At 42.6% G+C, this 288,358-nt stretch overlaps 1 protein-coding gene across 1 annotated transcript; it reads left to right on the forward strand.

Moving 5' to 3' along the window:
- The first annotated feature begins 20,600 nt into the window (after window positions 1-20,600).
- Window positions 20,601-133,914, forward strand: TBC1D22A (TBC1 domain family member 22A). Its single transcript, XM_053404717.1, has 13 exons — window positions 20,601-20,861; window positions 27,242-27,298; window positions 33,810-34,147; window positions 35,431-35,610; window positions 50,410-50,480; window positions 55,402-55,530; window positions 56,663-56,725; window positions 58,687-58,801; window positions 75,891-75,997; window positions 80,551-80,626; window positions 88,971-89,098; window positions 103,616-103,711; window positions 130,329-133,914. The coding sequence occupies exons 1-13, from the start codon at window positions 20,800-20,802 to the stop codon at window positions 130,455-130,457; spliced, it is 1,551 nt and encodes a 516-aa protein (XP_053260692.1). The 5' UTR covers window positions 20,601-20,799; the 3' UTR covers window positions 130,458-133,914.
- The last annotated feature ends 154,444 nt before the right edge of the window (window positions 133,915-288,358 follow it).

A 288,358-nucleotide genomic window follows, 5' to 3' on the forward strand; every position in this document is an offset into this window, starting at 1 on the left:
TTGGTTGGATTTGCGTGATCTGCGGGTGTATCTGTTTCGCGGACAACCCTCCCTAAAAATCGGTCAACAACTTTGGGGTACCCTCCTTAAAAAAAGCTCAACAACTCTCTGGGCAACGTTCCCACAAATTGCTATGTGGGGGAGGGGGTGACAAAAAATTTTTTACATGGAAATGTAAAGAAAAAAAAAGGAACATCTTATCATATGTGGTGAGAATGTAAAAAAGTAAAGAACTTCTGGGAAATGATATATAATGAGATGAAAAAGATGTTGAAATATACATTTTTTTAAAAAACCAGAAGCATTTTTACTTGGTATTATAGGTCAGGACATTAATAGGCAAGATGTTAAACTGTTTTTATATGCAACAACTGCGGCAAGAATATTGTTAGCCCAGAAATGGAAACAAGAAGAAATTCCGACAAAAGAAGAATGGCAGACGAAATTAATGGACTATGCAGAATTGGACAAAATGACAGGAAGGATTCGAAACCTGGGGACCAGAGATTTACAGAAGATTGGAAAAAATATATGAATTATTTGAAGAGCAACTGTAATCAACAAATTACGCTAGAAGGACTACAAGAAGTTTTGTGAGGAGAAATATACAAAGTGTTACAAAGTAGAAAAAGATAGAGATATTGGTTATGAGTTTGAAATGTAATAGGGAAGATAAGAAATGCATACTGAGAGATTAAATTGGAAAATTTTCAGTCAGGATTGATGGAAGTCAAAAAATTGAATAAGATGTAAAAGTATGTTTAATTACTGTTGAAAATGATATGTTGAAAAAACTAATAAAAATTATATTAAAAAAAATTTGCAGTGGGTACGACTTGACCTTGCTACGCCTCTGGGGAGGGGACAGTGGCATAGTGTGGGGGGCACAGGGGCAGTTGCCCCCGGCACAAAATTCCAAAACCCGACGCTGCCTCGATACAGCTGCGCACTTCCTTTGCTGGGCTCTGTTGAAAACGGGTTCTCCATGTGAACCAGGAAGTGACCCATCCAGACAACGGAACAACTCTTCTTTTCTTATCTCTGTAGCTGCAGTCTCCTACATGATGTGGACATCATTAGGCAGTTCAATGCGCATGCGTAGTCTCTTCTTTTCCCTTCCTCCCCCCCCCCCCGCATGACCCTGGGTGCTGGCAACTTATGCTATGCCACTGGGAGGAAGGCTCTTTTGCAGGTAATGTGTATCACTTTAAAATTTGTTATAGTGGCCCTGCTAAATTTAACTGCGCATGTTGGGATACTGCCAGGGAGATAAAGTCCATCTGAGCCCCCAAGCTCGGTGCTGGACGATCCATCGACCTCCCGTAGTCAGGCAATATCAGCAATTCAGCGACACTAAGCCTCAGGCTTAGTGCACACTATAACAGCAGAATTCACACAGCAAAAAGTTGCACAGCATGAGAGCAGAACATGCATATTTACAGTTTATTTGGCGTTGGTCAGAACAAAGAAGGCATGACCGTCTGCTCCGACTGCTCAGGCAAAAACAGCCGAAAACGAAAGGAACTTACAACAGAAAACATCCTGTGAGACAGGAAACTACGCAGGCTGTTATACAAACATCCTGCTCCCTTTTAAGGTGGAACGGAAATATCCTAACATCCTCCCCCTTTCCGTGTAACCTGTAGTACCTGTGGTTCAACCCAATTGCAACCTTTGTGCGTAAACCTTCAGTTGTTCTCTGTTAACAACCTTAGACAACAGATCAGCAGGAATTTCATTTCCTGGCATGTAGGACACCTGAATGAGTCCTTTCTGAATACACTCTCTTGCACGATGTAGCTTAATCTGCAAGTACTTGGTTCTTTGCTTGCAACTCTCTGAGTTCAGCAAAGCCAAACAAGATCTATTGTCTTGATACACTTGTATAGGACATTTCACAGAAACCCCAATGTCCTTAAACAGTTGCATCAACCATTCACAATCCATGAGTGAAAATGACAGAGCATTGAGTTCTGCTTCACAGGAACTTAGGCTAACTGTTGTCTGCTTTTTGCACAACCAGTCAAACAGGCAGTGGTTGTACATGTAGCATACTCCAGAAGTGCTTGTACCATCCGTGGTGTCACTTCCAAAACTTGCATCTGCAAAGATTTCAAGACCTCCAGTCTTCTGACTGGTGAACCTCAGCCTATAGTGCATAGTCCCTTTCAAATACCGGGCTATGCGCTTCAGAGCTTTCCAATCCTGAACAGTAGGATTGTTAGCATGTCTGCTAAGCAGGTTAGTGCTTACAGCAATGTCAGGTCTTGAACATCTAGCAATGAAATTCAACTTGCCTAGAATGCATCTGTACAGTGTTGTGTCTGAAAACGCTTCAGCAGTACTGTCTACCTGGTAACCTGTCACCATCGGTGTGTCTGCTGGGTTTGCATCAACCAAATTCAACCTGGTTAATACATCAGCAATTTTCTGTGTTTGGTGTACCAGAAAATTACCTGCTTGGTCTCTCTCCACCTGCAGAGAAAGATAGTTGGATACCTCACCAAGATCCTTCATGTCAAAGTGCTCCTTCAGCTGAGCTAGGGTGCTTTGGTAAAAAGCCTGATTCTTCCAAAACATCAGAAGATCATCAACAAAACATAAACAATACAGTTTGTTTTGCCCCTCCTCCTTGACAAACACACACGGATCAGCTTTGCCCTGGTGAAAACCTAGAGAAAGCAACGTTTCAGTGAGTTTTGTGTTCCAACACCTGGCACTCTGCTTGAGACCATACAAGGATTTCCGCAGTTTACAGACCATTCCCTTCTGTATCTGCATCCCGTCAGGTGGAAGCATGTACAGCTCCTCCCCCAAAATTCCGTACAAAAAAGCTGTATTTATGTCATGATGGGAAACATGCAGTTTCTCCTCCGCAGCGATCTTGAGCATCAGCCGAATGCTCTCATATTTGACCGTGGGTGAGTAGGTCTCGTGGTAATCCTGCCCTGGTACCTGTGAAAAAACCTCTGGCAACCAATCTGGCTTTGTGTCTGACAACCTTGCCATTCTGGTCTGTCTTGGCCTTGAAGACCCATTTGCTGCCAACCAGTCTCATCCCTGGGACTACCGGTACCAGTTCCCAAGTTTGATTCCTGTTCAAGGAATCAACTTCAGCCTTCATGGCATTAAGCCAAGGCTCAGCATCTTTAGAGGTTAACTCCTGGACCTCTTTGAAGCTTGAAGGTTCCCACACCTTCTCTGAGCTACTAAGAACAGCAGTTGCCGTCTTAGCAAACTCATCAGCAAATCTCTTTGGAGGTTTGCCTTTGGTCGCCCTTTCAGACCTGCGAACCAGACGCAAGTCTTCTTGACTCATCTCCTCTTTCTTAGGAGAAAAGTGACCAATGGTGAACAGTGGTTCCTCCAGTTCATTGTCAGACTCATCAGATGGTCTGACTGAGGCCTTTGCGCTCTTGTAGTCTGCTGTGTCATCACTGTCACTGACAGCAGCAGCAGCGCCGCCCACTGAACTGGAATCCGAACTCTGATCATCATCATCATCATCATCCTCAGTTTCCTCAGCTTTCTCAGCATGATCTGCTTTCTTCACATCACCTTCTTCTTCCTCTGGGTAACTCTGGAAAATTCCCACATTTTCCCCCCACTTAGGATTGTACTCAACACTCCTTGTGAACTTTATGGATTTAGAGTTAGTCATCCATACCCTGTATGCACCTTTTTCGTACCCCATGAACAAACCATGTGCCCCACGCTTCCCAAGCTTGTTGCTTTGTGGGGTGTGCACCCACATGTCAGAACCAAAGATTCTCAAGTGCTTGGTGTTAGGTTTCTTACCAAACATCTTCTCATAGGGAGTGCAACCAATAGGTGATGACAGTCTGCGATTAAAAGTGTAAACAAAATTCGAGAGAGCCTCCCCCCAAAACTTCTCAGGGAGATTGGCATCATGCAACAAGGTTTTTATCCCTTGCAGCAACGTTTGATTAGCTCTCTCCGCAAGCCCATTCATCCATGGCGATCTAGGCGTTGACAAATCATGCTGGATTCCCTTCTCAGTCAGGAAAGCTTCAAACTGCTGAGAAGTGAATTCCCCGCCTCGATCAGTAAACAGACAACCAATACGTTTACCGTGAGCATTCTCCAACCAAGCACAGAACGCCTTGAACCTAGGAAATGCTTGCGATTTCTGCTCGAGCATAAACACATGAATGTACCTGGAAAAAGAATCAATTAGAACCATGAAGTACCTTGCTCCTCCCAAAGAGGGCGCTAGAGGACCTACCAGGTCTGCATGAACTAGCTGGTAGGGTTTGGAAGCCTGCCTGCTAGACTCCTTGCCTTTTGGAGCAACCTTCACCTTGTTCTCTGCACAAGATACACATTTCATGTGAAATTTACAAGGTTTGATGTTCAAACCTTCAACCAACTCAGGCATCTTGGCTAGCGCTTGCCAAGAGAGGTGACAAAATCTGCGATGTGCATCATGAATGCATCCTGCATGAAGAACCTTGTTAGTTTGTGCAACACAACAAGTATCAGCATTAGATATAACAGCATTGTCATCATAAGTTAGACTGAACAAACCATCCATCAACTTTGCATGCAAAATGTCCTCTTTGCCTTTTCTGATGACACAGACAGTCCTCTTGAAGGAAACCTCAAAACCACGCCCATTCAGCTGTGGTACACTAAGCAAATTGTCCGCAGCTCCTGGAACAAAAAGTACATCTTTGATGGTAGTATTCAGACTTGCAAGTTTCACAGTCCCAACTCCTGCAGCTTGCAAAGTCCTTCCATCAGCCAGCTGGACCTCTCCATCTTGAGGTGTGAAGGATATGAACAGATGGCGGTCTTTGGTGAGATGGCGCGTGCAAGCTGAGTCGACTATAAACCTGGCCTTCCCCTTCGAAGCAGATTTGCTGGCAAACAAAACCTTGTTTTCCACCAGCGTGGGCTTTTGCAGCTTGCCTTTAGCCCTTGGTGAAGCTGTGCCAGCAAACATAGCCTTGTTTTCCACTGGCGAGGGCTTTTGCAACTTGCCCCCCTGCTCCTGGCCATCAGACGTGCCTTTAGCCTTTGGTGAAGCTGTGCCAGCGAACAAAGCTTTGTTTTTCCCTGGCCTTCCACTCCCCTTCTGCTTCGGGCCATCTGCAGGCTTTTTCCTTTGTTTATTTCCAGTTTTTCGACAAAACTTCTGAGTATGACCTTGGTTCCCACAGTTCCAGCACTTCACAGCTGCCAACGCTTTGGCTCCCCCTGGAGGCTGGAATGCTGTCCCACATTGCTCCCCCTGAAGCGCACAAGCCGATTCAGCTGCATTTCTCCTGTCGTATTCGTTTTGCAAAGTCGCCAAGACCTTTGTAGCAGTGAGGTCTTGCGCAGGGAGGGTCGCCAGCTGACTTGACACGGCATGATAGCTTTCATCCAGGGAGTCCAGGATGAGAATTGCAAACAGTGACTCAGGCATATTGAAACCTCTCTGAGTCAATTCCTGTCGGAGATGCTGCAAATGTAAAACGTGGGCTCTAAGGTCTTCCCCTGGCTCCAAACGCTTCCTGTGCAGCTTTCTGAAATAAAGCAACACAGACCCAGCCTCTTGTCGGAGATGACAGGCTCTAAGCCCGTCCCACATCGCAGGGGCACTGGCCTTGCCAGCCAGGGTGATTAACTCTTCAGGAGCTACTGAGAGCAAAATTATCCCCATGGCTCTCGAGTCCTGTGCCTTCCATTCATCTGTCACAGGGGCTGGGGGGTCCTCAGAAATAGTATTCCACACACCAAGCCTTCTCATCTGGCCCTCACAGTACCTTGCCCAGGTCTGATAGTTGTGGCCATTTAGCTTTAGTGGACATGGAGCAGCTTCAGAGGATTGTAAAGGATCCATCTCAGCTATTTGCTTCAGCCGTGAGCCTTTAAAGACGTCTTATCTCGGCAGCTCATAAATCACGATGCCTCTGGCTCGGCTCCCAGGCCAATTAGTCTTTGCCGGACATCAAAGACTTCTTCCGCGGCAAACAGAAAAGCCCCTGCTTTCACTTTCCCAGCACATACCTCTCAGCAGTCTGTCGCTGTCTTACTCTCCTGCAAGTGCCGTGAATCTGGGCCCATAACCTGTTGTTGGGATACTGCCAGGGAGATAAAGTCCATCTGAGCCCCCAAGCTCGGTGCCGGACGATCCATCGACCTCCCGTAGTCAGGCAATATCAGCAATTCAGCGACACTAAGCCTCAGGCTTAGTGCACACTATAACAGCAGAATTCACACAGCAAAAAGTTGCACAGCATGAGAGCAGAACATGCATATTTACAGTTTATTTGGCGTTGGTCAGAACAAAGAAGGCATGACCGTCTGCTCCGACTGCTCAGGCAAAAACAGCCGAAAACGAAAGGAACTTACAACAGAAAACATCCTGTGAGACAGGAAACTACGCAGGCTGTTATACAAACATCCTGCTCCCTTTTAAGGTGGAACGGAAATATCCTAACAGCGCAAACCTACATTCCCGTATGTGCTTGAATCAGGGAGGAGAGACGCAGCCGCATCCTTTCTGGGTGCCCACATGCTTCTGCTAAGCCATGGTTTGTCTTAGCGTGACATGCAAACCAGGCAACTTTGTCAACAGAAAAATGATTGAAATGGGGTATACAAAGTCCCATGCTCTTGTCACAACAACGCTAGCAAATGTAACAGAATCCTGCAAATAATAATGGAAACACATTGCCCTTGTTTTCTGTTGTCTGCCTGGAATTCCAATGTCCCTGGAATTCCAATGTTGTCTGCCTGGAATTCCAATGTGCCTGGAATTCCAATGTTGTCTGCCTGGAATTCCAATGTGCTCCAACGTAGCACAACTGATATAAGTACAGTTCTTGTGATGTGCTTTCCTTCAAAGCAAACTGGCCTGTTGAAGTGCCTCCTGGAACTTCTCTCTGTTGTGTGAAATGAGTGCAGAGAAACAACATGATGGCGCAAGATGAAATACCCATGTCAGCTGGTCTGCTGCTGCCGTTCCAACTTCACAGAATCCTTTCCATATCAATCTACTTGCTGAGGCACACAGGTGCCACCGAACTGCAGCTCATCATTGCAGAAGATTTCTAATGTTCATGTTCAAGCACATGCCCTCCACTCATGTGGGTCCTTCTGGAGACTTATTGGGCCTCATTGCTGCCCCTGTGAACTATGCGGACAGCCAAACATGCCCTTTACTCCAGTGTTACAAATTGTTGTTGTTGTTTAGTCGTTTAGTCGTGTCCGACTCTTCTTGACCCATGGACCAGAGCACGCCAGGCACTTCTGTCTTCCACTGCCTCCCGCAGTTTGGTCAGACTCATGTTTGTAGCTTCGAGAACACTGTCCAACCATCTCATCCTCTGTCGTCCCCTTCTCTTTATGCCCTCCATCTTTCCCAACATCAGGGTCTTTTCCAGGGAGTCTTCTCTTCTCATGAGGTGGCCAAAGTACTGGAGCCTCAGCTTCACAATCTGTCCTTCCAGTGAGCACTCAGGGCTGATTTCCTTCAGAATGGAGAGGTTTGATCTTCTTGCAGTCCATGGGACTCTCCAGAGTCTCCTCCAGCACCATAATTCAAAAGCATCAATTCTTCGGCGATCAGCCTTCTTTTTGGTACAGCTCTCACTTCCATACATCACTACTGGGAAAACCAGAGCTTTAACTATACGGACCTTTGTTGGCAAAGTGATGTCTCTGCTTTTTAAGATGCTGTCTAGGTTTGTCTGCAAGAATTTGCTGTTAGAAATTAGCCATCCCAATTAGTCCAATTGTGATCACGTGGAGATCTCTGGATGCCCGGCTGGTGACTGGGGGAAGCAAAATGTCCCTTAGAGAAGGATCTGTAATACTTTCCTTGAAGCTTGAACTTGTTTCATTCTGGATTGTTTTATTTGATGTTTAAATGTGTTGTCAGCCACTTTGAGGTTTGTTCTTTAAAATATAAAGCAGTATAGAAATGGAATGAACAACAACAACAAACTTCATTGCAGAAAAGAAAAGGCACCTAGACATTCCATTGTGGTAACCGTAACCTAGGTTTAAGGTGCCATTTGGCGATTAGATTATATTAGTGCTTTTTTTCTGGGGGGACGCATACCCCTAAACATTTTGTGAATATAACGGGAGAAGAAACTATTTTTTTTATTAAAAAAAATAGTTTCTTCTCTAGCACAGTGAATCGTCAGTTCCGTTGAATAGCATGGTGATTGGTCAGTTTCGTTGTTACCACTTCCAATGGCGGCTTCCTTTCCTTTCCCGGTGTTTCCTGAGTCTCAGAAGAAAGCAAGCGTTTAATGTGTGAAGCAGTGTGAAATGTGGATGTGTGGTGTTTTACTGATGAAAGTCGGGAAGGTGTTAGTGCACACAACCTCATGCCAATGTGGAAGTTACTGTCAGCTGTCAGCTGTGTAATATGAGGTAATGCTTGTTCTTAGTACTTTTGTCCATTTACTGTATTTATTTTTCCCAATTTGAACTATAAAATGGTGATTTTCTTGAGTCAAAATGAGAGGACCCCTAAATTTTTTTTTTAAGGAAAAAAGCACTGGATTATATATCCAAGTTTTTAACACTGCTTCTCTCATTGGGTGGATATTTGTCATTCTGTCTCTTGCAGAAGCTTGCCCATCATTACTAATCATGTCGTCAATGGATTGTTGATGGTACTTGGAAAGCCCATGAGATGAGCATTTGAAGACCATTGTAAATGAGGAGCCCCTGAAACCCACTCGTCTGCATTTAAAAAAAATACATTTCGAAAGCCTTCTTTCATTTTCTAGCAGCAGCAAGAGAGCCCGCTCCCCCTTCCTCTCCTGGGTTGAGAACGTGTTGGTTTAATTCGACAATCTACTGAAGTTGTGCCGCTCTATAATACGGCACTTGAACTTTTGATGCGTGTGCTTGAGGCTGATAATGACGAGGGGTGTGTAATGAGACAGATGTGGGAAGGAAGATATGGTCATTCCTTTTGATGCCAGCAAAACCTCCGTTGGAGACTCTTTCCTCTCCTGTCTTTGGCCGTTTCCCTGCCAATTGTTGCAGAGTTTAAGGGAACTGTAACAACCCTTCATGTGGATTATTGGACTCTTTGAACAGACAGGTGGAATAGATACTTATACATGTATGGACCTTATGCATGAACTGACTAGAGAATGAACTGATCTACTGGGTCTTCTGCTTTTCTCGTTGAACTTTATGACACTTTTGTTGAAACCTACAATTTGATACAATGAATAAAAGGGATCCCTGACCATTAGGTCCAGTCGTGACCGACTGTGGGGTTGCGGTGCTCATTTCGCTTTATTGGCCAAGGGAGCTGGCGTACAGCTTCTGGGTCATGTGGCCAGCATGACTAAGCCATTTCTGGAAAACCAGAGCAGCGCACGGAAACGCCATTTACCTTCCCACTGGAGCGGTACCTATTTATCTTCTTGCACGTTGACGTGCTTTCGAACTGCTAGGTTGGCAGGAGCAGGGACCTAGCAATGGGAGCTCACCCTGTCGCAGGGATTCGAACCACCGACCTTCTGATCGGCAAGTCCTAGGCTCTGTGGTTTAACCCACAGTGCCCCCCACGTCCCTGATACAATGAATAGTATACCTTATTTATTCAAAAGTACAGCCGGTTACGTCTTGTGTGTTTATTGAATTGTTTAATGGAACGTCAAAATGCTAACGTTCCCTGGTGCACAATGGTTTGCTATAGGTTACGACTCCAAATGACATGTCACCGCATCGGTTGAACCATTGCAACATTAAGGGGGCGGGCGGGTGAGAAACGAGCTCCTTCTCTTAAAAACAACAGTGCATTAAGCGTAGACATGAGCTGCGCCGTGTGGTTGAGTGACAGCTTTTATTTTAAAAACTACCTGCATTGATTACTCATCTTGGGAAAACAACATTGAGCATTAACAGACATTTGTCCGCAGGGCAATGCTTGTTTACAGACTCTGCATCCGCAGCATGTGCCTCCCCACCTCCACTTCTGATGGAGACAGAGTAAGATGTTGTTCAGGTCGATGAGGCCAAGGCAGAAGCAGCATGGTTTGAACTTCTCTGCCCCTACTCAGAAGCAGCGGCAGGATTAGAACCCTGTGCTGCCGGGATATTACGCAGCCACCTCCACCGCACCTCAAAACAATGTTCCATGCGCAGGCATACAAAAATCCCCACCCTTTTCAAAGCTGCAATCCTATACACACTTTTTGGGGAGCAAGGTCCATTTAACTCAGTGGGGCTTAGTCAGCAGGCAGGCAGAGGAGTGAGTTATCAGAATTGGCAAAATGACTGGGATTTTGAGTACAGTGGTCCCTCGGGTTACATACGCTTCAGGTTACAGACTCCACTAACCCAGAAATAGTACCTCGGGTTAAGAACTTTGCTTCAGGGTGAGAACAGAAATTGTGCTCTGGCGGCGTGGCAGCAGCAGGAGGCTCCGTTAGCTAAAGTGGTGCTTCAAGTTAAGAACAGTTTCAGGTTAAGAACGGACCTCCAGAATGAATTAAGTACGTAACCAGAGGTACCACTATATTGTTTTCTAAGAAAAGGTCAACAACTTTGAGTTTCCCCCCAAAAGGTCAACTTTTGTGTCCTGAATTCTACTTCTAGAAATATGGTAAAAAAGGTAAAGGTAAAGGATCCCTGACAGTTAAGTCCAGTCGCGAACGTCTCTGGGGTTGTGGTGATCATCTCACTTTACAGGCCGAGGGAGCCGACGTTTGTCCACAGACAGTTTTTCCGGGTCATGTGGCCAGCATGACTAAGCCGCTTCTGGCACAACGGAACACCAAAACCAGAGCAGCACACGGAAATGCTGTTTACCTTCCTGCCAGAGAGGTATCTATTTATCTACTTTCACTTTTGGGCGTGCTTTTGAACTGCTAGGTTGGCAGGAGCTGGGACCGAGCAATGAGAACCTAATAATTTGTTAACACCTAGCAAATTATCTAAAATGTATAAGAAGGTTCCTAACGATTGCTGGAAGTGCAAACAGGTAGATGGATCTGTTTTCATATGTGGTGGACTTGCAAGAAAGTGAGGGTATTTTGGGAAATGAAACATGACGAGATAAAAACGATGTTTAAAATGAGCATATAAAAAAAAAAAAAAAGCCGAAGCATTTCTCTTAGGGATTATAGAAATCCCCGCAAAAATGTTAAAAGTTATTTATGTATGTAACAACAGACTTTTGTGTCCAGACTTTCGCTTTTTAAAATATGGCAACCCTAAGAATGGATAAGTAAGATAAAGGACTACGCAGAAGTGACAAAATTAACAGCAAAATTAAGAGAATCTGATGATGAGTGTTTTGTGTAAGAATGAATGCCTTTTTCAGACTACTTAAAGAAATGTTATGGCATGATGAGCTCATGAGCAGAATTTGAGCTTTGAGCAGTAGAAGTAATTAGTTTATAATATTGTGGTTAAGATTTAATAGATAAAAAATAGGGTGCAGCAGAAGGAGAGAAACAGCTCCATGGGAAAAGGGGTGGGAAGTCGACAAAAATAAGAGAAAAGATGAAATTGTGTTATGATTGTATATGTTAAAAATCTTGAAACTTAATAAAATATAATTGAAAAAAATGAGCGGGTTATCGGGCACCTTTAAAGAATAACACAATGGCTTAACTGGAGAGATGGCAAGATCATCAGGGGCAGATATGATCATCAGATGGAGAGATCTTCAGGGGGTTGGGGCAGGGTGTTCTTCAATATGCGGATGATACCCAGCTCTAGCTCTCTTTAAATCAGAATCAATGAAGGCAGTGAAGGTCCTGTGTGAGTGTCTGGAGGCGGTTGGAGGATGGATGGCGGCTAACAGATTGAGGTTGAATCCTGACAAGACAGAAGTACTGTTTTTGGGGGGACGGGGCAGGCAGGTGTGGAGGACTCTCTGGTCCTGAATGGGGTAACTGTGCTCCTGAAGGACCAGGGGTGCAGCCTGGGAGTCATTTTGGACTCACAGCTGTCCATGGAGGCGCAGGTCAGTTCTGTGTCCAGGGCAGCTCCATCTGGTAAGCTGGCTGAGACCCTACCTGCCCGCGGACTGTCTTGCCAGAGTGCATGCTCTGCTGATCTCCCGCTTGGACTACTGCAATGCGCTCTACGTGGGGCTACCTTTGAAGGTGACCCAGAAACTACAACTAATCCAGAATGCGGCAGCTAGACTGGTGTCTGGGAGTGGCTGCCAAGACCATATAACACTGGTCCTGAAAGACCTACATTGGCTCCCAGTATGTTTCCGAGCACAATTCAAACTGTTGGTGCTGACCTTTAAAGCCTTAACGGCCTTAGCCCAGTATACCTGAAGGAGCGTCTCCACCCCCATTGTTCAACTTGGACACTGAGGTCCAGCTTTGTGGGCCTCCTGGCTGTTCCCTCACCATGAAAAGTGAAGTTACAGGAACCAGGCAGAGGGCCTCCTCAGTTGTGGCGCCTGCCCTGTGGAACGCCCTCCCATCAGATGTCGAGGAGATAAATAACTATCTGGCTTTTAGAAGACATCTGAAGGCAGCCCTATTTAGGAAAGTTTTTAATGTTTGATGTTTTATCATTTTTCCAATATTCTGTTGGGAGCCGCCCAGAGTGGCTGGGGAAACCCAGCCAGATGAGCAGGATATAAATAATAAATCATCACCACCACCATCATCAACTACTACTATTACAAACAAGTGGCTGGTCTGTGAACTTGTGGTGACTGAGTCCCACCACAAGGCAAGAGACATTTGCGAAGCATGGAGGACCACTAGGTATGTAACTCTGTGTTCCCTTGCCAGGGACTTTTGAAGTGAATAGGACTTGCTTCTGAGTAGGATTGCATATTCAGTTTCAGAGACTGATTGGAACGTCCCTTATTGCTGCTTGCTGGCTTCTAATGAATGCTTATGTTCTTGGGTAAAGTGAACTCCACTCTTCTTTAGAAAAAGAAAGATAAAACATCAGAAGATTTAAATCTCCACTCAGACCCATTTTGGCTAAGCAAGGGGGAAACTGAAGCATATGTTTGTACAAGGTGTGGGGATTACCCCTGTGCTGCTCTCCCCAGTTACACGCCTGTCAGTCAGTCCTAATATATTAGCCCATATAAACTGCAGTGTGTCAGAAATCTGAATGGTAGACCCCCACAACACACCCCTGCCAGAGTCTACATAAGTTAATATTATGTCTAAAGTGGCAGCCTTCATACATAAAGGGCACCATAAATCCAAGCACGTTGTGTTTCATCAAAGTACGGTGTACTAAATGAATATTTCATGTATTATTCTTTTACTTTTTACACTGTTTACTGTCAAATGTAGTTCAGGTTTTTGTGGAAAGTGACACCCCTGGATCTAATTTCAATTTATCCGGTTAAGACTCAGTAACGATTTGCTCATGACCTTGTCACTCACTCCCAGTCAAGTCCTAGCTTCTGTTACTGGAGGCAGTTCATATTTCATTAAGCCTCTTGTATAACCTCTGAAAATCTAATATTAAAGGTCAGTAAATATTTTAGTGAGCTTGCAGAGCCAGAACGAGAACCGAACAGTCTGCTTGAAGCACAAAAGAAATAAGCCATTAAATGTAAGCTGAGTCTGGAGAAATGTATTTGAATTTTACTTGTCTGTTCACGAATCTCAGCTACAGGGTTTCATTTTGGGAGAGCTGGGGGAATCCCTGGCAAAACTGGCATGTTGTGGTATCCCAACATGAGCACTCACACTTGGATAAGTTTATTGTGGGTGGTACAACATACCCACAACCGGTGATAGGTGTTATGTGTTCAGTGGTCTGTGTTTGCCTGGGCTTGAGTCTGGACAAAGGATTCTGAGCCCCTGTGTTCTGATTTGATAAATGATATCCAATCACAGAACATTTCAGGGTTTGGGATTCTGCCATTGGTCCTTAAACTCTGACTTACGATTTGCAGCTTGGAAGTTTGGACAGCCAATCATGTTGGGAGTGGGCGTGGCCCAGGCCTTTAGATATGTATACAGTGGTACCTGGGGTTAAGAACTTAATTTGTTCTGGAGGTCTGTTCTTAACCTGAAACTGTTCTTAACCTGAGGTACCACTTTAGCTAATGGGGCCTCTCGCTGCCACCGCCAGGCGATTTCTGTTCTTATCCTGAAGCAAAGTTCTTAACCCGAGGTACTACTTCTGGGTTAGCGGAGTCTGTAACCTGAAGCGTCTGTAACCCAAAGTACCACTGTATAAGCTTTGCTCCTGTTGTTCAGTTCTGTTTGTTCAATAAATATTCTTGCTGTTATCACTGTGTCTTGCCTCGTGGGAACCCACCTACACTTCAATAGGGATGCCCTATTTCATAATAATAATAATAATAATAATAATAATAATTTTACTATTTATACCCTACCCATCTGACTGGGTTGCTCCAACACAATAAAACATTTAACATTAAAAAACCTTCCCTATAAAGGGCTGCCTTCAGATGTCTTCTACAGGTTGTATAGTTACTTATCTCCTTGGCTTGGGGGTGGGTGAGTCACATAACTCGTTGCCCTCTAAAATTTCTCTGATGAAAATAGGGATGTCCTAAGGAAAAACAGTGATGCAGGTGGCGCTGTGGGTTAAACCACAGAGCCTAGGGCTTGCTGATCAGAAGGTCGGTGGTTCAAATCCCCGCAACGGGGTGAGCTCCCGTTGCTCGGTCCCTGCTCCTGCCAACCTGCAGTTTGAAAGCACACAGTGCAAGCAGATAAATAGGTACCGCTCTGGTGGGAAGGTAAATGGCATTTCCGTGCGCTGCTCTGGTTCACCAGAAGTGGCTTTGTCATGCTGGCCACATAACCTGGAAGCTGTCTGTGGACAAATGCTGGCTCCCTCAGCCAGTAAAGTGAGATGAGCGCCGCAACCCCAGAGTTGTCCGCGACTGGACCTAATGGTCAGGGGCCCCTTTACCTTTAGGTAAAGGTACCCCTGCCCGTACGGGCCAGTTGTGTCCGACTCTAGGGTTGTGCGCCCATCTCACTTAAGAGGCCGGGGGCCAGCGCTGTCCGGAAACACTTCCAGGTCACGTGGCCAGCGTGACGAAACTGCTCTGGCGAGCCAGCACCCGCAAACGCCGTTTACCTTCCCGCTATAAAGTGGTACCTATTTATCTACTTGCACTTAGGGGTGCTTTCGAACTGCTAGGTGGGCAGGAGCTGGGACCGAAGACGGGAGCTCACCCCGCCGCGGGGATTCAAACCACCGACCATGCGATCGGCAAGCCCTAGGCGCTGAGGTTTTACCCACAGTGCCACCCGCGTCCCTCCCTTTACCTTTAAGGAAAAACAGAACATTCCAAGATCAAATCAGATATCGGGACAGCTTCTGTAACTCTGGGACTATCCCTGGAAAATAGGGACACTTGGAGGGTCTGGGTATGATGATCAGCAGTGGTCAGTGGGTGGTTGTGAGCCATTCATCAGCCTATGTTTTCTGCAAATGTCCGGATATGGCATTAGTAACAGGAAGTTTAAAAACAGCAAGTGGCTCACAATTGGAGGGCAGTGGTGACTCAGTTTGCAGACATTGGCACTGCTGCAGCAGCTGCCTGAGGATGCAAGTCCGGATGCCAGGCTTGATAGAATGGAGTCTTCCCAGTACGTTTTTGTTAATGAAAATTCAGTGGAATTTTTTGCCCCCCAACAAGTCACTGCTGTATGCTGCAAACCTTTTGACAGAGGTTTTGTGCAATCTATTCCCAAGAACAGGAGCAGTTCTAACAATAGCAGCCATGTGGTATTTGTAAATGTCTCAGGAAATGGCAGAGCGGACTGATAACTCAACTCCTCAGACCACAACTCTTCCATCTCTCGAAACGTTGCAAACACTTAAAACCAGCAAATCAGCCCCAATCAATGTTTCAAAGCGAACCTGAATGTTATCATCGGAGCAGGAATTCAGTACGTACAACGGTTATTCAGGGACAGAGAAGAGATGAGCAAAACCTGCAAAAAATACAGGTAAGAACCAAGAGCAGTGTGTTCACTCTCCTCACCGTCTCACTATTAGGAAAACTTGCTCCTGTTCTTTTCCAAACAGAGTCAAAATATCTCTGTGTGTCAGTCTATCTGTCCTGCTTTTCTCTATAACAAAAGAACTCTCTTGACTGCAGCAGAACAAATCAAAGGAACATAACTGTTCCTCACTCATCCCCCCTATTTTCAAGGGTGGTGATCAGAGGCAGGACAAAAAATTAAGTTTATAAGTCCTCTTGAAACAAACAATTTCTAGATTTCTAGCTTGCAATGTAGGCATAGCCACCTTCCTTTCTCTACAGAACACCGTGGAGGCTTCCATGTTCAAACTCATGTTACTCCATTCAGTGTGGGATTTAGGGAAGGAGAAAGGGAAAATGCAAATTATAAGCCTCTCTGACTGGTTCCAGTGTTATCACACTACCCTCTCTTGGGTTTTGCCACCAATGGAAAAGAGGCTCTCAGTTTGCCCTGGTGGCTTGTGAGTGTGATAGCCAAACAGAACCTGAGAGGCTACTATCTGTTTGGAAAGATTTGTTTTAAATGCACCAGTAGAAACCCAATTAATACATTCCAGCTCATGAAAGATAAAAGCGTAATGGAATCAAAGGGAAACCAATAGCATTTTATATACAAATGAATGTTGGGAGATGGAGAAATAAGGAACAGTGTGTGCAAGTAATAATTATGTGTAAAAACAAAATAGAATATGAATTTGCAACATAGCTAATTACAGTGTACACTTACTTGCACACACGTAGTAAATTCCAACACAGCTGTGAAACAGGAACATCCTTAAGATATTATATCAAAATAGATACAGCTGTCATATATGGTTGTGCATTTCCTGATTTCTGAAGTGTTTTTAAAGAAATTGTTATGAATGCTAGTTAAATTTTGCTCAGGCCTGAACTTTTCTCAGATAGTTGATGACCTAGCTTCCTTTTCCAGACCCAAATTCCAAAATCTCAAAGAGTAGTTACAGAGTAGAAAAGGATTTCCTTGCATTATTCTCTTCCCCAGGCTTTTTAAAAAGCAAAACAGCCCTCCCCTATTTGTTGAATTAAATGATAAGAACATGTCCCACAGCTAGCTCTTGGGGGAAACAGGATGTGACTCAGGATATTCCGTTAACAATGGGCAAATGCATGTGCCTGTCTTTTAAATTTAATTACACTGACTTTATGCCAACTCTGGCAGCAAAATATATTACAGCAAAGCACCCTGAATCTATTTGCTACAAGTGATACCACCTGGCCATATTCAGGTCAGGCATGTATTCAGGTCAGCCTGAAAGCTTGTGGCGAAAGCTAGCAAGGAATTCCAGAGAGGTGAGTGATCAGGGTGGCAGAGGAGAGGTGGAGTTTATCATCCTTCCTTGGTGCCAAGCATGGAAACCAAGTTGGCTTCCAAAGGAGGGAAGCCCTTTCAACCACATGCTGCAGAAATGTACAGTGGAACCTCGGGTTACATACACTTCAGGTTACATACGCTTCAGGTTACAGACTCCGCTAACCCAGAAATAGTGCTTTAGGTTAAGAACTTTGCTTCAGGATGAGAACAGAAATCGTGCTCCGGCAGCACGGCGGCAGCAGGAGGCCCTATTAGCTAAAGTGGTGCTTCAGGTGAAGAACAGTTTCAGGTTAAGAACGGACCTCCGGAACGAATTAAATACTTAACCCGAGGTACCACTGTAATAGGAAAAGGAGAGTTCTCTGTTCTTCCTCTGCCAGACCCTAGAAATCTAGTACAGTGGTACCTTGGGTTACATACGCTTCAGGTTACATACGCTTCAGGTTACACACTCCGCTAACCCAGAAATAGTGCTTCAGGTTAAGAACTTTGCTTCAGGATGAGAACAGAAATCGTGCTCCAGCGGCACGGCAGCAGCGGGAGGCCCCATTAGCTAAAGTGGTGCTTCAGGTTAAGCACAGTTTCAGGTTAAGAACAGACCTCCGGAATGAATTAAGTACTTAACCCGAGGTACCACTGTATCACTTTCTGCAGACTAGCAACTTTTGTGGCCTTGTTTGCAAAGATGTAATATTGTGTTGTAATAATGAAACTTTCGAAGCAATGTGCCAAGGGTCACCGACTCTACAGAGGACCGGGCTGCCTGAAAGCAGCTGGAGCTGGAAGCATCTTTATTTACCCAGCCATTTCACTTTCGAACAACTTCCCCCTGTCCTAACAATGCCATATCCAAGTAGGAGCAATCTGTTTTATATTCAACCACGCTTAGAATTGCAGCCTTAACAATAAAAGGGAATAGACCGACCAAGCAAGAGCTGCGTTGCCAAGAAATTAACTGCAAGGCTGTGACTGCCCAGTGCTGGCCAAAATTTAAGCAGAACCCGTTGTGCCTTAGGTTTCATTACCCAATAATCGGTATGGAGATCAGCCTGCACTTTCTCCTTTCAGAAAGCCTTTTAAGCCAGCGATGAGAAGTTCCTGCTCTTTCCCCCCAAAATCTTCCAACGTTTGCAGCTTTCATATTCTTACATGCCACCCCAATCTCCAGAAGCAGTGCGAGATTTCAGGGGTTGCAGGTGTACTTACCAGGACCGCTCTTCCCTTTGGGGGCAATGAGGCACAGCAGAGACAGTGGTGCCTTTATGATATATGGTTTTATTTACACTGACATACAACCTGCCCCTAGATGGAGTGATTGCAGAGCATTCACATCCTATGAGCAGCTGCCCCCCAATTCAAGTAAATAAATAAAAATACTTAACTAACTGACCAATCGCGTCACAGATAATTCGGTTCTGCACCCCCCCCCAACATTAAGCATGCCCCTAACATAAATCACGAGGGACGCGGGTGGCACTGTGGGTTAAACCACAGAGCCTAGGGCTTGCCGATCAGAAGGTTGGCTGTTTGAATCCCCGCGATGGGGTGAGCTCCCGTTGCTCAGTCCCTGCTCCTGCCAATCTAGCAGTTCAAAAGCACATCAAAGTGCATGTAGATAAATAGGTACCGCTACAGTGGGAAGGTAAACGACGTTTCCGTGCGCTGCTCTGGTTCGCCAGAAGCGTCTTAGTCATGCTGGCCACATGACCCGGAAGCTGTATGCCGGCTCCCTCGGCCAATAAAGTGAGATGAGCGCTGCAACCCCAGAGTCGGTCACAACTGGACCTAATGGTCAGGGGTCCCTTTACCTTTGCCTTTAACATAAATCATGGCTAGACCCATGTGGGTTTCCGTATTTGACAAAGTTTGATCAAACCTTCATGAAGTCTGACTTTTACTAAATCCAGGAATTATGGGGAGTCTGCTCCAATCACTGCTCCAAATTCATAACAATATACCAGACTCTCCAAGTATTCCTGTTTTCCAGGGTCAGTCCTGGATTTACAGATGTCGTCGTGGTTTCTGATTTTATCCCAGAATTTCCTGCTTTTCCTTAGGACGTCCCTCATTTCATCAGAGAACTGTTGGAGGGCATGGGAATAAGATAATAATAATTTATTATTTGTACCCCACCGATCTGACTGGATTGCCCCAGCCACTCTGGGCATCTTCCATCCTATATAAAAACATAGTAAAACATCAAATCTTAAAAAGCTTCCCTATACAATCAATCACCCCCAAAACAAGAAAGGGCTTTAATAATAATAATACTTTGATTGATCTGATTTACATCCTATGCCCTTTTAAAATGTGGGTTTTTGTGGGGGGGGGGATTGGATTGTTGCTTTTATTTTTATTATGTATTTTATGATTTTATATATTGATTTTATTCTGTAAACCGCCCTGAGACCCCCGGGTATAGGGCGGTATATAAATTCAATAAACTACAACTAATAATATAATATAATATAATATAATATAATATAATATAATATAATATAATAATATAATATAAATAATAATAATAATAATAAATGAGCCAACCCTGTACCATTTTATTGTGTTGGTAGGAGTTACTGTTCTGTTGTTTTTATTATGAATTTTGTGCTTTTATCTTGCCTTTTTATGCTGTGAACTACCCTGAGATCTCCAGAGGAAGGGTGGAATAGAAATACAATAAATAACAAAACAATAACAATTTTTTAAAATGCACGTTTAAGTAATAATAATAATAATAATAATAATAATAATAATAATAATAATATTTATTTATACCCCACCCTCCCCAGCCAAGGCTGGGCTCAGGGCGGCTAACAAGCAATAATAAAAATAAGTTGAATGAATACAACTTAAAAACAAAATTAAAATACAACATTAAAATATTGAAGTAGCTCTTGGAAACCAGAGAAAAGAATCAAGGCATGAAGGAAGTGCATATCAGATGCTTGCGGGTGGCGCAAGCCTTTGAAACTTGACTATTTTAGAAGGGATGTTTTTGAGTCCTAGCGTCTAATTTATCAGCGCTCAGCTGTAAAGACGCCAAGCGCCTCCAGGCAAATTATAGCCACTTCAGAGTAGGCGGGGTCAAGCGGCGGGAGCCAATGAACAGCGGAGAAACAGCGAATGCTATAACACCTGGGCTTCCATTGGCCGAAATTCCAGCTCCTCCTCAGATCTGATTCGAGGAATTTGATTGGGCGAAAACCAAAAAAACCCACACGCCGGGCAGTACGCTCACTCGCGACTGGGCGTAGTCGACAGCTGTTCCCCGGCAGCCAATGGGGAGAGGGGTTGTTGCGGGGTGCCAAGATGGCGGCGCGCTGCTTTCTGTCAGGGAGAAGAGGGGCAGGGATGGAGTGAGGGCCGCGGCGCTCGGCTTTGGGGCGGGGGTGGGGAATAACGGTCGGGGCCCCCGGTCTGGCTCTGGGCGTCCTTGCGCTCGAGGCCGCGGCGGCGGCGGGGGCTCTCGCTTTCCGGGTGAAAAAGGCTATGAGGTGACGGGAAGATGGCGAGCGACGCGGGTAGGAAGCAGTTCTGGAAGCGGAACGCGTCCCGGGTGCCGGGCAGGTGAGCGAGGGCGCGGGTGGAAAAGTTTCTCCCGGGTGGCGGGAGGCTTCCGCTGAGGCGGAAATCTCGGAATGTGACCAGCTTGCCCCTGTTTTCTTGGTTCTCGGTGGGGCTTTGCGCGAAGTAAACATGCCCGCCGGTGTGGCGCTGGCTGTGGGACGGCAGAAATTGGCGAAGGAGGGGAAACGGCTGGGGGTTGCTGCCTCTATTGTGGTACAGAGCACGGGCAGGATTTGTGTTAGGGGTGGGGGCAGGTAGCCAGAATTTAGGTCGGGGAGGTGGACCAGTGCCGGATTTGTTGTTGTTGTTTAGTCGTGTCCGACTCTTCGTGACCCCATGGACCAGAGAACGCCAGGCACTCCTGTCTTCCACTGCCTCCCACAGTTTGGTCAAACTCATGCTGGTAGCTTCGAGAACACTGTCCAACCATCTCGTCCTCTGCCGTCCCCTTCTCCTTGTGCCCTCCATCTTTCCCAACATCAGGGTCTTTTCCAGGGAGTCTTCTCTTCTCATGAGGTGGCCAAAGTATTGGAGCTTCAGCTTCAGGACCTGTCCTTCCAGTGAGCACTCAGGGCTGATTTCCTTAAGATTGGAGAGGTTTGAATGGATAAGCTCTGCTTGTTGTTGTTTAGTCGTGTCCGACTCTTTGTGAGCCCATGGACCAGAGCACACCCGGCACTCCTGTCTTCCACTGCCTCCCGCAGTTCGGTCAAACTCATATTAGTAGCTTCAAGAACACTGTCCAACCATCTCGTCCTCTGTCGTCCCCTTCTCCTTGTGCCCTCCATCTTTCCCAACATCAGGGTCTTTTCCAGGCAGTCTTCTGTTCTCATGAGGTGGCCAAAGAATTGGAGCCTCAGCTTCATGATCTGTCCTTCCAGTGAGCACTCAGGGCTGATTTCCTTCAGAATGGATAAGTTTGATCTTCTTGCAGTCCATGGGACTCTCAAGAGTCTCCTCCAGCACCATAATTCAAAAGCATCAATTCTTTGGCGATCAGCCTTCTTTATGGTCCAGCTCTCACTTCCATACATCACTACTGGGAAAACCATAGCTTTTATTATACGGACCTTTGTTGGCAAGGTGATGTCTCTGCTTTTTAGGATGCTGTCTAGGTTTGTCATTGCTTTATGTGTAAGCTAAACGAGCTTAACACATTGGTTAAACCACAGAGCCTAGGACTTGCCGATCAGAAGGTTGGCGGTTCGAATCCCTGTGATGGGGTGAGCTCCCGTTGCTCGGTCCCTGCTCCTGCCAACCTAGCAGTTTGAAAGCACGTCAAAGTGCAAGTAGATAAATAGGTACCGCTCTGGCGAGAAGGTAAACACCGTTTCCTTGAGCAGCTCTGGTTCGCCAGAAGCGGCTTAGTCATGCTGGCCACATGACCCGGAAGCTGTACACCGGCTCCCTCGGCCAATAAAGCGAGATGAGCGCTGCAACCCCAGAGTCAGCCACAACTGGACCTAATGGTCAGGGGTCCCTTTACCTTTAAACAAGCTATAGCTTATGGCCCCACTCTCTTGCCCCCCCCGAAGCGTCTGTAACCCGAGGTATGACTGTACAATTAAGAAGTATATTAATAGTGAAATAATTTTGGTAAAGGTAAAGGTACCCCTGCCCGTACGGGCCAGTCGTGTCCGACTCTAGGGTTGTGGGCTCATCTCACTTAAGAGGCCGGGGGCCAGCGCTGTCCGGAGACACTTCCGGGTCACGTAATTTCTGACCTTTTTTTTTTTTTGCTTAGAGTTACTTATATCATTCAGTGCTTGGGTCTCTCTTCTGATATGGTTCCTAGCTAGAAGATGTGAAACTATTTACAATGGTTCACCTTTTTGCTTGTGAGAAGGAAACCGTACCTGCTGAGTTTGTGTGTGTCATGTAGCTGTTAAAAGTATGTGGACTCTGCCATAAACAAACGTGAGAGTTCAACAATGGGAGTATGTTGATAACAAGAAAATCTGTTAAGGTGCCTATGTGCATTTCATTGACAGTAAAGAATGTGATGCCAGAATAGGACAACAAATACCCATTGGAGAAATTGAGGCGGTGAGTTTGCTTTGAACAGTATGAATCATGTACAGTTGTTCAAGGCTGTTGAGTGGGTTTCTCTACCTCTTAAAAGTAGCATAGTTAGTAGAATGTCTACCATTTAAGGAATCCCTTTCCTCCCAGGTCTTGGCGCTGGCCATTATCTTAGTTCAGCTCAACTTTAACACATGTTTATTTGCCCAGGCATTTGTGGGGTGCTATTTTTTTCCAGCCTAAGGGATGCTCTGCAGCCTTATGGATATTTTATGATTGTACATATTGTAGACTGTTTCTTTGTGGTTTTATGAACTGTTTCGTTTTAACTTGTTTAATCTTTGTTGCAACCTGCCTTGGGATTGTTAGATGAAGGGTTGGCTAGAAACATTTCAAATAAACACATGCATTATAGTGTTGCAAACAGCAGATGTTGATGACTACAACAGAAAAGAATGTTCAGATTGCTGGGGTGGGGGAGCACATCTCATTACCTTTTGTGATGGCCTGTTGACAACTGTCTTTAGAAGGTAATAGGCATTATTTGGCTAAAATTGAGAAGACAGAGCTTGTGGATTTCATTAATAATTTGAATATCGAGAAAAGAACCCATAGCTACTGGAATTTTTGTTCTTGTTGTAAAGCCCTCTGTACTTAGCTAGAGCAGGGTGAGAATATTTGGCTGAGGTGGTTTCGAACACTAGTCTAGGTTAAAATGGTGGGGATTTTTGAAGGGTTTATGGGGTGTTAGGAGAGGGATAGTACCTCTGGTGGGGACATATCATGCTCTTCTGAGGTAGTTTGTCCACCTTTGGTCCCCACCCTGCTCAGCTCTCACCTGTGACTCCTAGAAGCTGTCAGCATGTGACAGCAGCAGGAACAGCTTTGACTGGTCAGCTAGGCTAAACCAGGTGAAGGTAGCCGATGGGTCTCATACCATTGGTGAGTTAGGGACTTCCTCTGCATGCGAAGTCAGAGTTTGGTGGATTGAGCAGACAAGACCAATAGTGGGTCCAATGGTCAAGAAGGCGGTTTCGGCACGTGCTGTCAAGGGAAGTGAGGAGCAGATGGGGCTCATCAATCTGGGTAGGTGGTCAACGTAGGAGAAGGAAAACTCTGATCCTAAACCTCCGCTGCCTTGTGGGATATCTTTGGGAGAAGAAAAGGCTAAGGCTTAAACCCTACACAAATCTGGAGTGGAGTCCCTAAGACAGTTGGATAGCACCTTGTACTGTACAAGCACAAGGCAACTCTGGCAACTACTGCAGCTAAACTAGTGCCAAACATATTGCTCTGCTTTCTATTGGACCACATCAGCGAGACCAAGAGGGCAGTCTTGACGTCTAGGCAACCCAGGATCTCCATACTTAGTGGCTAGGTTTGCACCTTGGGGAGAACTCTTTAGTGCTGCTAACACAGTGGTTTTACTTTACCCCTGAGGCATACTCCATTGTCTCTTGAGACAGATGGATTCCAATTCAATGATAACGACACATGTTGATTATCAGACATGACTGTGGAATAGATTACCATTCTCTGGTTCCCTATAGATTTTACTAACCTGAAATAGAATCTTCATTTCATTCATAGGAATATATTGAAAAGGAAATCTTTTGAACATGCTATTTTACACGACTAATCTTAAATTATATTGGGGATATATACTGAAAATATACTTTGGAACTGGACAGATTTCTTGTACAGTGGTACCTCGGGTTACATACGCTTCAGGTTACAGACTCCGCTAACCCAGAAATAGTGCTTCAGGTTAAGAACTTTGCTTCAGGATGAGAACAGAAATCATGCTGCGGTGGCGCGGCAGCAGCAGGAGGCCCCATTAGCTAAAGTGGTGCTTCAGGTTAAGAACAGTTTCAGGTTAAGTACGGACCTCTGGAACAAATTAAGTACTTAGCCCAAGGTACCACTGTATGTGTGAGAGAGACTGTCGCAGTGGGTAGTGCTGGTGGGAATGTTGCATATCCCCATAATTCATAATAGGGTCAAGGAAGATGTTAAAGCATGCATGGAAGAATACCCCCCTAAATCAGGGGGACTGTTCTTCAGGTCATTTCCTGGGGCCAGTTCTTGGCCTCGCCTTCAGATGAATAACCAATGAGGTTCATCTGAGACACGATTATTTACTAATAAGTGCTGCCAGGTAGTGTGATCCTGTTCCTCAGTAATCACATGGGGTCCTGTTTATGTAAGTAATGTTTGAAGGATGCTAGTGTTGGGCTAGGAGCATTGTGGATTCCTGACACATGGGATGCACTAGAATGTTTTTCATCAGCAGGCTGTGTCCATAGTATAGGAAGATGCCCGTTTTCCTCAGCAGATAAAGAGTCACTTGTAACAGCACTTAATAGTCTACAGTTGTTACACCTCTGACTTGGCATCTCCACCCACATCTCCCAGTCATTGACTTCCTTGCACAACCTCTCCCTGGCAGCACCCACTGAATCAGGTTATGGTATATGAATATGCAAGTGATATATTAAAATTCACTATAGATACTTACATAGTATTTCTACATCTAATCTTGAAGAATGTGGTATGGTGTGTAATACTAGAGAAGGAAATGTGGACAGTACCACATGTAGGAAGTTCTACACTACAATATATGCAATACTTGTAAAAACAAACTAGATTTATTTGTTTCACAATTAGCCTACTAGGATGCAATTTCTTAGTAATGCAGTATTCAAGATTAGTGAGTGCTTATGACTTCTAAGATGGTATATAATTCAAGCATTTAAAACTTTGATGAAAAGGGGTGTGATGGAGATAAGTCCTTGAAGTATTAATTCTAGTCTACACTAGTAAGTTGCATTCAAGTATTTTGAGTTGGATGTTTTCTATTTCAATACTACTTTAAGCAAGGCACTTAAAACATCACAAAAATGAAATTAAGGCATATTGAAGTTGACTCTTGTGTTTTTTTATATATATAATGGCCGTGCATGATTTTTCAGGAGAGTTCTCCTGGAAACATCACAGATGTGCAAGATGAGCAGTGACCAAATGTGGCTTTTGACTATTATTAGGCTAGTTGGGTTTGGTCCTGGTCCAGCTAGTTATTTGATAAAAACCAATCCATTAAATTTCACAAGTAAAGCATTAGTGTGGTACATTGTGAAATATTCCTTATAGTTAAAAGAAATAAGTCCAGGTGAAATGATGATTTGGGCTGGAGCAGTAGCAAATTTCAGTTTGGTAGGTCCTCATCCTTTTTACTTAGGTAAAGGTAAAGGGACCCCTGACCATTAGGTCCAGTCATGACCGACTCTGGGGTTGTGGTGCTCATCTCGCTTTATTGGCCGAGGGAGCCGGCGTACAGCTTCCGGGTCATGTGGCCAGCATGACTAAGCCGCTTCTGGCGAACCAGAGAAACGCACGGAAATGCCGGTTACCTTCCCGCCGGAGCGGTACCTATTTATCTACTTGCACTTTGACGTGCATTCGAACTGCTAGGTTGGCCGGAGCTGGGACCGAACAACGGGAGCTTACCCCATTGCGGGGATTCGAACCGCCGACCTTCTGATCGGCAAGCCCTAGGGTCTGTGGTTTAACCCACAGCACCACCCGCGTCCCCCTTCTTGTTACTTACACAGTATTTTAAACAGCGTTCAAGCAGCAGTAGGTGAACCTATTGTGTGATCATCAGCTCAAAGGTCTATCTAGTACTTTTCAGTACAGAATAGTTTAACAAGCTTGTTGTTGCTGAAAGCATTTTAATGTGGAGAGGGCTGACATTGTTGTCTTGCTTATCTGATAATATTAGGGTTTTGCCTTTGATCCGACACCTACTACACCACTTCTACTGGCCATGCTGACTGAGGCTGATTGGTTTCCCTGTTAAGACTCCAAAGGGTCTTGGTTTCCCTGTCTCTGATGACTGCTTGCAGGTGCTTTCAGTATAGCTATGATCCAAATCTTAAAAGGATGTACAGAAGGTGACCATTTTACGCATGTCCAATTGACACTGTTCCCGTTTTGGCAAACGGGGGTGAGGCAAACTTATATGCGCATAAGGGCCAGGAATGGAAACTGCATGAAATGGTTGCCCCTGTATGTTTATTGTCTTAAGCTGGATGGCCTCATCTGTTTATATAAAATACATTTCTGTTAGAGAGTGCAGCATATCACTTCCTACCAATGTATGGTTTAGTTTAACTCGAGTACTGTTTATAAATAGTATAAATTTATAGTATAAGACTTCTTATTGTATAAGAGAAGTCTTGAGTTATTTTTGAAGCCGGCTAAACACACTTATTAGGGAGTCAGCTTCATTAAAATTCCATGTAAATAGGTGTTGGATTATGCTGTAATTATACTAAACTAACTTTCTTCCTTTTTAGTATTCAACATGTATACGGAGCTCAGCATCCTCCTTTTGATCCACTGTTGCACGGAACGTAAGTTTTTTTCTTTTTCAAAGCAGATAAAGGACTTAAATCTTCTCAGTATCTAATCTTTTGTTGAAGTCAATGCTTTAGTCATCTTCTCTTTCTGCTTCTGACCATATTGCTCTCTTCGTTCCTGCTTTCCACTAGCTTTTTGAATTTTATTGCTAAACATTTAATTACTTTGGCTTAGCTTGAAAGTCCCTTCACTTTATGGAATAAGCTAATCAGTTTGTAATGCTGTATTCTGTTAAGTAATTTTAATTTAAGCAACTGTGTTTCTTTACTATTGACAACTGTTGCCAAAATTAGGGTAACTTACTTTCATTTTTCAAAGCATTTGACTCTGTTTCAGCTGGCTTTATTAATTGTGCTCATATTACAGATTTGCAAACAATGTTTTAACATTTCTTGGACCAATGCTATATTATATTTGGGAGTGGTAATTATTTTTCCTTATGTCAAACTAATATTTTAAGTTTTGTGCTTTGTCGATGTTTTATCAAGGGCTGCTTATTATTTATTTGTTTAATTTAAGAATATTCTTAATAGAGCTTTTATATCCCAATTTAGCCTGGGAGGTTGTCCCCCCCCCCAAGGCCCCATCCAGCTGCCATCATACATGATGTCAGGTTTGAGGCAGGAAAATATGTGGATGCAAGGAAATGAATAAGAGTTTAAAGTGTGCTCCTATTGTTGGCAAGTGGGCTGTGCTGTCAGCTCTGATCACTGCTGACAGTGAGCCCTTTTGAAGGTGCTGGTTTACAGGTGTGGTTTGGATTCAAGCTGTTGTTGCAAACATACATCTTTTCTTTGTGGACTTGCTTTGCTCGTCTGCTGTCCTTTTGCAGGCCTGGTTTGAATCCAAACTGTGCCTGCAAGTTGACAAAGTGGGTCGTGTCAGCACTTTTGAAGTTGTTATTTGACAGCTTAATGATGTCGGGGGACAGACAGGTGAGTTGCCCCACACACCTGTCAAAATGGCTTATGGAGCCCTCAAGCTGAAAAAGGTTCCCCATTCCTCACTTAAACCAAGAAATGTCTTCTATATTGTGCATTCATTAACAATGAGCAAGCATAATGTTTCCCGTTGTTGTACGGACCTCTTAAAGAAGCTCTGGCCATTTGGGAGTATGCTAGCTGCCTTCTCAGTTTCCTTTGCGTGAGGGTCTCTTGTACTACAAGTTCACTGGATATACATGAAGCAATATAGATACGCATCCATCTGTATTTACATTGCAGTCTTAATTCCTACACAGAAGTTTCACTGTGACATTTTGATTGGTGATGGTAATAGGAAATACCGTATTTTTTGCTCTATAAGACTCACTTTTTCCCTCCTAAAAAGTAAAGGGAAATGTGTGTGCGTCTTATGGAGCGAATGCAGGCTGCGCAGCTATCACAGAAGCCAGCACAGCAAGAGGGATTGCTGCTTTCACTGCGCAGCGATCCCTCTTGCTGTTCTGGCTTCTGAGATTCAGAATATTTTTTTCTTGTTTTCCTCCTCCAAAAACTATGGAGGAGGTCTGGTGCATATTATAGAGCGAAAAATACGGTAGTTTCCCCCCAGTCTTACTTGTAAGAAATACCATGTATGGTCTCAACAGTGGCAGGAGACAAGTTTTTCCTCCTGTAGAGCTAATACAAGAAAATAATTTTGTTTCATTGATAATGCTACTCAGCCCTGGATCGCCTACCAGATTTTTAAATTGGTGCCTTTTGCTTCTCCGATCTTTCGTATCACTATGGCTTTCCTTCTTGCACAGGCAAACTAGCTTAAGCAGATATGAACTGAGAAATAGCAGGAGGTGAATTATTTGAGAGGCTTTCTTTCTGTCGGCTTGAGGAGAACCAATTTATGAGCTGGCAAAAAGATGCAAACTGTAAATGTCAAGTCTGGAGGAACTGAACTAGAGTATGGATTTTATCGCTCCCTGTTCATACTACTATTATTTCTGGAATTGGAGTAGTTTGGCAGTGCAGCTGTAATGTGCTGATCTCTTAACCATTTTTAATACATTAGGATTAGTTCCTTTCCTCCCCCGCCCCGTGGTGTGAATTCTCCCTCTTTCTTCTGCCCAGTTTAACAGGAGTCACTGTCACATATACCTACACTTGCTATGGTTGATGGTTACCAAGCTTTGAAACCAGTTTGTACACCCTAGTTAGATTAATCATACTTGTTCACATACTGATGGTAAGCCATAGTTGAGACTGAGAAGGTTGGTGAAATCTCCCGAGGAGCTAAGAGAGTGGCAGTATTATTCTGACACAATGCCAGGCAATCTCTTGAGACTACTCTGCGAATATAATACCGTTTATCAACCTGGATGGTCAAGATTTTTACATGTTGCAGTAGGTCTGTGAATGATAAAAAAATTGCAAGTATTATATTGGGTTTGTAAATGACCACTTGTCTAGTGATGAGGAAAACAAGCTTTATAAAAATTCTTTTGAATTAGGTACTGTATTTTTTGCTCTATAAGACACACTTTTTCCATCCTAAAAAGTAAGGGGAAATGTGTGTGCGTCTTATGGAGCGAATGCAGGCTGCGTAGCTATCCCATAAGCCAGAACAGCAAGAGGGATTGCTGCTTTCGCTGTGCAGCGATCCTTCTGGCTGTTCTGGCTTCTGGGATAGCAACACAAAGCCTCTTCAGGGCAGCAGGAAGAACGGAGCGCTCCCCCTGCCCTGAAGAGGCTTTGCGCGGCTGTTCGATCCCTCTTGCTGTTCTGGCTTCTGGGATTCAGAATATATTTTTTTCTTGTTTTCCTCCTCCAAAAACTACGTGCGTCTTATGGTCTGGTGCGTCTTATAGAGCAAAAAATATGGTACCTTTCTGACAAAGGTATCTCTGGCAGGTTAGCTTAAAAAATTTACAGACTTGTTTGTGGAGCTGAAACACACCATCAGTTTTTTTAACCATTTGTGAAATGTGTAATGTGGTTCCTACCTCTTTATTTTAGTACTCTGTAATTAATAAGTTGTCACAAAGGACAATGAAGAATCTGAACAAGCTAGCAATTGTATATTGTTGTATAATCTTGCTCTCTCCCTGCCATCATGATGCTACGATTTTACATTGTCTCTCTGATTCAGTGTCTGTAGTATAGGCATATAAAAGGTGCATGGTAACCTTCTGTATAACAATAGTTTGCACCTCATGGAAAGTCTTTACTTCACTGGGATATTTTCTTAAACAGATAAACTGTGGTTCTGCCTTCCCATACCCAAAAGTGAGTGTGCCTTCTACTACTTGAAGAAGAAAATGTTTCCTGACAAGCAGCAATAATAATTTATATGTCTATCAAGCATGACAACACAGTGTAAAAGAGAAATTATTCTTTAAACCTACTTGTTTCAGTGCTGCTTAAGATTTGTATTTTAAGGCAATTAAATTAGGCAGGTTCCTTAGACTTGACAGTGAAGTTTTCTTCAGCTTGATAGAAACTAGGAAGAACTTGGAGGCTAAAATAATCCAGGACCATTGTGCACACTATATTCTGCATACAACCCTGCATGGAATTGAAGCTAATCACAGCTTCCTCGCAAGTGTGTCTTTATGATGTCTGCCATTCCCACTTTACAGTGCAGTCGTACCTTGGAAGTCGAATGGCATCCGTTCCGGAAGTCTGTTCAACTTCCAAAACGTTTGGAAACCAAAGTGCGGCTTCTGATTGGCTGCAGGAAGCTCCTGCAACCAATTGGAAGCCATGGAAACCCCGTCGGACATTTGGCTTTCAAAAATAGTTCGCAAACCGGAACAGTCACTTCCAGGTTTGTGGTGTTTGGGAGCCAAAACGTTTGAGAACTAAGCTGTTTGAAAACGAAGGTACGACTGTATTGGGTATGTGTATGCCAAAATTGATGAAGCAGTCCTCACTTATGATTCCTTCCCTTTGTGTAAAACAGCAGCTTTGCCTAGTAATTCCTATGAGATGCAAACTGAAATCTGAAATAGTTGCCTTTAAAACATTACGTGCTAGGCATTATTATTTTTTAACAAAAAGTATTGCTCCTATGCAGTAGATGACATGGCTCAAACGCACTTTGAATTCAAAAGGGAAGAAGGAATAGGTTTACATTTCTGGAGAAAAATAACCCCTCTTTGTACGAAATCTTTTTTTTTTTTTTAGCCTTCTGCTACTGTCATGTGCACATTTGGGATATGGTGAGGTTTACTTTTGAGAGAATATGTATGGAAATGGGATGTTGAATAGTCTGAAATAAAATTCAACCAGTAGCTAAACTTTAACAGGATTGCACTTGGTTCTTTGTACTGAGCTAAAGGTGTTTCAAGATAAGCAAGCTAATTCTCTCCTGCAATCTCTGAGGTTCAGACAGTTTCTATGATATTTAAAGGGAATTGCTCACGAGGTCCTTTACCTATCAAAGTAAGCACACACAATGCAAATATGTCATTTAATGTTTAAGACAATGAAACAATATCTTTGACAGGCTGTATGAAACAATAGGTTTGTGAACGCAGAAGGAAATAAAGGAGTAACAAACACCTTTTGACCTACATACCTTCCTTGGTTTACTTCATAGAATCTGTCCCCTCCCCTTTTTTATTTGACTAGCAAAGCTTTCTCATTTATAAGCCTTAAAACATAAAATTACAAATAACTCTGGGAAGCTTTCCTGTGCAAGTCCCTTTGAAATGGACTTGCTCAGCTCAATTAAAATTAATGGGGCTTGCACAGAATTTACCAGAGGATTGTGCTTGAAATAAGCAGGAAGTAGCATAATGGGGAGAGGGAGGAGAACTGGATGGAAAAGAGGGACTGGAGCAACTCTGAGTTTATGTAGATGATCTAGGAAATGGATCAAAATGGTTTTCAGTCCCACTCTTGTGTGGCTAGCAGTACTGAGCAGCATTCTGCTCAATCCCTCTTGGATTTGTTGAGCTGTAGTGGTAGGCTATTCTGCCCACATTTACTGTCTGTGATTAGTGTAATAGAGAATTTTGGAGGTTTCATTAAATGTTTGTTTTGCAGGAAAATGTTCAGAAGCCCCTCAAGTTTGGGTTTGGTTTTTTTTGGGTGAAAATTTTCTCATAAAAATTGTTCAAGTTAAATGACTACTTTGGGAAGTGAAGGGAAATTTATTTTGAGTAATTTTTAGGCATGAAAGAATGGGGAGCAGGGAAAGGTCCTGGGTTCGAAATTAGCACGGTGCCAGGCACATTTTGCGCCTAAAGATTCTCCGTTTGTGAGCACCTCAAAATGTCTGGGTGCCATTTTTTGCGCCTGGCTGATACTCAAGGATTACTGAAATGCATGTGCTTTAAAGCCTCAAAGTATATGTTAAGGACAGACAATATGTTAAGGAGTTTAACAATAAAGAGGAGAATGTTTTGAAAACTGAAGTGGAGTACCAATATTTTTATTGTAAACACCAAATTAAACACGCACTAACAATTTCTGCTAAAAATGTGATATAACAATGTGTTACTTAGGTAAATTGCATATTAGTTCATGCTTATCAAAATAATAAAAAGAGTTGCCAACCCCCTCCCCCCTTTTAGGCACCCACAACCCAGGTTCCAGAAGGAAATAAGCAGCTATCCTATCTTTAAAAGACATCTGAAGACAGCCCTGTTTAGGGAAGTTTTTAATATTTAATGCTGTATTGTTTTTAACTTGATTGGGAGCCGCCCAGAGTGGCTGGGGAGACTCAGCCAGATGGGCAGGGTATAAATAATAAATTATTATTATTATTATTAGCCTTTCGGCTGCTAACTTTTCTATTCCACTTTCTAACACTGGAGAGGGCAGTACCACAATGTAAAAGAAATGGATAAGTGAAGGGAGAGGCAGGCTGTAGCACTTGAAAGTAGCACTTAATATGTGAAAGATGGAAAGTATTTTGTGCAAAGTATCTTCTTGAACAAGCTATTATTTCTGAACTGGAAAAATACACACAGAGATCCCTTGTCCAAGACTCTTGTCCAAAATATGACAGGCATTCTTCACAGCATCACTGCTTCTGAGCACCAGCTTGAGACCAGCCTTGTCCATTGCTCTTCTAATTTAAAATGCAGAAATATCCTTATAGTTGGAGCTAAAATGGGGTTGTATCCAGCAAAATCATCCTCTTAGTGCAAGGACTTCATCTGCCTGCATGTTCCTGGTGGTCGCCCAATCTGCTTTGGCGGGTTGGGGGAACCCCCAGAACAGATTTGAGTGGGTGCAGGTCACATGAGGGAGAGGGAGGGAGAGGAAGTCATGTTGTGCTGATGGAGGGCCTTGCAGTAAGATACAAACCACAGCAACTAGGTATGCCAAATGCTATGGAAAACTGAAAAAGCTGCACATAATTTTTGGTTAGCTGCACATTGTTTGCTGATTAGCAGCTCACTTCTTACCAAGCCTTCTCAGAAATATGTCCCGTTGAATTTGGGCCAGCCTTAGTGTAACTTTTTGCTTTAGTTGGAATGAACTAGTTACTTAGTCAGGTAGTATAATAAGCACAAAAGTGCATGTGCTTGTGTAAAGTGCTGGTTTTTCTTCTAAACAGCTTAAAACCTGGAGCCAAGCCTCCAACAACTCCAGTGAAACTGAAGAAAATCAGCACGTTTCAAGAATTCGAAAGCAACACGAGCGACGCTTGGGATGTTGGGGATGACGACGACGAACTCCTGGCGATGGCTGCAGAAAGCCTTAACACAGATGTAGTCATGGAAACAGCTAACAGAGTAATTCAGAATCACAGCAAATTACAAGAACAGCACAAATTGCAGGAGGAACAGGTGGAAAAGGAGCAACCACAGCAGCTTTCAGAACTGCCCTCAGCTGCGTGTGGTGACAGCAGACTGGTTAAATCTGTCAGTGAAAGCAACACATCAAGTTCTGCAGGTATATTAAACCTCAAACTCCATTGTCATTCATTGTTTCTCTAGGTTGAAAGCTGTAGTGTATGCTTTGTTCCAGGATTTCTTGAGGGCTTGGAAGCTTTCACTTCCCTCTTAAGCCAGACAGTAATTGAAAGGGTCATGTTATCCATTCAAAAATAAAAATAACGAGAAGTTGGGAAAATGTGCTAGTAGTTCTTGTACTTTAGACTCTAAATCTACCCCACTAATGTCTATGGGACTAATCCAAATAGTGGCATTTAAGTACCATAACTCAGAAAGGCCATTTAATTGAGAAGTCCCCTTTCCAGTCACCACTTGCTTCGCATGTGATGTTCATTCATAGGGGGTTCTCCATGATTACCTATATGTGTGGGCAAGTTGATGAGGGAGTAGGAGTTCAAACACCAAGCCATGTAGGGCCAAAGCTCAACGCTGCTACAAGTCAACGCTGCTACAATGTCTTGGACAAATGTCTTGACTTGGTATAACGCAGCTTCCTGCATATACTATTTAAACTAAGCACCAGCACTTGGTTTGGAGTTCACAAAGCGACTAGAAATCAGTGGAGCTTTGAAGCACTGATGACACACCCAGTTCTCTTTCATAACCTCATAACTGTAATCTTCTTTCTCAAGGCTGTCTTCAAAGGCAGCCCCACGAACAACACATTGGGACAGTCCTAGTTTTGAGGTTATAGAACCATAGATAAGAAAGTGGACAAAGTAAGCTTTTCTTCTCTGAACTGCGAACAAGGCACTCTTGACATGAATACTTGGTAGCAGGCTGCATGTCATACAAAAAATGTCATGCATGACTATATTTATGGAGGCTTTTTTAGTATTTTCATGTAATCCTGAAGAAATGAGTCCCAAGTTGTTTTTAAGACACACAAAGCACTGTTTCCTCTTTGTCTTGGAAGGAAAAAATGGGAAACCCTGCTACATCACTGTGAAAGTGTTTAATTGAAGAAAATATTGTCGGAACCATTTAAAACATTACTACTTGAAGTGTGTGTGTTTAATGCCATTCTATATGAATAACCCATCAGTTGTTCTCGGCTGCTTCTTCAGAAACGTGAGATTCTTATTATTGACATGATGACAGGGAGTTCTATTTTTATAGCTGTTTTGAAGCCACAATGGATATAACATTTTCTGTCTCTAACCAAACAACTGTTACAAATACTTGTGTCCCAGTATTTTTCTGTTTTAAATTAAAGTTTTACCTTTGCATTAAAAAAGATCAATTGATGTCTGTCTGTTTGCTCCTTTATATACTCTACAGATGGTGCTGATGAAGTTATTTCTGTGCCAAGATCTCAGTCCCTTCCACAAGCCTCCACTGTCACTCTGGTGGGTGGAGTGACAGATCACAGTAGCTCAGGTATCCCTATGCTATCGGAAAGAGAGGCATCACGTTTAGATAAATTCAAGCAACTACTGGCTGGCCCCAACACAAACCTTGGTGAGTACTGCTTAACCATTGGTCTTCAGCTGGTGGGTTAGGACAGAGGTCTGGGTTGCGGCCTGATCTGAGGTGGGTCACAACAGCAGTGCTGCCACCTTACAAATATAAGGCAAAAAGTAGTGGGTTCTTCAATGCATGTTTTAAGTTGAAGTTGGGTCTTGTGTAGCAGTGTGAGCCCTGCTAAAGTGTGAGATGTACTTCTTTAGGGATTTAGTTATTTCGTAAGGAACAAAAGTTTTGAGCTTATCTATTTCAGCCTTTCAAGGATTTTAAATTGTGATTCTGTTTTATGGCAGGTCTTAATTGATGTTACAGTGAAATTCCCTTTTTACGTGTTTGGTACTGAACATTGATTTATTCTCTGGTTTCAACTGCACTATTCATGAGTGTCCATTTTTACACCACTTCAACATACATGGTTTTCCCCAAAGAATCCTGGGAACTGTAGTTTTTAAGGGTGCTGGGAATTGTTAGGATACTCCTTTCCTGCTCGCAGAATTACAGTTCACAGAGTACTCTGGGAAAGAGGGATTGTTGTTAAACATGTTTAAGTTTGTGGTGTGGACGTGCCCCTCACCCTTTCAGCCACCTTGAATTGTGCTTGATTTGAAATCAGATATTCTAGTTTTATAAAGTAGGGCTTGATTTCATAACCTGATAAGGACTTTGTTCACGTAAATAAAGGTTTATATTGCACCATCTGTATATAAATTGTATAAACTACATAAACTTGTATGCATTGACTGTTTTGTATAACATACGCTTCTGTTAGGCAAGGGGAGCAGCAGGGAACTTGAATTGAATTGAAATTGAATTCCTTCCTATTCATTTTATATTTATTCTGGAAAGTGAAAATGTTTAGTTTCTGAGTTGTTCTTTTTCACCCCCACCCCCCAGTCATTACTTTGTTCTGTCACCTTCGATCCTTTTGAAAGCCTGGCAGCTTATCTGTTGGCAACAATTTGAAATCCATGTTCACTTTACAACCATGTTAAGCCCATGACATCAGTTTCATTTCAGCGTTTGATTCGGTTACCCACATTTTGTAGCAGCCCCTCTCAAATTCCTCAAGTGATGCCTAGTCTTCCCTCCTGATTTCCTTCCCCAGCTCTTTCTAGATCAAATGTAGAGCTGATCACCACTCCTAAACGTTAATGAAAATTCAGAGCTAGCTGAAGGAAAAGAAGGCCAGTATTTGGCAGCACAAGGACCTTGGAGCAGCCTTTCTCAACCTGTGGGTCCCCAGATGTTGTTGAACTACAACTCCCATCACACCTAGCCAGCAAGGCCAGAGCTCAGGGATGATGGGTGTTGTAGTCCAACAACATCTGGGGACCCACAGGTTGAGAACCGCTGCCTTGGAGGAACTGGGATACACAGTGCTGCCCAAGCTCTAGGAACGGAAACTCTAGTTATCTGACAGAAGATATTTAAAAAGCCCTGCCATAATAGAGCAAATGGTGAAGGCTTAGATGAGCTCCTGCTCTGATTTGTGATAACATGATGGATGGCATCAAAAGCTGCAGAGGGGTGCAGGAAAACCAGTAAGATTGCAGTCTCCCATCAATTCCCTAGTGCAAATTCATCCACCAGAGTGACTAAGGCTGTTTTCTGGCACGAATCCAGATAATCAGTATCTCTCCTGTGGAAATTGGACTGGAATTTCACCCCCCAGGACACACAGGCTTGGGGGAGGGGCAGAAACTCGTTTCACTTTCCAGATGCTTCTAAGAAGGCAAGAGGTGGATGCAATTCCTTGTACTTTATTCTGAATTCTGAAAGCTTCCCTTCTAAGAGGAGGAAAAGATGGAAATTGCACTGCAAAAAAGGAAGAGCTGCTCACTGCCTTTCTCCATCCAGTGTTTAGACTAGATCTTTTTAGTGCCTGAGATTTCTGCTCTTTCTTGCTTTTTCTGTGCCTTGTTGGTCAGAGAACCATAAGTTTCAGTAGCGTGTGCTTAGATGGCAAGTGTCAGGCTTGGTGGGCTGTCTCTAAAATGCAGCAAATACCGTTAAGCCAGCTCTAATATGCCGTCAGCTTTCCTACCTTACTCCTGAATGACAGATACTTTGTAAAACCATTAGGCACCTTATGTACAAGAAGTGTGATCACGGGAATTGCAACAGTGAAATGCCTTTATACCTCTCAATAATGGGACTTGATTGTTGAGAGATTTGGCCAGGTTACAGACAAATTTGGAGCTTGCTTAATTTTTAGAATTAAATTAAATTTATTTTTTCAAGGATGTGGCATTAGGCTTTCTGGGCATTCTTTAATTGCCGGGGACTTGTCTCATCAATTGAGAGAAAGCAAGAGTCTTTAAATCTTGGCTAGCTCTGGTCACCAAATAGAACCTTTTGGTTACTATGAGCTTACCTTTCCTGTTCTGTGCAACTGTGTGGAAGTTCAAGTCCTGCTATGTTCAGTTGGGTTACTCCCAGGATGGTATACGTAGGATTAATGTCTTGGTTCCTGATGTGCTATATAGTGGTTTGACTTCACCCCTAGAGGTGCATCCATTGTCTCTCGAGGCAGATGGATGCCAACCAACCAACACCAGTGCAGGAAGTACAGTGGTACCTCTGGTTACGAATGCTTCAGGTTATGAGCTCCGCTAACCTGGAAGTAGCTGCTCCTGGTTGCGAACTTTGCCCCAGGATGCGAATGGAAATTATGTGCCAAAGGCGCGTTTCCCATTAGTGAAAGCACGCCTCAGGATAAGAACGGTTTCAGCTTAAGAACGGACCTCCGGAACAAATTAAGTTCATAACCAGAGGTACCACTGTAAAGGGCAGTCATCTGATGTAATCTTTCAGCTTCAGATGTTTGGAGCTGGGGGAGGGAAGTGGGGTATCATTTTGGCAGTGGGTAGCTGAGGAGCATCTTGGTTGGTTGCCTGCTGCCAGAACAGCTAGCACCATCCTTCCTCTTTGGCAAGGGGGATGAGTAAAAACGTTAGTGAAAGCATTGCATTTTTAAAATACTCTACAAGCTGTAAATGTTTCAGAGGAAAAAAAACCTTGTATAGGAGGGAAGTTTTATGAAGTACAATTGCTATGCAGATCAACACTTATTTCTACAGCTCTCATTTGCCCTTTTGACCACCCACATTAAAATTCTCTCTTAATGATCTTCTAAACATTCTGTGCTTCCTTTCACTTAAGCTCTTATGCAGTTATTTTCTGTTTCTTTCACATCTCCACCTCATCTATTTCACTATTAAATTTTCCAACTTTCTGCCCTAGTTAGCTAATCTAGCTTGCTTTTTTGTCTAGATTTCTTTCTGAACAGGTTAACTCCTTCAGCACGCTTGTATTTGACTTATCAGTTTCTGTATGCATTCAACTGACACTTTTGCTTCATTGAAGATTAAGGGCTTTATTTGCTAGGATTTTTTTTTTTTTAATGAAGCACCTAACAGAGCTATTACTCTTAAAAAAATGCTTGCAGTCGTTTCCATAGTGATATCAAGCCTTTTTATAAAAGCCATTTTCTGTATGTGCTGTTTGACTTCCCAGATGCTGTTGGGGGAGCTGGAGTTCCATGAATCTATTGTCTTGGAAGAATATTCTAGTTCTTTATAGTTAAATTATGCTAGGATTCTTTTTAATAAGGATGTGAAGCTTATAAATCTAGTTTATCATGTCTATCATTTAATTGTTCATGCAAACCGTTACTTCATGTAGCGATTTGCATTCATCTTGCTGAATTAACTGTTTGATGTCGCAGGATGGATAATGCATGTGCAGGAATTGTGGGTACCCTTAAAATTATGATTCTAGAAATATGATACTTAAAGGGAAGTGATAGAAGAATGGATATTGGTTTTGAACACAATACTGCACTGAGTTATGTGTGTGATTTCAAGGAGACCCACAATCTGGCAGTACCCATTAGTTTGAAGCTGGGTGGCCCTATAATTTATAATAGAGAGAGATGTTCTGCCATGCAACTGTGTGGTATAGTTCTATGAATCAAATTGCTGTTAGGTAATATGGTATTTGTTTCAACATAAATCTGCCACAGACTAAATGAGGATTGTGTTGTAGAAACACATAATTGACATATCTGGTTCAGCCATTTTTAGCTAGATATGCAAGCCCCAATGAATTCAGTTGGATTTCAGGAATGTGTAGGTTTTGCCCCCTTCCTTGAAAACCTGTTGGAGCCTGCCTAGTTAATCTATTAGCTCCAGCTGTTGAAAATTCCTATGGTCTGTTTCCTACAGCTCCCCCAATAAGGAGAGGTTGGAGAAGCTTAAAGTATTGGCTTACTTGTCATCTTTCCGTGCCGTTCTAGGAAAAAAATAGGGATTCCTGTGTAAGAGGAGCAGGAATAGGTTCTTGTCTGGGAGAAGGAATTAAAACTATTTGCTTCCACAAGAGGTAGTGATGGCCACCTGCTTGGATTTCTTTAAAAGATGATTAGACAAATTCATGGAGGACCACCCTAATGGCTATGCCGTACCCTAATGGCTATGCTGTACCACTATTGAAGCAAGTATGCTTCTGAACACCCTTTGTTTGGAGTTTCAGGTGTGGAGAACGCTGTTGTGGTCAGATCCTGCTATTGTGTTTCTCATAGGCATTTGGTTGGTAACAGTGAGAACAGGATGCTGGACTAGATGGGACTTTGGGTTGATCCAGCAGGGCTGTTATGGCTTGCGTTGAGGCTTGAGTGCTAGGGCAAAATTGACTGCCATTTCTAATTACCGATTTTAGCAGGGCAACCTAAAATAGCCTAGTGTGGACAGAAAAATGCTCAGTGGGCACTGAATGCTTGCCTGAATGCTTGGCTCAGTGGGCACTGAATGCTTGGCTGATGGAAGTTGGGGCAAGGGAAATTGAGTGGAGTATTCCTGGAAGAAGGCATCTGTGGGTGGGTGGCACCCTGAATGGAACAGTTGCACAGCAACATTTATGGGTCCAACTTGATGACTAATAGCCATTGTTACACAAATTCAAAGAAGACATGTCTAAATGCCTCTTAGTAGCTATTCAAGGTAGTGGCCATCGCTACATTGATTGTGTGAAGCTATTTTCCTGTGTGAATTTGCTTCATTTGTCTGCCACAAATCTTTTCTATCATCAGTGTTATAGAACGACCCTTAGTATTATGGGGCAGAGTAAAATGTTTCTCTCAATCTGCTTTAGAAGCACTGTGCATTGCTTTTGTTAAAACACTTGGTTAAAGACATTTCAATCTAATGGCTACATCAGGATAGATATTCTTTGTGATACCTTAATGTTCCCTATCCCTACACTCAAAAGTAATTTCTCTTCCACCCCCTTGATGTTGCTTAGAGACCCTGGGCTCATTAATTTTTTTGGGTCCAAAGCAAAAAAAGGGAGAGGAGAAAAAGCACTGGTGATTGCTGTTGGCTTCCTTTTAAGAGGAAAAACAGAGTATGGATGAAGTCTGGGTTTTTAGTTAAAACAACTGGAGTACTTCTCTCCCTGGCAGCTGGAGGAAGAGTTACTCCTACCAATGGAATTTTTCTCGCAAAAGAAAATGAGCTGCTATATACCTCACAAGTGCCCTTATTGTCAGAGAACATCCCTGTAAGATTTCTTGACATTTTCCATCATCACTTTCATTATTATATATTTTTCTCCATTAGTTGTTTTTTTAACAAGAAAATTGGTGCCTCTCAGACTAACATCCTACCTGTCCTGTTACTTTAATGGCTATCACTTGGTTTTCTAGCTTTTCCAGTTTGCTTCTGTATGTTAAAATAAATCTGCTTGGTTCCAGAAACTCCCCATGGAAAATGGACCTGTAGGACAGCCCACTTCTGCAAAGACCAATTAAATCCCCATCACATAAAAGAGCCAGGGCTCTTCCATTTCAAGGTTGTGATGACATGGCTCAAAGAGCCCTCTGATTTTCAAGCTTTTTTGAAAAGGTTTGTTGTTGTAGGAGAGATGGCAGGCTGCCATTGTATCCATGTGCATATTAGTCCCAGAACAAAGGACCAGGGCACTTATTGAGTGGCCAGGCATTTCCAACTGGAAAGTCTCTTGAATTTCTGTCCTTTTTAATAGACATTGTCTGGCAGGGAGAATGAATGCCACCTTTGGAATGGGTGAAGCCTGTATTGGATCTGACTATGCAATGTAAGGCCAATTGGAGAAGATGACATGTTATGGGGGTTTTCATTGCTCATTCAAAAGAGGGGAGCTTGAAACATATGCTGAACAATTACAGTGGTACCTCGGTTTACGAACTTAATCCGTTCTGGAAGTCCGTTCTTAAACCAAACCATTCTTAAACTGAGGCGCGCTTTCCCTAATGAGGCCTCCTGCCGCCGGTGCCCTTGCACTGTTCAGATTCCGTTCTTAGACAGAGATAAAGTTCTCAAACCAAGACACTATTTCCAGTTTTGCTGAGTTTGTAATCTAAATCGTTCTTAAACTGGACTGTTCTTAAACCGAGGTACCACTGTTATTGGAATCTTAAAATTGGGGGCATGCCACTTCTTACAGGACATGATAGTAAGAATGGGGAAATCCTACTTAAAGTACTCACAGAATGTTCAGAATTGACTTAACAGCACTTAACAGGATGGGGGTGGGTAAGGTTTGACGCATGCTGCTCAGCAAAGGAAATTAAATACTCATATGTTCCAGCAGCTAAACTGTTGAACATTTTCCTGTGTGCCTTAGGAAACTTGAGCATATCATATTAAATGGATCAGATTCTAGACCAAGGGTTCTCAACCATTTGGGTTTTATGGACACATTGGGAATTTTGAGAGTGCTGTGGGTACCATCACAAAATGGGCAGTGCGGTGTGTGGCCTGTCCAAAAGTAGCTGCTGTGGGGTGTTGCCAGGCTATTTATTCTAAATATGAGAGCAAACTCACTCAACCAGTGGTTGAAACACATTTCCCCAGCCTTTTGTGATGCTTGATACATTTCAAAGAAGGCAAACTGGAGAGGATGGGGTTTTACTCCGTTTCTTGGGCAGGTTACTTTGGAGTACAATGCAATAAACCTTACCCACCCAGGTCACCCCAATTTAACTTCAAATAATTTGCACTGCATCCAAAATCAATATTCCACTAGCAGGCAGTTTTTGGAGGGGAGGTTGCTGAGCCTCTTATGTTATCTGTGCCATTTGGCTGCCATTTTGGATCCTCCCCATTTGTAATGCAAGCACTGTTCCCTGTCGGATTAGCACATCTGAGGGAATGGGTTGCGTGTCTGGCAGTGACCACAACCAGCAGTCATAGGCAGGACCCATGTCCTCTTAACGATTAGGATGTGTGACAAAATGGATTCCTGAGGTAACAGGTGTCAGATTATTTGCTTTGAGCAATATCTTTTCTCATTTCATTTTCATTTTATAGGCTCTTTCTATTTTTTTACCTCATTTTAAAAACCCAGCATTTGAAATACTTGCAGCCAACCTGTTGCAGGGATAAATGATGTGTTGGATTTGCACCTGCTTATAGTCTTCTGTAGTATTGTGAAAGTAATCTTGCTGTTGCATGATCAAAGTAGTGGTTTGCAGTTGTTTACTAAGAAGCAACCAGCTTTCTCTTTTTAAAATGTCTTGCCTGTGATCATCGTAAACCTGTATAGACTTTTGCTATTTTAGTCACGGGAAGCTAGAAAAAGGGGGTCCATATGATGCCATACAATATTAACCTTTTCCTAATTAAATCCTGCAGAACATTGGCTGTGAAATCAGCAGTACTGAGAGAGTAGTGTATGTAATTAGACTTTTTGGAAGTGTTTGTTTACAGTTGATTTCAGACAAAACTGTTTTTATATGCACAAAGCAGATGGTAATATTTGACACTATATCCTTATTGGAATATGCTAAAGCCTCGATTTAAACTTTTTAAACACTTACTGTGAAATGCAGTCTTTCTTTTTCATTTAAGACGAGGGAGAGTAAAGCGCAAAATTTCTGGAATTGGAGCAGTGTTCAACTCTCCAATATGTTAAAACCCCTAAAGGGAGGGTTGTATATCTGTGGTGGCCCATGTGTTTTACATACTAAAGGAAAGATGGGATAAAAACATTTATGATTAATTCCTGAATATCCACATAGGGCTGGGAATGGCTCCTGAATAAATACAGTCAGTCGGTGTAGAAAATCTCATGCTTTACCAACTGAGCTATCTGAAGTCACAATTCATCGTGGTTTGGCTTAGCGTTACATAAAGCCAGGCTGTTGTGGCCCTAACTTCGTGCTCTACTAACTAGGGTCTAAAACTTAGTTATCCTAGCTTCTTTTGAGATAAATTTTACAACAGAAAAGCTTAGTAATATCTCAGAGAAGATGCTTCTAATGTCTGGGCGTCTACTCAATGTCATGTATCCTTCTGCAGAGCACAGCTTGTGTGGAAATGTTTGAAATGAAACGTAAAAGGAGAATTAAGTATTTGCAGGAAAAATCCTCAACAAAGGCTTTATTCCCCCTTCCCCATTCAAACAGAATGCATGTATATAAACAGATTAGATCAGGTAAACAAACTTATGCATAAGTATTCTGTAATGACTAGACGAGCAGTTGGAAAACACAGCAATTGTGTTTTGAGCAAAAGTATTTGAACAAATACTTGTTTTTCCCCATTATTTAAATCTTCTGATTCTTTGATAGCATGGAAGCAGATCTCTTTGTATGTCTGCATTGTGAGTGTGCAATGCAGAGAGATAGGAAGATGAGATGAAAAATGCTTGAAGTGAGGTCACTGACTGGTTAAGACCTTTATGATTTCACTGATACCTCGGATATGCTAAAATGTGCACTGGAAATGCCCTTAGATCTGTTGTAGATGTAAGAGTAACTGTAAGTTGAGCAGGTAATGTGTGTAAGTGGCCACTGCACATTTACCAGGCCTCATGGAGAATGTTATAATAATCTGTCCATAAAGAGGGACTGTGCACATTTCCTGGTCATGTGTAGTCTTCCAGCAGGCTTGGAGAATGCACATATCACATTTGTATTTTGTACATTCTCTGGGCATTATGCACAGTTTCCAATAAAAAAGTCTGTTTACACACACACACACACAGACAGACAGACAGACAGACACACACACACACACACATCGTATTTTTTGCTTTATAAGACGCACCAGACCATAAGACGCACCTAGTTTTTGGAGGAGGAAAACAAGAAAAAACATATTCTGAATCTCAGAAGCAGCGAAAGCAGCGATCCCTCTTGCTGTTCTGGCTTCTGGGATAGCTGCGCAGCCTGCATTCGCTCCATAAGACGCACACACATTTCCCCGTACTTTTTAGGAGGGAAAAAGTGAGTCTTATAGAGCAAAAAATACGGTAATACCCCGCCCATCTGGCTGGGTTGTCAACAGTATGCAATCTGTACCCAGTGGGCTGCTTTTGACCCACTCCTAATCTTTTGTGGGTCAAAACATACCACTTAATCAGGGAGAAGAAGGATTAATCTTTTATGCAGTCCATCTTGTTTTCAACTGGTCCTTATCACATGGATTGTGGAGAGAAGAGAATTTTAAACCTTTCTCCCTCTCCCTCCTCAAAAACCTCTCACCATCTTGATGAAAATTGTCACCCTCTGCTGTTATTAAACTTATGAAAAAACTTAGTAGTAACATGTTCAGTCATAATTGGGATTGCTAGGGAGGGAAGAGTGTACCAGCTGAGGTAGGATTGCCTAGCAGGAAAATCAAAGACTGACAAGAGAGGGAGTATAAAGTATTCCTGGTCCCATCTGCTACCATTTCTGACCCTGCACATTGCTGACAGATTCCTTCCAAGAGAATTCAGCTTTTTTATGGGAAAAGGTTGTCCACTCCTAAGCTCATTGATGTAGTCTTTTTCAAGGGGGAGGAACTCAACACCCTTCTCTGCATTTATGAAGGGATCAACTGCTAGGCAAACAGGTCTCTTAAATGCACTTGCAGCATCTGGTAATGATACAGCTTGCATTAATTATCTCTTGGCTCAGTAGAGACAAGGCTGTCAAGTAGCCAAACCTCAGGAGAAAATGGGTGATATCCAGTGATGTGTCTGCCTGTACGTGCAATGAAGATCCACTTGCACAGTGGGACTTATGATTTCTCTTCCCCCATCTGCCTCCAGATTCTGCCCTAGAGGGTTCTTCAGTCATCTGGAGCATATTTGGGTTAGCGGGCCACACGAGGGGAACTGCAGGGTGCAAGGAGAAGCTTAATCTTGAGCTCCTTGTCCCTAGATACAAATGAATTTCTTGCAAATCCAGTACCCTTTTCATTGGCAAAATGCAGCATACCAGTTCTGTGTGCTCATTGCCCACTGTCCCTGTCTCTGGCTATTTACCAATCTTGCCCAACTTTTTTTTAAAAAATGAGTGGGACCGGTGAACTAAAGAAGGAAGAAAAATCCTGAATGCTAATGCAACCTTTTTTTAATGCATCTTTTGGATTACGGCCATGTGTATCAAGAAGTCACAAGTGGGCAGACTATGACTAGCCTCGCAGGGATGAGGGCAGAGGTTCCTGGTCTCTCTAACAGATGGCTCCATGACACTTCTGAAAGGTGAACCTTTTTCTAATTCAAATACAAGATGGCCTGCTGAGGAATTGGCTTGCTGCCTTATTGTTCAAGTATGTTTTGAGACTTGTTTCTATAGCTTTATTTTCTTGGCTTGTAGCTATCGCTCTCTCAGCTCTACATAGTAAAGGTAAAGGTGTGAATAGTAAAGGTAAAGGTACCCCTGCCCGTACGGGCCAGTCTTGACAGACACTGGGGTTGTGCGCCCATCTCACTCAAGAGGCCGGGGGCCAAGACTCTGGGGTCTTGACAGACTCTGGGGTTGTGCGCCCATCTCACTCAAGAGGCTGGGGGCCAGCGCTGTCCGCAGACACTTCCGGGTCACGTGGCCAGCGTGACATCGCTGCTCTGGTGAGCCAGAGCCGCACACGGAAACGCCGTTTACCTTCCTGCTGGTAAGCGGTCCCTATTTATCTACTTGCACCCAGGGGTGCTTTCGAACTGCTAGGTTGGCAGGCGCTGGGACCGAGCAGCGGGAGCACACCCCGCCGCGGGGATTCGAACCGCCGACCTTTTGATCAGCAAGCCCTAGGCGCTGAGGCTTTTACCCACAGCGCCACCCATGTCCCAATGACAGTGTGAATATGTTAACCTTATTCAGGTTTCTCAGCAATGCTGGCCAGCCAGCCTCTTTTTAAGAACGTTTGAATTACCAGAAACATCCAGCATTTGTAGACAGCATTTATGGTATAGCTTCTGCTGTGTCATAAACTTCAATATTATCTACCTACCAAGACTACTGGTGTTTGGGATAGTCTCAGGAATGTGTTGTGCCTAAGAAGATATAATTGAATTAATCTGCTGCTTGCTAAAATGATGTTTAAAATTGCAAGTAATGCTTAAATGCTTCTTGAAATAGATGGAATAAGGTGTAATCAACCTAATGTGCTGAAATATTTCTATTAATATATCTTGTGCTGTAGTAGGACTAGACAACTTGATTTTCGAATTGGGCTTTGAGGGAGAATATAGAATGTGACATTGAAGATAACTCCCTCTTTTATATGAAATGGCATTATACTAAACTGTATTAAAAATATGTTTCTCTCCAAGTTGCCAGGTGTTACAACAGAGTGTGATCAAAGAGAGCCAGCATTTTGTGTTGGACTGGGAGTTGGGAGACCAGGGTTCAAATCACCACTCAGCCATGAAGGTCCAATGGGTGAGCTTGGGCCAGTCACTGTCTCTCAGCCTAGCTTACTTCACAGGGTGGTCGTGAGGGTAAAATGGAGAAGGGGGGCAGTGTTTTAGCAGTGGCAGCACAATAAGTACATATGACACCATGGCTTTCTGGCATATTACACTGATCCTGGTCCGACTGCACTGGATACCAATTAGTTTTTGGGCCCAATTCAAAGTGCGAGTTTTGACTTATAAAGTCTTAAACGGCTCAGGACTGCAATACCTAAAGGACTGCCACTTTCCATATGAACCTACTTGGACCCTGAGATCATCTTCTGAGGCCCTTCTTCATGTGCCTCCTCCTCTAGAGGTCTGGAGGATGGCAACACGAGAACGGGCCTTCTCTGCAGTGGCTCCCCGTCTGTGGAATGCACTCCCCAGGGAAGTTCACCTGGTGCCTTCATTACACACCTTTAGGTGTGAGGCAAAAACGTTCCTTTTTAATCAGACCTTTGGTTGATCTGATTGACATCCTATGCCCTTTTAAAAATGTGGCTCTTTTTTGGGTGTGTGTTATTGGGTTGTTGTTTTTATTTTGATTATATCTGTTGTGGTTTTTATGTTGATATTTCCTGTGAACCACCCTGAGACCTCCGGGTATAGGGCGGTATATAAATTCAATAAATAAAATTATAAAATAAATAAAGATGATTGCACTACCCCGATACTGGAGAGATGCCTTTCATCTGAATCTGCCATGGTTGGCCATTTTATTCTGCCTCTTTATTCTGCCTGTTCCATGTACTAGATTATATAGGTGGTGTTTTATAACATTTTAAAATATATATAAAAATAAGATGTAAGAAAGCTCAAACGACACCACAACTGGCTCTTCAAGATAATCCACTTCACCTTGCTTCATGATAGGGTGCCTTTTATAAGTGCCACAAGCTAAGAAATTATCAGTTCCATTCCAGATTGTATAGTCTTCACTGGTCAGTTGTTAGCAAACAGAAGGAGACAGCATGGTTTCAGTAACAACTGTGAAATTCCATATATTTCTGTCTGAGTTGCAACACCTGTATGATCTATGCTTTATGAAGGCAGCTTTATCTTGTAGGTGACTTTAGTGGATGCAATGTGCCATATAATTCCAGTCCAGATTGCATATGTGCCAGTAAATTGCAGTATGTGTGTATTTATTTCCAAAGATAAAGGGATGTGACCAGCCCTGTGGCTTTGAAAGTAGTCCTGAAGTAGGTCTGGGAGAACCTGCCAATCTTGAAATGTTTTTTAACTACTACTACGGCTCCCTGACCATTGGCTATGCTGCCTAGGGTTGATGGGAGTTGTAGTTCCACAGTGTTTGTAGGATGGCCACATCCTTCCTTATTGCTGTGAAGTTTCCAAAGTGCAGTGCAACTGTATTGTGATAAAGGTTTTTCTCCCTCTGCTGGGGTGCTGTAAGATCAAACTGTTAATTTTGTTACAGACCTACTGAAGATCCTTATTTTTGTTCTTTAGGATTATGTGACACAAGACCCATGTTTTCTTTTTCCTCTTCAGTGATGATATTTAGAGCCCAAAGTGTTGGTCAGCTGTTCTTATGCTTCATGCACAGTGCATTGTATGACATATACCATATTTTCCCGTCTATAAGACTAGGTTTTCCCCCTTAAAAATAATGTCAAAAATTAGGGGGCATCTTATACACTGGGCCAACTCTCCCCATTATCTTTCTTTCTTTTTTAAAATATTTTTATTGGTTTTTAACATACAAAATTATAAAACATACCACACAATTTATCACAAATACATTCTTATTGGACTTCCATCAGCACCTCTGATAATCCTCCATCTTAATCACTTCTTACACATTTCCTAACTTAATATTGCCTTTACATTCTTAACATATCACATCTCCTTCTCCATTTTTGCAATATTTCTAATATTATTCCTCACAGAACTTCTTGCAAACCTACAAACGTCATCTGGTCGTCACAAATACTTTTCAAATAATCCGTAAATTTACTCCAGTCCTCGGTAAACTTCTAGTCCCGCCGGTTTCGGATCCTTCCCGTTAGTTTGTCAAGTTCCGCATAGTCCATTAATTTCATCCTCCATGCTTCCATCGTAGGTACCGTATTTTTGCACCATTGGATGCACCGGACAATAGGATGCACCTTGTTTTAGAGGGGGGGAAACAAGGGGGGAAAAAATCTCCCCCTCTCTGCCCAGCGCCCCTTCCGCGAAGCGGCAGGAGGCGTTGCGCAGAGAGGGGGAGAATTTCCCCCTTTTCTTTCCCCCCTCTAAAACAAGGTGCCGTTTAAGGTGTGTTCAGTCGCCTTCAGGTGGCTACCTCAGAAGCCTGGAGAGGGGTGGGTGTGCAGCGACCCCTCTCCTCTCCAGGCTTCAGGTTCCTTTCGACCTGCTCCTTGGGGCTGGCGGGGGGAAGCCCACCACCAGCCCCAAAGAGCAGGTTGGGGAGAAGCGGAAAGGCGCGCAGCGGAGAGGCTGCTGCCATAGTCGCGCGTCACCTCTCCAGCTGGGAGAGGGTCGCGGGGCTACGGCTTCTTTAGCCCCGCGCGCGCTCTCCGGCTGGAGAGGTGACGCGCAGCTATAGAGGCTCCTGCCATAGCCGCGCGTCACCTCTCCAACTGGGAGAGCGCGCGCGGGGCTAAAGAAGCCGTAGCCCCGCGACCCTCTCCCAGCTGGAGAGGTGACGCGCGGCTATGGCAGGAGCCTCTATAGCCGCGCGTCACCTCTCCAACTGGGAGAGGGTCGCGGGGGGCTTCCTTAGCCCCGCGCACGCTCTCCCGGCTGGAGAGGTGACGCGCGGCTATGGCTTCTTCGCTCCATAGGACGTACACACATTTCCCCCTCATTTTTGAAGGCGGAAAAGTGCGTCCTATAGAGCGAAAAATACGGTAATTCTCTCTCGATTTTCTTAAATCTGAGTCCCCCCCAAAAGGGGGCATCTTATACATGGGGGCGTCTTATAGACAGAAAAATACGGTACCTTGTTAATGTTGTATAGCTTGATATATAACTTGGTATTTTTCTATTCAAGTGACCTTAATTTGAATGCTTTTTGGTGCCTGTTTCTAACTGAAGTTTGCTCTTTCCTTTTTGTTGGGAGAGTAGAAGAATTACGGAAGTTGAGCTGGTCAGGAATCCCGAAAGCAGTTCGGCCAATTACATGGAAGCTCCTTTCAGTAAGTACTTCAGTATTTTGTGATGATAGTGTTATTTCTCTCACCACATATAATTTTGCTTGAGTCATAGCTAATCAGTAGCGCTCCAAAACAGTGTGACAAAAAGGACGTTGTTCTGTTCTCAATTTCAAGCTTGGTTTGTCATAAGAGAATAGAGTAGTAAATCATGACAAGTGCTGTATTTTTCTTTGTTGCCCTTCCCCCCAGCTCCTAAATGCCTTGTAGTGTTAAATAAAAAATTAGTTTCAAACAATAAAGTTAAGTATATTCCAACTATGTGCATGTGTGTTTCTTACAGTATTGGTGTAAATTAGAAAATGGTGTTTATTGATACTGGTGTTAAGTAGAATTGTTTCCTTGCTTAGTGGCAAAATGTTTTGAGGAAGGTGTATATATCTATGGTATCTTGCACCCAAGTGAACATGAATTCTGCTTCATCAGCGAATATTCATGTTGGCTTTTTAACATTCCAAGTTACACATCCCGCAGTTTAGCACTGTTGAATTTTTTAGAGAAGACTTAAAACAGCGTTCTTTTTTACCCCCCTTTTTTGAGGAAGATCAATCTGTGGGGAATGTGAAGTGTTCACTTCAGAAGAGGTCTGATTTCCAGTGTTTAAAAAGATTCTTTCTTGCTAATGAGTCTCGATAAATTTCTAGGCTTAGTGCTTTCTAATCCAAATTTCAGATGCAGCTCTTAACAGTGAATATTTAATAAGTAGTCTCTTGCAATTAAAATTAAGTACACAGAATGCAGTAGCTGTTTTTTCCCCTTCCCCTGGTAAAGTATACATTTAAAATGCTGACTCTTCATCCTGAAGTTCAAGCCGAGTTAGGCCATCTATTTACCCTATGATGCTGGCTTGATAGAAGAATGGGAAAAGCTATAAGCCATGTTGGCTGCAAGGTTATTACTTTGATTAGATTGGGATTTTTTTAAAGAAGCAAGGCAGAAATTGTATAATGTTCCACACTCCTTCCTTGTCCCTGCTTCCTTGAATCCATGTTTCCCACCCAAAGTCAATGTCCCTACGATGGATTTCTTATTGAGCACTTCTCTACCATTTGAAACGATGGTGTTTTGTCCCCTAGTCTCTGAATATTTGACATGGTAGTGATCTTATGTAGTAGAAGTAATGCTTTATTTAATGTTGTACTGAGATGTTTGTAACCTGCCCTGGGACTGCATGGTGAAGGGTGAGCTTTAAATATAAGTCAGTAAATGTTTTTTAAAGAATCAGCAGTAACAAGAAAACGTATTAGAATTAGAAAAAAGAACAAAGGTTCTCTGAATAGCCATTAGTTTGACACAAACATCCCAATTTTATCTGAATGTCTTCTAACTTGTCCACATGCACAGATGAGTCCTTGAAGTTTAATTTTAAATAAGGCTGTAAGATCTCCTAAAGCCAGAAGGAGAGGTAAATGATTTGAACTAGTGGCTAATGTGTGCTTTCTTACCTGAAAAAATAAAACATGGCTTGCGCGGGAACAGGATATTGAACTTGTCTAAAAGAGAGGGTGTGTTGATTAATCTTTGAAACTGATTAGCAGCAAATGTCTCTGTTCTAAGGAAAATATTGGTATATTTAGTCATAAATTAAATTGCTTTCTAATGGGAAAAATAATGTCTTCTGAAGAGTACAGACTCCTGAAAAAGAAATGCAGTCTTGACATCTTAATATCCGACTACTACTTAATATCCGACTACTACTTTATGCACTACTTTGCATAAAGTTAAATATTGAATTCTAGAGATTGCATCTGGAGCTGATACAATATCTGGGAAACTTTGTCTTTCTCCAGCTTATTGTTTCAACAGAAATGTTTAGCTGGTGTCAGGGCTGGTCCAAGACATTTTGTAGCCTGAAGTAAACAAAAGGATGGCGCCACCTATTCAAAATGCAAAAGTTGTTTGGACTAGCTGTTGGATCTGTTGTCAATAATGCCATGGAAATAGTGTTCTGTGCTACGCTTGAGGGTAGCAGGCTAGCTAGGGAGCAGAGAGCAAGGGTGTGTTTCACACAACTATTTTCCGAAATCTCTTCCTGCCCCCAACATCTGTCTCTCGAGGCTGCTGCCTAATGGTTGGCCCTGATTGGTGCTGAAAATGACATGTTCCAATAATGGGAGCTTTTATTCATGTCCTTGGCACCAGTGTAATGGATAAAATGTTGGATATCTGTGAGAGAGACATGAGTCTAGAGCCCAGATGAACCATGAAGCTTCCTGGCCGCCTTTGGATGAGTGACTGACCAAGTTCAGACATAGTGATCTTTTTAATTATGACTCCTCCCCCCCCCCGCACACTTGCTCTTCCCTTTGGTTGTGTGCCATAATGCAAATCTTCCAGGTTTTGTTAAACCACAGCCACCCATTGCATTTGGATAACAACACTGATATAATCTCTACTTACAAACCAGAATATGAAATTGATATGAAATCAGTTCCCTGATTCGGTTGTAATTGGAAGTTTAACAAACCCTGAAAGATTCCCCTTACAACAGATGAGATTCCCCTTAAAATCCTTGTTCGAATAAGCCTTGGTTTATTAGACCAAGTTGGTTACATTTGAAATTCGACATTGTCGCCAGGCCTGCTACACCTGTGGATTCTTCCTTTTTAGGTCTGGGGTGTGACATCTTCCTTTTCTCAGACTGACATTATAAGTGTGGCTTATGAAAGATAAAATGGGGCCATTAGGTGCTTACCTGGATAATAAGTCCTTTTTTCTTTGACTTTGACTTCAGATGAAAGATTTCAGAAAGTGATAGCTAACTGCTTCACGTTCATATGCAGGACTTTCCTATGAGTCCATTCCTTGGCTGTATTTATGTGAAAGATTTAATAGAACAGGAAACACAGGAATCCAGTAAATTGAAGAAATGGCTATCCTTTGATTTAGCTTTTAAGATAAGCAGTTTTTAACATTGATAGCTTCCTGTTCCCAGACTTTTTATAACTTGTGTGCAATGTTTATAAACTAGTTGAGTTCTCATGCTATCATAGTCTGTAACACTTTATACAAATAGCTTTGCAGAAACACTTCCTGCATTGTATACACCAAGCACATAGGCTTGATTACTTAAATCCAGATGAGTTTATTGATTTGCATCAAAGCTTTTTATTACTTGTTGAATTGTTTTGTACACTACACTTCCCCTACTTCATAGACTGTAGCCTTGTTCTTTTGAAGGTTGTAAAAGTTCTTCAATAGATTCCTGAATCATTTCACTTAATAGTATTGGTACTTTGCCATGCATACACAAATACTTGCTTAATTTACATTAAGTTTCTTTTATCTTGTCTCCTGGGGTGTGATATATCAATCTTGTCCAAACTTTGTCAGAAATGCTCTGGTGTGCAACATATGGTTTGATTGCTCTGAAGCTTTTCATTTTTCATCAACAGCTATTTCTCACTTTCATTTTGTTTTCAAAATGTTTTAAGCACTCAGTCCGAAATCCAAAATGTTTAATCTACTGAGTAATAGGACTGCAGGGGGAAAATATCCTGTTCTACAAAGACAAATACATTCCCTTTAAAAAATACTGTTGATTCCCATTGGGATGTGATTGGAGAAAGCATTTTCTGGTTGCAAGCCAGAACTGTCGGTCACAATTTTTTAGCTCCTCTCCACCAACTCTCCCATCCTGCTAGCTGGCATTTTCCTTTCATGGGAAGAGATGCACACATTTTTAAGACTGCTCTTTGTGTGCCTCCAAAGTGTTGGGGACAGGGACAGGCTAAATTTGCTTTGGAGAAGCACCACTTCTTGATTCTGACCAAGTCTGAAGTGGCCCACTTCACTTTGGGCTGTGAAGCAAATATGCACACAATGACCTAGTATAATTCCTCAGTGCGACTAAGAATATGTCGCCATAGCTAGTTTGCTCAAGCTTCCCTACTTATGGTTTGGGTTACACATTCTTTTTGTTAGGCTATATATGGTCTCTGTTGTAGCTTGTTATATGAAGTGGAGAAACTATTTACAGGCATCTTAGACTGGGAACTTTTTGGAGCTATCACCTCTTAGAGTAGGCAATACAGTGGTACCTTGGGTTAAGTACTTAATTCGTTCCGGAGGTCTGTTCTTAACCTGAAACTGTTCTTAACCTGAAGCACCACTTTAGCTTATGGGGCCTCTTGCTGTCGCCGCACCGCCAGAGCACAATTTCTGTTCTCATCCTGAAACAAAATTCTTAACCTGAGGTACTATTTCTGGGTTAGCAGAGTCTGTAACCTGAAGCGTATGTAACTCGAGCTACCACTGTATTGGGTTAGATCAGGGTTTCTTAAACTTGGGTCTCCAACTGTTTTTGGACTACAATTCCCATCCCTGACCACTGGCCCAGCTGGCTAGGGATGATGGGAGTTGTAGTCCAACAACAGCTGGGGACCCAAGTTTAGGAAACCCTGGTCTCGATAAACCAGTGGAAAGACTTGGAATAATACACCACATAAATGGAAGAGAAATGCAATGCTATATTGAAGTGAATGCTTTCTTTACAAGAGGAACAAAATGGATGGGGGAAAGTGAATTAAATTCCATTTACAGTTGCACTGGAGAACCTGTGTTTTGCATTGAATGCGCAGGCCCACTTTGAATGTACATTCCTGGTTCATAAAATATGGATTATGAACCCCAAAAAGAGTTGGGGGTCAAGTAATCTGTGCAAGTGGAAGAGGTTCTGGTTTGTTTTAAGTCAGAGGTACCCAGTTTGGATGTAATGAGGAACTCTGGCTTAAAATCAGGATACCTGCACCAAAGCCTGTGCAAGATGAGAGTAGTAGCCATGGTTTGTGAAACTGTTAATTTGCATCAGAAATGGGCCATAGAACAATTTTCAAGGGAGGGAGAGTTTTTAATGAACAATTGGTAAACAATTTTTCTACAATTTAAAATGTGTGTCACTTTCTAGGGTTACCTCCCTGCAAATATAGAACGGAGAGAAGGCACTTTACAAAGGAAACGGAAAGAGTATTTTGCTTTTGTGGAACAATATTATGATTCAAGAAATGAAGAAACTCACCAGGAGACATACAGACAGGTGAAGGAACTGAAAAATGTCTCCAATTAAAGGAAATTTCACATGCATTCCAATGCCTTTTTCAATATTACATCACATTATTTCTGAGAGTGCCCCTGGCTTTTATTGAGCTTCTCATTCACCCTTCCAGGCACACAAAGAGCAATGGGACCAGGCTGTCCAGCTTTTCCTTTCTGTGGCTAACTTCCTTTTTCATTCATTTTCTTTCTCAATTTATAGTTAACCTTGGATACAGATATGGCCTTTGCTTGTTTAGCGCACTGGTTTCCAAATCTTCTGTCTTCATGGAATACTTTGCACATTGACTTTGGGAACCCCTGGGCAGTTGCCAGTGTGAATCTTGTGCATTTAAAATACTGGTGCAGCCTTTCATAGAGGTCAATTTGCACAGAGCGCTCACTGGCTAAAGGCAGCTGGGCTTCTCCATTGCCACACCTGAACAGAGTCTGCATCTTGAAATGCACCTGACATTCTCCTGCATCTGAACCTTGTTTAGAAAGTGTAGTGAGCAAACTGTCTTTCAGTCTGTTGGCCATTATTGGTCCTCTCCCTGTGAAATCCCTGATAGGCGTCCAAGATATTCTAAGATTCCTAGGAACATAGTTTAAAAACCATGAAAACAATGGAAGGGAAGGGATAATCCAGACCTTCAGGAAGCCTTTCTTGAGGGGCTAATAGAAGGGGCACTGGAGAGCTAATGCATCTTGTAAAATATTACAAAATCAATCCTGTTAGCCAGATGTTGCCCTGTAGACTTGATCTACCATTTACTTTGTGGGTATGTCTTTAATATTTGTGTTGTGCTTTGTCTGCATTTTGAAGGAGTTTGTGCAGTACAAAAGGGAAATGTTAACCTACGTACTCCCCATATTCAGAATTACCATTGATTTTTTCTCTGCTTTATGTGTTAATTCACTGTCTATCAAATGCTTAAATTACTGAGTCCTGTGTAATGCATATGCACTTTAAATACTTTTTAAAGGCTTATAGGGAAGGCCTGTAAAGAATAAGGAAAATTGAAAACCTGTGTTACTTCACTAGCTCTTTTTTTTTAATAAGCAAGTTCAAAAGTAACATTATAAACTTAGTCATCATTTGAAGGTTTCTGAAAATTAAAAGATTTCTTTTTCAGATTCATATAGATATTCCTCGCATGAGTCCGGAAGCTTTAATTCTTCAACCCAAAGCAACAGAGGCAAGTAATACTGCGAGATAATAAATCCAATTGTCCCAACTGTGTGATTTGCTTGTTTGTGTATTGTCGGAGTACACATTTCACTTTCTCTGGAGATGCCATACTGAAAAGTTCTTGTTCTTCTTGGCAAGCCATCTTACACCCATACAAGACAGCCATTTCTGCATTCTTGGGGAAATTCCCTGGGATATATATTTTTTTTATGCCCTCAACAAGGGGTGAGCATGCTTATTGTCCTTCAGGAGCCCTAATGTTGACAACTGAAGTTCAGTTGGGGCAAGCAGGGGAAGGCAAATGAGGCAGAAGATGAAAACTGCTGGACTCAAGCCACAGTTCATAGCCTACTAGAAAGAGGGATACACTCTCCTAAGGCTTGCAATACCCACATCTAATTTTTCCCTCAATTTGTGATGCTGCAAACCTTTAGGGGTTTTGACCCTTTTGGTGTGGAAATAATTTTTGGGGGGGGCATTTATTAGGATAAGAGTAAATATGCCCTTAAAATTATAATTAATCACTCAACCCATGAACTCTCTTATCTGTCTTGGAAGGGCAATGAAATTAAGTTGGGGAGGCATACTTTCCATGAGGCATCCATCAGTTTAGTTGAACTCGCCCATACAGCACCACCAATTCTGCACAGTGCCACTCAGATTTGGGGTTAGATGAACAGTTCCCACTCACCTAGCCATGGACTGTGCTATAAAGCAATTGTATTATAGTGCTGAGGCTCAGGGTTAGTTGAGCAAGAAGCTAATCTTCCAGATCCAGATCTTGGCACTACTGGGGAGATAAGTTTCCCAGTTGCCTTTTTTACTGGCTCTCATTTTTTGCAAGTCACAGTCTACTTCATGGGTGTCAAACACAAGGCCCGCGGGCCGAATCCGGCCCGCCAGACCTCGTCATGTGGCCCGCCAGCCTTCACCTTTTATTCTCGCCTTTTTTTTTACACAAGAAAGCTGCCTCTTCAGCGCATGCGCGGCAGCCTACAAGCCAGAGAACGTCTGCCCTCTAGCGGCACCGGCCGTTCTACACAGGAAACCTCCACTTTACATGCATTCAGGAAACCTCCACTTGTTTTTATATTTTATGTTTCTGCTTTCAGAGCTAGTTATTACTTACATTATTACAAAAAACAGTAATAATTGAATGCAGTGACAATAATTTATGATAATAAAGAGTGGACACATAGTCCTACAGATACAACCGGCCCTTTGAGGGTGACCAAACTGCTGTTGCGGCCCCCGATGAATTTGAGTTTGACACCCCTGGTCTACTTGATCTCACCTCTTTGACTTTACAGCAGCAAGAGTTACGAATGTCAACCATAAATAGAAGTGATGCTTCTGATGATTGGTGGTCTTATTCTGTGATCTCCTGTATCATCATGACAATATAGCTTCCTAGATGCACCCCCCCTCCAGTGTAATGTCTGTGTTGTTAAGGACATATATGTAGAGCAGAGGTATTTTTTGGAACTATGCATAACTCTCCATTGTAGAAAAGCAGCTTTCTACAACATGGGAGGAGGTGAAAGAGTATCCAAAGTCCTAAAGGACTTGAGTAGCATTCTTGGCCCACTTCCAATGGCAAACTGCTTTTGAAGCTGTTGGGGTTTCAAAATAGGTTTGTTATGGTGTGAGAGGCTGCTTTAAAAGAGAAATAGTCTGAAAGGCTTCTGCGTGTGTGCAGGACCCTGAATGCATCTTAAAAGGCTCTTTGAATTTTGTGTATGAAATGTAGGAAGGAGAATAAACCTTACTTGTTTAAAATGGTACATTTTCAACAATTAAAATTTTGTATAAACGCTTAATTTTTACATAGTGCTAGTAATCTTTTAATGTTTTCCTTGAATAATCAAGAAACTATATTAACATTTGCTGATTATGTATGCTGATACTCACTTGCATTTCAGTATGCCTGCGTTCATTGCTTTACAGCTCTTTATATTTCTTCCCCAGATCTTTGAAAGAATTTTGTTTATCTGGGCAATACGTCATCCAGCCAGTGGATATGTTCAGGGCATAAATGATCTGGTTACTCCATTTTTTGTTGTCTTCACATGTGAATATACTGGTAAGAAAAGTTACATTAACATGTATATTATTGTAATCTGAAATTTTAAGAATGTCAGGGTATAGTATTTTTGTAGAGATTTAGGGGTTAAGTTATTAAAAATGTGCTTGTGTATGCAGAATTGCCTGTCAGTTAAATTTTTATTTGAAGTTGTTTCTCTCTCTCTCTCTCTCTGTGTGTGTACACACACACACACACACACACACACACACACACACATATATGTATGTATATATTGGCGGGGGGAGGTAATATTTGAAAGCCATGCATTTCAAGAATAGTTTTTGTGGATTCTTACAGCCATGGTCATACAGACATAATTTTATTTGTATGCCACCCTTCGATAGTTAAAACCATGCTCAAGGTGGCTTAAAACACGAAGAAAAATGCATAATTCCAAACCTAACAAAAGTTGTTGGCATCCATCTTTCTCAAGAGACAGTGGAGTGCCAGGGGTGAAATCAAATGGCTGTGTTAGCAGCACTGGGTGCAAGCCTGGGCAGTGTGTATGGAGGTCCTGGGCTGTCTAGATGACAAGACCCTCCTCTCGGCCTCGCTGATGTGGTCCAAAGGAAAGCAGAGCAATATGTTTGGCACCACCGCTGTTGCAGGAGTTGCCAGCAGGAGGCAAATAAATCATAATACATTATAAAATAAAGATACTAAAATTAGTCTCAATAACAGCAACAACCTCCCCCTCCCCCTCCCCCAGATACAACAGTCCAAGAGGCTGTTCAGCAGCCTCAGCTTTTGTAGTTGGAGTCAGTCAGGACCTTGCCCTCCCATGCCAGGTGGAAAAAGGCCTGCAAGGCAGGGAGCAGGTCTTCCAGGACTCTGCCAAGATGGTCAATGTTCCATCCCCCTTCTCTCCCTCCATCCCTTCCCAGTTGGTTGTGCTCCACACGCCTCATCAATATAATAAACTAGATTGATTTTGTTTTTAATAGAGGGCAGATTACCCTTGAAGAGTTGAACGGCTGTCCACTTATTTGACAGGAAGGATTCTCTTTTGCTGTGCTTCAGTTCATAGGAAGTCCTTTCCCCCCCATACTGAGCAGCTAATGAGAATTGCTGTTGCTTGCTCCCCTAATAATCTATTAAGTAGCGTAGGGGGCTACTCTAGAGAGTGTTTACAGTTTCTGCCTCTTACACCCTCATTTGACAGATAATGAAAATGTTCCTAATGAGCCTAGAACAGTAGGATCTGTGCTGGTATACTTTAGAGTTGTTAATTGAAATAAGTTTAAATGAGATGTGATTAGAGGATTGATATTCCATGTTAAATAGACCATTTAATTAATATAGTAAATACGTTTGTCTTAAGTACTTTACAATCAGTTTACATTTCAAGTATATTGACTGCGTTTTTTTTCTGAAATTTGCTATCAACAGACCAGGGTCTGTCTAATGGCCATTTGCCGTAATTGGGGACAATGCCACTGAAAAGTGGTTGCTGAACTACCATCGACATTAAACTTATTGCTGTGTTTGACTGGTAGAAAAGTGTATATCAGGGCACAAGTGTATATACTGTAACTATAATCCCTGCTCCTAGAACATCTGCCCAGCTGTGGACCACTGGTGCTTTGAGTGCTCTGAGCACTTTTTTGGCAGCTCAAGTGTACATGTAAAGGGAGGAGACATTAACTCTGACCAGCAACACCTGAGCCAGTTCTGGGCACCTTTAAATAAAAAGAGTGGAAATTTGATTGGTTCTCTAGTATTGGGTGGATATACATGAAGTCTGCTTTTGAGAGGGAGGTTGCTGGGCTACAGATCTCTGTTAAAATGCAGTCCTAGTTGGCAAGCTCAATCTGCTCAGGAGTATCTGTATTCTGTTGCCGTCATAAATCTTCAATGTCCAGGTGGTGCTGTTAAGGGAATCCCCAGAATAATGACAGTTTTAGCAATGCCTTCTCCTGTAGTCATGAGAAAACAGTATGCAAACGGTGGACTGTTGTGAAAAGCCAATCTTTAGCTTGATTTAAAAAATATTTATATAAAAATTGTAATAGCAGCTTATGAGGATCTGCAAGAGCCTCTTTGGGATAAAAGAGATTAACGTTTGAATGACTGAAACATTGCAGTAAGGAGATACATTCAGCCCATTCAGAAGAACAGCAAAATAGAGAGAGAAAGCTCAGCTAAGAACCAAACAGTCTGTTGTCACATTGACTGCATTCAAACAATAATTCAAACCTTCATGGACTGAACTGTCGACAGACACTGTGGTGTGTGCTTGTCCCTCACCCTTCCTATCATGTACCAGCTTCATCACAAAGATCCTAGCTTGCACTGATCCACAGCTCCCCATTGTGCATACAGGGGAATTTTGGCTTGATGGTGGTTACCAAATCTGGGAAATAAAACACAATCTCATCCTGCTTTGGCCACTGACATTAAACTAGAGTTTCACAATTTGTATACAGTGGCCTGGCTTGCATTTTCACGGCAAGCCAAACTATGGCTTAGTGGGACCACCCCAATGTACTGGCTCCCAGAGAGGAACTCATACTTGCTTGTGGTCCTCCCTGGTCCTTTTAGCACAACATGACAGCTAAGCCAGCTAAGCTGAGGTTTGACTTAGCATATTGTCTGAACCTAAAGGTAAAGGGACCCTGACTGTTGGGTCCAGTCGCGGATGACTCGGAGGTTGCGGCGCTCATCTCGCTTTACTGTCTGAACCTAGGATCGTGGTTAAGGCTTCTTCTCCTATAATCACAAACTGTAACCATAGGACACACCTTACTGCGATTAAGGAGGAGAAACCTGAATCAGGATCCCAGGTTGGGAGAACACGCAAAGGCTTTGCTGCTGCATTGTGCTATGAGAACTGGGGAGGAGGAAAGTAGGTGTGAGTTCCTCTGTTTGTGTAGCCTGGGTAAGCCAAAGTTTGGTTTACTGTGATGTGCAAACAAAACCAATGAGGAACGGAGTTTAAAACAAGCCAGGATATTCACACAGAAGTCTAGGACCTGGGGAAGGACAAGGGAGGTGTGTGCAGCCACAGTTCTTCATAAACCATATAGTTTCATGAAGTATAACGTATTAAACTTAGCTCATCGTGCAAATGAGGCCATAGTCTTGTTCTAATGAACTTTCAGATTCCTTCTCATTTAAATGGCAACTCCAGTGTATGTTTCAGAACAGAGCCCATGAAGGCTCACTTGTTAACAATTACTCTGTTAATAATAATTAGAGTATCTTTGTGACAAGATAAGTAGATTTACATTGGCCCATTGGGATGTAGCAAGGCACTAATGCACAGAATTTGCCATAAGATGCGTTTCAGTGATATAGGCATTTTTTCACATATTCCAATTATGAATTGAAATTGGATGACATTCACGGGAAGAAAAGCTATCATAGTTACGATGTTGATACATTAGATTATTATGAAGCTGACCTTGTAACTATTTGCATTTAATTTGCATTTGATTGCTTTCCATTTCATGTGTCAAGTTGACTGGTCTGCTAAACCCTTATAGAATTTTCCATAATTGTTTGACTTCATAATTTCTGAAACCAAGTGTTTAAGGTTTTTGTCTAGTTAAACAACATAAACCATCCTAAACTTAGATTTCATAGGTTTGGAAACTCTATTACATGTGATTTGGACATTGGATGCGAAAGGGTTTTAACATTTTTGAGAGCAAGATTGATGCAGCACAACTTGAAAACTCATTGATGTGATAAATTAGCTTTCAGTGTTGAGAATCCTTAATTGTAGCATGTTATGTGTTATGCTGTGTCTTGCTACTTTATCTAGGGGTTGTACTGTATTAAATTTAAGGATTCCTTAAATTTAACAACTTTGGTCTGTAAGTCTATGATGATACATGGTACATGATCATGGGTGCAATGAGGGAGGAGAAAAAGGAGCATATTGTTTTTCTGCTGAGAAAAGCAGTTAACGTCTGTCTAGGTTTGCTGTGTCTTTATATTATTTAGCTTGAAGCATCCAGAAATCCACTGTTCCACTGGATGATCTTTCAGGGCATCTAAACTTCAATGAGTGTATAAGTCTCATACATAGAGCAGGCAATGCGTCCACATTTTTAAAAATCCAACACATCTTCTGGCAAGACCCTTCTTCCTGAGGGTACAGGGAATTGAGCCTTGGCAGTTGTTGCTCCCATCTAGTCCTTTAGAGCCAATCCTTTCCCAGTCAACTCAATGAGTTTTAATCAGCTTGTTTGGTCTTCTGTTGTAAGACTAAACTTTAGATTTCCCCTTAAATTTTGTATTTTGAAATATATAACATAAAACTCGCAACATCAAATAACCCAACTCCCCGCCGCATGCAACCAGTCGCCGGCACTTCATTTTGTGTTGCTGTTACTTATTCATTTTGTGTTGTTTTAGTTATTGTTAACATTCTTATGAAATCATGGACCTCTTTGAGTCTCAGAGTCTAAAATCTACATACCTTCCAATATTTGCTGGTACTTTTTCTATTGGTATAATTAACTCTTGTTACTGATAGTAGCTTTTACTGTAGGTGTCCTTATGCTAATAGTCTCAGTGATCAAGTAACAACCAGGATGGCTTCTTAATGGGATGCTTTAAAACCATGTTCATTTTCCCAGGGCAGTAATAGAAAAAGTAGACTCGTATCTCATTCTCTGTTACAACCCTATCTGCTAGCAAAGGGCTTAACCTATTTGCTAATGTTCCATTAGACGCCGAAGCCAATAGAGGACTGATGAGACTTCAGCCTACCACTGTAATAGCTACTTCAAAAGGCTGCACTTGGCTGAGTGCAGGTTATATTTATAGCTTGGTAAGTTGTTGCTATTCAGTATTGTGTCCTTCTGCGTCGCTCTGTTTGCTTAGCCTTGCTGGTGTGCTTGTCCTTTCGGTCTTTCCAGATGTGTAGTGACCATAGTTTCAGTTTATTTAAGCTTCTCAGCCTTATCTGTAGGGATATATTCATGCAGCTACTATGTGACTTGACCTGTTCTGTGGATGCAGGTGTAATTTTCTACACCTTCAGGAGTCTCTGGGAATAGAAGTTTGCAGTAAGAATTTCCTTTCGTTTTCCACGGTCGTGGTGACATGCTTTCCCCATGGCTGTAGCTTGTTTGACGCTGTCCTTTCATGAACACATTGCATTCTCAGCGCAAACGCATCCTTGGTGATGGCAGAGCTGCATCACGTGAGGAAAGTTTCTAAAACATCTGAACCGGCCCAAAGAGTTGGTGGCAGAAATCCAAGGAGCTAAAATAGCTGGTTTATGTTCTGAAACAATGCACTCCAAGGTGCAGTGTCCAAATTGGGTTTCTGCTGCCAGCGGGAGTCATTTCCAAAGCTGCAGCAACATGTTTTGCTTTCCAATGCCTCTGATCTATAGCATGCAGGAGGCTTGCTGCAGTACATAGCTCTTTTGGGGAGGCAGGTTTTTTTCTGTGGCAGTTCAATCAGCCGCATGAAAATGTTGAGGGATAATTTGAACTGGGAGCACGTCCATTGTTATCCAGAAGAGAAACCTGGACCCAGAGTTTACCGAACTTAGCAGATGCATTGTGTTTAAATGATCTGAATACACAACTATACTCAACTGTTCCATCTGAACTCTGGCTTTATAATTACCTTTGCTGAAATATCACAATGTGGCTTTTGCAAATGCAGTTGCTTCCAAATGCCACTCTTTATCAGTCAGCCTCCTTATGTTTGATGTATTCTTCTCATGCTTTCATTGAAATGGTGTTTGATAGGCCTATTGTGAGCATGATGCATGAGAGGTTATGGAAGGACAGTGCATTGTTGCTAATAAAAAAGATGCTGACAAAAGGGATCTAGCATAGCTGCCGTCTTTAAAGGATGGTTTACTGCACCGGTGTCAAAATGGAGAAGTGAGAGAGCACTTGGAGTAACTCCTTTGTCATCTTTAAAATAGATTTCATGAGCGTGGTAGCCTTAGTAAGCATCTGCAAGGGAATTGTGGATGTGAATAACAGAAGTTCTTCAAGTGCTCTCACTTCATTTTAGTGCCTAGTTTGTTAGCGCCATGGGTGAAGCTCCATGGCAGCTGTATGCAAAGAGGAGCCCCATTACAACTTGTCCATGCATATTGGCTTGAAAAGCAAAGTGCAGTGGAAACCTCTACATACAGGCAGAGCTGATGAAAGCTTTAGTTTCTAAAAATATAATTTTTACACATTGTAGGATTCTGACGTTGCCTACTTCTTTCTTTAATGAAGTCAAGGTTTGGGAAGATAATTAGATAGGTCTTTTTGGTGTGGTTATTGTAGTGGTTGTCTACAACTCTATACATTTGTTTTCCATTCTTGCAGTCTATCAAATGTCATAGTTATTACCTAATATGTGTAATTAGTGCTCCGTGCTAATCATAAGTTAAAATAAGGCTTAGTTTTGAAGTTTCCTGTAGGTTTACTCTCCGTAATTCTCAGTAAAGCACAGAGGATTTAAGTTATGGATAGTTTTATATTAGGAAGCATTTTTTTCCATGATTATAGTATGGCATCTCTTTTTTTACCTCGAACTCTTGTACTATATAGCACATTTGAGACCACAACTAAAAATCTTGTGTGGTGATAGGAGAACCATACCTGTGCGCAATTTCTCACTGCTGCTGTTCTTGAAATGGCCAGAGTCCACAAATGTGCTCCCTAGGTTGCCATATTTTCTAGTCAGTGCCAGCTGGGCTTCAGAAGTACTTGAAAGCAATAGGACACTTTGCATCTTGACAGTATCTCTGAAGTTGTGTGGTGGTAGAGATGAGGCTGTTTTCTTTGGAGCCTGGAATTTAGAGGGCGGCACTTGTCTAAAGTGCAACGCCAAAGATGAAGCAAGACTTCCTCTCCACAAGATGCGGGCGGAACAGATAGTAACCACAACTTTAAGGTAGTTAGCACCACCACAATATAGACATATTATCATTGCTTCAGGAACGACTGCAGAATCTGTGCGCCTGAAGTTGATGGTTTACAACTCCCATCAGCTCCAGCCAGTATAGCCAATGCTCAAGGAAAATGGGAGCTGAAGTTCAGCAACATCTGGAGGGTGACAGATTCTCCAACCCTTGCCAGAAACATGCATCACACAGATATACAGGTTTCCTTATGCTAGCTATAGGGAATCTTCCTATCATCTTCTCCCTACTGTTAGCCATGCTGGTGGCCTTGATGGGAGTCAACAACATCCAGAGGACCACAGGCTCCCTATCCTGACATAACATCAGAAATGACCCTAAAAGCCCCAGGTACTTAAATATTATAGGGACGGGGGTTGGCGCTGTGGTCTAAACCACAGAGCCTAGGGCTTGCTGATCAGAAGGTCGGCGGTTCGAATCCCCACGACGGGGTGAGCTCCCGTTGCTCGGTCCCAGCTCCTGCCAACCTAGCAGTTCAAAAGCACGTCAAAGTGCAAGTAGATAAATAGGTACCTCTCCGGCGGGAAGGTAAATGGCGTTTCTGTGCACTGCTCTGGTTTGCCATGTGTGCTGGCCACATGACCCAGAAGCTGTACGCCGGCTCCCTCGGCCAGTAAAGCGAGATGAGCACCGCAACCCCAGAGTCGTCCGCGACTGGAGCTAATGGTCAGGGATCCCTTTACCTTTGCTTAAATACTATTTTGTAAAAAATACGAACCAACTGTCAGCTTAAGCTGCTATTTTTCCTATATTTCCTGGCTATTCTATTTCCAACTCGGTAGCATAACCACAGTTGTACACAGTATTCTACATGTTGGATGTACCTATCAGAGGTTTATTTGCTATTTTGTTTTCAGTACCTTTTCTTCAATTCACAACCATCCATTGTTCCTTTTATTTTCAAAGCCTATCCAGGAGTACATTTTTGAGCAGCACATATATATGTGTCTTCTTTCCATTCAGGGGCAATGGCTGACTGCTATGTCAGTGTAATATGGGATTGCTAATTAAGTTGGTCTTGAAGAACTCTGAATTGTCCAAAATCATATTAGCAAATTACCTATTTGCCTATATTCTGCTGATTGTACATTCCAGTGCTACTAGAGATGGTTTATATTGTATGTCTGCAGCATCTTAATCAGTGCTAGAAACATCTCATTGATGAAAAATCAGACGTGTCTTTATTCCAGCAATATCATTTTCCTTATTACTGCCAAAATCTCCTCCTCTTCAGGAAATCCAATTAACAAAATTATGATAAATTGGGTCGTTGCTACTCATGTCTGTGGGTTTGTTTACTGCTTTTGCACATTATGTACAGTGATGGCATTGCACTGTGTGCTTGGATACTATTCATTATACACTGTCTATCTCAGTCCATTTACCCAGTCCAAAGATGCTCGCTCCTCTTCTTAAAAAACTATTTCCCAGCCTTCTCCAAGCTTTCACAAACCATGGCTGAAACAAACTAAACGACCTCAACCCAGTATAGCTGAAGGAGTGTCTCCACCCCTATTGTTCAGCCTAGACCCTGAGGTCCAGCTCCGAGAGCCTTCTGGCAGTTCCCTCACTGCGAGAAGCGAAGTTACAGAGAACCAGGCAGAGGGCTTTCTTGGTAGTGGCACCCACCCTGTGGAACGCCCTCCCATCAGATGTCAAAGAAATAAACAACTACCTGACTTTTAGAAGACATCTGAAGGCAGCCCTGTTTAGGGAAGTTTTTAATGACTGGTGTTTTAATGTATTTTCAATTTTTTGTCGGAAGCCGCCCAGAGTGGCTGGGGAAACCCAGCCAGATGGGCGGAGTATAAATATTATTATTATTATTATTATTATTATTATTATTATTATTATTATTTATTATTTGTGTTAAATTTCAATGTACTGTATCACTAGTGGCAACTGAAGGCCAGAAGATTGTTGTCTCACTGATCGCCACAAACAAACACTGAATTCTGCTTAGCATGAATACTGACTGTAAGCTGCCTGGGGGGGGGGTTGTTTTGAAAGACGACATGTAAATCCTTCAATAAAGTAAATACTTTGTATTAGTTCCTCTGTGGATTCACTAGCTTAGATCATTGCCTTCTACTGCAAATTATCAGCAAGCTTATATAGTTTTAAATTCATATTTAATTGCGGTAGAGCCAGTAGCCTAAAAACCAAATTTTGCAGCATTGGGAATTTGTACATATGCTATTGATGCTTCAAAGTTGGATGTTTTGCGTAATTGATTTGTAGACAGTGTAGACACACCATAGCATTGATTCGTTATGGTTGAAAGTATTGTGCTGCTAGTTTACCAATGGTGCAATCCTTTGCAGGTTTTCTCAGATGTCCTATTCAGTTGAATGGGACTTATTCCCAAGTAGGTTATTCCCAATTTCAGTAGAAATGGATATTTCATTTCTTTCTGCAGTTGCTTAATTTTGAAGGCTGTCAGTCATTTTACTTCAATAAGTAAACTAGATTTACATCGATTAAAGTGAAATAAATATACCGTATATACTCGAGTATAAGCCGACTTTTTCAGCACATTTTTTATGCTGAAAAAGCCCCCCTCGGCTTAAACTCGAGTGAGGCGGGAGGCATTGGCGGAGGGACGAGTGACCTGAAAGGAGCCCTTTCTCACCGCTGGTCCTGCTGCCGCCCGCCTCTCACAAGGGCAGGCACAGGAGTCGCGGTTGGGAGAGGCGCTGTGCTGTGCTATGCCTCTCCCAACTGTGGCTCCTATGCCTGCTCTTACGAGCGTCAGAGGTGGCGGCGGAGGGGCTGCCCCCACCAAGTTTGTGGTGTGGTGAACCGGCTTCTACTCAAGTCAATACGTTTTCCCAGTTTTTTGTGCTAAAATTAGGTGCCTCGGCTTATATTCGGGTCAGCTTATACTCGAGTATATACGGTATGTATTACAAAACCTCAGTTAAGACATTTTTGCGAGATCTTGAAAGGAAAAGAAGAAGCTGTAATGCAAAATTACTATTTTAACACTGACAGGCTGGAGAAATGACAGTCTTTGGTAGTACTTTATCTCTTTTGGTATTAGGGTATATTCTGCTTTAAATGGCTTTCAACATAAGCAAGGTCATTTCAGGATGACTGGGAAAGATCCGGTTCAAATGACACATCGACTTCAGCTGTAGACAATATCAATTTGCTGCCATTCTTTCCATTAGAAGGAATGCTAATGGTGGAAGTTGTAATCCAAAACAGCTAGAGGGCACCAGGTTGGGAAGGCCTGTTCTAGCCTGATATAACTTATTATTCTCTCTACTCTAACCCATCTCTCTCCTCTAACTCCTGTTGGAAGACAAGTTTTTATTTTCATTTTTTTTACTGAAATAATATTCGTTTTTTAAAAAAATAAAGCATTAAAATTGGATGAAATTGTGGCTTTTTGAAACACTTCATGTTTAACTGCTGTGCATTTGAAACTAAAGAGGCCATTTGGTTGGGAGTAGTTCTCTCCAATTGGTACCACTTCATTTCACACATGCAGTAAAAATAGTAATTTTTGTGCTGTTTGACCTACTTACTTAAACAGAGCAGCTTCATGGGATATAATTATTTGAGTGAGGTTTATTCATTCTAAAAGCCATATTGACTGTGGAAGTCTCAGTGCTCTGTTGCACTCTCTAGCTGTCGTTCGATATCTTGTCAACCCCAGCAGCTTCTTCTGCATATCTGTTTATGCAACACTTCCCTTCTGCATATGATAGCTCTTGATATTTAGGTGCGTTGGAAAGTTTTTAGCAAACCTTTTGGTATAAATCTCATATTTATTTTTATTTTTTAAATTGAGACTGATGTGATTTCCCTGTCTCATTTTCAAATAAAGTTGCTGGAGCAATGTGCCTGAAGACTTGCAATGAGAACGAGATGTTCTACACTTGCAAGGTCTTGTTTACAAACCAATAGTCTGGATAGTGACATTATTTGAAAAAGTCAGAGACCAAGTCATAAATGTTTGTTATGCATTGTAGAATGGAGAACCTCCCAGATCTTGATCCTTGGATTGACAGCCATAATGGTTCAAGAGAGAACTGTAGACCCGCTTAGTCATATTTCGATTCCAGCTGTTCTATAAGCACAGTTGAATCTGTACTACTCAACATCTTGTTTCAGCTATTTTGTTGCGTGCATCTGCTGCAGATGAACATTAGAGGTAAAGGGACCCCTGACCATTAGGGCCAGTCGTGACCTGTCAGAATGTGCTCCTGCACATTTGTAGATGGTGTAGAGGTCAAGCATCTATCCATGCAACTTGTTGGTTGAATTATCCCCTCATGAGAATATTTTGTACGTTTCCAGCTATTGCATATAACTGTCTCTTCCTTCATTGTGGAACATTGTATTCACATTATGTCGTGTATTGCAAAGCAGAAAGTCCAGTTCATGTCCCTTTTGCAGGCAAGTAGTTAATCATGCACAAATCATTTTAGCAGATTATCTGGCAACGTTCCTAGCATCATTGACTAATAATTGTTAGCAAATAGTGAAGCAAACGTCGTAGGCCTAACGATCTGCTCCACTTAAAGTGTACAGTTTTGATGTATCAGCATAGCAAACCATATTTGTGCAGCCATAGAACTCCCTGGTATATGTAACCATAAAATTGTAAACAGTTCTTTCATTTGAATGAAACCAGGCCATTTTGAGAAACAACAAATATGAATTAATTGCAACCATGGAAGGGTTAGCTTTGTAGTGTTTAATTGAACCCACAGTAACTTTCTGTGTTCAGTAGTAATTAGCACAGATTGATTACAAAAGTTTAATAGTTGAGGGTTGTGGCAAAATGTAATTCTTGACTGATTCCCCCCCCTCCAAATTTTGTAAACATATTTATAATCCTAGTAACAGTATTAACAGTGACTTGTGGAATAATGAGTTGCTCTGTAATTAGGTTATGCTAATGAAACAGTCTGTTGCATGCTGTGTATTTCCTTATGAAAAATTAAAATACAAATTATGAGTCTTTGATTCATTGTTCATACTAAAGGAGCTTTCTGAATTCACTTTCACTTATCCAAAGGTGCTTTTAATTAGCTAAGTATTGGCAATTTAATATATCTGAATATATCAGTGGTCAAGGGCATTTAGTAAATGGCATCTAAAAATAAAATTCCTTTCCTAGTCCATTGTTTACTTGCTCTTCCATATCTTGAAGCCTTTTTTGTGATTTAGTATCACTGAAACAGAAGTGGCATTTTATTCAGTATTCATTGTGAATCCTAAAATGTTTTATAGCTTGTTTATAACATGAGTTGGTGAACTGATTCAAAGCAGCACATAAATCAGATGTTCTTACTGTGAGTCATGACACTAGTGGGCCCCACTAGTGGGACTTTCCTTATTTCCAGGGTTCCCCACCGCCCAGGCAGCAACATGCCATTACTGCTCTGTAGCCCTTTTAAGAGAGCGGCTCCCCCTCCCTCTATATATGTCATGCTTGAATTCTAAGTACACATCTATTAACATTAAGAAAGAAAGAAAAATAAGATACATATTCTTTCATTTTTATTTATTGGGGGGAGTAGAGCTCAAAAGCTACCGAGTTTCGTTTACAAGTGGGTCCTACTTCAAAACCTTTGAGAAGTGCAGATATAAATTATTTTTGAAATGTCATTCCTTTTCAGGCTCAAAATAGTCATTAATGGAGAACACGCAGCTACTATGGGAAAAGTTGACATGGTGTTGTGTTGTAAGCTGCTCAGTCTTAACTGGGGGTTGTGTGTAGGATCAGAGAAACTCAAAACAGTGTTGCATCTTGCATTGTGAGGTAGCAGTAGGCAGTTCTCCTTGAAGGAAGTGCTTATTTAATGGCATCAATAAACTAGTACGGCCCAGCCACCAGAACAGCAGCATGTCTCTTTCTCAGATTTGAAGCTTGCTATGAAAGCAGTGGGAGATTTTACTTTGTTGGGTTCCATGATCACTGCAGATGGTGACAGCAGTCGTGAAATTAAGACACCTGCTTCTTGGGAGAAAAGCAATGACAAACCTAGACAGCATCTTAAAAAGCAGAGACATCACCTTGCTGACAAAGGTCTGTATAGTTAAAACTATGGTTTTCCCAGTTGTGATGTATGGAAGTGAGAGCTGGACCATAAAGAAGGCTGATCGCCGAAGAATGGATGCTTTTGAATTATGGTGTTGGAGGAGACTCTTGAGAGTCCCATGGACTGCAGGAAGATCAAACCTATCCATTCTTAAGGAAATCAGCCCTGAGTGTTCACTGGAAAGACAAAAAAGCTGAGGCTCCAATACTTTGGCCACCTCATGAGAAGAGAAGACTCCCTGGAAAAGACCCTGATGTTGGGAAAGATGGAGGACACAAGGAGAAGGGGACGAGATGGTTGGACAGTGTTCTCGAAGCTACCAGCATGAGTTTGACCAAACTGCGGGAGGCCGTGGAAGACAGGAGTGCCTGGCGTGCTCTGGTCCATGGGGTCACGAAGAGTATAGGTGGTAGTCTTTTCAATCCAGGCAGCAACCAAACAATTTGATTGTACTTTCTGGTGCTTTTGAACCACCAAAAGACCATCACTGGTCTTGCTCTCAATTTCACCATTCAGTAATGCATCTTGCAAAGTGTAATTAATTCACTTTTCATTGTGTTGCTTTGCTGCTTCCTGTGGAGAAGGCGTCTTGTTAAAGCCCTTCTAAATGAATTACTCTTTTTTTTTGCTCAGAGGAGATTTTCACAAGAATAGGATAATATTCTGTGAAGGAGTAAACAGCAGCTAACAGCAGTGCTTGCAGCAACCGTAGCACTTGGATCAGCATGTCACAGCAGTTTTTCTTTAGGCAGCTATTTTGCTATCTTCCACACTTACACAGACAGCGTGATGAGAATCGCCGCAGGAAGCTGAAGAAAATGAGAGACATTGCTGTGAGACATTATAATTGGGATTTTTTGTACAGTGATATCTTCCTATCCACCTATATATTGACAAAGATGCATGTTGTCCTGCTACTTGGAAAAGAAAAGAAAATCTACATACTGTTTAATTCTTATGCTGCAACGTTTGTGGATTAAACTTGTTGATAGCCCTAAAAGACATCTTAACACTGCTTCTAAAAGGATTACATTATTCATGCAGTTCCATTCTCAGCATTCGCTCTGCTTTATTCAAATGGTCCCTTATTCTGTATTCTTAATGAGTCTGTATGGATTGCTCATCATATTCTACACACTCTCTCTCCCTCTGTGCTCTGCAGATCTGCTAGTGAATTTACAGTTGACAGCTTTTTCTCTGGTAGCATTCTTGTACCATCTAGTAGGATATAATACCCAGAAACCAGCAGATGAAGCCTTTCCTCCTCATTGAGTCTTTGCGGCTGAAGATGAAAGAGTTCCACCTGCTCATTCTTGCCTGATAAGAACCAGTTAAATACACAGGCGCAGCCAGCAGAACATTGGCAGTCTTACCTGAAATTGGAGCTAGAAGACAAAATGGGGCAAATAACTAACCACTCTGATTGAGCACACCCCAGAGTTTACTTTCTGATTGCACTGTGGAGACTGGTAGTTCTTAAGATTTTGAAACCAGTTTTTTTAAGGCCAGAGGAGTAACATTTACACACTTTGGACATTCTTTTTGTTTGAATGCTAGATGGATCTGTTAGGATTCTTGATCCGTGTTTGCAGTCGTGGGATTGTTGTCTATCACGTGACGGTGTATGTTTTTATTCCACAGAGTGGGAAGTGACGGAGACAGGAATTTTTTGGTATTACTGTGTTCCGTGAAGTGGGACTATTGTCATTTGCTCTTTCTCTCTTTGCTGTCTGATGAGAAAGAGGAAGGAGCTAAGTCAGAATACTCCGAGTGTATTATATGTGAATAAAGTAGATTAGCCAAAATGCTGTGCTACTGAGTTCTGTTACACAAACTGCAAATACTCTGTAGGATCGTAAGTGTGCTGATGCTTTTTGATGCAAGTCGCTGTGATGTTTGGGCTGAAGAATGCTTTTGAAGCTCCCGAATGATTGACCAGGAGGGAGAGAACATGCCCGTCAGGCATGTGACTCTACCAGGGTCTTACACAAGTGTAGGACGATCCTAACAGGATCATCAGGCTAAGAGGTATCTGCAAACGCAGCCTCTCAGAATTGTTTCTCTCTCCCGCTTTCCGCAGGGATGGGGAACCCTTTTCAGCTTGAGTGGTTCATTCCCTACTGGGCAGCATTCTCAGGGCTACGTACCAATAGTGGCGGTGAGGACCAGAGGCAAAAGTGAGCAGAGCGATTAATGTAGATTTCCCCTTTGCATAGTAGGTTAGTTTCTGTACATACCCGCAGTCCTTTCTGTCCGCCAACTGGACAAACAAAATGCATTATTGGGAGCGTTCCAGCCAGGCAAAAATGTCTGGTATGAATCAGGTCATAGAATAGAATCATAGAATTGCAGAGTTGGAAGGGACCCCAAGGATCATCTAGTCCAACCCCCTGCAATGCAGGAATCTCAGCTAAAGCATCCATGACAGATGGCTATCCAACCTTTACTTAAAAACCTCCAAGGAAGGAGGAGAGTCTACAACCTCCTGAGGGAGACCGTTCCACTGTCAGAAAGTTTTTTCTGAAGTTTTGTCGGAATCTCCTTTATTGTAACCTGAAGCCATTGGTTTGAGTCCTACCCTCCAGAGCAGGAGAAAACAAGCGTGTTCCCTCTTCAATGTGACAATCCTTTAAATATATGAAGATGGCTATCATATAGTCTCTCAGTCTCCTCTTTCTCAAGCTAAAAACACTCAGCTCCTTCAACTGTTCCTTTATAGGCACGGTTTCCAACCTTTGATCATCTTGGTTGCCCTCCTCTTTCTTGTACAGCATTCAGTTTTTGGCATTGGCTAGCCCAGGGGTCAGCAAACTTTTTCAGCAGGGTGCCGGTCCACTGTCCCTCAAACCTTGTGGGGGGGGCGGACTATATTTTGGAAAAAAATAAATGAATGAATTCCTGTGCCCCACAAATAACCCAGAGATGCATTTTAAATAAAAGCACACATTCTATTCATGTAAAAACACGCTGATTCCCGGACCGTTCGGGGGCCGGATTGAGAAGGCGATTGGGCCGCATCCGGCCCCCGGGCCTTAGTTTGCATACCCATGCACTAGCCAATACAGATCTTCCTCCTGCCAGGCCTGCTGAACATAAAACAGAACTATAGGTCTGGTTTTGTCCTGACTTGGGGCTCACCTCACTGACTGTGCAGCAGCTGTTCTAAAATGCACCATTACTCTGTGACATAAGAAAAATTACTTTATTATTACCATGGTTTCGCATATGGAAATTGAGGTATGTTGCTATTTGGAAGGAAAACAGATCTTAGGGCCACAGACTCCTGCAGAGTCAGGCACACTTGGTTTTGCTTAGCCTGGATTGAATTGTAAATTTAGTCTAGAGTCTCAAGTACAGCATTGGTCAAAAATGGCTATCAAGATTGGTTTTGATATGTTTTCTTCGCCATCACTAGTAAAAGCAAATCTAAGCTAAGCAACAACTGCCGCTTAACAAACATTTAATTATTTTTCTAAGGATGGCGTTGGATATCAGTAGATTGCAGTTGAGGGTGGAATGTAAATTTATATCAATTAATTTTGAAGCAATTACAATTCTGATAAACTTATTCATTGCTGATATCTATTCACACTTGTTTGCTGATCTATTAGGGCTTGGAGCAGAAAACATAACAGGAACTTGTCCTTCAGTGTAGGGTCTCTGTGTATACTGCAGCAAATATGCGTCCCCAAGTGCTAGAGGTATGATATTTCTCTTGAGGACACTTCTGTATCTCTCTGTGCCCTTGCATTCCTAACTCAACACACGTAATCTTAAGAGGGTGATCTTGGTTGGCCTTGGAAGTTGTGATGTGAAATGGGCTGAAATTAGTTGTGGATAGATTTCATGCATTTTCAGATTTTTATGGTGGTGTGCCATAGTCCTTTAAGTTTCCACAGTGGATTTGATTTGATTTTTTTAAAGCTCCTGTGCATTTCTAATATCAGGGGTGAATGATTGTTCGAAAACACCAGGTTTAGCTGAATAGTGCTTTTAGTCCTTAGTAAAGGTCGTACTGTTTAATGTTCATAGATAAGGTTAGTGATTGCTATATCTTGTATATGTGTGTAAACCTTTTGTTTATTCTGTGCACTTCATTGGTGTATCTTTTTTCCCTCTCTCTTTTACCAAACAGAAGAAGAAGTGGAAAATTTTGATGTTTCCAGTCTGCCCGCCGAAGTGCTGCAGAACATTGAAGCTGACAGTTTCTGGTGCATGAGTAAACTGCTTGATGGCATTCAGGTAAATTGATTTCCCCTTCTCTAACCATTGGGATAACTGATTAGCATTGTGGCCAATAACAGCATTAAGAGTGTTGAAAAAGAATATACCTGATGAGTAGAATAGGGCAGTAGATGCCACCATATTTAAAAAATGTGAAATGTAAACAGGACATTGGTATTTATGAGGTACATTTTGAAATTGGTTCTCCTTCCTGGTGTGCACCAGTACAACCTTTCTTGAGCTTGATTGAAAACATACTGTTTTTCCACATGTTGGTCGACAGTTTTCTTTTTTAAAAAGTAGATTATTCTGATATGATTGCTATTTTATTGTGAGTGTTTCTGGTCAGGGATAAGGCCAAACAGTCTTTGTAACTTGCTTCTCATCTGTGCAGTCTGGCAGGTTTCTTTCTGGCAGGAATAAACTCCCTGCAGCTACTCCTTCTGTTGCCTAGGAGTGGAGGGAACATTTTCAGCTGGAGAGTTTTATTCCCTCCTGGGCAGGTTGCCTATGCTTTATATGTCAACACAAGCACACCATACAGTTATTTCAAGATTGGTGTTACACGCTTCTGGTAAGTTGTCATATAACAGCTTAGCCACTGCATTTTGCACGAACTGCAGCTTCTGAAACATCTTCAAGGGCAGCCCCACATAGAGCATATTGCAGTAATCTATCCTTGAAGTCAACAGTGCATGGGCACTGCAGTCAAGCTTTCCAAGTCCAGGAGCAGTTGTAAGTAGCAAATCAGTGTGATCTGGGATAAGGCTATTGATGGCAACTAGTCATGATGCCTATGCACTATCTCCAGGATCAGACGCAAAGCAGCTCTGAATGCCAACTGTTGGGGAATAACACAGAGGGCTATTTTCCTCATATCCTGCTTGTAGACTTCCCCAGAGTCATTTGATTGGCCAGTGGAGGGAAAAGGATGTTGGACTATAGATAAGTCTTTGGTCACATTCAGCAGGGCAGTTATACAGTTTTGTCCAGGAAGCATGCTGGAAAGAAGAAGAAATCCTGATCTGTATGGCAGTCCACTACACATGGTTGGCTTACCTTGTAGAAAGGATTCTTCCATTGCCTTCACTGATGCTCACAAATATCATCACCAAACCTTTATTGGCATCACTTACAAACATTCAGAATAAGTAGGCCAATGCGATCTCGTCGCCATTTCAACAGTACAGTCATTTGCCAAAGGGAAGAAGAGGTGAGCAATCTATTTCACCTCTGTGGGTCTCCAGCAAGGGAATACAGGAACTTAGCTACTGTCTTGGTGAGCTCCTGGTCTCTCCCCTGTAATAAGAAGCATATAACCTCTGTCTCTGGTTTCCATATTGGGATACATAGCTGGTCTAAGAATTGTTAGCAGAGATCATCATACATTTTACATTTGAGGACCATGTGAGCTAGAGTTTCCAGCAGGTGGGCATCGCATGGGAAGATCCTATCCCCTTCTGTCATACCCGCGAACCTACCCCAAAGGACGTTGGAAGGATTAGAAGTGAACCTAGCCAGCAAAAAAGCCTTTCTTTCTTGCGGGTTAAACAAAAATTGTAGCTCATGAATATGCACTGGTCCAAAGATGAATGGCCAATAACTTAGAAGTGCTCCAAAAAGCTGCCTTAAAGAGGTAAGTTTCAGTTTCAGCACAGTGCATCACCTACTTCGTAATGAATCAGGGATTCATTTGCGAATACATTTTGAGACCCTGTGAGGGCAGAGGGAGATTGTGGCTGCTTTACGCTTCACTGCCAGTTTTATTAAGCTATTGACAGGTGTACCTTACTGCCTTTGCTAACTGCAAGTGGTTGCTGACCGCATTAAAACACTCCCTTTGTTTTTGTTGCCATTCCTTTCCGAAGTTTCCTCATCTTGTATAGAATGTGCCTTCCTGTCGAAAGGTTGGTTTGTAAAACATGTCTTGCAGCAACCAGTGAGGATTTAAGATGGGGGAATTAGGCTTGATAAGTGGTTAGCGGAGTGGAAGCTTTAATGTGGCTCAAATATTATTCTGTTCTGAAGCACTGAAAAAAGAACCTGGATCTTACAGACTTACCTGGGAGCAGGGTACAATTATTTTCACCACTTAAGATCAGAGCTTCCAATTTCTTTGTGGCCATTATTCCTTTTCAGAGCACAAAAACTATTTTGCTCCGCTCCAATTGTAAATAGTGTTGTGCAGAATGTTTAAGCTTGTTATACATAACAAGTTATCAAGAAAACAGATGTGTTGTCAAGAATATGTGATACTTTGAAGAAAAGGCAGTTTCTTGCACATTTCTTATTTAAGGACTGCTTCTACATTATGCCACGTGGGCATATGAAGCTTCAAACTCTTGGGAAAATAATTTTAGGGAAATGGGAAAATCTAGCCCTTTTTGGCCTGAGGACAGTGTTCCAATTTGCCAGCTCCTTTAGGCACATCATACTAGTGGTACGTGTGGCAACTGCTACTGAGCTCAATTTTGGGGGTGAATATGTCTATGGTGAAGATGAACACTCTAGAAACTGTGCAGTGGAATGGAAGAAAAACTTTGGTCAACTGACTCATGACTGAAGCAGGCCTTAGGGGTTGATTCCCGTCCCTGCAAGTAGCCACGCTGGGTGACTGTTGTGAGTTTCCCTGTGCTTTGATAAGGCTTGGGATTGCATCAAGCCCAGAAACAGTGGGAAAATGTTTCTGCAGGTGTTTGTCCCATTTCCTGCCATTGACCAACTGAACTGCATTCGAGTGAGAAAAAATGAGGAGAGAGAAAAGGACAAATCGCAATGCTGACAAGTTTGGGTTTCAGCAGGGACCAAAAAGAGACTGTACTCAGTGCTAGAGCTCACTCCTCTTTCTTTTCTTAATTTTATTTTTGCCTAGTTTCAAGTTTTTCTTATAGATTTTTGCGTATTCTGAAGCCTTTGGAGACCAGTTTCCTTTTTTTTGCTCTCTCTTTGACAGAGGTTTTGTTTTGTTTTTCTTGTAGCAAGTCCCTTGCTTCAGTTTTGGAAGCTGCTTTTCACCATTTTCTCTGAATTCACCATTAGGGCCTTGACTATTTGGCTGAAGAACAATTTTGAATAGATGCAATTTTCATAGGTTTTGACTTTGAGTTCATTTTCTGTTTATTCCCTTGTGTGGCACACACCTCACTGTTCAGATTAAAAATATTTTCCTTTTATTTATTTTTTGCATGTGTTTAGTTTCCATTTGTACTATGCTTGATCCTATACACTAGATCCTGGACTCAGCTTTCTCAACTTCCTCCTGAGACCACAGAAGCTAGTTTCGTGGATCCCTGCTTGGAAATTGTAGCTATAACCCCTCCCCTTCCTTAATCTGTAGGTTAAACTGCTATAAGGCTAGGAATTTAGTAAGCTTTTAACAAGTTTGGACTGGTAGAAGTTTTATGGCTTATTAATATACATGCTGTTTGCCTATTTAATACTGTTTTCCATTTATGAATTGCTTTCTTATATTTTATTCATACATTTTATTATATTTCAGTTTTTGCCAAGTTTGTATATTTTCTTCATTTTTGTTTACTGATGGAAATAAATTTCTCCAATTTATTTTATTTTTGGTCTGGTCTGATCCCTTTCTGATTACCCCCAATAACTCAATGGAGCAAAATGCTTCAGACATGTTGCACACACATACATGCACACACAACATGCTCACACGAGGATGTGTGCTGTTATGGGATGTAAATTGATCCTTCCTCTGATGACCTGGCAAGTGACCTGTATCCTGATGTGGGACTGGTATGGAGATCTTGGCGGTCTGCTGCCTGTCTCAGCTCCTCAGTGGAGATGAGAGATCTGGTGAGCTGGGAGAAGAAGCAATCTGTATCCCAAGCCCACCCAGATGTGAGCCAGTGAGAGCTTTTGAATTTGCCCCCTCCAATTCCAGGGAGCTTCAAAAGCAGGGAATCAAAGGGCAATCTAGTAGATTAGATTAGGGGACCGGGAGGCTGGTGTGGTCAGCCTAATATGGCCTGCAGGTTTGCTACCCATGGTGGAAAGTTATGCTATGGAATTTATCAACTGGGAAGTTTTCAGATTTTAAAAATACACAGGGGTGGGTTACCTGTGGCCCTCCAGATGTTGGATTCCTCATATAACCTTAACCAGGATCACCAAAGTTTGGGGTGATGGGAGTTGTAGTCCAACAATACTTGGGGTGCTACAGGTTCTTTATTCCTTTGTAAGGTGTGCATTCTTGGGAATGTCTGATGTTCTTGGGGAGTTTATCATTTCTCTCCCCACAGCCACTGAAAGGAAAAGAAATAATCTAGCAACGAACCGTGGCCATCTTTGCATGATAATTCCTAATAGACATGTTTCTGTTTGTTATTGATACGCACGTTAGAGAACATGTTTTCCTTAAGCAAGTCAGACAGAGCCTCTGTTGAGATACCTACTGTGTTTTGAATGGTAATTTTACCCACTCTCAGCTGGTCATTCTGCAAGGTTGAAGTCAGCTGCCAGCAAGACATTGATTCAGCTGTTTCTTTTTTGAAGCAACTGTGTTCATATCTCTTTGTCAACATGCTTTCTTTATGATCTTATCTCCTTAGGATAACTACACCTTTGCTCAGCCTGGTATTCAGAAGAAAGTGAAAATGCTGGAAGAACTGGTTAGCCGAATTGACGGTACGTCTTGAAAACTAAGCGAGACTGGACGTGGCTTGGTTGAAAGTGTTTAGTTAGAAGACTTTGCTAGCTGCCTGGGCAATACCAGCGCAGTGATCCGTCTCTACCATAATGTGGCCTTTCTCAGGCGAGGTGTCACCCTTAATCAACTTGTGGCACAGTGGCCTTTTGCAAACTTACTGCACTGTATCACTTAAAGGAAAGCCACTAGAGCATGCACCACTCTCATTACTTTTTATTAAGGCAATGTAATCAAAATCCAATGCCAATCTTTTTTGCTGCAGACTAATGGCTACATACAAAAGCCAGCCAGCATTCATTTTACATTAAGCTCAATGATTGTAGTAATTCGGGAGAGTCGCAGTGGTTGTTTATAGTTGTCCTTTGGCACTATGTTTTGTGCCTTTGTGTATCGTTTTGCTATCAGGAATGTCTGAATAATTTCTCTGTGGAATCCAATTAATTACCAACTTTGGAAATAACATCTTTAATATTGGAGATAAATTACAGCGGGTGCGAGGGTAATTTTAGATTATGCTTTCATGTTTTTCGCAGGACTACTTTGAAACATTTTCTACCTTCATCCTTAAAACAATTCCCATCATGAAATGCTGACTGTCATATTGCTGGAGCAGAGTTTAATTAAATGAAATTTGAGAGATAGTGCTTGCCCATTCTAAGCATATTCTCTTGATAGTTCGTTAAATTAACGAGCACAGCGATGCCGAGCAGAACTAAGCATATATTTGTGACACTGCCTGTCAGTTATGAGTGTGTGTGTGTGTGTGTGTGTGTGTGTCAAAAAATGCTGTTACGCAAGTAACTCAACAATGGCTAAACTTATTAGGAAGATGATTTCTATTGTTTAATTATGCACAGTGTAAGCTTTGTTGCAGCAGCATTTACTGCAACAATTTATATATTTGCTTGCTTGTATTTGAACAATCTAGATTGTCGATGGTGACATTGGCTGTGCTTAGAGGTGAACATTCACATAACTGATGGTGATGAAATGCATGAGTTGCCATCAAAGAAAGCTATTTAATATGCCTAGTTGCAAATAACTTACTACTTGGCAGCTGTTGTCTGCGAAAAGCATTGGTGCGATCCTTCCTCACGCGAATGACACCCTTGGTGTAAATGTATTGCATGAGAAGCGTCATTTTCCAGCAGTAGATCATACGCTTTTCTTGCAAAAGGTCCCAGACTCAGTCTCTCTGTGGCATCTCCAGATAGGACTCTTGTCTTGTTTCCTTGGAGTGCCTCTTCCAATCAGAGATGACAATACTGAGCCGGATAGTCCAATTATGTGGCAAGGTATACTACTATCTCTAAGTTGCAACAGGGAGGCAGTATGCTTCCTGGCTCTTCATTTAGCCCTTGCACTCCAACCCAGAGATCTGGTTGGAAGTTTACCCAGGCTTGAAATTAAATATGGCTCTAGCCCTGAGTTAAAAGAACGGGTGGAATATTCAGAAGCCTCCTGGTTTCCTGCTCTTGCAGCCATAGGACAAACTCTGGAAGACAGAGATTTATTTTTATTTAGCTTTCTCTGTGTGTATGTGCGTGTTGGTAGGAATCTTGCATTATGTACTTGCCCAAACCATTGGCAAGCTTTTTTTGTACATAAGGAACAATCACTGCACGTCTTAACATAACTGGTTAATGAAGATAGCAAGGCTTGAATTAAGAAGAACAGGAGGTTGATACGTGGTGACAAATATGCTCTGCTAGAACAATCTAAGATGGAAAGAGGGTGTGAGTGGGGTGCGGGAATGTTAAATGGAAAAGTGCTTTAATGGAAAAGTGGAGTGATAAATAATATTTATGTTAATCATCCCTGATGTTTGCTTAAAATATGTGAGGTTGGAAATATTTATGGCTTGGTTATTAGATGTAGCCAGTCAACCGGAAAATATGGCTTTATTCTCAAAGGATAAGATCTTTCCTCCACAAGCTACTTAGCTTCCCTGCAACTTCTGCACCTGTCACAAAGTTAAGCTGATGATAACCAGCAGCCAGAAAAGCCCGTTGGCGGAACGGAAAGGTGACTGATCTGTGGTTTTAATAAGTTTATTTATTTAGCAGTCTTTACATCCCACCTAGTGACTGAAATTCTCAAAGCGGTTTGCAATGTATTTGCAGCGTGATAAAACAGACAGTGAAGCAACCGTCACTGCAGCATGGCACAGGTGTGTACAAATCACCCACCCCAGTTATCTGATGGTCCGACGAATGCCATTTTGTGGCAGAGTCTCTGTTGACACAGTTAGATGTGAGATCTACAAGGCCAGGACTTTCTCTGTGGCTGGTGATGCTGTCTCTCAGAAACCCAGCCCTAGTGGCAGGCTCAGGGTGTGATGGGGGAATATAGATGCCTCCCTTCCAGTTCTCAGATGCTGCAATCAGTTAAAGTTAAAATCTCAAGCAGTGCCTAATGGGAAGAGAAGGCAAAGCAAAATGCAGTAGAATCAGAGCTTGATCCATTATTCCCCAGTTCTCTCTGTTGTCAGAAAAGCAGGGCTGGGGGCTTAGGTTGTTTTACAGTGAGGACTGAACATGCTTAGTGGGCATGAAATGGCAGCTGACTAGGTTTTTTTTTTTTGGGGGGGGAGGGAGGCATCGGGGAGGAAACATAGGGTGGATGGGAACTGGCTGGAACCCTATCCAGAAGCACTCCGGTGCGCAACATTTGGTTGCAGTATCCTACTTGTATATCCATGCCTCGATAAGCAAAAGTACAGCATCCATACACAAAAGAAGAGGTATGAGTAGACTTGGAATCACTCAAGACGTTTGCAGAGTATATTAAAAAAAATGGGAAAAACCCTCTGAGCAGACCCATAATAACTCAATGGCATTGAGTATCCGAAAAGGGGGGAAACCATTGGCAACTGGGTGGAAGGTTGAGGGGAAGTGGAATAGAATGGAATGGCTGGAACAGGACGCATGCACATATATGTTAGAAAGAACGGTCTCATTGTTTGTTCAGTCATTTTCATAGGTTCCTGGTTCATACTGGGAAGCTGCTTTCCCAAAGAATGGAAGTAAGAGGTGCCCCTAGGCAAAAATGGAGCACTCCCAAGATTTTCATGTAGCTGAGATTTTAGGTATTCAGCCACCCAACTCTCTCTCTTTCTCAAAAATAAAATAAAAACATTATTCTAAATATGCATATGTTACTTTGTATCAGCTCCAATGGTCTCAGGGCTACTGGATTATATAACCCTCCTGAAGACTGAAAGGGGGAATGATTTTTCACCAATCCTCCTGCATCTTTCACCTGCTGAATCTGCTTTAGAGGGTTGGGGCCCCTCCAGAATAACATCAGAGGTAGTGCAGGGGGAAGGAGAAATTGCCTTTTCCATTTTGCCCTGCAGATGATGAATGGAAGGGCATTCTTTGGATTGAGCCCTTTATTTCTATTAATGTTAATACATGCAGTTTTTTAAAAAAATTGTATAAACAGTTTCACATACAAGTTTAAGTTTAAGCACCTTTTCTTTCCTAACCCCCTTTTGCCTCTGGCGTTTTCTATTAAAATACCTCTGTTTTAAGGACCATGATCTGGGAAGTTCTGAAAGGGTCACTTAACATTGTTGGATGTCTCAGAGTTTCTGCATTCTTGATTTTCAAGTGAGGACAGAATTTTATCCATAACCTTGCTGGAATAAATCCTCGCTCTGGGCATTTGTTTTTTCATTCATATATTGTGAGGACCACATATGTATTATAATAAATGTAGGATCTTCAGAATAACCTGCTCTTCTCATCTTCTAAGGGAATTGTTTTCCAGCTCTGTGGATTAAGCTTTCAATTTCAAAGGATTTGTTATTTTACAATATTTATAAGAAATGTGATTACAGTAATTCAGTAAAGCTGTTTTAAATCGCATGCCAAGCATTACAGGAAAAACAATTTTAATTACTTTTCTAAGGTGTTTTAAAGTTGGATGATTTAGAGGCTCAGTTTTACAGCGCTAAAACTAAATTCAGCATCTTGTATGAAATAGCAAGCCCTTTTCCCAACCTTATGCTGTGTGATATTTCTGCATGTTTTATGGAACTCAGCGGTTCAGTGTCTTACCAGTAGATTTTACTGCCTCATTAAACAATTGTATCGACTGAAAATAACTTTGTCTTTTGGGGAAGTTCAGCACGAACGAAACTTATTTGAGGTTGAACTGGAATGACTTTTTTCTTTTCTTTTTGTCTGGTAGCACCATATTTTAAGTCATAATGGACTTTTGGAGAAAGGTTAAGCTAGGAAACCTTGATTTTCAGTGGTGATGACCAAGAAGGGCCTTCTGGAGTTTCAGTAGGACTGTCTCATGATTGTAGATCTTTGTAAGGAGAAGAAGACAAAGACTATCAATAGGAGGGTTCCCTAGCACAATTCAAAGTGTTGATGCTGACCTTAAAAGCCCTAAACTGCCTTGGCCCAATATGCTTGAAGGAGTGTCTCCACTCCCATCGTTCTGCCCGCACACTGAGGTCCACCTCCAAGGGTCTTCTGTTGGTTCCCTCACTGCGAGAAGCGAAGTTACAGGGAACCTGGCAGAAGATCTTCTTGGCAGTGGTGCTCTCCCTGTGGAATGCCCTCCCATCAGATGTCAAGGAGATGAAGAACTGCACAACTTTTAGAAGACATCTGAAGGCAGCCCTGTACAGTCATACCTTGGGTTACAGACGCTTCAGGTTGCGTTTTTTGGGGTTACGGACCCGCCGAAACCCGGAAGTACCAGAACGGGTTATTTCTGGGTTTCGGGGGTCGCGCATGTGCAGAAGCGCCAAATTGCAATCCGCACATGCGCTGCTGCAGATTGCGAATGTGCATCCCACACGGATCACGTTCACAACCCGAGCTTTAAATGTTTGATGTTTTATTATGTTTTTATATTTTGCTGGAAGCCACCCAGAGTGGCTTGGGAAACCCAGCCAGATGAAAGGGGTATTATTATTATTATTATTATTATTATTATTATTATTACATTCAGTAGTTGATGATGGGGTGGGGTGGCAGTGCTCACCTGAACTCTGGTCAGCTGTGATGCTGGTACTTACTGGGGGGTAGAGGGAGAAAGGCAAGGGGACAGCAAGGTCTATGTGTTGCAAACACACTGGCGTAACCAATCTGGTTATCTTGCCAGTGCCAAACTCTTGCCAAACTTGCTGCCGCTTTGCCCCTCCCCTTCTAGCTCCCAGTAGGCAGCAGCAACACAACCAGCTGAAGGTCAGATGAGTCCTGCTACCCCAGCACAACATCCACTACTGCAAATGAGTCTTACAGTATTGGATGCATGTCAACTGGCCAGTTACAGATGTGTCTAATGACTATACAAATGACCCACCCTTGCAATGTGGGCTCTCTTCCCTGAGTAGCCTCACTGTTCGGATCATCCTGCTAGTTGTTAAGGCTGGCTTTCTTAATGGGCAGCTTATCTCTTCTCCTAGATAACCCCTGATAGTAGGATTGCATGAAGTCTAGGTGTAGCAATAGGAAGGCAAACAGCAGGTATTCAGCTAGACTTCAGCCTGTACCAAAATTGCTTAGTTACAAAATCTGAGGCAGTTAGGAACTTGGCAAAGATGGGAATTTAGAGAAGCATCTGATGTAATGAAAGAAACTTTCTTAGCATCTGGAAGCAGGGTGTCATTTTTAGCAAACACTATTTCTTTATATTCTACTTAAGAATGGAGTATGAAATGATTATGCTTCTTGGTACCAACACACAGTGCATTTTGCATAAACATGTTATTTAATAAGCTTGAACACACATAAATCCATGGTATAAAATATGCATATGTAACTTTGTTTTTTAATGGGAGGACCTGTATCAGCACATTTTCAATAGGTTAGTATAAGTTTTTTTAAAAGTGCTGAGAAGACTGTTAAACAAATTCACCCCTTATTTCTTTTGATACAAGAACTATTATTTCTTGAAGATTTAGCATAATTTTATTATCGCAAACTGCTGTATAAGTATTTTATGAAAAAATACTTTTAAGTCTGAAAGATGGCAATAATTACATCTGCCGAGTCATTCATTACATCTGCATGCTTACTATCAGTGAAATGGAAAATTTAAATTTGGAATTATTGCCAGCCAAATTACCTTTATCGGTGAAATAACATCTGTTCACAATTACTTATAAAAAAGGAGGAATGAATCTTTTCAGCCTGTGCATTTTCGTTTTGTCTCTGAATATATTATAAAATAAATTGCAAATAAAGCTTTGCACTTAGTGGTCCATTTTTCAACATGTTAGGGAGAAATAGAGGCAAGCCCACAGGAAATTCAGTATGTTTAAATTTGTATATATTTTTTAAGTGAGTTGAAATATGTTGCCCCAGTTTGTAGCTTTTCATTATTTTCAAAGGCTTTCCAATAATCGGAAGTAAATATGTAGCGGCTGTGGAATCTACTATTTATGAGTAGCTGCTGCATTTACCTCTGAGTAAATGCTTCAATTAGCTTGAAATAACTTCTAAATCTAAAGTGATGCAGCAAATTTGTCAACCTACAGTATTTGCGCCTGCCTATGACACATTCTTAAGCAAGTTAAATGTTTTGCATTTCCTACTATATTTGCTAAGGGCAAATGTAGGCTTTTCTCATTCTTCGCTTTGAGCAGCAGTTGTTGATTGGACAATGGCCTTTCTGAGTCCTCTGAGACAAGTGCAGTTCTATCAGTATTGGCAGGTACACATTCAAGACTCACTGCATATAGTTTTATGCCCTATAGCATCCAGGAGTGTCAACATGGCCTCGCAACCATGGGTGCCCATAGCCGTGGGTGCCATGCAGTGTGCATAGCCATGGCACCAAAATTTGTGGGTTCCTGGCCCCTTCATGGGGAATTTTGTGAGTGCTCAGGCACCCAGGGAGTTGGCACCTATGATAACATGTAAGGGTTGCATGTGGGGAGAAAAGGTAGTGGTTCTTCTCTCTCGACACTATACAGTTTCTTTGTAGAGAAGGTGCTGTGCATGTTAGAAATTTAAGATAAAATCCCCGGCTTCTGTGCTTCATATAGAATGTGGGGAACCCCTTCTTAGTGTGTGTGTTATTTTTGTCTTGCCTTTCTTCTTAGAAGTGTTGGCACACCAAGGGTAAGGGGGTCTCTTTCTCTGCTAACCCTAGTGGTCCACTTTGATGGGAGGGTCTACAAAGGAAGATCTCTGGCAAAGTGGACTTTGCAGCCATTGCTGATCATCTCATTGGCACCGTATCTGCAAAACTCAGTTCCATTAGGGACCAGCTCCACTCAGAATCTCTGATAGGGAATTGATCCTCATGAGACTTGCATCTGGCGCCATGTTTAAGAGGTGTCAAATGCAAGCCCTGCTTGCCAAGAAACAATCAAGAATGCTCTGCAAGGTTCCCAATGCTTTCTGTGCAGCTGGGTCTCGACTAACCTCATATCTGACATCAGGTTTGAGGCAGGTGGGGGTAGCTTGGGGGAAACAGCCTCACAGGCCAAATTAGAAACCCTGCCAAACCTAAATGGGCATGTAGTTTGGAGGTTACCCACTGCTGTCTTAAATACTTAAGAGAGGATGGGAAAACCCATTGAGAAGCAATGTAGGGATAAATTGTAGTACCGATTCATCAGAGGCCAAATCGCCTTGGGCCTCACCACCATTTGGTCACAGATCTACCAGAAATTTTGGTTGTCGGATTGCGTGTTAAATGTATTTATTAATTTATTTACTTGCAATATTTATTTTAAGGAGGATACTCGATGCTACTTTAATTTTAAAACACACACATGCTCACATGAATCATAAGTAACTCTTAACTCCCCATAGCTTGTTTTTAGTGGTGTGCATGCAGTGAAAAGAAAAAGAAATTCTCCCTTTTAATGAGATTTTTTTTTTAAAAGATGATGTATTCACGGCTTGGTTTTTAAGCTACAATTCCATCCTGTGTTCATGCAGCTGACACATTCTAAAATGACAAGTTGACAATGTCACACAATCACATCTTAACATTTAATACTTAAAAAGAAAAGAAAAGCACTAGGACAAACTTGGGACTAAATCAGTGTGCCAGAAACAAGTAACTATATTGAAACTCTGCACTTGCAGTATGATTTTCATTCAGTTATTTAAATATATGGAAAATATTCATCACAGAACCTGTCAATAGATCCTTTTGAGCGTCATCTACAATGCTGGTGTAAAATTTACTTGCTGTTTCTATTTGGGCCTCTTTTGGAGGAAATTGTTTGCTTATATAATGTTGAATTTGGGGGGTTGTTGTTTTTTTTAAAAAAAACTGCTTGTGATTAATGCTGCATAGAGCCCTCTTGGTAAACTTATTTCAATTTTTCTCTTTCAGAGCAAGTGCACAGACACTTAGAGCAACACGAGGTGAAATACCTTCAGTTTGCTTTCCGCTGGATGAATAACTTGTTGATGAGAGAAGTTCCCCTGCGGTGCACCATAAGGCTTTGGGACACATACCAGGTGAACTGCTGCTTCGAGTCCTCATTATGGAGCACAGTGCTGTTTGAAGCCGCATGCCTCTCCCGTGTAGACTTGATTTAAGAAACGGAGCTGGCCGATTTCTGTTGAGCTTCCGAGTATTTGACATTCTTGATGTGCAGGAGCCTTAGATATTTGAAACTAAAGTTGATGAGCAAGTTTGCCTATGGTTATCTGCATTTAGCGGAGGGAATAAGAGTCTCTTTCAAGATCACTGCACACCCATATGATTTTGCCCTCATCATGGTTGAGCAAGTCCTTGGAGATGTCACCTCCGTGTGCTGCAGCTACCAAGACGGCAAACAGATTATGAGAAGAGGGTTTAGAACAGCACAGAAAATGCCTCTAACAAAATACAGTGATTCGTTCTTTAACAACAAGCCCCTTTTGAGGTCTGCAGCTTTTGGCCTTAACCCCAATCCTAAACTTAAATGAAGCCTAAATTTCTTAAGTACGCTTCCTTGTATCTCCCTCGTTTACTCTGGCCTTCCCTTCCCCTACTTTCAAAATTTGGATTGCAAACTGGACTGGTTTATATTACTCTGTAAAGTGCCATGTATGTTGATAGCACTACATTTTAAAAAAAAACAAAAACAGCCTCAATTCTCAAAATCGATGTATATATTAATTGCTTGGCACTAGCCAGTTGATGACACAAATATATCTCAGCAACAGATAGCCTGGACTTAGGGTTGCCATGTATCCTCTTTTTCCAGGACACATCCTCTTTCTGGGATAAAATTTCTTTCTGGGTGGATTTTTAATTTGCCAAAATGTCTTTCTGCATGAGACATAGACATAACTGGTGGTTGAAGACTTGCTTTCCTCTACTCTTCTCCTGCCCCCCTCAGCAATATATCACAGCTTCTGTAGTCTACATATAGTAGGGGTATTTAAAATGAGAGTCGACATAGCGTCCTCTTTTTCTCTCTTCAAAATATGGCAACCCTATATATGCCCCACATATATTATGAGTACATTATTAAAAATGAGCTCTCTTCCGTGGCTGCATATAGGAGAGCTATATATTCCAAAGAAGGCTCACAAAAAATCTTTTGTCATTGACATTTCATTTTATTTGAAATGTCTGAACCACCACCCGCACATACATTTCAATGCAGCTAAGCAATATGCTAAACAACACATATAAAACAATCAAAATACAATGGTACCTTGGTTTACAACCATAATCTGTTCCAGAGGTCCATTTGTAAACCAAAACAGGTTGTAACCCAAGGCACGCTTTCACCATTGGGGCCTCCAAAAAAAATTTGTTCGTAATCGGGGAAAAATAGGTTGTAATCCAAAAAAAGTTTGCAAACTGGGACACGTACTTCCGGGTTTGACATGTTTGTAATCCAAAACATAGGCAAACCAGACTGTTTGCAAACCAATGTACCACTGTATACAAAAAGGCAGTAAACTATATGCCTAAACAATAAATCTGTATCGGCAATAAAAAAGAATGTTACGGAAATGTTAATTATTGGTTTTGTCCTCAAATAAATGTCTTAAGCTTGTCATCTGAAACCTAAAGCGTTTTGGCTCAAACGAGCCCTCTTCGGGGGTCTATCTCGTTTGTTTATTTAGCAGTGGCTCAGAAGTGATCAGTTTTAAAGGCAGGGAGATTCCATAGGAGCTTTGCCCTGGAAGGTCATTAAAACACAAGAAACAAGGGAGATAAACCCATGAAGACAGCTCGTTGGAGCTAAAACGCTTTGGGCTAATATAACAATAAGCTACCATTCTTTCCAGCATCTCTGAGAAACAATTCCCCTTTTTTGTTCACATTTTTGGATGCTTCCATTTCTGTGTGTTTCCCTGTGAAACCTAGCAAACCCCCTCCCCCTTTCAGAAAAGAATCTCACAATCTAGGCACCATTACAGTCAAGGCTCCATCCTCTGCATCCATTCAGCTCATGTCTGGGAGTGGGGAAGTAGGATACAAAATAGGACCTCCAGAAATAGCCCAAGTGCATAGGCAGATTAATATGGGAGAAGGTGGGCTCAAGGGATAGGAGGGGTATTTTATATGGTATACCTGAAGGAGCGTCTCCACCCCCATCGTTCTACCCGGACACTGAGGTCCAGCACCGAGGGCCTTCTGGCGGTTCCCTCACTGCGGGAAGCCAAGTTACAGGGAACCAGGCAGAGGGCCTTCTCAGTAGTGGCACCCGCCCTGTGGAACGCCCTCCCACCAGATGTCAAAGAGAACAACAACTACCAGTCTTTTAGAAGACATCTGAAGGCATCCCTGTTTAGGGAAGCTTTTAATGTTTGATGTATCACAGTATTTTAATATTCTTTTGGAAGCCGCCCAGAGTGGCTAGGGAAACCCAGCCAGATGGGCGGGGTATAAATAATAAATTATTATTATTATTATTATTACTCTGTAGTTTTCTGTTGATTAACTCTGAATTAATCTTTCACCAAACAATTCCATTTCTGCCATTTCCCATACTTTCTTGCATACCCCAGCATTAGACTGAAGATGCCTACTAATTGGCAAGACTGGTCTGTTCATGAGACGAGTTATATTAGCCTCCTCTTGAGGCTTTCTATTGAAAGTGGGAGCTCCTGATTATTTCCAAAGAGAAGACTGGCGATTATTATTTCAAATACAATATTAATTAAAATAATGCATTCTCCAGGAAGTAAACTATTCAGATTCTGTACAGATTAAATCTTCATACTTGCAGCAAGTATTTTGCTTTAATGGTAGTGGTCAGTGGTTCACTAGAAAACGAAACAAGGCAGTGGGGAGATGTATTGCATTTCCAAGCATTTGAAGATTTCTGAAAGATGGCATGTAGGACAAATCTGAACTGTTAGTCTTGGTTGTTGCAACCTAATCTGTGGTTATTAAATATCCAACTGTCTTGCCCAATTAGCCAAATAGACTCAGGCATTCTCAACTAGCTTATTATTTTAATGTGTCTAAATTTTATTTCATATAATTTGTTAGAGGCATAGTAAGTGTTGATTAGTCTAATATTGGGTTACATGCGTTTTCCCAATTAAGGGAGCTGAACATTGTTTAATGGTTTAAGTCTGTAAGTAGCTGTAAAGGTGAGCACTGGAATAAAAATCTCACTCGTAAACGGAAAGTTAAAACATTCAGCAGCTAATGACATGGAAAATGTAGTATATAAATCTGAGTATAACTATATACAGGTGCACAAGCCTGCTTGGTTGTGCTCCTAAATAACCACATTAATCCGGGGGGAAATATCCCAAACAACCCCCCTCTCCCAACAGAGCTGTCTTTGTATGTCTCCACATTTAAACTTTTAATAAAAGGCAAAGTATGAGCATATATACACAAACTAAGTCCTTGTTAAGGTCTGAAAATGATCCGAGCCTCATTGTCCAATAAGCAATGTCTTGCTACTGTTCCCAAGAGAAGTGGTTTCTTGTTTTCTGCCTTATCTCCTTGGTCTTGCTAACCCTGAGCCCTTGTCCAGAGCAAGAGTGGGAGTGAAACAGGAAATCCCAAGTGACTAATCAACTAATTTCATGTCTTCTGGGTTGGTGGCTGGAATAACCAGACATGCAATGTTACTTCCTCCTCCCTCCTCTTTGAACTATGGGGTATTGAGGGTTTTTTTATGCAATCAAGCATGGTCCTTATATGGTGTCACTGAGGCTGAAGGAAGGCAAGAGAGTTGTAGGTGGCAGGTTGGGCAGAAGGCAAATAACATGAAAAAGAAACTAATACATATCTATTTACCCAGATTTGCTTCCTCAGCAGCAAAGTACCATTGCTCTGCTGTATGCAAGGATCTCTGTGATCACCTCCTGAACAGATAGGTGGTGCTGGATTTCGGTGGAGATAGCATAAGATCGAGTAAGTTTAGAAGAGGGGCCAAAATGTTGGCAGTAATGTTCCCAAACGGCCATTATTGTAAAAGCAAAAATTGGGAGAATTTTTTTGCTGAAAGAAAGGATATTGTGATGGGGGTTTGTTGCCAAAATTAAGTGTGGCATAGAAAGCTTCTAAACACAATCTTGCAACAAAAAGATTCCATGTACATTATTGTTTTTTTGAGGCAGTGATCCTAAATTCTGATGAATCCCATCCTTTTATTCCATAGCCTAGTTCTGTTTTATAGCAACTTACAATTTTGCTTGGCATAAGCCTCTTGGCACAGCAGGAAGAATGTGAAGCTAATTTGATTTTGGGCTTGCATTTCATCAGTGGAATAACAAGTCTGGGGTTTAGAGTTATCCTCTCCCTTCTCAAGTATTCTTGTGATTTTGATTGTATTGTTCAAAGCTTCATTCCATCTTGTCTGTCTGACATTTTCTCCCTAGATGACTCTTGGCAGCTTCAATTTAAAGGAGTGAAAGTACTCGAGATTCTTCCTACCACTGTCTCTTCCCTCTCCCCCTTCTATAATTTATAAAAGCAGAACAGCCCTTTCTGTGGCTGAAGTTCATAATCCGGAGGATCATCTTGACTGTTGCATCACATATGCTATCACATCCAAGTTTTTTCTCTGTCACATTACACTGTTGTGTAGACTTTGGAGGGGGGGATGTTTCCTTGATATAGCATAGCTTCATATGAATATATTTCTTTTTGTTAATAGGGAAGCCTTAGTTTTGTTACACACTAATCAGGCAGTACTTCCAGTGGCACAGTAGCTTCTAAGCATGTTCAGCCTAATTCAGTTTGTGTCATTTTCCCCATATGGGATGTAGGTAATTGATGATACACAAAAGCTTTTACCTGGGAGCTGTAGGTGTCAACAGCTGCTTCCATGTCTTTCCTATGGTAGATAATTCCTGGTTACCAATCTGGCCTTGTTGATCTGTGTTTTCACTCTTTCGGGTGAGTAATTGTAGTCTAAGGAATGCCAGATGTCAATATTTTTGGTTGTCAGTCTCTGTCCAAGCCTAATGTGGCTTCATCTTATATCTTTGCTGTGGTCCTGTGGATTTTGTGGTGTGTTTTGGGCAGAAGTACAAAGCCTGTAAGTATGCTGAGCAGTCGGTGGGCTTCCTGTATAAGGCGGTGCTCATATAGCTACATACCTGCAGAGTGGTGTACAGAAAGTGAACTCTTGGTTGGATTCTTCTATGGTAAGGTTGAACTTGGTGAAGTCCTGCTAGAATAGCACAGATGCTTTCTGTCCATGATGTCCATGATTCCGGATGATTCAATGTCATTTTTTTTTATCTCCGATGGAGGAGCTGCTCTGGAAGAAGCTGAGAAAGTGGTGTTCTAAGTCAGCCTTGAAGATATTGGCCTACTGTGGAACCATGTCAGTGCTCATGCCTGTGCCACTGATCTGAACATGCTTTATTTATTTATTTATTTATTTATATTCATTTTTTTTGTTCAAGAACGAAATGTTACAGTTGTAAAATTGTACAGTTACATATAAACAAATTCAAACTCTGTGTTTATCAAATTACTTGAAACTATACCATATACCCATGTGGCTTCCTCCCACCTCAGTTCGGCATCCTTTAATCTTTAATATCTATTATACATTGTGTCTTTCTACTAAACCCTATCTGGTCACTGTTGATTTTACTTTATATTGAATCATCTTTACATATTTAATCTAGGCATAACAACATATTGTCTTTGGAACAGTCTTTTTTCATATAACCCTCAAAACATTGCCATTCCTTCCTCAAATTCTGGTTAGATTGATTCCTTATGGCTGCCGTTAGTTTGGCCAATCCTATAAATTTGCATAATTTGTTTATCCAAGCCTCCTTCGTGGGGATGGTATCTCCTTTACAATTTCTTGCCAACAAGAGTCTGGCTGTGGCTGTGACGTATAGAAATAATCTTTTTTATCTTGTGGGATGTCTTCCCCTACAATGCTCAATAAGAATTCCTATGGTTTCTTTTCAATTGAGGTTCTGAACATCTTTTTTAATTCTTCGTGTAAAGGTAAAGGGACCCCTGATCATTAGGTCCAGTCGTGGCCGACTCTGGGGTTGCGGTGCTCATCTCGCTTTACTGGCCGAGGGAGCTGGTGTACAACTTCCTTGTCACGTGGCCAGCATGACTAAGCCGCTTCTGGTGAACCAGAGCAGCGCACGAAACGCTGTTTACCTTCCCACCGGAGCAGTACCTATTTATCTACTTGCACTTTGACGTGCTTTCGAACTGCTAGGTTCGCAGGAGCTGGGACCGAGCAACGGGAGCTCACCCTGTCGCGGGGATTCAAACCGCTGACCTTCTGATCGGCAAGTCCTAGGCTCTGTGGTTTAACCCACAGTGCCACTTGCGTCCCAATTCTTTGTGTATACACCCCCAAAACTCTTGACTTTCTGACAGCCCCACCAGACACTGAACATTCATTTTATTCCCAGAGCTGGGTTAGTACAGAGTCATAGTGTTTGGAAATTCATTAAGAGTAGCCACTTGTGGGTTGAACGGGACAACTGATTTTTTTTTTTATCATCCTGTGTTTGTTATTAGGCAAGACAGTGCCCAGGATTGTTGTGATATCAACAAATATTTTGTGTGGGAGTAATATATATCACTGTCGTTTCTGAGTGTTTGGGTGTGTGTACAGAGACACAACTACGGCTCGGGGGAGCACTACCCGTACCTGCTGAAATGCACAGTAGTCTACAAAAGCTTATGCCGTAATAAATTTGTTAGGCTTTATGGTGTCACAAGGCACTTTCCATAATGTTGATATGTAGCAGGGCAATTCCACTTCAAAGCAGCAAATGACATTCCTGACTCTGAATCAGCAGGTACTTCCACATTGTGTGTGAAAAACACCTTAGCGATTCAGGGTACAGTTTCTGAAATGTTATGATTTCTATAGTACAAGCAGGCTTTTTCCCCCCTCAAGAAAGAGAGAAGGATGTGAGTGCAATTGCCTATAAGATACATCCGAGGGACTAAAATTAGGATAGCACCTAATAAGGTCCCATTTTTTGCAAACATGTCCCAGATTGTGGTCAGGACCATCCATCTTTTAAAGTAGCCTGTGACACTGGGGGAGTTCTGTTTCTGCCTATCAGTGAAATCCATTTCACCACCCCTATGTTACAGGGTTGCAGAATAGATGTGCAAGATCTCCTTTATTCTAACCCATGGCATTTTCAGGATTCAGGAGACCACAAAATTAGATTAAAAACATGCTTGCATTCCATACCCATGTACATTGAATCTGGGTTGCTCAAAGCTCTGTACTGCAGTAATATAATATTAAAGGAACTCCACCTAGCATATGTCTAGCAACATGCTGATTTGGGGGGGGGGCGGAATTACTGCACTGTTATTTCTAAATTGGCAGGGTACATTGTTGGTACTATTTTTCTTCTTAGGCAATTCAGAGATCTTTAAGAAGTAGAAAATTTAGTTTTGAAGCCTGCTTCTACAGAAACATTAAAAATGCAACTTCTGTCAGATACACATATATGTGCTAATTCAAAAGAAAAAGAAAATAAAGCTACAATCCAGCTCCACTAAGTGGGAATATCCACTTAAATGGGATATTGACTGCACCTTGGTCCCATCAGGTCCATTTGGAGTTGTATGACCTTCATTTCAGGAAGTTAAGATGAAAAGGCATGATGATGCCACTATTAATTTTCATTCATCTGTGGATGCTGCTGTCAGTCTTTCCCATGGCAACAAATGGTGCCAAAACTGATTTGCGTTAATTTAATCGTGCTGGTATAGGAATCTCTCTTGCAAAGCCCCCACATCCAAATATTCATCAGGGATCGGAGTCGGTATAAGAGTATTTTTTCCCAATGCAAAAAGCAAGGATGTGACTCTCGTCACAGTGAAATGGGTTTCAGAAGAAGTAATCGTTACAAAGGTTTAACTAGCAAGCGGATGACAAGTTTTTGGAAAGGACCAGGAAGAAAACCCCTGTTATTTAATGTCTATGTAGCAGTGTAAAAATGTAATGATTATTCATTTGACCTTAGTGAGCTCTTCAGAAGTGATTCACTGGTACAAAAGGGGAAAAAATGTGTGGCAATTTTTGATCTGATTTATAGAAACATAGTTTTTTGAAAAAGTATAATAACATTAACTAAAATAAGTCAAATATTAAAACATGTTCCACATTGCCTAATCAGCTCTAGGCTTCCTCCATTGAAGAGCAATTGCTAAGAAGGTTTGCCCACAGGCTATTGTGGTCTTAAATTGTTTCACAGATGGTACACTTAAGAGCTTCTTCTGATTGATATTATTTATTGATTTCTTCCATTTTTATGCTGCCTTTCATCCCTCATGGAACTCAGGGGTTACACCCAGGCACTGTTCAGACCAGAAGACAGTGCCAGATATTGGAGATGTGAAATAAGCAGGGACTCCTCCAGATATATCAGAACTGAGCTATTTAAGGATGTTAAAATTTGATCCAGCACCTTGAACTGAATCTGAAACATAGCTTAGGAGCTTTCTCTTTGGGCTGACCAGATGTTTTGAACTACAGTTCCTATCATCCATGACTATTGGCTGTGCTGGCTGAGGCTGATGGGAATTGTAGTGAGAAGACTCCAGTACAGAGTCTATGCAGAAGCTGCAGTAGTGGAGTAATGTTTAATGATCAGGAATCAAGCTTCTGCTTTGTATGAAATCTAAATCTTTCAAATTGAGAACGTTCCACTAGTCCAAAGGCATGAATGAAAGTCGCTCAGTCTGGCAAGTGGTTTCCTTGGCAGCCTGCCCAGTGCTTCAAGATCACCTCCCTAGCTCTCCCTCTTGTCATTGATGTTTGGTTTCTGGTCAGATATATGGATGAACTGTGGCTGTTGGGTAAGCAAGGAAGTTCATGGCTTGTCTTAAATGTGCAAGATCGATCTTGACCACATCAGTTTTAGCTGTTTCTAATTAGGACCAGCTTTAAACATTTTAACCCAGCAGAACAAGTCACTTTTTTGTGCATAGCTATAAATGTAATAGTAATGTTACCTCTATAAGGCTTGCTGTCCTTGATTTATCATGATTTTTCTATGGGTAATAGGAGATGCACAGAATAATGCTACATTTTATGCAATCTTGTGTTTCAGACACATGACTCTTCAACTGGATTGCTTTAGAAACAGTTAGAATTCTAGTTTTTTTAACCTGCTGGTCAGCGACTCTTGTTTCCCTGCTCTTATTCTGGCTTGTTTTTTTTATAATTATTCTATCTTGCTTTTATAATTTTGCATTTTAGCTATTTTTAAACTGCCGGTCTATGGCCATAATAAACAGATTGAGTGATTGCATAGCTATAAGCGCTGGAAGTAAATGAGATTTCAGACACGTGCAACACTACCCCAGTTTGCTTATCTCAGTTATCTTCAACGTAGAAACCATGAAGGCTCCCATCTCCTTAAAAAGCATAAAAAGTGTTTGATACTTTAGGAAGTATGATCTCTGGTTGAAATTCAGAGCATCTTATTGTTAATCGAATGGGTTCTAGGATTTTTCCTCTGTAGTTTCTCAATTGCAAAATAAAGCCTGTCAGTTTTATCTCTGTTATGATGCTACATCAGTTTATATCCTCTCCAGACCCTTCTCTTTAAACAGTGACATGCTCTACTTTATATTTTATTTATATTTTGTATATCTTCCTCAGCATCTGCACCTGAGAATTTTAATTTTTTAATTTTTTGTCATTCGTGCATTCATTCTGCAAAAGCGAGAGAGTGTGAAAGGATGCCTTCAATTGAGTCTACTTATTGCTATTCCAACTGTGTGACTGTTTCCTTAGCAGGACTATTGAATCCTTGGCATTCATTCCCTCATGCGGCTGTGATAACAGAATAAAGAAGCTTTACAGCTGGTTGCAGTCAAGTAGCAAGGCCATTGTAAAAGCTCACAAGAAAATCACTGATGAATGCCATTACCGCCAGTAGCAGGTTTAACAATTGGGAATACCTATATTTTTCCCTGGAGGGATGATCAGTTACTGCAGATGTGTCTTTCTGATATTCTTAAATGGTTTATAAATTGCAGGATGTTTGTTGCAGAGGAATCTGCAAATAACAATTTAATGTGTTTTAAGAAGGGAGGAAATATTATATAAACTTGTCATTTCTCCCCTAACGCTAAATGAAATGTCAAGTTGTCAACCTCTGTTTATTCTAAAAGGGGGGGGGGGCAGAAAAGAATAGAATTGTGGATGCTTGCATTCTTAGCCAACCGTATTATCCGACAATCTCAAGTTTAGGATACAGTGGTACCTCTGGATGTACCTCATTCTCAGTAGAACGTACCTCATTCTCAGTAGAACGTAACACGTGACTGCACGTCTGTGTGTGCGCGGGTTGCATTTCGCCGCTTCTGCGCATGCGCGTGACGTCATTTTGAGCATCTGCGCATGCATGAGTGGCGAAACCTGGAAGTAATGCGTTCCGTTACTTCCGGGTCGCCGCGGAGCGTAACTTGAAAACGCTCTACCTGAAGCATATTCAACCTGAGGTATGACTATATTGCTATATTCCAAAGTAGAAGATGCCTTTGGACTTCATTCCAGGAACATCAGACCTTTTGTGAGTCTAGAAATGTTCTTTTCCAGTTGAAACAATCTTGGTTGGTGAATGAGCTTTGTTGAAGGGCTATCAGAGGCAGTTGCTGTTAGATTTATTTGAGCCTGAAATTAGCCATTTTAATTTCCTCTACCTAGACCAGACTCATAAAATTATTTCCCCTGAAAGTTTTCTACCTTTCAGAGGGTAGGAATTTTTGATGACAAAAAGTTATTCAGAGTTCGTATTGTCTTAAATATTTAACTTCTATGGTGTGGTACTTTTTAAAAAAAAACAAAACCACTTGAAAGAATACTGTTAATATTTGATACCTTCAAGATTCATATTGCAGGTCTAAAATGTTACAACTTTAAAAGTTATTAGAAATGATATAAAAATGGTGTTAAGTTTGTAACCCCCTCCAAGGCTAAGAATTGACCCTTTAAACCAGTGTGGTCCAGCGTGTGGCCCTCGTTGCCTTTTTGGCGGCCCTCGGCAACATTTGACACCCTCCCAGCCCTTGCACTGCTTTCCCAAGGCTGCGAAAGCAAGGCTCTGGGCTTTGGGAAGGAGGCTCTGATATGGTCCTAGAGTCTTCCTGCCTCCCTCTCAAAGCCTAGTTAGCACTTTCCCAGTTAGGACCCTGCCAGAGCCTCACACCTTCTTCCCAAAGCTCAGTACTTAGCTTCCAGCTTTGGGAAGGCAGCACGAGGGCTGGGGCGTCAAATTTTAACTTTGCTACCTTCCCCCACCCGCTGCATGGCATGGCAATGTGCAGCCCACAATTTCTGTTTCGAAATACATTTGCAGAGGTGAGCGCAAAATATGGTCTGAAGCTCAACATCAAAAAACTGAAGATCATGGCCACTGGGCCCAACACCTCCTGGCAAATAGAAGGGGAAGAAATGGAGGCAGTGAGAGATTTTACTTGCTTGGGCTCCATGATCACTGCAGATGGTGACAGCAGTACGAAATTAAAAGACGCCTGCTTCTTGGGAGAAAAGCAATGACTAACCTAGACAGCATCTTCCAAAGCAGAGACATCACCTTGCCAACAAAGATCCGTATAGTTAAAGCTATGGTTTTCCCAGTAGTGATGTATGGAAGTGAGAGCTGGACCATAAAGAAGGCTGATTGCCAAATAATTGATGCTTTTGAGTTATGGTGTTGGAGGAGACTCTTGAGAGTCCCATGGACTGCAAGAAGATCAAACCTATCCATTCTTAAGGAAATCAGCCCTGAGTGCTCATTGGAAGGACAGATTGTGAAGCTGAGGCTCCAATACTTTGGCCACCTCATGAGAAGAAAAGGCTCCCTGGAAAAGACTCTGATGTTGGGAAAGATGGGGGGCACAAGGAGAAGGGGATGACAGAGGACGAGATGGTTGGCCGGTGTTCTCGAAGCTACCAGCATGAGTTTGACCAAACTGCGGGAGGCAGTAGAAGACAGGAGTGCCTGGCGTGCTCTGGTCCATGGGGTCACGAAGAGTCGGACACGACTAAACGACTAAACAATAGCAACAACACCAATTAAGCAGTATTCTATAGATAAAAGCAATTTCTTTTTCAACTGTTGGGGTGCATTGTTACCAAGAACATGTTCTGCTTTACTTCTTTAACTTTCCCACCGGTCTACGTCCATCCCCTGATTAATTCATGAGATTTTTGTGGGCCAAGTCTGAAATAATGGCTTCGATTTCATCCACAGAAGCGATAAACTTTTTGCAAGGCAATGTAATATTTGTGATGCTAACCTTCTAAATGATTTTTATTGATGATGACAGATGCCTCTGTGGTGATGCGCTCCGAGTCATGCCTAATATGTTCAGAATAAGTCTTCTGGAAGGCTGTACATCTGTCTTAAGATCTTTTGCTAAAATATTTAAATCAAGGTCATTGTTTATGTTTGATATTTTTTATTTTTTTTAAAAAAAAGCTTTTAGCTATTGGCCCGCCGTTTTATACATTTAAAGATGAAACCGGTCATAACTTCAAGGGCTGCAAATGGAAAGTTATAATAGGTAGCAGGTGTTGGGAAAGGCAATTATGCATTAGGTGTTTTGCTCAATTTCCAAAACTGTCCAAGACTATCCGTTTGAAATACTTTGTAGCCTAGTTTTATCTCTGAACCATGATGAATTCTTAAATCTAAAGGGAATATGCATTTTTCCTTTAATGAATTGAATACTTAAGCCCATTTGATTTGATTTAAAAGAGCCTAGGAAAGGGAAAATATCAAGCGGTAATGGCATGTTTTACAATTATTTTGAAAGAGCTGTTGGATGTAGCTTGTATAACAGCAGTGTTCACTTTTGGTAAAGATTATTTGAAGGTTCTGATGAACTTCGTGCTCATGGCTTTGTTTAGTTCGTCTTGGACCTAGACTGAAAACTGCTTATATCCCCCCTCCTCCATTTGAGAACATTAGAGCTCACTTGGGTCAGAAGTCCACAATGTCTACAGTGAAGTCCACAAATGGGGCTTGAAGAGTACTAGCACTCTCCTGCTATTATTCTCCAGCAATTGGCATTCAGTGGCGTACTAATAATAGTCCCCAATTGCAATTCACCCTTTTCAGAGCAGTTTTAATTGAACTATCCACCATGACCTCCAGATTTTCTTGCTTAGTCACCATCAGTTCAGACCTCACCAGTGAATGTGAAGTCAGGGTATTCCATGTTTCTCAGGTTTAAATGCCAGAATTTCCTCGTTATTCCCAATCTCCTCATTATTTATGAACACTTTAAATAGCATTGGGAGTCTCACTGCTTACTTCCATTGTGAGTACTGTCTGTTTGCTTCTACCCCCTATTTCCTGTTTATCTAGAAATAATCCATAGGAGCAGCCAACCTCTTTTTCTCTGTCTGCTAATTTTATTCAAAGCTTTGATGGAGGGACTTTGTTGAAAGCATTGTGAAAGTTCACGTACTTCATGACATACTCAAAGATGTCAAATACTTGTGACAGAGGATTTACCGTATTTTTCGCCCTATAGGATGCACTTTTCCCCCCTCCAAAAATGAAGGGGAAATGTGTGTGCGTCCTATGGGGCGAATACAGGCTTTCGCTGAAGCCTGGAGAACGAGAGGGGTTGGTGCTCTCCAGGCTTCAGGAAGCTCTGTGCAACCCTCGGGAGCCCGGCGCCAAGCCCCATGCCTGGGGGGGAAATAATTTTTTTTCTTTATTCCCCCCCCCCAAAAAAAACCACCTAGGTGCGGCCTATGGGGCGAAAAATACGGTAACTTTGCAGAAGCAATGCTGATTCTTCCTCAGCAAAACTTTTTCTTCTATATGCTTAATAATGTGTTACCTGTAATAATAGTTTCCACCAATTTACCTGGAAAAAAATCTAGGCCAACTGGCTCGTAATTACCTGGATTTCTCATGATATAACGGTATTATATTGAGGACATTCAACTTCAGAAGCTCTAATGATCTCAGCTTCATGTTGATGTTAAATAGTTTGGGAAATAAGATTTATCTCTGTGGTATCCCACAAGCTGGGTCTCAAGGGGCAAGCACTTTCTTCCTTTCTGACAGGTAGGAATGGAAGCATCACAGTGTGATGCTCATATTCTCAGTTTTGGCAGGCAGTGTATAATGTTTCATGCTAAATGGTGACAAAGACAATCAAGAAGTCAAGGAGAATAAACAGGATTAAAACCCCACTGTCTATTCCTCTCAACAAAAGATGGTTCACTGGCACAATTAAAGCGGTTTTCAAAACAAAGACTGACACCAGAAATCTTTACTTGATGCTTACTGCAAAGCTTAATTGATATAGCGTCTCTTATATATTATTGGATAGAGTACTCTGAAATAGTGTTGGTTCCTGGTGAGCAATTCCCCACCTGCAATAAAGATAAAATTATTTGGGATCTGATTTTGGAGTTTGATTTAATAATTCAATCATAAAAATCAGGAACAACTTTACCTCCTGGAGCTAATTAACTTTGGAGTAACTAGAAAAATGACAGAATATCACAATGAATAAACTGCAGTTATTGTCTGGTTATACATAAATTCTCTTTCTCTCTTTCTCAGTCTGAACCAGAGGGATTTTCTCACTTCCATTTATATGTGTGTGCTGCCTTCCTTGTCAGATGGAAGAAGGAGATCTTAGAGGAAAGAGACTTTCAAGTAAGTGAAGTAGCCTTTGTTTTCAGGAAAAGAAATAAGCAGACGTCTTCCTTGAAACTGTTTCAGATGAAACTATTTTATTTATTGAATTTATAGATTGCTTTTCACCGCAAACGTGGTTTACAGCAGGAATAAAAAACATAACAAACAAAAAAACCACACGGAAACAATTCAGGTGGTAAAACTACCTGAATAATACACAGTGTACTATGCAGAGCAGACTCGGCCAGCTCCTCCAAAATCTTGGGGAAGAGATAAGTTCTTAGTAGGCAGTGTGGCCATCTGTGCTTCCAAGGAGAGAGAATTGCACAGCTGAAATGCAGTAGTGAAACCAGATTGTAATGGATCCACGTCATTGGCTCCATCCAAGTACACTTGAAGCTGTGCCGTCAACACCCTCTCAAACAGCTTGCCCAGGAATGGGATATTGGCAATTTGATGGTAGCTCAGGTTCCAGTGAGGACTTCTTAAGAACCACTGCCTCTTTCAAGGCAGCTGGGACTATTTCTTCCAGCAAAGAGACATTCACCACTGCGATGAGGGACAGTAACCGAGGGACTATGCATTTTATATGGTTTGTGTGACTGTGTTGCTGGCAGGCTTGTTTCGTTGTCGGAGAACCGACTCGGCTTATTCCAGGTGAAAAGGCAACGGAAGGAAGAAGCAATGGCCACTTTGCTATCTGATACAAAGCTGGCTCATCTGGCCCACTGGAGTTTTGCAGAAAGATAAGAGGGATGTGCCCTCTCTCATATATGTGAGCAAGGGCTGTCGGGTTACCTTCACTGTCATAAATCTTGCCTGCATGCATTGTACTTACAGAGGTAATTTGGAGTAGCTCCTGTTCGCATGGAACTTCCGACACATGCTATGTTTCAGCCAGCCGGTCATATGGTCACTTTAATTTCTCTCCCCCCGCTTTTGAAAATTATTTCTGGGACATAGACACCTGAACTTTAGGGGGTTCATCTTTAGATCTAAGCTGATCAATCAAAATGTCCCGAGTTTTCGGCTGCAATAAAATACGCTCTTGTGAACTTACCACTTAGTGAAGCAGTGGCCAACATAAAGCTGCTATTATAACTTAAGCTGAGTCCAGAAAGAGCCGTATATCACACATTAATAAAGGTAAGTCTAGGCATATGTTAGTGTGGTTCAGAAACCACACTTCCTTCAATTTCAGCCATTATACCGTTCTACATAGAATTAATATGTCGAGTCGTTTGTTCTCATTGTATTTTAATGTTGAATAAGTTAAATTTCATGCACAATTATTTTATCTCCTGGCACTGTCAAGCGTTTGCATCTATTTTTCTTCAGTCCTGTGAAAATCTCAAATGTCCCAGCTTTAGCTAAAGAAATGAACAATAAGTCAACGTCAAAGTCATGGGGGTGAATATGAAGGGAGTCATCATTTAGCACTGTGATCAATTAAGCATAGACAATGTAAATTAATGAATTTTACATCTTGCACACAAATCATGAGACAGGTTGTACTGCACTTAGAAATGTTCTACATTTATCTACATTAAATCTACCTTTTCAGAAACTTAAATAGAATTGACACAAATGTTCAGTAGTGAAGGAGCGGAATATTCTGGTTTAAACATCCAGTCTATTTAACCCAGTATAGCTATAACATGCCATTCCCATGACAATCTCCAGCTAAGATGAGATCATGGGATGGGATTGCCTAAGACATTCTGACCCCAGGACAGTGGCTACAATTAGCAGAACCACTTTTCTTACAGCCTACTATGATGCCAAACTTTAGTTTAGGCTCTAATATAGCAAGTCCTTTGCAAATTTACTGGCATGATCACTTTAGAAGATGGCATGGCAGGTACTGTAAGGCATCAGTTGAACTGGCATTAGATATGAAACAACTGCTTAGATTTTAGCTACCCGGGTTGTATGTACGTGTGTTATGTACTGTCATTGTATTTTGGTGAAACTGAGCTTCACTATCTCTGCTGACCTCAGATTTCATACTGTAAAGGTGTGTGTGTGTGTGTGTGTGTGTGAGTGAGTGAGTGAGAGAGAGAGAGAGAGAGAGAGAGAGGTGTTCTTATCAATCTACCTCAAGAAAGAAATGATAGTGATAAGGAGATATCCTAGTTTTTTTCTGATCTGGATGTGGTTGTGGTCCTAGAAGAATCGGGAATGTAGTTCACTTATGGTGTCTTTTTTCAAGAATGTGCCTTTTACCAACTTTTATGCTCTCCGACCTCTAGGAAATGACAATCTGGCTTGTGATTTGTTGTGCATTCAAACAGCTTTTTATATATTACACGTATGTGACGTTACATTTCTGTTGATCCTATTCATTTTATTTTGTAAGTCATCGTGAAACTCTGGATCAATGTTTACTAGGATATACAACTGAATTTGTTTAAAAACTCGGCAGAATGTTCTAGGCAAACTTTCCTCATGCGTTAACCTTACAATCACTTTATTTGAAGTAAGTTTAACCTGCAACACCTAGAAAATGTTTTTACTGTTGCGCTAGCAGAATTGCCCTCTTTCTTCTCCTTTTGTACCTCTATGTTTGCTTTCAGAGAAGATGCAAAAACAGCATTAATGTTTTATTATATTAGCTTCTATTTTATCAACACTTTCAGAGAGTGGAACTTGCTTTCCAGACCAATTAAATGGGCTCACTTAAAAGATTGTCTTATATGTCAGCATTTACGGTATACAAGTCCTATATGGAGCTGCCCAAGCATAAAGTTGAATGGTTATTCTCTAAGCCAGTATATATAAAAACTGGTATAAAGGCCTGCCAAGAACTGATTGGATGTATTTTATCGATTTGTTTAAATGCTGCCATTATTATTCACTTCAGGCAGGTACCTAATTAGATAATCACTGTAACATAGCAACCTAAGAAGCATATCAGCAACATATCACTTCACTTTGTCTCTGAAGAGCTGCAATTATAGCAGTTTCAGGGTTGAAAGGTGGCCTGAAAGAAAACAAAGGATTGAAAAGGACAAAGTTGTATAGGCTAATCTGCACCTAAGGGCTTTGAGGATCATTCCACTAACACTAGCTTATGCAACATTTCATTTTCGAGCCTACTCTGTTCTACGGAGTCTCTGATCCTAACATTTTAATCCCATAAAGCATAAGTTTAGTGTGTAATGCCATCTTTCTGCACTGTTCAGCAGTTTAATAAAATGCAGATTCCAATAGACTCTCTTTGAAACTTGAATATTTCTAATATGATTAGGTCGGGGCTATTAACCTTGTAATGTCATTGGTCAGCTCTTGGTATCTGCCCCAGGAATGCTTTTTGAATTCTTGAAATAGCAAAACGCATAATGAAGTGCATACTAACCAAAGGGTTTTGTCTCCATTAATGATTTTATTTTAATTGAGGCAGCGTGTTTAATATGGGCTAATGTCCCTTATGTGATTGTATTTGCCCAAGGATTTCCTTGTGGCATTTGAAAGAACTGATGCAGGATAAAAAGTCTAGGCACTGACAATAAAAAGTGAATACCAAATCAAAGTCTTGGAAGAAAGTGTGAGGAGACAAAGACTATGGTTTGTTTTGGTCTTAGCTCTAGAGCTGTTTTTAAAAAAACAAAACAAACCCAATTTCTCAGTTACTTTCATTAGGATGTTTCCAAGAGATGGCAGCATTCAGGCCATTTAGTGCTCAGCTGTTAAACATTTTGCTCAATTGAACACTGATAACTCTTCTCTCAGGGAAAGAAAATCCCATGCACTTGTATTTTGAATCTGTCACTAGAAAGCACATGCACAATTCCATGTTGATTGGTTCTGCTGTGTTGTGAAATGCTAAACAGTTTTGTAGCAATAAACCCTGTCAGGGTATGGATCCTAGCAGATGAGAGTCCTAATAACTTGACAGTTCCAACTGTTACCAGTCTTGATCAGTTGCCCTGTTAAATACAAATATGTGATTCGTAGTTTTCAGGCAAATTACTACCTCTTGTTGGATAACTTGTGGGTCAGATTACGTTTTAACAGCAACAGTTAAGGACAAATAAGGAGCATTCTTGAAATCCCTATTTATACAGGCTTTTTCAAGGGGGTTGTAGTCTAGCACAGTCACCTACTTCTGGGGAAGAATGGTGATAGCCTCCTTCTCGCGTTTCCCATGCTGTGTGATGACCATGTGCCTCTTCCATTCAGTAGATACAGAGCAAGGGTTTCTGCCTCCTCTTGCTGAAAGGCTGCTCATCTGCCCAACAGCCTGAATATCTGTTTCAGGGGCATCTCCACCTTTTGAAATCAATACTTTAAACAGAAGTCTCAAAGTTCAAGAATGTCATATGAATGCCTAGAAAATCCTGTCTGCAAAAACTCAAGCTAGGAAGCGGTTAAATAAACTCAACCAAAATGACCAATTTCTGGCTACAAAATCCTGTTGTATCTTAAGAGTTCTGTGCTGTTGACTGAATGTAATGAGTTTGGACTTTTGGGATGGGAACTAAGTGCCTCTGTAGAGCCCCATGACACTTGGGTTTGAGTCATGAACCAGAAGGTTGCTCTTGGTTGATGGTAAAGATTGAGTTTGGACTTCTGGGGTGGGAACTAAGTGCCTCTGTAGAGCCCCATGACACTTGGGTTTGATACATGAACCAGAAGGTTGCTCTTGGTTGATGGTAAAAATTGAAATGAAGCAAAGCAGTTCAGAAGTATCCAGTAAGCAGTGTTGGTTCAAAAAACGCAAGCGCACACTCATTGAAATCTCGACTCTGTGTCTGTTTAAAACGTATGATGATTAGAAAACATTATTTCATTTGAAGACATTGATGCTGCTTCAGACAAATGAAGATGATAAAACTTGTCTAAACACGATGCTACAAAGCTCAGGGAAGCGAAATAAAACATTACGTTGAACTATTATGTTCAGCGTATTTTGAAACATGTAAGATCTGAATTGTTCAACAAAGGTGGAATATTTATTAGTCATTTTAAGAACTGGGTTTTTCCTGATATTGGTATATATCCACTGATAGACGTCTGTGAGCTGGCAGAGGATGCTGTTAGCAGAAAGCATGAGAAACGGTTTTCACTACTTCCCCCTTCCTCAGTCACTTGTGCATCCTCCCCCGCCCCCGCCCCCAAAAAAATCTGCTCAAGAGTGTTTGGGGACCTTTGGAATAACATTGTACTCACTTCTCCTTCCTCCTGACTGGCCTGTACTGACTGGCCTGAGATCACCGAGTGAGCTTCATGTCTGGCTGAGGTTTTCAGCCCTGATCTCCCACGTCCTACTGCAACCTTCCTGGCCATATGCTTTTACAAAGTATCTCCACAGCTCCCAGCCAGATTTAGTTGAGGCAGTTGATCCTTCACTGTGTGTAAAATACTTCAAACATTTATGAATGCACAACGTTACCCCAGAAACGGTGTGATTTTTCCACATTCGTATGTTGTTAGATCTAAGCTTTTTCAAAAGGAATATAGCTTCTTCCTAAAACTATTTTCTCGGTACCGTATTTTTTTTAAGGTCCTGCTTTCCTCATTTGGCCTGTTGGTATTCCCTGCGCCGCTTGCCTAATCTCCAATAAAATAATCGGATCATTCCTTATTAAATCTGTATGCTTTGCTTGCATTGGGATAGACTGTATCCTGAACATGTTTACATTCATAGTTGAGCACTGGTACATGCTACTTACAAAGGACGTTGCATAGCCTTCACTGAAATATGTTAGGTTATGCTCATCTTAGACCAGGGATAGGGAGCCTGTGCCCTTGCCAGATGTTGCATGACTGTATCTCTTATAATCTATGACTATTGGCTTTGGTGACTTGGGCTGATGGGAGTTGGAGTCCATTAGCACCTTAGTTCCCCACCTCATCTTGTGCCTTCTTCTTGCTCCATATGCATGGGAATTGGATAGTGAGTGTGTGTGTGTGTGTGTGTGTGTGTGTGTGTGTGTAAATTCATATGTAAATTGCAATTTTGATCAGCATTCCATATAGATTTTCTTTACAAATGTAAAAAGAGAAGAAAGTCTGATCATTTAATGTGTTTATAGACGCCAGAGCATAAAAACAAATTGAGCCTCACAGCAACTAATAAAACAACCATCCTATTACAGAGAAAGCCAAGATGTTCTAAAATGTGCAAATTTCAGAAGGAGTTTGTAAAACTAAAATAGGAAGGTATTTACTGTACCTCCCTATTTGCTGTGGTAATAGTCATTTGTGCCAGTATACTGAGGGGAAATTAGTACTACTATAAACATGGGTCTAATTTAGAGAATGGCCCCAGTGACCTGAAAATATTTAATTTGGCCAACTTCATGAATTTAAAGTAGTTCATTTAATAAATTGGGAGCAATTGCAGTGATTAAAAAGCATGAATTCAGCAAGGAATTCCATATTATTGTACAGTGGGATATATTTTTGCCCACGCTGAATTATTGCAGTATTTCAGCTACAAAATGGAAACTTGCTTTTTACATCAAGGTTTATGTGTGTGCGTGTGATAATTATATAAAATCTGTATTATCACTTCCCCCACAGCCATGACCCCATGTTGTAGCCGTAACTGTATATGGTCATTCTCCGCAGCAATAGCAAACTCTTCTGGGTGTCTATAGGTCAAACTACACAGGTGTCATTGCCTGCTTGGCTCCACCAGAAGCTGAATTTGGCAGCCCCAGGCACAAGAGGAGGAGGAGGAGGAGCAGATGATGGAGTGGGGAGCTCAGGGATGGCGATCCTCCCCTTGTGACCTTAAATGTCAGAGAGGAGGAAGCAGATCTGCCAGTTCTCTCCATCATCCCTCCTGCAGAGTGCACAGCCCGGTCAGGGAGGGAGGAAGGACTTTGACCAGCCAGAGGAAGAAGAGGTGTCAGAACTGGACTCGGGTGGGTAGGAAACAGTCTTGTTGCTGAGGACCAGATGTCACATTTGTAGGTGGGATCAGATGCACTTTCCATGAGAGAGTGGGTGTACGCATCCACAGTAGGATGACAGAGTTAGGGTCCTGGGTGTGAGCCCACCCTGGCCCGCCCTTAAAAGATTGGCAGAAGGGGCACCTCAACTGCTGGGACCTCACTGTATCTTCCATTGACCTTCTCAGCTGGCACAGAGAGTTGAGTGAGCTTTGTCCTATTGCAATAGCTATAATAAAAGCTGGGCCCCTAAATCTGGGTGCTGGACTTCTTTGGTTTTTGAAAAGGTGGTTGTTCCTCCACCTGGGTAACGAACAAGGTGGTGCAAAGGTGAATTCTTACCACAGTTATGAACCTCTTGTCTTTCTCATGCACCTTGAAAGCATGACTTCTGGGCCTTGGGCTTGCTGTTGAGCCGGTACCACTGTTAGCCCAAATAAAGATCTCTTCCTTACTTGCGAGTAAAAGTTACAGATAGGTAGCCGTGTTGGTCTGCCATAGTCAAAACAAAAAAAATTTTTTTCCTTCCAGTAGCACCTTAAAGACCAACTAAGTTAGTTCTTGGTATGAACTTTCGTGTGCATGCACACTTCTTCAGATACCAGAAGATATCAGTCTGTACCTGTGCAAGTTTCTTGGTGAGGTTGATGGACTTCCATTTCATGCGGCTCAATGTGGTGCCTTCCATAGTTCCAGTTACAGATAGGTAGCCGTGTTGGTCTGCCATAGTCAAAACAAAAAAAAAAAATTTCCCTTCCAGTAGCACCTTAAAGACCAACTAAGTTAGTTCTTGGTATGAGCTTTCGTGTGCATGCACACTTCTTCAGATACACTGAAACAGAAGTTGCCAGATCCTTCTATATAGTGAGAAGGTGGGGAGGGGTATTACTCAGAAGGGTGGTGGGAATGGGTGATTGGCAGATAGCTGTGATGAGCCTGTTGACGACTCTTAATGACTGCAATAGGTCTTACAGGAAAAAGCAAGGGGTGGGAAGGTGAAAAATGGCTTTGTCATGTATAATGAGATAAGAATCCAATGTCTTTGTTCAGACCAGGTCTCTCCATGGTTTTAAGTTTGGTGAGTAAAAGTCACTGTTGCTGCATATTGTGACAAGAGCTGGACAACAAGTTAAAATGCAGGAGTGCGTCTCGTGTGCTTCCCTAAGCACCCAACACAGACCTCAGTTATGACTAGGTTAGAGAGGGAACCTTCCACTGGTGCCAATTTGATGTCTGCTTTTCTGCATAACACCTGCATCTTCTGCAAGAAAGAAAACCATATCCAAAAGCAGCATGGAAACGGCTTATCAGCCTTCTGAGGCTGCTATCAGCGATGTTGAACGTGTTGCGGTTATCAAAGCATTCATTCAGGTTCATGTTATCATGTTTCTTTTTAGAAGTTCCCATGCCAGCATGCTGTTTGCTGCATATGTGATAAATTTCAGTAAGTGGAGTCACTGTTGTGTGGCTGCTATTTATTTAACTTATTTAATTCAGTATCTTGAAGTGCTTTCACAGTAGAAACCTCAAAAATAAAAACAACTACCGTATTTACTCGAGTTGAATGCGCCATTGAATCTAATGTGCATCCTAATTTTTGCAATGTAATTTGGCAAAAAAAGGGTGCACATTAGAGATCCCCCAGCCCTACTGACCACCTCAAACTATCTTGTCTTACGGGAGGGGCTGCCTCCTTTTTTACAGTCCCTGCCCTGCCACCCCTCTGACCCACAGGCTCCTTCGCCACCTGGGCACACTGAGGACTGGCCACGTGGCTGGCATGCTTGGGCTGCCCAGGCTCAGGTGCCCACCCCAAATGCAGCCCAGCAGCCTCCTGGCCTCCTCTCGCCCGGATTCACCAGTTGCGTACCCCTCAGCTCTGACTAGTCTGGCCAAGCGGCAGCTGTGAGTTAGGTGGTGAGGCACATGAACTGAGCAGCGCAGTGGTGCTGCGGCCTGGCCAGAGGATCGGAATAGAGCAGCGTGCCCCCGGCCCAGTGACAGCCGGCTGGGAGGGCGCATCTGGCCCCACGCAGCCGATTTGCACCCAGGGGTACCGTATTTACACGAATGAAATGCTCCATCGAATCTAATGCACACCTTAATGTTCACAACATAATTTGGCAAAAAAAGAAATGTGCATTAGACTCGAGTAAATACGGTAAAAACCATTTCATTTTTTTGAAAAAACAGAAAAGCGGCTTTTAAAATAAAGGCCATTTCAAATCCAAGACAGATATAGGCTGGGATAAAATGTGCACCCTTGTTGAAAAAGGACGGTGCTGAAAAGACACCAGAGGTGGCATGTAATGGGGATGCTGGAACGTATTGGCATACTGTGCACCTACCAGACTATTGTTGTACAGTCTTCCATCAGCCTCTTCCACTGTGTCAGATGGCCTCTGTTTTTAATGTTCTCATCAACCTTTGTTCTGTGACGAGTTCTGTCCAGAATCTGTCAATCCGGTGAATGGAGTGAAGACTGTTTGATATGGATTGATTACGAAGCCAGTCATGGATTGAATGGAACAGCTGCATCACCTGCAAGTACATAGCTGGCGCACTGAGCACATCCAGTAACTGCAAAATAGTTAAGCGTGTGACTTCAGTTACATGTAGGTTCCAGTTACCAATACATTTAGCATCAATGTGCTTCTGCTATCTCAATGCTAAATCTATAGATAAACATCTTTAGTCTTTAGCTTATATCAGTCTTTGCATTTCTATAGTTCTGGCTGAACATGGTTTAGTGCTGTATTTTTTCTCTCTTTCAAAAATACATGCAGATAGGTATTGTAGGGCCCTAATGCATTGTTGTTCTGCATTTGCAGTAAGTAGGTCAGATTATACCTTAGTCTTTGGATGTTCTATGTCTCATCTGCTATGCAGTCTTCCCTGAAATTGATCAAGGCTTCTTTCAGTCTCTGCTTTGGCTGTGGAAATGCGGCTGAGTCGTCGCTGCAGATTCTTCTCAAAGCTGCCACTCTAGCTCTGTCTTGCCTTCTCTCTTCTCTCATTTGTTTCACAGCCGCAACACCTCCTCTAGGACAGAAATAAAAATAAATAAATTGCAGTCTGCTCCTTCAGGAGAAAAGCGCAGTTGAATCCCTGCAGTCGTCACAAATAAAATGAATGATTCACAGATAAGGCAGGGAGGAAGTTAGGAAACTAAGGGTGGAAGGAGGAGTTTATTGCACCCAGAAAGGGTGCCATAAAGAAATGGGTGTGCAGCTGATTGTATCGAGGAGGTAAAAAGGAGGTATAAAGAAAAAGGAGGGAGTCACTTTCTCATATGTCAGGCAGAAGGGAAGGGATCTAGACTTGTATTAGTATACTTGTTACCATTCACTTGAGAGATGATTTCTGCATGCTGTACTACCAGAACAATAACAGAAGCTAAGATATGACTGGGACACGGGTGGCGCTGTGGTCTAAACCACAGAGCCTAGGGCAGGGATAAGCAACCTAAGGCCCAATCGCCTTCTCAATCCGGCCCGTGGACAGTCCGGGAATCAGCATGTTTTTACATGAGTAGAATGTGTCCTTTTATTTAAAATGCATCTCTGGCTTATTTGTGGGGCATAGGAATTTGTTCATATATTTTTTCAAAATATAGTGCGGCCCACCACATGGTCTGAGGGATGGTGGACCGGCCCATGGCTGAAAAAGGTTGCTGACCCCTGGCCCTAGGGCTTGCCCATCTGTAGGTTGGTGGTTTGAATCCCTGCGATGGGGTGAGCTCCCGTTGCTCGGTCCCTGCTCCTGCCAACCTAGCAGTTCGAAAGCACGTCAAAGTGCAAGTAGATAAATAGGTAACTCTCCGGCGGGAAGGTAAACGGTGTTTCGTGCACTGCTCTGGTTCGCCAGAAGCAGCTTAGTCATGCTGGCCACATGACCCGGAAGCTGTCTGCGGGCAAACGTTGGCTCCCTCGGCCAGTAAAGCAAGATGAGCGCTGCAACCCCAGAGTCGTCTGTGACTGGACTTAACAGTCAGGTGTCCCTTTACCTTTACCCTTTAAGATATGACTACACTCAGTGAAACTAAAGGTTCTACAAAAACAAGGCTTATACCTTCATGAAAGCTAAAGCTATGTACAGCATATCCAAAATTTGCTTCTTACATGTCAAGTGTTTTTGTGTTTTTATATTGTCAATCAATCGCCCTGTAACTGTCAGATGAAGGGCAGTATGAAAATATAATTAATAGAAACAAACAAAATTTTCTTTTCAAACCGAAATTTAACATTCTGAGCATGCACAAATCTCATTGGCCTTTTGGCAGGGTGATTCCCCACTCCCCAGATTCTGTTATTTATTTATTTTCTCTTCTGCTAACCTTGGAGTTTCTCCAAGCATACCGAGCAAAAATTTACCCCCATTCCTGTCATCTCACACCACCTGGGTTTACCTTTAGAGGAAATTGTGGTTTTTTGGGGTGGTTGTGTGTCCCCCCCCAGCAAGGTTTCACAGTTCTCAGTTGTGGCATAATATAAAAATGAAGAAGAAGAAGAAGAAGATGGCTGCACCGGTTCCCTTGTTTTTTACACGGACATCTAAGGCTGGAGCTAGGTTAAATTAAAGTTCAGCCATTTCAGGGCATTTGATCACATTTAACTGGCTCATCCTTTCAAGCAGTAAAGGTCAGCTTCTGTTTGTGCTCTAACTGTCCGATAATCTGTGAAAACCACTTTTGTGTGCATTTATTGTTCAGTAACCACATAAGGCAAGTTGCCATGTAGCTGAGTTCTTGGCATTTTGTGACAAATATATGAAATTTGGGCATGGCCCTGAGCAATGGGCTCTTGTTTCAACATGTTTGATCTCTGCAAACGTTAAGTTTAAAGTTAACATTAAAGTTAAGGTGTGTGTTGGGTGGCTTGCGGGGAGAGGTGGTGTAGGAAAGGGTTAGCACATATTATCTCTGCGGCATCCGCTCATTCACACAATAGGGGCCACCACATGCTGTGAAATCTACAAGTTTTGAGTTTTCGGGTGAATCAGATTAGGGTCTTCTGAGAGTTAAAATGTTGCTCTCTCTGGGAGAAATCCTGAACTCATATGGCAGAGTGAGAATTTGGAGTGTGGGAATCTGTTGGCCACCCTCTACAAACTTTGAATAGCTAAACATAAAAATATATAATTCCTAGGTGCCAGTCAAAAACTTTCCTCTACGCCCATGCCTTTGGCTTTAACTATTCTATAGCCTTTTAGAAGTGGATGGGATGTTCTTAATGTATATCCACCCCCCGCTGGCTTTAATGTATCTATGTGGGACTTTTTGGTTGTTTGGTGTTTGGTTGTAAGTCGCTTTGGGTTGCCTTGGGCAAGATAAGGCAACAAACACATTTAATAAAAAACAACAACAATAATTTGGAGGCACCCCCCCCCCAGGTTTACCTGTAGAATATGTAAGGTCTATGTTAGAATATAGTGCATGGGGAGGGAGTCAGTGATTGCTAGCCATGGAAGGCAAGTTTCCATTCTCAGGAAGCTCATAGGGAACCTTTTTTTAGGGAGAGGGGTTTAATCCTTTTTTACCAGTGAGGGCACAATAGGGTTAACACCCCTCCTCATCCATCACAGTCTCCTTCCTGCTCCTTCCCCTACAACTGCTATTCAGTTGTTGTTTTTAAGCCATATATCATTAACGGAGAATTGCAATTGCACCAGTACAAATACCATCACATCTAACATAGCCCTATGAGCTGCCTGAGTTTACAGCAGCACTTTTCAACTGCTGATATTTGTACCACTGCTTGAAGAGCATTGACATAGGCATTTGCCTCCTGCATTTCTCCATAAGTCTCAGGTTTGGGAGCGCCTCAGGACTCCTGAAAGTGGCAAGAGCATGACTTATATAGTGATGCAGTGGGGAGTTCTCTCTGAAGGCAGGAATTTTGTCTGTGTTGGGAACGCTTAACTGATTCTGTTACACTCAACGCAGAGAAACAACAAGAAGTATCCATTGTATTTGAAGGAGATAAAACCAGGGACGCGGGTGGCACTGTGGTGTAAACCACTGAGCCATGGGCTTGCCGATCAGAAGGTTGGCGGTTCGAATCCCTGCGACGGGGTGAGCTCCTGTCGCTCGGTCCCAGCTCCTGCCAACCTAGCAGTTCGAAAGCACGTCAAAGTGCAAGTAGATAAATAGGTACCGCTCCAGCAGGAAGGTAAACAGCATTTCCATTTGCTGCTCTGGTTTTGCCAGAAGCGGCTGAGTCATGCTGGCCACATGACCCAGAAAAACTGACTGCGGACAAATGCCGGCTCCCTTGGCCAGTAAAGTGAGATGAGCGCCGCAACCCCAGAGTCGTCCGTGACTCGACTTAGCTGTCAGGGGTCCTTTACCTTTACCTTTAAAACCAGAAATGACACACATGCTGGGGTACAGTATACAGCCCCTTCTGTGAGGAGAGAATACTTTGTGTTCACAAGTGAGCTGGGCAACAAAATGGGCAATATGGAGTTAACACAGCCAGCTAATAATTCTCTTTCCCAGGTCATTTCCTTATTCCCCACCGTGCCCAAAGAAAGAAGCAATCCAAAAATTCTCCTTAGGATTCCCCCCCCCCCTTTTTAACAAAACAACTGTGACATTCTCCTAAGCATTGTGTTAGCATCCCTTCTTGTCGTTGGTAGCCTTTTAGCTACATAAACACCTTAGCCAAGTTCATATATTTGACCATGCCGTAAATAATTTAGCCCTAAGTTTTCATCAGTGGCACCAACAATGTGTGGTGCTCTTCCTGGTGAAATAAAAGAGGTTCCATCAGTATTGGCATTCCACCAGCTCTTGAAGACACACCTGCTTAGGCATGCATCCCCCTGAACTCCAACTTTCTAATTTATTTGTTTCAATAGTTTTTAACTGTCTTGTTTTATTATATATTTTAAGTGTGGATGTTTTTTATGCTGTGATTCAACTGGTTTATTTTGTATTTTAATTATTGATTTTATAGTTGTAAACCACTTAGCAGCCATTTTCTCATTTAGGCAATATATAAATATGTAGAACAGAAGGAACAAACCATAGTAGTATTACTAAATATAATTTTACTTGCCTATGATAGTTAGCTCTTATTTACCATGTGTTTTGAATCTAGCTCTCCAAAGTTTCCTGCAGTGTTTGTTTGAAGCCTCTTCACTGGAGCTCACAGGATATCAATGCCTATGTTCTACCATTGAGCTCAAGGCCCAGTTTCTTCCAGGATCTACTTTTAGTTGCAATAATAAAAATTAGTAAGCATTCCAGATTTCCAGGAATTATTTCAAAAACTCACTTGCGTTCTTGCTGTGTAAAATAGATGAAAAGCCGCTGCAAAGCCGGAAAAAAATTAGAAAAACCAGTTTTCCCATAAGGCCTGGAAACACAACTTTATGAAGCTGCTTTTTGGCTAGGAAACGATTTCTATAAAGTCTGTCTTAACATTAATGCCCCATTCCTGTACCTATTATTCTCACTAAGGCCTATGAAACTCTTGTATAATCCTTGAGAGATTTGTTAAACTTGAATTGGCTCTAGCTGAAATCTCAAATAAGAATACCGAGAGGCAAGTGTTGTTTGTCCGGACACGTAGTTTATCTTCTACATTTCTGCACTTGATTTGACCGTGATGAAAGCCTCATCATAAAGTAATGCAGTAACAGCATCAGTGTGGCAGAATAGCAGCATGAGTAACCAGCACGACACAGCAGGCGTACAATTGGGCTTGCCAACTCTCTACTGCAACCAGCCTACCTCCGCAGCACGTACAGAAATAAATGAGGTGGTGGTATGATTGGAGTGGCTCCAGCTATTCAAAATGGGCCGAATTCATGCTCCACTGATGATTCAGGCATGTTACCTTGTCTCTCTCATGTCTTGCTCAATATGTGCCACCGTTTCCCCCGAGCATGGATATTTCTTCGCCAGTAAGTGATGCATCACCGCTGATCGCTAAAGGAACTGCGCGGTTAAAATAATCTAGCACTTTTCTTCTTCGTTATTTCATTTTGTTTCCAGAGATTCCCTTCAGATATGGTGTACTTTGCCAATGATTTTGAGCGCTCCCCCTTGCTTGAGCCTTAGCAAGTGTGCACACAAGCACATTTTTAAATGCACAGAGGCGTCCCTTTGGCAAAAAAAGGAGAAAGCATTTTAGGGGGGGAGCAAACTAGAAAATGCTGTATGTAAAATTCCTCCTGGTAGTTAGTTTTTAAAATAATGACTTTCCAGATTTTTTAAGCAGAAAATTACTGGCTATTCAAAACTAAATTGAACAGTTCTGTTCCCAGTTACTTGGAAATCAGCCTGTGTTGGATTCTAATGGCAAGAATAATTGGTTTAGTGTTCAGACTTGGATATCTGTATACACAAGACACTCTTTAGATCATACTTCTCTGCATTGTTCGGTCTAGCAGCTGCATACCTCACAGGAAGGCAACAGTAGGTTCATTTTCACTAGTGTTAAACCAATCTAGGCTAAGTGCATGAGACAGTTATATGCAATATGGTTTGTACTTCTTCGCAGCTGGGCATGATGGAAGTAGTTCGCCTGTCATCCATATATATATATATATATATATATATATATATATATATATACACCGTATTTTTCGCTCTATAACACGCACCCGACCATAACACGCACATAGTTTTTAGAGGAGGAAAATCTGTAGGCATGCCACCCGTAGGCATTCCCTCTATAACACGCACAGACATTTCCCCTTACTTTTTAGGAGGAAAAAAGTGAGTGTTATGGTGCAAAAAATACGGTGTGTATATATATATATATATATATATATATATATATATATATATATATATATATATATATATATTGCTCTCTTGCCAGGCACAGTGGCAGGACACTAAAACCAATGCTGCAGAACTCAGTGACAAATTGTGCAAGCTTACAAAGACATACCGTCCATCATTTTTCTGATGAAAATAGGGACTGTCTGTTTGATGATGATGATAATAATAATAATAATAATAATAATAATAATAATAATAATAATGTTATTTATACCCCACCCGTCTGATTGGGCTGCCCCAGCCACTCTGGGTGGCTTCCAACATATATAAGAACATAATAAAACATTAAACATTTAAAAAAAACTTCCCTATACAGGGCTGCCTTCAGATGTCTTTTAAAGTTTGTATAGTTACTTATCTCCTTGGCTCGGTGTGTGTGTGTTTGTTTGTGTTTGTCAGTCACATAACTCCATATCCTCCAATATTTCTCCAATAAGGGTTGTCTTAAAGAAAAGTGGGAGTTTCCAGGATCAGATCCAAAACTGGGATGGCTTCTGTAAATCAGGGCTCTGAGCAAAGGACTATTGCTAGGGCTGGGCGATACCTGGTTTTCAACATTGTGATATATCACCAGCTAAACATCACAGTATAGTGATATATTGCAAAGTCTGAAATAATTGTGGATCTATGTAGAGGCATTGGCTGGCTTCATGGTTTCCCCCAAATCATGATTTTTGCATAGCGCGCACACACACACACACAGGATCTGTGAAATATTGCCAGGTCAAAAATGATGAAATTGCTATCATGATATGCGCTTCAAACCAGTTTTGGATGATGTATTGATATATCGCCCAGCCCTATTGATAGCAGGTAGGAACAAATGAGTTTTGCTTGGAATTGATGGGGAAAGAGCTTGACAGCCTTCACTCTGCTCACTAGAATCTTTCTGAGATTCACTCTTTTCAAAACCCTTTGTAAGTACACTTTTAATCCTATTTGAGCACCTCTCTCTAACTTGAAGGTTGTGACCTTTAATATGTAATGAACCTGTGTTTAGCTCCCTCCTTTTCTCTACTCTTCCATCTGGCTTTTTATGATAACTGAGAGAGTTCTATGCCCCAGATTACACTCTCACTGTTGTTACATTGCGGTTTATATTGAATTTTATTATTGTGATTTCATTGTTTGCATTTTAAGGGTATGGTTGTCACCATGGAGTCTTTTGACCAAAAAGCAGCATAAAGAATAACCTCTCTAAAAACAGCATGCTGAAAAATGGGTTTTCAAAGGTATGGCCAATCAGTGTTTGTACCATGTTACCATTTCATACAGTGTGACACAGTTCCTAAATGCTTCTGGGAGACAAGACACACGCTTTTATTTTTTTGAAATTTTATTCTGCTTCCCAAGACACAGCAGTCCTGTCTGGAGAGCTAATTATATTGGAATCATTTTTAGATGTCTTTACGTATTTTAACAATTTTATCCTGATATGCTTGCTGTCCTGGGCCCCTTTGGGAGGACGGACAGAATACAAATTGAATTGAATGAATGAATGAACGAACGAATGAACAACCATACACACATCCCAGAATACAAACTAAATTCAAAGCAGAAGTTTAAAAACACAAAGAACATATTCGGGGAGCAAAACCCCATCTCTCTTCTGTTCCTCTTGTAAGATTTATAAAGTCTAAGCCTTGATCAGCTGATTCCCAGGGTTTTGCTAGATCTGTTTGCCATGCTTTGCAAGTCCTGGCATTTGGCTGATTGTGCAGGGAAACATGGTCCATATGGACAACTTGTGACAATGGATGATTGTCAGATGGGCGACCCCACACCCCCGTCAAGCTTGGTCCACAGAGGGAGGGGGGAGATAAGCTAATGGGCTGGATCCACTTCTGCACCGCTTGTACAGAGGAAATTCTATGAGGGCTGGTTTAGGTTAAAGATAATGTGATTTGTTCATGGGTCCTAGGCATGCTAAATTACTGCTTTGCATGGCCAGGAGCAAAGTCTCCCGTAAACCTTGGCTAGGGTTGACAGCTGCACTCACAAAAACCTGGAAAAGAGGCGGTACAAGCCTCCTGCAAGCCGCAGCTGTGTTTGTGTGTGTGTGGCATGTTACATCACTGCAGGATAGCTCAGTTGGTAAAGTATGAAACTCTTAATCTCAGGGTCCTGGGTTCAAGCCCTATTTGGGCAAAAATATTCCTGCATTATATGGGATGCAGGTGGCGCTGTGGGTTAAACCACAGAGCCTAGGACTTGCTGATCAGAAGGTCGGCGGTTCGAATCTCTGCGACGGGGTGAGCTCCTGTTGCTCGGTCCCTGCTCCTGCCAACCTAGCAGTTCGAAAGCACGTCAAAGTGCAAGTAGATAAATAGGTACCGCTCCGGCGGGAAGGTAAACGGCATTTCCGTGCGCTGCTCTGGTTCGCCAGAAGCTGCTTAGACATGCTGGCCACATGACCCGGAAGCTGTACGCCGGCTCCCTCGGCCAATAAAGTGAGATGAGCGCCGCAACCCCAGAGTCGGTCACAACTGGACCTAATGGTCAGGGGTCCCTTTACCTTTACCTTTATTCCTGCATTGCAGAGAATTGAATGAGATTACTCTTGTGGTCCCTTCCCACTCGTACCATTCTATGATGCTGTGATACTATTACTACACATTTGAAGCTTACGTAGGCAGGAGAGAGATTATTTTGGCAGCTCAGGAATTTGAAAGTTTCCAAGTAATTCCTGTCAAACCAGCAGGGATGGGTTGAGATTCAGATGGCCTTGGAAATAAGCCAGACCATTTTCCAAAGACCCATAAGTGATTCAAGTCATCTCCAAGCCACTATAATGCTCTGCTCCTCTCTAGCATGTGCTATTTCGCTTCCACAGTATACTTCTATAACTCATAGTTGGGATACAGTATGGAGATTTCCACTGCACACTGAGGTATAGGATTGCAATCTTCTCTTCATTCATCTCTGAAAATTCAAAATGCTTTTATAAACCCAAATCATTTCTGTTTTACAAGACGATCAGATGAAATTGCTGATCTATAACTTTCTATCAGGGCAGCTTAGTTAGTTTCAGAACATCTTCCCCCCTAACATTGTGGCGAGTGCATTCATTTTTGTAAGTGCCGCAGAAGAACTACCTGGTGCATTTCCCCCAATTTCAATATAAAAAGCCCCTTTAGGAAAGGCAGGGGATAATCTAAATAGTGCTGTGTGAACAATTTAGTTGACCTGCCCGACTTAAATAGCCAAGCAATCGTTTTGTTTAGTTGGTAATTCAAGGCTGTCACTGGAGATGCCTCACTTGAAATAAAATTGTTTTCTTTTCTTGTTTCTTTCTTGGGTAGAAACTGAATAACAATGTCAATTATTGTCTTTATCAGTATGTAGCCCCCAGAGAAAATGAAAATCACAGGAGCCCTGTATACTTAGCTACACAATTCAATCAAAGCTGCTGATAAGAGGACAAATAGAAACAAAACAAAGAAAAAAGCTTTTGGAGTATGAAATGGATAATATGCAATGAGGTGATGGATGCCTTTCTTTGCAGACAAGCTGATGGAAGAGGAACTATTTTCTTTTCTTTCTTTTTTGCATCTAGCCCCTTATGGCTGGCTAAATGCTGGTGCATGTAGATTTTGCTATCTTACAACAAAACTGTCAGACTGCTACAGCTGGATTGAAAATAAGCAGAATTATAAATGTGTGTTGCTTTGTCATTAGGTTGTAAACAAATTAGATTTCGAATTCCTTCCAGAAATGGAGTTTTTAACAGATTGTCTATTGTTGTAAGCTCTGGTTGACTCTTGCAGGCGTAACAAAATGGAATGATCTTTCCACAGAATAGCTAATTACTTCATGTCTCTGGGCACATGGGTAAAAGAGCCCCATGCATTTTCGCAGAAATCCACTCCTTACTACCCCCAATATAATAATAATAATAATAATAATAATAATAATAATAATAATATATTTATAAATAAATAAATAAATAACCCTAACCACTCAGGGTGGCTTACGGCAGAATATTAAAATACAATGATTCATCCAGTATTAAAAGCTTCCCTAAACAAGGCTGCCTTCAGATGTCTTTTAAAAGTCTGATAGTTGTTTATTTCTTTGACATCTGATGGGACGGTGTTCCACAGGGTGGGCTCCACCACCAAGAAGCCTTCTGCCTGGTTCCCTGTACTTTCACTTCTTACAGTGAGGGAACCGCCAGGAGGCCCTCAGCACTGGACCTCAGTGTCCGGGCAGAACGATGGGGGTGGAGACGCTCCTTCAGGTATACTGGGCTGAGGCCGTTTAGGGCTTTAAAGGTCAGCACCAACACTTTGAATTGTGCTCGGAAACGTACTGGGAGCCAGTAGGTCTTTCAGGACCAGTGTTATGTGGTCTCGGCAGCCACTCCCAGTCACCAGTCCAGCTGCTGCATTGGAGGACTTCGTTAGGCATAGGGAATATGTTCTTGGCTGCATAAACTTTCTTTTTCTGCCTTCTGCCATGGTCAACACAATCATGTCATATATTCTGCTTGTCACCACTAGAACTGTTGAAGCCTTAGAGATGTCATCGGGATGGTTGGTGTACTGATCAGCTGTTCAATGTGATGCCTGCACTCCATTTTCTTTCCAGATCAGTGAGACTGCATTCCGCATTTAATGAGCCTTTGATCAGCACGGGGGCCTTTTTAATTTTGGGATTTTTGTGGCTTGCTGTGGCAACCTCCTTTGGGTTCCATTGACCTCTTCGAAATATTCTGGATTCCTTTCCGTTACTCTGTCCAGCACTCATTCCACAGTTGTAAGAAATCAATCCTTTAATGTGGTCAAACCATTACACCCCAGCTTCACCCCAAGTTACAATACATAATCTCCTATATCCCTCTGTGCAGTTTTACTGAAGCCTAAACTAAGATTGTGTGTCCCAAAGGAGGCCTAATCATGTTTCCATGCTGTTTGTGGGTGCTATACTATCGCTGTTACATTGAATGACCTGTATGGGTATATTGGATTCTTAATTTCTCAGTAACCGAAATATATATTTGCCCCTGACTCGGCACCATGTTTAGCTGAAAGCTAAGTTCAGCTTGGGACGCGGGTGGCGCTGTGGGTTAAACCACAGAGCCTAGCACTTGCTGATCAGAAGGCTCTGCCCCAGCTCCTGCCAACCTAGCAGTTCGAAAGCATATCAAACTGCAAGTAGCTAAATAGGTACCGCTCTGGCGGGAAGGTAAACAGCATTTCCGTGCGCTGCTCTGGTTCTCCAGAAGCGGCTTAGTCATGCTGGCCACATGACCTGGAAGCTATACACTGACTCCCTCGGCCAATAAAGCGAGATGAGCGCTGCAACCCCAGAGTCGGTCACGACTGGACCTAATGGTCAGGGGTCCCTTTACCTTTACCTTTTTAAGTTCAGCTATATCTCCACTCCTTTTAAAATGTTACTAGTCCTGATCTGTTCAAAACGAAAGCAGTTGAAAAGAGAGCTGTTGGCAGGCCAGCCATTGTGTTAGAGAGAGGGACAAAGACAGAAATTCCAGAATGGCCTAGCATAAATGTGGGGTCCTTGAAATGGTTATGAATCTTCATTTGGGGCTGTGAAGTTTCATGGTCAGGACCTGGAAACCTTCCTATACCTGCAGGTGTCAGGGCATTTACAACATAAAATCACAATATAAAAAGGAACCACGAGCAGGAATCTTTTGCCCAATAAGGAGCTTCAACCCATGACCCAATGATTAAGAGTCTCATGCTCCGTATTCCTCCTTTCCATCTAAAGAGCTCAAGGTGGCATACATATTTCTCCTCCCTATTTTATTCTTACCACAACCTTGTCAGGCAGATGCGGCTGAGACACAGTGTGTTGCCCCAAGGCCACCCAGTGAGGTTCATGGCCGAGTGGAGATTTGAACTCTGAGCTCCCAGCACTCTGGCCACTACTCCACACTGGCTTCCTATAATGGTAGAGAATCTTGTTGGTTTCCTACCCTGTCAGGTAACAAGAAACCTGGTAAAGGTAAAGGGACCCCTGACGATCAGGTCCAGTCGTGGCTGACTCTGGGGTTACGGTGCTCATCTCGCTTTACTGGTCAAGGGAGCCGGCGTACAGCTTCCGGGTCCTGTGGCCAGCATGACTAAGCTGCTTCTGGCGAACCAGAGCAGCGCACGGAAATGCGGTTTACCTTCCCGCCGGAGTGGTACCTATTTATCTACTCGCACTTTGACGTGCTTTCAAACTGCTAGGTTGACAGGAGCTGGGACCGAGCAACAAGAGCTCACCCCGTCACGGGGATTCGAACCGCCAATCTTCTGATTGGCAAGACCTAGGCTCTGTGGTTTAACCCACAGCGCCACCCATGTCCCTAAGAAACCTATTAGACCTCTGTAATTAGGACTCATAATCTGGGGAATCGGGTTCACGTCTCCGCTCCTCCACATGTAGCTGCTGGGTGACCTTGGGCTAGTCACACTTCTCTGAAGTCTCTCAGCCTCACTCATCTCACAGAGTGTTTCTTGTGGGCGAGGAAGGGAAAGGAGATTGTTAGCCACTTTGAGACTCCTTCGGGTAGTGATAAAGAGGGATATCAAATCCAAACTCCTCCTCCTCTTCTGTGTAATTTCATGAACCCAATACTACCTTATGCTTTCAAAGATGTAGAAACAAACATTATTTATTTCAGTCCAAAGACCCACAAAAACAGTTTTGAAAGCAAAATACAGCAGCAATACCGAGAAAACATTCCAAGGCAGTCACTATGTTTTATCCAGAGCATGTTGATTTCTAATTCTTACTACCTCCGGAAGAAATTTTGTCATGGCCAGGGTAATGTCATTTGTCTTGTCTTTGAGAATGTACATTTCCCCCATGTGACTTGACTAGGCTTTTCTGGCAATGCTCTTGCAAGTCTTTTGCTAAGAACAGGAAGTGAAGATAAAAAAATAACCTGCAGATGGATTCCTATTAGATAAAATGGAGATCCATCTAAGATTATTTTTCAAAATACATTGCACGGTGCCCTGAAAATATGCGGCTTTGTATGTGATTTGACGTATAAAAAGGGAGAAGAAGAAAAAAAACACCACCCGTCCAATTGTTAGCTTATTTTCTGCATCCTTTCATGAAACTGCTTCCCCTGGAAAATATGAAATTAATCACATGGAAAATATATCTCCCTATGTTATCAAAAGATTAATGGAAGATTGTTCTGTCAAAGTGTCACCTTTTCAGTTTCATCTTGTTGAAAACTGTCATCCCTAGTTGACCAATTTTAAATGCTGGCAGTGGAGCCCAATATAACTATCACTTATTTTCTATTTTTAGAGGCTGGTTCTTCCAGAACTTGACAAGGTTTCTCTCCCCCCCCCCCCAGACTAATAACAGAATTGTCAAAGAAATCAGCTATAAAAGACGACATTTGCTGATTCGTTCAGGGTTGAAGCATGGTATGTTTCTGGATCCACATCTGTGAGATCAGAGATAATTTCGAGGGAGATGAATAAAAGAAGTCATACCACACTGTTCCAGCTTTGAATATTGAAATGTTCTCAGGGTGGTGACATTTTAAAAGGCATTGCAGGTGTGCTACATAAAAACAGGAAAAAATAGTTTTTGTGTGAAAGCGAAGTATTGCCATTCAATCTGATGCAATGGCATAGAAAATTTGGTTTTTACGATGTGTTCTGCATGTGTGTGTGTGTCACATATCTGCTTTAAGATCTAGCTATTCTCATTGGTGTGTGGACTGACCTTTTTTGTCTAAACACAGTTTAATCTTTTCTATGAATCATGCTTGTGTTCTGTTTGATCTATTGGTTGAAAGGTCAGGGAATGTGAAAGAAAGGTTAAAAATAAGATAAGAATGTTCCTTTTATAGGCAATTGGCTTGAAAGAAACTCGCAGACTCCATTGAAGGATCTAAAAATATAGGGAGGAAAAATAGTCCCTGAATTTTTGGTCTTTCTAGTTGTCACCAAGAAATGTAAGAAAGTTCAGCATTAAATCAGACTACCAAGATTTAATAAGCTGGATCTTGAGTCATTCAGCATATATTGATTGTTTTCTTGTAAGCAGTAAATGGAGAGAGGAATTAGACCTGTTAAACGACCAGGTGGAGTTCGTAAGTGACACTGATTTATGGCATATCTAGAATGTGTGGCTCCAGATTCGCCCAATTCAACTTATCACTGGCATTTTGAAGTATTTCATGAATATACATTGGATTTCAGCTGAAAGCTTTTTACACACACATTTATAGATCTATACTCATTGTTACTGCTAGTATCCTATAGTGTTAAAGAGCCCAGCAACAACATTTTAATAGTAAATTATAGGTGCAACGTGTATAATATTTACCATAGGGCTGATGTATCTGATGTCCTAAATAATGTGTACATTCATGTAATTTCCATAAGATGTGAAGGGCCAGAATTAGCTTTCCATAGTTTATGAGATTACTAGCTGGTTCCTATTCTAGCTGCCGTCGAACTCCAATAGAGCATAAGTGGTGTGTTTTGAGCAACTAACACAAAATCAAAGCTGTGAAGAAATGCCAAACGGTAACAATTTTAACAATAGAACGATAGATTTGTTTATCTAAAGGCACGGGAAGACAAAGGTAAATGGAGCCCATACTCTCACTTCCACCACATGTAATAGGAACATTTGTGCATGTTTCATGCTGTTCTATTGAGCTGAAAGGATAATAGGAATGTGGTCTATGGCTGTCAGGGACTGGGCTGAGGAGGAATGGTGGAGACCGTCACCTCCTCCTCTTCAACCTTCCAGGAAGACAGTATCGATTTACAACAGTGGTTTGCAGAAGGTCATTACTCTGGCAGAAGAGGGGCAAAGCTGGGAGCTAATGGGAGAAAAGAAGCAGAGCCAGAGCGGCTGGCTGACACGTTATCACTAGAAAGCAATCTCCCAGAACCAGTGAAAGTAGGAGAGCAGAGAGCTAAGAGGCAAATGGCCTTAAGCAGCCACCATAAGGGGGCTGGTGCTGTTGAGGACTGAGAAGGAAGGGGGGGTGGAGCTTACTCAGATCAACAATCAGAGAGGCAGCATTTCTAAGCCTCTCTCTGTGAATATTGCATAAAAGACTTGGTAAGAGCTTCTTGTCTATCGGTTACTGGCAGCCCGCTGTGGGGAGGGAGGACCGGATTCCCGGAAACCAGACACTGGCTGCATCATGAAATGCAGATTACATGGTTGAAATTAGGGATGGATGAACTAGTTTTTCCGACCTGCCTTCTTTTCATAGGTGTTCACTTATAAATCCATTAATGTCTGCTTTCACGTTGTGCATTCTTTAATGAGACATGGACATTGTATTTAAATACGTGTATTTGAATTTGTTTAGTTTGACAGCATTTTAAAACACATTTTGATGCATTTTTGAAGCAAGAAAGGTGTTGGAAAATTCAGACAAGTGTGAAATCCAATGGTTGTCTTTCCAATCCAAATATTAGTGCAGGATCTCTGGATCAGCTCAGTTCATATTGGAATTTCCAAAGCTCAAACATGCCTGCAGTTTTTCTGGCTCTTCAGTTGTAGCAGTCATAAAGGTAAAGGGACCCCTGACCATTAGGTCCAGTGCTCATCTCGCTTTATTGGCCGAGGGAGCCGGCGTACATCTTCCGGGTCATGTGGCCAGCATGACTAAGCCGCTTCTGGCGAACCAGAGCAGCACACGGAAACGCCGTTTACCTTCCCGCCGGAGCGGTACCTATTTATCTACTTGCACTATGACGTGCTTTCGAACTGCTAGGTTGGCAGGAGCTGGGACCGAGCAACGGGAGCTCACCCCGTCGCAGGGATTCGAATCGCCGACTTTCTGATCAGCAAGTCCTAGGCTCTGTGGTTTAACCCACAGCGCCACCTGCGTCCCTCTGTGTAGCAGTCATAGAATCATAGAATTCTAAAGTTAGAAGGGACCCTGAGGATCATCTAGTCCAACCCCCCTGCACTGCAGCTGTCCCATCCCGGGATCGAACTTGCAGACTTGGCATCGTCAGCACCATGCTCTAACCAACTAAAAGGACCCATTCATCTGTTATTTTCAAGCCTTTCGGATGGGAAATGGTTGCAGAAATAAGCTCTGGGAAATACAAACCCAATTAAAATTGAGATAAAGTATCTTATACCTCTTAATAAGTATCTCGACCTTTGCCCCATCTACACTATACATTTAAAGCAGTATCATTTACTTTAAACAACCCCAAAGAATCCTGGGAACTGTAATTGTTACTTGAACTTATTACTTGAATATTCCTATTTTGTAGCAGCTATGCACACTGAAGGGCTAATATGATGGCTATGTGTTTGTCAAAGTTATAGCATTGCTTCTTCCTTGCTGCAATGTGGATTGCAATGTATACAAGCATTTTTAAAAACAGACTGAAGGGGCCAGAGTTCCCTGTCGTAGATGGTTGAAGCCATGACTGATGCAAGATTAAAGGCGTATATTCACTTTGTTCTACTCCGTAGCTGCCTTAGAAAACAACTTTCCAGTAAATATCATTCACCTGTACTGGAGAAAATGAGAGATGGGATCTGCAGTGAAGATACTTAGATTAAACCTAGGTATTCATGAAATGAACAAATAACAAGAAAGGTGTATGCACAGATCTAGATAAGAAAATTCCAGATAAGAAAGATGTAACAAATTTAGAGTTGTTTCCGCCTCTCTTTTATCATTCCCACATCTGTTAACAGCTGGATGAGTTTCCATCCTTACCAATTATGGTTAGCTAATGTATTTGGATTTTTGTGCTGAAAAGCATCGCATGTATGCTTCCGAAGAGCAAGTTTTATTTTACCTGTGTGCATGCAGATGTTCAAGATCAAGCCATTTTAGAAACTGTCGCAAGTAGCATTGGAGTTCAGTCGCTCAAAAACACCCCCACCCCAAATCAGCCTGACATTTACTGAAATAGTTGCGTAATGACCTATTCTGCTGTCTTTTTCTTCTTTTCCCAAGGAACTGCTCATCTTTCTGCAGAACTTGCCCACGGTGCACTGGGAAGACGAAGATGTCAGTGTCCTCCTCGCAGAAGCCTACAGACTGAAATTTGCATTTGCAGACGCCCCCAATCATTACAAGAGATGAAAGCACCAGAAACCGTATACAGCCAATCTGTCTGCTGTGGCATAGGATCATTTTCATTATTCTGGTTGTGCAGACACGCAATTACTCGCTCCTGATTTCATACGGAGAGTCCCAAAATAGTTCAGCAAAAGAAAAATGTGGTTGGTGGATTACCAAAGAAATCGGCAAACAGGTCGTTAAGAAGACTGTGATTGACTTAAGTGAACGTGGCTACAAAAAAAATCGAGTCTGCTTTTGTTTTTATTCTCCCTTTTTCTTTTTATAGTTGCTATACGAATGAAGAAAGTGTTTTATGTTCATTGGTATCTAATGACTTATTGTCTTGTCTCCATGAGCCTTGTTCCTAGTTGATTGTGTTCATTATTTTGATGGAAGTATTACTAGTCTCTGGGGTACTTGTGAGCTAATAGGAATAATCTGCCTTGAACGGAAAACGAGGGCAGATGTGTATCAGGCAGTAAGGTCATCTAAGGGCCATGTGGACTTGCTTTTGATTTTGGTTTGTAACACAATTTTTAAAAAATTCCTTTTAATCTTTGTTTACAGCGTGAAATCTAGGAACACAGATTTTAATGGAAAACAACATCTAGAATTTGAAAAGAATGCCACCTGCTTGGGTGCTATACCCTCTGGTATGCAGATAGTTTTGTATAAATTATTTCACTTTGAAGTGTCTGAACTGTACTAACTAAAAAAGAAAAGAAAATAGATTTATTCTGCTATAATAATGTATACATAATTTAATGCTTTAAAACTATCAAATATTTTTTCAGCACATAGACTTTTAGCTTCAATGCTTTTTTTCCCACTAGTAAGATTTTTAGTTCACAGTGAATATATTTTAATACATTATTGCCTTACCTGGAATTTCTAGCATGGTAGGAATACTTGACGGAAAAGTCATGTATGCATTTTTAGGCCTTCCATCCTTGACACAGACTGGCTTGAGCATGGAAAAGAAGCACAGATGGATACAGTCACCTGATAACCAACAAGATGCTGTGCCACCTCCAGAATAAACCATGGATTTTGCACTGTGTAAGGGAAGGTGACTGGTGAAGACTTGATTCCAGTCGGCTCTCTTTCTTACCAATCACGTTGACTGACTGGTTAACATGCCAGCCAGTGTGTGTGTGTGTGTGTGTGTGTGTAGATATATATAAAAAAGGAAAGCATCAAGTCAACTTATCTGGAGGAAGTCACCTGCATACAATTGACATGCACTTAAGGATTTTGCACAAACCGATCAGGAAGCTTATCTCACTTGAAAAGCAACTAACAAAATTCTTCCGTTATTTTTGTGACTTAAGCTCTTAAGTTGTGACTAAGTGGCAGTACATTATAGAAGGCTCCGTCAAAAGTTGACACTCCATTCACTTTTTGTAAGGGCCAGTTTACCCAAATAGCAGAATAGCAGGGGTAGGTAGTAAAGTTTTTTCCTGTGCTGTATCACTTTAGAATAAAGGTATGGGATTGCATATACACATAAAAATTCATTGAATGTGGAAATCTGGAAGGCTAGTATGATTTTTTCCTCCCTGATATGCTAGATTTCTGTGTGCAAGTAGGTTTGTTGGAGGAGCATTCTAGAATGTACCTGCTGTCTGAAGTGTGATTGATTCTTGTCGATCAAGTAAGTTTGCATACTATCAATCCCAAATTAATTTATACTGTAAATGGAACAACTTCTTTTCAGTTTTCCAAGTGTGCCTTTAAGTCATTTTTGGTTTGGGGATTTTTTTTTGCCTTTTGCATATGTTACCTTACTGCTTGCCATATGTATAGATGCCTGAACCGATAAGAACCACAGGCAAGGTTGGCCTAAAAATGTGGAAGATGCTTATTCTAAGAGGCTATGAAGATTTCTTGAGGATTAGTTTCCTTAAGGTATCATTTGCAGATTAAGTTCAAGTGTCTTAATATTGAGCTGTGCATTTAGATTGCTTGGGGACATTTGACTGTGAAACACATCAGTTTAATAAGCAAGGTTGTTCTATTACTTCCGCAGTAGAGAGGTGTGGCCTTTTTCACAGCGATAAAATAGTTGTGATGTTCCAGGACAACAAGAAGAATAATTTGGTGGAGTTGCATTACCTGGGAGAACTTACTGCACCATTACTTAGGAGTAGCAGCAGTAGATATGCTCCCCTTCTCTTCCATGCAGGGATTTGCTATGTATGAGAATCCAGAACTATTGCAGCCTTACTGGGCATTGCTTTAGCTTATTACATACTAATATTGCAACTAGAGATAAAATTCTGTGACATGGTTTGGCATGTCTACAGGTCTTAAGATGTGTCTTTCCCAAGCATCAGGATAACTTCTCATCCTGTGTTCAGTATAAGATTTCTCTCTTAAGTTTCTCTCTTTTAAGTTTACAGTGTCATTGTGCCTAACAAAGTATCTGCCAAGAACAGAACACGCAAAGTAAAAGGTAGAATACAGAAAAGTCTCTTGATAACAGTGAACGTTTTATTTAATAGCAAAAGGAAGAAGAAATCAGCTGCAACATGCATTAATGATGGGGCTTTTTAAATATGTCATTATTTATATAGGAATTTGAATGGTGAGGCAGGGGTGCAGACAAGTTTACTGTGTTAGATGCAAGTATACAATAAAATGTGTATATCTTAAAAACACACACATTTCCTCTGTAAAGATCCATTGAGTTACCATCTCAACTACCAAGCTCCCTTCAGATCTCTTAAGTGTTTCTCATTTAAGAATTGAATGCTATCATGCTGCAAAAAGGATTTACATTTGTAGGAGACAAATCTTGAGCACATTGGTAGATGAGGGTAGAGACTTCTCTAAATGCATAACTTTTCATTCTTATTTTATATAAAAAGGGGGTATTATACAGACAACTAATTTCATGCATACTTTCCCCTATATACTATTCTATATATTCCCTATATACCTTTTTCTTAAAGTGGAATTATGCTTGGCTTTTGATAATTTTGTATCTCAGGTAAGTGCCATCCCAACCAAATGTTATGTGGAAGAAAGGCTTCCCTCATTTTTATACTCCTTTATTACAAGTATAAAAGTAAAAAACAAAACAAAACACAAATAGGTATCTAATAGATATTTTTATGTTGATATTTTTCAGCATAGAAAGAAATCAGGACACCTCATTAATTTAGCCTGATTTGTAATTTAATAGAGTTCATACAGGAGGCACTCTGTCATAAACGCAATATTAGCTAACAGCTGTAACGAAAGAACCGTGCAGCACAGATAACCAATTTATTTCTATAGTATATGCTTAGAAATGTAAATAGTAAGCAATATATTGAACTATGTAAATACAATACAAGAAAGAATATAACTATCTTGCATTCATCTGTACATCTTAAATATAACAAACTAGTTGCACTAGTCTTTAATTTCTTATGGAAAAACTCATAGATTTGTATTTAACTTGAGAACTCTACAATAAAATGTAAGTACCCAAGACTCACTCACTCTCTTTCTGTAATATATATTTCTGAATGAATATAGTATCCGGTTTAAAATGAATACTCCAACTCTTGGTATCACAATAACAAGGTGTAACTGAAGAATGGGTAAGACTCAAAAGGTGTCAGATGACATCTGCAATACTATGTCCAGTTCTGGGTACCACAATTTAAGAAGGATGTTGACAAGCTGGAACGTGTGCAGAGGAGAACAACCAAGATGATCAAGGGTTGGAAACCATGCCTTATGAGGAACAGTTGAAGGGGCTGGTTATGTTTAGCCTGAGAAAGAGGAGGCTGAGAGAATATATGATAGCCATCTTCATATATCTAAAGGATTATCACATGGAAGAAGGAACAAGCTTGTTTTCTCCTGCTCTGGAGGGTAGGACTCAAACCAATGGCTTCAAGATACAAGAAAGGAGATTCCGACTAAACAGACGGAAAATCTTTCTGACAGCAAGAGTTGTTCGACAGTGGAACAGTCTTTCCCAAGAGGTTGTGGACTCTCCTTCCCTGTGTTACGGTCTGGTCTACGGGCGATCGAAGTCCCGGCTGAGGACGTCGGGACCGGGGGCAAGATGGCAGGGTGGGAGCAGGAACGAGAGTCCAGAAGCCAGGGGTCTGAGGGTCAGGAAGCAGGAAGTCACGAGGTCAAGTGTCCGAGGGTTGAGAAGCAAGCAGTCAAGAAGCCGAGGTCCGAGGATCAGGAAGCAAGAAGCCAAACGCAGCAAGGCAGGAAACGTGTTGCTGTGGCAAAGAGCTGAAGGGAAATGCTGACCTTATATCCCTTCCCGGCTCTTGCCACCAGGTGCAGTGAGTTACCAAGCGGCCTCACCTGTGGGCCGCGCCTTGCCTCTCCAGAACAAACTTAGGAAGGCCCCAGTCCTGCAAAGCCCTACTGGTCACAGGGCCTGGCTCCTGCATGCACTCCTGACACCCTGGAGGTTTTTAAGCAGAGGTTGGATGACCATCTCCCATGGATACTTCAGTTGAGATTCCTGCATCGCAGAAGGTTGGACTAGATGATCCTTGGGGTCCCTTTTAACTCTAAATTTCTATGATTCTATGAAGTTATTGGTGTTAAAGAAGCCATGTAATAAAGACCAAAGAAGAATTTGCACGCTGACAAATATTTAAGTATAGCTAGAAGCACACAGGGGGTGGAACCCAACCAAGTCATCGTGCTGACAGAAAGACTTCTGCCTGCACAATGAAACTTTAAGAACTATTCTGCTATAGCTCTAGGGAGAAATGGTATGGAGTTGAATGCAGGAAGCAGGAGAAACAATGTTTGGGTTAGTCAGACTAAGTTGCTTGGTACTAATATCACTGAGGACAGCCTTCAAGAATTACTTTGCGCTCTCTGTGGGTGAACATGACCACTTCCTCTGGTTTTAGTTTGTAAACTAAGCTATCTCTTAAGTTTCCTCTAGATTGCAGAAATCTCTTGAGCAACATTCCTCTTCATGCCTTTGGCTGATCAATATTCTACAGCCTTTTCGTTGTATCTGTGGGAAGGGGGAGTGTTATTGTTTTGCTGCTTTTTTATTATTTACTTGTTTTTTCTCCTTTATTTTATTCTGTGAACCATCTTGATGAAGGGTGGTATCTAATTCTAATAAATAAAATAAAATACACATTTCAGCTCAGAAGTAAGCCCCATTCATAGAATTATAGAATTGGAAGGGACCACGAGGGCCATCTAGTCTGACCCTCTGCAATGCAGGAATATTTTGCCTAATGTGGGGCTTTGAACCATGACCCTGAGATTAAGGGTCTCATGCTCTACTGACTGAGCTATCCCACAGGATTGCAGCCTCAAATTCTTCCTCCCCCAAAGAGAAAAACCGAAATCCCTAGCGATAATACCCTTGCTACTTGCTGTGGCAGGGAATGAGAGGAGTGTGGCACTAAGATGCCACATGTGTGGATTGTACAAGGGCTTCTCTTTATTGGTAAACTATATCATGGTGTCGGAATAATGCCTGGGGTCACACACAGCCCCCAGGGTGAGACAAACCTCTCTGGTGTCTTCCTGATGAAGTGCAGCCCGGAGCATCCATAAATGCTTAGCCCCGACATGCTCCCAGCGACACACATCAGAAGACTATGTGCACACTCTTATCAGCTGTTCAGCAAAGTACAGTGGTACCTCGGGTTAAGTACTTAATTCGTTCCGGAGGTCCGTTCTTAACCTGAAACTGTTCTTAACCTGAAGCACCACTTTAGCTAATGGGGCCTCCTGCTGCTTCCGCGCCACCGGAGCACGATTTCTGTCCTCATCCTGAAGCAAAGTTCTTAACCTGAGGTACTATTTCTGGGTTAGCGGAGTCTGTAACCTGAAGCATATGTAACCTGAAGCGTATGTAACCCGAGATACCACTGTATAGCAGCAACAAAGTGGAGCGTTGGTGTGTGTGCATTCTAAGTATTTATTAAGCAATAGGTGGCGCTGTGGGTTAAACCACATAGCCTAGGACTCGCCTATCGGAAGGTCAGCAGTTCGAATCCCTGCGATGGGGTGTGCTCTCATTGCTCGGTCCCTGCTCCTGCCAACCTAGCAGTTCAAAAGCACTTTAAAGTGCAAGTAGATGAATAGGTACCGCTCTGGCGGGAAGGTAAACGGCGTTTCCGTGTGCTGCTCGGGTTCGCCAGAAGCGGCTTAGTCATGCTGGCCACATGACCTGGAAGCTGTACGCCGGCTCACTCGGCCAGTAAAGCGAGATGAGCACCGCAACCCCAGAGTCGGCCACGACTGGACCTAATGGTCAGGGGTCCCTTTACCTTTACCTTATATACAGCACAAAGCAATCATGGTGTCTCTCCCCCTTCTCCAAGAGACAGAGAGACAAAGTACAACAGAACAATCACAAACGGAAGAGAGATAAGACAGGTTTCGGTTCTCACACTTTCCAAACCTGGGAAGTAAACACAGACGTGTGATATAACAATCACATATCCAGCAACGGAGGAGTGGAATGCTAACATCCTCCCCCTTTTTCAGGTAACCATTGCTGGATATGCTAACGCAGCCGTTACACTATTAAACATACAGTTGTCATACGCATAACAGACTCCTATAGTACCTGTCCCATCTCGGGGACCATTTTCAACTGGTCTGACCCTGTGCCTGACCATCTTGCCCTTCATGGCCGTTAGCCATGGCTCAGCATCCTTTGAGGACACACTCTGTACCTCTTGGAAGTTTCTAGGTTCAAAAACCTGTGCTAAGCTGACAGCCAAGAGGCAAAGGCTCAATAAAATACATTTGAGGATGTATGTTCAGCTATGGACATGGGAATAGATTGTGTTGTCTGTATTTCAAAGCCTATGTTAAAATGCACACGCAAGAAACTGGAAGAGAAATAGGTGTTCCAGCAAAATGTGTCCATGGAAAATTAGCTGCTCTCTTCTGGATCATGAGCTGAACGTGTAAGCCTCACTACCTAATTTTGTTCACAAATTTGAAATTCCTGGTGTATGCCTAGAGTAAGGAAAGGTTTTCATCACAGAGAATCCAGAGCTGGATTTTGTGCCTCCTCTCTAAAAGTCTATTTTATGGAAAGCATAATAAGTTAATCCAGCTTTGGTTGGAGCCCTACTGAGAGGAATCAAAAGAGATATATAGGTTTATCAAACGCTAAGGAGAAAATAATAACATTAATCATTTATTTGTGTCTCCTCATGCATATGTTGATTTATTATTTCACTCTATAAACCTTGTTTGTTAGCAATTGGTGTATAGATAGCAAAAGTCTCGGTGTCTAAGATAATGACAGTAGTCTTTCAATTTCAAATTATCTCGTACCCATTAACCAGCAGGGTCACATCAAGGAGATCCAAAGGAAACACAGATTTATTGAGGGGGATTATTGGGGGGGGGACGACTTTTTCATTTTCAACGACGATTAAAGAAATCTCTGAAGAATCTATTATATTTGTTTCATCTAGGTGTTTATTTGTATTTGCAATTTATATTTGCTGGAAGTGGGGATCATTCTCTTGGGACACAACAAAGGGAGGGGGTTAGATTTAAAGCAAGACAACGCAACGCAACATAAATAATAAAGTAGTCTTTGGGCAATCTAGCAATCAACTTAATTTTGTGTAAAAAAAGAGGGTACTACTATCAATTGAGTGTGGTCTTTCTGTTGCAGGGGTCACCAGCCTCACACCTTGCATGCACAAGCATCCACAAGGTTCCCACAGAGTCCGACCCCCACCCCCCAAAATAAGCTGAAGAGAAGCAATCTGTTGTTGCCAATATAGTGTTGAGGTATCTGCTTGGTTTCGGTGTGTGTGTTGCCCATTGTTGTAATATGAGACCTCAGCAGCTGCGATCAAGCAGTACGATGTTTACATCACACGATGTGTCTGGTGGGTCTAAGCGTGGGACCAGGAAGTTCCAAGCTATTCTCAGAGTTGTGTTCTCAGTGTAACATGAAACCTTCCTGTTGTTCCTGTACGGGAGGAGTTAGTCAGTTGCTCAGAGGTTTCTGAGAGAGAAGTCATGCTTTTGTACAGTGTACAGTCAAGGAATAAAAGTAGAATGAAATAGCCTATTTTTCAGACTGTTTTCTTTCTCCTGCTGCTATGCAAGGGGGAAGGGAGTGTGCACCTCTCCGGAGGGAGGTGCCGCTTATCCAAGACCTCCCTGGTCTGTCCGGATGCCAGCCAGGGTAGGTCACCGGCAACAGGCCCCGAGTGCCTGGGAAGAGGAGCCAGCCTTTCCCGAGGGGGCCAGTTTCCAACACCCATGACGGTTTCATCAGAATGTGTCCACAGGAGTAAAAAGTTGGGTGACTCTGTTTCTATTGTTGCCTCGTGCCTAAATCTTCCACAACAGTTGGGAATGGGAGTAGCTGGGAAAATTAGCCACAATGCCCCTCCATCTTTCCTTAGTTATAGCAGAGCAGGCCTCTCGATTTACCGGTTGATCATGGGATGTCCCTGGTCGATCCTTGATGATCGCGGGATCCTGATACCTCCCCCAAAACAAAACAAAACAGCTCAACAACTTCGGCTCATCCTCTCCCAACTTTGATGAAGTCACTTGGAAGTTGGACAGCCCTGTAGTAGAGGAATGCTGAAGAAGCGGAGCTGACGGTTTTCTATGTGCAAAATACAGCGGGTAGGTTTTTTTGAGGAACTATCCAAAACTAACCACATAAACACCTAGTGTGATTAGCAAATTCACTAATCCTGGATTAGTAAATTTGAACTGCAGCTCACCTGTCTTTCCCTCTAAATCCGTGATTCCCAACGTGGGGCACCCCCCCCCAACAGCCGGGCAATTTGATTTTTAAGGGGGGAATTTGAGAATGAGTCAGACCAAGTTAATGTAGGTTTTAGGTTTCCTCCACGTGAATAGGAGTTCACTTTTTGAACAATAAGAATTATATGTCATGGGTGGGTGCAAAAAGGATTTTAGAGATGCTTAGGTGGGGCATGGCCAAAAAAAGGTTGGGAACCACTGCAATGAATTTGGTATCTAATATTGTCATACTTTCACCATACGTAGAGCCAATTCACTCGCAACGTCGTTTCCATCGCTGGGTTCATTTTTCAATACTTGATGTCAGCTGGGTATGGGAACAGACTGTATGAAAAAAACATAGAAATTGATGCACCACCTAAAATTTCTACTTAGGGTCTTAAATCTTTGAGAGCACATTCAAGTCATCAGAGCTTCCCTTGACGCTGTCCTTCAAATCATCAACCCTAATGGTGCTTTCAGGCAGTCCAGTTTTCATTCTCAATAAGCGGAAGTCATGGAAACTGCCCCTTGCCCTGTATTTTTTGGGCCACATTGTGCCCACAAAATATCTCAACAATGCTCGCGTCCATTTGTAGTCCATCAAATTGAGTCCATCAGTGATGCTGAATGAAAATGGACCAGCTCAATTATAGCTTCATTGTCTCCTAGAGGAGCTTGATGTTGTTTCTATGCTCCCATTTGTCAACACATATCCCAAACTGCACATTGGGTTGGATCTAACACTAGTCATACTCAGGGCAGATTCAGTGAATTGAATAGGCATGACAAAATGAATAGCCATTCATTTCACTGCATAGAACTTAGCTGGATAAAATTGATTGTGTTTCAGGCATCAGTTTAACTTTTCTGCTGCAATGTTGAAATTTTAATCAATGTTAATCCCACCCCGGTTTTTTTCTGTAGGCAATGTTTCTCCTTGGCTCTCAGTTAAAGCATCTCTTTTGCCCTCTGCTCGTTTATTTGCAAAGCTTTCTAGTTCAGAAAGGCAGAGCGCAAGACCGTATTAGCAAGTGGCTTCGCTGGACTTCGTAATAATCCCAGCTGGCAACTCTCCATTTTTCTTAAGCTTTGGTCATTGCATTATTATTTCCTAGGCAGCTGTACTGGAGCCAGGCACACATTTAGTGCCACTTGTCGTGGTGTGATCAAAACGTGAGAGGGGTTGCCAAGGCAAGAGGGAAATTATCCCTTCCGTGGTCCATAGGGTCACCCTTAGGATTCTGGTAATGAGCTCCGCTTACAATAGAACAGTCTTTTGCTACTTGGCAAAGTTCAGCTCCCTAGACAGCAATCCTGAGTTCCTAATTGTCAAGCTCAGGAAAATGTGCCAAAGCATCATGTGTGCCTGCTACACGGAATAATTACAATAGCTTCATTTGAACTAGAAAACCCTGCAACTTCTGCTTCTTTTTTTTCTAGCTTTGAGATTTCACGTTAGGAGGTTTCACTAGGCAGGAAAGTGGTCTCCGCTCATCTTCGAATCCATTTGTGTTCACGGAGACATTTAAAGAACTTTTTAAAAGCCAAATGATGGTTAATGCATTGGCTCTCAATCAAAATAAATCTGTAGGGTTCCTCAAAGATTGATCTGAGTAGCAGTTGTAGATAACTACATTATGTATTCTCCTGGGAAGATGGCATGGTGTGTCTAATTTGAGATGCTTCTTTTTAAGATATTCTTTTGTTTTTGGTTCAGTGCAAAGATTGCTGTATTTGATGAAGAAAATCAAGAGGAAGGCATTGCTAATGTTCTTTGGTAACAAGTGAAAGTGGAATTTGCATTACACAATGAAAGTGCTCTGATATTTTTGGGGAACATTGCAGACTTCTCTTCTGCCTCCCCACCCCTCCAAATTTTTTGTGCATTAGATCATGGGTTACATAGGCAGCAGCTGGGAATTTGTCCTTAATAAAGCAGAAGATATTGGGTGAAGCTCACACCAGCTGTGACACCCAAAAGGTCTTGTTGGGAGATCAAACTAGATCTTGCAGCTGAATGGTGGCAGCAGCAATTTAAACCACCCAAGGAAGAATAAAAAGTCCCACACAGTCTGTGTATGTTAGCATATTTAAAGGAAAGCCTTTCCAGGGACCTTCTGAAATGAGCTTGGTTAACGCTTGGAAACTGAAAGAGGAGGCATATTATTTTTTTCAAAGCGCCCAAAGCCTTTTGTAACTCCCACAATATTATAACCTTGAGGCCATTCTGGTTTGTGATGGTGCTCAGCATCATTGGAAGCATAACTGAGCTCCACCTTAGTGAAAGCAGGAGCAAGGAGCCATAAATAAAATGAGAAGCATTGCTGTGGGTTTTTTCCTTTAAATTTCAGCAGAAATGGTCAATTAATCCTGATAGTGTTTCAGCATGCAATAACACTGTAAGCCTGGTTCAGATGTAACCAGTGCTTTTTTTCCTGGGGGTACGCAGGGGGACGCATACACCTAAACATTTTGTGAATCTAAGTTTGGCCTCATTGCGGGGCAGTATTTCAATTTTTACACATCACTTGGAAAGACAGGCGAACTAATATCAGTGTACTGGAAGAAGCAAAGATCACCAGTGTCAAAGCTTCAACATCAGCTTTGTTGGACTGGTCATGTTGTACGGATGCCTGATGATCGTCTTCCAAAGCAACTACTCTATTCTGAACTTAAAAATGGAAAGCATAATGCTGGTGGTCAACAAAAGAGGCTTAAAGACTGTCTCAAGGCAAATCTTAAAAAATGTAGTACAGTGGTACCTCGGGTTACATACACTTCAGGTTACATACGCTTCAGGTTAAAGACTCCGCTAACCCAGAAACAGTACCTCGGGTTAAGAACTTTGCTTCAGGATGAGAACAGAAATCGTGCTCCAGTGGCGCGGCGGCACTGGGAGGCCCCATTAACTCAAGTGGTGCTTCAAGTTAAGAACAGTTTCAGGTTAAGAACGGACCTCCGGAATGATTAAGTACTTAACCTGAGGTACCACTGTATAAACACTGACAACTGGGAAACACTGGCCTGGGAGCGCTCCAGTTGGAGAACAGGCTTTACCAAAGGTGTCATGGGCTTTGAAGACACTCGAACTCAGAACGCAAGGAAGAAACGTGCTAAGAGGAAGGCACGCTTGGCAAATCCACACCGTGATCAACTCCCGCCTGGGAACCAATGTCCTCACTGTGGAAGGATGTGTGGATCCAGAACTGGCCTCCACAGTCACTTACAGACTCATTGTTAAAACCGTGTTTATGGATGACAATCTTACTCTGCTACGAGTTATCACCAAAGAAGAAGACAATATGAGTAGGAAAATGAGAGTACCCCTAAACATTTTTAAAGAAAAAAAACCTCTGGCTGTAACTTTAAACTCCAGGTTCTTTTCCTCAGACCCGGCTGAATATTTCATTCCTATTACATTAGCATTCTCACTCATAGTGTCTTCCTGTTTAAAATAACAGTTTTAAGGAAGTCTGCTTGGCACTCATTTAATGAGCAACCAAAGACGACATCAATCCATCAATCTGACTGTCGTTTTCCACAGAGGTTTGACCATGGTGGCTCACTACAAATCAAAATAGAGTGCTAAACAATTTGTTCTTAAAGACAGTAACATCAGCAGCAAGGTATCAAACACTTCATTAAACAATTAACGATAATAGGAAGGCTTCTCAATGGGACCATAGATGGGGAAGGAATGAAGATCGGCCCACATACCTGATCATACATGCACCACAGCTGCTATTCTAAAAACATACATGCAAAATAAATTATATATGGCATTAAAGCTTTTATTTGGTTTTGGCAAAGCACACTTCTTTCAGTTATAATCTCTGCCAGTTAACACACCTTGTTAGTAGAGACTGCATATATTGAATTCTTGGGCATTGTTCCCCAAAACAGTTAATGTGTGCTAATGTCAGAAAGGCTGTTGCAACTTTCTCTCCATATTTATTGCAGTTTCCTTACGCTCCTTGGGTTTCTTTAATGCAGCAACATAAATCACAATTTCCTCAACACTTCTTTTCTATCGAACAACATACTTATTCCATATTTTCTACTGTATGTGTTAGTCGTACTTTGAATAACTCATGGAAATCAGTGGGAATTAAGCTAGTCATGACAGAAGGTTGCATCCCCTTAGCTAATAATAATAATAATAATAATAATAATAATAATAATAATAATTTATTTGTACTCCGTCCATCTGGATGGGTTTCCCCAGCTCCTCTGGGCAGCTCACAACAGAATATTAATAACAAAATAAAACATCAAACATTATAAACTTCCCTAAACATAGTTGCCTTCAGGTGTCTTCTAAAAGTCCAATAGTTGTGTATTTCTTTGACATCTGATGGGAGGGCGTTCCACAGGGCTGGGGCCACTACCGAGAAGGCCCTCTGCCTGGTTCCCTGTAACCTCACATCTTGCAGTGAGGGAACTACCATAAGGCCCTTGGAGCTGGACCTCAGTGTCTGGGCTGGATGATGGGGGTGGAGATGCTCCTTCAGGTATACTGGGCCGATGCCGTTTAGGGCTTTCAAGGTCAGCACCAAGACTTTAGATTGTGCTCGGAAACATACAGCAGGACTTCCTCCCCATCTCCTCTCTCTGTGTGCCCCCATCCCTCCCCACACCCCAGTCTCTGAAGAGTTGAGAGGAAACCCAGAACAATGGGTAGGGTCATGGAGAGAGAGAGGAACTCCTGTTGCGAGCTCATGCACTGAAATCCATCTGTGCAGCCTACCCCCCCAAAGAATGAGACTAGAGACCGAAGTATGGGTTCAAATTGGCCACAACTTTATTTAACTTCAGGATGTGGGAAACTTGGCATAGGCCTTGGCATGTAACCCTCTCAGCCCGTCCGGGACTGAGGATGTGCAGGGCAATGAGGTGTACTCAGAGGGGACTATAAAGCACAAACTTACACAGTGTGCCCTCCCACCTTATGTCAGCCGGGAGTTTGACCTACATGCCGCCGCTCCAGGGCCAGGGACTCCCGCAATCAACCCTGTTATGTACTGAAGTTCTCACCCTGGGCCAGCAGGGGGATACTGTAGATAGTTTTCACTCAGGTGCACATATGCAAATAAGGAATTGAAAGTGACGTTCAGTGATTGGATAGTTACAGAAAGTGGTTACTGTTGTGTTCTAGTGGAGCTCTATATAAGCAGGTTGGCTAAACCCTTCAGTTCAGTTCTGTCCTGGCCTGTGAATAAACAAGAGCTGTTTGAAGAATCGCTGTGTTGTCTGATATGTTCACCCACAACTTAACAAACCCTTTAATGGGCCCTGCAAACGCCGCTGGGGGGGGTGCGTGACTATGTCACCTAAAGGATACCTTGCCAAGGCCTAAAAACCGCCAAAGTTGTGACGAAATGCTACGGGGAAGGCAAAACCTGCCAAAGCAGGGAAAATTCATTTCTGGTTCTGAATATAGCAACCATCTTACGACCATAGCAGCACCCACTGATCTGGAACGCAAAATATTAGGCTGCAAAAAAATATCACTAATTTGGGAGGGATACTAAAGGGTTAAGAGGTAACAAGTCGCTCTAATCACTGAGCAGCTGGAAGTCATTAAGCATCCAAGAATGTGAGTTAGTTTGTATAAATAGTCAGTTCACCCGTGTGTCTTCCCCCCTGGGCGTGTGGGCTGATATGAGTTAGGTTTAGAGTAAAGTTTTCTTTATGCCGGAGATAAGAGCATGTGTGCTTTATCGCCAGGGTTTTCTTTTGTAAATAAAGTTTTTTCCTGAGTTCCAAAGTGCTTGCTCCAGGATTCTTCATTGAAAGTACTGTCTCTCCTGCCTTCTTCACCGCTGCACGAAATTCTCTGCTGAGATATGATTTATGGCATTGGAAGCGCACTGGACGTTCACTTAACATTAAACTAATTAAAGTTTAATGGACAGGTTATGGATGTTTGTACGTCAAGAAGGAGATAAGGAGTGCAGTTCAGAGTGATTTATGAAAGGACTGGAGCGAAGACAGAAGCGGTTGCCGACAACGAAAGCCTTCAAAGCAGCTTGAGTCCTGCAACGTGCCTAGAAAAAGTTTTAAACAGGCACTGCGCAGTTTGTACTCGCTGGAAGACGTCTTATTCCTCAAGGAGCCACCTCAGCAGCTGAGAGACGGTCTACAGGTGTGTGAGTATCGTTCCTAAGCCCCAGGGAGGATGGCAGAGTCCCAGGAAAGTTTTGCTGTCCCGTTTACGCGACTCAATGGGAAAAATTGGCAAGATTGGAAGGCTAGAGTAAGGGTTTGGTTGCAAGCAAAAGAGTTGTGGAGTTGTACTGAAGCACCGCCTTTGCAGGCAGCTGCAGACGCGTCTGCAGAAGACAAAGCAGCAGCAGCAGCTTCACAGAAACGCGACAGGAAAGCCCAAGGTTTATTAGTTTTGGCAGTGGGACCAGAGCAAATGCCTTATGTTTCTGAGTTAAAGAGCACGCATGAGGTCTGGACGGTTCTGCAGCGGCTAAATTCCAGAAACACTGCAGGGGCCAAGATCCATGCAGATGAACAGGATAAAAGGCAAAGAGAAAGAGGTTTGTCTTCAGAGGGGAGTTGTGCTGTGCCTAAGAGTGGGGATGCTGAGTTTGAGAACACAGTAAATGCTTTTGCAGCTAGACACTGTTTTCGCTGTGGTTCCTCTTCCCATTTAATCAGGAACTGCACACGTGAACCTGGTCAAGACAGCACCAAGGCCATTACCCCTAGTTACCAGACAAGGAGTTCCAGGGAACGTCGAAGAAGAGGAGGTGGTTGTGGCTACTCCCACAGCACACAACACATGGCTTCAGCAATGGCGTTGATGCAAGGGCGTGGCCAAGGCAGCAATCTACGCTGGTTGATCGACAGTGGTGCATCTCACCACCTGGTGGCGCCATCTAGTGTCCGTTTGCAGAATTGCAGACATTTGCAAACCCCTAAAGTTGTGACAATGGCAGATTCAACTAAACGTTCCTTAGAGACCGTAGGCACAGTGTTCTTGAATTGTTTGCATACAGAAATTGATGCCTATGTGCTAAAGGGAATGAAGGGGTGTATTTTGTCTGTGTCAGAACTTGATAGAGATGGGTTTAAAACTGTGTTTGAAAATGGGGTTTGCACTATTTCAAAGAATAACGTATCTCTTTTGCAGGTGGAATGCAGAAATGGGTTATATTATTTTGAGACAAGTCCAGATGAAGTTGAACAGGTTCATGCTGGTTGTGTGAACTCGCCTACCCATAATTCTTGTGTTCATTTATGGCACCGCCGTTTGGGACATATTAATTTTCAGTATGTTAAAAGGCAACCTGAATTATCAGAAGGGTGCAAAATGAACAAATGTACTAAGTATTTGGATTGTACTGCATGCAAAAGGGCGAAGGTTCATAGATGCAGCTATCCCAGTTCAGATAGGAAATCTGACAAAGTATTCCAACTTGTGCATATGGACCTATGTGGCCCAATGCCTGTTGCTAGCATGGGGGGTTCGAGGTATGCACTGTGTCTCTCGGATGACAAAACAAAAGTCACATGGTTTTTTCCTCTCAAAACAAAAGCAGATACTGCAGAAACAGTTAAAAATTGGGTTCATGCAGTAGAACTTGAATTCGGTACTAGAGTACTTGCTTTTCAGACAGACAGAGGGTCAGAATTTACCGGGTCTGTGTTGCAGAATTTCTTTAAGAAAAAGGGAATTAAGCATCGTCTGTCTATACCTTATTCCCCCCAAGAAGGAGGCGTGGCCGAACGTAAAAACAGGGTTCTGCAAGAGTTGGCAAACTCTATGTTGTTTGATTCTAAACTCCCTCAAAGTTACTGGGCGGAAGCCTGGCAGACGGCTACTCATATTCTGAACCGAGTATATAATTCAGTAATTGATACTACGCCATATTTTGCTTTATATGGGAAGAAGCCCAAAGTTAATTACTTTCGGGTGTTTGGATCTCAAGCCTATGTACTTATCCCAAAAGCGTTAAGGAAAAAGGGAAGTCCAAGGGCTAGGAAACTCATCTTTTGTGGGTATGAACCACACGCCAAATCTTGGAGGTTCATGAACCCAAATGGGGATACTACAAGAGTGGTCATCAGTAGGAGCGCTGAATTTTGTGAGCAATCCGGATGGACTCACTTACATGCTAACCCTGACATTTTGAGAGATGATTTAGGCATTTATGCTGAGAATGAAAGTCCAGAGGGTGGTGAGCCAGAAGGGGATGGTGCACATGGTTCAGATGCAGATTCTGACCAGGCACAAGGTTCTTCTCCTAAGGTAGAAAAGCCAGAATCTAGGAGTGTTCCAACATCGCCAGTCAGTAGGCCTAGCAGACAGCAAAAGCGAAGCAGATCGCCTGCAACACCAAGCCCAAGGGAGGTATCTAAACGGAGGTCTTTATCCCTAGGGGCACATCCAGATATAAAGTCTGAGACAGATTCTGACAGCCAACGGTCAGAGGGGGCACAAGAGGAACAATTGCGCAGATCAAAACGTGCCACAAAGGGCAAACCACCAGAGCGGTTTAAGGTGACAAGTGTATACGTAAATATGGCACAGTGTGAGCCAGATAGCTATATAGAGGTACAACAGCTTCCAAGCTCAGAAGCCGTAAAGTGGCAGGAAGCAATGGAAAAGGAGATGGCTTCCATGAAGTCTCTCGGTGTGTTTACAAGTACAGAGCTTCCGAAAGGGCAACAAGCTGTAGGTTGTCGATGGGTATATCGTTTAAAGCCCACAACTACTGAGGAGTTGCAATATAAAGCCCGACTAGTTGCAAAAGGTTTTTCGCAGCGCAAAGGGGTTCACTATTCTCAAATCTATGCCCCTACTTCAAGATCGGAGTCATTAAGAATGCTTTTAGCCTCTTCAGCTAAGAAGGGAAATAAGCTGTTTCATTTTGATGTCAATGTGGCTTATTTAAATGCAGACTTACAGGAGGAAGTCTATATGACACCACCACCAGGTTTTGAAGGAGACAAGCCAAACCAGGTCTGGCGCCTACACAAATCCATTTATGGGTTGAAACAGTCTGCCCGTAATTGGAATTCCTGCTTAAACGATGCTCTAGAGAGCATGGGGTTCAGAAAGAGCGCAGCAGATGCGTGTCTTTATCTAAAAGGCTCTGGATGTGAACAAGAAGCAGTTTTGATATTTGTTGACGATTTATTATACAGTGGAAAGGACGATAAACTTGCACAACAATTTGCCACAAAGCTTGGAGAAAAGTTTCAGATAAAATCACTAGGCACTGTATCTGTTTATCTAGGAGTTAAAATTCAGCAAGATGAAAATGGGAACTATTGGCTCAGCCAAGAATCTAAGATCCAGCAGTTGCTGGAAAGGTTTAAAATGGACAACTGTGCTGGTGTTAAAACCCCAATGGAGTTAAGTTACACAAAGGATGCTCAAGCCGAGCAACAGGCAGAGTTCAGTAATCCCGGGGTTTACCAGTCAGCGATAGGCAGTCTACTCCACATTGCACAGTGGACTCGGCCCGATATAACATATGCTGTCAACATGCTGTGTAGACAAGCTGAAAAACCATCAATGCATGCTTGGCAAGGAGTAAAAAGAGTTTTAAGGTATCTCCAAACTACCAAAAGGTTTCGCTTAAAACTATCAGCAGAGGGCAGCACACAACTTGAATGTTGGGCCGACAGCAGTTGGGCAGATGCTGGACCAGATAGAAAATCAGTGTCAGGAATGGCGATAAAATTTGGAAATGCACTAATTGGTTGGAGATCAAGAAAGCAATCACTTATAGCTTTAAGTTCAACTGAATCTGAGTTCAATGCATTATCAGATGTATGTAGAGAACTGGAATTTTATAAGCAACTGGTACAAGAATTGTTTGGAGAATGTTCCCTACCTATCAGAGTGTGGGAAGACAATCAACCTTGTATTAAACTAGCTAAATCAGGTCAATTCAAGGCACTCACAAAACACTTGGATATCCGTTATCAAAATGTATGCCAAAGTGTAAAACAAGGTTTAATTGAACTAAAGTATTGTCCAAGCAAAGAAAATCTCGCAGACGGTTTTACAAAAGCTTTGAGTCCGCAATCTCATCAATATTTCTGTTCAGGTTTAAATTTGAATTAAGGTTGGTACAGCTCAGTGTTACGAGCGAGAGGGGGTGTTGGTACTAAAGGGTTAAGAGGTAACAAGTCGCTCTAATCACTGAGCAGCTGGAAGTCATTAAGCATCCAAGAATGTGAGTTAGTTTGTATAAATAGTCAGTTCACCCGTGTGTCTTCCCCCCTGGGCGTGTGGGCTGATATGAGTTAGGTTTAGAGTAAAGTTTTCTTTATGCCGGAGATAAGAGCATGTGTGCTTTATCGCCAGGGTTTTCTTTTGTAAATAAAGTTTTTTCCTGAGTTCCAAAGTGCTTGCTCCAGGATTCTTCATTGAAAGGTACTGTCTCCCCTGCCTTCTTCACCGCTGCACGAAATTCTCTGCTGAGATATGATTTATGGCATTGGAAGCGCACTGGACGTTCACTTAACATTAAACTAATTAAAGTTTAATGGACAGGGTGGGTGAAGCTGGAAGAGGAGGAAACAAAGTGAGGTTTGGCCGAAGGGGTTGGCCTCTTTCCCCTGGCCCTCACCCCGCCCCCCGCCGGCTGTCCATTGTCCTCCCAGGCCGGGGCCGGACGATAGCCACCCTGACCCAGGTGGGAGGTACCAGACCAGGTAAGCCTTCTCGGTGTCGCAAGCCCCGCCCACCCGTTGGGAAGGGAGGACGGAAATTGTGGGAGGACTTGGTTGAAAGCAACCTTAACTGGAATCCAGTGGGCCTACTCTAAGCATATCTACATCTGGATCCAGTCCATGTCAAAATAAGCACATATATCCCATCCACATGTAATTATTACCTCTCTTGTGCCCCCCCTCCCCAGTTCTTCCAAATCGATTTCTGATTCACGGCTTCTTTCCATCTTGCTGTTCCTTTTCTCCTTTCAGGTCTCTTTCTCAAAATCCCAGCCCTTGTTCAGTATTCACGATAGTAAATCATTTTATAAATATATCTGAAGGTCATTTTAAATGGCATGCTCCTTCTATATTCTGGGCAATTTAATTCCAACTTGTTAAGAATTTCAGGTTTCTGCATCCCCCCACGCCTTCCAGTGGTAAATCTGCCAGAGATTTGATTTCTGATCAGCCATGGGTAGTTTGCTTGCCAAAGCATCATTTTGTAGAGCCAGTGTGGTGTAGTGGTTAAGAGCAGTGGACTTGTAATCTGGGGAACCGGGTTCGCGTCTCCGCTCCTCCACATGCAGCTGCTGGGTGACCTTGGGCTAGTCACACTTCTCTGAAGTCTCTCAGCCCCACTCACCCCACAGAGTGTTTGTTGTGGGGAGGAAGGGAAAGGAGAATGTTAGCCGCTTTGAGACTCTTTCGGGTAGTGATAAAGCGGGATATCAAATCCAATTCTTCTATTCCTTGAATGAAAAAAATCTAACCAAAACAATGGCATCTCTTTTTTGAGTACCATCGCCAACTACTAGTCATACCTCAGGTTAAATATGCTTCAGGTTGAGCGTTTTCAGGTTACGCTCCACGGTGACCCGGAAATAACGGAATGCGTTACTTCCGTGTTTCACCACTCGCGCATGCGCAGACGCTAGAAATGACATCACACGCATGTGCGAAAGCGGCAAATTGCGACCCACGCAGGTACAGACGTTGCATTTGCTTCAGGATGCGAACGGGGCTACGGAATGGATCCCGTTTGCATCCAGAGGCACCACTGTAATGGCAAAAGTAAATTAAAAATACTGTAATTTAGGTGAGAATCAACAAATTCCATCAATCTTCCATAGTTAAGAGGGGAGAGTGCTCTTGGGTTCAAACCCCACTTGCGGGTTTCCTACAAGTATCTGGTTGGACACTGTGCCGATGGGCCTAATCCTGCAAGACTCTTATGTTCTTATGACCACAGGTTTGCCATTCCTACTATAGGGAATCCAATTTAGCCTCTCTATCCAATTTAGGCGCTGGGACAAAATCGAAAGTTCACCTGTTGTGTTGGCATTTCAATGAGGAGTAGCTAAAAAGGGGAAAGAATAGTTAAAACAAATCTGAATTCAGTATTACACACGAGTTGCTTATTCACAATGATCCATCAAAGCATCTCAGGCTTCACTTCCACAAAGATTTCAACTTTTGTGCTTCTCACTCTAATTGTGTTCAGAGCCTTGTTTTTGATGTTCTGCCTCAAACGATTTTCCTTTCCATTGGGAAATGAATAGTTTAAAATGTATTTAAATAAATGGCTCCTTGGGTTATACTGTATTGGAATATTAATTTTTAATTTAAACCACCATATTATCTTGAAATGGTGTTTTTTCTTTGCTTTTCGTGTTAGCCTCGGGGTGTTTTAAATCTGTCTATCCAACAATCTGTTCATAACAAGTTGTTAACTTCAGAATTAATCTGAAAAGCTTTTCTTCAAATGCTGTTTGAATATCCATATAACTCTCTGCACAAACTCCTATTGTATAGCTGGAAAACCATCTAGAGCTTTTGAACCAGTGACCACTGCTGTCGCCCCCACTCAGTCAGCCTGTACCAATATCTCAAGCTATGTACACTCCATACATTTAAACCACAAAGCTTCCCGCCAAAAAACCTGGGAACTGTAGTTTGTTCCTCACAATTCCGAACACACTTAATGAACTACAGTTCCCAGGATTCGCCAAGTGCCTGTGACCTGTCCCTCATCCCTCCCATCCTGTTCCGGATTCTGGATTTGGAACTTCCTGTGTGTTTTGTTTAAACCACAGTATCATTTTGCGGGGATGCGGATGGTGCCGTGGGTTAAACCACTGAGCCTCTTGGCCTTGCCGATCAGAAGGTCGGCGGTTCGAATCCCCACGATGGGGTGAGCTCCCGTTGCTCGGTCCCTGCTCCTGCCAACCTAGCAGTTCGAAAGCACGTCAAAGTGCAAGTAGATAAATAGGTACCACTCTGGCGGGAAGGTAAACGGCGTTTCCGTGAGCTGCTCTGGTTCGCCAGAAGCGGCTTAGTCATGCTGGCCACATGACCCGGAAGCTGTACGCCGGCTGCCTCGGCCAATAAAGTGAGATGAGCACCGCAACCCCAGAGTCGGCCACGACTGGGCCTAATGGTCAGGGGTCCCTTTACCTTTATCCTTTAGCATCTAATTTGGGAAAGTTGGGTTTAATCTTGTTGTACTAACCAGAATATGAACTCAGGATCTGAACCTCCTTTGATGCTGTGTTTAATATCCTTGCAGTTTCTTCTAATGAACAACTACAGGCCTGTATTGAAATGCCAAGAAGATGCTCTCACAAAGCTAAGCTACAATTCTGGGAGGAAACCATGACAAATGCGCTTTACATTTGTGAAGTAGGTGGTGTCTTAAAAGGAGGCAGCATTCTGAAAGATGTATCACACCCTCGTGGTGTTGCTTTTAATAAAATTCAGCATGAGCCCCCCACTGGTACCAGCAACTTTGCTAGCCATCACTGTTCTAATGGTTGGAGTGAATTTATACCGTTTGCCCTGGAGGGGACTGACACTTCAGTCGAGAGAGCTGTTTGTGGCAGGGACAGCCCATTTTAAAGATGGCACCCTGTCGTGTTAGTGCCATTTTAAATAATGCTCAAAACGGTTTTGCTAATTTTGGGTTTTGCTGCGCTCAACTTGTTCCCACTTTGGCGAACAGCTGTCTTTATTTCCGTCAGCTTTTCTGTTTGCCAACTCCTCCGTTTCCCGCTTGCTTTATTTCCACAGAACAAAGCAGATTCAGCTTTGTGAGCAGAGAACAGAGCTTGTTAACGGAGCCTGATGGGGTGAGGATTTTGAGACTCTTTAGAGGGGAGAAGCCTACGGCCTTGGTTTTTGCTATCAAGGATATCGCTCCTCTGTGTCATCTTCTCTCTCTCTTTCTGTCTCGCTCCTTTTTTAGTGGCAATATGAGAGAGATGACCTCTAATGAAGGCACTGGGGGCTTCCTAGACAGAAGCTGCTGAAGCAGCAAAATGCGGCTATTCCGTTTTTCCTGGACTGAAGATTTTCCATCTTGATTTCCATACTGAAGAATTTGGCTATCTTTGGGGCTCTTGAATGGCCTGGGTCCTGATTCTATAACTAGAGTGGCATCTAAAATTAATTTCCAGTTCAGCTAATATAAATGCTTCTCTATGTTCCTGGTGCTCCCTTCTTTACAAGATAATGGCTGACTTTTATGGTTTGGAAGAGAAAAGGCTGCTGCCATTTTAATCTTTGGAGTAAATTATGACCATTGACACTGGCTACAAATTGTTGTTGTTGTTTAGTCATTTAGTCATGTCCAACTCTTCGTGACCCCATGGACCAGAGCACGCCAGGCACTTCTGTCTTCCACTGCCTCCCGCAGTTTGGTCAAACTTATGCTGGTAGCTTCGAGAACACCGGCCAACCATCTCGTCCTCTGTCGTCCCCTTCTTCCTTGTGTCCTCCATCCTTCCCAACATCAGGGTCTTTTCCAGGGAGTCTTCTCTTCTCATGAGGTGGCCAAAGTATTGGAGCCTCAGCTTCACGATCTGTCCTTCCAGTGAGCAGTCAGGTTTGATTTCCTTAAGAATGGATAGGTTTGATCTTCTTGCAGTCCATGGGACTCTCAAGTGTCTCTTCCAGCACCATAATTCAAAAGCATCAATTCTTTGGCGATTAGCCTTCTTTATGGTCCAGCTCTCACTTCCATACATCACTACAGGGAAAACCATGGCTTTAACTATACGGACCTTTGTTGGCAAGGTGATGTCTGAATGCTGTCTAGGTTTGCCATCGCCTTTCTCCCAAGGAGCAGTCGTCTTTTAATTTTGTGACTGCTGTCATCATCTGCAGTGATCATGGAGCCCAAGAAAGTAAAATCTCTCACTGCCTCCATTTCTTCCCCTTCTATTTGCCAGGAGGTGATGGGCCCAGTGGCCATAATCTTCAAATAGCAACTGTCAATTTGGGTTACACTGACGCTACTCTTTTCCCTCATGGAACCTATGAGGCTGGAATAGTTAACTCACCCTTCAGTTCACAAATATATATTTTCCCTTGCTTCTTCTCCTCCCCAGGAGAGAGAGAGAGAACACAGCAGGTCACCAAAGGATGTATGAATGGATAAATGCACTGGTGGGCAACATGCCCGTTTATACACAATGAAATATTTCTTGACAAGACTCAGGAAGATATCGCCTTCAGTCTGCTTTATACTTTCCTTTCAAATTGAAGATAGAATAAGTTGCCATCATCATGTTGTTTCACATGCTGGGTGCTTTTAATGACAAAATTGGTTGGACATCCCATCAGCGTACTTAAGACATTGGATATACCAGTTTAGGTTACAAGAGGATTGGAACAGATGATCTGTTTAGTTCTTTGCAACTTTGGTTTGGATATACAACCCATATCAGGTTTGTGATTTCTATCATAACACTGGTCTTCAAAGACCTACATTGGCTCCCAGTACAGTGGTACCTCGGGTTACAGACGCTTCAGGTTACAGACGCTTCAGGTTACAGACTCCACTAACCCAGAAATAGTACCTCGGGTTAAGAACTTTGCTTCAGGATGAGAACAGAAATTGCGTGGCGGCAGTGGGAGGCCCCATTAGCTAAAGTGGTACCTCAGGTTAAGAACAGTTTCAGGTTAAGAACGGACCTCCGGAACGAATTAAGTACGTAACCCGAGGTACCACTGTACTTTGGGGATTTACATCAATAATCAAATAATAGATCTTATTCTAATTGCCCATGCTAAAAACCTTGCAGTTTTTGCTGAGACCTGGTCATCTTGATCTGCTAAAAGAAAGGACACAGCAGCAATGGTTGAGCGACAATAATAGAAGGGTCATAACCTAACTCCTCAAATCTTTATAAAGAGTGCAAGCCAGAAGCCCATGAGCCACAGACTCAATACTGCCATCTCCACACAACCCATCCAAAGGTTAAGAACAGTTTCAGGTTAAGAACGGACCTCCAGAATGAATTAACTTCTTAACCTGAGGTACCACTGTACGTTTCTGAGCACAATCCAAAGTGTTGGTGCTGACCTTTAAAGCCCATAGTGTGCTTTCAAAGCCATGTTGTGCTTTCAAACTGCTAGGTTGGCAGGAGCTGGGACAGAGCAACGGGAGCTCACTCCATCATGGGGATTCAAACCGCCGACCTTCTGATCGGCAAGCCCGAGAGGCTCAGTGGTTTAGACCACAGCGCCACCCACGTCCCCTTACCCTTCCTACAATCAGGGTCCTAAAACACACAGGAACTCTCCTAAACAGTGAAGGTTTCCTGCTGCAGAAGTTTATCATTCGACTATCATGGGGGACTACAAAGAAGGGGAAGTGGAAGTGGAGGGGCTTGCATCTGAGGCACCAGCTTGTGAGGGCGATTATGGGGGGCCAACATCACATATGTGGCGTCAGGATGTGGGGAGGAACCGGGGGAGGAGTCAAACACAGTGGCATGGCTGAAGAGGGCTCTGGTTGATTTCGCACTCCCATCAGAGATCTTTGGATCAGGATTTAGAAAGGACAAACCACAATATCCAGCCCATTCAATTCTTCCTCCAAACTTTAACAGATGTTCTGCTTCTTGTTTTATTGTTTTTGGTGTCTATACAGTTTCTGCGGTTGCAGAGGCTAAACAGAGGCTGCTTCCTCCCCTAGGATTTTATTTCAATGATCAAAACCAGGAACACAATGTTATTACCACCATCAACGAATTAAAAAAAGAAAGGAAGATTTTTAAGCTTCCCACATTACCATTTCTAAAACTGCAACTTCTTGAGATCTGCTCAAGATTCATCGCACAGCTTTCCTCCGCTTTGTCCTCAATTCCCCTCACCTCCCCTCGTCACCTTTTCTTTTCTCCCATTTTGTTCAAGATCTGACTGAAGTTGTTCTGTTGGTGAATAAAAGCAATTTCTCTCTTGATCCACCTCCAACTTTCATTCTATTTGCTCCCACCATTATCCCTGTACAAACGTGTTTTAAAATCCTTTTGCGAAGTGCGTACCTCCTTTGATTTGCAAAACCACTGCTGAGATACATTTTCGCGAGAGTTCTTCCCCCAGCGTTAGAACGCCTTGGAAACTATTATCATACATTTCAGCTTCCCAGATCTTGGTAAGATCTGGAATCAAAAGGAGCCATCTTTGAAGGTCCCATAAGTTTATCTGCACAAACTAAAGCGACACCCGAGGGAAAAGACTATTGTTAAGTATTTAAAATGAAACTGAGCAATGAGCTTAAAGCAAAATAGATAGATCCTTACTGGAAAACCTGACAGTCTAATAGATAGGATGCAAAATGAAGAAGTGACATGATGCAATGGTAAGTGCATCTGTTTGGCATGTAGAAGGCTCAATCACCAGTATCTTCAGCTAGGACTAAAAATGACACCAGGCTGAAACCCTGGTTGAGTTTCTGCTATTTTGTGTAAACTGAAATCTTGGCCTGCCAGGAGGTCAACTTTGCCCAATGGGGTATGGACAATCTATCCAGAAGATAATTGTATATTGAGGAGTTAGTGATTTGACATGGTTACCCTTCGTGCCTCCTTTTCCTTCCCCCTCCCTATGTCTTCTTAAGTTCTTTGATGGCTGAGAGCAGCCTTTAATGTCCTAATCTGTTGGAAGGAACTGATAGTGCTGGGCACCTTTTTGATGCTGGACATTGTTTGGAGAAAGTGAGGCATTGGAAGGGGGTGGCTTATGAATGCACGTAGCCAGTTGGGCAAGCCACTCAGACTAGCTAGTGATAAATCAGATGGTTTTGAGCATAGTTTTCTTTGAATTCCATGCATGGACTGATCAGCTGCAGGGCCACGCAAACTGAAGCTGCCTGGGGAGTCACTTCGCCACTTCTTGAGGGCTTCCAAGTGGCAGATTGAAGTGCTTGCTTGGTATGTATATATCGCTTGCTGATTAGAATAAAATCTTTAACCTTCTCGCTCACTTGTGTTTGGTATTGCTTCTGAATCTCATTTTAAAAGAACCACCTTGCATTTGGCAAGACAAATGGAGAGAGAGAGAGACAGAGAGAGAGAGAGAGACAGAGAGAGAGAGATGTCAATAACCAGTAGAGAAGGTAGGAAGAAAACAGAGCACATAAAACACAATATAATACATTAAGTGTGGAGTTTGGAACTGACAGGGTCAAAACTCCGTGGTGTCCTGTATCTGGGAGGAGGAGGAGCTTGTCGCAGAGAAGTGAGTCACAGCGCGTGTCTGCTTTCAGACTTGCTTTCGATTCTGACTGAGACGCAGCTCAGCTCAGAGGCTGCGTGTGTGCTTTTGGAGCACGGCTGAGAATGCCTCCAAGTTCCGATGGATGAGACTGATTTATGGCTTGTAAATAAACGCTTCTAGAGATAAGAACCGAACTGTCTCTGGACTTGATTTATCCCTCATCTCACACGGACACAGGACCGCTGCTACTCTGCTCTCCTGCCAGGTCAGCTCCCAAGCAGAGCCACGCAAGGGAAGCGTGACTGGACGCAGGGGTTTTATTTTTACGCAAAGGTTATGGAGGTACGTGTTTCCTGACAAGTGTGAGAAGGGAGAAGGCTGCCAGCGGTGAGTTGCTGTGATCTCCTGCCAGGAACGGCAGTGGAAGACGCTGAAGCCCCAGCGGAGCCAAGAGCCAAGAGGGACGGCTGCTTCGAGAGTCCAGCTTGCTGGCACTGTGAGTACGCTGAAGCCCCGGGGGGAGGAAGATGGCTGCTGCACAGCAGGGCCATGAGAGCTACCCCGGTGAGAGGCTGAATGGGGCCAACTGGGAGGCCTGGTCAAGAACAGCAAGGGGGTGGTTTGTGGCCACAGGGCTCTGGAGTCCAGTCCAGAAGGAGCCGGCCCCACCCATGCATGCTACTGCTCTGCTGAGTGAGAGAGAGCAGAGAGAGCTCTGCCTGTTGAAAGCAAGTGTGGACGCTTTGCTGTTGCCCCACCTGGAGGGCGTTAAATCGGCTCAGGCCGCCTGGCAGGTGCTGAGGAGTCTGTGCGGAAGCTCAGCAGGAGCCAAGGGCCGGGAGGAAGCCGAGGGCCATGGGAACAAGCCTCAGGCCGAAGTGGGAGCCAGACCAGAGGGGGCTAGAGGACGCCCAGAATGCCCAGTGGGGGCTGGGACTGTGTTGGCAAGCTTTTGCAATGCTTCAACACGTCTGTGTGCAGGAGAGCGGCTGAGAGCTGTGAAAGAGGGCACAGGCTGCACCCCAAGAAGGAGTGGGGGGGCAGCAGCCAGGAGTGGCGAGGACTGTGTAAGAGCCTTTGTTTCCAAGAGCTGCTATCGGTGTGGTAGCAACACACATCTGGTCCGCAATTGTCCGCTAGAGGCGCAGGGTGGCGGCAAGGAGACCGGCCGGCATGGAATGTCAACAAAGCAGGTTCCCAAGGCCAGTTCCCAGCAAAGACGTGGGAAAGCAGCAGGCCAGGAGGAAAACAAAGACAAGGCGTCTTATCACCTCACAGCTGCGATGGTGTCTCTGAGAAAAGGCAAAAGCCTCAGTCGGGGGGAGGCTGTGGCCATGGCAACCGATGGGAGTGCGAGCAACGCCACGGCATCTTTGGAAAACAGCCAGAGACACTCTTTATCTCTCGTGGTCGATTCGGGAGCTTCGCATTGCCTCGTGACTTCTCGAGGGCTCCTGAGGAACTGCAAGACAGTTAAAACTGGACGTTATGTCACCTTAGCAGATGGGTCTCAAAGACCACTGACTGAATCTGGGTTTCTTTACTGTTCTTTTATAGATCATTGGGTGCAAGCTTATGTGGTTCCAGAGCTTGCCCACTCTCTTTTAAGTGTGCCAGCTCTTATGGCTGCTGGGTTCGATGTTCTGTTCTCTAACAATTTGTGTTCCTTCTACAGGGATGGGAAGAAGATCTACAGTGTCGAGAGAAAAGACACGCTCTTTCTGGTGGAGATGCCCATTGAAGATGGGGCTGGTGGGAAAATGGGGCTGGTGGAAAATGGGGCTAGTGGAGAGTCCATTGAAGACGCCCAAGGGCAGTGTGCTAATGTCCCACCACACCATGATTGTATACACTTATGGCACAGGAGATTTGGGCACGTTGGGTGGTCATATGTGAGGAAGGCCACAGGCAACACCATTGGGTGTAGGTTCAAAGCATGTGACAAATACCTAGATTGTCAAGCCTGTAAGCAATCTAAGGTCACAACATGCACATACCCCAGGTCAGAAAGGAGAACCAGTAAACCCTTTGAACTTGTCCATGCAGATTTGTCGGGCCCCATGCCGACACCTTCTTTAGCTGGATCTAAATGGGTTTTGCTTCTGGTTGACGATTTTTCTAGACATTCTTGGGTTTTTGCGCTGCAACAGAAGTCAGAGGCAGCTGCACTGATCAGGGATTGGATCACAGCGGTAGAGCTACGGTTCTCTACCAAGGTGATTTCCTTTCAATCTGATCGGGGGGGGGAGTTCACAGGTTCTGCGCTGCAATCGTTCTTCAGGCAGAAGGGTATCAGTCATCGACTGATGGCCCCCCACTCTCCGCAACAAAATGGGGTTGCAGAGAGAAAATTTCGCACGCTACAGGAATCAGCGAATGCTATGTTGGCAGACTCGGGTTTGCCACAGCGCTTTTGGGCTGAGAGTTATAAAACAGCATGTTTCCTGCAGAACAGGGTGTTCAATTCCAGTGTAGGAGACACACCGTACTTTCTGCTTCACCGGAAGCAGCCTAAAGTGGGTTTTCTGCGCACCTTTGGGTCTACGGCTTGGGTTCTCATTCCAAAGGCCATACGCAGAAAGGGTGAGACAAGGTCTAGGAAGATGATCTTTGTAGGCTATGAGCCGGGTTCAAAGGCGTGGCGCTTCGCATACCCTACTGGCAACCAGTCCAAGCTGCTTATTAGCGGCAGTGCTGAGTTTTGCGAGCAGAGTGGGTGGAAGCGTCTTCACGGGAACCCGGATGTTCTGTTAGACTCAGATGAGGAAGAGGGGGAGGACGAGGCTGAACCTGTTGCTGAGGTGCACAGTCCACAGCCACAGAGTCCAGAGCCGGGATCTCCAAGGGAGAGGCTCCGTATCTCTCCAAAAGGGAGTCCCAGGACCCCTCCACAGGTCTCTGTCAAGTCTGAGCTAAGGAGTGAACCATCCTCGCCAGCAGAACCAGCTGTTCGCCCTAAACGGCGCAGCAGGTCAGAGGGGGATGTTTCTGACACAGAGGATAGTAGGGTTGATCCAGGTGAATCAGGCGCAGTTCCAGAATTCACGCTGAGGAGGTCAGCAAGATCAACCAAAGGGAAGCCACCTGAAAGGTATGAAGCCACGAGTGTCTGGGTTGGTGTGGCTAGATGTGAACCTGAATCCTTTGAGGATGTTCAGAAGTTGCCTCGGGAAGAAGCCAGCAAATGGCATGAGGCGATGCAGAAGGAGATGAACTCAATGGAGTCTCTTGGAGTGTTCTCACTCACACAGCTGCCGGCTAACCAGCAAGCTGTAGGCTGCAGATGGGTTTACCGACTTAAACCCACAGAAGCAGGAGAACCACAGTACAAAGCGAGGTTAGTGGCCCGTGGATTCACACAGAGAAGGGGTGTTCACTTCACAGAGGTATATTCGCCGACCTCAAGGGCGGAGACTTTGAGAACGCTTTTGGCGATAGCAGCACAGAGAGGTTGGAAGGTGAACCATTTTGATGTAGATGTCGCCTACCTGAACTCAGATCTCCAGGAGGAGTTGTACATGCTTCCTCCTCCAGGGTTTGAAGTCAGTGAGCCAGGCGTCGTGTGGCGATTGCACAAATCCATCTATGGATTACGCCAATCTGCCAGGAATTGGAATATGTGCCTACATGAAGCCTTAGAAGAGCTAGGTTTTAAGAGATCTCTTGCAGACAGTTGTCTTTACATTAGAGATTCAGGCTTGCAACAGCAAGTGGCTCAGGTGTTTGTTGATGATATCTTGCTCATGGCACGGACAGGTGAACAGGTGGAGAAGTTTGCTAAGGAGCTTGGAAAGCGGTTCAAGCTGAAGCAACTTGGAGATGTCAAGTCCTATCTAGGCGTAGAGATCACAAGAGCAAGTGATGGAAGCTTTTTGCTTCGCCAGAAAGGTAAGATTGAGCAGTTGCTTGAGAAGTTCAGGATGTCTGAATGTGCAGGTGTCAGATCACCCATGGAGACTGGGTACGTGAAGGAGTGTCAGCAAGTAGAACGCGTGGTGTTCGAAAATACTGAGCTCTTTCAGTCAGCTCTGGGTAGTCTGTTGTACCTGTCACAGTGGAGCAGACCAGACATAGCGTTTGCTGTCAATCTGCTCAGTAGAGAGGCTTCAAGTCCTAGTGTGCAGGCCTGGAATGGTGTAAAGCGGGTGCTACGTTACCTGCAAGATACCAAAGACTTTTGCCTCAAGATGTCAGCTGAGGGCGATGTCAAGCTGACCGCCTGGGTGGATTCGGATTGGGCTAACCTTGAGGACCGCAAATCAGTGTCAGGCCTAGTGGTGAAGTTTGGGGACTCAGTGATTGGGTGGAGGTCCCGAAAGCAAAGTCTCATAGCGCTTTCATCCACTGAAGCTGAGTTCAGTGCGCTATCAGAGGTTTGCAGAGAACTGGAGTTCTATGTGTGTTTGGTCGAGGAAATCTGTGGAGAGAATTGTCTGCCCGTTGTGGTGCATGAAGACAATCAACCATGCCTCAAATTGGCTGAGACAGGGCAATTCAAGGCGAGGACCAAACATTTGGACATACGGTTCCGGAATGTATGTCAGAGCGTTCATGAGGGGCTAGTTGCTCTGAAATACTGTCCCTCAACCAAGAACCTCGCTGATGGTTTCACAAAACCATTAACCTTCCAGAAGCACGAGGAGTTCTGTGAGGGTCTGTGTATGGGGAAAGCATTGATGGCTACTGTCCCCAGATGCAGGACAAGAGGGGGTGTGGAGTTTGGAACTGACAGGGTCAAAACTCCGTGGTGTCCTGTATCTGGGAGGAGGAGGAGCTTGTCGCAGAGAAGTGAGTCACAGCGCGTGTCTGCTTTCAGACTTGCTTTCGATTCTGACTGAGACGCAGCTCAGCTCAGAGGCTGCGTGTGTGCTTTTGGAGCACGGCTGAGAATGCCTCCAAGTTCCGATGGATGAGACTGATTTATGGCTTGTAAATAAACGCTTCTAGAGATAAGAACCGAACTGTCTCTGGACTTGATTTATCCCTCATCTCACACGGACACAGGACCGCTGCTACTCTGCTCTCCTGCCAGGTCAGCTCCCAAGCAGAGCCACGCAAGGGAAGCGTGACTGGACGCAGGGGTTTTATTTTCCCGCAAATTAAGTATACTATGAAATGAAGAATTAAAAACAATGTAAAATCTTTTTTAAATCAGAAATATAAAACAATTAAAATGATAAAAAACAACATAAAGTGTTAATAATTTTAAAAATCAAGACAGGATCCTGCGCTGACAAGCTATTGCTGTCACACAAAAACTAGCTATCTTGGCAGTAATCTCCAGAAACTGGTGAGATAAAAGATAGTCACTATAAAACACTTCAATTTTTCCTGGTATTCTTTGTAAAACTGGATTAATAAAATGGCGGCGGATATCACAATAGAAGGAACAGTACAATAAGAGATGGCCCACAGTTTCTATTATCTCTGCTTCACAAGGGCAGAGGCATTCAAACTATGGTACCATTTAAAAAACCCACATCCATCTGCCAATCAGCTGCCATCATTTCAGTGGATGGTGATGTCAGCTGATAGGGGATGAGCTTGATGCTGGAAACAGGCATGCGTAGCCAAAGCACAGTGTGGGCTGTTTGCTAAAGGGCTTTCAAACAGTCCCACAGTGCTTTGTGAAACTTAAAAAACTGGAGGTTCAAAGAACATCATGGGCCCTTATGCAACTGCATTTTGAAGTCCCGACAGTCAGGACAACGCAGTCCATCTCTGGACGTCAGTTTGAAAGCACACTATGTGGCCCCTGGAACCAAAAGGATTGGGATGTGGCCCCTTGAACTAAAAAGCTCCCCCACTCCTGCAGTAGAGGGGGTGAGGCTTGGCCGCAAGCTGACATGCTCCCTCGTTGTGGGAACAAAGCGAAGGCTTAAAGAGACGACCCATATATTTTGCTTAAATGAAGAAGCAATATATATTTGCACAGGATTTCAACTTTCAGTACCCATCCACCTGCATTCTCATGAAGCACGATGTTTATTTTCATTGGTAGTTGCTTGTTATTTGTATAAGGACTGCCTTGTTCTCTGGGTGTCTCACCTGCATAAAATGGTAACGTATAATACAATAAAACAATACCGGAAAACAACACACAGTCTGAACTTTTCCAGGAGGGAGAAGGATAAAACCAGTCGAGTAAAACATTCATAATACGCAAGCAGCGGTTTGGGTTTTCTAAGAAATAATAAATAAATAAAATCACACATCTTTTCAGAAAGGTTTCACCTGGTGTCTGAATGTCTGCGGAAGGTTTCCCTTTCTCCCAGTCTGCCTCTGAATTGGATGAGCAATTGTGTGCAGATGGAATTGTTTGTCATGCTTTTTACTGTCGATGTTTTTCCTCACAGCAAAACCACTCTGAGATACCTTATGGGAAGAGATTCATAAAGGGACTCAAATATTCTTTGCAGCTCCTAGTCTCCTCCTGGCAAATATCAGTGTCAGAAAGTTAGGGAACATTTCAGAACAAAGGGGAAGGCTGAGGTGATGGTTACTTCCCAGGGCAAATGAGCAAAAAAATCACCTCACCTTCCATAAGTAGAACACTTTCTACCCAAAGTGTGAATTGGTCCATAATTCTTATTTTCATCCCTCACCACTTTTTAAAGGTTGTGATAGCGATGTTCATTTTTCCAGTATGGTTCTGTAAGTTGAATTTCTGCCACGGCAAGTCGTACCTCTTACAACCACCTCTAGAGAAGAAAATCAACAATCATGAGCATAATAATCTTCTCTCCCCAACCAATCCTTGTAGAAGAATAATTGCATCGCCTTGGCAGGACCTTTGGGGTTGGGTCTTGTCAGTAGCAATTGGGACTGAAACTCTATCATTTTGCCTTGGGTGAGCAATATGATGATGATGAAGAAGGTACTCTCATTCCACGTACCAGCTTAATGATTTTGTTTACTCTTTAGCAGGCTCATTTCCAAACAATGACTGATCTCTTCCTTTTCGGAAATTATGGTTCAGTAATGATTTTTGAAGCCCAGCAGGAGAGAATACCTTTCTGTGGGATTGCTAATATTGATGGGCCTTTTGAGTTCAATGTTTATGAGGAGAAAATTCAGAGGAAAGTTGTCGGTTAATAGCTCTTATCAAAATGGAGCGAGCGGAACAGAATTTTGAAAGGGAGCCGGGAGGAAAGGTTTTTATCCCACTCTGAAACCTTATTTATAGAAACTAACATCCAAAGAAAATTATCTTAGTACAGAAGTGGGGGAATGAGCAGCTTATAGACACAGACTTTCTTTGGATAAAGATGATGATATTTGGGAGGAGTTTACACAGAATATGTAAAGTAACATACAAAAATGCATTAAAGCAGGAAAATTTGCTTTGAAAAATATGTGTTATTAAGCAAAATTGCACACTGGCATGTATATTAGGGTACGTGGAAATGTGGAAAACTGAACTTCTGGCTAGAACAATGAGAAACAAACAAAAATTGACCATTTCCCCCATTCCTAGGGGAGGAGCGTGTAAGAGAGAGAAGTGTGAAAAATAAGGCATGCCTTCATCTGTTTTAACACCCAAAGGAGCCCTGTTTCTCTGTGAAACCTGTGTGAGCCCACCTCCTGGAGAGAACAATTTTAAATCTTTATTTACACGATTGCCTAGAAAAAAAGAAGAAAAAGATTCACAGAACCCTGTCTGTTCCAAGAGTTTGTTGACTCATTGGGCACGTGCCTGCCTTCTGAACTGCTATCTGAATGGGTAAACACATCAAAGATTGAACTGAATTCAGGTGGTGGTATCTTAGCATAACGTACTGTACAGGCAGACGCTAAATCATTGCCCTTAGCCCGCTGTAAACATTGCTGAACATAGTATACAAATGCTGCTCATTTCTGTGTGGCTACTGGAGAGGAATGGCATGTGTCAACATATCCCCTCTTTTCCCCCAATAAAAAGCAGTGCTCTGCAGAAATACCCGATGCTTCTTCACTTTTTTCTGCCTCTTTTGGAACACGGAAAGCTGTTTCTTTCACGGAATCAGCCCATTGCTAGCTCAAGATGGCCTACGCAGTGTCGTAGGAAAGGGGGCGCAATGGGGGCGGGCCGCCCTGGGTGCCCTCGCTGAGGGGGGTGACATTCAGTGGGCCTACCCTGAGCCATCGGGGTAAGAGGGGGGAGCTGCGCCACTTTGCTGGTGGCATTCCCCCCTTCGCCCTTCATTTTGACAGCTTGGGGGAGGCTTGGGAGCCATGGGCAGGTGGCGCACTGAATGTTCAACATGGGTGGCTCGCTCCGCCTCTGTGAGTGGCTCGCCCCACCCCTGGCTGCAGGGCACATGCACAGCTCCGGGCATCCGAGCAGCTATCCCACGCCTGGGAAGGCACCCTCTGAGCCATGCCCCCTGAGGAGAGCACCCACACTGGGCAGCATAGGCATATGCTCCACTGCTGAGCCTACACAGACTGGCAGCAGCTGTCCAGGGGTTTTTGCAAGAGTGCTTCTCAACCCTACCTGAAAACCAAACCCGAGATCTTATGCATTCAAGGCAGGTGCTCTGCCAATGAGCTTAAGCTTTTCCTCATTTCGTATTTTTTCCCCAATCATGGTTTTCCCAGTAGCGATATATGGAAGTGAGAGCTGGACCATAAGGAAGGCTGATCGCTGAATAATTGATGCTTTTGAATTATGGTGCAGGAGGAGACTCTGGAGAGTCCCATGGACTGCAAGAAGATCAAACCTCTCCATTCTGAAGGAAATCAGCCCTGAGTGCTCACTGGAAGGACAGATCCTGAAGCTGAGGCTCCAATACTTTGGCCACCTCATGAGAAGAGAAGACTCTCCGGAAAAGACCCTGATGCTGGGAAAGATGGAGGGCACAAGGAGAAGAGGACGGCAGAGGATGAGATGGTTGGACACTGTACTCGAAGCTACCAGCATGAGTTTGACCAAACTGCGGGAGGCAGTGAAAGACAGGAGTGCCTGGTGTGCTCTGGTCCATGGGGTCACGAAGAGTCGGACACGACTAAATGACTAAACAACATATTTTATTAAGTTTCAACATTCTCAACATATACAGTCATAACACAGTTTTGTCTTTCTCTTCTTTTTGTTGACTTCCCACTCCTTTCCCCATGTAGTTGTTTTTTCTTCCTTTCTGCTGCATAATCTAATCACTTCAGTTGCTCATAGCTCAAGTCCTGCTTTCGAGTTCACCATACTGTAATATTTCTTCAAATAGTCCAAAAAAGGCATCCATTCTTCCATAAAACACTCATCATTAGACTCTCTTAATTTTGCTATTAATTTGTCTTACTTATCCATTCTTCTTTGGTTGGAACTTTTTCTTTCTTCCATTTCTACTCTTATAAAATCCTGGCTGCTGTTATTACATATATAAACTGAAAACTTTTTTTGTGGAATTTTTGCCCCAACAATCCCAATCCGAAACGCTTGGGGCCTTTTTGATATAAAGTTGTACCTTGGAAGTCGAACGGAATCCATTCCGGAATACCGTTCAACTTCCAAAACATTCAGAAACTCAAACGTGGCTTCTGATTGGCTACAGGAAGCTCCGGCAGCCAATCAGAAGCTGTGAAAGCCCCATCGGACGTTCAGCTTCCAAAAATAGTTCGCAAACCAGAACAGTCACTTCTGGGTTTGCAGCGTTCGGGAGCCAAAACGTTCGAGAACTAAGCTGTTTGAAAACCAAGGTACGACTGTACTCATTTTAAACATATTTTTTATATTGTCATGTATCGTTTCCCCAAATAACCTTACTTTCTTACAAGTCCACCACACATGGGGAAAAATATCCATATACCTGTTTACACTTCCAGCAATTACTGTATTAGGAACCTGAGCTTCATAATTTTGGTAGGTGTGGTGTGGAGCTTACATTGTTGCTGTGAGGTGGCAGCCAGTGGCATGTGATATTTTCTTTCCATCAAATATTTCCCCAGTAGTTTTAAGTGCCACTGGCTTCCTGGGCTTCCTGATATGAAATGGCCCCATTGGAGGGTAGTTGCGCCATGAAAGACCTGAAGACCTGGATGTGGACAGAGGCAGACTTTGGTAACCTTTTCCAATATGGCGCCTGTGATGTTAACATATATGACAGAGTGCTGGAGGGGAAATAGTTAACCAGGTTGCCTAGTCAGGACCCAGGAGGGTGGAGTCAGGGGGACTATAAAACCAGTTCTGGGAGGTGTTCGGGAGGAGTTCGTTGGGAGTTGTTGGTGGGTAGTTGGCTGGATTTAGTGGGTTGGCTGGTTGGGAAAGGCAGTTGGTAATAGAGAGACAGTTAGGGCAGTGGGTTCTTGAGTGTGGGGAGGTAGAAGAGATAGAGGAAAATAAGACTAAGAAAGTAAAGAGCAACAATGTTTGGAATACTGTAAAAGTTTTGTTTGTGTCTGAAATAAAATACCCTCTTCTTTATTAGTTGAGAAGCTGACTAAGACTGAAGTAATTTTACCAGGGAGGACCTGGTTGGTGGCAGCGGATTAGCGGTGTACGGGTCAATAGTCCGTGAGACGACCAGGGACTCCGTACGAACACCACAGCGCCCTGTGCGAGGCCAACATTTGGCACCCCCAAATGGATCTTCTCAGTTATGGATCTTCTCAGATTGAAGCCCATCCTTTCCCTCAAAGAGTTCTAGGCACCGTTGTTTGCCCTTCGCAGAGTTGCAGTTCCTAGAAACCCCTGGCAAGCTGGAGTGACCAAAATTATTTGAAGGAAAGAATGTGTTTTAAAGAAATGGCATGTACACAAGCCCTAGTCGAGGAAGTAAAACCTGTTTGATTGTTGCTGTGCTGTTTTCAGAAAGGCCCTGTATACAAACCTGCTTCATCAGATACATCTCCAGGTACTAAACCTCGAGGTGGATAGTTGTCTCCTTTTTTAAACAGTGTTTCCTGAATGTGGTAGTGAGGAATTGAAGGGAAGGAGGCAAGTTCCAAGCTGGCTAGTAAAAGACAGTAGCTTAAGGGCTGGTCCTTCTTTCCCCCTTATTCAAAGTTAGTTTCTTCTTCAGTGTGATTCAGAAGAGGCTCTTTTTACTTGAGAATTCTGACAACAGCTTTCCCCAAACGGATAATGCCTTTCCTCTCAAAGGGAAAAAAAGAAAAAAAGAAGTTATTATTAGGCAATAATGTCCCGCGTTTTCCTTACCCTCTGCTCCTGAGGAATAATAAAGCAACAGAACTGGTGGATGCAAATACAGTTTTCAGTCATGTAAATATGCTTCGTATATTTGGATGAACTAGACACCCCATGACGTATTGTGCATTTTGTTTGGAGATCTGCATTGCCAGGCTTCTTTCCCCCCTTCTGTTTTAATTTTAAAAGCCATTCATACGACTTTGACTTCCCCGAAAGAACCTAGAGTCCTGGAAACTCGTTTGGTAAGGGTAATGGGATTTGTAGCTCTGTGAGGGTCTCCTAACAGCTTTCAGCACCCTTAACAAAAAGCAAGGAGTGGATGTGACCTAACAGTTTCATACTACAATTGTACTTTGGAAGTCGGATGGAATCCATTCCGGAAGTCCGTTTGACTTCCAAAATGTTCAGAAACCAAAGCGCGGCTTCTGATTGGCTGTAGGAAGCTCCTGCAGCCAATTGGAAACCGCGGAAGCCCCGTCGGACGTTCGGGTTCCAAAGAACGTTCGCAAACTGGAACACTCACTTCCGGGTTTGCGGCATTCGGGAGCCAAAACGTTCGACTCGCAAGGCGTTTGGGATCCAAGGTACGACTGTTCACCTTGTCATCATCATCATTTTATTATTTATACCTCACCCATCCGGCTGCGTTGCCCCAGCCACTCTGGCAGCTTTCAACACATATAAAAACGAAATAGGTACCCCTTATTTAAGTACTACAAAGGATTCTAACATTGCCGAACAAAAGATGACCTCCAACAGACCTGACACACTGAGCTCAACACCAAATGAAACCAAAGAAATGGAAGTAGAGACCGAAAACAATCCTACTGTCCATAATAGCCCACCAACCACAGAAATCTCTCAGGAACAAGGAACAGCTAAGGAAGAAAATCAAGAAAGGGAGGAAATTCTAATTTCCCGCACTTTAAAAAAGAATCTAAAAGATCCACCATTATGTTCCCCACCGAAAGTAGCGACAAATGGCTGTATCGGCACAAGACAAAATCCCTCGCTGGACTCAATAACAGAATTAGAATGACTAAATGCTGTCAACCAGCCACCAACTCAAAAACGGATCCTACGCTTGCTGTCCTGGAATATTGCAGGGTGGGGAAACAAAGACGGAGACCCAGACCTAATGAACTTCTTTAAAGATTTTGAATTAATACTTCTACAAGAAACATGGTCAACTAGAGATATTAAAATCAATGGATTCTCCTCCTATACGAAACCCGCATTGAAAATAAACACGAAGGGCCGGCCGAAAGCAGGGTTCTGTTGTATGATCAAAGACAACTTAGGGTTTGAAATCAAGCAGTTAGAAAAATGCTTGCCACTTGCACAAGCCCTACTTTTAACCCAAAAAGACGATACTTTGCTACTTGTAAATGTCTATATCCCCCCATCCAAAAACAACAGCAACAGTGAAAATTGGTCACAACTAACCTTTTATATAGAAAATTTGACCGATAAATACCCAAATGCCTCATTGATAATAGCAGGTGATTTTAATGCCAGAGTGGGAACCAACAATGAACAACTATGTAGCAAACTAAATTGGAATACTGATAATGATATCGCACATGCCTTGAAAATAGGACGATTCTCCAGAGATAGGGTTGTAAACAACGAAGGCTTACGCCTACTTGAATTATGTAACAACTTTAATTTGCAGATTGTGAACGGTTCAACAAAAGGCGATAGAAGCGGGGAGTTTACATACTTCTCCCCCCGAGGATGCAGTGTCATCGACTATATTCTTGTCCCTTATAATATTATAAATTCGATCATGGACCTCAAAATTGGAACGCGTACTGAAAGCGACCATCAGCCATTATTGTTGTCTATTAACTTAAAGGATGAAACCAAGATAACCAAGCACAATATTATAGAACCCTCTCAATACAAACAAATGACCCAATTAAAATGGTCCCAGGAAATGAGTGCAGTAGTGGGGCAAAAACTTACAGCCAACCTGAGAAAACAAGTATTATCCAACTTAAAGACCACTAATTCCTACAGCGATATTCCGAAAATTTATAATGAGATCTTCCAAATGTTCGTAGAACTTAGTACTCCACCTAAAGTTTGGGTACTTAAACATAGCGCTAGCCCTTGGTTTGACGATGAATGTTTCCAGCTAAAAAGAAAACTGCGCCAAACATTTAAAAATAATCGCACTAAACTAGAGCCCTCTTATCTTGATGAAAAAAGAAAATATCATTACATTCTGGCCGAAAAGAAACAGAAATATGCAACCCAAAAATGGCTACAATTACTCGACTCAATTCAGAGTAAAAATAACAAAGCGTTCTGGAACCTAGTGTACGGAGGATTGAAACCCGAAAATCAACTAACTCTACCACCAATTGCAGAATCCAAATGGTCCCAATATTTTACATCGGTATTTAACAATCTACACAGTGAACTTAAAGGAAATGAAACCACTAAAAATAAAATCAATAAACTCCAGGAGTGGCCAAGGGTAGAAGAAGAGGAAATTAGAGAGATAGTTAAAAATTTCAAATCGGGGAAATCTCCTGGGCCAGACGGTCTACCAATAGAATTATTTAAGACCTATATAGATTGGTGGGCAGAACCCTTAGCTCAATTGTTTACTCTCATAGATAAATATGGGATCATACCTGAGATATGGTTAAGATCAATAATTATCCCAATCTTTAAAAATGGCGACCCAAAAGAACCAAGGAATTATAGACCGATAAGCCTATTATCAGTGATAGGGAAAATCTACGCTAAGCACCTTTTATCTAAACTCCTTACCTGGATGAAAAATCTAAATTTACCAGGGAAAGAACAAATAGGTTTCTCCAAAGGTTGCTCTACATTAGACCATTGCCTTATACTTATGCATTTGGTTGAAAAATACAGATCTCAAAGGCAATCTAAGATATATGCTGCTTTTGTAGATTTTCGTGGTGCATTTGACTCAATTGACCGCCCAAAGCTGTGGAGGAAACTCGCAGAATTAAAAATTGATCAGCGCTTATTGATCCTAATAAAAAATTTATACTCTTCCAATATCTGTCAAGTCAAACTTAACACCAAAGGTCACCTTTCATCAGACATCCCAAACTCGAAAGGGGTAAAACAAGGGTGTATTCTTGCCCCCTTCCTGTTTAATTTATTTTTATCAGATTTGCCAGATCACCTTCAAAAAATAGAATCACATGCCCCTAAACTTAATCAGAAACCAGTTTCTCTATTATTATACGCAGACGATGCTGTTCTACTATCATTAACGAGCTTGGGTCTGAAACGCCTTATATCTTCTCTGATCCTTTACTGCGAATGTAACAAGCTCTCTATAAATTACGAGAAGACAAAAATTTTGGTCTTCTCGAATGGTTGGAAATTAGAGAAATGGAAAATAGGAGGGCAGGAAATTCAACAAGTGAAAATCTATAGGTATCTGGGAATCTTATTCCAGAGCAATTTAGGGTGGGCAAATCATTGCACAAATGCCATAAAACAGGCAAAGTGCACCTCATCAGCTGTTGCCCGTTTTTATTATCAGAAAGGCAATCAATTTATTCCTGCGGCCAATCAGATATTCCAAACAAAAGTGCAATCCCAGATACTCTATGGAATCCCGCTATGGGTCCAAGCATATAATAGTGATTTAAAAAAGATTCACTCCAGCTTTCTGAGACGTATTCTTGGACTCCCAGCTGTGATCAAATATGAAACAATGTGTGCAGAAATAGGCATACACACAATGGAATATTGGGCCTGGTCCACCTCAATAAAGTACTGGTTACGCTGCCATTTTCGCTGCCCTCCATCAAGTCTGCTCGCTGATTTGCTCAAAGACTCCTACAAATCAAGATGGTATCAGTACCTCGAAAAAAAGATTGAATCTTTAGGCATCGAGCTGGAGCCCCTGTACAATTCTAATGAGCAATACATTTTCCATAATATCCTAACTAGACTAAAGGATGTCGAGAGGCAAAATATTATGGCAGCTGTAAACAAAATTTGTTCGCCCATATTCTATGATTTAAATATCTTAGATAGCAGAGCCAATTACGTCACCAAATTAATAATTCCAGCCCAACGTAGGGCTTTTATGCTGGCCCGTTTGAATGTTTTTCCCTCAGCATTTGTCAGGGGAAGATATCAAAACATCCCTAGAAATAAGAGATTCTGCAGATGTTCTATGAATGTCCCGGACACGGTAGAGCACATTCTCTTTCAGTGCCCATTGTACAGTACGCTCCGTCAACGCGTGCTGTCCCCTCTTCTGGGTGGTCTGGACCCCCAACAAGGTGAATGTGTGGGATTCTGCCTATCCGACGTTGACCAAAGGGTAACGGCGGGGGTAGCCGAGTTTTTGGTAGCAGTCCTCCAAGGAGCAGGTTAACAAGGAAAACCACTGATTTTATATGTATATATATATATATGTATGTAGCCAACTGCTGCCTTTCTGTTTATATCTCAAGGCTTTTATATGTTTCTTTCTCTTTTATCGTTTTATTTGTATAATGCCTAATAAAGGTTTGAATAAGTAAGTAATATAATATCCAGCATTAAAACCTTCCTAGTATAGGCCTGCCCTCATGTGAATGGGCTCTCTCTACTTCCTGGAGTTAGTTACAGCAGAATGCTATGCATGTTTTCTCAAAAAGTCCTGTTGATATCAATGGTGCTTACTTCCCAGTAACTTTTTAGGACTGCGGACTTAGGTGAATTCTGAAGCCGTCGCATTCAACCCCTAAACACAATATCCAAGCGTTTCAGCAATACACAGCCCTGGCTGTTATCTCTTTGCAGGCATAATAGAATTTTTCTGCTCTTCATTCTCACTGTGAGGCTTTTTTTATGCACTGATACCCTCAGGCTCTCTCAGCAATACACAAGAGAGCTACTTTCCCCTCCAATTTATTTCTATGAGTCTTGACAGCTTTCATTTACACAAGTAGATGGTGTTTTAAACATTACCTGTGCTGCTCCTCTCATACCATCCGGACCTCTGGAGTAAGTTTCCGTAATTCCATTCCATTGACTGGCAGCAAAGGCATTGCAAACTTCAGGCACCATATGTTGCCTTATATCAAAACCTTGTTTATTGCGGAGACATCCAGGGAGACCAGCTGCAGACAACTAACCTTATAAGCCAAATTGGTTTATTCCAACCAGTCGGTCAGTTTCTGCAAGTACTTCCCCCTCTGGAAGTGCTGCTTTGATTCTGAAAAGAAAGTCACTCAACTTTTAGGGTGGTGGATAATATTTATGACTCTTATACACACTGCTTTTCTTTTCTTAATTTTTTTATTAGTTTTTTAACATATTATTTTCAACAATTATTAAACATACTTTTATACATGTTTTTTGACACATCTGAAAATTTTCCAATCTTTTCACTTAATTTACATTTCTTACTTTCACTATTACAATTAAATCTCCTAACGTCTCTCTTCTTTGCAATATTTCATATATTTCTCCTTACAAAACTTATTGTAGTCCTACTAGCGTAATTTGTTGATTACAGTTGCTCTTCAAATAGTTCGTATATTTCTTCCAATCTTCTGTAAATCTCTGGTGCCGCAGGTTTTGAATCCTTCTTGTCATTTTATCCAATTCTGCGTAATCCATTAATTTTATTTGCCATTCTTCTTTAGTTGGTATTTCTTCTTGCTTCCATTTCTGGGCCAACAATACTCTTGCCACTGTTGTTTTATATAAAAACAATTTAACATCCTGTCTATTAATATCCTCACTTATAATACCAAGTAAAAATGCTTCTGGTATACACACTGCTTTTCAGATAGGCCTCAGAAAATAGTTTTCATAAGATGATTACGATAAGATTTTTTAAAATTGGAAGTTACAACAGAATGGAAAAGATGGCTATTCGTTTAGACAAAGCTGTACTGCTTCTTCTCTGCTCCTCTCACGGTAGTGACAGCACCAGAAAAAAGAATTGGGTGACACACAGAAGGGGACAGTATACAACCGTACCTTGGAAGTCGAACAGAATCTGTTCTGGAAGTCTGTTTGACTTCCAAAATGTTTGAAAACCAAAGAGTGGCTTCTGATTGGCTGCAGGAAGCTCCTGCAGCCAATCAGAAGCCGCAGAAACCCGGTTGGACATTTGGCTTCTAAAAAACCCAGAATAGTCACTTCCAGGTTTGTGGCGTTTGGGAGCAGTGTTGGATTTACGCATAAGCTAAAGGAAAAAAACTGGATGTACATTTCCAAAATATAAGATAGTTCTTCTTAATTGTATTTCAGTTCAACAATTAGTTTGATAAAATACATATTTTGTTATGTGCAAATGGCTTTAGATGCCTATTAGGTCCATAAATTACCATATAACATATATTCAACACAAAAAAAACAGCGACAATTTGTTGTTGACAAAGGATAGCTGGACATATAAAGGGCCCCATTAATGGACTATGCAGAATTGGACAAAATGACAGGAAGGATTCGAAACCTGCGGGACCAGAGATTTACAGAAGATTGGAAGAAATATACGAACTATTTGAAGAGCAACTGTAATCAACAAATTACACTAGTAGGACTAGAAGAGGTTTTGTAAGGAGAAATATACGAAGTGTTACAAAGTAGAAAAAGATAGAGATATTGGTTATAAGGTTCAAATGTAATAGGGAAAATAAGAAATGCATACTAAGAGATTAGATTGGAAAATTTTCAGACAGGACTGAGGGAAGTCAAAAAAAATTGAATAAGATGTAAAAGTATGTTTAATTACTGTTGGAAATGGTATGTTAAAAAACTAATAAAATTATATATATAATTTACCATTACCCATTACCTTCAGTAGTTTAGGGCCTCATCAAACCTAAATCCAGCCCTGTTTGGGAGCCAAAACATTTGGGAACTAAGCTGTTTGAGAACCAAGGTACGACTTTATTTCTGGATGGGTGAGCTGTACCCCATATGTTAAGATCTCTGAAAGAAAAATGGTATATATTACTGACAGAAACCAACAGTTGGGATGCTCATGGGGGATGAGCTCATTTGGGGGTGTGCTTGCTTCCTGCTGGCCTGTCTCAGGGCAAGATGGTTCTTCAGCTGCCCCTGTGATAACCATTGGATGAGGGAGAGGTCTCCATTGGATAGTGGTAGCTTGTCAGGTCTTTTTCTTTCTTCCCCACTTTTCTCAGGGCAAAATGAGAAGGAGAGGTCTGATTTTTTTTGTTGGCTAACGGGAACTGGGGGGAAATCTGTGTGTGGTGTTTTCTTTTTTTAATTTTTTTTATTAGTAATTTCAACATCACATTTCATCAAAAAAAGTATCATCATTAAATCCCCACCTGTTTTTCCCTCCCCCTCCCCAAAAACATAACCCACCCTCCCCTACCCCCCCAGACTTCCCTCAGCTCCTCTCTGTGGTTTATATGTTATTTTCTGCATGTTACAAAACTGTACAGATCCTTAATTAATCTATCTGAATGTTATCAATCAAAAGTTTGTGAATGTTTATTCAAAGCCTGCCAAGGAGTCCAGTTCATTTTGTTGTTTCTTTAAATACTTTGTAAAGGGTTCCCATTCATCTTTAAAATCACAGTTATCCTTGTCATGTAGTTTATGTGTCAATTTTGCCAATTCTGCGTCGTCCATCAATTTCTCTTGCCATAGTTCTTTAGTCGGGATTTCCTCGTTCTTCCATCCTTGTGCTATTAAGACTCTTGCTGCCGTTGTCGTATACATAAAGATATTTTTCAATTTCCTTGGCTGGCCTTTTCCTACAATCCCTAACAAAAATGCTTCAGGTTTTTAAACAAATGTTAATTGGAACATTTTCTTCAGTTTGTTATATATCATTTCCCAAAACTTTTTGATTCCATTGTAGTCCCACCACATATGATAAAAGGTCCCTTCTTTTTCTTTGCACTGTGTGTGGTGTTTTCAGTCAGTCTCGTTGTTGGGAAATTTGATCTTTGCAAATTCCAGTATGAAGCAGAATTGAGAAGCCACTGGCTTTTGTACTTCCTAAACATTCCACTGCAGTTCTCTACTTTATAAACATTAACCCAAACACACATTCCAGAATACCCCCTTTTTAACAGTGTGAGTTTTGAAACAAAGTATGTTTAGAAATGCATACTTTTTGGGGGGATGTTAAAATACATATTTCAATTTGTTGTTGTTTAGTCGTTTAGTCGTGCCCGACTCTTCATGACCCCATGGACCAGAGCACGCCAGGCACTCCTGTCTTCCACTTCCTCCCGCAGTTTGGTCAAACTCATGCTGGTAGCTTTGAGAACACTATCCAACCATCTCGTCCTCTGTCATCCCCTTCTCCTTGTGCCCTCCATCTTTCCCAACATCAGGTTCTTTTCCAGGGAGTCTTCTCTTCTCATGAGGTGGCCAAAGTACTGGAGCCTCAGCTTCAGGATCTGTCAGGGCTGATTTCCTTCAGAATGGATACGTTTGATCTTCTTGCCATGGGACTCTCAAGAGCCTCCTCCAGCATTTCAATTAGTAGTTGTTTTTTAACCACAAATTAACATGGAGTCAGGACTGCATGGACTTAGGTATGAACTCATCTGAAAATGACATGGGCTTGAAGGAGACTTGATTTGTTCACCCCTGGTTGCCGCTTGTAAAGAAATTCTCCATATCTTATTGAGTAGAAAGAACATTTTGCAATATTGCTGTAGACCTGCAGGCCCCATTGCAGGTAGTTGTCATAAAGGCCAGTCCATCAGCCAACTCTTGGATATACAGTGGTACCTCAGGTTACATATGCTTCAGGTTATATACGCTTCAGGTTGCAGACTCCGCTAACCCAGAAATAGTTCCTTGGGTTAAGAACTTTGCTTCAGGATGAGAACAGAAATTGCGTGGCAGTGGCGGTGCCGCGGCAGTGGGAGACCCCATTAGCTAAAGTGGTGCGTCGGGTTAAGAACAGTTTCAGGTTAAGAACGGACCTCTGGAACGAATTAAGTACGTAACCAGAGATACCACTGTACAGTATACAGATTCCCTCCCCATTTTCTCACTTTTAAAGAACTGTTTATATTTTACCACTGTAGCACTAATATAGAACAAAAGTAAGTTTGTGTGTGTGTGTGTGTGTGTGTGTGTGCAATCTCTCTCTCTCTCTTTGGAAACAAGGAAAAGCAAAGTCTCCCTCAGGTCATAAAGCCCAATTGTAGCGTTAACCTTCATTTTTATTTATTTATTTAAAATGATCTATCTCGCCATTTCTGGCCCGAATGGGACCCCAGGTAGCTCACAGCGCAACCAAAGAACATTGACAACCATAAAAACCAATAAAAAACCAATAACATAAATAAAAATACAATATAGAGTAGAAAGAACTGTGGAGCCAGCTTAGCCCTCATTTCCTTTCTCCCCAAGCCCTGGAGAAGAAAAAAAGATTTCGCTTCTTTCTCAAAAGATTTCCCCTTCTTTTTCTGCAGTGTGCATTCCTTTGGGCGGGGAAGTTCTTTTGGCAGAACCATCCCTCTCTCCTGACTTTATTGCCATATATAAAACATTTGCATACCACCACTCATTAAAAGTCCATAGCATATAAAAATATAACAACAGTCCAGTAAGCTTGGTAGCAATGAGCAGCAAATACCTGAGGGAGCAAGTGTGATTTTTGCAAGCACTCAAAACTCATTGATGTTGTTTTTCAGGAGGGAGGTGATTCAACAAAGGGGAGCCTTTGACAGAAGAGACCCTCCCCTTGGGCTGCAGGAATGGGGAACCTGTGGGCCTTCAAATGTTAGACATATCCCACCAACCATGTTGGTTGGAGTTGAATGGGAGTTTGGAGTCCATTCATATTTTGACAGCAGAGACATCACCTTGCCAACAAAGGTCCGTATAGTTAAAGCTATGGTTTTCCCAGTAGTGATGTATGGAAGTGAGAGCTGGACCATAAAGAAGGCTGATCGCCGACGAATTGATGCTTTTGAATTATGGTGCTGGAGGAGACTCTTGAGAGTCCCATGGACTGCAAGAAGATCAAACCTCTCCATTCTGAAGGAAATCAGCCCTGAGTGCTCACTGGAAGGACAGATCCTGAAGCTGAGACTCTAATACTTTGGCCACCTCATGAGAAGAGAAGACTCCCTGGAAAAGACCCTGATGTTAGGAAAGATGGAGGGCACAAGGAGAAGGGGACGACAGAGGACGAGGTGGCTGGACAGTGTTCTCGAAGCTACCAGCATGAGTTTGACCAAACTGCGGGAGGCAGTGGAAGACACGAGTGCCTGGTGTGCTCTGGTCCATGGGGTCACGAAGAGTCGGACACGAGTAAACGACTAAACAACAACAACATATTTTGACTGCCCTTCCCTGAGACATTCTTGGTCCTCACTGAATGGAGGCTGGGATACTCTTATGCTATTGAAGTTCTGTTTTGTTTATTTTTTTAATCAATCTTTATTTTATTATTGGTTTTTAGTAACATTGGCTTTTTATACAGGCAATTATTATTGTTGTAAAGGTAAAAAAAAAGGGTAAAGGACCCCTCAATGGTTAAGTCCAGTCAAAGGCAACTATGGGGTTGCAGTGCTCATCTCGCTTTCAGGCCGAGGGAGCCGGTGTTTGTCCACAGACAAAAGTCATGTGGCCAGCATGACTAAACTGCTTCTGGAGCAACAGGACACCGTGACAGAAACCAGAGCACACAGAAACACAGTTTACCTTCCCATCGTAGTGGTACCTATTTATCTACTGGCGTGCTTTTGAACCGCTAGGTTGGCAGGAGCTGAGAAAGAGCAACAGGAGCTCACCCTGTCGCATGGATTTGAACCGCCAACCTTCCGATTAGCAAGCCCAAGAGGCTCAGTGTTTTAGACCACAGCGCCACCTGCATCCCTTATTATTGTTGTAAGTTGCTTTGAATGGGTTGTGTGGAGATGGCAGTATTGAGTCTGTGGCTCATGGGCTTCTGGCTTGCACTCTTTATAAAGATTTGAGGCGTTAGGTTATGACCCTTCTATTATTGTCGCTCAACCATTGCTGCTGTGTCCTTTCTTTTAGCTGATCAAGATGACCAGGTCTCAGCAAAAACTGCAAGGTTTTTAGCATGGGCAATTAGAATAAGATCTATTATTTGATTATTGATGTAAATCCCCAAAGTACAGTGGTACCTCGGGTTACGTATTTAATTCGTTCCGGAGGTCCCTTCTTAAACCTGAAACTGTTCTTAAACTGAGGTACCACTTTAGCTAATGGGGCCTCCCCCTGCCGCCAAGCCGCCAGAGCACAATTTCGGTTCTCATCCTGAAGCAAAGTTCTTAACCTGAAGCACTATTTATGGGTTAGCAGAGTCTGTAACCTGAAGCGTATGTAACCTGAAGCGTATGTAACCTGAAGCGTATGTAACCCGAGGTACCACTGTAGTTAAGTTTCTAGCTCTATCTTCAGTACATTTTATTTTATTGCTATGGTTACTGGCTGATGCAAATTAAGATTCTTCTAATTCTGATTCTGCTTTGGATGGGCTTTGCTGCGAAAGCAGTACAGTGGTACCTCAGGTTAAGTACTTAATTCATTCCGGAGGGCCATTCTTAACCTGAAACTGTTCTTAACCTGAAGCACCAGTTTAGCTAATGGGGCCTCCCCCTGCCACTGCGCCACCGGAGCACAATTTCTGTTCTCATCCTGAAGCAAAGTTCTTAACCTGAAGCACTATTTCTGGGTTAGCGGAGTCTGTAACCTGAAGCGTATGTAACCCGAGGTACCACTGTATAGCAATATTTTAACAAAAATAAAGGAACTGGAGAGTCCTAGGTGGGAACTACTACAGAAGACAGTTCAACTATGTGTTCAGTAGTGAGCATTTTCTGGGATGGAGAGTTCCTTTGGACAGCTTTGATAAGGCTTTAAAATACGAGGGAAATACAACGTTGATTGCCACTACGTGTTGGTTCCTGACAAGTTCCTGATTGCTGTTAGTCTTTCTCCTCTCCATCAGCAGCGGGCTCAATATGAAAAAGAATTCGTTGAAAATGGAAAGTTTGCCATGAAGCCCACTATTAAAATAATTGCACATCTTTTAATGGTCTGAAGCAGACGTTGCTTGCACTGCACATTATATCCACTTTGTTTCCATAGTAATGGGGAGGGCAGGAAAACCCACAAATAAGTTGCTAAGTAATCATGGGGGCATTTCATTTTTTTAAGTGCTTCACTTGCACTCTCTCAGAACGAGGTGAGGTGGCATGAATAAATGAGTGGTTTAAGTTATAACACCAATCCACATCACGGAATTACATCTCATAATAACGGTATTTTCCAGAAAGAACAACTGCCTTTATGTCAAAGAGCTTTTGGGCGGCTCATGCCCTGTGTACAAATTAAAATTGAGGTTTCTGAGGCAGGACAAACATTTTGTTTGGCTCCAAGCTTTTGGCTTATGAATAGAAGCCCCCATACACACACACACACACACACACACACACACTAAAAAAAAATTATACTCAATGATGTTTGGGAATTCCAAGAAACCAAAACCATCAGTGCAGTGTCGAAAAGCTCAGTCCACCGTCTTCATTCAAAATGGCATCTGATGGTATCTAAATGTGGACAAAAGCCTGCTCTTTGATCTTAAAAATCACCATGCAAAATTTGGTGATGGTATCTAAAGTGGTGCTGAAATGCACAGTGAACAAGCGACTTTCCAAAATATACCAGAAATATGTGTTTGTCTGCACACACACGTGTGTATGAATGCATAGTGTATATGAGAATTCTGCTCATAAGTTTTCTGAGTGAGGTCTGTGCAAAACTTTACTGAATACAGTGGTACCTCAGGTTAAGAACATTAATTCGTCCCTGAGGTCCGTTCTTAACCTGAAACTGTTCTTAACCTGAAGTACCACTTTAGCTAATGGGGCCTCCCGCTGCTGCCGCACTGCCAGAGCACAATTTCTGTTCTCATCCTGAAGCAAAGTTCTTAACCTGAGGAACTATTTCTGGGTTAGCAGAGTCTGTAACCTGAAGCATCTGTAACCCCAGGTACCACTGTATTAATGTTGCACTCTGATGCGACTGTTATTTAGTATACTGCATGTGCGCCACTTAGTGCTTCTACCATATTAAGTGATATATAAATTGCATGGATAAACAAAACAAGGCAAAACCGAAGTGTTTGCTTTCTATTTGCTTGAATAGTTCTTAGCTTCTAACTAAGCCCTGTTACTTGATGGCCGGAAGGGGTCTGGCCCACTCAAAATCACTCAGTGCTTTAAGGTTTGGTCTTTTATTTGCTTCCTGATAAACAGGTACATAAAAAGCCCAGCAAAACAAAAGCTGTAAACCAGGCATAGGCAAACTCGGCCCTCCAGATGTTTTGGGACTACAATTCCCATCATCCCTGACCACTGGTCCTGTTAGCTAGGGATGATGGGAGTTGTAGTCCCAAAACATCTGGAGGGCTATTTGCCTATGCCTGCTGTAAACCCACGAGGAGGGTGATTAAACATCAGTGTGCAGGGAAGCCCTTTGAGAGTACTTTGTTGCTAACAGTTCTTCTTTCTTTCCCCCATGGGACCACCATTTTATAGGCATACATGCTCCAGATGGCTTATATTTCATACACCAGACCCAGTGTCCTTATTTTCCAGGGATGTCCCTGATTTAGAGAAGCCATCCCGGTTTCTGATTTGATCCCGGAATGTCCCACTTTTCCTTCGGATGTCCCTATTTTCATTGGAGAAATGTTTGAGGGTATGGAGTTATTTGACTCCCGAGCTGTCCGAAGGCAATCTTGTATAGGGAAGTTTTTAAGAAATGATTTATTATGTTTTTATATGTGTTGGAAGCTGCCCAGAGTGGCTGGGGCAAACCGGTAAGATGTGTGGCGTATAAACAGTAACATTCACATTATGGAATGGGACGTCCCTATTCTCATCGGAGAAATGTTGGAGGGTCTGCATACATGAAGGACATGAAGCTCCAGCAGTCCTTAAATTTAACATGAACATCCTTATGTTACAATGATGACAACATATGTCCTATGTTCACCCTGGGTGGCTGTTGTTGGTTTGGACCTCTTCAGACCCAGGTTGAGATCCGTGAAGCTCATATGTGAGTACAGCTCAGGCTTATTGCCTGGAATTGACCGTCCAGGGGTCCTTTACCTTTTTTGGGGGGGGGTTTTAATCACTGGGAGATCTCTAATTTGTCTCCCTTTTGCACATGAGGTCATTGGAAATAGCCAAGAGCACAACATAATTGTTGCACCAGCAATAGGGGGACCTGAGTCTGCAACTGATGTTGGATCTTGTGGGATGTAATCCATTGGTACAGTCAAATGCAACATTCCTTATTTCCCTAGAGCGCCCACATGCAGGGGGACATCCAGTCAGGGTAACTTCCTGTCCCACTGGTCTGGAGCACCCTCCCCCTGCATGTGACCTGGGAGATGGGCGTGGCCCTGGCTGACTCCACAAAATGCAGCCATTTTCTCAGTCTAGCTCAGTTGTCTTATCTTTCTCTTGCTTGCTCCTCTCTTGCCGCCATGCTGCTCTCCTGCAGCCATTTTGTTGTCTTAATGTAATTTTTGCTGTCTGCTGGCTCTCAGCCAGCAGCACATGAGTTCAGTCTCCATAGGAGATTAACTCGCAGTTTGTTGTGTAATTATCAAGTAAAGTCTGCCTTTCAGGGATCAAATCGTGAAGTCAACGTTTTGTTACTTTACTCAGAAAGACTCTTGTGTCTTTATTCTTTTAAGAGGGATCAAAAGGGGGACAACCAGAAATAAATTTAACTAAGAGATTCAAATGAATATGCAAACTCGCTTCCAGCTATATTGACGGGAATCTGTTCTGCTACATTCACTTTACTTGCTTGAGTGAAGGAAGGATAATGCTTATTCAATATATCCTTTCCTACTATCCTTAACATTCCACAGATCTTGGGGCATCTTAGGTGTGGATTTTGGCTCTGCATGAGCACCCAGCTCTGGTCAAAGCAAGGAGCTGCAAGGAAAGATTGCATACCGTCTGACATTTCTTCAAGTATCTTAAGGGCAGCTTCAATCAACTGAACTCCCTTATTGTAATAAAACTTCATCAATACCTCAATACCTCAATGCCCTTCAGTGTCTCCATATGACACTTCCAAGAGAGGTTTTTATTCAGGAATACACCCAGATACCTAAATGAGCGAGTTCATTCTATAGCCAGCTGATCCAAGCACCATCTATGCCTAGGACTGTGTCTGCCAGCAATCACAATCTTGGTACCAGCAAAGTTTATAGATAGACTTTCCTGTTTACACTATGCGCTGAGGGAAGGCAACGTTAGAAAGGGTGAAAATATTAAATGCCCAGGGATACAAATCAGAAACTTGAGAGCCAGTATTATCTCCTGAGCAACAAAACATTGTTAACGTCTTTTGTGTGACAGGCTGTAGCCATCCTATCCGAGCAAGCTGGATTTTAATTCAAATTGAAATACGTATTGGGAGTGCCTTTCCGATCTGTTTAATGTACCGCTTTTCTTCAACATTGCCGAAGGAAGAGGAGCCCGACGAGGTGGGATGCAGATTCTGAAGTGGACAAAGAGTGGCAATTCATATATGACAAACCAGATTTGAGGGAAGTTTTAGAGGCTGTTTATCCATTGCTGCCAGTCAGATCAAATTTACTTCCTTGCCACTTCAGTGACGGATATTACCGTTCACACAGTTGGATAAGTGACCTTGTCAGCATTATTGGGGGAATATATTTTTATGCTGAAATTATTCACAAACTCTCTGGCGCTTTTAAAGGACTGCAGGTACCTTTCATTAGAATTTTAAAATTGTCGTCTGTTCTTCTCTTCACGAGAAGACATGCCTTTTTAAATATATAGGGCAAAAGAGTTGTATACTCCTCAATCTTGCAACATCTATAAAAGCTATGCTGTTGATATTATTGAAGGGATTATTAGGTTATATGCAATGAAGCCATACCATTTGCACAAGGACTTCCGCTTGCACACAACAGGGCCCTCTCTCTCCTTCTCTTCTTACTACATCCCCCCCACCCCGCACTTGTAAATCTGTTCTGGGGTTTTCCCCAACCTCTTGCACTTGTGGGAAGTCCTTTCAGTAACAATCTATCCATATCACTCTTTGTCTGACTAGAAGCAGTGCCAGATTTACGTATAAGCTAAACAAGCTATAGCTTAGGACCCCACTCTCTTGCGGGCCCCCCAAAAAATTAAAGGGAAAAAAAACCTGGATGTTCATTTCCAAAATATAAGATAAAAAACAAATAAAATAAAACCTACATACAGGAACAGCGTTTTGTATTATGTAGGCTCCTATGATGTAAGTAATGGGCCCCACCTGCTAGCCTGCTCCCTAAAATATCACTGGTTTGCTCATTTCGATATATAGGGTGCCTACATTCTGCATGTGCAAATGGCTTTAGCTACCTATTAGGTCCATAAATATAGCATATATTCAACACAAAAAACAGCGACAATTTGTTGTTGACAAAGGACAGCTGGGCATATAAAGGGCCCCATTGCCTTCAGTAGCTTAGTGCCTCATCAAACCTAAATCCAGCCCTGTATAGAAGTTATAAGCAGATTTATCCATATAAGCAATCATGATTAGAGTACAGTTTGCATAGACATGGAACTTTAAAGGAAGCAACAGCAAACGGGATTTACAATGTATGTTCTTTTTAGTTGATCGGTTTCATTTTAAGCGATACATACTAGAACTACCAAACACCTTGTAGGCCACAGTTTTCAAGAAAACTGTTCTTCCTGTTACCTGTTTGCAATCAGCAGTTGATCTGCAACCTTCTTCAGTCTCTCATGTCTCTTATAAACAGTGCTTTTTTTCTGGGGGTACGCATACCCGTAAACATTTTGTGAATTTAACGGGAGAAGAAACTATTGCGGCTCGGGTGGCGCTTAGGCATTGGATTCATGTGTGTCAAGGGCTAGGTGTGGCCATCGCCTATGCTATCTACCGTGGGGTATTCCGTTAAAGGAATCTGGCGGTCATGTATTCTGTCCGATGCCTGCTTGGCGGGAGGCCATGGCACGACCCTCGGTGACATCAGGGGTGAGCCTATAGTTGGATTAGCATCAACAGGCTCCACCTACTGTTGAATAAACCCACCTCCTATAGTCATCCAATGCCTAAGCCAATACCTTTTCACTGCTGTAATCAATAAAGTTGTGGCCTTTTCTTGCCCATTAACCTTATATCACGTGTCCTTGTGTGTTTATTTCACATAGCGGGGGTCGGGCCCTCGATCCACAATATGAGGTAATGCATGTTCTTTGTACTTTTGTCCATTTACTGTATTTGTTTTCCCCAATTTGATCTATAAAATGGTGATTTTCTTGAGTCAAAATGAGAGTACCCCTAAACATTTTTAAAGAAAAAACCCCACTGCTTATAACCAATTTGCAGTAATTATGAGTCCAGTGAGATCTCATATAGTGATTTCATTGTATTTCTTCCTTTACAATTGGAATCTCTATCCTTTGGTTTTTCCAATGCACGTGGCCGCCTGATCAGACAGCACATATCTTCCATGATGCTTCTTTTGTACCAACCTTCCTCATTCTGGGGCCTCCAGATGTTTGGGGCTACTGTTAAGTTGTGGGTGAACATATCAGACGACACAGCGATTTTTCAAACAGCTCTTGTTTATTCACAGGCCAGAACAGAACTGAACTGAAGGCTTCAGCCAGCCTGCTTATATAGAGTTGAACTACAACGCAACAGTAACAACTTTCTGTAACTATCCAATCACTGAATGTCACTTTCCTTATTTGCATATGTGGACCTGAGTGAAAACTATCTACAGTATCCCCCTGCTGGCTCAGGGTGAGAACTTCAGTACATAACAGCTACAAATCCCATCGACCTCAGACAGCGCAGCTATGGTGGCTGAGACTGATGGAAGTGGTAGTCCACAACATCTGGAGGGCTTCAGCTTGGGGAAGACTGCTTTGCATGAATATTTCAAACACAATGGGATAAATGGAGACGGCTGCTAGTGGCAAGGGAATAATACCACCTCAAAATCTGTGAACCACAGTGGCGTGTTTCACTTCCTATCATGGTAGGCCTGACACATATACGAAATCTTCTTCCAGCCCCCGTCTCTCCTCTGATATTGGGCTTCGAACAAATTTTAGTTGGGGGTAAACTGCAATTTTTAAAAAGCAAATAGGAAAGCAGACCGTTACCAATGATTCTAGTTGATTTGGCAAATTAATGTTTTAGATCACCATGCAGCAGTAGACATAATTAAATGTCAGAGAGAGAGAGGGAGAGGACTAAATGCATGAATAAAATATCTTTTATTTTATCATTACATTTTTATAATAAAATTTACTTGTCATCTTAATGTAATAATGTAGCTAACAAGATAATTTATTTCTGAATATAATTGAGATGTACAGAATGAGGAAGCAAGGCCCTCTGAGATGTCAGATTCACTCTGTTGGAGAGAAGCTCATCTGTGAAAGCTGGTGAAAAATTAAAAACAAACTTGCAGAAAAAAGTTGAAGTTGGTGTGGAGAAAAGAAGGACGGGTAAGTTGAGCAGGCCAGTGCAGTAGAAATGCAACATCATTGGTTGCTTCTCAACAAATGATCTCTGAAGACCATTTCCCCCCTTTTTTTGGACCTTTACCATCTGATTTGTTCATTCTCCCCTGCCTTGATTCTCATTGCCTTTTGTAGACAGGGCAGGTGTCTACTAGTTCCATCTGGTACGCAGGCTGAGACCCTCCCTGCCTGCAGACTGTCTCGTCAGAGTGGTGCATGCTCTGGTTGTCTCCCACTTGGACTACTGCAATGCGCTCTATGTGGGGCTACCTTTGAAGGTGACCCGGAAACTGCAACTAATCCAAAATGCGGCAGCTAGACTGGTGACTGGGAGCAGCTGCCGAGACCATGTAACACCGGTCCTGAAAGACCTACATTGGCTCACAGTACGTTTCCGAGCACAATTCAAAGTGTTGGTGCTGACCTTGAAAGCCCTAAACGGCCTCGGCCCAGTATACCTGAAGGAGCGTCTCCACCCCCATTGTTCTGCCCAAACATTGAGGTCAAGCTCCGAGGACCTCCTGGCAGTTCCCTCGCTGTGAGAAGTGAAGCTACAGGAAACCAGGCAGAGGGCCTTCTCGGTAGTGGCTCCTTCCCTGTGGAAAGCTCTCCCATCAGATGTCAAGGAGATAAAGAACTACACAACCTTTAAGACATCCGAAGGCAGCCCTGTTTAGGGACGTTTTTGATGTTTGATGTTTGATTGCATTATTATTATCATTCTGTTGGGAGCTGCCCAGAGTGACTGGGGAAACCCAGCCAGATGGGCGTGGTATAGATTAATTATTATTATTATTATTATTATTATTATTATTATTATTATTATTATGCCTCTTTTAAGAGTATATGACTCCCTTTTAACACAATAAGCTGCCATCTCACATTCCTGATGCCGCACCATGGATATGTGAGGATATTTGGAGGATATGCAGCCGCTCCCTTCCAGGCGTCCCACTGTGAAGACCATCACCTCTGCTCTGATGTAAATCAGCAACCCAGGCTTCTGAGCCAGGGCACACTATCAGCAGATCGAACTGCGCACACAGAATAGGCGTGAGGCTTGTGGAAGCATACTACAACTACAGATTTATTAATCATAAATCAGGACAAAGAAACATGTCGTCTCTCTCTTTCTCATCGTCTCAGAGAGAACAGATAAAAGCAAAAGCTATGCACAATGGAAGTTCCCAGCATACTGTGTGGGAATGTAAACAGACATGTGACACGTAACAATCCCATGTCTGTTCCTTAAGGTGGAATGGAAATGTCAACTATATGATGGTCTGCCATATATTGCAACTGAGCAACCATTCATAGAATTATAGAACTGTAAAATTGGAAGGGACCACGAGGGCCATCTAGTCCAGGAATCTTTTGCCCAATGCGGGGATCCAACCCATGACCCTGAGGTTAAGAGTCTCATGCTCCACCCACTGAGCTAACCGAATGGGCATTCGGCTTCCATTTAAAACCTCCTCCCACCATTGTAGCAACCAGGGACACTGACTGGTGGCGATGACTGGTGGCATCAGTGCTAATAGCAGGCAGGAGCTCGGTAATGATAATGGCGCCTGCCAGGGTATCTGGACCCTGGGAATTGCCCTAGTGTGCTGAGCACTGATGGTGGGATTGGATCAGGTTGCTGCAGCCGCAGCAGCTGGGAGACACTCCAAAACTTCTATAGTCAGGGCAGGCAATACTAGGCCTTGGTGTGCAGCAATTTCCTAGGTGATACTTCATGTTGCCACACTGCTCCACAAATATAATAGGTTTCCAGGTCTTGGTGCACAAGGTTTAACTTCTATTTTGCAGCTGATCCTTTGATTTTAAGATGGAGGAGGTGGCTTTGTTTTGCAGATTGGGGAAGAGGGTTCTGTGCTACTGTTTGCTCCCTCTGTAGGTTAAAAAGTTGGCTGGATGTTTTCATTCAGGAAAGACACAGCATTAAGAAGTTTGTGTGTGTGTGTGTGTGTGTGTGTGTCTAGAGGAAACTTAAATGTCAGGCTCATAACCGTAAAGGAATTGGCAAGCCCCCAACACGATATTTTCAATAAACATGATTTGCTTTTTTAGAGAGGGGGGAAGAATCTCCTCCTTTGTACAAACTACAAAGAATTATGTGAAATGCACTAGAAATGTCTGTTGCCGGAGGTTTGCATGGCAGAAGATGAATGTCTCTGTCCATTTTATTTTTTTTAACCTGATTTGGCAGAGGATTGTTGTGCTAGGAGGACCGGAGCTGCGAGTTCGGTCTAAATCAAAATAAGTAGCTATCTGTTGTGGTACCTGGAGCCAGATTATGACGTGGCAGGTGGCTATGCAGCATATCACCCATAATTCCCCCTCGTGACACTCCTGCGACATAAATTAGAGCAGGAAGTGCAGGGGCTGCGCATTAATTATCTTTAATGCTGTGCTGTCTCTCATGCACAATTGGTGCACTATGGTGTATTATTTAGGCTGCGCGGCGGAGTACCTGTAAATTGTATTTTGTTTGTTCCTTGCAGCTGCCAGATGGCGTGGAACTCTATACAACATCTCTTAGTGTTGCTGAATTTTAAGCAGGCAAATAGAATGTTATACAATGTTTTCCCTGTCGCTCTCGTTCTTCACCATGTGCTCACCCTGTTTGATGCTCGCATGAATTAGCAACTGGTACTACTCCCCACCATTTTGCAGTCTTAAATCCCTCGCAATTGCCTTGTACTTGCTTGCGTTGATGACAACAATGGCTAGCCTGTGTGGAGCGCTTTTCAAAATGCTCCGATTTGTTCTCTTGGCTGTCTCTCGCATGCGTGTGTAAATCCGACGGGCACAATCCGGCCAAAATTAAGCACTTTTAGTTCCCATTGATTCTGAGGCCTTGTTCAATTCTTCCCTTGAAATGACTTAACAGGACTTAACCTGGGTTGGATCCTGCAGCCTGCTCCAAATTGAACTGTCATTGAAATTCTTCTCAAGAGTAGAACTCCGTCGTATAGTTAGCAGAGTAAAAACTTAAACACGTTGCAGGATTCCCAAAATATAGACCAGAGGCAATTGTATTTCATCCAGCAGAGCTTTACTGCTACCGAGGGCAAATGAGTATAATGGTCACAAATCCAATACATTCAGGATTGGCACTGTCCATAAGAAATCCAGTTGCAGCAGACTTAACTTAAATTTACAATAACTTACAATAAGTCTAAACCTTAACACTAAACATACTATGTACAGAACACCACACAAGAAGGAACAGGGACAGAAGAGAAAATGAGTGAAACCCAGGGTCCTTCTGGCCTCTTATTATAGTCAGCATGACCTTGAAGAAGGGATAACAGAACCAGTTTAAGCCAGCTGTACTCAGCATCTCTGAAGGAATAACCCAAACATCACAAACCTTCTGCTTGTTTCTTTCACACACAGAAGCTTCCAGAACCCTCTTGAATTAATTAGAATATGAAAGATCTCTACATATCAGATTAATACTTTCTGCACTAAGAAATGCAAACTGACATCTGTTTCTGTTTATCTTCATGGATACATTGTGGAATCTTACTCAACCTGTCTGTCACTAGAAAATCTCCTAACATGTTATTTAACACAAAAAACACACTTGCTTCTAGCTTTTGCTTCACGTTATATACACATTTTGCTTGTGATCCTTTAGAAAATGAGTTGCTAACCTGATGCAAATAGACTACAACTTTACCATCCTTGACTCCTGGCTATGCAGACTGGGGCTGGTGAGATTTTTGGGACTACAAATAAGCCACTTTTGCCCTAGAAGTAGGCATATGTTGAAAAATAATATCCACAGGTCGTGTAAAGGATGCTCAGTGCACTGTCCTAATGCATAAAGGTAAAGGGCCCCCTGACCGTTAAGTCCAGTCACGGACGTCTCTGGGGTTGTGCGCTCATCTCACTCTATAGGCTGAGGGAGCCGGCATTTGTCCATAGACAGCTTCCGAGTCATTTGGCCAGCATGACTAAGCTGCTTCTGGCGAACCAGAGCAGCGCACGGAAATGCCGTTTACCTTCCCACCGGAGCGGTACCTATTTATCTACTTGCACTTTGACGTACTTTCGAACTGCTAGGTTGGCAGGAGCTGGGACCGAAGAACAGGAGCTCACCCCGCCGCGGGGATTCGAACCGCCAACCTTCTGATCGGCAAGCCATAGGCTCTGTGGTTTAGACCACAGCGCCACCCGCGTCCTAATGCATACCAGAGTGCAAAATAACTTAATAATGGGAGATGCATAATGATTCAGAATATGGGCAAGTTTCCACACGTTTAGGAAATTATCAAAGAGCACCTCAAAGAGGAAATGCTCAAACTGCTCTGAATCTAGACGTACGAGGGTGGATGTGGCACTGAAGGGATATACAGTGGTACCTTGGTTCTCAAACACCTTGGTTCCCAAACGCCAAAAACCTGGAAGTAAGTGTTCTGGTTTTTGAACGTTTTTTGGAAGCCAAACGTCCGATGCGGCTGTCGGCTGTTGTTTCTGCACCAATGAGAAGCTGCGCCTTGGTTTTCGAACATTTCAGAAGTCAAACAGACTTCCGGAATGGATTAAGTTTGGCGCTTTTGTTTTTGCTATTTATTTTGCGTTTTTGTTTTTGAGGCATTTTCGGTTCATTTGTTTTTTTGACCGCGTGGAACCCAGTTCAGCTACCAATGGTAGTCACAAAAAAGCTTTCTATTTTAATACCAAAATTGCATGTTACACACATCTGAAAGACACCATGGTCTACAATAGGGTCTGTTTTTATTTTAACATTTCACCCAACCCATAGAAAATATTTTCTTGATGTTGGCAGCACAAGAGAATTGTAGAAGTCTTGTATTTAGGATTGCAAAAAATGTATAAGCTACTAAATGTACTGTGCTACAGTTAGGGCCAAGATTTTGAAGACTTTAGACATATTGGGTAGGTATGCAAAGAATTAAGACTGTTGTGGATATTCCTGGGTATAAATGGCCAAGGAATTCTGTGGTTCTGAAACTGAGAGAGCTGAAGAGTTTAATCTCAATGAAATGTTTAAAAAAGGTTTGTGTGTTGAGGGAGAAGATTGCTAATATGCTTGTATCAACCAGCCTGGATTTTAGTGACGAAAAAGCTGGTAAGATAAAAGAATTTCCCAAGAAAATGGGAAATAAACGTTTGGCTGGGAATATTAATGGATAAGATTTTGTATTTTTAGTTTGTTTGAGAAGGTTGTTTTTTTAAAAAATAAAACAGTAAGATATACTGAAAGCAGCAATATAAAGGTCAAATAGACAAGGTGCAAGAGGTTGGGTAATAATTCAGAAAGGAATTTAATTTAATTTAGTGAGGAATGGGGAGAGGACAATGCATTTTGTATGCTATTTTCAATGCTATATGATTTATATTCAGCCCTTAGGCATTTTTACACTCCTGGCTAGAGAGCAGAATTGCAAAATTCGGAGAAGTGTGGATTTTGGAAGAGGATAGATGTGCTTTGCTTTACATATTGTTTTGGGAAGTGTAGTTTAGTTAAGTTTAAATGTGAACTGGATGGAATCCCCCATCCTTACGGAAAATAATATATAATAAATACCAAGTAATGAATAATAGTGGTATCCTGTTAATGGTTTTCATTTTCTTTTTTTAGTCTCTTCTAACTGTGACCAATTTGCCTGCAAACATCTTAAAAGTAGGCCAATTCACCTCAAAGCTTTTATTTTTCTGGCCTATTTCCTTGCAAAATTTTGAGTTCTCTCCACAGTGTCACTTTTTCTTCCAAGTTCCTCACTTGATAAACAAATTACCTTGGTGATTTAAGCATTCTCACCCCTGCCATTATATTTTTTATGAGGGCTAGCTTGATAAATGTTCATATACTAGGATGAAGGGTTATAGCAGTTTCTGCCACTGTCACTGCAAAAAATCTGTGAGGCAAAAAGTCTGTGAGGCCAGGCACACTTAATTGAAAATTAGCTTTGAGCTGCTTTTAGTAAATCTCCTTCAGTAAGACAAGTGGGTGCAGTTCACACACTTCTCTAAAAGAGTATTCCAAAGGTTTTTTTCAGTTGCAAATCCTGCATTCTTTTTCCAGAATTCCCATATGGGAGATTCTCAAGCACGTCTGTAGGAAACTTGCAAAGTAGATATTTTAAAGCTTCTGTTGTTTGTATGTATAGACATACATAGCAGTATGGTGTGTTATATATACCAGGCATTTAGGACATATACGCATATACAGGACCCAGTACAGAGTACAAACCTAGGATTACAGAATCGTGGAACTGGGGGCCACACCAAAGGCCCTCTAGCCCAACACCCTGCAATACAGGAATCACAGCGGAAGAGTCCCTGACAGATGCCTCCCCCATTGCTCTGCTTCAGGACCCTTTGCCTATTGCTTCATTACAGAGGCCAGAATTTTGCTTCCTCTCATATTCAAGATTTTTGCACTTGCATTGTTGTATATAAATCAGGGACTTTTCCATATCGTCTTCTAAATAGAGAAATTGATTGTTGGTCTTGTGGAGAAGTTAGCTTGCTTGTCTTCAGGGTAAATGACTTAAGAGGAATATTCATAGGAAACTGCCTTGGACAGTGTCAGGCATTGACCCATCCACCTCAGCATCGTCTACACTGACTGGCAGCATCTCTCCCGGGTTTCAGACAGGGAACATCCAGCATTATCTGTGAGGATGGGGATAATGCAAAGCAGATTGTCTAATCCTGTGCTATGGACACGCCTAGACTTGGGAGTCTTCTACTGCATTTCAAGGGACATTGGGATTGTCTCCCTTTGCAAATGGGGCTGAATGAAGAATGATCCAACATAAAAACATGAACTCCAAAAGAGAAGATTCACCTGCAGACGGAACAGCAGGTGCTTCAAAGTTCTGAAGAAACATCAGGAGGGGCAAGTTAGGCCCAGGGTCAAGGTGGGTGGGTTGCCACGGTAACAATGACTTGCCCTCCTTTGTGACATCTCTTGCTTCTCCCTTAAAAGCCACCAACTACAGGTGTCCATTGTGGGTTAGTGAGGAGACCAGGATAGAGAGGTGTGTGTGTGTGGTGGGTAGAAGGAAAGGTGGTTGGAGAGGTACGGTTAGGCGTAGGTAGTATAGACAGGAAGGAGGGACTTTTTCTGGACACCATGTTCAACTTCAGACTGTAAGTAGTATTTCTTCCCCTTCTCTATGTCTCCTGGGGTGGGATCCTGGAATCCCCTGCACAGCCTCAGCCCCCTGAAATTGTCTTGACCAGCCACTCCCCTCCCAAAGAGCTCAGCTCCTCCACACTCTTTCCCTGCCTTCCTATTTCCTCTCCTCTCCCATCTCATCAATTGCATTCATTGTTTACATTCATAGGCCAGCCATCCTCCCAGGAGCTCAAGATGGCATGCGTGGTTCTCTCTGCCACCAGTTTTTACCCTCACATCAACCCTGCAAAGTAGGATAGGCTGAGGGGGAAAAGACTGGCCGAAGGCCAATCAGTGAGCTTCATGAAGATTCGAACCCTGGTCTTCCAGGTCCCCCTAGTCCAGCACTCTAACTACTACATGTTTCCCCCCCTCCATCTTCCATCTCTCCAACTGTCAAGCCCTTTCTGTGGGTCTCTCATGTCTGTAAACAAGACTCCACCACCTTTCTCTCTCAGCCACCCAATGTTGTTCTGCTCATCTTCTTGGACCCCTTGATGCTTGGAGGACCCACCTAGCGGTCTCCTCCTCCTGGGTAGGGCTGTCCTTCAAAGACTAGGCAGAGGCACCCTTTAAATGCTGGCAATGCTTCTCTTTCCTTTGGGGTGGAGTGTTGCAATTCCTCATGGGATATAGCATAGCAGGAAAAGGAGACCAAAGGCCTGTTTGGTTCAGTGGCCAACCAGATGTCTCCAGGAAGCCCACGAGGATTGTCCCCTAACAGGTGGCTTCAGTGGTAGATTGCCTCCAAACCCAGAAGTTCTACATACTGTAACTATTTCAGACCGTAACCATAAATACTCCCCTCTTCCTCAATGAAGAGGTGTGACCCCCTCTTTCCAACCTTGCAAGGCAGTTGTCCTTTGCACATCTTTTGGCTGCCAATATCATAAACCAATTAAGTGTTATGTGAAGAAGTGCCCATCGATGTTAATGAATGACCCAAAGCTCTGCTATTCGATGGGGCAAAAACCTCTCCCGTCTCCCTGTTTATTTATTTTGTTTCTTTGTTTCATAAAATTTATATACAACATATATATATGAACTATGGTAGCCAGGCTCTCTCGGTCCTGGAATGGCAGGAGCTGGTACCTCCTTTCTCTCCAAGCCCTGAATGCTCTTGGCTGCCTCTCTGCAGCTGTTATGAAGTCCTACAGTTCATTCAACTGCAGAAAGAGGGAAGGAACTGGGAGGGATGTGCTGGCAATTCTCTATTAGGCTAAAGGTATTTCTGTTCTGCATCATCTCTTCTAGGTTTAAGAGACTAAAAAATTTCATTCAACCAGAAAAGAACAATGAGGTGGCCCCGCTGCCGGACAATGAACAGCCTGTGGCCAGTGGCAGAGGAAGCATCAAAGACGAAGGGCACCTGGAGGAGGGGCGATCTGCCCACCGTGGCGGGTCAGAAAGAACAAAAAGACGCCTCAGAAAGACCAGAAAGGTGGCCCCGCTGCAGAAGAAGCTTATGCCTCCAGGTGAGGAAGTTCCCCCCGCGCCATTTTTGGAAGGGCAGGAATAGGCGAGGGTGATAGCTCAGGGAGAGATGAAATAATAATAATAGAAAAAGCAAAAAAGACCTTAAAGGAATTTTTTGAACTGAATTTAAATAAGGGCACCGATTTAAAGATAGTCTGGGATGCTAGAAAAGCTGTCTTAAGAGGTTTCTTTATTTAACAAAATGTAATTCAAAGAAAACAAAAGGAAAAAACAACAACAAGAAATCATAGAGGAGATTAGAAAAAGCGAGCTGGAATTATACAAAAAAACAAATAGTGTAGAATTAAAATCCTACAATCTCAATATTTAATGCTAATAAATGCAGAAATGGAATGGAAACTAAGATTATTGAAACAAAAAACCTTTGAACATGCTAATAAACCAGGAAGGTTATTAGCATGGCAATTAAACAAGAGAGAGGCAGAAAGGCTTATAAATAGAGTTAAGTGCGAAGGCAAAATAATAAACAACCCTAAAGAAATAGAGAAACGATTTGTCGAATTCTTTAGAGAACTCTATAAGGAAGGAAATGAAACATCAGAAGAAGTTAAAGAATATTTAGAACAGAACGGTCTTCCGAAACTTACTAAAGAACAAAAAGAACTGTTGAATGCCCCTATTACATTGTACGAAATTCAAAGAGCAATTAAGAAAGCAAAGATAGGAAAGTCACCAGGGCCAGATGGCCTACTGGCAATATATTATAAAAATTTTGAGGACATACTGTCTGACCCATTAAGAAGTATCATGAACAACATCTTAAAAGATGGAACCATGCCGGACTCATGGAAAGACAGCCTTATTGCATTAATTCCAAAACAGGTAATGGACAATCTACTTATTAACAACTATAGGCCTATCACACTCCTAAATAGCGATTATAAATTATATGCAAATATTTTAGCCGAAAGATCAAAAAAAGTCTTCCAGATGATTATACACAATGACCAAGCTGGCTTTTTGCCCGGGAGGCACATTTATAGCAACACTGGAAACATTATAAACTTATTAGAGTATTTAGACTTAAGAATAGAAAAGAAGGCAGTCTTAATGGCCATAGATGCTGAAAAAGCTTTCGATAGGGTCTCTTGGAAATTTATGAAAGGTCTATTACACCATATGGATTTTGGTATACAGTATATAAAAGGGATTGAAGCAATATATTCAAAACAAAAAGCTAAATTCATAATAAATGGAAATTTATCACAGGAGTGTGAAATCAGTAAAGGGGACAGACAAGGCTGCCCACTATCCCCCTTAATTTTCATACTAACATTGGAAGTTTTATGTAAACGAATTAGGGAGGAAAAAGAAATAAAAGGGATTATGCTGGGAAACAGAAGTTACAAAATGAGGGCATTTGCTGACGATCTAATTATAACTACAGAGCAACCAAAACAGAGTTTAACAAAGGCATTGGAAATAATATATGCCTACAGTAAAGTTGCGGGGTTCAAACTGAATTTAAACAAGACAAAACTATTAGTTAAAAATTTGTAGCCAGATGAAAAAGCAGAATTAGAAAAAAATAATACAAATTAAAATCTACCCCAAAATCAAGTATTTAGGATTATGGATAACACCAAAGAATATTAACTTGTATGAAGATAATTATATTAATTGTTGGAAAGATATCAAAAGACAGTTGGAGACATGGACAAGCCTAAACTTATCATTCCTGGGCCATATTTCGGTAATTAAAATGATAGTCTTACCGAAGCTACTCTTTTTATTCCAAACGATTCCAATTATAGGAAAGACCAGCAGTATTGACAAGTGGCAAAAAGAAATTTCTAAATTTTTGTGGAAGGGTAAAAGACCAAGATTAAAGCATAAGATATTAATAGATACTGTAGAAAGAGGTGGCTTCGGGTTACCGGATTTGAAGCTATATTACGAAGCCTCATGTCTTCTCTGGTTGAAAGATTGGTGTTTATTAAAAAATTGGGATATTTTAGATCTAAAAGGTCATGACACACATTTTGGATGGCATGGCTATCTTAATTATGGGAAAATAAAGGCGCACCAGAGTTTTTTAAATCATATAATAAGAAATGCTATATATAAGGTGTGGGAAAAATACAAAAGATATTTGGAACAGAAAACCCCAAGATGGAACTCTCCATTAGAAGCAATTGCTGTTAAAAAAAACAACAACATCAAAGAGAACTGGATAACATATAACACAATATTAAGGGACGAGGAGGGGCAACTAATATTGATAAGTTATGAGAAAATAAAAGATCACTTTTCTAGTTCATCCAGGTGAATGAAATGTTCAGACAGGATAAGCAGATAGGTTTTGAAAAGGAGCCTTCAAGATTTGAAAGAGAATTACTGAATAGTAAAACTAAAATAATCGCAAAAATGTATACTTTTAGGCTACAAAGTAATGGATGAGGAGGTTAAGGCTTCAATGATAAAGTGGGCCCAAGATGTGTGCTGTCCAATTATGCTAAAAGATTGGGAAAACTTATGGACGGTAAATTTGAAATTTACAGCCAGCTATATTATAAGAGAGAACATGATGAAAATGGGTCATAGGTGGTACCTCACTCCTACCAGATTATCAAAAATGTATAAAAATTTGGCGAATGCTTGTTGGAGATGTGGAGGAAATAACGGTGACATGATCCACATGTGGTGGATGTGTGGAAAGATTAAGATTTTTTGGGGGGAAATATACGATGAATTAAAAAAGATGACGGGGATAACTTTTACTAAAAAACCGGAGGCATTTCTATTAAGTATTTTAGATAAAGAGATCCCAAAAAATCTAAGAGAGGTATTTTTGTATGCAACCACAGCGGCACGTATACTTGTGGCCAAGGGATGGCAAGATCACGAGGCTCCAAAAATAACAGATTGGCAGGAAATTACAGGAATTGGTGGAGACGGCTCAACTGACTAGTAAACTCAGAGGAAACTCAAAGCAAAAATTAGCGGAAAAATGGGATGTTTATAAAAAATATGTTCAAAAATACAATAATAGTTTTGACTCCATGCTAGCATTCGAGTGATAAAGGAACTAAAAGGAGGTGGACTACAATTAAGGATTATGTTTTCAGAATGTATTAGAAAAATTATATAGAAAGGTTTATTGTTTTGTGTACATTCAAATGTAAGATTAAATATATGCAAAGGGACTTGACAGGAAGTCAAAGCTGAAGAAAAGATTTTGGAAGATAAAAGGGGGGAAATTATTTACTTTCATTATTATCATTTTCTGTGGGGGTGTCTGCACATATGTGTGTTGTTGTATGCAATGTTTGGGAGGAAATAAGATGGTAAATAACAAATAACAAACTAAATATCAATGTATGTAATTTTTATTTCTTAATTATATTTTGTGGTTGCATGTCTGTATTGTTTTTTTGTAACATAAAACCATTCAATGAAAATTATTTTTAAAAAAAGAGAGAGGAGAGGAAGCATTTCTGGTGGAAGCAGGAGGCCGAGGCAGCTGGTAGGACTGGGCAGGGGGACAGTGGTCAGCTAGAGGGCCACATTCTCTTGTGAGCCGCATTCGGGGGGCTGCAGGCCAAGATTGGCCCCCAAGGCCTGGGGTTTGCCACCCCTGTAGTAGGAGTGTAGAAGCAGGGGAACCAAGCAGAAGATTATTAGAATAATGTTTGAAGCTGCAAAGGGACGAACTAACCTGTCCCCATGTCCTTCTCTTGTTGCAGTTGTGCCCAAACTCTTCGAAACTCTTCCGAAGCCTGAGGTTAGTACTGGGGGGAACAAAGAGGAGGGAGTGGATCCCCCAGACCCTCTGCCCGCTGACTGTGGTCTTTGCCCCCAATTCTGCAGTCTCTGAATCCTTCCACGCCCACCCTCCAAAAGGCAACTAATGCAGCTAATGTGGCGTGTGTCCCTGGGGTGTCAGGATGATGCCAGAGGCATGTCCTGCCCTCTTCCCTGGTGCTGCCCTTCCACCTCTGCCCAGGAGGCTGCAGGGCCCATGGAGGTCCTCTGGGGCAAGGGATTGGGCCCAAGCCCGAGGGAGGTCAGTCTTTCCTGGCTTGGGCCTGCTTGTGGGCTCCCTTGCACCCGTTAATGGTGGGTTTTGTAATGTCACAAAAGGCGTCTGATCCAGCTTTCTCTTTCCTCTGCAGAAGGCAACAGCCGAAGATCAGCTGCCAGAACCCAAAGAAGGTACAGTAAATGAATCTGCACACCTTGGGGACTTCTCACTTAGGCCTTCTTGCTGTATTTGCAGGCCTTTTTCACTTTGCCTCTGTAGGCAGGGCCCTGACTGACTCCAGGTACAAAAGCTGAGGTGGTTTTACCCTTGCGTTTGGGTATAGTTTAGAGGGCTTTCTTGAGAGAGGCTGTTAATTCAGTCTCTCTTTTTCATTCCCTTCCAGAAGAACTGCTTATTGAGGACATCGAATAGGCTTAAGGTGGACTTCCGGTGGAGCCGCAGCCAATAGAAGCGCAAGTTAGCCCTCTGGAAAATCTCGAGCAACGCGGGGGTTTTAGAAGCTCTGTGAAGGCTACGCGGACCTCAGAACCCCAAGAGGAATATCTTGGTGGACGTAGCACCCGGCAGTGCCCAGTTGTGCTCTCCTGCTCCCCGGGTTTTGTCAATAAATCCGGAGACGGGATAGAGCTGCGGGCACAAAGGGGAGCAGCTCTAACCCCGCGCTGCACAGTCTCAGGCTTCTAATGAAAGCAGCGAGCTTCCAAGAATTAAAAAACGAATTGGAATTATAATTGGAAACATCTACGGACCGACTGACTAAAATTGAGTTTACAACGATTCGGAGCGCTGAGGGGCGTAAAAAGGGAGTCCGTCCCGGCAGCTGGGAGAAGATGGCGTATGGTGGAAAGTTGCAGGAAGGAGCGAGGAGAGAAAGTATCTGCTGAGTGAGTGTTGCCAAAAAGGCCTCAGTTACTTTGTTTAAAGTGACGAGGCTAAGATTTTATGAAGGACCAACAGGTGGCGAGTGAAGTAAGAAGAATCTACTTTTCTTCTCTGGCCAGATTCTATCCTGCCAGCGGCTTAAACTTAAATTCGTCACACCCCACCATTTTTGGGGCTGGGAAAGCCCTGCTAATTTTAGCTAATAAACTGAGGCTTTTCGTTTGATATACTGATATACTGTTGGATTTTGCTACCAGATTATTACAGTTTAAGGGAAGGAGGCTTTGAAATCGGGACTTTTAAACCCCCGCTCCTTCCCCTTTCTTCTTCTCCTGGAGGGAAAGGGTTGGAAACTTTTTATTTCACTGTGTGTTATATGTGGCTTTTTACTTCTTCTAATACCTTGGATTAAGCCGACAAGCGGCGGAAGACAAAGAAGAACCCCAGTTGGATTACAAATATCTTTATATTTTCCATTAAATCTTTCCTTATTAGGTAAAATATTGGTAATAAAGTTGAACATATTACCAAGGATGATGCTTTTATTTCAAAGTATCCCAATACTAAGAGGAGAGAAATGTTTCAATAATAGGAAAAGAGATTTGGCCAAATTCATGTGGTCAGGGGAAAAAATGAAGAATAAACTATAAAATAATGATAGATAAGAAGGAAAGAGGAGGATTTGGCCTCCCTGACATGGAGTTATACCATGATGCGGTGGGTCTGACCTGGCTAAAAGAATGGATTAAATTAGAAGATTCAGATGTGCTGGATTTAGAGGGAGTAGACCCGAGATTTGGATGGCATGCCTATCTAATAGATCAGAAAGTCAAAGTACATAAAAGGTTCCTAGGGCATATAGTCAGAAAGTCTAGATATAAAATATGGGAGAAATATAAAAGACTCCTAGAACCGAAAACTCCTTGGTGGGCATTGCCAGCAGAAATTGTCACAGGGAAAAAATTAAATATGAAAGAAAGCCTTTCCTACTCCCAGGAGGGAAGGGGTTGTGAGTGGGAGATGATTCCTGCGTCATGCAGGGGGCGCTCCGCCCCCTGCTTCTACTCCAGGGCTGGTGCCACGCCCCTCCCTGGTTGGGCACCCAATAGGGAAGCTCGGCAGGGGCGTGGCATGCTGCTCAAAGAAAATTGGGCTACTTATAAAACTGTATTAAAGGAAGAAAATGCAGAATTGGAATTAAAGGATTATACAGAAATTAAAGCTCATATTAGTGATTTGTTCCAATATATTAGTGATTTGTTCCAATATATTAGTGATTTGTTCCAATATTGATTAGCGAAAGACCAAAAGATAGGATTTGAAAAAGAAATATCAAAATTCGATAAATACTTAATACAAGAAAAATAAAAAAAATCTAAATTATATAATCTGATCTTAGAGTGGGAAGCAAAGGATGAACTGGTTAAAGCATCCATGATTAAATGGGCGCAAGATATTGGGAAAAATATGCTCGAACAATGGGAAAAATTGTGGAAAGAAGATATGAAATTCACTATGTGTTATATATTGAAAGAAAATTACCTTAAAATACAACATAGATGGTATTTAACATCTGAAAGAATAGCAAAAATGAATAAAAATTGTAGTGATGTCTGCTGGCGATGCAACACTGAAAAAGGTACTATGATGCATATATGGTGGAATTGTTTAAACATCAAAAAAAATTGGGAAACAATATACAATGAAATGAAAAAAATGTTCAGATATTCATTTAGGAAAACATCAGAAGGTTTTCTATTGGTAATAGTACCAGGAAGTCTAAAGGAAAAAGACAAGACATTATATTCATACGCAACAGTAGCCGCAAGGCTATTGATTGCGAAAAATTGGAAAAGTGGTATTATACCGACAAAAACAGAGTGGCTTGCCAAATTATTGGAGTATTACAATATAGCCAAAACAATGGGAGAAATTGGAAGGATCTCAAAAGAGAAGATAGACAAGGACTGGAAGGCGTTTAAAGGATACTTGCAAAATTACATTGAAAAATCAGAACTCCTATTAGAATAAACAAGTTCCGTTATAAATACTGAAATACTAAATAAGATGGATAACAATGTGTAACAGAAAAAGAAGCAGAAAATTGGTTTAAAAGTGTGTGAAAGAAAGTAATAGAAGTGGAAAGAAATTGCAATTGAGTAGATTGGAAGTGTGATGGCCTGGGATTCGGATTCGGAGGCTGAACCTGAGGAATCCCAGCCTGCACAGGAGTCCCCGCCTCCAGAACCTGCTGAGCCGGGGCTGGGGCTTGAGCCTGAAGGATCCTCAGGTGCAGGCACCAGCTGAGTCTGCTCTGGCTCCTGAAGGGGTGGAGGACCCATTGCCTGCAGGTGCTCCACTCTCAGCCCTGTCAGGGGAAGATGAGGTTGCCTCTGGGTCCAGCCTCTCCTGAGCTGCAGAGGCTCAGGGCAGAGAGGCGGAGGGAACTAAGTTCCTGCAGGAGGAGTGCTCGCCTCCAGGCCAGGAGAGGCGAGCCACCTGTGGACCGGGGCTGCCCTATGCCTCGGGGCAGATAAAAGCCAGCCAGCCCCAGTCCCAGGTTGTGGGAGCAACATTGTTGGTAGCCTGTTCCTCCCTGCACCCTGCCCTGCTCTTCTGCCAGAGTTCCTGACCTCACCCGACTCCCTGCCTTGGATCCAGCTCCAGCTTTGACGGACAGCCTTCATACTGCACCCTTGACCTCGGACTGGACTCGGACCTTGGTGCATGATTAGCCCTCGGGACCAGCACAGGAGTTCATCACAAGGGTGGGGTGAGGGGTGAGGGATGGTGGTGGGAAAATGAAGTATTTGTGGGACTGAGTGTGGGTATGTATGAATATTTTTAGGGATTGTATGAAATGTATGTTTGTATATTCGTAACATGTATGTATTAATGTTGAATTATTTTAATATATATATTTTTTTAAAAACCCAACCCCCCCAAAAAACAAATATCTTTGTATTTCCCTTTCTGACTTTCCCTTAGAAGGGATTTGAATGGATTAATGTGGCGGCAGACAAAGAAATCGAAAGTAACTTGGCCTAAAGAGTGGACGGGGGTGGAGGAGAACGGTGGCAGAATCTCCTCTCTCTCCCAGGTTTTTCCAATGAGCTTGTGAAGTTGTTGTGTAAGTTCAATTCTGCCCACTTTGAAGACTTCTGCAGGTATCCCATCAGGTCCGCTGGCTTTATTGTTTTTCATTTGGTTAATAGCTGTACACAACTCTCCCAGATTTGGAGATATTGCAAGCTCATCTCTAATTTGTTTTTGCGGAGTTTGTGAGAGGACCTCAGCAGCTGGGGGGAGTTGCGGTCAAGGAGATGCTGGTAATGTTATCGGATGGCAGAGCCCTGGGGAGATCAGTTGCAGACCCATGCCTAATGAATATTTTAATGCTTATAAAGCATGCTTTAGGAAAAATATACTACTAGGACTTATATCTTCTAGAATGTTGTGGGTTAGATGTTTGTTTCAGTCTTAACAGCATCCTCAAATAACAACATGATTGCAATGATACATAAAATGCTACACTGGGTCGTCAATATGGGGTGTAAATTATTTCACATGTTGGTACAGATAACAAAAGACTTGCTGAAGTGCAAAATTTTTGTTTCTACAAGAATTATTGCTTCCAACTGAATTCTACTCAGGGTCATTAATTTGCACAAGCTAAGCTTGCCTCTTTGAAGATAATTTTTGCAATAACATTTAAAAGCAATAAATATTCTACCAGCAGCTGAAAAGAAAAATAAATGGGGGGTCATTTACTCATGCAAATATGAGTGCATAATATTGGACTCATTTGGAAAAGTTTTCAAGGAAATACTAATATATTCTACATATATTTGCAATATATAAGGTCACTGGCGGTAGAATTACATAGGTCACTGGAAACATAGGATGCATGGGTCCATGACATCAAGAACCAAACACAGCTGAAGTTCCTAAGGCCTGTCCGACCTGGGATGTTTCCAGGCCAAGCCAAAGTGTGGTGGATCCTTAGCCAAGAGATGATATTTGCAGATGGCACAGCCATGACAGATCACTCAGAGGGAGCTCTACAGAGTCTCATCAATCATTTTGCCCAAGCTTACATGGAGTTCCTGAGACAGACAGATGTCAACAAATGAAGAACCTGCACTAAAATTACGAATGTGAGCAGGAATAACTTGTAGAAAACCTTCTGCTTGCTGTTAAGGGCCAAACCACAACAGAGAAACTCCCTTTCCCAAGCTAGCTTGATGGCAAGAAAAAAACATCTTCCCATTTTTTGCAGATATTAATATTGTGCAGTTTGAAGCAACTGGAAGCATAGAAACTGAATCCTTTTGGAAATGAAGCATTGTCCAGGCCCATAAAAAAATATTATTCAAACTTTTACTGGCAGGACTCTTTTAAAAACAGAACATAAGCATCAAGGATACATCAAAAAAATATCCATACAATATCTTGTGCTATCCAGCACAGGCTCAGCATCTTAGAAAAAAATGAAATAATCCAGAAAGACCTAGAAGCAAATCTCTCTCTCTCTCTCTCTCTCTCTCTCTCTCTCTCTTCAAAATGGAGATTTGCAACCCAATACCTTCATCACATGATCTAAGGTTACAACACTCACATGCTGGCTACCAGAGAACAACAACCAGTTAGTTAATTATCAACTCAGCACGAGCTCACAGTGCTCTCCTTGGCTTTAATACAACCCCATGGAAAATTAAACCTTGTGATCAAAACACATTCAGGCATTCTCATTTCAGTGTCAATTAAACCATTTTACTTAACACCCATAAAGGGAAGCTCTGAGTTTGTGCAGGACCTGACCAGTGCCAGCCACCCCTGCTGTTCAGTGTTTGCCAGGTGGCACCTGCCAGACCCTGGAAACACCAAACCAAGCAGCCCCTCAGCTAGTTGACAATAGATGGTTGTTAGTGAGTGCTCTCCATGTCTCAGGGTGTTGACTATGCTAATAAACGTCAAAGTGGTGTGAAATCGGTGAAAAAAATGCATCAGAAAACCAGTCAGAATGTACCCCCCAAAATCCTACTCAGCTCCCAGTGGCAGCTGGCAAAGCCAACATTGCTCAATTGGTGGGATGCTGGAAAGATTACGAAGGAGCGAGAGAGCTCCCTCATTGGTGTCAAGCGAACTCTACCCCCAACTAAAGGTTGGGAATGGAATTGCTTCCATTTTTGCTTCAGCAGTCCACAGCAGGCATAGGCAACCTCGGCCCTCCAGATGTTTTGGGACTACAGTTCCCATCATCCCTGACCACTGGTCCTGTTAGCTAGGGATCATGGGAGTTGTAGTCCGAAAACATCTGGAGGGCCGAGGGTGCCTATGCCTGGTCCACACTATGGAAGAGACAAGCCACGTTTTAAACTGAGCAATGGCCTGCCTTTTTAGAAATGGGCATGGATACTACAGTGCTACAGCAAAAAGTGCAACCCACGCTTTTGCTGAAAATATGTTCCTCTTCCGACAAGCTCCATGTTCAGCTGCTCTATGTAACAAATCTATACCACTTCAGGCTACAAGTGAGGACTGACTCTATGAATATTTTCTGACGTTTTTAAAAAAACACCTCTTTATCCACACACAAAACTTACATGTCACTGAAAAGCTGAGGCTAGAATTAGGTAATTCCGTAATGTGTTAATTTTGTATGAGCAAAGGTTAAAATGGAGAATTATTCAAAATTTTGATCGCCTGCGATAGAACTCAGTAAGATAAATCAAGTGCAGCTGCTGATAAGTGTGTTTCAGCTCTTAATGTATAGTTTGAAATAGGACATTAATGAAGGGGAAAGAATCTGTTTTGCATGCAGTCTCAGTGAAGAAAGTCTTTATTCATTCTTATCACCTTCAGGAATAAATGCCGCAACTTTGGTCAGGCTCCCATGGAACAAATTTCTTCTTTTCCGGTAACAATTAATTTCAATGTGAACTCTGAGAGCTCATGTTTAGTAGCCATTCCAGATAACAAAAGAAAATGACCAAAGATCCACTATCATAAAAAGAGATTTGTTATCATACATATGAAATATCTGTCGATGGGACAAGCTGAAAGCATATCAATTTAACTCTAGCCCTATAAAAAGGTTTACAACTATATTTTTAAGGCAGATAACTGTCACTGCCACATGATAGATTGGTTGTGTGAAGTGGCTATTGAAATACATTACTTAAGGAACTTGGGGTTTCTACACATCTTTCTGGATTTTGTTTTGTTAAAAAATCATCATCGCCACCAGTTTATTTGTAAGCCACTTTCTCGTGGTTAAGTATGCTCAAAGCACCATACAAATCCAATAAAAAGAACCAATAAAATTAAGTTTCAAGATAATTCACTAACAATTGCGAGACGTGCTGAGATATTTTTAAATAAATGAATAGTTGTACAAGAATGGATAGGTTAATCAAATGATGTCATACTAATAAATTTATGCTAAGATTAAGCAATCTGCAGATAATGCATATCAACAGTAGAGATATTTCAAGAACCAAAATAATAGGAAAAACAGTAGACCTTACCCCCAACTAAATGGTGGTCTCAGCGAGATCTCCTAAGCAAGGCTTTGAACTACCTTCAAAGCCAGGTAAACTGGACTAGACAGAGAAGCAGAGAGCCAGAACTCACAGCAAAGATCGGGAAGCTGTGGCACTCTAGATATTGTGGACTTTCTACTCCCATCATCCACTGTCAGCATGGCCAATGGGTGGAGATGATGAGAGTTTCACTCCAGCAACATCTTGAGAGTCACAGCATCCTTATGCCCACCTTAGTCAGACAAGTTCCAGGCAGGGATGTTATTAACAGTGGTACCCAGGAGGCCCAAGCTTCTGCTATTCTGTGCTGGGAACCTGATCAGCTGCCCCTTTCTCCCGTTTAAAAAAACCTTTGCTTAGAGGGCAGCTGCTGGGCATACTGCAAAGTGCAGTGCCACCGAAAACTCAGCCATCTTCATTTACCCAGAGCCCTGCTATACATTTATGCACATTTATGCCATGGTGAGCTGTGTCTTGAACCCAGATTTTCTGTCCATTGAGATGTTCTGTCCTCTAACTTCTATTCAGAAGAAAGGTGGTCACAGAATTAGGGTGTGCACATTCATAAAAATTGCATTGGTGAGCATCATTTAAAGTATAGACGATTTTAGCTATAATCGTGACCCAGAGATACCCATTAGTGAAGAAACGGTCATTTCTGCCTTTCAAGTGAGTAATTTGGCCTTGCAGAGTGCTATGATAAATGAAGCCTAAAAGATAGGCAGAGCAACGCTGATGGCTACTCATTATAGACTGGGGTTCAGGCTAATAGACTAGCTATTACTACAGGCTAAAACCCTAAGAGCTGTTTTAGGCATGTCCAAGGTTTTTTGGCATGCCCAATAGAATCTTTAATTCACACCCACTCGGGGTATGGGAGTCTGCTGTTCAATCAAAGCTGCTTTTGAGATTTTCTTTGTTCTAGTTTTGAAAACAATTTGCCACGAAACATGAGGGAAGTGGTAATTCCAGAGTAGGAGTTTGAGGTTTCCATCTGGGGTACTGCTAAGCAGAACCCAGCATGAACAGGGCTGGGTTACCACATTTTGAAGTCTACGAAGTACAGTGGTATCTCGGGTTAAGTACTTAATTCGTTCCGGAGGTCCGTTCTTAACCTGAAACTGTTCTTAGCCTGAAGCACCACTTTAGTTAATGGGGCCTCCTGCTGCCGCCGCACCACCAGAGCACGATTTCTGTTCTCATCCTGAAGCAAAGTTCTTAACCTGAAGCACTATTTCTGGGTTAGCGGAGTCTGTAACCTGAAGCGTATGTAACCTGAGTTACCACTGTACAGTAATGCACAATCTCTAGTGAGTATCCATCGCTGCACCCATTAAGGTACCAGAAGATGGAGAAACTTCTGTCCAAATGTTGACAAATGAAGCATCGACACTGAATCCTTCAACTGGGGATGGCAATTAGTGTTTTTGTTAAACCATCTGTAGAATAACACAGGCTTGATTCTCACAACTCTATGATAAACCCCACAAAGTTTTTACAGCTGTTTTAGAAACCGCAACAAGAGAACCAGCAGAGATGTTGCCAGCTAAAGAGCTCCTTTATAATCAGAAGAGAATAGAGAATTTGGGGAGTGAGGTTATTTGATGTATCAAAGAAGATTTAGCTTAAACTTCTTTTTCTTCCCTAATCACCAGTAGTAGTTGGAAGGAAACATACTTGGTGCTGTTTTTCTAAAATGAAAGTAAGGATTCATTCTCTGTCTACTTTCAGTTGTAACAGCTTTAGTCGAGCAGTATTATTATTTTAAATCCCCAAGCAGAATTTTGTCTGAATCAAGTTGCCATATGACTAATCATGTGAAAGAACTAGTAGCCATATCAGCTGAAGGACTGACTGACTGTTTTGCTCCAGGGATTATATCCACCAACAACTGTTCCACCTGGCTGTTGCAGATATCAATATTGTGCAGAGAAAGGTTGTTGCAGATATCAATATTGTGCAGTTTGAAGCAACTGGAAGCATAAGAACTTACTCCTTTTGGAAATGAATAATTGTCCAGGCCCATAAAAGCGTTATTCAAACTTTTACTGGCAGAACTCTTTGAAACAAAACATAGGCATCACAGACGCAACCAAAATATCCATACAATGTCTTGTGCTGCCCAGCACAGGCTCAGCATCATCTTAGAAACAAGATTCCAAAAATCTCAACTGTGTCACTACTACCCCATTCCAGCCACCATTGGCCTTAGGCTACGCAGCTCATTGTTGCCTCTCTAGCTTTCAGAGAGGCTAACAGCTGCCACCCTTTCAAGATGGTGAATTTGCAACTCAATACCTTCATCACCGGGGATGCGGATGGTGCTGTGGTCTAAACCACTGAGGCTAGGGCTTGCAGATCGGAAGGTCAGCGGTTCGAATCCCCGTGACGGGGTGAGCTCCCGTTGCTCGGTCCCAGCTCCTGCCAACCTAGCAGTTCGAAAGCACGTCAAAGTGCAAGTAGATAAATAGGTACCACTCCGGCGGGAAGGTAAACGGCATTTCCGTGCACTGCTCTTGTTTCGCCAGAAGCAGCTTAGTCATGCTGGCCATATGGCCTGGAAAAACTGTCTGTGGACAAACGCCGGCTCCTTCGATGTTAAATGTTTGCCACTGTGGCCATTCTTCAGGATGGCTCATATCAAAGTCCGGTGGTGACCATGATTGGTGGCCTTCTCGGATCTGTTCTATTGTGGGTGGTTGTGAAGACGCGGTAGGTGCGGTCTTGTTTCCGGGACTATTTGCTGAGACCAGCATGGCGGTGAGGTCACGCTTACTGCGAGGGGGCAGGCGGTGGTGCTGCAGTGCGGTCTTGGGTCTCTGGCAGCCAGCGGGAACTCATCTATCCCATCCTCGTCGCCAACGTTAAATGTTCAGAAAAAGTCAGAAGCCCAAGGCAGTATAAGTTCCTCAGCTAAGTTTATTCAACATCTGTCAGTGATAACAGCTCCCTCATAGGAACACAAGAACCAAACTGACTGGACAACACAATAATAATCCCAGGCATAAACTGACCGTTGACAGTTGACAGTTAAAAGAGCATGTGTTTACTTCCATTAGAACGTTCGTCTTCCAACGCTTCTGTGATTGGTTAGAACATGCCTTGTAACATAAAATGTGTTAAACCCAATACATAACACTTGACCTGTAAAGCGAGATGAGCGCTGCAACCCCAGAGTCGTTCGCGACTGGACTTAACTGTCAGGGGTCCTTTACTGTGACCTTTTTACCTTCATCACATGATCAAAGGTTTGCTCTCAGCACAGAGAAGAAAAACTAACCAACAGGTAATCTTTCTTTCTTTCTTTCTTTCTTTCTTTCTTTCTTTCTTTCTTTCTTTCTTTCTTTCTTTCCCGCCCATCTGGCTGGGTTTCCCCAGCCACTCTGGGCGGCTTCCAACAAAATATTAAAAATACAATAAAACTTCAGGTGTCTTCTAAAATTCAGATAGTTGTTTATTTCCTTGACATCTGATGGGAGGATTATTTTCAAATTTTCTACCTTCCTTCAACTAGTTCAACTTTGGACACTCGCAAGTGCTATACAAGTTTTATTACTTTAGGGAAGAATGGCTGTCAGACTACTTAAGGAAATATTTTCTTCTTTGGCGATCACTCATAGCTGAGTAAGATTGTCTTCCATAAACACTAGTTACAGTTTAGAGAGAGCACTTCTTGCTTTCAGTATAGCTGTAGCACCCTGCTTGTGGTTAACGCTTAGCTGGAATGAAATATTCAACGCAGCAATAGAGAAATTAAAATAATAATTTATTTGTCGGACAAATAAATAAGAGGCACAGTGGTATATGGTTACCAAGCTCTGGCCTGCCCTCCTGCCATTATGGCCAGCACTTAAATTTCCTCAATCCAGCCCCCTTTCTCCTCCCTTTGGCTGCCTCTGTCCAATCAGCCTGGTTGAAATTCCTATTGGCTGTTTGCTAGAACCAATCATAAAAGATACACCTATTTCCTATTACCTTTTATGGGAGACAGAGAGCTATATTTTCTTCTATTTATAATTGGCAAATAAGTAGTCATATATCTTACATTTACCTCGACCAGGCACCTTAATTACCAGATAACCTTTGGCCCCTCTTGCCCTATTCCCTGCAAAACAGATGGCTAATGGTTCTAATTTTTATCTTAAACAGATATTTTGGGTTCACCTCCTCACACACCATCTATGAAAGATCTCCTTCTTTGGAGGTCTTTAAGCAAAGGCTCGACAACCATATGTCAGGAGTGCTCTGATGGTGTTTCCTGCTCGGCAGGGGTTTGGACTCGATGGCCCTTGTGGTTTCTTCCAACTTTATGATTCTATGATTCTATGAAATAAGAATCTTAACATTTCTTACTTTCTAAATCCTTTGCATAATTACATTTAAGCCAATATATTTCATAACATATATAGTTTTTTTAGAAGAAAGGGAACTTAGTAAAAGCTAAGCTAAATTCTAAATTCTAAAGATTCAAAGCAGTTTCAGAGATCTGCTTTGCCTAGTCTAGTTGCTGTTTCTTTGCCCTTTTAACCTTATGAAAATGTGGCTCGTCTCTAATGGGAGGCACAATAATTCTTACTATTTACCAACTCTTAATTGTGTTTTGCAACTTGATTATTCTATAATTTGTATGGTCAGTGTGACCTTTTGCTCCTAGCCTGTGATTTCCTTTTACAACCCTGAGGCACTGCTATAGATCAGGGGGGCCCTTGATCAAGAAGATAAACAGCTGCCAGAGTATGGTTTCTGCCTGGCATGAAAGATACAAACATTTACAAATATATATTTTTTTAAGCTCATTTTAAAATACAAATCTTGATCAGATGCCTCATAGCCTCATGGAAAATCTCCATGTTAAACCTTTTCACCAATACACATTTAGGCATTGCGTGGCAAGTCCCTTCCCCCATGTGAAATGAAGACACTGGACACATTATTTAAGGTTAATGGGCATAAAAAGGCCACAACTTTATTGATTACAGGAATTGGAAGGTATTGGCCTTAGGCATTGGCTCCTATCGACTACCCGGCATGGAAGGGTTATCCACAAGCCGTGGGAGTCCTGTTGAAGTACACCAACCAGGATCCCACGGGTGTCACCGCTCGGGGGCGTGCCGGAGGCCCTTACCTCCCTAGGTTTCAGACAAGGCAACGCCCCCCGGAGTCCTCTACCGGACTACCCTTTTCCTTGGGGGAAGGTGATGGCGCTTCCTTCCCCCCCATTCATTTGCATAACAATTAACCCCTGCCAATGCCTAACCGCCAATACCGCGGAAGTTGTGACATTTGCTACGAGGTAGGCGAAAAAACCAAAAGGCTGAGAGTGCACCAAATTGGAAAAATTCCTACCAGGCCCCTTGCGGCGACCAACCGGAGTCCATAGCAAGGTCATAGCTAGCTAAGCCTAAGGGTGGGAGGGATGGGAAAACTGCTCAGCTGGAAAGGGGAAAGTGGGCGGTCCCCAGGCGTGCCTGACCTTAAGTAGGCTAGGCCACGCCTCCCCAGCCCGCTGATTGGCAGGCCGGGTCGAAGGCACGCCCGGGGATTCCCTGGATCTCGCGGGGGCAAAAGGCCAGCCCCCGCGTGTGTGGGAGGGGGTAGCCCGCAACCCCCTCTCCTCCCAAGCTCGGAAATGGCTTTCTCATTTCACTTCAATTAAACCATTATACTTAACAGCAGCCTCTCTAGGACCTACTGCCCCTGTCTCATGGAGTGGCCAGCATACCTTATTTTGACTATTTCCCTTTTCCCTTCCTGTCATTTCTGCCCTTTTCATATTGCCCAATTAAATGGCTATGTAATTTTAGTCATTCTTTTAAACCGTGAAGTGCATTGGTAGAAAGGCGCCGGGAATAAATAAGGGCTGGAACTACTGGATTCACGACAAGCCTCTGAATATGAATGCCTTGCGCTTGGGAAGTTAATTAACAGAGTTGTGGGAAATTACTGCTAGAAACCCAGAAGGATGTAGATGCAGCTAGCTTTAATTTGTGTGATAATATTAAAACATAAGTTAGATCTAATGAAACTGTTGCAGTTGGGAAACATATCCATTGTTTGCCGTGGTATCATATTTCCTTAGTGCAAGGAGATAGACTAGAGCAGGGGTCAGCAAACTTTTTCAGCAGGGGGCCGGTCCACTGTCCCTCAGACCTTGTGGGGGCCAGACTATATATATATATATATATATATATATATATATATATATATATATATATATATATATTGGGGGGGGGGGAATGAACAAATTCCTATGCCCCACAAATAACTCAGAGATGGATTTTTTTAAAAAGGACACATTCTACTCATGTAAAAACACACTGATTCCCGGACCATCCGCGGGCCGGATTTAGAAGGTGATTGGGCTGGATCCAGCCCCCGGGCCTTAGTTTGCCTATCCATGGACCAGAACCTTCAAGCTATTGTTATATAAAAAACCCCCTGCTCCTTTTCCCTTATGGGGTATTCCATAACCCATATAGAGTCCTTAAGTGGGTTACCTATTGGTAGGAGAAATAACAGAGGCCAGCCAGGGTTAACTGAAAAGCAAAGCGTCTAGTAAGCCTGATTTTTGTTCAAGAAACTGTTGCAACAGGGTCCCCACTCACCACACGCAGGAGGGAGGAGAACCCTGAACAATGGTGCTCAAGCCCTTATCTAGACTTTTGAAATTGCCCACCCTGTAGCCCAAGACCACCACCCCTTTAAACATTATACATACATCACAGAAGGAGGTGGTCTACAACAAAAGGTGGTCTACAGCAGAAATCCCGTTTGCCCGGATACCTGATAATGGTCACTGATTGCATTAGCTGGGCAGCCTGGCCATTCTTTTGCGATAGTTAATATTTCAGTTCCTGAATCCAGGTCACAGGCCCACCCTATTCATACACAAATACACCCTTAAGACAGGATTTGTATTGTTTAAGAAAGCCAGGAAGTGGGACAAGGGGGAGTCAATGCTCAGTATGAGCAAAGTTGTATGCGATGATATGATTTGATATGAATGTGACAAAGGAAAAATATGAAAATTTAATAAAAATTATATTTAAAAATTAAATAAAAAAAGACAGGATTTGTAAGCGAAAAGACAATGGGGAGGTTTGCTTCCCTAACTGCAGAGGAATATTTGAGGACATTGGGAGAGTCAAAATGGCTTCAGGATTGCTCTCCCATACTATTTCAGACACATGGTTCATATATTTAGATATGTGTGCATTTATGAATATTTATTCTATATTTGAGACCTTAAAATTCTTATAAAACTGTAAGCCCCTGAATTTTTGACTCCTAACTTCAGTTCCCAGGGAAAGCACCAGCTGAGCTTTCCCCTTCTCATCTGCAACAATGTAGGAGAAATCAGCCTTGTGCACAGATACGAATACGCTTTGCCGATGTGCAACTCTGACTCCACATCACTGGCTAGAGGTAGAGAAGTATGCCAAGCCATGGGGTGCTGCAGTGCACATTATGGAGAGGGGAAACTCGACGCTGTGCTGCCCTCAGATCAGGCAAGGCATCAGACTGAAGCTCTCCAGGTATGTGAGAATCCTGGCTTACTTCCAGCTAGGCAGAGTTTGAATCGCAGCTGTAGATAAAGGCGCTTGGAACTGACTTGTCTCAGAGGAGCTATCACTAGAGTGAGGTCTTTGGAAAGTGAGGCCTTTGGAACGCATTCCAGCAGAAAGCGATGTGAGTCACACAGCTACTCTTCAACATTTCTCCGATGGAAATAGGAACGTCCCATTCCATAATTATTATTTTTTACTGTTTATACCCCACACATCTGACTGGGTTGCTCCAGCCCTCTGGGCAGCTTCCAACATAATAAATCGTGTCCTCCCTAAAAGAGGGCACATGTTGCGGTGAGACCTGGAGACTGACACCCTGTGTTGTGGGTGGGTTTGTCTGGTTAGCCACAACACCCGATTGGTAGTGTAATAAATGAAAAATCTGCCCTTATTCCCTTATGGGGGGCACAAGAGCCCTTATAGAGACCTTTGTAGGTTCTCCATCGGTCGGAGGAAAAAACAGAGGCCAACCAGAGAATATTGAGAAGCAAAGCAGCTTGTAAGCCTGATCTTTATTGAACTGTTGCAACAGGGTGCCCCCTTCACACACAGGAGAAGGAAGAGGATCCAGAACCAAGGTGTGTCCGCCCTTATATTGTTGTTGTTGTTTAGTCGTTTAGTCGTGTCCGACTCTTCGTGACCCCATGGACCAGAGCACGCCAGGCACTCCTGTCTTCCACTGCCTCCCGCAGTCTGGCCAAACTCATGCTGGTAGCTTCGAGAACACTATCCAACCATCTCGTCCTCTGTTGTCCCCTTCTCCTTATGCCCTCCATCTTTCCCACCATCAGGGTCTTTTCCAGGGAGTCTTCTCTTCTCATGAGGTGGCCAAAGTATTGGAGCCTCAGCTTCAAGATCTGTCCTTCAAGTGAGCACTCAGGGCTGATTTCCTTCAGAATGGATAGGTCTGATCTTTTTGCAGTCCATGGGAGTCTCAAGAGTCTCCTCCAGCACAATAATTCAAAAGCATCAATTCTTTGGCGATCAGCCTTCTTTATGGTTCAGCTTTCACTTCCATACATCACTACTGGGAAAACCATAGCTTTTACTATACAGACCTTTGTTGGCAAGGTGATGTCCCTACTTTTTAAGATGCTGTCTCCGCCCTTATATAGATATTTTAAATTGCCCACCTTGGAGTCCCAGCCCACCCCCAGAAACATAATACCTACATCACAGAAGGGGTGTAGCTCAAGACCACCACCCCAGTTACATCATTCCTACATCAAAGAAAGGGCGGACTAAGGCAAAAATCTGAGTGGGTTGTTTACCTCATAATCTGAGTGGGTTGTTTACCTCCTGTCTGGCAAGTTACCTGTTAATGTTTACTGGATTGATACCCTGGGGAGCCTGGCCAGTCTTTTGTAATGATAAGTACTTAGTTCCTGAGCCAAGTCACAGGCTCACCCTATTCATACACAGACATACCCTTAAGACAAGATTTGTGAAGGAAAAGACAATGGGGAGACGCCTCCATTTGACCTTGCAGAGAAAACACCTGGTCAGCCTGGGAGTCAAAATGGCTCCATGGCTGCTCTCCTGTGCAGCTTGAGACATGTGGCCTATATGTACATGTTTGCTTGGTACATTTATGAACCTTTATTATATACATTAGGGCCTTAATTTATTTATTTCAGTAGGTCCCTCGATGTTGGGTTCAATTTGACCAATGGGGTGCAGTCCAAACAGATTGAGGGACCTATATATACCCATGCACATGACCCAGAGCTTCCTTGTTCTGCTCGTGCATTTGGAACACCCGCCCACTTCTCCCTATTTTTAGGGCTTTGTTATTGACCTTGCTATGCTGCCGTGTGTCGTCAGTCGTTGGGACAGGGGCACGGCAGGAATTTCCCCCAGTTGGCTGATTGGCTTCTGCCATTTGGGTTTCGCCTGCCGCGTAGCAAATCATCACAACTTGTAAGGTTGCAGATAGGCTCTGGTTCAGGTGATAGGGATGGGAGAATGTTCTCGCCATCCCTATGTGAAGGGTATTCCGTTAAAGGAATCCAGGGACTCAACTGGTTTGGTCAACCCCTGAGAGGCGGTTGTGCCCGTACCTGAGTCCATTTGGGTGGTGAACAGAGTCTGTACCCGGCTTTTCACCTTCCCAGGTGTTCACCCTTGGCTGACCTATGCTAGAACCCTGGGTCAGCGCTGCCTGCAAGAGTGCAGGGATCTAGTCGAACCAGAGCCTATGCAACCACTCACCTTCTGTAATCAATAAAGTTGTGGCCTAAATTCTGCCAAAAACCAAAACTAAAATTTGAGTCATGTGTGAATTTATTTAGGGGGGAGGTCTCTGGGTCTGAACACGCAAAGCATTAAACTTTTTTTTTATTATTAAAAAAACACCCTTCCCTATAGAGGATTACCTGCAGACAGCTCGGGGCTCGGATAACTCCATACCCTCCAACATTTCTCCGATGAAATAGGGACACCCTAAGGAAAAGTGGGACATTCCTGGATCAAATCAGGCTTTCCTAAATCAGGGACATCCCTGGAAAATAGGGACACATGGAGAGTCTGCATGCGCGATAACAAAACAGAGGTGTAAGGGAGTTTTCTCTCAACTGGGGCTGAGTGCTAATGTCCCCAATCCATTGTGGATTTGTGTGTGTGTGAGATTGCGGAGCGAACTTTGAAGGTGAGCGGACAAAACTAATTCACATTCCCTCCTTATTTCTCTGTCTGCCCTTCCCACCCACCCCTTGTCACTGAGAGGGGCATTTTCTGATGAAATGATGACAAGTAGCATTGAGGAGCTGGGAGGTCAGCAGGAGAGAAGCTCTGGTGAGTTTTCCACCCCATTCTTGAAATTTGCCACTGCTCCCTGAAAATCTAACCCCCTTCCTCCCCATTTGTTTGGAAAGTTGTTTTTTTTAATTGTTATTATTTTGAGAACATTCAGCCTGGCCCAACACTATAAATCAGGGGGATCTGTAGCCCACCAGATATTGTTTGACATCTGTTCCCACCAGCCTGATCCATGATGACCAATGGTCAGGGGTGATGTCATCAAAAAACACCTGGAGGGTCTCAGGTTCCCCAACCCTGGCCGAAACATACCTGAAGAGCCAGCTTCTGATGTGCAGGAAAAAGGATTTGTAATGGCAAACACCTCTCCTTGTGTGATAGGAATTTTATGGTCTTAGATATATGGTAATGTTCATAAGTGTACCAACCAAGCACATACATAGATCAACACAGGAAGGCCAACCTGGAACCATTTTGATTCCTAAACTGACCAAATCTTTTCTCTGCAAGGTCAAAATGGAAAAGCCTCCCCATTGTCTTTTCCTTCACAAATCCTGTCTTAAGGGTATGTCTGTGTTTGAATAGGGTGTGAGCCTGTGACATGGCCCAGGAGCTATTTATCATTACAAAAGACTGGCCAGGCTACCCAGGAAATCCAATCAAGTTACCTGCCAGACAGGAGATAAACAACAACAGGAGAAAAACAATATTAAAATTTCTGTTTTAGACCGCCTTTTCTGTGATGTAGGTGTGATATATCTGAGGGGTGGTCTTAGGTTACACCCCTTCTGTGATGTATGTATGATGTTTCTGGGGGGTGGTCTTGATCTAGTAAAGGTAAAGGGACCCCTGACCATTAGGTCCAGTCGTGGCCGACTCTGGGGTTGCGGCGCTCATCTCGCTTTATTGGCCGAGGGAGCCAGCATACAGCTTCCGGGTCATGTGGCCAGCATGACTAAGCCACTTCTGGCAAACCAGAGCAGCGCATGGAAACGCCGTTTACCTTCCCGCCGGAGCGGTACCTATTTATCTACTTGCACTTTGACGTGCTTTCGAACTGCTAGGTTGGCAGGAGCAGGGACTGAGCAACGGGAGCTCACCCCGTCACGGGGATTCGAACTGCTGACCTTCTGATCAGCAAGTCCTAGGCTCTGTGGTTTAACCCACAGCGCCACCCGCGTCCCTATGGTCTTGATCTACAGGGTGACAATTTCAAAAGTCTTTATAAGGCCTTGCACACCCTTTTTCTGGGTCCCTCCTCTCTCCTGCGGGTGAGGGGAGCACCCTGTTGCAACAGATCAATAAAGGCCAAGCCTACAGGCTGCTGTTTTGCTCCAAGTTGTCCTGGTTGGTGTCTTTGTTTTTGTCCAAGGGAGCCCTCGGATTTTTCCGTTAACACTTGCTAAGTTGTATTTTTATGTGTGTACAGGCACTGCCCATTTGAAGGCAAATAGTGCCTGGAAATATAGCAGATAGATGCTGGGTGAGAAACATCAAATGAAGCTTATTGATTTTTTTTTTACTGTGCCTTGATGGTGTGCATCCGAGAGGAAGGAAGCTTCATTTAAACACTTTGGCACTCCAGTAATTAAAGGAAGCCTGAGACACTTGACGGAGCAAGCTGTAGATTATTCTTTTTGTGTGTTTTCGGGCGACGGTGAGTAGCTTTCCTCAAACTTGGCTGATTTAGTGTAATGAAAGAGAAAAAATGAAAATGAAACAAAGGGCACCACTCTTGTACATTCAACAATGCAGCCGGTTCCTCATTTGATGAATGCAAATATTGCTCTGCATATGTTGTTTTTCCCCCCAATCCTTGAGAAAAGGGTAGATCAATTTTTATCTCTCCTCTGATACAAAGGATAGTTCTCTCAGAGTGCTTCTTGGAGCCCAGACATTTAGATTCTGGTATCTATCACGCCTATTCCTTCTCTCTCTCTTTTTCCAGAAAGGAAAATAAATCCACAGAGCAGGATATAAGGGAGAAACTGACTTTGTCTATCTAACGTGCAATGGGTATTTAGAAGTGCTATTGCGTTGAAATGATTTTTCCCCATTCCCTTTTTTGGGCTTTCTCTATTCCTATAGTGTTAAAAACGGCAGTTCCATTGTCTCATTCCTCCTGTCAGGTCTTGCTTAGTGCGATAGGGCAGGCATCAAAGCAATGCCTCAGAATTTGGGGGCTTTTCTCAGTAGATGGCGTTCTTCCCTCAAAGTCTGCATTCCAGTCAATTACCCAGCATGGGGCTTGGGGAGATGGATCTACAGGAGATGCTGGCTCCCTGAGGAAAAGTATAAACAAGGTTTTTTGAATGCTTGTGGCTCTTTTTTTTTTTTTTTAAAGCCATAGTGCCTTCTCTCTCAGTCATGGGTTTTTCCCACTTTATGATTCCTTTAATGCATGGGTAGGCAAACTAAGGCCCGGGGGCCGGATCCGGCCCAATCGCCTTCTAAATCCGGCCCGCAGACAGTCCGGGAATCAGTGTGTTTTTACATGAGTAGAATGTGTCCCTAAATAAAAATGCATCTTTGGGGTATTTGTGGGGCCTGCCTGGTTTTTTTACATGAGTAGAATGTGTGCTTTTATTTAAAATGCATCTCTGGGTTATTTGTGGGGCATAGGAATTCATTCATTTTTTTCTTCAAAATATAGTCTGGCCCCCCACAAGGTCTGAGGGACAGTGGACTGGCCCCCTGCTGAAAAAGTTTGCTGACGCCTGTTTTAATGCTTCTTTTATTCCCACAGTTCTTTTAAGGGTGCTGTACATTGTAGCTATGTGAGGGGTATACTAACAGTTCCCAGGATCGTGTGTGTGTCTGCACGCACACTCTAAATGTCTAGTGTGCACACAACCTTCCTTTTGGCAAACAGCATTTGGATAGAATTTTTCTGTTGGGTTTACACTTGGTGAGTGGTCAAGTCATATTCAAAGTAGAACCGTTGAAATTAATGGACTTAAATTAGCCCCTACAGTGGTACCTCGGGTTACATACGCCTCAGGTTACAGACGCTTCAGGTTACAGACTCCGCTAACCCAGAAATATTACCTCAGGTTAAGAACTTTGCTTCAGGATGAGAACAGAAATCGTGCTCTGATGGCACGGCAGCAGCAGGAAGCCCCATTAGCTAAAGTGGTGCTTCAGGTTAAGAACAGTTTCAGGTTAAGAACGGACCTCCAGAATGAATTAAGTTCTTAACCTGAGGTACCACTGAACTAACTTAAGTTCATTGATTTCAAAGGCTGTATGCCTTAATCAGATAGCATCCTTAATTTGCAAAATCCATTCATGGTATAATATTTACCCTTTCAATACCCCCTGCAAGGCAGGCCAGAGATGTAGTTATCTTAAACATGCTACATTGTGTATCAACTTCCTTCCTACAAGACTTCAGGTAACTGTAGTTTGGTGAGCCATACTACTTGGAGAACTACCCTTCCCAATGTTCTCTGGGAAATATAATATAATAATAATTTATTATTTCTACCCCGCCCATCTGGCTGGGTTTCCCCAGCCATTCTGGGTGGCTCCCAACAGAATATTAAAAACACAATAAAACATCAAACATTATAAACTTCCCTAAACATGGTTGCTTCAGATGTCTTCTAAAACTCATATAGTTGTTTATCTCCTTGACTTCTGATGGGAGGGCATTCCACAGGGTGGGTGCCACTACCAAGAAGGCCCTCTGCCTGGTTCCCTATAACCTCACTTCTCGCAGTGAGGGAACTGCCAGAAGGCCCTTGGAGCTGGACCTCAGTGTCCAGGCTGAACGATGGGGGTGGAGATGCTCCTTCAAGTTTACTGGGCCAAGGCCATTTAGGGCTTTACAGATCAGCACCAACACTTTGAATTGTGCTCAGAAACGTATATGTTACTATTAAAGCCAGTACCTTTTTTAGGTTAAAAAAACCCCTGAGTTGCTGATACTCATGTCTTCACAAAAGTGCTGTGGGTGCCAGCACAAAATGGCTGCCATGTACAGCAAAAAGAGGTGACAGTACTGGTGAATATAATCAACCAAAAACCACTGATTAAAGCAGCTTAATTCTGTAGTATGGATATACCCAGTGATGTGTTTAAGGGTTCGTGACGAAGGACAAAACTGGACTGAGATCACCTAGAGCAGAGCTTTCCAAACTTTTCAGGATGGTGACACACTTTTTGGACATGCATCATTTCGCGACACAGTAGCTCAATTTTGCATCATTTTGTGACACGGCAATTCAGTTTTACTAGCAGATCGGAGGTTAACCTAACCCTGTCCAGCGACACACTAACATGTTGTGATACACAGTTTGGAAAGTTCTGATCTAGAGGCATACCCAATATTGTGTGCACTAGATCATGCTGGTCCAATTTTTGCACTCAAACCCTTCTCTGGTGTCTGTGTGGAGTTTTATTTGGGTATGGAAGAAAATGTAGAAAAACAGAGCACTGTAAATGTAGATGGAGCATTTCCTTCTCCTATAACTTACCTTTGCTTCTGTGCGGAGTTACACTTAAACAAAGGTTATTTCTAGATTTTAAAAATTATTATTATGCCGATTTATAGACCACTTCACAGCAGAAAGCCACTGAATCAGTGTGCATGATAAAAGCAGAATAAAACACAGATACGAGTTCTAAAAACAATAAAACCATTCATACAAACTCTAAAAAGAACAAAACAATTCCATCAGATATAAAATTGATCTTCCACAAATGACTGGGTTATGTCTTCAGTAAGTTTCTAAACATCATACTAGATGCATGTCTGATTTGGACTAGCAATTGATTCTAGAGAGCTGCAGCAACAACACTATTTTTTTAAAATATATTTATATAGTTCGTTTTTATATTAAAATAGTTATATTTATAGTCCCCCCCTCCCAAAGTTCATTTGTCTCTTTTTAAGGCACTGTGTGTGAAAAAATAAGCTGTAGCCTTATTTGGTTGAGCTGAATTTTTTCCATTTCTCCCTTTTGGGTACAAAATATTTATTGTAACTGAGTAAGACTATACATTGTATGACTATACCTCCTTAAAAAAGAAGAAGAAGTCTACTGTTCTACTGTTCGATACCATTTCTTCTGTAGCTATTTCTCTTTTGCTTTCTTTTGGGATTAGTTGCAAGTTATTTTACCTAACAAGTGGCCATATAGAATGAAGTCATATAGAATGTAGCCAGTCGGATCTAGCATGGTAATGACATCACTGAGGGCAAGGTAACTGGGAAGTGAATATTTTCTCAAGCTGAAAGAATTGAAAAAAAGAGACATTTGCGACAGGGCTGAAAAATGTTGTTAAAAATGATGAGTAAACCCCAGTTTGCACAGAACATATTCACATAGATTACAATTCATCTAGCCAATAAACAATTTTCTCTTTATTTGGAGAGACCAATACAGTTACGATTACGTTGCCTGATGTGAGCCATTTTGAAGTACACTAGCACAATAAATTATTGAATTATGGTGTTGGAGGAGACTCTTGAGAGTCCCATGGACTGCAAGAAGATCAAACCTCTCCATTCTTAAGGAAATCAGCCCTGAATGCTCACTGGAAGGACAGATCGTGAAGCTGAGACCCCAATACTTTGGCCACCTCATGAGAAGAGAAGACTCCCTGGAAAAGACCCTGATGTTGGGAAAGATGGAGGGCACAAGGAGAAGGGGACGACAGAGGACGAGATGGTTGGACAGTGTTCTCGAAGCTACCAGCATGAGTTTGACCAAACTGCGGGAAGCAATGGAAGACAGGAGTGCCTGGTGTGCTCTGGTCCATGGGGTCATGAAGAGTCGGACACAACTAAACGACTAAACAACAACATTTACAATTTCTGTTTAACCTGCAAGAAAGAAGGGCTTTTTTGCTGGCTAGGTTCAATTGTAATCCTTCTAACCTCCTTTGGGGTAGGTTCACGGGTATGGCAGAAAGAGACAGGATCTGCCATGTGATGCCCATCTGGTGGAAACTCTAGCTCACATGGCCCTTAAATGTAAAATGTATGATGATCTCTGCCAACAATTTTTAGACCATCTATGTATTCCAACATGGAAACCAGAGACAGAGGTTATAAGCTTCTTATTATAGGGGAGAGACCAGGAGCTCACCAATACAGTAGCTAAGTTCCTCTATTTAATTTTTTTGGCCTCCGTAGTATGCTACAGGATCCTGCCCTTGCTGGAGACCCACAGAGATGAAATAGATTGCTCGCCTCTTCTTCCCCTTGGCAAATGACTGTACTGTTGAGATCGCACTGGCCTATTTATAGTGGTCCCTCGGGTTACAGATGCTTCAGGTTACAGATGCTTCAGATTACAGATGCCGCTAACCCAGCGATAGTACCTCAGGTTAAGAACTTTGCTTCAGGATGAGAACAGAAATCGCGCGGCGGCGGCATGGCAGCAGCTGGAGGCCCCATTAGCTAAAGTGGTACCTCAGGTTAAGAACAGTTTCAGGTTAAGAACGGACCACCGGAACGAATTAAGTTCTTAACCCGAGGTACCACTGTATTCTGAATGTTTGTATGTGATGCCAATAAAGGTTTGATGATGATGATGATGAGATTCCTTGCCCATAGCTGAGATTCCTTGCCCATTACTTATTTTTTAATTGAATGTGCTGCTGCATATACATACTCACAAGAAACACACCAGGAACCTGTTCTATGTCATGTTTTTTTTGGCTAAGACTCTCTTTCAGACTTCCTGAATGTCAGCAGTCCAGTCTTTCTCAATTAGCTGCTCTTTGAGCATTGTCACGCTGAGCTTCCTGCCCCCTCCCAAATATGCAATTTCACTGATCCAGCAGTTCCCACTTCCTTGCATTCGTCCCAGTGACACAATGCCTGCCAGAGGTCTGCATTCTTGCCAAAGCCAAATTTCAAAGCTCTTCAGGAAGCCTAATATTTCAAATAAATACTGTGGATACAGAGCTGGAGTTGGATCATAGAGTTGGATCAGAACTGAACAGGCACCTCTGTAAAAAGGGATGTCTGACCCACACTGCCCTCCTACATTGACCAAGAAATGCTCAGAGTGCAAACAAGTAGAAATGATTTATGCATGTGAGACAAGTCCACCTCACAAAGTCAAAGAGCGTCGTGCCCAAGGCCAGCCAAGTTATTATGGCACCTGGGGCAGAAAACCCCCAAAGCAGGTTTCTTTTGTAGCCCCTCTTTACCATAAAAACGCAATAAAAATAAATTAAATGACTAACAATTTGCTCCCCTTTCATGACATCTAAAATCAATTGCCTGGGGCACCTGCCTAATGGGAGAACTGGCCCTGCAACATTTTATTGCTGCTACATTTACTTTATTGCTACTGCATCTACTGCTTTTATATATGACCTTTGTTTCTTTTTTGCTGAGGAGCTCTAGCTTGGAGTCTAGTAAGAGCTTCTGTGTGAAAGGGAGGATGAAAAGAAGCGATTCCAAGTCCCCCAAAGTTTCACGCTACCCCAAAATGACATGACGACCGGGTCATTTTATCCACATTTATTTCATGTTCATCATAACATATACGTGTAAGATGCAACTGTATTCATCATAAGAAAAGCACAAGACAGCAATCAGAAATAAAGTAAAACAAACATTAAAGTGCAGATCCAAAGCAGCAGCAGAGAGTCCAAATTATTTTTTTATAATAAATTTTATTAGGGTTTATAAAGAGAAATAATAATAATAATAATAATAATAATAATAATAATAATAATAATTTATACCCGCCCACTCTGGGCAGTTCCCATCAGAATATTAAAAACAAAAAGAAACATCAAACATTATAAACTTTCCTAAACAGGGCTGCCTTCAGATGTCTTCTAAAAGTCGGATATTTGTTCATTTCCTTGACATCTGACGGGAGGGCGTTCCACAGGGTGGGTGCCACTACCGAGAAGGCCCTCTGCCTGGTTAATATCAAATAGTAATCCTGACCCCATGTTAATCACATGGGTCAAGATTTGTTGGGCACAGCTAACAATTTAACAGCACTTAGTTGTGTATGTATGAAGGCCATTGATCCATTGCTACTCTAACTATTCCAATTTAGATCCTTTAATGGGGATGCCCAAATTGAACCTAGAACCTTTTGCATGTGTTGTGTGAGAGTTATTATGGAGCTATCCCTCCTTAATGAGGGAGGGTGTTCTGCAATGACTGACAAGTGAATACATTTCCCAGAAGACCGGTCCCTTCACACATACATGCCATCCCTAGACTTACAGCTTACCTGAGCAAATACCCAAATATACTTGATTTTCCTTTGCAGCCGAGAGATATTTCTTTGCCACACTGCAATCATAAATCTGACTTCCCAGCGATCTCCCTTGTGTGCATGGCCCCTGATTTATGTTGTGAGTCTTCCAAATTGTTTCTTCTATGAAGGGAGATGGGCGAATTCAAGAGACAGAATAATATGGCTGATGAGATTCTTTGAAGTGGAAGTGCTATTCGGGTGCTTGAAAAGACATCGCTTCGGTTGAGAAACTGTATATTTTACTGTGCTTAGCAACTGTGGGCATGATAACCCCCTCAGCGTTAGGCGGGGAAACGTATGGAGCAAAGTTAATTTAGGCCTCATAGAATGTGTGTGTGTGTGTGTGTGTGTGTGTGTTATTTGAATGCCATTTGCTGAGAGTTCATCAAAAGGTTCAGGGATTATTACAAGAGAAATATGTTAAACGGAGAGAGACGAGGAAACTTCGGTAATCCATACTGCAAGGTGTTTTTCTCTAAAGCTGTCAGCCTATCTGAGAAAGCAGAGATACAAGGAGGCATGGTTTTGAATTAAACACCAGGGTTCTGTTTATGCACACAATTTGAATGGGCAAATCCAGTCAACATGGGTGAGCAAGCTATGGCCTGCCTTTGGACCTTGGCTTCTAGTTCTCAACACCATCGGCTGCCATGGTCAATGGTCAAGGTTGATAAGAACTGAAGTCCAAAAATGTCTGTAAGCCACAGGTTGCTGATAAGACTCGTTAGTGTGGTGGTGTGATGGCCTGGGAATCTGATTCAGAAGCTGAATCAGAGTGTCCCAGCCTGCACAGGAGTCCACGCCTCCAGGGCCGGCTGAGCCGGGGCAGGGGCTTGAATCTGAAGGGCCTGCACCTGTGCCAGACCCTCAGGAGCAGACACCAGATGTATCCACTCTGGCTCCTGAGGTGATGGAGGACCCATTGCCTGCAGGTGCACCTCTCCCAGCCCTGTCAGGGGAAGGTGAAGCTGCCTCTGGGTCCAGTAACCCTCCAGCCTCTCCTGAGCTGCAGAGGCTCAGGGCAGAGAGGCGGAGGGAACTAAGTTCTCTCAGGAGTGCTCGCCTTAAGGCCAGGAGAAGCGGGTCACCTGTGGGCCAGGACCGCCCCTGGCCTCAGAGCAGATAAAGGCCAGTCAGCCCAGTTCCAGGTTGCAGGAGCAACGTCGTTGGAAACCTGTTTCTGCCAGCACCCAGACCTGTTCTTCCAGAGTTCCTGACCACGTCTGGCTTCTTGCTTTGGACCCCGCTTCATCCTTGGTGGACAGTCTCCAGACCCTCTACCCAAGACCGGACTCTGACCACACCTCTCGGTAACCCCCCCCGGGTCCAGCACAGGTGGTGTGACTCAGCAGAATCCTTAATTTTGCGGTGAATTTGGACCAGTCCAAAACCTATTTAGATTTGGTCCAGATAGGATCATGGTGGCTTTGAATTAATTCACCTCAACCTACTTCCCACCATCCAGCCTTGGTTTGCCTACACATCGCCCCCCTTCACCTGGTAAGAAGACTCAGAGACCATATTGAAATTAAGGTTTCATTTATTACAAATATAACAAGTTGAAGGAAATGCAAGCTGAATTTAACCCAATTGACCAAAATCAAGAAGTACGGGCTGGTGAGGATTCAAATAATTATGTTAGGGAAGCATTGTTCCAGCCTGCTCTAAGCATGTATTCCAGCCTCAGGTGAGGACTCACCACTGAAGGCTGAGGAGCAATCAGCTACCTTCTTGCCAGTAGGACCTTGGTTATAAATCCTAGACATGCACCTAGGCCCTGCTCTTGTGTGTTTGTCTAACGTGTGCATGACAAATCTCAAGGAGAATTCCCATGTCTACTCAGGCCCTGGCAAAGTTCTGAAGGGTGTCCTCTACCCAGCAATGCCTCAGTTTCCCAACTATGTTCTCAACCACTCCTTCACCTGCTCATATTTCATGCCACGAGGGGCACCAATCATGCCACTCTAGGAACACCAACTGAACTAATCCCAACAGTGTGCAGGAGGCAAAGGGGCTTTCAAGGGGCAACCAGGAACCGCCCTTCAAAAAATTTGCCCGGTCCCTTCAACAGATGAAGGGAAGAAGGGACATAAGGAAGGAGGGAGAATGCTCACAAGCTGGCAAAGAGGAGGAGTCTTCTTCTTTGGCATCACTTGTAGCCGAGTAAGATTGTCTTCCATAAACACGGTTTTAACAATGAGTCCATAAGTGACTGTGGAGGCCAAGTCTGGATCCACACGTCCTTCCACAGTGGGGACATTGGTTTCTGGGCGGGAGTTGATAACGGTGTGGATTTGCCAAACGTGCCTTCCTCTTAGCGTGTTTCTTCCTTGCATCCTGAGTTTGAGTGTCTTCAAAGCCCATAACACCTTTGGTAAAGGCTGTTCTCCAATTGGAGCGCTTTGCAGGCAAGTGTTTCCCAATTGTCGGTATTTTGTACCACTTTTTTTTTAGATTTGCCTTGAGAGAGTCTTTAAACCTCTTTTGTTGACCACCAGCATTACGCTTTTCATTTTTAAGTTCGGAATAGAGTACAGTGGTACCTCGGGTTACATGGACTTCAGGTTACGTTCGCTTCAGGTTACAGACTCTGCTTCCCAGAAATATTGCTTCAGGTTAAGGACTTTGCTGCAGGATGAGAACAGAAATCGTGCTCCAGCGGCGCGGCAGCAGCAGAAGGCCCCATTAGCTAAAGTGGTGCTTCAGGTTAAGAACAGTTTCAGGTTAAGAACGGACCTCCAGAACGAATTAAGTACTTAACCCGAGGTACCACTGTAGTTGCTTTGGAAGACGATCATCAGGCATCCACACAACATGACCAGTCCAACGAAGTTGATGTTGAAGAATCATTACTTCAACACTGGTGATCTTTGCTTCTTCCAGTACACTGGAATTAGTTTGCCTGTCTTCCCAAGTGATGTGTAAATTTCTTTGGAGACACCGTTGATGAAATCTTTCAAGGAGTTGGAGATGGCATTTATAAGTAAAGCCCGGCTTGCCTTGCTCCTTATTGGCCCAAATGGCCTCACCTGTTCCCCACACCCCATCTCTTTAGGAGCAACAAGTTCCTGTATCTTCTTTCTTGAAGGAGGGATGGGGGCAACCACACACTTGCTTTAATGGCAAGAACAAAGCTGTGAGCTAATTTTCGCCATGTTTTCTATTCTACTCCCACCTCAATGCTCACCAACCCATTCTTGTCCCCATTCCTCATAATCTTTTCAGCAACTGCAAGGCCTACTTGCATTGAATTTCCTTTTGTTGGCAGGCATTATTTAACACTAATAGTAAACTGGTGCCGTTTGATATGTAGAGCTGTTGGTTTCTGTTTTTATAGCTCTTAAACTTTGATTTAGGTGCCCATTCGTTGTAAATAAGCAGTGTGTCATTTAAACACCAATGACTTGAACAAATGATCCAAATTAATTGCAGTTTATGGATGGAAATAGTTATGTAGGCAAGCAGTAGATAATCAAGACTTGTGAGCCACTGTGCTGGGTGAATTTAAGAATATTGAAGGCCAGATTGATCCCTCTAGAACCCTGTGAGAGTTATTTAGGACTACCACAATGGGAACCAGAAGACATTGTTTTAGCCACAGTGGAAAGAAAGAACAGAATTATTCCAGACTCCTCATCCATGTTGGCTTCCACTAGAATCTTCTGGAGTGGAATTTGGTCATTTGGAGAGTTTTGCACCTCTCCACGCAAAAAGCAGTAGTTAACTTCAGAACTGTCTGTGTTGCAAATGTGTTGGGAAGCAAACTACTGATGTCTGAGGGTTAGGAACTGACATATTCTATGAGTTTATGCATGGAGGGCAGCAATTCTGAGGAACACAAGGAGAAAATGGAATGCTAAGGCAGCAGCTATTTTGAGACCAGCAGCTGTAAGTTCAAAGCTTGTTCGCCGCTTCGACCTCCTGTTGCATCCTTCTATGAAGTTTGCAATGGTGAATTTTCCAGGTTAGCTGAAACGCACCCACTGTATAGCAGGCAACTTCTGTTTCAGGAACTTCTGTGCTGAGCTTTTGCTGTAGTGCAGCAATCAATTCACCGCAGCTATTTTCCTTCTAATCCAAATCCTTCTCTTACGGCCAAACCAAGTTGTATCCCTCTTCTTGTCAATGGAGCCACCCTCTCCCTTGGCTCTCTTTAGAGTTGCAATGGCTATTCAAATGGTCTGGGCTTGCTTGCCTCACACCTGAATGCTTGATCTCTGCTAATTTCTGGTGCAGTGAGGGAAGAACTCTGATATAAAAACTAAGGCTGGACACACATGCCAATTTCGGAGGAGATAGGTAAAGTAAAACAAAGGGAGAAGAAGGCGAAGAAGGCTAGTTTCCCATGAAAAATCAGTGCCTGCATAATATGCCTCATATTTCAGGTTCTACAACCTGAGATTTTTTTAAAAAAAGGAAAGCTGGGGATCTGGGGATTATGAATCATCAAGGGGACAGGGGCTTCTTTGGCTTGGTAATAGATATGTGGACAGGATCGGTCCACGTATGGAGACGTTGTGGAGAAGATGGAATTCGGTCTGTAGGATTTTCCTGTCACATTTCACATAATACCAAGGAGTTCTAGGTGCTACACAATGTCCACATTCAGATGTTCTTCTGAATGTGGCAAAATACAGTTTCTGCAGCCCATGGCTTGCCACAGCACTGTGCCAAAATCTGCCAATTTCTTCTTTTGGGAAAAAAAGAGTATTTTTCTGCCTTAGTCTTGGGGGATTTTGGCATGTCTTTAGAATTTTGCGGGTGTGGGATATTGAACCTGCCTGGTGATAGTGAGGTAGCCAAGTGTGGTGTGTGAGTTTTTCTTTTCAATATTTATCCAGCATTCGTTAGCCTCCCTGGCTGCCTGCAGTTCCCAACTGGAAAAAGCCCTATGGAAAATTGTCCTCGTGATGTCTTCCCCTGGGCTTTAATTGAGGTGTGGTAAACTGGAGCTTCAGAAAACAGGCTACTGGAGAGATGATTTGTTGAACTGAAGAAGAAAAAGGCTCACCAATGCCCCCTGTCACCTCAAAAATAAGATAAGCATGATATAAACGCTATATCTCCCTCATGAGCCTTTCACCAAAAATTTCCCTCCCCTTCCATAATGTTTGCACGAACTTTCTTTTCTCATTAAATGATGGTAAGGAAGGATTCGAAACCGGCGAGACCAGAAATTCACGGAAGACTGGAGTAAATTTACGGACTATTTGAAAAGTAATTGTGAAGAACAGACGGCGTTTGTAGGGTTGCAAGAAGTTTTTTGAGGAGTATTAGAAGTATTGTAAAAATGGACAAGGGGGAGGATGTTAAGAGATGTAAAGGCAATATAAAGTTAAGAAATGCATAAGAAGTGGTTAAAACGGTGGATCATCAGAGGTGCTGATGGAAGTCTAAAAAGATTGTTAAGTGATAAGTTTTGTGGTACATTTTATAATTTATATGTTAAAATTAATAAAATATATTATAAAAAATAAATAAATGATGGAGAATGGTTGAAAAAATTCAGGGGAGATGTTCAGCAAAACACTAGTTCTCAAGCCATGCTTTCATTCTGGTTTGGGAATCTGGTTTGAGAGCAGACTATTGTTTCCACAAATTGTCATTTGTTGCATTCAGACAAAATGGCAAAGCATGATTTCCTGCAGACTAGAAGCAGAAGACTTTTCCTTTCTTCTTCTAGCTAGCATGCGGGGGAAAGAGCCCAAGGCTCTTTCTCATAATGACAAATCCTGCTTTGTTGTTGTGTCTGAACAGAGTCACTGACCGTTCTTGGAAAACTGAATGATGTACGTACCCATGAATAAAACCAGAGTTCTCTCCAACAATTTTGACAAGCATAATGATACATATTTTAGCTTCTGAGGTTATGGATATTGCTGCCAAAAACTGGGGGTTTCATCTCTAGTGGGACGGAATCCATTCACATGCGACAGTTTACCTCAGGGAATGTATCCCCAGGGATGGTGAGTGTATTGTATAGAGCCTCTTTGTATTAAGTGAATCAGCCCGAATATATTTTATCTACAGCCGGGAGGCCCCAGAAATGACATATTTCAGTTCACAGGTGGGTTTGAAACCCTGTTTTCTGGCAGTAAGGTAAAATGACTGTCCTAGGCAGACTTACAGTCGGTGGGAAGTGGCAAAGATGTATTTAATAAAATGTAATTTAACCCATTGTTTATGCTATTTAATGAATACAAAATTGAAGTATTTAACTTTGGGAAAGCTCAGACCGTATAGGAAAGCCTTATGTTTGAGAGCTAGCTACATAGATATATTTGAGGTGTGAGTATTGATCCTGAGGTGTTTGGTTTTCGTTGTTGTTTTGAACTGCAGGCTTTAACAGATGACTGTTATTGTAAATGAAGATGGATTTTTTTTTGGGGGGGGCTGATTTTCTTTCAATAGTTGTTATGGATAGCTGCAGGGATTTTTCCCCAGCCAGAACTTACCTGAATTCAGTTCTGGCATCTCTCAGGTGGGCACCATTGCCCTTATAAGAGACGAAGGGAGGTGTTTGTGGTGAGTTCTGGCACCTCTTTTTCTAGAAAAGGTTTCCTCACCAGGAGGGCTAAGGTAAAGGACCCCTGGACGGTTAAGTCCAGTCAAAGGTGACTATGGAGTTGTGGCACTCATCTCACTTTTCAGGCTGAGGGAGCCGGCGTTTGTCCACAGACAGCTTTCCAGGTCAGCAGGACTAAACCGCTTCAGGTGCAATGCCATTCACCTTCCCGCCACAGCGGTACCACAGCGGTACCTATTGATCTACTTGATTCCCGCCACAGCGGTACCTAATGATCTACTTGCACTGGCATGCTTTTGAACTGCTAGGTTGGCAGGAGCTGGGACAGAACAACAGGAGCTCACTCTGTTACGGGGATTCGAACCGCCGACCTTCTGATCAGCAAGCCCAAGAGGTTCTGTGGTTTAGACCACAGCACCACCCGCATCCCAAACGGCGTTTCCGTGTGCACTGGCTTCCATCACGGTGTCCCACTGCATCAGAAGCGGTTTAGTCATGCTGGCCACATGATGCGGAAAGCTGTCTGTGGACAACTGCTGGCTCTCTCGGCCTGATAGCAAGATGTGTGCCACAACTCCACCCCACATAGTCGCTTTTTTTTTTTATAATAATATTTTATTAAGTTTAACAATAAGGAAAGACATCACCAAACAAAGGACAATAAAAGCACAAAACCAAGATTTCACAATACATAAATTACATAAAATACAAACATTTAACCTAAAAAAGAAAAAAAAGAAAAGAAGGGGAAAAAAAACACCAGTCAACACACAAAAGTAAAATAAGAAAAAACACAAATCACTCTTTTCTAATTATTCAACTTTGATTAACTTATTTTCCTGACTTCCTCACGTCTCCCTTTTTTGTATCCCTTTTTGACAGTTGGTTCAGCAAATTCATATCCTACCACTTTGTCCTTAAGTATCCTACCTCCCAAATTTATAGTTTCAAACTTTTACTCTCGTCACTAAAACCCCTTCATTTCATTTCATTTCAATGTCATCAGCATTCATACATTTTACACTGCTTCTGTAAATAAATTTTAAATTTCCTCCAATCTTCTTCCACCAACTCTTCTCCCTGGTCTCGGATTCTGCCAGTCATCTCAGCCATTTCCATATAGTCGATTACTTGCATCTGCCATTCTTCCAAGGTGGGTAGTTCTTGTGTCTTCCAATGCTTTTGACTGAACTTAACCATCCAGGGGTCCTTTACCTTTTACATCCAGACATTACTGTGATTTCAAAGGTGGATGTGATGTTCATGGGGAATTTCTGGAAGGCGGCAATTTGTATTGGATCTTCGGGGTGTTCTGGTTTTTGCTTTTTGAAATATGGCAACCCTATCACCAGTGCTGAAGTGAAGCAGATCGTAGTTGCACGGGATACTATGTTTCCAGCAGACTAGTGGGCTTACCACCAATCTAACGTAGCTATATCTGATTTATACAAAGGCTGCCAGTTTCTGTAGGCAACTGTCCTATTGATCATTCATTAGTGAGTGCTATGTACATTCAATGATAGATCAAATAATTCTGCTCTGGTTGTTATTTCCGTGTCTAAAGTGTGTTTCAATACCATTCCTTTCCAGCCCTGACCTTGTAGTGTGTTGTTTGACATCTGAAGGTACAATGCTTTGGTTAACCGGCTATTAATTATGCTAATGGGTATTTTGGAAGGGGGTGATTATAAGATGTAGTTAATGGACCTCTGCTGTGCAAAAATGTTGCCTTAGTATTTAGAGAGGAGAGCAGTAAAGTAATTAATCAGCTGTGTCTGAGAGAGAGAGAAAAAAAGCAAGTTGGAAGAGAGTTAATTGCATAGATTAGAATTACGTAACCTCACTTTCCCCACCTGGAACCCCTTGAAGAGCTCACAATTAGATAGGGTTAAAATATTATTTGGCATAGTATTCAGAGGACAGCTGATGTAGTGGCTGAATATCAGCCATGAAAGAAGGTGTTTTCAGTTCAAATCTTTCCTCAGGCCAAATGCACACCATAAATATAAAGTACCGTTGTACCATTGTTAACACTCGTAGCTTGTTAAATAGGCTGCGAGTTGTTAGGATGCCCCTATTCATCTGACTGAACTACAGTTCCCAGAGTTCCATGGGAAGAGGGATTGTGTGTTAAACCATTCTGAAAATGGTAGCTTTGCGAGGGGAATGGGTATCTCCTAAACAGCACCCTTAACAAATTACAGTTCCCATGGTTCTTTGGGGGAATCCATGACTGTTAAAAAGCAGAGACATCACCTTGCCAACAAAGGTCCGTATAGTAAAAGCTATGGTTTTCCCAGTAGTGATGTATGGAAGTGAGAGCTGGACCATCAAGAAGGCTGATCACCAAAGAATCGATGCTTTTGAATTATGGTGCTGGAGGAGACTCTTGAGAGTCCCATGGACTGCAAGAAGATCAAACCTCTCCATTCTTAAGGAAATCAGCCCTGAGTGCTCACTGGAAGGACAGATCCTGAAGCTGAGGCTCAAATACTTTGGCCACCTCATGAGACGAGAAGACTCCCTGGAAAAGACCCTGATGTTGGGAAAGATGGAGGGCACAAGGAGAAGGGGACGACAGAGGATGAGATGGTTGGATAGTGTTCTCGAAGCTACCAGCATGAGTTTGACCAAACTGCGGGAGGCAGTGGAAGACAGAAGTGCCTGGCGTGCTCTGGTCCATGGGGTCACGAAGAGTCGGACACGACTAAATGACTAAACAACAACAACAACAATGACTGTTGAAGTGACATAAAAAAGGTAAAGGACCCCTGACAGTTAAGTCCAGTCGCGAACGACTCTGGGGTTGCGGCGTTCATCTCGCTTTACTGGCCGAGGGAGCCGACGTCTGTCTGCAGACAGTTTTTCCAGGTCATGTGGCCAGCATGACTAAGCCGCTTCTGGAGTGGTACCTATTTATCTACTTGCACTTTGACGTGCTTTCGAACTGCTAAAGTGACATAACAGTGCTTTCAATTTATAGGGCGGATTTGGTCTCAGTCAGGTACTTCTTCAGTGGCTGTCAACAAGAAAACCACCACAGGATCACTGTCTGCTGCAGAATTTGCAAAGAACTAGTAAAGGTAAAGTGACCCCTGACCATTAGGTCCAGTCGTGACTGACTCTGGGGTTGCGGCGCTCATCTCGCTTTACTGGCCGAGGGAGCCGGCATACAGCTTCCGGGTCATGTGGCCAGCATGACTAAGCCACTTCTGGCGAACCAGAGGAGTGCATGGAAACACCGTTTACCTTCCCGCTGGAGCGGTCGGTACCTATTTATCTACTTGCACTTCGTGCTTTCGAACTGCTAGGTTGGCAGGAACAGGGACTGAGCAACGGGAGCTCACCCCGTTGCGAGGATTCGAACCGCCAACCTTCTGATCAGCAAATCCTAGGCATTGTGGTTTAACCCACAGCGCCACCCATGTCTCGCAAAGAACTAGACCCCCACCTGAACCAATGTTGGTAGTTTTCTGTGGTTTTTAAAAAAGTCTTATACTGTTCTTCAAGGAACAGATAAGTTCCCCTCTTGTGATATAATACACATAGTTTTTTAGTACCCCGAGACACATTTGAATTGGCTTGGGGTAGAAAAATACCCCCTTCAACTGTATTTATCAGTTTTATACTTCCCCATGTCAGTTTTATACTACGTTGAAAGTCACTTGGGGAAACTACCCCATAAAACTGTCTGTTTTGGATTTTTAGATTTCTTGAAAGAGGGTTGGATAAACTCCCAAGCCTTTAAGAAGCTGAGACCTAGAGTTCAATTTAACATACAAGTAGGAAATATACATGCAGCAATAAAAATAAAATAAAATACAAGGCAGCACAGACGTTCAGCCTGATGATATGTATGCTCACTCTGAGGTTGGTTCCACTGAATTCAATGGGATTTACTCTCAGGTTGGTTTTCTTAGGCTATATCCACTAAAGTAAATAGCAGCACACATAGTTCCACATTAGATTTTAATGTCAAGGTTCCCTCTCCCTCTCCCCATGGCTTTGAAGGATTCAAAGTGAAATAGTTTTAAGAAGGAGACCAAACATACTCAAAGATTTCAATCTGATTTTTTTTTTAATAAAAAATAATAATATGCTCCTTCCTTATCTGTGAACAGCTCTGCAAGTTGTGATAACCAGCATTGCACAAGAGTCTATGTTGTTTTCCAAGGCTGCAATCCAATATCCAAGAAGTCAATGGGATTTAGGCTGCCTATCTGGGTGTGAGATTGCAGCCCAAGATTTTAACACAATCAACCTTTCTACCAAGGAAGCCCTACAGATAGTTTTATGCCCCCTAGGAAGACCCTCACATTGTGTATAATATCCCAGTTATTACTCTCTAAAGAAAACCCACAAGGGGTTGAGAAAAAAACATAAAATGTGTGCGTATCGGAACTGAAGATTTGACCCCAAAGGCATGATTAATTTTCAAAACCTCAGCACATTGGAAAGATTTTCATTAAAACACCCACCCACACACCCTGGGTATTTTGTTTTGTTTTAAAACCTGATAAATAATAGCTGTTCCGAAGCCCAATAAGATCTATTTATCATTTGAATATGAATAAACTTCACATAGTAAGGCTAAGGTAAACAGCAGAATGAGTGATAATATAGTGGCCCTTATGTGAGAACCTTGCTTCATGCAAGCTACCACATGGTTTGTCTATAAGCAAATAGAATGCTCCAAATCCAATTGCAGCACTTGTTTTGCATTTGTGTCATAATGGAAACTGGGGTATTTACATCTAGATTGTCCAGTGAAAATAGGGACATTTCAGACCCTCCAAGTTTCCCTATTTTCCAGGGACGTCCCTGATTTAGAGAAGCCGTCCTGGTTTCTGATTTGACCCTGGCAGTGCTTTTTTTTTCTCTGGGGGGGGGACGCAGGGGTATGCGTACCCCTAAACATTTTGTGAATCTAAGTTTGGCCTCATTGAGGGGCAGTATATATGAGTAGGAAAATGAGAGTACCCCTAAACATTTTTTTAGGGGAAAAAAAGCACTGGATGCCAGAATGTCCCACTTTTCCTTAGAATGTCCCTATTTTCACTGGAGAAATGTTGGAGGGTATGGAGTTATTCGACCCCCGAGCTGTCTGAAGTCAATCCTATATAGGGAAGGCTTTTTACAAAAAATGTTTAATGTTGTATCATGTTTTTATAAAAGCTGGAAGCTGCCCAGATTGGCTGTGGCAACTCAGTAATAGGTGTCGGGTGTAAATAAAATTATCACTATGGAATAATAATAATAATAATAATAATAATAATAATAATAAATTTTATTTATACTCCACCCTCCCCAGCCAAGACCGGGCTCAGGGCGGCTAACACCCAATATAAAAACAAATTGATTGAAATGCAACTTAAAAACAAGATTAAAATACAACATTAAAACATTAAAATACAACCTCATTTCAATGGAAACTCAAATCAAAAACTTTTTTGGGGATGAAAACGTCAAGTCTTCACCAAGGCTAACTTTTCCAAACAGGTCCTACATGGGCCAGAAAAAAAGCCAGGGAAGTCCCCAAATGGGAGTTCCATCACAGGAGGAGAAAGGAAAAAAGAAGAGCGGAAGGTAATCAATTTGGCTCCAAGCCGAAGGCCAGGCAGAACAACTCTGTCTTGCAGGCCCTGCAGAAAGAAATCAGATCCCGCAGGGCCCTGGTCTCATGAGACAGAACGTTCCACCAGGTCGGAACCAGTGTTGAAAAGGCCCTGGCTCTGGTTGAGGTTAATATCACTTCCTTAGGGCCCGGGACCACTAGGGTGTTGCTATTTATGGACCTTAAGGTCCTCCATGGGGCATACTGGGAGAGGCGGTCCCATAGGTACGAGGGTCCTAGGCTATGATGGGCTTTAAAGGTCAAAAGCAGCACCTTAAATCTGACCCTGTACTCCACCGGGAGCCAGTGCAGCTTGAAAAGCACTGGGTGAATATGCTCCGTGAGGAGCCTCGCTGCAGCATTCTGCACCCGCTGGAGTTTCTGGGTCAGCTTCAAGGGCAGCCCCGCATAGAACAAATTACAGTAGTCAAGCCTGGAGGTGACCGTTGCATGGATCACTGTGGCCAGGTCGGGGCGTCCCTATCTTCATTGGAAAAATGTTGGAGGGTATGACATTTCTCACTCCTCCCAACTGACCCTCCTTGAATCCCCATTTTATTGTGTCCCCCCACAGAGCGTTCCCACCACCTCAGAGCTGGTGTGTCCTGTGAGGCTGGGCCTTGGCACCAGTGACAGCCTTTTCTCCTCCTCGCCCTCTCTCCAGCAGCTGCTATGAGCTACCCAAGGGAGAAGGCCAGCAGCAGCGGCCATGAAGAGGCAATGGGGTGCTCTCCTGCAGCAACCACTTCTGTTGCTGCTGCTGCTGCTGCTGCCACCGTTGCTCAGGGCAAGCACCAGCTCCTGCTCATCCTCGGACTTAAGGGCGGTGGCACTGACAGGAGAAACAGGGACTTTCCAAGATCAAATCAGAAACCAGGATGGCTTTCATAATTCTGGGACTATCCAAAGGACAATAAAAGTGTCTTTCTGCACGCAATCACAGCCGCTAGGATCATGACTGCAAAATATTGGGAAAGCAATACAACGCCCAACAAAAGAAGAATGGCTCTTAAAGCTATGTGAATATCTTGAGTTGGCTAAACTTACAGAGTTAAGAAGAAAGCATTCAAATAAGAGAACCAGGGGAGAATGTATATGAAAAAAGGTGGTTCTCAGGACTATGCTTGGCTTAGTGTAGACTAAAAGTTCCACAGGATATTAGAATGTTTCTCCACAGATTTACAAACTGAATACAGACAACTGAGTTATGAGATAGCAGGAACCATATAGGGTTAGAGGGAAGTCAAGATACAAATCAGGGAATGAAGTCTGAAGGCCTAAAAGGAGATCCCCCCCAAAATAGAAGAGAGGGTAAGGATACGAGACCTTCCAGAGTGGGCTTCTAATAGGAGTAAGGACAGCTTGTTTTCCTTAAAAAGATGTATATACGAGCAGTGGCGTAGCGTGGCGGGTGCAGGGGGGCCGGCCGCAGCGGGTGCAACATCTGGGGGGGGGCTAATCGCACTCGCAGTGCTAAAATCAGTGCTAAAATCCACGGGTTAGGGGACGCAAATTACTTGCCTTGCCCCGGGTGCTGACAACCCACGCTACGCCACTGTATACGAGACTGTTCTTCTTCTTCTTCTTCTTTTCTTTTTGTCTATAGGTTAAATTGATTGTAGGTTATGTCAAGGTTATTTGTTCTTTTTTCTTTGTAACAATTGCTCTCTTTTTTCTTTTTGTATATGTATATTGCTAATAAAAAAAGTAAAAAACCCACCACAATTCTGCGACTGTTCCTGGAAAATAGGGGCACTGGGAGAGTGTGTACAAATAGTTTCCTGCACGTGAGCTTGGCTTACCTGGGAGTCTGCTGGAGATACATGCATCCAGAGTGGCTGGGGAAACCCAGCCAAATGGGCAGGGTATAAATAAATTATTATTATTATTATTATTATTATTATTATTATTATTATTATTATTATTATTATCCAAGGTAGGCCCATAAGGGCCATGACATGCTCCAACTCCATAATAAAATGCAATTGTCATATAGGCATGTGTTTTAAACAAAACTGAACAGATCTAAGGGTTTTGATAGCCTCCCATTTGCATTTAGAAAATGGAGCACAGCTGGGCCAGAAGATTCGACAAAAGATTTATACAGTTACTGGCCACAGTTCAACTCAAAATTAAGCATCCTTAAGTCCACTCCTTGCTATGGAGTTAGGCACACTTAAGTCTGTGCTGGCTGCTTGCGATGATTGTATTGCACAATCAGGAACTAAGAAATATTTGCTTTACTGTCAGTTGGAAGTACAAATGTTCCCCCTACACATAATATCTGTAGCTCATTGTCTGTGTGCGTGACAACAAGGGCTACAGTTTGCACCAGGAGACTAAAAGGAGGCCTGCGAAGTCCATCCCTTCCTTCTTTTTAACTAGACTGCTGCAAGTGAGTGGATTATTTACTTATTTATTCTTCTCTGGCTGCCTCCGCTAAACAGCTTTTTAACCATGTGTACTGAGTAGACAGCACCTTGTCAACCAAGGTCCGTATAGTTATAGCTATCGTTTTCCCAGTAGTGATGTATGGAAGTGAGAGCTGGAGCATAAAGAAGGCTGATTGCCGAAGAATTGATGCTTTTGAATTCTGGTGCTGGAGGAGACTCTTGAGAGTCCCATGGACTGCAAGAAGATCAAACCTCTCCATTCTTAAGGAAATCAGCCCTGAGTACTCACTGGAAGGTCAGATCCTGAAACTGAGGCTCCAATACTTTGGCTACCTCATGAGAAGAGAAGATGCCCTGGAAAAGACCCTGATGTTGGGAAAGATGGAGGGCACAAGGAGAAGGGGACGACAGAGGACGAGATGGTTGGACAGTGTTCTCGAAGCTACCAGCATGAGTTTGAGCAAACTGCGGGAAGCAGTGGAAGACAGGAGTGCCTGGCGTGCTCTGGTCCATGGGGTCATGAAGAGTCTGACACGACTAAACAACAACAACAACTGAGTAGTGTGTTATGGTTCGTAGGTCCCATAATTCACCCCACATCTCAGACCAATTTCTCTCCAAACAAACCATGGTTTCAGGCAAAGTTTTAGTAAGGCAGCAAGTTGAACAATTGAGAAAAAGTTTTTAGCATCTCTCCCTCCCTAGTTTTACACTTTCCATAGTTAACCATGACTGTAAATAAAGACAGACAGACATAAATGCATCCTGCTGTACTTATTCTTGCCTGTTTCCTTAACCAAGGTAATATGTACATATCAAATTGCAACCCTTTGCAGCCTTCTCATGGCGCCACAGCCATGTTTTCAAATAGTTTCCTGTGTTCCAGCTCTCTTAAACTCTGTCAGTCTTTTCTCTCCCTTCTGTAAGTTCCAGCTGGACTTACATGCAAGATTTTCACCACCCCTCCAAACCTTTTAACCAAGCACAGGGACAGCAGAGTTCTGGTTAGGTTTCTATTTCTCCTTAATTGCCAGGTTCCTATGCTGAACCTTTGACCTTCCTGTGCATTTTTAACCCTCCGGTGCAGAATTTCTGCCTCTGTTCTTTTAATCTTCCAGTGGCTCTTTGCCCCCGTGTACATAAGAGCCTCTAAAACCAACAGCAACCATTTAAAAACCAAAGCTTTCAAGTCAAAACCCAAGCACAAAATGTCTGCAAGCTCCATTCCTTCACTGCCTAACAATGCCATAGCTTTCTAATAACTCAATCTTTATATACAGTAAGGAATTATCCTATAAAGTCAGTTTATAGGTTTATGAGGAGACCACAGGACAAGTTCCTATTCCCTGGTAGCATATATTTACATGGCCTCCAACATTTCTCCAGTGAAAACAGGGATGTCCTTAATACAGTGGTACCTTAATACAGTGGTACCTCGGGTTAAGAACTTAATTTGTTCTGGAGGTCCATTCTTAACCTGAAACTGTTCTTAACCTGAGGTACCACTTTAGCTAATGGGGCCTCCCGCTGCTGCCGTGCCAACGACGCATGATTTCTGTTCTCATCCTGAAGCAAAGTTCTTAACCTGAGGTATTATTTCTGGGTTAATGGAGTCTGTATAGTCTGTGTCTATAACCTGAAGCATCTGTAACCCAAGGTACCACTGTAATAATAATAATAATAATAATAATAATAATAATAATTTATATAATTATTTATATCCTGGCCATCTGACTGGGTCGCCCCAGCCACGCTGGGCGGCTTCCAACATATATAAAAACATAATGAAACATTAAAAAAAACTTCCCTATACAGGGCTGCCTTCAGATGTCTACTAAAGGTCGTATAGTTACAGTGGTACCTCTGGATGCGAACAGGATCCGTTCCGGAGCCCCGTTCACATCCTGAAGTGAACGTAATATGCAACTGTGCATCTGCACGTGCACGGGTCGTGTTTTGCTGCTTCCGCGCATCCATGTGACGTCATTTTGAGTGTCTGCGCATGCGCGAGCAGCGAAACCAGGAAGTAACATGCTGGGTTGCTTCCGGGTCGCCGCGGAGCGCAACCCGAAAATATTTAAGCTGAAGCGTATTCATCCCAAGGTATGACTGTACTTATCTCCTTGGCTTGGGTGTCGCATAACTCCATATCCTCCAATGAAAAAAGGGACATCCTAAGGAAAAGCGGGACATTCCGGGATCAAATTAGAAATCGGGACTGTCCTGGAAAATAGGGACACTTGGATGGTCTTCAACACATCTTTTTCACATTGCTTTGTATTCCTTAACAAAACTGGGATGGTTCATAACTCAGTGGCCCAGCACATGGTCTGAATGCCATCTCTGGAATCTCCAGGTAGGATCTCAAAGAAAACTCTTGTCTGATCCATGGAAGGTTGTTGCTACTTCCTCTAGTTGGATGATGGTTTGACGCAGTATAAGGCATCATCATTTTTCTCCACGAGTGCAGTGGCTGTCAGTACTACAGCTGCCCTGGCATTGGATAAAAATGCCAACGCAACATAAGAAGATTTTATTGCCTTCATATCTTCTTTATAGGCTTCCTGAAGGCATCTGGCTGGCCACTGTTGGAAGCAGACAACTGGAGGAGATAGATGGCTGATCTGATCCAGCAACCCTCTTCTTATATTCTTACAGATGGGAAATGGAACAAGTTGACAGGTGCAAACAGCCTATAATAAAATGGAATCCTACGGGCAGTGGAGCGGCCTGTGTAGCACTGGTACAAATCTGGAAATTATATGGTTCTGAAAAGAAAAGAAAAATCACCCCCAGCCTTCTGATCCTATCTAGATATCTAGTCATTGGAAGTGGAGTAGAAAAAAAAGGAGGCCCCTTTTTTCAGCCGGGGCTCAGGGGAGCTCAGCTTTGGCATTTGTGTGTTCAGACGCAGAAACCTCCCCCCAAATAAATTCACACTTGACTCAAATTTTGGTTTTGGTTTTTGGCAGAATTTAGGCCACAACTTTATTGATTACAGAAAGTGACTGGTTGCATAGGCTCTGGTTCGACTAGCCCCCTGCCATGCAGGTAGCGCTGACCCAGGGTTCCAGCCTAGGTCAGCCTAGGGTGAACACCTGGATGAGCGGAAAGCTGGGAACAGGCTATCTCCGCCACCCAAATGTCCCCCTGGACTCAGGTACGGGCACAACCGCCTCTCAGGGGTTGACCAAACCAGTTGAGTCCCTGGATTCCTTTAACGGAATACCCTTCACATAGGGATGACGAGAGCGTTCTCCTAACCCTATCACCTGAACCAGAGCCTATCCACAACCTCACAAGTTGTGACGATTTGCTACACAGCAGGCAAAACCCAAATGGCAACAGCCAATCAGCCAAGTGGGGGAAATTCCTGCTGTGGCCCTGTCCCAAAAACAGATGACACACGACGGCATAGCAAGGTCAAGCACAAAGCCTTAAAAGTAGGGAGAGGTGGGTGGGTGTTCCAAATGCACGCACCGAAAGAGGAAGCTCTGGGTCACGCAAAAGGCATAAATAGGTCCCTTGAACCATATGGATTGCGTCCCATTGGCCAGATTGCAACCAGCTATGAGGGACCTACCAATCGGGTGTTGTGGCTGACCAATTGTACCCACCCACAACACAGGGTGTCGGTTTCCAGGTCTCATCACAATACATGCCCTCATTAAGGGAGGACCCGATTTCTCAGATGGGTGCCATTGCCATTCAAGGAGAATGAGGGAGTTCATGGTGAACACCTTTTTTTCTAGAAAAATAGCACTGCATAGGTAAAGGTAAAGGGACCCCTGACCATTAGGTCCAGTTGTGGCCGACTCTGGGGTTGCGGCGCTCATCTCGCTTTATTGGCCGAGGGAGCCGGCGTACAACTTCCTTGTCACGTGGCCAGCATGACTAAGCCGCTTCTGGCGAACCAGAGCAGTGCACGGAAACACCGTTTACCTTCCTGCCGGAGCGGTACCTATTTATCTACTTGCACTTTGATGTGCTTTCGAACTGCTAGGTTGGCAGGAGCAGGGACTGAGTAACGGGAGCTCACCCCGTCGCGGGGATTCAAACCGCTGACCTTCTGATTGGCAAGTCCTAGGCTCTGTGGTTTAACCCACAGCGCCATCCGCATACCTAGGAGCCAATAATTTCCCTATCAACCATTAAATCAGGGTCTTGCCTAATCCCTTTGAACGCCTTTGGAGAATATCACATGCAGCAAAAAGTGAAAAACATGTAATGACTGTTCCTATTCTGCCAGGACGAAAGAACGGCTTCTCTACTTTAGCTATCTTCTGAGAGTTGTTTTTGCCAATTGATCCCCATTCATCAACCGTGGTTTCCAAATAAGCTACATTCCCGAATCCCTTCTGTTGTGATGCCCATTCAGAGGGCTGGTTTAGTCTAGGATAACAGGGTGGAATTAAAATTTCAGTTGCCCAAGGGAGAATGAATTGTAGGAGGAGAGTAAAATGGAGATTTTCTGTCACTTGAAAGAGAAGGTCTCCTATAGGCAGAACAATTCCGTTCCTCACAGGGCTCCCAGTGGCTTCCCTCATTGACGAAATGGTCTCAGCTCTCTTGTAGTGTGTGAACCAAGCCTCTGGAGAGTAATGTTAACTCAGTGAATAAGGCAGTGACAGCAATTCAATGCCAGCAGTTTTACTGCCAGGGGATTATCATGACAATCAACTCCTGAAAGAGATTTTGATTAGAAGCTTAGCACAGGAGGTGGGATAACAGGAAGTGACAAATGTACACTGCAGAGTGACATATTTACAAAACAACAACCAAAAAACACTCAGCCAAATTCTGAGACTAGATAGCAAAAGGAATAGATCATAATGCTCAACTTTAGCCTCGCGAAAAGTTGATAGACGTCAAGGGAGTGGCATAAAATATTGCAACTCAGATTACAGTGGTACCTCGGATTAAGAACTTAATTCGTTCTGGAGGTCCGTTCTTAACCTGAAACTGTTCTTAACCTGAGGTACCACTTTAACTAATGGGGCCTCCCGCTGCCGCAAGCGCGCGTTCTGTTCTCATCCTGAAGCAAAGTTCTTAACCCGAGATACTATTTCTGGGTTAGTGGAGTCTGTAACCTGAAGCGTCTGTAACCCGAGGTACCACTGTATATAGTCACAGAGTCAGGGCTGTACTTGCTCATGTTTCAGCTGTTGGCAACCTTAATAATAATAATAATAATAATAATAATAATAATAATAATAATAATAATAATTATTTTATTATTTGTATCCCGACCATCTGACTGGGTTGCCCTAGGCACTCTGGGTGGCTTCCGATAAATATAAAAGCATAACAAAACAGCAAACGTTAAAAAAGTCCCTTTAGAACGCCTTCAGGTATCTTCTTTTTATTTTATTTTGTTTTGTTTTTTTACATTTTTTATTTGGTTTTTCAGATTAAAACTTGATATTCACATATCAAATGTAGAACACAAAAACAAGATTCCAAAGAATCTCCTGGATTTCCCTCCTCCCCTTTGTGGGTCCTATTGTTAATCACTTCCTCCTGCATCTTTTATGATAATCCAAATCTTTTACATCTCAATTGTGTCCAAAATTCACCATTAAACTCCAAGTGATATTCCAACCCCACTAACCATTTTAACTGTTTACAATGGTTTTTAAGATAGGTTATAAATTTCCCCCATTCTTTATGGAAATTATGGTCTTCCTGATTTCTGATTCTTCTGGTCATTTTAGCCATTTTGGCATAATCCATCAATTTGATCTGCCATTCTTCTCTGGTAAGGACTTTATCTTCTTTCCATCTCTGGGCCAATAACATCCGCGCAGCCGTGGTTGCATACATAAATAGTCTTTTCTGCTCCCTTGGGATTTTGGCACCTAGAATTCCTTCGGGTATTTTAGAAAAGGTTATTTCAAACATTTTTTGCCTTCAGATGTCTTCTAAAGGTTATATAGTTATACTTATCTCCTTGACATCTGATGGGAGGGCGTTCCACAGGGTGGGTGCCACTACCAAGAAAGTCCTCTGCCTGGTTCCCATCAGAGCTGGATCTCAGAGTCTGGGCTAAGTGATGGGGATGGAGACACTCCTTCAGGTATACTGGGGTGAGGCTGTTTAGGGCTTTTAAAGTTCAGCACCAAGATTTTGAATTGTGCTTGGAAACACAATTATACAGGAGGGTAGATTGGATGCAGAAGATAAAAAGCTGCCTTATACCAAATCAGACCATCTGTCGTCAGATTACTCAGGATGTCCTGACTTTCCAGGGATTCAGACAAGAGTATTTCTCTTCTTCTTCTTCTTCTTCTTCTTCTTCTTCTTCTTCTTCTTCTTCTTCTTCTTCTTTGGCAATCACTAGCAGCTGAGTAAGATTGTCTTTGTTCGTACTAAAGGGTTAAGAGGTAACAAGTCGCTCTAATCACTGAGCAGCTGGAAGTCATTAAGCATCCAGGAATGTGAGTTAGTTTGTATAAATAGTCAGTTCACCCGTGTGTTTTTGCCCTTGACCTGACTCGCAGACTCAGTTTGTGGCCATGGGCGTGTTTGCTGATATGAGTTAAGTTTAGAGTAAAGTTTCCTTTATGCTGGAGATAAAAGCATGTGTGCTTTATCGCCAGGGTTTTTCTTTTGTAAATAAAGTTCTTTCCTGAGTTCCAAAGTGCTTGCTCCAGGATTCTTCATTGAAAGTTACTGACTCTCCTGCCTTCTTCAACCGCTGCACGAAATTCTCTGCTGAGATAAGATTTATGGCGTTGGAAGCGCACTGGACGTTTACTTAACATTAAACTAATTAAAGTTTAATGGACAGTCTTCCATAAACACGGCTTTAACGATGAGTCTGTAAGTGATTGCGGAGGCCAATTCTGAATCCGCACGTCCTTCCACAGTGGGGACATTGGTTTCCGGGTGGGAGTTGATCACGGTGTGGATTTGCCAAGCATGCCTTCCTCTTGGCACATTTCTCCCTTGCATCCTGAGTTTGAGTGTCTTCAAAGCCCATGACACCTTTGGTAAAGGCTGTTCTCCAACTGGAGCGCTCGCAGGCCAGTGCTTCACAATTGTCAGTGTTTATACTACATTTTTAAAGATTTGCCTTCAGACAGTCTTTAAACCTCTTTTGTTGACCACCAGCATTACGCTTTCCATTTTTAAGTTTCTCAGCCCTACCTGAAGACTGAAGCTGGGCTATTCTGCATTCAAAACATTGGTTCTACCACTGAGCCATGTCTATTTCCCATTACCAATTGGATTGTAAGGGACTTGGGATATAGAACTATTTATGCAGCTAATTTTCTGAAAAACAGTGTGTTTGGTTTCAAAGTAGAAACGCTCAGAGTTTTGACATTTTAATAAAATTTACTCTTGATCACTTTAGAGTTCTGATGTGTCTTTATCTCTGAAGCACTAGGCTGTTTCTTCTCAGAGACTTAAAAGGATCCATTCTCTGTGTGTTTTGTTTTGTTTTGAAATTCCCTTCAGGTCTCCAACCTATTTGGTTTTGCTTGCGACTTCACATTAAATATATTACACCCCCGCACACACAAACATTATTATTGGTTTTTCGAAAGGTGAGTAACCATGATCTGTTTTCTCCAAAGGATGATAGCACAAAGTCAGAAATTGCAGAAGTATTATGCTTAGGTTTCTTTGTTTAAAAATAAGTTTGGAGGAGAACGTACGCCATGGGATGGTGGAGATCCAGGCTGCATGATAGAAACTCTTTTTATTGTTGAGTTTAATAAAATTACGGCCCACCTTCCAGGATAACCTTTAAATTCTACGATTTGAAAAACAACAACAAGCAGAAGCAGTTGCAGAAAACCGGCAGAGGCAAGACTAAAATATACAATCCATTTAAAGCTTGGGGAGATAAAACTGCCTTAACGTGGCACCTAATGTTAGCAGAGCGGGCAACAAGCAGGGATGCCGACTTGCCCTCCAATTTAGGGGACCCTACGTTGTGTGATGTCATATGTATGTCATATGCAAAGATCCACATTGCACCCTGGCGACAGCAGGGGTTGGAGGGCACAGAGAATAAAGACCACCCTCTATGCCTCTGCCTGGCACACCAGCACCCTCCCATCAGTGGTGGGGGATGGGAAGGGCATGTTTGCAGGTGGGAGGCTGATCTGTTTGGGGCCCCCTCAATATATGTGTGTGGGGGGTGTCTTGACCCCCTGCCCACAAATATTGGGGTGCTGAAGCCCCTTCCACCCCCTATAGTTGGCGCCCCTGGCAACAAATGAGTTTATTTGGTATCAATAGCTGTGGGCCAACCAGTGCTTTTTTCTGGGGGGGGGGTACACAGGGGTACACATACCCCTAAACATGTTGTGAATCTTTGTACTTTTGTCCATTTACTGTATTTATTTCCCCTGATTTGGAAATGGTGATTTTCTTGAGTCAAAATGAGAGTAACCCTAAACACTTTTTAATAGAAAAAAGCACTGGTGCCAACACTGAAAAGGCCCTGTCTCTGTCACAGCCTCCTTCTTTGGGTAGCAGTACAGAGTCCATGGCCTTCAGTAAACAGAAAGTGGGCAGGCTCGTAGGAGAGCAGCACCGAGCTGCTTTAGAAAGAGAGAGGAGCTAGCAAATCCCTTTCATTGACTCAGGAAGCGGGCATGGGGAGGGACAACTTCCATCTGCATCCCCCCCAATAGAACTGTCCCATGTCGTGCCCGTGGTCCTCTCATCTGGTATCATGCCCCTTTGGTATCATGCCCACTGTGGCGTTTGCCCTCCTAGGTGTGTGACATCACACTGGGTTCATAAGGAAAGGGTTAACTAATTGTAAAATGACTAACCCATAGGAACCCAAGGGGAGGAGTTAGAGCTAGAGTTGTTAAGAAGTCAGTCTGGAGTTAGAGAAGAGACAGATAGGATAAGTCTGTGGGTTGGACTAGTCTGATGTGGGAGAGTGAGAGAATCTGTTAAGAGGAGTCAGTCAAACAGTTGATATAATCAGTCAGAAGGTATTCGGAAGGTATAGGGCAGTATAGAAACTAAAGTTAAGAAACTGACAGGAAATTTTATCTGAGAAACCATAAACTTGTTAATTCTTATAAAATAAACTTGTTCATTTGGTTCAATTTTTACAACTGTCTGGACTCAGTGTTTTACCCGAGAGTAACGGGTTGGTGGCAGCGGGGAAGCGAGCACAGTGGTGGCACAGGCATCAATAGACCGTTAAATGTCCGGGGACCCTGTGTGATCGCCACACCCACTAAATTGTAGGCTATCATTTTGCAACTCATTGTTTTGTAAGTCATCTTATGTGCCCTGGTTGAAAATTATGTTATACCCTGGCCACTAGCTCTAAGCTATGAATTGTAGGGGGGTTGGAAATGACTTATGAGGATGTTTTAATACAAGCTCAGTGCCAGTCAACAATTTTATTGCTGGGATATTTTAGCATTTAGTTATTTATAATTGCTTTTTGGCATTACTGGTATTACGTAGAGAAATTTTAATACCGTTGTTTAGTGCTCTTACTGGTCATGCGGGAAAATTTTAAGATCTAACTCAAACTTTTCAACTAATAAAAGAACAATTAACATCATGTTTCCTCCTAATAGTTTCCTCAACACTTGGTAGTGATATTTAATATTTAATGTATTTAGTGTTTGATTAATGATATATAACATAAGCTATGTATATCAGAATTAAGCTTTGAAAAAGAAAAAAAGTTTGGCTGCTGGATTCTGAATCAACTGAAGTTCTGAATAGTCTTCAGGGGCAGATTCCTACAGAGCACATTAGCGTAATCAAGACGGGGTGCGACCACGAGTGGATACCCATAGCACAACTATTTCTGTACAAGTGGGACTGGAGCTACACACCAGCTGAGGCTGAGGGCATGGGTGCCACTTTGCTATCCAAACCAAGGGCTCACGCCAAAATAAGCAGTGGGGTCAATGGGAATGGAAGTAACATGTGAGCATTACGCCTCCCTTCCTAAGCCAGGCAGAAGCTTCCTTGGGCATTGGGAAGGAGGCTCCAGGGCTAAGACAGGATGTTAGAGCCATTCTGCCTTCTTCCCAATGCCAGGTGGGCTTTGGGAAGGTGCTGGGAGGGCTCTTGGACCATTGTGTCTCTCTCCCTAAGTAGACAAAAGCTTCCTAGGCTTTGGAAAGGAGGCACCAGGCTCTACTACTATAATACTCTAATTTACTGGGAACATTTAGGGAACTGGCCTAGTCCCTCTAGTCCACTGGGGTGTAGTATAATACTATAATACAGGGACGTAGGTGGCGCTGTGGTCTAAACCACTGAGTCTCTTGGGCTTGCCAGTCAGAAGGTCGGTAGTTCGAATCCCCGCAACAGAGTGAGCTCCCATTGCTCTGTCCCATCTCCTGCCAACCTAGCAGTTCGAAAGCATGCCAGTGTGAGTAGATAAATAGGTGCCGCTGCGGCAGGAAGGTAAATGCCATTTCTGTGCACTCTGGTTTCTGTCACGGTGTCCCATTGTGCCAGAAGCGGTTTAGTCATGCTGGCCACATGACCTGGAAAGCTGTCTGTGGACAAACGCCGGCTCCCTTGGCCTGAAAAGTGAGATGAGCTCCACAACCCCAAAGTTGCCTTTGACTGGACTTAACCATCCAGGGGTCCTTTACCTTTACTATAATACTCTAATTTACCGGGAACATTTAGGGGACTAGCCTAGTCCCCCTAGTCCACTGACCGCACACGAAAAATTCTCCCAAAATTTACTTTACAGCCCTGAAAATTCACACCACTGAAAGTAAGTATTAACATGTGTGTTCATGCACACACGCCTTTACAAAATGTGCCTAGGTTGGTTTTGAATGGCTGGGGAAACCCAGTCAGATGGTCAGGGTATAAATATAGTAGTAGTAGTAGTAGTAGTAATAATAATAATAATAATAATAATAATAATAATAATAATAATAGCCTAGTAAACTGGGTGTTCTTTAAACATACATCAGGAAAGGCTTCAGTAAGAAAAGCAGCCAAAGGAACTCTGTGTAACTAGAAAGCTCCCACTTTTTGGTATTTTGACTTTTGTTTTACCAATTAACATTGGTCGGTTCATTTGTTGCAATGCTCTTTGTGCCAAGTCTATCATGTCTGCTCTCAAAACTTGCCACTGGAGATGTCGCAAACAGAAAACTCTATGAAGATGGACGCTGTAATAAAAATCGAACTAGCTAACGCTAAGGGAAATCTGAGATAAATATCGACCTCTCGGAAAGTAGTAGGAGCCCGACACTGGTTGTTACTGTGTTCAGCAGTCTAGCTTGATCTATTGACCTGTTGGAACGCACACTCACTTGAAATGCGAGCAACAATCCCATCAAAGTCAGTGTGACTAATTATTGGTGACGAATGCCAGCGTGCCTCTGCAGAAGACCGAAGGCTCAGCACTTTACAGGTCCAAATCCTATATATGCAGCACTTTTTGAAAAAGGATGGTTTTGGAGATGAATCGCTGGGTGGCTTTATTCCTCGATTAGCTATGAGACAGGGCATGAGATCCAACAGTGAGAAAGTGGAAGCAGGAACCAAATCAAAGTGGTGAGGCGGGAGGACCTGAGGGGAAAAGCACTGCTGTCTTCAAATATGATTATACTGTGGGCAGGGCTGGCTCCAAGTTTTTAGCTTTGAGTTGTATGATAGTCCTTTTCTCTTTCCCCCTAGTCCCTCTATACAGTGGTACCTCGGGTTAAGTACTTAATTCGTTCTGGAGGTCCGTTCTGAACCTGAAACTGTTCTTAACCTGAAGCACCACTTTAGCTAATGGGGCCTCCCACTGCTGCCACGCCGCAGGAGCACGATTTCTGTTCTCATCCTGAAGCAAAGTTCTTAACCCGAGGTACTATTTCTGGGTTAGCGGAGTCTGTAACCTGAAGCGTATGTAACCTGAAGCATATGTAACCCGAGGTACCACTGTATAGTGTACAAAAGTACATACAGATACACATGCATACATGTGTTTACATGACACAAACCCAACCTATCTTCTGATCAGCCCCATTCCGTGCCCAATAAGCACGGGACGCCTTTGCCGGGCGGTGCTGTGGCCCATAGATTGCAGCAAAATGCTGTGCAAGGTTTTGCCCAGTATCTTCTCTGTGTGATGGGCTCGTGGGGAAAAATCTGTCCCATTTGCCCTTGCCGTAGAGGGGAAGGGAAAGCCTATATAAGGCTGCTTCCCCTGGAGCTCACGGCAATTTTGCTTTGAGAGCTTCCCGCCTGCCCAGCCTCTAGTTAGAGCCTTTACTGAGCAATTTTGGGGTGCTGGTTGACACTACCGGAAAGGATTTTTCTCTCTCTCAACCTGATTGGTACTTAGTTGGTTGGGGGTGATTTTGCCTTTCCCTCAGTGAAATTATGGCTTTCCTTTGTTAGGTGGAACAACATTGCTTGCATGACGGCGGAAATGGCATTGGGCAGGATCACCATATTATAGCTCCCCCAGAAGGGGCCTGTGGGGAGGATTGACCATGGCAAAACCCAAGGGTGGGTTTGGTATCTGCCTGGTTGGAATCTGCACCCTGGTCCCCCAGGGAGACCTTGCTTGCTTGGCTTGCAGCACGGCAAGGTTCAACACTGGCTGACTCCAGGTTTGTAGCAATCCAAACCCAGTGGATCTATCCCGCCAACATGGGGCTTGTGGAATGATGAACTGATCCTGGGACCCAATGCCATGCCAATCCTTCCCCTGCCTGCTGCTGTCATAAAAAATAATTTTCAGTGTTGCACTACTGCCCGAAGGCATCAGAACTATCAAGTTTCAGAGTGGGCAAAGGCTTTCCGTTTTATAAGCAATTCTAAAAGGGGTGGCATCCTTTAATCTTGCCAGCGCTTGGCACTTCAGATTGGACAGTTCTCATGCCACAATATTTTCAGAGCAGCCCACCTGTTCCCTACAGAATGTTCCCTGGATGTGAGAATATTCCAATTCGCCGAGCAATGCAATAACAGTGTGACGAATTCATCCTTTGAGACACAACTGGGACAAATGTAATAAAAGGGTTTTCATTCATTTATCCGATTTGCTTCTGTATTTTTGTTTCCCTTGCAAATGAATGGGGGTGGGTCTTTGCATACATTTTGGTTTTTCACCCACCTAAGAAATGAACGCGTGCTTCTAGCCTGCGCAACCTGAGAGTTGACCACAGTTCTCTTGCAGTGTCATGGAAGACTCCTCCTGCATTGTTACCAAAACTTACTTGGTGCAGTACCTTGCTAGATCATGAAGAACCACAATGGGGACTCTCAACTGGTGATTCCCTCAGTGGGTTTGGGCCCCAGTCACTGCCCAACTCCAAGACAACCATGGTTGGGGATCCATTTTGGACTCTGGAGCACATTCTGAAATCTTAAGAAACTTGTGGGCACCACAACATTTCACAGAAGAAAAGCTGGTGATACCCTCAAACAGGCACAATGCCAAACACATACCCGAAACAAATAAAACACAGGCAAAAAGCAGCCAACATGTCTACAAGATGAAAGACAATACCCTCAGTTTAAAAAAAATTGGGAGAGAGTCTTGACAAGAACTAAGAGGAGGGTATCTGATGTTGCTTTAATGCTCACAGCAGGGCCATCTTAAGCATATCCAGCGCCGTGGTGCAAAGATCCTTCCAGCGACCCACCAGCAACTCCAAAACAAGGGAGGGGGCAGTGGAAAATGTCCTCTGCCTCCCCCACCGCCCGATCCCCGGTATGGTGGTGGCGATCAAGCAGGAAAACATGCTGGCGGACATGCTCTCCAGTGTCGGGCCGCCCGAGAAGGCAGTCTGGGAAGGCTGTGCGCCACCTTTTGCCAGGAAGCAGGAGGAGGACAGTGACCAGGAGCAGGGCCATCTTTAGCAGATGCAGAGGCCTGGGAGGGATTCTAAGCCTCTGTGGGGATCGCTCTCCTCCTGTGGAGGCTTGAGAAGGAAGCTGCATGCCCGCCAGCCATATAGTTGGCGGGGCGCAGCTGGCATGTGTGCAGGGAAAGGGGAGGCTGCCGGCAAAGCCGCTCAGCTCCCCCGCTCGCTAGGGTCCCCCCTGAGAGGCCGGCGCCCTGGCGCAACGAACCGCTAAGACCAATGGGAAAGACGGCTCTGGCTCACAGGATCCATGCTTGAACCCCAGCCTGGACTAATGTGTCTTCGAGCACTGAATGTCCACAGTCATTTTGTGCTGAGGCATGGGGAATATAAACGAGCCCATCACATGTTACAAATATGTTTTGTTTTGTGAATTGCTGCACATTCAGGAAGAATTCACAATGTCATGTGTAGAGCTAGATTTAGACTAGGTTTAACACATATATTGGTGGCGCTTTTCTTCTTGCTTAATAAAAAGCATCCTGGGAAGTTTTCCTCCCTGAGCAGGAAACAAGCTGCATGTGGAGAGAAACTGCTTAAACTGCTCTCTCTACACAGTTTATTGATTAAAAATTATGGTATAGCCCAAGTTTATTTCCTGGAGGATGACAGATCAATGTTTTCCTCCATGGATGGAAAAGCAGATTTATGGAAAGTAGTTGCTTTTCATTAAGAACTTCCAGAGCAGGGGAAGTTTCCTTGACTCTGAGATAGACTGCTGGGTCTTGCTGGAGTGTGTCATGTTGGGATGCAAGATGGTGCATCCCAACTCTGTGTGGGATGTGAAACACAGAGCAGTCAAGTACAACATCCCTAGAGTGGACATAAAAAGGGGATGTCTGGACCAGCCAGTCCGAACTTCCTGTTTCCTCCCAGGCTGGGACAGACTTCCTCTACATGTGACCAGAGGTGGGTGTGGCTTCACCTGTGCAGGTAAGAAATTACCTCAGCGGAGGCCACCATCTCTCTCTCTCTCTCTGACTACATTAGTCGAAGAAGCAACATCTGCTTAGCCTAAGATGCTCTCTTGGCTTCCAGCTAAGAGAAGACAAAGGAGCTATCTCTTTATGGGATAGTTTCCAGGTGTATATTACTTTTGTAACTTAAGTCTGCCTTCTGGGATCCATCTGTGAACAGAATGAGTGAGTGAGTAAATTCTTTTTATACTTTTATAGAAGACTGTGTCATGTCTATCTTTTTTTGAGGGACTAAAGGGGAAATTACCAAGGAAACTTATTTTAGAGGCTTTAGTGAGCCTGAGTAAACGCATCCGCTGTGCAAGTTTAAAAAGGGGAATGTTACTCTGCTAAATTGTAGAACTTGTTAACACAAGTTGGAAAGGATATAAACAAACAATATATCCTCTCCTGCATCCCTAAATATTCCCACACTCTGGAATTCCCTCTCTTTGTAGGTGCGGATGGCGACATTGCTCTTGTCTAGCTCTTCCAGGCCTTTGGAGGAACTGACTTAATTCCACCTTAGGGGTTTGCTGTTTTGTACTATGCTGTTTTTAAGGACGTGGGTGGTGCTGTGGGTTAGACCACAGAGTCTAGGACTTGCCAATCAGAAGGTCGCCGGTTCGAATCTCTGCGACGGGGTGAGCTCCCGTTGCTCGGTCCCTGCTCCTGCCAACCTAGCAGTTCGAAATCATGTCCCCCTCCGGCAGAAAGGTAAATGGCATTTCCGTGCGCTGCTTTGGTTCGCCAGAAGCGGCTTAGTCATGCTGGCCACATGACCTGGAAGCTGTACGCCGGCTCCCTCGGCCAATAAAGCGAGATGAGTGCCGCAACCCCAGAGTCGGCCACGTCTGGACCTAATGGTCAGGGGTCCCTTTACTATGCTGTTTTAGTGTAATAATGTTGCAGTATATGGAACTGATTTTAATTGATCTTGGCCTGTTCTTCAATTATTGCACACTGCAGTTTATAAAATCTATGAAATAAATAAAACGCACATACACACAAATAGGCACAATTCCAAACAAGGTGTTCAGCTCTAGAAATGTTTTACGTGAAATGAAATAAAATCCCAATTCCAAAAGCAACTGTTCCAAAAGAGTGCCTTGTTTTCTAGTTTATTTCCTTTAAACCATTGCTTTAAAATGATGAGATGTTTCTCTGCAAGAAACAGGTTTTCTTTCTTCTTCATTAAGGTGGATGTGGGTGGGGTGAGAAGAAAATTCAGTTCTAAAACATCTAAACAATTCAATCCAGTCTGTTTCTTTGCAGGACAAAAAAACCCTACAGTTTACTCTGAGTAGATAGCCATAAATGCACTGGAAATCATATGCAATCCTTCTTTGGAGTGGGGTTAACCGTTTTCATTTGTTGTATTTGAGAGTACACCGAACTCATTTCAAAGAAGGCTGGGAAATTTGGAACTCTTGGCAAAATAACACAACATGCTGCTCAGCTGGGAGAAATGAAAAGGCTTTTTATCACAGGAAAAGAAATCAGCCCTCGATTACTTAGCCGGCAGAAAAACATTTTTTTTGAAAAGATCTCTAACCCCCGGGGTCACAATTTCATCAAAAATCTGACTTTCGGCAATTCACTCAAAAATGGTGCCAAACGGTTGCAAATACTCCCCTGAGAGGTTTGGCGGTCGAAACAGAAGGCTTTTTATCACAGGACAAGAAATCAGCCCTCAACAACTTAACTGGCAGAAAAAGATTTTTTTGTAAAAATCCCTAAGCCCCGGGGTCACAATTTCATCAAAAATCTGACGTTCTCCAATTCACTCCAAAATGGTGCCAAACGGTTGCAAAAGCTCCCCTGAAACGTTTGACGGTCGAAACAGAAGGCTTTTCATCACAGGACAAGAAATCAGCCCTCGACAACTTAACTGGCAGAAAAAGATTTTTTTTGAAAAAATCCCTTAGCCCCTGGGTCACAATTTCATAAAAAATCTGACTTTCGGCAATTCACTCAAAAATGGTGCCAAATGGTTCCCAATGCTCCCCTGAAAGGTTTGGCGGTCGAAACAGAAGGTTTTTTATCACAGGATGAGAAATCAGCCCTCGACAACTTAAGCAGCAGAAAAACATGTTTTTGAAAAAATCCCACCCCCCCGGGTCACAATTTCATCAAAAATCTGACTTTCAGCAATTCACTCCAAAATGGTGCCAAACGGTTGCAAATGCTCCCCTGAAAGGTTTGGCGGTCGAAACAGAAGGTTTTTTATCACAGGACGAGAAATCAGCCCTCGACAACTTAAGCAGCAGAAAAACATGTTTTTGAAAAAAATCCCAACCTCCCCGAGTCACAATTTCATCAAAAATCTGACTTTCAGCAATTCACTCAAAAATGGTGCCAAACGGTTGCAAATGCTCCATGAGAGGTTTGGTTGTCAAAACAGAAGGCTTTTTATCACAGGAAAAGAAATCAGCCCTTGACAACTTAACCGGCAGAAAAATATTTTTTGGAAAAAAACTCTAAGCCCCGGGGTCACAATTTCATCAAAAATCTGACTTTCGGCAATTCACTCCAAACTGGGGCCAAACGGTTGCAAATGCTCCCCTGAAAGGTTTGGTGGACGAAACAGAAGGTTTTTTATCACAGGAAAAGAAATCAGCCCTCGACAACTTAACCGGCAGAAAAATACTTTTTTTGGAAAAATCCCTAAACCCCGGGGCGACCGAAGGGTGGTCCGTTAAAGGACTCCGGGGGGCGTGGCCCTGTCCGAAGCCTATGGAGGTGAGGGCCAAAGGCACGCCCCAGAGCGGTGACCCGGGGGAGCTCCTAGTCGACGTGCCTTGGCAGGAGACTCCCCCGATTAGTGTTAACCCTTCCCCGTGTCTCCAGCAAATGGGCTGGAGCCGGATAGTCGATAGGACCAATGCCTAAGCCAATGCCTCTCATTCCTGAATTCAATAAAGTTGTGGCCTAATTCGCCCAATTAACCTTAAATTATGGTGTCTTGTGTCTTTATTTATCCTGGTGGGGGGCGGGAACTCGCCACGCAAAAAGATTTTTTTTGGAAAAATCCCTTAGCCCTTGGGTCACAATTTCATAAAAAATCTGACTATCGGCAATTCCCTCAAAAATGGTGCCAAACGGTTGCAAATGCTCCCCTGAAAGGTTTGGCGGTCGAAACAGAAGGTTTTTTATCACAGGACGAGAAATCAGCCCTCGACAACTTAAGCAGCAGAAAAACATGTTTTTGAAAAAAATCCCAACCTCCCCGAGTCACAATTTCATCAAAAATCTGACTTTCAGCAATTCACTCAAAAATGGTGCCAAACGGTTGCAAATGCTCCCCTGAAAGGTTTGGCGGACAAAACAGGAGGTTTTTTTATCACAGGACAAGAAATCAGCCCTCGATTACTTAACCGGCAGAAAAAACATTTTTTTTGAAAAAATCTCTAACCCCCAGGGTCACAATTTCATAAAAAATCTGACTTTCGGCAATTCACTCAAAAATGGTGCCAAACGGTTGCAAATGCTCCCCTGAAAGGTTTGGCGGACAAAACAGAAGGTTTTTTATCACAGGACAAGAAATCAGCCCTCGACAACTTAACCAGCAGAAAAATATTTTTTTTGGAAAAATCCCTAAACCCCGGGGCGGCAATTTCATAAAAAATCTGACGTTCTGCAATTCACTCAAAAATGGTGCCAAACGGTTGCAAATGCTCCACTGAGAGGTTTGACGGTCGAAACAGAAGGCTTTTTACCACCGGACAGGAAATCAGCCCTCGACAACTTAACCGGCCGAAAAACATTTTTTTGAAAGAATCCCTTAGCCCCTGGGTCACAATTTCATAAAAAATCTGACGTTCGGCAATTCACTCCAAAATGGTGCCAAACGGTTGTAAATGCTCCCCTGAAAGGTTTGGCGGTCGAAACAGAAGGTTTTTTATCAGAGGACGAGAAATCAGGCCTCGACAATTTAAGCAGCAGAAAAACATGTTTTTTTAAAAAAGTCTAAGCCCCGGGTCATAGTTTCATCAAAAATCTGACTTTCAGCAATTCACTCAAAAATGGTGCCAAACGGTTGCAAATGCTCCACTGAGAGGTTTGGTTGTCAAAACAGAAGGCTTTTTATCACAGGAAAAGAAATCAGCCCTCAACAACTTAACCGGCAGAAAAATATTTTTTGGAAAAAAACTCTAAGCCCCGGGGTCACAATTTCATCAAAAATCTGACTTTCGGCAATTCACTCCAAACTGGGGCCAAACGGTTGCAAATGCTCCCCTGAAAGGTTTGGTGGACGAAACAGAAGGTTTTTTATCACAGGAAAAGAAATCAGCCCTCGACAACTTAACCGGCAGAAAAATATTTTTTTTGGAAAAATCCCTAAACCCCGGGGCGACCGAAGGGTGGTCCGTTAAAGGACTCCGGGGGGCGTGGCCCTGTCCGAAGCCTATGGAGGTGAGGGCCAAAGGCACGCCCCAGAGCGGTGACCCGGGGGAGCTCCTAGTTGACGTGCCTTGGCAGGAGACTCCCCCGATTAGTGTTAACCCTTCCCCGTGTCTCCAGCAAATGGGCTGGAGCCGGATAGTCGATAGGACCAATGCCTAAGCCAATGCCTCTCATTCCTGAATTCAATAAAGTTGTGGCCTAATTCGCCCAATTAACCTTAAATTATGGTGTCTTGTGTCTTTATTTATCCTGGTGGGGGGCGGGAACTCGCCACGCAAAAAGTTTTTTTTGGAAAAATCCCTTAGCCCTTGGGTCACAATTTCATAAAAAATCTGACTATCGGCAATTCCCTCAAAAATGGTGCCAAACGGTTGCAAATGCTCCCCTGAAAGGTTTGGCGGTCGAAACAGAAGGTTTTTTATCACAGGACGAGAAATCAGCCCTCGACAACTTAAGCAGCAGAAAAACATGTTTTTGAAAAAAATCCCAACCTCCCCGAGTCACAATTTCATCAAAAATCTGACTTTCAGCAATTCACTCAAAAATGGTGCCAAACGGTTGCAAATGCTCCCCTGAAAGGTTTGGCGGACAAAACAGGAGGTTTTTTTATCACAGGACAAGAAATCAGCCCTCGATTACTTAACCGGCAGAAAAAACATTTTTTTTGAAAAAATCTCTAACCCCCAGGGTCACAATTTCATAAAAAATCTGACTTTCGGCAATTCACTCAAAAATGGTGCCAAACGGTTGCAAATGCTCCCCTGAAAGGTTTGGCGGACAAAACAGAAGGTTTTTTATCACAGGACAAGAAATCAGCCCTCGACAACTTAACCAGCAGAAAAATATTTTTTTTGGAAAAATCCCTAAACCCCGGGGCGGCAATTTCATAAAAAATCTGACGTTCTGCAATTCACTCAAAAATGGTGCCAAACGGTTGCAAATGCTCCACTGAGAGGTTTGACGGTCGAAACAGAAGGCTTTTTACCACCGGACAGGAAATCAGCCCTCGACAACTTAACCGGCCGAAAAACATTTTTTTGAAAGAATCCCTTAGCCCCTGGGTCACAATTTCATAAAAAATCTGACGTTCGGCAATTCACTCCAAAATGGTGCCAAACGGTTGTAAATGCTCCCCTGAAAGGTTTGGCGGTCGAAACAGAAGGTTTTTTATCAGAGGACGAGAAATCAGGCCTCGACAATTTAAGCAGCAGAAAAACATGTTTTTTTAAAAAAGTCTAAGCCCCGGGTCATAGTTTCATCAAAAATCTGACTTTCAGCAATTCACTCAAAAATGGTGCCAAACGGTTGCAAATGCTCCACTGAGAGGTTTGGTTGTCAAAACAGAAGGCTTTTTATCACAGGAAAAGAAATCAGCCCTCGACAACTTAACCGGCAGAAAAATATTTTTTGGAAAAAAACTCTAAGCCCCGGGGTCACAATTTCATCAAAAATCTGACTTTCGGCAATTCACTCCAAACTGGGGCCAAACGGTTGCAAATGCTCCCCTGAAAGGTTTGGTGGACGAAACAGAAGGTTTTTTATCACAGGAAAAGAAATCAGCCCTTGACAACTTAACCGGCAGAAAAATATTTTTTGGAAAAAAACTCTAAGCCCCGGGGTCACAATTTCATCAAAAATCTGACTTTCGGCAATTCACTCCAAACTGGGGCCAAACGGTTGCAAATGCTCCCCTGAAAGGTTTGGTGGACGAAACAGAAGGTTTTTTATCACAGGAAAAGAAATCAGCCCTCGACAACTTAACCGGCAGAAAAATATTTTTTTTGGAAAAATCCCTAAACCCCGGGGCGACCGAAGGGTGGTCCGTTAAAGGACTCCGGGGGGCGTGGCCCTGTCCGAAGCCTATGGAGGTGAGGGCCAAAGGCACGCCCCAGAGCGGTGACCCGGGGGAGCTCCTAGTCGACGTGCCTTGGCAGGAGACTCCCCCGATTAGTGTTAACCCTTCCCCGTGTCTCCAGCAAATGGGCTGGAGCCGGATAGTCGATAGGACCAATGCCTAAGCCAATGCCTCTCATTCCTGAATTCAATAAAGTTGTGGCCTAATTCGCCCAATTAACCTTAAATTATGGTGTCTTGTGTCTTTATTTATCCTGGTGGGGGGCGGGAACTCGCCACGCAAAAAGATTTTTTTTGGAAAAATCCCTTAGCCCTTGGGTCACAATTTCATAAAAAATCTGACTATCGGCAATTCCCTCAAAAATGGTGCCAAACGGTTGCAAATGCTCCCCTGAAAGGTTTGGCGGACAAAACAGGAGGTTTTTTTATCACAGGACAAGAAATCAGCCCTCGATTACTTAACCGGCAGAAAAAACATTTTTTTTGAAAAAATCTCTAACCCCCAGGGTCACAATTTCATAAAAAATCTGACTTTCGGCAATTCACTCAAAAATGGTGCCAAACGGTTGCAAATGCTCCCCTGAAAGGTTTGGCGGACAAAACAGAAGGTTTTTTATCACAGGACAAGAAATCAGCCCTCGACAACTTAACCAGCAGAAAAATATTTTTTTTGGAAAAATCCCTAAACCCCGGGGCGGCAATTTCATAAAAAATCTGACGTTCTGCAATTCACTCAAAAATGGTGCCAAACGGTTGCAAATGCTCCACTGAGAGGTTTGACGGTCGAAACAGAAGGCTTTTTACCACCGGACAGGAAATCAGCCCTCGACAACTTAACCGGCCGAAAAACATTTTTTTGAAAGAATCCCTTAGCCCCTGGGTCACAATTTCATAAAAAATCTGACGTTCGGCAATTCACTCCAAAATGGTGCCAAACGGTTGTAAATGCTCCCCTGAAAGGTTTGGCGGTCGAAACAGAAGGTTTTTTATCAGAGGACGAGAAATCAGGCCTCGACAATTTAAGCAGCAGAAAAACATGTTTTTTTAAAAAAGTCTAAGCCCCGGGTCATAGTTTCATCAAAAATCTGACTTTCAGCAATTCACTCAAAAATGGTGCCAAACGGTTGCAAATGCTCCACTGAGAGGTTTGGTTGTCAAAACAGAAGGCTTTTTATCACAGGAAAAGAAATCAGCCCTCGACAACTTAACCGGCAGAAAAATATTTTTTGGAAAAAAACTCTAAGCCCCGGGGTCACAATTTCATCAAAAATCTGACTTTCGGCAATTCACTCCAAACTGGGGCCAAACAGTTGCAAATGCTCCCCTGAAAGGTTTGGTGGACGAAACAGAAGGTTTTTTATCACAGGAAAAGAAATCAGCCCTTGACAACTTAACCGGCAGAAAAATATTTTTTGGAAAAAAACTCTAAGCCCCGGGGTCACAATTTCATCAAAAATCTGACTTTCGGCAATTCACTCCAAACTGGGGCCAAACGGTTGCAAATGCTCCCCTGAAAGGTTTGGTGGACGAAACAGAAGGTTTTTTATCACAGGAAAAGAAATCAGCCCTCGACAACTTAACCGGCAGAAAAATATTTTTTTTGGAAAAATCCCTAAACCCCGGGGCGACCGAAGGGTGGTCCGTTAAAGGACTCCGGGGGGCGTGGCCCTGTCCGAAGCCTATGGAGGTGAGGGCCAAAGGCACGCCCCAGAGCGGTGACCCGGGGGAGCTCCTAGTCGACGTGCCTTGGCAGGAGACTCCCCCGATTAGTGTTAACCCTTCCCCGTGTCTCCAGCAAATGGGCTGGAGCCGGATAGTCGATAGGACCAATGCCTAAGCCAATGCCTCTCATTCCTGAATTCAATAAAGTTGTGGCCTAATTCGCCCAATTAACCTTAAATTATGGTGTCTTGTGTCTTTATTTATCCTGGTGGGGGGCGGGAACTCGCCACGCAAAAAGATTTTTTTTGGAAAAATCCCTTAGCCCTTGGGTCACAATTTCATAAAAAATCTGACTATCGGCAATTCCCTCAAAAATGGTGCCAAACGGTTGCAAATGCTCCCCTGAACGGTTGAGCGGTCGAAACAGAAGCCTTTTTATTACAGGACAAAAATCAGCCCTCGACAACCTAACCAGCAGAAAAAGATTTTTTTTGGAAAAATCCCTTAGCCCTTGGGTCACAATTTCATCAAAAATCTGACTTTCGGCAATTCACTAAAAAATGGTGCCAAACGGTTGTACATGCTCCCCTGAAAGGTTGGGCGGTCGAAACAGAAGCCTTTTTATTACAGGACAAGAAATCAGCCCTCGACAACTTAACTGGCAGAAAAAGATTTTTTTTGGAAAAATCCCTAATCCCCGGGGTCACAATTTCATCAAAAATCTGACTTTCCAAAACTCACTCAAAAATGGTGCCAAACGGTTGCAAATGCTCCCCTGAAAGGTTTGGCGGTGGAAAGAGAAGGCTTTTTATCACAGAACGAGAAATCAGCCATGGACAACTTAATCGGCAGAAAAAGATTTTTTTGAAAAAATCCCTAAACCCCGGGGTCACAATTTCATCAAAAATCTGACGTTCTGCAATTCACTCCAAACTCGTGCCAAACGGTTGCAAATACTCCCCTGAGAGGTTTGGCGGTCGAAACAGAGGGCTTTTTATCACAGGACAAGAAATCAGCCCTCAACAACTTAACTGGCAGAAAAAGATTTTTTTGTAAAAATCCCTAAGCCCCGGGGTCACAATTTCATCAAAAATCTGACGTTCTCCAATTCACTCCAAAATGGTGCCAAACGGTTGCAAAAGCTCCCCTGAAACGTTTGACGGTCGAAACAGAAGGCTTTTCATCACAGGACAAGAAATCAGCCCTCGACAACTTAACTGGCAGAAAAAGATTTTTTTTGAAAAAATCCGTAAGCCCCGGGGTCACAATTTCATCAAAAATGTGACTTTCCGAAAGTCACTCAAAAATGGTGCCAAACGGTTGCAAATGCTCCCCTGAAAGGTTTGGCGGTCGAAACAGAAGGCTTTTCATCACAGGAAAAGAAATCAGCAATGGACAACTTAACCGGCAGAAAAATATTTTTTTGAAAAAATCCCTTAGCCCCTGGGTCACAATTTCATAAAAAATCTGACTTTCGGCAATTCACTCAAAAATGGTGCCAAATGGTTCCCAATGCTCCCCTGAAAGGTTTGGCGGTCGAAACAGAAGGTTTTTTTATCAAAGGATGAGAAATCAGCCCTCGACAACTTAAGCAGCAGAAAAACATGTTTTTGAAAAAATCCCACCCCCCCGGGTCACAATTTCATCAAAAATCTGACTTTCAGCAATTCCCTCAAAAATGGTGCCAAACGGTTGCAAATGCTCCCCTGAAAGGTTTGGCGGTCGAAACAGAAGGTTTTTTATCAAAGGACGAGAAATCAGCCCTCGACAACTTAAGCAGCAGAAAAACATGTTTTTGAAAAAAATCCCAACCTCCCAGGGTCACAATTTCATAAAAAATCTGACTTTCGGCAATTCACTCAAAAATGGTGCCAAACGGTTGCAAATGCTCCCCTGAAAGGTTTGGCGGACAAAACAGAAGGTTTTTTATCACAGGACAAGAAATCAGCCCTCGACAACTTAACCAGCAGAAAAATAATTTTTTTGGAAAAATCCCTAAACCCCGGGGCGGCAATTTCATAAAAAATCTGACGTTCTGCAATTCACTCAAAAATGGTGCCAAACGGTTGCAAATGCTCCACGGAGAGGTTTGACGGTCGAAACAGAAGGCTTTTTACCACCGGACAGGAAATCAGCCCTCGACAACTTAACCGGCCGAAAAACATTTTTTTGAAAGAATCCCTTAGCCCCTGGGTCACAATTTCATAAAAAATCTGACGTTCGGCAATTCACTCCAAAATGGTGCCAAACGGTTGTAAATGCTCCCCTGAAAGGTTTGGCGGTCGAAACAGAAGGTTTTTTATCAGAGGACGAGAAATCAGGCCTCGACAATTTAAGCAGCAGAAAAACATGTTTTTTTAAAAAAGTCTAAGCCCCGGGTCATAGTTTCATCAAAAATCTGACTTTCAGCAATTCACTCAAAAATGGTGCCAAACGGTTGCAAATGCTCCACTGAGAGGTTTGGTTGTCAAAACAGAAGGCTTTTTATCACAGGAAAAGAAATCAGCCCTCGACAACTTAACCGGCAGAAAAATATTTTTTGGAAAAAAACTCTAAGCCCCGGGGTCACAATTTCATCAAAAATCTGACTTTCGGCAATTCACTCCAAACTGGGGCCAAACGGTTGCAAATGCTCCCCTGAAAGGTTTGGCGGACGAAACAGAAGGTTTTTTATCACAGGAAAAGAAATCAGCCCTCGACAACTTAACCGGCAGAAAAATATTTTTTTTGGAAAAATCCCTAAACCCCGGGGCGACCGAAGGGTGGTCCGTTAAAGGACTCCGGGGGGCGTGGCCCTGTCCGAAGCCTATGGAGGTGAGGGCCAAAGGCACGCCCCAGAGCGGTGACCCGGGGGAGCTCCTAGTCGACGTGCCTTGGCAGGAGACTCCCCCGATTAGTGTTAACCCTTCTCCGTGTCTCCAGCAAATGGGCTGGAGCCGGATAGTCGATAGGACCAATGCCTAAGCCAATGCCTCTCATTAGTGAATTCAATAAAGTTGTGGCCTAATTCGCCCAATTAACCTTAAATTATGGTGTCTTGTGTCTTTATTTATCCTGGTGGGGGGCGGGAACTCGCCACGCAAAAAGATTTTTTTTGGAAAAATCCCTTAGCCCTTGGGTCACAATTTCATAAAAAATCTGACTATCGGCAATTCACTCAAAAATGGTGCCAAACGGTTGCAAATGCTCCCCTGAACGGTTGAGCGGTCGAAACAGAAGCCTTTTTATTACAGGACAAAAATCAGCCCTCGACAACCTAACCAGCAGAAAAAGATTTTTTTTGGAAAAATCCCTTAGCCCTTGGGTCACAATTTCATCAAAAATCTGACTTTCGGCAATTCACTAAAAAATGGTGCCAAACGGTTGTACATGCTCCCCTGAAAGGTTGGGCGGTCGAAACAGAAGCCTTTTTATTACAGGACAAGAAATCAGCCCTCGACAACTTAACTGGCAGAAAAAGATTTTTTTTGGAAAAATCCCTAATCCCCGGGGTCACAATTTCATCAAAAATCTGACTTTCCAAAACTCACTCAAAAATGGTGCCAAACGGTTGCAAATGCTCCCCTGAAAGGTTTGGCGGTGGAAAGAGAAGGCTTTTTATCACAGAACGAGAAATCAGCCATGGACAACTTAATCGGCAGAAAAAGATTTTTTTGAAAAAATCCCTAAACCCCGGGGTCACAATTTCATCAAAAATCTGACTTTCGGCAATTCACTCCAAACTCGTGCCAAACGGTTGCAAATGCTCCCCTGAGAGGTTTGGCGGACGAAACAGAAGGTTTTTTATCACAGGAAAAGTAATCAGCCCTCGACAACTTAACCGGCAGAAAAATATTTTTTTTGGAAAAATCCCTAAACCCCGGGGCGACAATTTTATAAAAAATCTGACGTTCTGCAATTCACTCAAAAATGGTGCCAAATGGTTGCAAATGCTCCACTGAGAGGTTTGACGGTCGAAACAGAAGGCTTTTTATCACAGGACAGGAAATCAGAGCTCGACAACTTAACCGGCCGAAAAACATTTTTTTGAAAGAATCCCTTAGCCCCTGGGTCACAATTTCATAAAAAATCTGACGTTCGGCAATTCACTCCAAAATGGTGCCAAACGCTTGTAAATGCTCCCCTGAAAGGTTTGGCGGTCGAAACAGAAGGTTTTTTATCACAGGACGAGAAATCAGCCCTCGACAATTTAATCAGCAGAAAAACATGTTTTTTAAAAAAAGTCTAAGCCCCGGGTCACAGTTTCATCAAAAATCTGACTTTCAGCAATTCACTCAAAAATGGTGCCAAACGGTTGCAAATGCTCCTCTGAGAGGTTTGGCAGTCGAAACAGAAGGCTTTTTATCACAGGACAAGAAATCAGAACTCGACAATTTAACCGGCAGAAAAAGATTTTTTGGAAAAAATCCCTAAGCCCCGGGGTCACAACTTCAACAAAAATCTGACTTTCGGCAACTCACTCAAAAATGGTGCGAAATGGTTGCAAATGCTCCCCTGAGAGGTTTGGCGGTCCAAACAGACGGTTTTTTATCACAGGAAAAGAAATCAGCCTTCAACAACTTAACCGGTCGAGAAAGATTTTTTTGAAAAAAACCCTAAGCTCCGGGTTCACAATTTCATAAAAAATATGACTTTCGGCAATTCACTCAAAAATGGTGCCAAAAGGTTGCAAATACTCCACTGAGAGGTTTGGCGGTCGAAACAAAAGGCTTTTTATCACAGGAAAAGAAATCAGCCCTCGACAACTTAACCGGCCGAAAAAGATTTTTTTGAAAAAATCCCTAAACCCCGGCGTCACAATTTCATCAAAAATCTCACTTTCGGCAACTCACTCAAAAATGGTGCCAAACGGTTGCAAATGTTCCCCTGAGAGGTTTGGCGGTCGAAACAGAAGGCTTTTTATCACAGGAAAAGAAATCAGCCCTCGACAACTTAACCGGCAGAAAGAGATTTTTTTGAAAAAATCCCTAAGCCCCGCGGTCACAATTTCATACAAAATCTGACTATCGGCAATTCACTCAAAAATGGTGCCAAACGGTTGCAAATGCTCCGCTGAAAGGTTTGGCGGTCGAAACAAAAGGCTTTTTATCACAGGACAAGAAATCAGCCTTCGACAACTTAACCGGCCGAAAAAGATTTTTTTGAAAAAATCCCTAAGCCCCAGGTTCACAATTTCATTAAAAATATGACTTTCGGCAATTCACTCAAAAATGGTGCCAAACGGTTGCAAATACTCCACTGAGAGGTTTGGGGGTCGAAACAAAAGGCTTTTTATCACAGGAAAAGAAATCAGCCCCCGACAACTTAACCGGCAGAAAAATATTTTTTTGAAAAAATCCCTAAGCCCCAGGTTCAGAATTTCATCAAAAGTCTGACTTTCGGCAAATCTCTCAAAAATGGTGCCAAACGGTTGTAAATACTCCCCTGAGAGGTTTGGCGGTCCAAAGAGACGGTTTTTTATCACAGGAAAAGAAATCAGCCCTCGACAATTTAACCGGCAGAAAAAGATTTTTTTGAAAAAATCCCTAAGCCCTGGGGTCTCAATTTCATCAAAAGTCTGACTTTCGGCAACTCACTCAAAAATGGTGCCAAAAGGTTGCAAATACTCCACTGAGAGGTTTGGCGGTCGAAACAGAAGGCTTTTTATCACAGGACAACAAATCAGCCCTTGACAACTTAACCGGCCGAAAAAGATTTTTTTGAAAAAATCCCTAAACCCCGGCGTCACTATTTCATAAAAAATCTGACTATCGGCAATTCACTCAAAAATGGTGCCAAACGGTTGCAAATGCTCCGCTGAAAGGTTTGGCGGTCGAAACAAAAGGCTTTTTATCACAGGACAAGAAATCAGCCTTCGACAACTTAACCGGCCGAAAAAGATTTTTTTGAAAAAATCCCTAAGCCCCAGGTTCACAATTTCATTAAAAATATGACTTTCGGCAATTCACTCAAAAATGGTGCCAAACAGTTGCAAATACTCCACTGAGAGGTTTGGGGGTCGAAACAAAAGGCTTTTTATCACAGGAAAAGAAATCAGCCCCCGACAACTTAACCGGCAGAAAAATATTTTTTTGAAAAAATCCCTAAGCCCCAGGTTCAGAATTTCATCAAAAGTCTGACTTTCGGCAAATCTCTCAAAAATGGTGCCAAACGGTTGTAAATACTCCCCTGAGAGGTTTGGCGGTCTAAACAGACGGTTTTTTATCACAGGAAAAGAAATCAGCCCTCGACAATTTAACCGGCAGAAAAAGATTTTTTTGAAAAAATCCCTAAGCCCTGGGGTCTCAATTTCATCAAAAATCAGACTTTCGGCAACTCACTCAAAAATGGTGCCAAATGGTTGCAAATACTCCACTGAGAGGTTTGGCGGTCGAAACAAAAGGCTTTTTAACACAGGAAAAGAAATCAGCCGCCGACAACTTAACCGTTAGAAAGAGATTTTTTTGAAAAAATCCCTAAGCCCCGGGTTCACAAATTCATTAAAAATATGACTTTCGGCAATTCACTCAAAAATGGTGCCAAACAGTTGCAAATACTCCACTGAGAGGTTTGGGGGTCGAAACAAAAGGCTTTTTATCACAGGAAAAGAAAGCAGCCCCCGACAACTTAACCGGCCGAAAAATATTTTTTTGAAAAAATCCCTAAGCCCCAGGTTCAGAATTTCATCAAAAGTCTGACTTTCGGCAAATCTCTCAAAAATGGTGCCAAACGGTTGTAAATACTCCCCTGAGAGGTTTGGCGGTCCAAACAGACGGTTTTTTATCACAGGACAAGAAATCAGCCCTCGACAATTTAACCGGCAGAAAAAGATTTTTTTGAAAAAATCCCTAAGCCCTGGGGTCTCAATTTCATCAAAAATCAGACTTTCGGCAACTCACTCAAAAATGGTGCCAAATGGTTGCAAATACTCCACTGAGAGGTTTGGCGGTCGAAACAAAAGGCTTTTTAACACAGGAAAAGAAATCAGCCGCCGACAACTTAACCGTTAGAAAGAGATTTTTTTGAAAAAATCCCTAAGCCCCGGGTTCACAATTTCATAAAAAATCTGACTATCGGCAATTCACTCAAAAATGGTGCCAAATCGTTGCAAATGTTCCCCTGAGAGGTTTGGCGGTCGAAACAGAAGGCTTTTTATCACAGGACAAGAAATCAGAATTCGACAATTTAAGCGGCAAAAAAATATTTTTGTGAAAAAATCCCTAAGCCCCGGGGTCACAATTTCATCAAAAGTCTGACTTTCGGCAACTCACTCAAAAATGGTGCCAAACGGTTGCAAATGCTCCCCTGAGAGGTTTGGTTGTCCAAACAGACGGTTTTTTATCACAGGAAAAGAAATCAGCCCCCGACAACTTAACCGGTCGAGAAAGATTTTTTTGAAAAAATCCCTAAGCCCTAGGTTCACAATTTCATTAAAAATATGACTTTCGGCAATTCACTCAAAAATGGTGCCAAACGGTTGCAAATACTCCACTGAGAGGTTTGGGGGTCGAAACAAAAGGCTTTTTATCACAGGAAAAGAAATCAGCCCACGACAACTTAACCGGCAGAAAAATATTTTTTTGAAAAAATCCCTAAGCCCCAGGTTCAGAATTTCATCAAAAGTCTGACTTTCGGCAAATCTCTCAAAAATGGTGCCAAACGGTTGTAAATACTCCCCTGAGAGGTTTGGCGGTCCAAACAGACGGTTTTTTATCACAGGAAAAGAAATCAGCCCTCGACAATTTAACCGGCAGAAAAAGATTTTTTTGAAAAAATCCCTAAGCCCTGGGGTCTCAATTTCATCAAAAATCAGACTTTCGGCAACTCACTCAAAAATGGTGCCAAATGGTTGCAAATACTCCACTGAGAGGTTTGGCGGTCGAAACAAAAGGCTTTTTAACACAGGAAAAAAAATCAGCCGCCGACAACTTAACCGTTAGAAAGAGATTTTTTTGAAAAAATCCCTAAGCCCCGGGTTCACAATTTCATAAAAAATATGACTTTCGGCAATTCACTCAAAAATGGTGCCAAATCGTTGCAAATGTTCCCCTGAGAGGTTTGGCGGTCGAAACAGAAGGCTTTTTATCACAGGACAAGAAATCAGAATTCGACAATTTAAGCGGCAAAAAAATATTTTTGTGAAAAAATCCCTAAGCCCCGGGGTCACAATTTCATCAAAAGTCTGACTTTCGGCAACTCACTCAAAAATGGTGCCAAACGGTTGCAAATGCTCCCCTGAGAGGTTTGGCTGTCCAAACAGACGGTTTTTTATCACAGGAAAAGAAATCAGCCTTCGACAACTTAACCGGTCGAGAAAGATTTTTTTGAAAAAATCCCTAAGCTCCGGGTTCACAATTTCATAAAAAATATGACTTTCGGCAATTCACTCAAAAATGGTGCCAAAAGGTTGCAAATACTCCACTGAGAGGTTTGGCGGTCGAAACAAAAGGCTTTTTATCACAGGAAAAGAAATCAGCCCTCGACAACTTAACCGGCCGAAAAAGATTTTTTTGAAAAAATCCCTAAACCCCGGCGTCACAATTTCATAAAAAATCTGACTATCGGCAATTCACTCAAAAATGGTGCCAAACGGTTGCAAATGCTCCGCTGAAAGGTTTGGCGGTCGAAACAAAAGGCTTTTTATCACAGGACAAGAAATCAGCCTTCGACAACTTAACCGGCCGAAAAAGATTTTTTTGAAAAAATCCCTAAGCCCCAGGTTCACAATTTCATTAAAAATATGACTTTCGGCAATTCACTCAAAAATGGTGCCAAACAGTTGCAAATACTCCACTGAGAGGTTTGGGGGTCGAAACAAAAGGCTTTTTATCACAGGAAAAGAAATCAGCCCCCGACAACTTAACCGGCAGAAAAATATTTTTTTGAAAAAATCCCTAAGCCCCAGGTTCACAATTTCATAAAAAATCTGACTTTCGGCAAATCTCTCAAAAATGGTGCCAAACGGTTGTAAATACTCCCCTGAGAGGTTTGGCGGTCCAAACAGACGGTTTTTTATCACATGAAAAGAAATCAGCCCTCGACAATTTAACCGGCAGAAAAAGATTTTTTTGAAAAAATCCCTAAGCCCTGGGGTCTCAATTTCATCAAAAATCAGACTTTCGGCAACTCACTCAAAAATGGTGCCAAATGGTTGCAAATACTCCACTGAGAGGTTTGGCGGTCGAAACAAAAGGCTTTTTAACACAGGAAAAGAAATCAGCCGCCGACAACTTAACCGTTAGAAAGAGATTTTTTTGAAAAAATCCCTAAGCCCCGGGTTCACAATTTCATAAAAAATCTGACTTTCGGCAATTCACTCAAAAATGGTGCCAAATCGTTGCAAATGTTCCCCTGAGAGGTTTGGCGGTCGAAACAGAAGGCTTTTTATCACAGGACAAGAAATCAGAATTCGACAATTTAAGCGGCAAAAAAATATTTTTTTGAAAAAATCCCTAAGCCCCGGGGTCACAAATTCATCAAAAGTCTGACTTTCGGCAACTCACTCAAAAATGGTGCCAAACGGTTGCAAATGCTCCCCTGAGAGGTTTGGCTGTCCAAACAGACGGTTTTTTATCACAGGAAAAGAAATCAGCCTTCGACAACTTAACCGGTCGAGAAAGATTTTTTTGAAAAAATCCCTAAGCTCCGGGTTCACAATTTCATAAAAAATATGACTTTCGGCAATTCACTCAAAAATGGTGCCAAAAGGTTGCAAATACTCCACTGAGAGGTTTGGCGGTCGAAACAAAAGGCTTTTTATCACAGGAAAAGAAATCAGCCCTCGACAACTTAACCGGCCGAAAAAGATTTTTTTGAAAAAATCCCTAAACCCCGGCGTCACAATTTCATAAAAAATCTGACTATCGGCAATTCACTCAAAAATGGTGCCAAACGGTTGCAAATGCTCCGCTGAAAGGTTTGGCGGTCGAAACAAAAGGCTTTTTATCACAGGACAAGAAATCAGCCTTCGACAACTTAACCGGCCGAAAAAGATTTTTTTGAAAAAATCCCTAAGCCCCGGGTTCACAATTTCATAAAAAATATGACTTTAGGCAATTCACTCAAAAATGGTGCCAAACGGTTGCAAATGCTCCCTGAAATTTTGGTGTTTGAAACAGAAGGCTTTTTATCACAGGAAAAGAAATCAGCCCTCAACCACTTAACCAGTAGAAAATTTTTTTTTTGAAAATATCCCTAAGCCCTGGGGTCTCAATTTCATCAAAAATCAGACTTTCGGCAACTCACTCAAAAATGGTGCCAAACAGTTGCAAATACTCCACTGAGAGGTTTGGGGGTTGAAACAAAAGGCTTTTTATCACAGGAAAAGAAATCAGCCCCCGACAACTTAACCGGCAGAAAAATATTTTTTTGAAAAAATCCCTAAGCCCCAGGTTCACAATTTCATCAAAAGTCTGACTTTCGGCAAATCTCTCAAAAATGGTGCCAAACGGTTGTAAATACTCCCCTGAGAGGTTTGGCGGTCCAAACAGACGGTTTTTTATCACAGGAAAAGAAATCAGCCCTCGACAATTTAACCGGCAGAAAAAGATTTTTTTGAAAAAATCCGTAAGCCCTGGGGTCTCAATTTCATCAAAAATCAGACTTTCGGCAACTCACTCAAAAATGGTGCCAAATGGTTGCAAATACTCCACTGAGAGGTTTGGCGGTCGAAACAAAAGGCTTTTTAACACAGGAAAAGAAATCAGCCGCCGACAACTTAACCGTTAGAAAGAGATTTTTTTGAAAAAATCCCTAAGCCCCGGGTTCACAATTTCATAAAAAATATGACTTTCTGCAATTCACTCAAAAATGGTGCCAAATCGTTGCAAATGTTCCCCTGAGAGGTTTGGCGGTCGAAACAGAAGGCTTTTTATCACAGGACAAGAAATCAGAATTCGACAATTTAAGCGGCAAAAAAATATTTTTTTGAAAAAATCCCTAAGCCCCGGGGTCACAATTTCATCAAAAGTCTGACTTTCGGCAACTCACTCAAAAATGGTGCCAAACGGTTGCAAATGCTCCCCTGAGAGGTTTGGCTGTCCAAACAGACGGTTTTTTATCACAGGAAAAGAAATCAGCCTTCGACAACTTAACCGGTCGAGAAAGATTTTTTTGAAAAAATCCCTAAGCTCCGGGTTCACAATTTCATAAAAAATATGACTTTCGGCAATTCACTCAAAAATGGTGCCAAAAGGTTGCAAATACTCCCCTGAGAGGTTTGGCGGTCGAAACAAAAGGCTTTTTATCACAGGAAAAGAAATCAGCCTTCGACAACTTAACCGGCCGAAAAAGATTTTTTTGAAAAAATCCCTAAGCCCCAGGTTCACAATTTAATTAAAAATATGACTTTCGGCAATTCACTCAAAAATGGTGCCAAACAGTTGCAAATACTCCACTGAGAGGTTTGGGGGTCGAAACAAAAGGCTTTTTATCACAGGAAAAGTAATCAGCCCCCGACAACTTAACCGGCAGAAAAATATTTTTTTGAAAACATCCCTAAGCCCCAGGTTCAGAATTTCATCAAAAGTCTGACTTTCGGCAAATCTCTCAAAAATGGTGCCAAACGGTTGTAAATACTCCCCTGAGAGATTTGGCGGTCCAAACAGACGGTTTTTTATCACAGGAAAAGAAATCAGCCCTCGACAATTTAACCGGCAGAAAAAGATTTTTTTGAAAAAATCCCTAAGCCCTGGGGTCTCAATTTCATCAAAAATCAGACTTTCGGCAACTCACTCAAAAATGGTGCCAAATGGTTGCAAATACTCCACTGAGAGGTTCGGCGGTAGAAACAAAAGGCTTTTTAACACAGGAAAAGAAATCAGCCGCCGACAACTTAACCGTTAGAAAGAGATTTTTTTGAAAAAATCCCTAAGCCCCGGGTTCACAATTTCATAAAAAATATGACTTTCGGCAATTCACTCAAAATTGGTGCCAAATCGTTGCAAATGTTCCCCTGAGAGGTTTGGCGGTCGAAACAGAAGGCTTTTTATCACAGGACAAGAAATCAGAATTCGACAATTTAAGCGGCAAAAAAATATTTTTTTGAAAAAATCCCTAAGCCCCGGGGTCACAATTTCATCAAAAGTCTGACTTTCGGCAACTCACTCAAAAATGGTGCCAAACGGTTGCAAATGCTCCCCTGAGAGGTTTGGCGGTCCAAACAGACGGTTTTTTATCACAGGAAAAGAAATCAGCCTTCGACAACTTAACCGGTCGAGAAAGATTTTTTTGAAAAAATCCCTAAGCTCGGGGTTCACAATTTCATAAAAAATATGACTTTCGGCAATTCACTCAAAAATGGTGCCAAAAGGTTGCAAATACTCCACTGAGAGGTTTGGCGGTCGAAACAAAAGGCTTTTTATCACAGGAAAAGAAATCAACCCTCGACAACTTAACCGGCCGAAAAAGATTTTTTTGAAAAAATCCCTAAACCCCGGCGTCACAATTTCATCAAAAATCTGACTTTCTGCAACTCACTCAAAAATGGTGCCAAATGGTTGCAAATGTTCCCCTGAGAGGTTTGGCGGTCGAAACAGAAGGCTTTTTATCACAGGACAAGAAATAAGCCCTAGACAATTTAACCGGCAGAAAAAGATTTTTTTGAAAAAATCCCAAAGCCCCGGGTTCACAATTTCATAAAAAATATGACTTTCGGCAATTCACTCAAAAATGGTGCCAAACGGTTGCAAATGCTCCCTGAAATTTTGGTGTTTGAAACAGAAGGCTTTTTATCACAGGAAAAGAAATCAGCCCTCGACCACTTAACCAGCAGAAAAACAATTTTTTGAAAATATCCCTAAGCCCTGGGGTCTCAATTTCATCAAAAATCAGACTTTCGGCAACTCACTCAAAAATGGTGCCAAATGGTTGCAAATACTCTACTGAGAGGTTTGGCGGTCGAAACAAAAGGCTTTTTAACACAGGAAAAGAAATCAGCCGTCAACAACTTAACCGTTAGAAGGAGATTTTTTTGAAAAAATCCCTAAACCCCGGGTTCACAATTTCATAAAAAATATGACTTTCGGCAATTCCCTCAAAAATGGTGCCAAACGGTTGCAAATGCTCCCCTGAGAGGTTTGGCGGTCGAAACAAAAGGCTTTTTATCACAGGAAAAGAAATCAGCCTTCGACAACTTAACCGGCCGAAAAAGATTTTTTTGAAAAAATCCCTAAGCCCCAGGTTCACAATTTAATTAAAAATATGACTTTCGGCAATTCACTCAAAAATGGTGCCAAACAGTTGCAAATACTCCACTGAGAGGTTTGGGGGTCGAAACAAAAGGCTTTTTATCACAGGAAAAGTAATCAGCCCCCGACAACTTAACCGGCAGAAAAATATTTTTTTGAAAACATCCCTAAGCCCCAGGTTCAGAATTTCATCAAAAGTCTGACTTTCGGCAAATCTCTCAAAAATGGTGCCAAACGGTTGTAAATACTCCCCTGAGAGATTTGGCGGTCCAAACAGACGGTTTTTTATCACAGGAAAAGAAATCAGCCCTCGACAATTTAACCGGCAGAAAAAGATTTTTTTGAAAAAATCCCTAAGCCCTGGGGTCTCAATTTCATCAAAAATCAGACTTTCGGCAACTCACTCAAAAATGGTGCCAAATGGTTGCAAATACTCCACTGAGAGGTTCGGCGGTCGAAACAAAAGGCTTTTTAACACAGGAAAAGAAATCAGCCGCCGACAACTTAACCGTTAGAAAGAGATTTTTTTGAAAAAATCCCTAAGCCCCGGGTTCACAATTTCATAAAAAATATGACTTTCGGCAATTCACTCAAAAATGGTGCCAAATCGTTGCAAATGTTCCCCTGAGAGGTTTGGCGGTCGAAACAGAAGGCTTTTTATCACAGGACAAGAAATCAGAATTCGACAATTTAAGCGGCAAAAAAATATTTTTTTGAAAAAATCCCTAAGCCCCGGGGTCACAATTTCATCAAAAGTCTGACTTTCGGCAACTCACTCAAAAATGGTGCCAAACGGTTGCAAATGCTCCCCTGAGAGGTTTGGCGGTCCAAACAGACGGTTTTTTATCACAGGAAAAGAAATCAGCCTTCGACAACTTAACCGGTCGAGAAAGATTTTTTTGAAAAAATCCCTAAGCTCGGGGTTCACAATTTCATAAAAAATATGACTTTCGGCAATTCACTCAAAAATGGTGCCAAAAGGTTGCAAATACTCCACTGAGAGGTTTGGCGGTCGAAACAAAAGGCTTTTTATCACAGGAAAAGAAATCAACCCTCGACAACTTAACCGGCCGAAAAAGATTTTTTTGAAAAAATCCCTAAACCCCGGCGTCACAATTTCATCAAAAATCTGACTTTCTGCAACTCACTCAAAAATGGTGCCAAATGGTTGCAAATGTTCCCCTGAGAGGTTTGGCGGTCGAAACAGAAGGCTTTTTATCACAGGACAAGAAATAAGCCCTAGACAATTTAACCGGCAGAAAAAGATTTTTTTGAAAAAATCCCAAAGCCCCGGGTTCACAATTTCATAAAAAATATGACTTTCGGCAATTCACTCAAAAATGGTGCCAAACGGTTGCAAATGCTCCCTGAAATTTTGGTGTTTGAAACAGAAGGCTTTTTATCACAGGAAAAGAAATCAGCCCTCGACCACTTAACCAGCAGAAAAACAATTTTTTGAAAATATCCCTAAGCCCTGGGGTCTCAATTTCATCAAAAATCAGACTTTCGGCAACTCACTCAAAAATGGTGCCAAATGGTTGCAAATACTCTACTGAGAGGTTTGGCGGTCGAAACAAAAGGCTTTTTAACACAGGAAAAGAAATCAGCCGTCAACAACTTAACCGTTAGAAGGAGATTTTTTTGAAAAAATCCCTAAACCCCGGGTTCACAATTTCATAAAAAATATGACTTTCGGCAATTCCCTCAAAAATGGTGCCAAACGGTTGCAAATGCTCCCCTGAGAGGTTTGGCGGTCGAAACAGAAGGCTTTTTATTACAGGACAAGAAATCAGAATTCGACAATTTAAGCGGCAAAAAAGATTTTTTTGAAAAAATCCCTAAGCCCCGGGGTCAGAATTTCACAAAAAATCTGACTTTTGGCAATTCACTCAAAAATGGTGCCAAATGGTTGCAAATGCTCCCCTGAGAGGTTTGGCGGTCGAAACAGAAGGCTTTTTATCACAGGACAAGAAATCAGCCCTCGACAATTTAACCGGTAGAAAAAGATTTTTTTGAAAAAATCCCTAAGCCCCGGGGTCACAATTTCATCAAAAATCTGACTTTCGGCAACTCACTCAAAAATGGTGCCAAATGGTTGCAAATGTTCCCCTGAGAGGTTTGGCGGTCGAAACAGAAGGCTTTTTATCACAGGAAAAGAAATCAGCCCTCGACAACTTAACCGGCAGAAAGAGATTTTTTTGAAAAAATCCCTAAGCCCCGGGGTCACAATTTCACAAAAAATCTGACTTTTGGCAATTCACTCAAAAATGGTGCCAATCGGTTGCAAATGCTCCGCTGAAAGGTATGGCGGTCGAAACAGAAGGTTTTTTATTACAGGACAAGAAATCAGCCTTCGACAACTTAACCGGTCGAAAAAGATTTTTTTGAAAAAATCCCTAAACCCCGGGTTCACAATTTCATAAAAAATATGACTTTCGGCAATTCACTCAAAAATGGTGCCAAACGGTTGCAAATACTCCCCTGAGAGGTTTGGCGGTCGAAACAGAAGGCTTTTTATCACAGAAAAAGAAATCAGCCCTTGACAACTTAACCGGCAGAAAGAGATTTTTTTGAAAAAATCCCTAAGGCCCGGCGTCACAATTTCATAAAAAATATGACTTTCGGCAATTCCCTCAAAAGTGGTGCCAAACGGTTGCAAATGCTCCCGTGAGAGGTTTGGAGGTCGAAACAGAAGGGTTTTTATCACAGGACAAGAAATCAGCCATCGACAATTTAACCGGCCGAAAAAGATTTTTTTGAAAAAATCCCTAAGCCCCGGGGTCACAATTTCATCAAAAATCTGACTTTCGGCAACTCACTCAAAAATGGTGCCAAACGGTTGCAAATGCTCCCGTGAGAGGTTTGGAGGTCGAAACAGAAGGGTTTTTATCACAGGACAAGAAATCAGCCCTCGACAATTTAACCGGCAGAAAAAGATTTTTTTGAAAAAATCCCTAAGCCCCGGGGTCACAAATTCATCAAAAATATGACTTTCGGAAACTCACTCAAAAATGGTGCCAAACGGTTGCAAATGCTCCCCTGAGAGGTTTGGCGGTCCAAACAGAAGGCTTTTTATCACAGGACAAGAAATCAGCCTTCGACAACTTAACCAGCCGAAAAAGATTTTTCTGAAAAAATCCCTAACCCCAGGGGTCACAATTTCATCAAAAGTCTGACTTTCGGCAACTCACTCAAAAATGGTGCCAATCGGTTGCAAATGCTCCGCTGAAAGGTATGGCGGTCGAAACAGAAGGTTTTTTATTACAGGACAAGAAATCAGCCTTCGACAACTTAACCGGTCGAAAAAGATTTTTTTGAAAAAATCCCAAAGCCCTGGGTTCACAATTTCATAAAAAATATGACTTTCGGCAATTCACTCAAAAATGGTGCCAAATCGTTGCAAATGTTCCCCTGAGAGGTTTGGCGGTCGAAACAGAAGGCTTTTTATCACAGGACAAGAAATCAGAATTCGACAATTTAAGCGGCAAAAAAATATTTTTTTGAAAAAATCCCTAAGCCCCGGGGTCACAATTTCATCAAAAGTCTGACTTTCGGCAACTCACTCAAAAATGGTGCCAAACGGTTGCAAATGCTCCCCTGAGAGGTTTGGCGGTCCATACAGACGGTTTTTTATCACAGGAAAAGAAATCAGCCTTCGACAACTTAACCGGTCGAGAAAGATTTTTTTGAAAAAATCCCTAAGCTCGGGGTTCACAATTTCATAAAAAATATGACTTTCGGCAATTCACTCAAAAATGGTGCCAAAAGGTTGCAAATACTCCACTGAGAGGTTTGGCGGTCGAAACAAAAGGCTTTTTATCACAGGAAAAGAAATCAACCCTCGACAACTTAACCGGCCGAAAAAGATTTTTTTGAAAAAATCCCTAAACCCCGGCGTCACAATTTCATCAAAAATCTGACTTTCTGCAACTCACTCAAAAATGGTGCCAAACGGTTGCAAATGTTCCCCTGAGAGGTTTGGCGGTCGAAACAGAAGGCTTTTTATCACAGGACAAGAAATAAGCCCTAGACAATTTAACCGGCAGAAAAAGATTTTTTTGAAAAAATCCCAAAGCCCCGGGTTCACAATTTCATAAAAAATATGACTTTCGGCAATTCACTCAAAAATGGTGCCAAACGGTTGCAAATGCTCCCTGAAATTTTGGTGTTTGAAACAGAAGGCTTTTTATCACAGGAAAAGAAATCAGCCCTCAACCACTTAACCAGCAGAAAAACAATTTTTTGATAATATCCCTAAGCCCTGGAGTCTCAATTTCATCAAAAATCAGACTTTCGGCAACTCACTCAAAAATGGTGCCAAATGGTTGCAAATACTCTACTGAGAGGTTTGGCGGTCGAAACAAAAGGCTTTTTAACACAGGAAAAGAAATCAGCCGTCGACAACTTAACCGTTAGAAAGAGATTTTTTTGAAAAAATCCCTAAACCCCGGGTTCACAATTTCATAAAAAATATGACTTTCGGCAATTCCCTCAAAAATGGTGCCAAACGGTTGCAAATGCTCCCCTGAGAGGTTTGGCGGTCGAAACAGAAGGCTTTTTATTACAGGACAAGAAATCAGAATTCGACAATTTAAGCGGCAAAAAAGATTTTTTTGAAAAAATCCCTATGCCCCGGGGTCAGAATTTCACAAAAAATCTGACTTTTGGCAATTCACTCAAAAATGGTGCCAAATGGTTGCAAATGCTCCCCTGAGAGGTTTGGCGGTCGAAACAGAAGGCTTTTTATCACAGGACAAGAAATCAGCCCTCGACAATTTAACCGGCAGAAAAAGATTTTTTTGAAAAAATCCCTAAGCCCCGGGGTCACAATTTCATCAAAAATCTGACTTTCGGCAACTCACTCAAAAATGGTGCCAAATGGTTGCAAATGTTCCCCTGAGAGGTTTGGCGGTCGAAACAGAAGGCTTTTTATCACAGGAAAAGAAATCAGCCCTCGACAACTTAACCGGCAGAAAGAGATTTTTTTGAAAAAATCCCTAAGCCCCGGGGTCACAATTTCACAAAAAATCTGACTTTTGGCAATTCACTCAAAAATGGTGCCAATCGGTTGCAAATGCTCCGCTGAAAGGTATGGCGGTCGAAACAGAAGGTTGTTTATTACAGGACAAGAAATCAGCCTTCGACAACTTAACCGGTCGAAAAAGATTTTTTTTGAAAAAATCCCTAAACCCCGGGTTCACAATTTCATAAAAAATATGACTTTCGGCAATTCACTCAAAAATGGTGCCAAACGGTTGCAAATACTCCCCTGAGAGGTTTGGCGGTCGAAACAGAAGGCTTTTTATCACAGAAAAAGAAATCAGCCCTTGACAACTTAACCGGCAGAAAGAGATTTTTTTGAAAAAATCCCTAAGGCCCGGCGTCACAATTTCATAAAAAATATGACTTTCGGCAATTCCCTCAAAAGTGGTGCCAAACGGTTGCAAATGCTCCCGTGAGAGGTTTGGAGGTCGAAACAGAAGGGTTTTTATCACAGGACAAGAAATCAGCCATCGACAATTTAACCGGCCGAAAAAGATTTTTTTGAAAAAATCCCTAAGCCCCGGGGTCACAATTTCATCAAAAATCTGACTTTCGGCAACTCACTCAAAAATGGTGCCAAACGGTTGCAAATGCTCCCGTGAGAGGTTTGGAGGTCGAAACAGAAGGGTTTTTATCACAGGACAAGAAATCAGCCCTCGACAATTTAACCGGCAGAAAAAGATTTTTTTGAAAAAATCCCTAAGCCCCGGGGTCACAAATTCATCAAAAATATGACTTTCGGAAACTCACTCAAAAATGGTGCCAAACGGTTGCAAATGCTCCCCTGAGAGGTTTGGCGGTCCAAACAGAAGGCTTTTTATCACAGGAAAAGAAATCAGCCTTCGACAACTTAACCAGCCGAAAAAGATTTTTCTGAAAAAATCCCTAACCCCAGGGGTCACAATTTCATCAAAAGTCTGACTTTCGGCAACTCACTCAAAAATGGTGCCAATCGGTTGCAAATGCTCCGCTGAAAGGTATGGCGGTCGAAACAGAAGGTTTTTTATTACAGGACAAGAAATCAGCCTTCGACAACTTAACCGGTCGAAAAAGATTTTTTTGAAAAAATCCCAAAGCCCTGGGTTCACAATTTCATAAAAAATATGACTTTCGGCAATTCACTCAAAAATGGTGCCAAACGGTTGCAAATACTCCCCTGAGAGGTTTGGCGGTCGAAACAGAAGGCTTTTTATCACAGAAAAAGAAATCAGCCCTTGACAACTTAACCGGCAGAAAGAGATTTTTTTGAAAAAATCCCTAAGGCCCAGCGTCACAATTTCATAAAAAATATGACTTTCGGCAATTCCCTCAAAAGTGGTGCCAAACGGTTGCAAATGCTCCCCTGAGAGGTTTGGCGGTCGAAACAGAAGGGTTTTTATCACAGGACAAGAAATCAGCCATCGACAATTTAACCGGCCGAAAAAGATTTTTTTGAAAAAATCCCTAAGCCCCGGGGTCACAATTTCATCAAAAATCTGACTTTCGGCAACTCACTCAAAAATGGTGCCAAACGGTTGCAAATGCTCCCGTGAGAGGTTTGGCGGTCGAAACAGAAGGGTTTTTATCACAGGAAAAGAAATCAGCCTTCGACAACTTAACCGGTCGAAAAAGATTTTTTTGAAAAAATCCCAAAGCCCTGGGTTCACAATTTCATAAAAAATATGACTTTCGGCAACTCACTCAAAAATGGTGCCAAACGGTTGCAAATGCTCCCCTGAGAGGTTTGGCGGTCGAAACAGAAGGCTTTTTATCACAGGACAAGAAATCAGCCTTCGACAACTTAACCGGTCGAAAAAGATTTTTTTGAAAAAATCCCAAAGCCCTGGGTTCACAATTTCATAAAAAATATGACTTTCGGCAATTCACTCAAAAATGGTGCCAAACGGTTGCAAATACTCCCCTGAGAGGTTTGGCGGTCGAAACAGAAGGCTTTTTATCACAGAAAAAGAAATCAGCCCTTGACAACTTAACCGGCAGAAAGAGATTTTTTTGAAAAAATCCCTAAGGCCCAGCGTCACAATTTCATAAAAAATATGACTTTCGGCAATTCCCTCAAAAGTGGTGCCAAACGGTTGCAAATGCTCCCCTGAGAGGTTTGGCGGTCGAAACAGAAGGGTTTTTATCACAGGACAAGAAATCAGCCATCGACAATTTAACCGGCCGAAAAAGATTTTTTTGAAAAAATCCCTAAGCCCCGGGGTCACAATTTCATCAAAAATCTGACTTTCGGCAACTCACTCAAAAATGGTGCCAAACGGTTGCAAATGCTCCCGTGAGAGGTTTGGCGGTCGAAACAGAAGGGTTTTTATCACAGGAAAAGAAATCAGCCTTCGACAACTTAACCAGCCGAAAAAGATTTTTCTGAAAAAATCCTTAACCCCAGGGGTCACAATTTCATCAAAAGTCTGACTTTCGGCAACTCACTCAAAAATGGTGCCAAACGGTTGCAAATGCTCCCCTGAGAGGTTTGGCGGTCGAAACAGAAGGCTTTTTATCACAGGACAAGAAATCAGCCCTTGACATCTTAACCGGCAGAAAAAGATTTTTTTGAAAAAAACCCTAAGCCCCGGGGTCAGAATTTCAAAAAAAATCTGACTTTTGGCAATTCACTCAAAAATGGTGCCAAACGGTTGCAAATGCTCCCCTGAAAGGTTTGGCGGTCGAAACAGAAGGCTTTTTATCACAGGACAAGAAATCAGCCCTCGACAATTTAACCGGCAGAAAAAGATTTTTTTGAAAAAATCCCTAAGCCCCGGGGTCACAATTTCATCAAAAATCTGACTTTCGGCAACTCACTCAAAAATGGTGCCAAATGGTTGCAAATGTTCCCCTGAGAGGTTTGGCGGTCGAAACAGAAGGCTTTTTATCACAGGAAAAGAAATCAGCCCTCGACAATTTAACCAGCCGAAAATGATTTTTTTGAAAAAATCCCTAACCCCCGGGGTCACAATTTCATCAAAAGTCTGACTTTCGGCAACTCACTCAAAAATGGTGCCAAACGGTTGCAAATGTTCCCCGGAGAGGTTTGGCGGTCGAAACAGAAGGACTTTTTATCACAGGAAAAGAAATCAGCCCTCGACCACTTAACCAGCAGAAAAACATTTTTTTGAAAAAATTCCTAACCCCCGGGGTCACAATTTCATCAAAAGTCTGACTTTCTTCAACTCACTCAAAAATGGTGCCAAACGGTTGCAAATGTTCCCCTGAGAGGTTTGGCGGTCGAAACAGAAGGTTTTTTATCACAGGACAAGAAATCAGCCTTCAACAACTTAACCGGACGAAAAGGTTTTTTTGAAAAAATCCCTAAGCCCCGGGTTCACAATTTCATAAAAAATATGACTTTCGGCAATTCACTCAAAAATGGTGCCAAATGGTTGCAAATACTCCACTGAGAGGTTTGGCGGTCGAAACAGAAGGCTTTTCATCACAGGAAAAGAAATCAGCCCTCGACAACTTAACCGGCAGAAAGAGATTTTTTTGAAAAAATCCCTAAGCCCCAGGTTCACAATTTCATAAAAAATATGACTTTCGGCAATTCACTCAAAAATGGTGCCAAAGGGTTGCAAATACTCCCCTGAGAGGTTTGGCGGTCGAAACAAAAGGTTTTTTATCACAGGAAAAGAAACCAGCCCCCGACAACTTAACCGGCAGAAAAAGATTTTTTTGAAAAAATCTCTAAGCCCCGGGGTCACAATTTCATAAAAAATCTGACTTTCGGCAATTCACTCAAAAATGGTGCCAAAGGGTTGCAAATGCTCCGCTGAAAGGTTTGGCGGTCGAAACAGAAGGCTTTTTATCACAGGACAAAAAATCAGCCCTTGACAACTTAACCGGCCGAAAAAGATTTTTTTGAAAAAATCCCTAAACGCCAGGTTCACAATTTCATAAAAAATATGACTTTCGGCAATTCACTCAAAAATGGTGCCAAAGGGTTGCAAATGCTCCGCTGAAAGGTTTGGCGGTCGAAACAGAAGGCTTTTTATCACAGGACAAGAAATCAGCCCTCGACATCTTAACCGGCAGAAAAAGATTTTTTTGAAAAAATCCCTAACCCCCGGGGTCACAATTTCATCAAAAATCTAACTTTCGGCAACTCACTCAAAAATGGTGCCAAATAGTTGCAAATGTTCCCCTGAGAGGTTTGGCGGTCGAAACAGAAGGCTTTTTATCACAGGAAAAGAAATAATCCCTCGACAACTTAACCAGCAGAAAAACATTTTTTTGAAAAAATCCCTAACCCCCGGGGTCACAATTTCATCAAAAGTCTGACTTTCGGCAACTCACTCAAAAATGGTGCCAAATAGTTGCAAATGTTCCCCTGAGAGGTTTGGCGGTCGAAACAGACGGCTTTCTATCACAAGAAAAGAAATAAGCCCTCGACAACTTAACCAGCAGAAAAACATTTTTTTGAAAAAATCCCTAACCCTGGGGTCACAAGTTCATCAAAAGTCTGACTTTCGGCAACTCACTCAAAAATGGTGCCAAACGGTTGCAAATGCTCCCCTGAGAGGTTTGGCGGTCCAAACAGAAGGCTTTTTATCACAGGAAAAGAAATCAGCCTTCGACAACTTAACCAGCCGAAAAAGATTTTTTTGAAAAAATCCCTAAGCCCCGGGGTCACAATTTCATCAAAAGTCTGACTTTCGGCAACTCACTCAAAAATGGTGCCAAACGGTTGCAAATGCTCCCCTGAGAGGTTTGGCGGTCGAAACAGAAGCCTTTTCATCCCAGGACAAGAAATCAGCCCTTGATATCTTAACCGGCCGAAAAAGATTTTTTTGAAAAAATCCCTAAGCCCCGGGGTCACAATTTCATCAAAAGTCTGACTTTCGGCAACTCACTAAAAAATGGTGCCAAACGGTTGCAAATGCTCCCCTGAGAGGTTTGGCGGTCGAAACAGAAGGCTTTTTATCACAGGAGAAGAAATCAGCCCTTGACAATTTAACCGGCAGAAATGATTTTGTTGAAAAAATCCCTAAGCCCCGGGGTCACAATTTCATCAAATGTCTGACTTTCGGCAACTCACTGAAAAATGGTGCCAAATAGTTGCAAATGTTCCCCTGAGAGGTTTGGCGGTCGAAACAGAAGGCTTTTTATCACAGGAAAAGAAATAAGCCCTCGACAACTTAACCAGCAGAAAAACATTTTTTTGAAAAAATCCCTAACCCCCGGGGTCACAATTTCATCAAAAGTCTGACTTTCGGCAACTCACTCAAAAATGGTGCCAAATAGTTGCAAATGTTCCCCTGAGAGGTTTGGCGGTCGAAACAGACGGCTTTCTATCAGAGGAAAAGAGATAAGCCCTCGACAACTTAACCAGCAGAAAAACATTTTTTTGAAAAAATCCCTAACCCTGGGGTCACAAGTTCATCAAAAGTCTGACTTTCGGCAACTCACTCAAAAATGGTGCCAAACGGTTGCAAATGCTCCCCTGAGAGGTTTGGCGGTCCAAACAGAAGGCTTTTTATCACAGGAAAAGAAATCAGCCTTCGACAACTTAACCAGCCGAAAAAGATTTTTTTGAAAAAATCCCTAAGCCCCGGGGTCACAACTTCACAAAAAATCTGACTTTTGGCAATTCACTCAAAAATGGTGCCAAACGGTTGCAAATGCTCCCCTGAGAGGTTTGGCGGTCGAAACAGAAGGGTTTTTATCACAGGACAAGAAATCAGCCCTTGACAATTTAAACGGCAGAAAAAGATTTTTTTTGAAAAAATCCCTAAGCCCCGGGGTCACAATTTCATCAAAAATATGACTTTCGGAAACTCACTCAAAAATGGTGCCAAAGGGTTGCAAATGCTCCCCTGAGAGGTTTGGCGGTCGAAACAAAAGGCTTTTTATCACAGGACAACAAATCAGCCCTCGACAACTTAACCAGCAGAAAAACATTTTTTTGAAAAAATCCCTAAGCCCCGGGGTCACAATTTCACAAAAAATCTGACTTTCGGCAATTCACTCAAAAATGGTGCCAAAGGGTTGCAAATGCTCCCCTGAGAGGTTTGGCGGTCGAAACAAAAGGCTTTTTATCACAGGACAACAAATCAGCCCTCGACAACTTAACCAGCAGAAAAACATTTTTTTGAAAAAATCCCTAACCCCCGGGGTCACAATTTCATCAAAAGTCTGACTTTCGGCAACTCACTCAAAAATGGTGCCAAACGGTTGCAAATGTTCCCCTGAGAGGTTTGGCGGTCGAAAAAGAAGGACTTTTTATCACAGGAAAAGAAATCAGCCCCCGACCACTTAACCAGCAGAAAAACATGTTTTTGAAAAAATCCCTAACCCCCGGGGTCACAATTTCATCAAAAGTCTGACTTTCGGCAACTCACTCAAAAATGGTGCCAAACGGTTGCAAATGCTCCGCTGAAAGGTTTGGCGGTCGAAACAGAAGGCTTTTTATTACAGGACAAGAAAACAGCCTTCGACAACTTAACCGGTCGAAAAGGTTTTTTTGAAAAAATCCCTAAGCCCCGGGTTCACAATTTCATAAAAAATATGACTTTTGGCAATTCACTCAAAAATGGTGCCAAACGGTTGCAAATACTCCCCTGAGAGGTTTGGCGGTCGAAACAAAAGGCTTTTTATCACAGGAAAAGAAACCAGCCCCCGACAACTTAACCGGCAGAAAAAGATTTTTTTGAAAAAATCCCTAAGCCCCGGGGTCACAATTTCATCAAAAATCTCACTTTCGGCAACTCACTCAAAAATGGTGCGAAATAGTTGCAAATGTTCCCCTGAGAGGTTTGGCGGTCGAAACAGAAGGCTTTTTATCACAGGAAAAGAAACCAGCCCCCGACAACTTAACCGGCAGAAAAAGATTTTTTTGAAAAAATCTCTAAGCCCCGGGGTCACAATTTCACAAAAAATCTGACTTTCGGCAATTAACTCAAAAATGGTGCCAAAGGGTTGCAAATGCTCCGCTGAAAGGTTTGGCGGTCGAAACAGAAGGCTTTTTATCACAGGACAACAAATCAGCATTCGACAACTTAACCAGCCGAAAAAGATTTTTTTGAAAAAATCCCTAAGCCCCGGGGTCACAATTTCATCAAAAGTCTGACTTTCGGCAACTCACTCAAAAATGGTGCCAAACGGTTGCAAATGCTCCCCTGAGAGGTTTGGCGGTCGAAACAGAAGCCTTTTCATCCCAGGACAAGAAATCAGCCCTTGATATCTTAACCGGCCGAAAAAGATTTTTTTGAAAAAATCCCTAAGCCCCGGGGTCACAATTTCATCAAAAGTCTGACTTTCGG

This window comes from Podarcis raffonei, chromosome 10 (genome assembly GCF_027172205.1).
Source record: "Podarcis raffonei isolate rPodRaf1 chromosome 10, rPodRaf1.pri, whole genome shotgun sequence".
NCBI lineage: Eukaryota > Metazoa > Chordata > Lepidosauria > Squamata > Lacertidae > Podarcis > Podarcis raffonei.

Bases quoted from the DNA above. Each gene is read 5' to 3' on its own strand.
- TBC1D22A (XM_053404717.1), top strand. From the start codon at position 20,800: ATGGCGAGCGACGCGGGTAGGAAGCAGTTCTGGAAGCGGAACGCGTCC. The intron at 35,611-50,409 runs GTGAGTACTGCT...TTGGGAGAGTAG, and splicing joins TGGCCCCAACACAAACCTTG to AAGAATTACGGAAGTTGAGC. The intron at 56,726-58,686 runs GCAAGTAATACT...TTTCTTCCCCAG, and splicing joins TTCAACCCAAAGCAACAGAG to ATCTTTGAAAGAATTTTGTT.